Genomic DNA, 285,729 nt, shown 5'->3' on the forward strand with positions numbered 1-285,729 from the left:
TCCGTATTTTTCACTGAGAACAAATGATTCAAGGACAGGAAAAAGTTTTAGACCTCTCCATTAGAATCTGTTCAGGCTTTATTCTTGAAGGCACGCTGTGACTCAGACAGGAACTGACCCTCAGTGGATCCGATCTCAAACCACAACCACCACATTCGGATTTACAAATCAGGAGCTAAAAGGTAAGTTTTATTTGTTTTTGTTTTTATTCAAAAATGAAACAAAGCTTCTAAAGCATAAGAAAATTGGTCAATTTGACCACAATCAGACTAATAAATATATATATTTATCACTTTTAACCTCTCCACTTCCATGTTTTCCTGGCAGAAATGTCCTATATGATCACATGAAACGAATACTGCAATTTCATTGGGTAATTATGTATTTTTACCGTCTAAACTGTAGTACTTTTCTTGAAAATTTGCTGCACGTCGACTGCATGAAGTCTCACTTTAAATCGATTTTCCTGACACTGAAAACCTCCTGACAGGTTTGGCATTTTCAGCTCACTCAGGACAAATCATCGTATTGCAGAATAACGGTGCTGTGAGAAAACTCAGGTCCAAACACTTCACACATGAACAGAACTTAGCGGCTGGGTGGCGCTCTCTGTAAGGGACGTCAGCCTGGAAACACAGAACTGAAAGACTTTTCTCAGCTGAAGGAAGCAAAGCAGCAGAGTTCTGCTGCTTTGACTCACGTTTGGACGGTTTTTCAGGAGTTGGCAGTTTCCTCCCTCTCTGCTGCCCTCTTCTGGGTTCCTTCTGCTTCCATCAGGTGCTTGGAATTAGGGCGGGGTCTCCAACTCACCTGCCAGTCGCTCCACCGCCCAATAATCCCTCCTCTTTGACCATGACCCTTTTCTTCATCGTTTAAATGAGCAGCTGGTGTCTTCAAGAACCACAGAACCCGGTTTTGGATGTCTGAGTGGTTTATTAGAAGAAGAAAGCTGACACAAAGCAAAGTCTCCATGCTGAGTTTGAACTGCAGCTCAGGACGTGGTGGAGAATGGCGAACCGCTGCAGGCGTGTGCGTCCTGTGCAGCTGTCCGAGGGTGCATGCATGTGGTGCGTTTTCTGCGTGGCAACAGACACAAACAAACACACACACACGCATGTACTGTACAAATTCACACGCGGCTACTCCTGTACACACAGAGGCTGCGTCCACATGCGGCTGCTCCACCGAACTTACAGGTTAGCTTCACGGTTATGTACACTCAGGACGTGTCATCTGATCCACGGCCCCCCAGGAGTGAAGCCGCTGGTGAAGCAGCAGGAGACTCCAGTCATTACTGGTTTGTTTGCTCTGATCTGGACTCTGGATCCAAACGGGACAAAAAACTTGGGTGCTCACAGTCACTGCTTCATATCATCAACAGTAAGAACAATAATCTTCATGATCGTCGTCCTGCAGCTTCATTGTCATCATCACAGTGGGTACACCAGAGATTTCAAATCATACAAAAACATCTCATAGAAATCTTCAACTGAAGTTCCGTCAAAGAAACAGAAACAACACACCTCCACAAAAATGTTCTCTTTGTGCTTTTTCCTGTCCTATGCGGGGAGGAGAGCTGACCGGCTTCACACGAGTCCCTCCCAAAAATAAACCACAGTGGGTGCAGCCGCTCTCTGGGGCAAAATGGCAGTTATTGGTTTGGGGCACACATGGCAGGGGCACTTGGAGAAAGTTACCCCAGAGAGAAAAAAAAAGACGACATGAAGGATGGAAACACTGAGATTCACAGAGGATGGAGGGATGGGAGGTCAAAGTTAGGATTGAACGTAGGCTGGAGGCTCTGTGCCATGTAAAAAAAAAAAAAAAAAGGAACCTATTTAGACTCAAGCTGGGAAAAGTCATGAGACCACAGCAGAGTTGGGAAAACTGATTTGAGGGGCCCTAAAGGCGGGAGACTCTGACTTGTGTTTCCGACTCATTAAATTGACCGGCTAACCTTTACAGCCACACCACCACTTAAGCAGACAGTGCAGCTCCTGGGAACGGCATGTGAGGAAGAGGAAGGACGTCGTCTTCGTCACGCAGACTGGAGGCAGCGATAAAGTCAAACCATCAGACTGCGCCTCTCCTGGATGCAGTCAGACTCGGCCGTCAAGCTGAGTGACCTCCATTTGAGCTCTTAACTCAATTAATGTCTCAAACGAGTTAGGAGGCCTCCCTGAGTGGGGGCACGTCTATGTGGGGGGGTCAAACAGAGCCGGTTGACTGAGTAGCTCCCTCTGGGGGCTTCTGTGTCGGCACTCATCTTCGCGGGGCACATCAGGCCATCCGAGTATACCGGCCATGTACTTTGCTTAATCAGTCGTGTTTAGTGAATCACCAGAGGAGATGCGGAGCAAGGACACGCCGGCGTGGACACGCCTCCACGTCCTTTGCACGCTCACACAGACACGAGGCCTCTGCAGACGGGGCGATGAAGATGAGGGAGCGCTCCCTTCATTTCATACTAATGACCTGTTTGGAGTTCCTAGTGTAACGTGGAGACACACTAACGGGAGGACGCCACATTTTCCCGCCTGACCTCACTCGTCTGAGTCTCCTTCTCCTCTCTGCTCATGGCTGTTGATTTATGTGAAGCTTTTGCAAAGTTTGATGAACTTTCAAGTCGATCCTGAAAAATATTCGGACTAGTAGATCTTCAACATAAACATCAAAGATGTCAAACCAACAAACTCCAAATAGATCAGAGAGTCGATTTGGAATTGGAAGATGCTGCAAAAGGTCCCCGGTTCAAATCCCAGCTGGGTCTGGTCTGTTTAGAGCTTGAATCTTCTCCCCATCGAGGCTTTCTCTCAAATCCCCAAAACAAGCATCATAGGTTGATTGTCTAAATCTGAATGGGCCCTCAGGCATGTGTGGCCCTGTGATGGACCGGCGCTCTGCCCAGGGTCAACCCCGCCCTCCCAGTAGGTGTGATAGGCTCCTGGGGCTCCCGTGACCCGGCACGGGTCTGCATGGGAATAGAGGATGGGTGGATGTTTCCCACAGGAAGATGCTGATGGAGAACACAAAAGAGGAGGACCCTCCTCACACCCGGTGCGTTACAGGTCGACCGCACCTGCTGTGTTTATGATTGTCTTTAGTAAAGTGACTTCAAAGGATCAGGAGTTTTAAGGTTTAAAAAGAACGCATCAAGAGGACGGGAACGTTGGTGTTTGTGAGAACTAATAAGTTTCACTGTGGTTCAGATGATGCATTTGTGCAAAACGGAAGTCTTGGTATGTTTCTGAGAAAAAGGCAGTAAATGAAGCGGACGATGAAGACGAGTTCAGCGAGTGACAAGGAAGAGCAAACAAGTTACGGAAAAGTAACCAAGCAAAAAAATCTCAAGTTGCGCTTTAGAAAAATTGATTTTCTGTTCAGTCATCATTTCTCTGATCGGCTTTGAGATTGTCTGGAGCTCATTTATTTATCTAACGTTTGCTTCGTTTGTGGCTCTGTTTGGAAATTTGGCACCATCAGCTATAATAAAAATGAAGAAGAACATAAATCCACCATTTATTTACTGAGAAAATCAACGAAACACACAGAAAACATGGAAATGGGGAAAAGGCTGGAAATGAATTGAATTTAAAGGCGAGCGTCTCGGCTGCTTCTAGCCTCTGAAGCTGACACCAGCTTTTGTTTCAGGAGCATTTTGTTGCGTTTTTTTGTGTCACCTGTATTGTGCTCCACCTGCACAGCGCTGTGAATGTTAGCGATGACACTTCTGCAGAGAAGAAAAAGGTGACAATGAGGGGAAAACTGATCAAAGATGTTTTCTGGCGCTCAGTGTGAGGATGTCCATGTCACACAAAAGCATCACACCACTGTCCCCCCCTCTCCAACACATCTACATTTGAATCCACAACAGATAAGGCCGCACAAAAAGCGAAACCATCAAAAGACCAGACAATGAGCTGAAAGAAGAAACTCCACACCCAGTGGTGCCAGTGTCCACCTGTTCTCTGTGGCCCTCTTTTGTTGGGAAAAGCACTACAGAAAGGCATAAAGCCACTAGGGATGGCCGCTAATGGTGCCCCATCGCCCTCATCCTCAGCTTCTGCCCTCACCTTTCTCCTTCCCAGGTCAACCGCTGATGCTCAGCCACAGGAGACGTCCGAGTCTGCCTGGTGTGGCTTACAGGATGAGATGAAACTGCTGTCCTCCTCATTTAGATTCTGTCGGGTTGTGGTGGCGGGATAGGTGCCTGACTTTTAATGGTTATTTGTTGCTGCAGTCTCCTCCTGCTCCCGGGACACAAAGACCTCAGTGTGGTACAGAGGAGACTGAATGGAGCTCCCAGGCGGCCAAGCTTCACAGGCGGGGTGATACGGTCAGAGTGATACGCCCCAACCCAAGGCGGAGGCCGCAGAGAGTAAGACAGGAACGAAAATCAGAAAGGGCCGCTCCTGCCGGAGCCCGGCTATTTCAGCTTACACCTCACACACCCAGGGTAGAAAAATAGTACATTGGCTTCATTGTCTGTTGTTGGTTGCTAATTATTGCTTTCCTTTACATAATCCTGGCTCCAAAGTCTGAGCTGTCATTGACCCCGTCATCACCTCCCCAGACTTCTGATTGGTAAACACAGAGCTTCAAGTAGAAACGAGAAAACCGTCTTTCTTTGATAGAAGCGAGGATATGGCCAACTTCCTCCTAAGAGCCAAACTTCACAGTAACGGTAAGACGGATGCTGGTTACGGGGGGATTGGGGCCGCACACATTGTTCTCTAAGAGTGGCTGCCCTCTGGCACAGCTACAGCGCTTCAGTCTCAGCACATTGTTGTCTGCTGGATGTTACAGGACAAAGAAAGTCAAGTTCAAGTGGGGTAACGGGGGTGAAGGGACGGCTTTACATTTGGCTTTGCAGGCAAAGTTATCTTTTTAGAAATCTGTCCTGTTCAGAAGGGCGGTCTTCATTTTGGACCCTTCTCTGTCTTTTGTTGTCGTCGTCATGGCACCTCTAACAAAGCAGGGAGGCACACAGCAGATGATGAAGAGGAGAACGTCCCCGCTCAAAGAGTTTCAGTGAAACGCTTTGCCTCTTGCCCGTCACCTGGACGTCGGTGGACAGTGAGAGAACATACGGGAAGTCAGGATGGACTTTATCTCGGGGGTTGATTTCATCCAGTTACTGTTGGCAGAGATGGGTTTTCAGAGCGATTTTCCTGTCCTCTCACTGGCCGGTGGGGGTGCGCTCCACCATGTTCTTCCCCAGAAGATGGCTGAAGTCCACCAGGTCCCCCAGACCTCGAGGGCCGTGCATGTCGGGCCTGATGAGGCCCTGCCGCTGAGAGCTATAGGGCGCACCGTTGTTGCAGTTGTAGTTGAGAGCTTCTTGACTCCAACGAGGCTCCCTGTAGTCCATGTGGGGGGTGGGAGCGGACACCACCCTCCGCCGGTCCGGAGACTCCTGTGGCGTCGCGGGGTAGATGTACTCCCCCGCCGAGTTCCTCCCGGTGGTCGCGTGGCTGCCTCCATGCTCTCCTCTTTGGGTGGCAAGAATCAGGTAACGCTGGCGGTCTATGTGCGGGGGGAGCACGACCTCCCCAGGGTCTTCTATCCGTACCACCCCCCCACCTCCCACACCTCCATGCAAATACTTGGAGCTGAGATAAATGACGGCGCCGTTGGGACAGGAAGACCCCACAGAAGTGAGGAAGGTCTGGCTCTGATCCCAGTCACAGTCCGGGAGCCGCACGGCCCGCTTCTGCTGCAGGGGGGTCTGCTCCGGCGTGGGCAGCAGCCCCGGGTCCATCTCACCTTTCGGCCAACCATTGGGCATCATAAAGTGGCTGTCTGGCTGGGAGCGACGGCGATCGCCGCCGCTTGTTCTCGTTACGCTCATCACCGAGCCGCTGTGGCCTTGCCCCAGCACGCTCTGTTCTTTATCACTCTTGCGGCGGGTGGCGCCGCTTCTGGGGCCTTGGGAGTGCCGGTGCCGGTGACTCATGATCCAGCAGACCGTCAGACCCGAGAGGATGGCGCCTGTGGAGAAGGCGGCGACTGCGGACACCACCAGCAGGTTTACGGACACCAGGCCGTCAGGCTCGTCCACGAAAGTCTCCTGGAGGAGCATCCCTGCACAGAAACAATCAACAGGGTCATCAGTCAAGCGCCGACACCGTCCTAATGCCATCAGTGTTTCCAGCGCGGGGGCTACAAATCGCTTTTTTCTCCCCCATCTCTCTGGGTGGGAAAGGGCCAGGGTGTCATTTGGAATCGTGATGTTAATGGCTTTAATGACTGCCTTCCTGTTGGAGAATAGCTTCAACCGTTAAAAGTTACCCGGTTAACAAACCACGTATGTTAGTATGAGTGAGGAACAACTGAAAGCTCTGTCATGTTTGTAGTCTGTGCAGGAGGTCAACAGCAGCAGGTCACCAAAAACCCAACAGGAAACCAACGAGGTCTGTGAGGAGAGCTGGGATGTTTCTGTTCATTTCAGAATTAAGACAAAGAAAAAATAAAGAAATAAAACTTGTCTCTTTTATAAACATTTTTTTAAATAAATTACTTTTGTCATTTAATACTAAACTGTTTTCTTAATCAACTTCTATTGTTTTTAATTGATTTGTTGTGATTTTGACCATTGATGGAAGTCCTTATCATGATTCCTTAACAAAATAAACCAAAAATGGAACGAAAACTAACATCCGAAGTTGATGTTGAACAAAGACATTCCTGTAATCTCTTTATCTGAGAGTGAATGCATAATGCAAAATAGAGCGGAGCAGGGAGACTGGGGCCCCCCCATGTATTTTCTATGTCACAAATACACTGCAGCAAAATGTATCTAGTCAGCCACCAATTGTGCAAGTTTTCCCACTTAAAAAGATGAGGGAGAAAATGGAAAAAAAATCCAGAAAATCACATTGTCTGATTTTTAAAGCATTTATTTGAAAATTGTGGTGGAAAATAAGTATTTGGTCAATAACAAAAGTTGAACTCACAACTTTGTTATATACTCTTTGTTGACAATGAGAGCAGTCAAAAGTTTTCTTAAAGTCTTCTCAAGGTTTTCACAAACTGTTGCTGGTATTTTGGCCCATTCCTCCATGCAGATCTTTGTTCTTGTGATCATTTTGACCCCACAGGGTGAGATCTTGGGGGGAGCCCCAGATGGACGGAGATGATCAGTGGTTCCAGATAATTGCCCCCACAGGGGATTTCTTCACACCAAGCTGCTTACCTGTTGCAGATTCAGTCTTCCCAGCCTGGTGTATAGGTTAACAATTTGGTTTCTGGTGTCCTTAGACAGCTCTTTGGTCTTGGTCATTGTGGGGATTGGAGTGCGACTGTCTGAGGATGTGGACAGGTGTCTTTTCTATAGATAACCAGTTCAAACAGGTGTCATTAATACAGGTAACCAGTGGAGGACAGAGGATCCTATTACAGCAGAAGTTACAGGTCTGTGAGAGCCCAAAATCTTTTTTTTGTAGGTGACCAAATACCTATTTTCCACCATAATTTACCAATAAATTCTTTAAAAATCAGACAATGTGATTTCCTGGATTTTTTTTTTTCATTTTCATTTCATTTTTTTCATTTTTTCATTTTCAGTTTGTTAGTTCATTTTAGTATTTTTCTATTGAACTCTTTGTATTCGTGATCCTTTTGATTTCATGTTTTACTTCGAAGCCCATCGAGACGACTGTTGTTGTGATTTTGGGCTATACAAATAAAATTGAATTGAATTGAATTGAATTGAATTTTGTCTCTCATAGTTGAGGTTTACCTATTATGAAAATTACAGACCTCTATTATCTTTTAAAGTGGGAGAACTTGTAGAATTGGTGACTAACTGCATTTCTTTTTGTTTGCCCCACTGTTTGGTCATTTTGCCACTGGATTTTATCATCTGCTCCTGATTCACAACAATTTGAATAAAGAAATACTCAGAAATGCAATTTTAATCTTAATGTTCCTTATAAATGCCCCAAGAACAGGTTAAAAACATCAAAAACACCTTTTTATCACGGTGGGTTTTCAGGAGAATATGAAAGTAAAAGAGATGAGATCAATCATTTCTCCACTGCTTGATCTTTGTTTGACAAAAAAGACGCCAAAGTTTATTCAAGGCTGAATGTAAAGAGTCATGGTCTTACTGCAGATTCAACTATTAAAAACTCCAACCCTCCGTGGAGCCTGGAATGAATTATTAAAGACATGAATCTGGTCAGACCAAAGACGTCCACGGTTCAATTAGAAAAGTGCCAGAAGAAAAGCTGCTTTTGCAAAGCGGACTCTCCGGACCAACATGCAGGAAAACGGAGCCAAAGGAAGCAGACTGGAGGAAAGCGGGAGCAGAACAGAGGAGAGAAACTCAGAGAAAGAGAGAAGGCCCAAAGCAAGCGTCAGCATTTGGGGCATTAAACAAACAACAGTAACCGTAGTGAAACTGCAACACAGAGAGAAGCAGAAGGAGATCGTCTCCTCAAGGACAGCAAAACAAATCCTTTAAAAAAAGAAAACATGTTTTTTAAAAAATAACACCAGTCAGCTCCTTCCTCCCGGGCCGCCTCCTCTCCAGCCTTGACGCTGCTGAACCGTCTGCCGCTGCTGCTGCCTCGCCTGTTTTCACATTCCGTCATCCACCACAGTAGAACACAAAGACCTGAGCACAGGTGTCAGCTCACCTCTGCATGTGTGTCTGTGTGCATCAGTGTCTGTGTGAACTGTAGGGGTATTGTGCACGTGTTGACGGGTTTGTGCGTGAAGAGTTTTGGAGTCAACAGGTATGTTATGTCTTTATGATTCAACCGCCTCCTGCTTTTTTTTCAATCCCCCCTTTTTCCCCTTCTTCTTATCCTCCATCTCTATCGCCTCACTCTCTCTTTTTCTGTTTTCCATTCAGTCAAACAAGAAATGTGAACAAACATGATTAAAATGAACATTTTATAGAGACGATATAGCTAGTTTTCCACTTAAACACAGAAAAAGGAATCTGAGCAAAAAACCAGTAGCAGAAGCAAAACTTTTTGGTAAATAAACATCATTTTATTATCTACAAAATAATTTTTGCAATGAACTAAAGAGATGAAGTTTGTGTAAATCCTCTTGACAGTGAAGGATGAGGCCCGTGGCCTTGTAAAGTGCTGAACCACCGCCATAATTAATCTGAGGAGCAGCAGATTAAACCCGGCGAAGGTCTCTGTAACTGCTGTGGAGCCGCAGAGCAGATTATCTACGCGTAGAAATAAAAACAAACAGGAAGCTGCAACCCAATCACTGTAAAGATTCAGAGCAAAAGACGTAAAAGAGGAAGCTGCAATCAAAAGGCTCAGTGAGACGATTTGTAAGGCTGTCCTGCAATAATGGTCGGTAATTACCGCACACAGATGTACAGTAGAGCAGCACTGAAAACACAGCTGCATCCTGGATGGACTGAAGCTCAGAAAAAGACACCAGAACACGGGAACTGAACCATCAATCAGAAAAACTGCTGGCTTTTGTGTAATTTAGACCAACCTGATTAAAAAACAAGAAACAAACTGGGGAAAAATCTGTTTTTGTGATGAGAAAAAGTCAAACTGAGTTTTTGTGATGGTTTGTGTTGAATCTAAAGGACTTCAGCTCAGCTTATTTTCACAATAACTGTTGTTTTTTCTTCTAAAGATGCGAAAGTGCAGCGAGAGACCCAGATGATGGTTTTCTGCTGAGAGCTGCTGAGCAACCCAAAGGGAAACATAGGAGGGAACATTAGTGCAGTTTGTTAGCACTGTTGATGACACTTTTTAAGACAATCCATCCATCCATCCATCCATCCATCCATCCATCCATCCATCCATCCATCCATCCATCCATCCATCCATCCAAGGTTAGGGTTAGCTGGGAGACGTAGTCTCTCCAGCGTGTCCTGGGTCTCCCCGGCTCCTCCACCCAGTGGGACATGCCTTGAACACCTCCCCAGAGAGGCGTCCAGGAGGCATGTGAACCAGAAGCCCGAGCCACCTCAACTGACTCCTCTGGATGTGGAGGAGCAGCAGCTCTACTCTGAGTTCTCTCTGGGTGACCGAGCTTCTCATCCTATTTCTAAAGGAGCGCCCAGCTACCGTTCGTTCTTTGAGCTCGTGACCATAGGTGACTATTGGAAAGAAGATGGGCTGGTAAATTAAGAGCTTAGCTTTTTGCTCAGCTCTCTCTTCCCCACAATGGATCAGTACAGCGGCCGCATGACTGTTGATCTCATGCTCCAGCCTTCCCTCACCCGTGAACAAGACCCCAAGATACTTAAACTCCTCCACCTGGGGCAAGAGCACCAGATGGCAAACTACCTCTTCTCCAGTCGAGAACCATGGCCTCAGATTTAGCTGTGCTGACCCTCATCTCAGCCGCTTCACACTCTGCCGCAAACCGCCCCAATGCACGCTGGACGTCCCGACTCGATGAAGCCAACAGGACAACATCATCTGCAAAGAGCAGAGAGAACCTAAACCAAAAACCCAAAGGGCATTTGGCTCCACCTAGAAATTCTGTCCATAAAGGCTCCCGGGACCCCATACTCCGAGGGCCCCCTCAACAGGACACCAAGGGGGGACGCGGTCAAACACCTTCTCCAAATCCACAAAGCACATATGGGCTGGATGAGCGAATTCCCACGAACCCCCCTTCACCCTATATAACTGATATAGGTGCCCGTGGTGCAACGGTAGGGCGTCCGGTCAACCCATAATCGCAATTTTGCAGGTTCGATTCCCTGCCTTGCACGCCCAAGACACTGAACCCCACCTTGCCTCTGGTGGAAGGTTGGCGCCAGATTTCTGCAGCGGAGCCGCCATCAGTGTGTGAACGTGTGTATGAATGGGTTTGTGACTGTAAAGAAGGTAGAAAAGCGCTATAAGTATACGCCATTTACCAATAAATTCTAAGCCATAACCAAACCGTATGCTACAAAATTTAACCGAATTGTGGAAAAGGAAATTTCCTGCGTTTCTGATTCTGAGTCACATGACGACTCAGGAAACAACAAAACAGTAAAGAATATTTAGAAAAATGATAGAAAATGGCATCAAGATAGAAACCTTGAAGATAAATTAGACAAAATATGATTCCTGTGTAGAAACACAATGTCTTCTTAGACCACAATACAAGACTGAACCAGACCTATGCAATAATTCCTAAGGTTCCTGTTAGCCTGACAAAGGCGGATTCAGACCAGCCTCTCCTGAAGGCAGAAGAGTGAAATCATTAAGTGTCTCAACAAACATCTAAAGCATCACTGTGGGACTGAAAGGAAGACAGACGGAGCGGCCGCAACAGAACGTAAAAAAACTCTTCACAACAGTGACCTTAATGCCCCGCCCCCGGATCAAATCAAACTCCTCATCTTTTCCTGTCACTTACAATCACATCCTGAAAATGTCCTCAACAATGACTTCCAGCCTGAAGTTTGCCATTTGCATTGATTAAGAAGTGTTGTTAATCAGCTGGCCGAGTTCGTAAATCAATGTTCTTTTCAGCACTAATTAGCGCTTTATCACCTCTCCAATGAGATCAGTGACACAGATACACACAGGCGTTCTCATTAGTGAGGTTTCACATCAGTCAGAGATCCTCAGTCTGATCACAAGTGATCAAGGTGAGGAGATGAAAACAGACTTTCCCGTACGACTCCTTCCTCCCCCTTTCTTTGTTTCTGCAGAGTAAAAAAATAAAAATCCTATTTTTCGGAGCACAGATGGTTATAAGAGCTACAGTTTCCTTCATGCCATCATGCAGCCAGCTTGTGGTTTCCTCAAACTAACCACCACAGACGTCTCTTAAATCTTTGTGGATTTGTTTAAGCAGCCGCGCTCTTCCATGTTTACACTCAGTTTGGCTTTTTATTCACCGGGAGCTCAACCCTCCTCATGGTTGAGATATTTGTCGCTGCTTCCTGTAATCATTTGTGTCTGTTTTTACAAATGAAGTGTTTTCTTTTCATTTCAAAATGAATTTCTGGAACCATATATGACTATAAACTGAAAATTAAAATGACAAATTAAATAAAAATAACAGTTTGAAGTTAGAGAAATGCTTGCTTCAAACAGGTGATCTATATGAAAAAAAACCACATCATTAAAGTCCCTCACCGATCCTCTTTTGATCTACTTTTAAAGCGTTTTAATGATGATAATGCAGTTTTTAGCCAACTATCCATCCGTACTGTTTAGATCCAGATTCTGGCTCAGACCAGGAAAACGCTGACATTCATGGATCTATTTGTCTGCAAGTGGATGCATCAGAAAGGGGCGGAGTGCAGTCAGCTTTTTTTTCTATGTCACAAATACGATTATTTTTTTAAACAGCAATTTTGGGTGCAACAATTTTAGTCTTAATTTTCTTCATATATGTCCTCCATCATCAGAAAGATGCTGAAAGAACACGTTAAAAACACCAACACTTTCATCAGAGAGGGTCTCTAACTCATTGACTGCAGCCTTGGGGCAACATTTCAAACAAAAATGAAGCAAATCGAGAAAACAAATGAGAAAGGTCAAAACCGGCGCACATCTGGACTGCAGACAGCTGCAGCCTGACATCCTACTTCTTGCGGTCTGCATGTCTGCGCTGCAGTCAGACAGCTGATGTTTTCATGCAGCTGGAGACGTCCCCGCGTGTCGGGAAGTCCTCAACACATCTGCAGAATGGAGACACATCCAAAGTCTCTTCTGACATGAAATATTTTGCCAGTTTCTTGCAGGGCTCCACAGGTTTCTCTCCATTCTAGCGGCTGCCAATGCATTTTCCCCCCTCCCTTCAGCTGCTTCCTTCTCTCCAGTCCTGCTCACTTACTGAAGCTTAATAAAAGCCAACAGGCTGCTTGTCAGCCTGACAAACACTGAGCCGCTTGTCTTCGGGCTTCCAGCTCCAATTACAGCGCAGGAAAGAGAGGAGAGGAGGATAGAGGGATGCATGTGCAAGAGAAGGAAAAACATCAGAAGGGATGAGAGTGAAGACCACAAACAAGAAGAGGAGAGTTAGAAAAAGGACAAAGAGGTGTAATTTGAGATTTAGGAGAGTAAGAAAAACAGAGATAGGATTCAGAAAGACCAAAGGCAGCTTTGCTGCTGCAACAACAGATAGTTAGTCATTAAATTTGAAGCTCAAAGATTCTTTCTCAGGTTCCAATTATGCGGCTCAGTTTGGTTCTTTGCCTCCACGCCGTTTCTCGCTTCTCTCTTGTTAGACGGTAATCCTGGGCTGAACCCAGAACTGCTTTGATCACCAGGGTGGTGGTGCCATGAAGCATCAGCCTAACAATCCAGAGCAGAAGTTTCCAACATGCAGAACCAAACATTAAAGATATTTTTTCCAGCTTTTTCTTAAATAATCTGTATTTTCTTTGCTTTTTCATGTTTTTTTTCTTCTTAATCCTGACTGATTAATTAAATATTTGAAAAATTGATGCTTTTATAGTTTTGTATCCCTGAACAAAAAAAATAACAACAACTGCTTTTTCTAATGTGAGTCACTGATGATGGAAATCAAGTGTCTGGAGAATATTCATCCCATCCCAATATTCATCAGCCGCCGTCCTGGACTGAAGGACCAGATTGTTTTCACAATTCTTCCATTCTTACTGCGCTTTTGAGCACAAAGGCCAGCCACCGCCATAACCTCTTCACACACACGCCACCAGGTCAAGTCTACAACCACAACCGCAGTTTCGTTGACCTTTGATCTTGGGAACATCAAGAGTTACTCGATTCTGATTGGCTGCTGAGTGTGCATTAAAAGTTCCGGTCACCTAGCTTAAATGTTCTGTATCAGTGCGCCGGCTTCTTTAAAACAACCTTTTGCTTCATCATTTGGACAAAAACAAGCGGTAAGAGGTGAACTTTCTCTCTGAACTGATGCTTTTTCAACCCATCGGAAAGATCAGCATACATATCGCCGAATCTTGACTGCAGCAATGGTGTGGCGCGTCGCAGGCATGAATGTCTTTTTGTGACAAAAGCGATCCAAATTGGTAAAAAAAACAAGAAAGACTAAAAATGGGTTACTATTTATTTCTTTTGTAAGTGACCATGGTATAAACGGGTTAATGGCCTTCGAAGTATGCATTATCACTTTTTAACACACTTCGGAGCAGCAACCATTCGACGCGTGGCTTCCACAGCGTGCGTTAAATAGTGATAATGCATACTTCGTCTGCCATTAACCCTTACATACCTGCCAGGTTATCAAAAACAGCTTTCAGAGTGAACAAAATCTGAGGAACACTGCAGGTCAGAGACGGACACACTTCGAGGTAAACACCATCTTTACCCGTCTTCAGTTATGGGATCACAGAGAACTTCTGACTGACTGGAGGGACGATCCAACCAACACGAGAGAGGTGAAATCCGGATCCACCGTCTGCCTCTGAAACATCCTCCTCCTCTGTCGTGATGAAAGTCTGGAGGGGGTGGCCTTGTTCGATGCTAAATAACTCATTTGTGAGCTTTTTCGGGAGCTCTCAACAGTTCAGCTTTTTGATCCTAAGTGAAGTCAGAGGATATTTCTGCAGTTTGGGTGCTTGAATTCCCCCCGCACATCAAAACCGCTCACAGAGACTTCACAGCCTCCCGGCGGACCCGTCGATGGCACCGCCACATTTCTGAGCTTGATAGGTTACGACTGTCAGAGCAGCTCCTGATCTGAAGGCCTTTCATGTGCAGAAATCTCTCTGTGTAATGTTAATGTTGTGTTTGCAGCAGAAAGGTGCAGCACGTGGCGGAGCATGTGCACCATAGCATGTGCACCATAGCATGTGCACCGCCTTCAGAACAAGTGCAAAAGTGGCTTCAAACGCACTGAGAAGCGTTTGCTTGTAGCAAAAAACTTCCAAAAAACTGCCATCATGATTTTTCAGATTTTTCTTTAGAAATCTCCTTTTTCATTCTTCACCGCAAACCTGAAACCTTGCACGCGTCCCCGTGTCAGAACCACACCAGTGTGTACTTTTCAAGGTCAGAAACAGAGTGCAAAAGAGCGAATGTAATTTAAAAACAAGCCGACTTCCTTACTTGGACCAAAGCTGGTTTCCTCATAAACTGTGTTTACTCTCAGAGGCTGTAAAGTCCTTTACAGCTCCTCCCTGACCGCTGGCTGCAGACTGCAAAAAAGTCTGCCTGGCATGGGTTTAAGGTGAAAAAACAGCACAAAAATCCTTCCTGGTTGTGAGGCGGGACCTGTTAGACCTTCGTCTACAGTGTGTTCAAACATTTATGCTCACCGTCCTCTGTGTTATCTAAATTCCATGAAATCTTCACCTGACGGCTTATTGTCTTTGGCTGGATCCATCAGTGAGGGCAGGGCAGGAGATGACATGCCCCCCCTTCCTCAGGACATCTCCATTTCCATTTTTTTCATTTGCTCCCACGTTTTGGTGCCATTTTTTCTGTGCGTATGTGAGGTAACCCCAGGTTTGCGGTGGGGGCGGCTGTGTTAAACCCATCAGAGGGGGTTAAGTCCCTCTGCAGCCCAGCAGTTAAAAGCTCCTGATTGCAGGCTCTCATAAGTGTTTTTTTTTTCCGCCTCCTCTACTGAAATCACGAACGCTCGTTGCTGAAGTTGTGGTCTTGATTACATCAGCAGACCTCATTTTCCAAAGCTGGAGAGCCTTTCTTTTGAGGCAGCTTAACAAAGCGCGTCCAGTCGGGGCCGCCGCTCTGTGAGGGGCACCGAGGCGTTTCCAGAGATCTCTGTAGACGTCTCCCAGTGAGGTGCTCCTTTTATCTGTTTCTCTCTGCTGCCAACGACACGCTGCAGTGCCAACCCTCCTTCTGTTGGATGGTGAATATTCCTGCTTTCTGTGCAGAGCGAAATAAATATTCACAAACGAGTCAGAGTGTGTTCATATAGCTAAGGCGAAGGAACAGATCAATGGCGCTGTGGATGCATCTCAGGACACAGGAAAGTTTGAGAGGAAAAAGTATTGAGAGGAAGTGTGATGAGAGTAAAAGCAGCAGCGTGTGGAAAAGCTCTGGGTGTTTCTGCTGTTTTGCAGAAAGAAGGAAACGTGTTGATAGATGGAATCAACAGGAAAACAATGCAGCAGTTCTGCGCTCGGGATGTCAGAGTGCAGGACTGACTTCACACCTAATTACATGATGCAACACATGCAAGCTTTTCGAACCTGATGCAACATGTGACACACAACACCCATCTCTCATTTCGACGCATGCTGGAAGCAACTAGTCCCCATCCAGAGTTTTGAATTTAAAACAACGCCGATGGATCCAGGTTTTAAAGGCTTAACATTTTTTTTTCTGCATCAACTGTAACCCTTGTGCTATTCTAGGCACTTTATCGTTGGGAGTTGGGTCATCTAGACCCACTAGACAGTGCTCTGAACCTTTTTTTTTCAATGATTTGTGATCTTCACTGGTGTCCATGGATTAAATGAAATCTTTCCACCTTTATCCACCTTTGTCATGGTAGGGAGAACACGTCAATGTAAGGGTAGGGTCATCTAAGATAGCACAAGGGATAAAACCTTAATCAAAGGGTCTTCAGTTCCTGCACAGAACCACCGACAGCTCATCTTACGGGGCAGTTCCTGTGACCAGACCTCCAGCTGCAGCTTCAATCGAATATTTCCTCTGCAGTGTGGAATGCTGTGCTCTTTTCTACCAGCGAGAGGATGACTTGGCATGCTGGTGCGTAAAGATGTGGAAAAATAATTCACAAAAAGGATCAAGTACTGATGCACTGACTTTTAAAACACTCTGAGGCACTAACTTTGCTCTTGAGTTAATTCCAACTTTCATTCTTAAAATAGGGATTCAGTCGTTTTTAGTGGTGGTCTCCTCGGCGGCTCCCAACAGCGTTCAGCTGAAATAATTAATTACTTTCCTTTTGGAAGTGCTTTCTTTGATCTTGTTTTAAAGCCCAAGTTCCCAAAATGACAAAGAATACCGATCTCAGACGGTCAGCTTCTCCATCATTGGTGCAGAAAGATGGACCTAAAGTTTATATCAGTTTTTGGTGTTCTTTTCATCTTCATGCTTTGATGTTAGCTCAGGAGTTTTCAATAAACTTTATTTAAAAACGATACCATAAAAAAACACTTTAAGATTTAAGTTTGAGGTTTATTTTTTAAAGATTCTTGTTAAAATATTGTTTAAATTATGTTTTTACAGAGCAGAGAATACTACACTCTGCGTTGTAAATGTTTTTTATTTTTTATAAAGTTTGATTGATTCTCCTTTCACCTTCCTCATCCTCTGAAATCTGTTTCAGCCACTGCCATGCGTAAATAATGGTTTGAAGTTTGGTGACCATTGTTCCCAGAACCGCCATTAATCATTCTTCACATGGATTCTAACTTATCAGACAGACTCCTCCTTTCTAAAATGTCACTCTGAGCTCAAACCGGAATCGTGACGTCCAACTCGCTGACTGGTTGCTTCCAGAAGATGGTTGAGGAAAAGTTCTTCCTTAAAGGAAACTTCCATAATCTTGTGTTTACGGTATGTTTCCTCCATAACTTCCAGTTCTGAAGCTAAATCCAGATTCAGTGTTTGAGGTCCGTTTTTACCCTAGATACCGGTAATCCCAGAACCAGTCCGTCCTGGGGGAGGATCCCTCCTTCTTCATGTGGACACCCCTGAGGTTTCTTCGTTTTTTCAGGAATCCGGTTTCTTTAGGAGTTTTTTTCTTACCACGAAGGGGGGTCTAAGGGCAGGGATGTCCAGTTTAGTTTAGTCTGTTTAGTTAATTCAATTTAGTATTTTCTTATTGGATTCTATGCACTCATGATCCTTTTGATTTTATGTTTTACTTTTCAATTACCGTTACAAAGCCCATCAATAAAGTTGAATTGAATTGAATCTGTGAAGGTCAGAGGAAGAGCACACACTCCCTTCAAGTCTTAAAAACGTTGGGGCCGAGAAAACCGATCCAAATATGATGTCTGCACTGCTGGGGGGTCGAAAGCATCAGCTGTAGATTACATTGTACGCTCCAGAGTCCAAAGCACACAAACCCATTTCAACAAGTCCCTGAAAAAACTCATCCATCAGCAAAATCCTGAAGCCTGCCCCCCCCCCCGTGCTTCAAGGCCCCCAGTGATGAGAGAGAAGTGGGGACCAGAGGAAGGAGACAGATGAAAGAGTTTAAGCCCCCATGACTTCATGCAATTATTCTTATCTCCTGAAAGCTAAAGTCTTCACAGACAGTGTCTCCGTGTCAGAGAGCACATGTGCCCCATGAACACGCCTGAACTTCCATGTGGCTCCAGCGGCTGAAGCTCCGTGTGGGCGTCCCCTCCCTGCTTCACTCCCCTCTTAACTCTGGATGGACGACATCTGAGAGTTTCTGATGATGGACGGCCGTTCTCCGCGTTTCCTGCTGACATCTGTCTGTACCGACAGTCTGACTTTCTGGAGTGACAGAGGGGGGAGATCTGAGAGGAGAACAGGTGGGATCTGTTCCTGCGTCTCCTCTCATTCAGAAAGAAGAAACCGCATCAAACAGAATTGGTCTTTTTTTTCCCCTCATGGCTGAAGGAGGACAACACCTTCAACACTTGAAGTTGAACTCACTTCACAAAATTAAAAAAAAGGGGTACAGTCTTGCTGGTTCCAACCTCACAGCTCAAAGTCTGGCCCCTAAAGTGAAGGCTGGAGGTTTGATTCCCACGGGTGGAGACGCACAGAGAGCTGCATCCTTAATGCTATCACACAAACACAGCTATTAAGAAAAACTGCACAAGTCTAGAACCTCCTACTGCATTTACACGTGGCTCAGCAACGCTCGCTCAAGCGGCCACTTCCAATGTAAACGGGCATATATGCACGATTTGGGTACGTATTGTCCCAACGCTGTCCACTTGTCCAGTGTGAACACCATGGGCTAAAAGCACGTTCAGGAACCCACGTTCAGTGCGTCACATGCCTGGTGTGTACGTAGCTTAGGAGAGGCTAAGACCAGAAAAGCCTGGCAGAAGCATTTCCCCCCTCAGAACCTCGGCATCGGCCCGTCTCCAAACCGCTGCAATTAGAGTGGAATTAGAAGAGACAGAGGTCGAACGTTTGCAGCCACATTTTCTGGCAGACAGAAAGCTGGAGCCCGTCCTGGCACTGTGGCGATCGCCACCCATGCTAACGGGACGCCATAACAAGGAAACTCCAATCTGCTCACGCCTCATTGATGTTTCAGTGGACCTCAATTACAGAGCGACTGCGTCCCACTGCTCCTCCAGTCAAAACACGGCCTTTCTTCAGGAAATATTTTCACAGCACCATAATTGCTTCCATCTGCGGCTCCACAGCAGCAACACGGGCTGTGTCATTACGGCTGAGTGAGTTCACAGCGTAACGAGTGGCGAGTGTTTGTCCGTCCTCTCCATGCAGGCACTTGTTGAAAAGTCTGCTCTGTCTTTATCAGCAGAAAGGAAAGCAGAGATTTGAGACGAGCGATGAAAAGAACTAGGGAGAGAAATGAAGCTGGAAGCACGGCCGCATCTCGTCGCCTCTGATAGTTAAACAGAGTTGACTTAAGCTGATGAGCCTGGCTGTGCAAACACAACCTGACTTCATCTGAAATCCTGAAAAACAAATGACGCCGTGGAAAAGCGGAGCAAAAACTATTCTGATGCCCCTCACAGGGTTTGGATAATGCGACGTGAGCGTCTCCTCTGTAGACCTTAGAGTCTGTCTGTGATCTAAATTAAAGAAAGTGAAGGTGTCGACATGGCAGCCCACTTAGTCGCTGCTCACTCCGCAGCGGATCCGCCTGACAGCAAAGGTCATGACACGAAGAGAAATGAATCTACAGATCTGGATCAACAACTGTAGGATCTGACAGAGCATCTGTGGAAGCTTCAACCAAATGATTCGACTTCTCTCTAGTTCCAATACGATCATCATCTGATCTATTTTCTAAGCGTTCTCAGTGGTCTTTTAATGATGAAGATGCCGTTTTTAGCCAATAGCTACAAAGCCTGTGTCGTTTTCCAGGACAGTTTCTCTTTTTAAATGATTTGTTTAAAGATTTTTCAAATAAGGGAAAAGAAAAACTTTCAAAGACAGAATTCAAAAACACAATTACAGACAAAATAATAAACAACAAAAATTAAAAAATTATTTAATTAAATTATTACACAAACAATATACTGTGCTACCAATCGATGTCAAGCATAGAGATTAAACACCTCACACCCACAAATATGTACAAGAATCCACTGGGTCGCTTCTAAAGTCAAGGAAATGACATGGTCTAAAAAAAGAGTAACCACATGTCGGAAAATTTAGTTTCAGAGCCATTGAGAGAAAGTCTGATTTTTTCCAGCTTAATAAAAGAAAGTGAGTCTTTATTCTATTGTGAATGAGTGGGTAAGGATCTTTCCAGTGTATCAGGATAGTCCGCCGGGTCAGCTGTGTCAGAAAAGCTACAACATTCTCTGACCAAAGAGAGCGGGAGTGATTGTCCAGACCAAAGAGAGCTGTCATTGGGGATTGCTGCACTCTGACGTTACAGACAGAGGAGAGAAAGTCAAATACAGCGTTGCAGAAATCAGAAAGATATATATGAGTGTGATTTGCACGGCCTAGATTACATTTTACATAGTTAGGATGAGTACCAGGAAAAACTCTAGCAAGTCTGCTTCTAGACCAATGAACTCTATGAACCACCTTACATTGAATGATACAGGGCCGGGCATGATGAGGTATGAATTCGTCCAAGCACAGATCTCCACTAAACATAATTTATGGAGCTCTTCTGACCAAGCCACTCGTAGATGGTCAGATGTTGCATCAAGAATGGATAATAAAAGGTTGTAAATTTTGGATAGTGTACTCTTCAGAGAGGGGTTGATCCCCATCAAAGGATCAATCACACAGTGGCCATTGGGACACTGGAAGGATCAGGAAAGCAACAACAGATAAAGTTACGAGCCTGCAGATACCTGAAGATACCTGAAGAAGTGAGTGTTTTGTGGATAATAATAAAAATGAAGCTGAAGCTCCCTCTCTGTAAAAGTCTTTTACTGAAACAAGACCATGACTTCTCTACAGGGCAAAAGTCTTATCAGTAACTGATGGAGGAGACAACGGGTTAAAATAGAGTGGTAACATGAGGGATATTTTTGGAATCAGAAGTGCTGTTTGACTTGAGTCCAAATCTTTAATAGGACATAATTTCCGCAGAGCAGCAGGAGTTCATTGGAAATTCTCCTCTAAGTCTTGGGCAGGACAATTGGCTCCTGCCCCCCTGCCTTCTGCTAGCTTACAGCCCCTCACAACCTCAACCTAGCAATATCAGAGCTATCCAGCCGTACAGTTCAGATCCAGATTCCAGATGAGATGAGGAAAACAGAAACGTTCATGGATCTACTTGTCTGACAGTGGATGCATCAGAATGGAGCAAAGCGGAGGGCTTGAGGCCTGTGCATCACAAATACAAGCTTTTTTGTTTTAAATGGCCTTTTTTTCCGTCCTGATTCATAACGATTCAGGGAAAAAATAAAATACCGAAATGTAATTTTTTACCTTAATTTTCTTTATATATGCCCTCCAGCCTCAGATAAATTCCACAAGATCATGTTAAAATAGAACAGAAGAACACCATTTTCATTGGAACTGGTCTTCAACCAGACTGGAATGTGGACACCAGCGTTTCTCCTTCAGTGGCTTCTCAGCACATTTTTTTGTTTAAACTAGGTCATACCAAAGACTCTTTCCTAGATTCTCCTTTTTACCTGCTACCTGTTCAAACACACAGAAGTTCAGACTTGGTCACATGGGGCCGGCTGTGGTACAGCAGTAGGGCAGTCGGCCTCTGATTGGAAGATTGCAGGTTTGATTACCACCTTGCCCTTTTTTTTTTTTTTTCTTTTTTTTGTCCTGTCCAACAGCTGGGCAGACAGATGAGAGCTGAGGGCCTCTTGTGTTGGACATATTTTACTTTAACAAGAGGGGTTATTAATCTTCAGACAAACCAAAGGTATGTCTGAATAAACCCCTTTTGTAATTGAGGCCAAACTTTATTAATTTCAATCATGTTTGAAAATCTTTGGTGTTGGACCGGACGGAAAAGGAAAGAGGGGAAGAAGAGAGAGGGACGTTAGAGAGAGGGGGGGGTAGGAGGGTGATAATAGGAGGGGAAGGGGGATAAGACCATGAAGCAGCATAGAGCAGACAGGTTTACTGGTTGTTTATCATTATGGTAAGGTTCAAATGTAGTACAAAAAGGGCGGGGCCTGTCCACACACACACACTGAAATGTTATAAACACACCTGCTAGCTGCAAAAATGTCCACCTGTCGACATGTACACAAAACAGATAGTGTTCACACACGCATACTTATGCCTTAAAACCAACTAGTGTGAAATATTTCAGTCATTCAATCATGCAAACTGTTAGTGCAAAGGTGAGCTAACACCTGTGCTCAGGTGAGTGTTTATCTTCTTCTAAAATGGATGGTGGAACGTGAAAAGAAGGAGGGAGAGTGCCCAGCCATCCCCACCCCAAGACCCCCACCGCAGCAGCAGCAGCAGCAGCAGCCGGAATCCCCCCAACGCCACACGGGTACCGGCAGGGAACAACCGCCGCCCGGGCGACCAAGCCCGCCACCCAGGCCAGGGCCAGCAGGGCCGCCGCAAGGCCCCCAGAGCCAGAGAGCAGGGAGGCACGGAGGGAAAGAGAGCGCCGCCCCAGCCCAACCAGGAGAGCAGCCCCCCCGCCGCGCCGGGAGAGCCCAACGCAGGGCCCCACCGGAGAAGGACGCCCACAGCCCCAGATGAGCACCCCACCACCACCCAGGAGTTCCGGGCATCCCCCCCGCCCCAACCCCAGGTACGAGCCAGGACCCCCCAAGGGAGACCCGCTCCGCACTCCAGGCAGCCATCCGCCCGGCCCACGGTTGGTCCAGGGAGGAGCAAAGCAGGGGCCCGCCGCCCCCGCCCAGGAGGGGGGAACCCCGGGGAAAAAAGAGGGCCCACAAGGGGTGTTGTAAATATGGCCCGACCAGACTCGGCCACAGTTGGAAATTTGGCGGGGCCCAGCGCTCAGGAGCAAGGACCAGAACCCACCCCCCAGGGAAACGAACACCCCCGGCTCAGATGTAATGTGAACCCCCCCACCGCGCGGAGAGAGCACCGCCGGGCCCAGGAAGCCGGCACCCCGGGGACACGGCCGCCGTTGCAAAGGGGCCCGTACCCCCCACCAGGGAAGAGGTAGGGGACAGATGGTCCTAGGTCCCACCTTCCTTGCAAAATGTGTGTGCGTGTATGTGTGTTTGAGAGGGTGTGTGTGTGCATGTGTGTGTGTTTATGTTGGGATGTATATGTTGAGGGGGGAGGGGTGTGTGTACTAAGGGGGGTGCAGTTAAAATTGGCGGGTAGGGCACTAAGGGGATATCTCCTGATTACTCACAGTGATGTCCCCTCACCCTCCCCACCAAGGGGCCCTAAATGTCTAAGGTGCGATTAAAATTGGCGGGTAGGGTGCTAGGAGGACATCCGCTGCTTGCTGGCAGTGATGTCCAAGCGACCAGCGTTTCTCCTTCAGTGGCTTCTCAGCACATTTTTTTATTTAAACTAGGTCATACCAAAGACTCTTTCCTAGATTCTCCTTTTTACCTGCTACCTGTTCAAACACAGAGAAGTTCAGACTTGGTCACATGGGGCCGGCTGTGGTACAGCAGTAGGGCGGTCGGCCTCTGATTGGAAGATTGCAGGTTTGATTTCCACCTTGCCCTTTCTTTTGCACAAGACACTGAACCCCACCTCTGGTGGACAGTTGGCGCCAGTGTTCGGCAGGGAAGCCTCCATCAGTGTATGAAGGGGTGAACGGGACTGTGTGTTTAAATGTACAGTTAATCAGTACGGCTGCTGCGGGTTTTGGGGTCGTCCGGGTCCGTGGAGGGTCCTAGAGAGGAGCGGCTGCATCCCATGTGAAGCGCAGGTGTGTCTTGCGATTCCCTTGAGGCTTGTTCAGCCTCCTTAAGGGACGTCATGAAAATGGAATGCACCATTGTTGTGCATGTGGTAAGTGTATTGTAAAGTATTTGTGATGATAATGGAAGTTACACGGATGTACGGGTGATGCTGTCGCACGGTGTCCTTATGCCACGCTTTAGTCGTTAGTGAGGTGTGAAAAGCAAGTGCCTGTAGGACGACAGTCTTATTTCTTAATTTCTAACCATCAAGCTGCAGCAAGAAGCATGCACGTATCATGTGAACAGCATTAACGGGCTGTGTGTGCATTAGAGTAAGCAATGTAAAATGTGCATGAAAACTCTATGGGTTCACTGAGCGGGGTACCAGCTTGATATTTTTTGTACCAACTGCAGACCCCCGTATCCACCCGTAAGGACAGTTGGTGCTGAGGATTCACATAAACAGATAAACAAGCCTGGTTGTAAAACATACAAATAGGGAAAACAATCACTAATTTAGAGGAGAGAAACCATCAAAGCAGTTACGCGCTTCACTAATGGACAGCATGTCTCATGTCCTGTTGGACCTGGAAGTAATTTCCACCGATTCTCACAGAACAGCAGCTAAAAGCAGCTGAAGTGTTTTTTTCAATGATAACAGAAAAAAAGGTTGACATGTAAATTTTTTTATAAATAAATAAAAACCTAAAACCTCATTTATTTGTATAAAAAACAATAAAACCAAAGCCAGCAATCATTACAGTTTACAGCAGCAGATCAACTAAAGCTGTTTGATGTTTCCGAATATTTAATATTTTATCACGTGGTGCAGAAATGAAAACACAAAAGTGAATCTTTGAACTATTTACAATGAAAAGTGTTTACGTCTCCGTTTTTCCAACCGTTGCTGAATTTCCAACTAAAAAAACCTGAAACTTCTCCTTCGGCAGATGTCATCAAAACACGACGGACGGGATTTCCAAACTCTCTTTTTATTTAAGGAAAAATCGAGTTTCTGTCCATGTGATCTTGATTCTGAGCCGCAGAAACAGGTCAGAAGCTTCATACCTGCAGCGGTTCTGATCCTCATCAACACAAACTAAAGTGTTCAGTGTGTTTGATGAGACAGACAAACCCTGGAATAAGGAGAGCTCAGCAGCTCGTAAACTGCGCTCGCAGCACCTACACCTCCCTACAGAAATGAATCCATACATTCCCCTGACCTCCTTCACCAAGGTTGTCCCTCCCACAACATTTCATATAAATTAGAGGCTCTGCTTCCAACTTTGATCACGTTCAGAGGAAGAGCGCGGCTCCCGCTGCATGCTAATGTCTGCAGCGAGAGGAGGGAGGGAGGCGGGACAACTGAAGCGGCGCTCCTGCAGTTTGCTGTCATGAAAGCACTTTCATGTTATCGATACTCCCTTATCCGTACAGAGGTTGATGCGTTTTCCATTGGTTTTATGACAAACTGGAAAAGAACGGCATGATCCGAAGCCGTTTGTCTTTATGATCTGTCCACATTAACGCCTCCCGTTTCGAGAAATCAAGAGGTGGTCACGGGTCAAAGGTCAGCGCAGCTAAGCGGGGACACACACTAAAAACCGAAATCATCAAGTGAAGCAAACAGCAGTTGAGGCCTCGGTCCCGTGCTCCCATACGGCGGGGTCGACCCGCACAGTTGCTGCAGGGTTCTGGGTTGTCCCGGCTCATGGAGGGTCGTAGAGAGGGACGGCTGCATCTTAAGCTGCGTTTACCCCAAACGCAATTCTCGCTTCAGGGCCGTCCAATTTCAATGTTAAGGTCCTGTGGCGCATCAAGAGGTCAAAAATCTGAATGTTGAGAGAATATGTCTTATGTCAACCAATCAGAAACTCAGCTTTAGCACATGAGGTGTAGATTACGCGATCAGCATGTAATGTAAGTTCTAAAACCAACATGGAGGAGAATCTGATCATTCTCTTCCTGAACTTTGTAATATATATTTTTTATCATTAAGGCAACAAAAAATAAGTTTTTCTGAAGGTATTCTTATTCTCTCCTCGGCCTAATGCGGGACAGGAAGTGCTTAAACGGTGTCACAGAGAGATGGAAGTACCGCTGAACAGTCAATGCTTCCATGTGCGATGAGACGGCACATCTGTTGGTAGCTCCTCCCACACGTGTCTGGATCGTCCGGCAGCCAATTTGACGCACAAATCCCGCTCAGTGTGAACGCAGCTTTAACGGGAGAGCAGGTGTGTCTCCATGTCTTTCATGACGTCCACCTCCAGGGATGTCATGCAAATGGAACGTACCATAGTTGTGCATCATGAAGTATTCTTATGGCTAATATAAGTTAGACATACTTATGATGTACAAAGGATGCTGTCGTCTGGCGCCCTTACACTCTAGTAAGTAAGGTGTGAGTGCTCACCACATGTGAATGCTGCGCACACGGAAGGGTTCACAGAGAGTCTACCACCTTGATATTTGGTGCGAGTCACCGTGTACAGGTTTGCCTGTTTTTCACCTGCAGACATCCCCTTTTTACCCATAAGGGCCGCTGAGACGAAGGCTTTAGATGGACATTAAAGTAAAGATGAAATCATAAATATTTCCAAACAGGCACACAGTTAAAACTGAATGAAATCGTTACAGAAACCAGGAGCTTTAAACCTTTTAGAGCAGAAATTTATCAGCTTTCCTCTCGAAGAAAACTCTTGTACCACTTTTTTCCACTCCACTGACTTCACATTTCTGGGGCTACTCTCACTTTTTCCATCATAAAAGTTTGTCCTCTTCCTGTGATCTCAGTGCATTCCTTCCTTCTCTTCACTCCTTGATGTGACACCCCCCCTCCCCCCCACCCCCCCGGCTCCTCTCCTCGCAGCATCACCCTTGATATCTATTTCACTGCCATCAGCCAGAGAAGAGATGAAAATCGATTCTCCTTCCAGCTTCTCTCGGGTTAAGGAGAAAGGAGAATCGGTCAGGAAGCTCTCAGTGAGGCCATCCATCTTCCTGGCTTTGAAGTCTGTCGGCTCTCATATCAGCACTGAACTGACGGAGAGACGAGCAGGAGCAGCAGTGTTCAGAGGTGGAGGAGCAAAGGCTTCATGCTGCAGGAACTGACCTCAAAATATTCAAATCCTTCACATACTTTAGGGTGAATCTTCTGCACAGATGATCCACTTTCTGCTGAGTTCTGTTCATCATTTGTTTTTTTGGTCAGAGTTTCCTCAGCTCCAACAGTTTTATGGTTACATTTTGTTCCCCTTTGGTTGCAGATCAGTCGCATGGACCCATGTCTCACCGGTCTTCAGGTTTTCAGCCTCCGATCTTTGAAATTAACCTGAATACATCTGAAGACGTCAGTTATAGCGTCCTTTTAAACATTTTGAAAAGTTAGCACAAGCAGAATCAAGTAAGGGATAAAGCCCGACGAGGTGTTTGTTATGTAAAGGATAATGCCAGATGAAGTGTGTGCTATCAGAAATACGGAAGCCTAAACCATCTGACATGACGCAAAGAACGGTTGCTTCTGTGAAGTCCATTCATTTCTGATAATGGACACATCGAAGGCCATTAACCCGCTTATACTGTGGTCATTTCATAAAGAAATCACTTAAATAAAGCATCAGTTAAGAGAGAGAGTTCACCTCTGAGCTCTTGTTTTTGTCCAGATAATAAAATTAAAGTTTGGTTCTTCAAAAGAGAGCACTTCTCTGGGTCCTTCTTTAGTTGAAAACAGCTGATAGGAGCTTCACATTCACTTGTTCATCAACCCCCAGCTTGGAACCACCAGCCTGCATTTCACCACCGGCTGGTATCTGAAGCAGAGTTTAATTCAGAGCAACAAAACGGGCGTCTGTCACGTCCGAGTACATTTCAGGTTTCAGGGAAAAAAACTGATGGTTTTTTGAAAAATCATCACAACATTTCTAGAGCTTTTGCAGCTGAAAAGTTGCTCATTTCAGAAAGCGCCTCAGTTTCAGTAAAGGGCGGTGAAACTTTTGACGGTTGTCGTTTTGGACGCTGAGTGGTGTGAAATGGACAAGCTCTTCATAAAAGAGAAAGTCAATAACATCAGTCGAGCTGAAGATCTGCTGATGCCAGCAGGAGGAAAAAAGTCTCCAGTCTAAGAGGACGCACCTCCACAGGCACGTATTTTCACGTGAGCTCAGCCCCGTCGTGGTTCATTCTGCGGAAAAACACCAGCACGCTGCCTGTGCACGCTGTCGTTTCATTACTGCCAGACTGAGGAGGTCTCCGGTGGAGTCATTATCTTCATCTCTCACGTGGGTTTTCTGCAGAAATGAAGTTCATTACACCGATGCTGGTAATTGAGAGCTCCAATGTTTGCTTAAAAGAGCTTCCATGGAATCGGGACCTGCAGGAACACGGTCACATTTTCCTGCAATGTTTCCAAAGGAAAACAGGATTTGGCGCAGGGCAAAGCGGCGGTGTGACATCACAGATCCGTGGAATCTGCTGGGAGGCAGAATCCCGGCGTGTTTGCCATCATTTGCATGCTGGGCACAGCCGCACACAGCTCGGGTGGCTGCTAACAACTAGCTTAACTTTGTTCTGCAGACAATGGTGTTCAATTACTGAGAACTTCTACAGCAGCTTGGTGTTCAGAGGGAGATGGAGAGCACCTGCCTGGAGAAGGATTAGAGCTGTCTGCTCTTCTCTTAAAGCCCATGAACTCAGGGAAAGGAGAAGCAGACTTCTGAATGAGCATTCAGAGGTGGAGAATCCTTCAACACACAATGAGAGAACTCCAAAAACACAATTCGGCTCTTTGAACTTCTCTTTCCATGAGAAAAAAAAAGGAAAACCTCCCTGTGGCTTTTCACCAAATGCACAACCGACGTTCCGGCTGGACGTTCATTTCTTCCTCCTCAGAGGTGAACCAGCATATTTATTTTTTTGTTTAATCCTCAGACTCAGCCTCCCTTCTCTGCTGCTCACTTTGAGAAGATGTGAGCGACATTCTTCGCCGTTACACGTGTAGGTAAACACAAACACAGAAAGACGCATCTCTTACCGTCACAGTCGCCCAAGTGGGCCACGTTTCCGTGTTCAACATCTTGCTCGAACGGCAGTCTGTGGAGGAGAAGAGACAGAGTCATTAATCAGAGGACGCTGAGGCACAGCCAGCTGCAGATCCTCTGATAGACCCAGACTATCCCAGCGCTCCAGATAAGGACAACAGAGCGTTCAGACACGTGTGTTCAGAAAGGAACTCTTTAAATCAGTAAAACAGTCCCCTTCAAGGAAGGTTTTTCTAGTTGTAGTGTAAAGATAAGACTCCATTATTAAGCTTATGCAGGAACGAGTCCCTAATATTTCCAGATCAGACTTTTTTACTTTCATATGAAACGTCTTTGGTTGAAATATAAACTCTGCATCTTCAAATATTAACGCAAGTTGAGGAGTTTAAATCAAATGTGCTTCATTTATTCATGTGTAGCTCAAAGACAGAAAACTCTCATTCAGAAACAACGATCGTATGATGAAGATACCAGGAAAGCCTTTACAGAGACTCAAACAAAGCCTTGAAAAGCTGGACGTTAATAATTCCTCTCAAATGATGAAATATTGAATTTCTGCAGCTCATTTCCCATTCGAGACTCCAGGGAGCAAAGAAAACTCAACGGACAATAACATGTGATGAAGCAGGGAAGCCGGGAGGAAATGAGAGCGGCTCGCAGGCCAGGTGCTGCCCAAGAAAAACACAACTGCTTTTGGTTAGCGCTCCGGAATGGCCTCTTACGGCTCAGCCGTGTGTCGGTGTGTGCGAGCGAGGCGTTCAACACAAAATGCTGGAAAAGCTCCAGGTAAAAGACTAAAGGGTGTAAAAGGAAAACTGTTGTTTTTAGAAGACAGATGAACCTTTAAAGAATGTTACCTTAAAGATCCACTATGATGAAAATGGCGTTTTTTGTTGTTTTTTACATGTTCTTGTAGCATTTTTCGGATGATTACGGGCATTTATGGAGAAAATTAGGCTTAAAACTAAAGTATGTCTTCACTCATATCGCTGTGAATCAGGATGAAAAAATAAAGTAAGAAAAAGCCGTATTTGTGACGTAGAAACTACGCTGGGCGGGAATTTGCTCCCTGTGCTGCGCTCTCAGCAATGGGAAGGCGGGGTTTCTCTGCACCAACAGTCCCACCCACATTTCAGAAGTCAATTTCTAATGAACTCCTGCTGCTCTGCAGAGACTATGTCCTAGAAAACGGCACAGGGTCTTAGATTTTGGCTAAAAATGGCATCTTCATAAATAAAGACCACTGAGAACGCTTTGACAACAAATCAAAAGACTCGCAGAGTGGGACTTTTAGGGGAATCTGTTTTATTTGGATTTGGTTTTACGTAAAACGCTCAGATTAGCAGAAGCTTTGCCAAGATTCTCAACTTTTATTTCTCATACCAAACAGGAAGTACCTGCTGGTGCCAAAAAACCAAAATCCCATAAACGTTTCGTTTATAGAGAAATAAACAGCTATTACTCAGTCATTCTATTGGTCAGAATAACCATTCTTGATCTGATACCTTTTTTTTTAGCATCTTGATAATCCTCTTTTTTTTCCAGGATAGTTTTTCTGTAGTTCAAGTTATTCAAGTTCCAAACTGACCAATCAGATGCCTTTATAAATGTAGGTGGAGCCTGCTGGGCCCAAAGTCCAACATTCAAAATGTTTGATTGTTCCAGTAGCCTTCCAACCAGCTCGTTCCTGGTTGGTGAGAGTTGTTGCCATAGAAAAATTCAAGGCTTCTGGCTCCAACATGGCGGCATCCGTATTACAAAAAAAAAAAAAAAGTCAACTGAAAAAACTTTGGTTGGTTGGGGCTGAAAGAAAACCATTTTCTATATATGACATCACACTCAGTCCAGTTCTCTGATACAGTCAATGGTCCCATCCATCCATCCATCCATCCATCCAGTTTCTCAACCTGCTTTGTCCTTTTCAGGGTCAAGTGCTAGATTCTTACCTGGACAGGTCGCCAACCTAGAACACGGTGACACAATTGCACACCCATACACACTCTCAGTTACACCTAGAGACAATTTAGAGTAATTAATCAACCTGGGATTTGAACCAGGGCCTTCTAGCCAACCACTAGCTAACCACTCCACCACCATGCAGCCCAGTTGTGTCCCAGCAAAAAAAAAAAAAATATATATATATATATATATATATTACTCTGGTGGAAGAGACCACACAAAACAAGAAAGGGGAAAAAGCTATTTCCTCGTGTTGTACACTGCAGTACCAGCCCCCTAGAAATAAGTAAAACATTTATGAAATCCGAAAGATTTTCTCTAAATGAGCAAAAAAAAAAAAAAAATCTGCCAATGGGAAAAGAAAACGGGTCTTATTCAAATATGAAACAACGCGCTGCAGACTCTAATGGAACCATGAAGGCCAGACACCCGGAAGTTCACCTGCGTGGTCTGAAGTCAGCTGTGACGGTCACATCACGCTCCACATGAACGTTTGGTCCTTTTATCCAGAGTGACATCAAAGAGAAAGAAAGACAACAACGCTCCAAACCAACAGAGAGGAGGTTTAATGAGCATCCATGCATCATTCAGCTTCAGAGATTTCTATCCGGGACAATCTGGTGACAAATCCATTTAACTTCATGTCAGAACTGTTATTTTGGAAGGTTTCTTCCTTTCATCCGAACTCATCGAGGTCCTCAGATCGGGAGCAATTTTTGCAGTTTCTGCAACAATGAGACATAAAACTGGAATTGTTCTCTTTAGTTTTATTCATTCAGACTTCCCCCTTAAAACACCATCCATGAACAGAAGCTGACATATGCATGAACACACAGCATCAGCAGTTTTCCAACCTCACATGCAGTTTCAGGCTGAGGCTGCAGCCGAAAACCCGGAGCAGGATCTGCTCCACTGGATTGGTCTCAGGAAACCAGTTTTCTGCTTGAAGCTGAAGTAGCTCAACAGAAAAACTGCTCTGACTGAAGAGACTGTGACTGGGGAAAGCTGCTTGGGTCTATGCTGATGATAAAGGCAGAAATGTCAAAGACTGAAGCAGCAAAATGTACTGGATTATAAAGTTTATTATTAATACACAAAGGACAGATCAACCCATAAAGTCCAACTGCCCTTATGGGTGGGTAGAAAACAATTCTACAACACGTAAAGGTGAGTGAGAGGGAAGCATGGGAGACGCAGTACAGATTTTTCATTATTCAACCCTCCAAATGCTGCCGACTGTGATACATGCACGCTTAGTGCTGCAGCCTGACTGTAAGAAATGAAGGAATCGGCCAATCAGAGTGTAGTTTGCGTGGACATCCTACAGGCGTCCTACAGGGACTTATGGATCACACGCACACCCTGTGCGTACTCTCAGGGCCGATTTGTACTTCAAAGCAATTTGTAATCTCTCAGGTTGCATTGGTCACAGGGCGATCAGAGAGGAATTGTCCCAAACGCCGGGAAGAGTGACACCTGCTGGTGAAATTTTACACCCGTAGTGCAATTGCAGGCAAATTGCGTCATTTAACTTAAATTAATTTCAGGGATTAGAGGACGCGATGAGGAAAACTTTGTTGAAGAAGGTAAGTGATACCAAACTTCACACACAGAGACAGAGAGATAGCGAACAACTAGATAGAAAATAGAGCAAGTTACTGAAATTAAAGTTTATATCTCATTTCTTCCAGCACTAGAGAATGCAATTCGCCCCTTTTAAAAAAGACTTTTTGTCTCTGTAATCCCTGCCTCTGTTTGGTGGATGAACACACCACTTCACTTCCTCCTCTGCCTTTCATGTACTTACGCGCTGGCAGATGCGCTGGTAGACGCAGCATGTGTACGATCAAGATGTTCGTGCTAAAAAATAAACGCTGGAGATGATCGCATTGGATGAAAAGTAAAAAACGCCACTCAGACGTTCATCACGGTTATCGTAAAGTCATAGCCCAAACCAGAGTATGAACCAGACCGCATGATGGTGGCTATGATTAATGCGAACGCCGATCACTGTGAAATATAAACTGGCCTTCACCTTCCTAACGACTAGAGCGGGGCGTAAGGTCACCGTGCAACAGCATCACCCGTACGTCATCAGTGCCTTTAGCTTCCATCCTTACAAATACTTCACAACACATTAACCACTCGCACAACAATGGTACGTTCCATTTTGATGACGTACGAACCTCAAGGGAACTGCAAGACACATCTGTGCCACCCTTAAGATGCAGCCGCTCCTCTGTACAACCCTCGACGGACCCGGACAACCCAAAAACTTATAGAACCTGTCCGGGTCACTGGGTCGGTCTGTGACTAAAGCGTTAATCTGATGATGAGGATTCAATTTGTAGCTAAAAAAGCAATAAGTATCATAACGTTTTTTAACAGTTGATGGCATTTCAGAAAAAAATCCGGACAATTTTTTAAACAAATGTTATCTGTATGTAAAAAGTCCGCTTCTGTCTGACTGACTGACAGTCTGATGCTACGTGACCCACCGCCAAGGTCTTCAGTTTGCATCATTGCAAAAGGAGAAAATGTGCTGTAACTCTATACTGAATGGATTTCTGAGCCGACCGCCTGCAGTAAATCCAATCAGGAGGCCTTTAACGGCATAAGCAGACGGCCCCAGGTGGTCTTTGAGGTCCGTGTTCTGCTGGCTCCTCACCTGCGTCGGAAAGCCTAATTCAATGAGGAGACCTTTGATTTCTCTGTGGTGTCAGAGGCGGGGCTAACACACAACAGTCACGCCCACAACGGCGCAGAAAGAAAGAAAGAAACAAATGCAGCGCAGTCCGGTAAGATCAGAACCAGATTTTCCAGATGACTTTAGTCCAGACGAAACCGTGAACTCCCAGAGCAGATTAATATATGATGGGATGTTCCAGCAGGTCTGCTGTCAGAAAAATAATCAGGGCAGGAAGTCTGTTACAGAAGAGACGCTCAATGAGGCGGGGATGCAGCCTGAAGGCAGAGGCGGATACCTGGTTCCAGGTCTAAGGAACGAGCAGGTGCTTCCTCTGGTCCAGCCGCAGTATGGATCCCTGGAGGCGATGCAGTTCCTGGAAGGACAGAACCAAGAGATGGATTCAGAAACACAAGAGGGTTCAGTGTAAAGTCCAACCCATTGGTAAAAGACAAACTGATGTCCAAACAAAAACAGACAGCTACTGTTCAAGTATTTATCAACAAGTCACATTTACAAAGGCTGGAGGATAAAACTTCCTCACGTGTTTCTTCTTTAATCCAGCATCACGCCATAAGGAAAAGCATTTTCTCAACACAGAAGGGTAAAGAATCTGAAGTTTTATGTTGAATGGTGATCAGTTCAGCTGCAACCTTGATCATCTTTTCATAAAATATTGGCTCGCATCAACAGATGCAGATTTCTTAAGCTTGACCGTCCTTGAACGGATTCATAAACTGTGGATTTTTACGAATGTTACAGCTTCACGCAATATGAGGAAAACTCCAATATGGTCTAAAAAACATAACTCACTAAGATTATTCCAGTTTTTGATGTTCAAACCCTCCATTTGCTCATTCTGGATCTAGCACGACTTCAATAAGGTTTATTGAGGTCAGTAAGGTCAGTGGACTGAAGGGTTTTACATATAAGATTTGCTGATAATTGAAAAGAAAGCCAAACAAATCCAGGAAATCACAGAAATTTCTTGAGAAAGGTCTTGAAGCAGCCAAAGCGTGACTGAAAGACCCCGAAATCACTCACACATGGAAAATTAGCCTCATATTTAAACACAAAAACACACAATCTGAACCCTTGGAGGAGAAACAAGCAGTTTCTCAATGTGCTTAGAATTACACGCTTCTATGATTTACAAGGTTCAGTGAACGCAGCGCCACGCCGCGTGTGTCGCCGTGAGTCCGAGGAACCTGGCAGGTCAACGCCACAGGTGTCATGTCTGTATCTCTCATGGATGTGCGTGTGTTTGTGTGTTTAAAAGAGAGTGTTTAAGTGGTTTTTGTTGTATTGTTGTCTATATGTGTTTTTGTAAGTGTGTTTATAAGTTTGTGTGTTTGTATGTTTTATTGTGTGGGTATGTGTTTTCATATGTGCATGTTTGTGTATTTCTGTCTGTGGGTGTGTGGGTGATTTGTATGTGTATCTAGGTGTTTTTGTGTGTGTTTGAATTTTTGTTTGTGTGTTTTTGTTTGGATAAGTGTGTTTTTTGTTTTTTTTATTTGATTTTGTTCTTGTATGAGTGTTTTTATGTTTACGTATGTTTGTGCGTATGTGTGTTTTTACGTGTGCTTATGAGTATGTTTTTGTGTTTTTTTATTTTGTGTGTGTATGTGTGTTTGTTTGTGCGTTTTTGTTTGAATGGAGCCAGCGTTTTGCTTGGTTTGTGTGTGTTTTTGTATTCCTTATCTGTTTGGATTAGCATTTTTTTGTGATTGTGTGTTTTTGTAGGTGTGTATTCTTTTTTTGTGTGTTGTTGATTGTGTGTCTGTGTGACATAACATGTATGACTTATCTTAGAAATAAGTGATCCATTCTTCATCATCAGGGGGTAAAACTGGTCTCAGCAAAAATTATTCAATTTGTCAAACGGACGTTATTTTACAATTGAAAAACTTTCTTGATAAAATCATTTTTATGTGACAGAAAATAAGACAATCTTTGTCCTTTAAGACTCAGCTTTTGCAGCGTTTGTGTGTTTTTGTTGGCATGTGTGTTTCTTCTTTGTCCTCAGAGAATCTTGTAGTAAAATCTTCCGTTTTTGCAGAAACCAATGACATTCCTGCTGAACATCTGTTATTCAGCCTAGTAGAGAAAACCAAACTTCCTGTCATCCATCAGAACTTCATCAGACGCTCCAGATCACAGGAACTGAAAGGGGTTTTGTTCTTTACAGCCCAAAGAGAACGTCGTGGTTCCTGTCAGACGACCCCCCCCCCCCCCCCCCCGGCTGGCCGTTTGGGCGGAGGCTTACTTCATGCAGCGGGAGTGGAGCTGGCACCGGGCCACCGGTACTCGGACCACGCAGGACGGGAAGGCGAGGAGCAGCGTGCGGCTGGCCCGATCCAGAGCCAGAGACAACATCTGCCTGGCCTGAGGAGAGTCCACGGCACACCTGCAACCGCACCACAGGGGGAACAACACAAAGATGCATGAGCCAATCAGCAGTGCGAGAACGAACCCCTGACCTCAGCATCACGGCAGGAACGACCCCCCCCCCCCTCCCCCTCCACACGCACACCTCACGGTTTAACATGTGCAAAACCAGAGAACCTGAAAGAAAGAGCTTCAGACAAACTAAATGGGTCTGGTTTTCCAGACTCAACCCAAACCTGAGCCGTACTTGAAACCAGATCTTTTCTCACAAGGACAGGTATTTGATCCCTTCCTGGTTTGGCTGGTTGGCCTTCTTAAAAAGAAACTGACCGCCTGTCATCCCGATGGTCGGTTCATTTGAACAGAGAGAGAAAAATACTTGAAAGAATTTATATAGATTTTTTGGAGCTTCACATTAGTATCTGAACCCTCTTGCTGGGCAGTTTTAGTACTTTCTGGCCAAACCCTTACGAGCAGACGTTTCAGGTTTCTACACACATCAGGAGGATTTCTGCTCCACTCTTCTTTGCAAATGAATAGAAATCTTTCAGATTTGGTGGCTGTTGCTTAGCAACTCTGAGCTTCAGCTCTCTCCAGAGGTTTTCTATAGCACTGAGGTCCAGAGACTGGCTGGACCGCTCCATGACCTTGATATGATTTTTTTGTCAGCCGTTCCGTGATGGTCTTGTATGTTCTGGGTCATGACCCATCCACCCATTTGAATACCTTCTGGTGGAGGGAAAGAGGTTCAGGATTTGACGGTACATGGCTCCGCCAATCCCCCCCATCCACATGGTGAAGTAGCCCTGTGCAGAAAAACACCCCCAAACCATAATGTTTCCGCCTCCGTGCTTGACAGTGGAGACAGTTTTCTTGGGGTCATCTCCAGCATTTCTCTTCCTCCAAACCCGACGGGTTGAGTTGATGCCAAAGAGCTGCATGTTGGTCTGATCTGACCACAGCACCTTCTCCCAATCTCTCTCTGAATCATGAAGGTGTTCAAACTTCAGGCGGGTCTGCACATCTGCCTTCTTAAGCAGGAAGACTTTGCCAGCTCTGAGTGTGACACAGCCTTTCAGCTTCCTTTTGTCTTGTTCTCAGTCCTTTGTTTATTGTGCAGGTTGGCTGTGGCTCCTGGTGGGCCCCGCCCCTTCACCTGTCTGTACCTGGAGTGGCACACAGCTGCCTAAACTTTAGTTCATTTGTTTTGTGCTATTTAAACTCCCCTCTTTCTGTGCTCTGTGTTGCAGTGTGGGTTTCTGTCTGGTTCTTTTGACACTCTTGGCTTTGCTAAGAGCCTGTGTTTTGTTAGGTTTGGAGTTTTCTTCCCTCTTGGAGTGGTGCCGTTTGTTAAATTAAATTATTCCCCTCACTCCGCTTTGTCTCTGCGTTCTTGTGGCGTGAAGTCTTACCAGCGGTTTTCTTGGTGCCTGTGGTTCCAGCTGCAGTGAGATCAACAACTAGCTCCTGCCGTGTTCTTTTAGGCCGATTTCTCTTTGTTCTCCAAGATCATGGAAACCCCACCAGGTCAGATCTGGTTTGGACCCCGGGTTGATAGTCGTGTTTTACCAACTGTTGTCATGGTAACCCCCATCTTCTTGCTGATGGTTTTGAAGTCCATTCCGGTCTGGTGCAGGTCTACAATCTTTTCCCTTAAACCCACTGAAAGCTCTTTAGTCTTTCCATGTTGGAGAGTTTGGAGTCTGACTGATGGACTGATTCTGTGGACAGGTGTCTTTTCTACAGGTGATCAGTTCAGGTGACAGATTGATGGGGAGAGTCTAGTTGGTCTGTGTGAACCAGAACTCTTAATGGTTACTAGGGGATCAAATACTTCTTTCCCTCAATGAAATGCAAATAAATGGATATCAATTCTTTAAAGTTTAGTTCATTAATTTTCAAATGAACGGACTATCAGGATGACTGACTGTCAATTTATGTTTAACTGGACAAACCTACAAAATCAGCAAAGTACGAAAGACGTATTTTACCCCCGTACCTGCAGGTCTGGGCTACAAGAGATCTACATGGTTTATGGTAAAGCCACTGCAGTGGACCCACAGTCGTTGAGAATAATCTATCATTCTGGGGGGGCTAGGCTGCTAGTCTTTCTTCAAAGCCATCAGCATGAAAGGCGGGAGGGCGGACCGGCTGAGACGTGGAGAGAAAAAAAGGCGCCGACGCCTGGAGCACAGAAAATCAAAGAACTGAACTTCAGTCAGCTGGGAAACAATGAAAGAGAACGCCATCTCTGTTAGTGTTACATTTCATTCACGCCATCTTCTTACTGTAAGCTGCATCTAACAGGTTTACATCTGTGCCGACCTAAACCTGGGCTGTGTTTCAGGACTTCATTTCTGTGCATGTGTGAGGGCGTGGCTGCAGTGAATCTGATTATCCAGATTCCTGCTGTGGTGGTCGGACCGTCATCGGCCTCCTGGTGAGCCCACCATGCACACTGAACTATGCCAAAGCAGCTGGCTCCAGTCATCCTTAAATCATGAAAATGTGCTTCAAGGAATGTGCTCGTGTTCTGCAGGAGAAAGAAAAGGAGTCAGGTCCTTTAAGAAATAAGACTTTGGTTCAATTTCCTGCAGAAAGAAACAGGCATTTATGTGCGCAGGTGCAATTACGGCAGCGCAGAGTATTTAGAAACATCTAGTTTCTTTGTAAAACGCCTCTAATTGGCCTCGGTGAAAGATAATGACTAAATCTGCCTGCATTAGTGATGTGCGCCGTCATCATCCGCCGTGTGCAACCGCGCTCCTCATCAAAAGACGAAAAAATGCAGAACCCAGCTTATAAGACGAGCGCAGTCGGAGTCTGTTACGTAACTGCAGGCATCCGAAGCAGCCTCAGAGGTGCGGGCCTCGTGTAAATGCTAATTAGAAAAGCTGGAGAGGCTTCGCCCTCAAATTCTGCCGCAAAGCAGACACCAAACATGATTCCGGTCCTCGGGAAACGAGTTTTTGGCTAAAGGAGACGAAAACCGTTCCTAAACAGCTTATTTCCTAAAGAATGGAGGAAGTTTCAGTTGAATCATTGATCAAATGATTGCTCACAAAGGAAAAAGAGCTTTGTCTTTTTAAATAACCCTCCCTCTAAGTGAGTCCTGCAGATCATCTTCAGCCTTCGGGTCTCATCTTTTCAACCTGCTGTTTTTCTCTTCTCTGGTTTCTGATGAATCATCCCAAAGATGAGTGTTTATGAAGAAAAAGGAAAGGTTTTCTGCATGACTCAGGACAGGTTTGATTTCCAGAGAAACCTCATTTTTCTTTTTTTCTTCCTGTGAATCATTTTCTTGGCTCCTCACACCTCCAGGTGTCCTTAGATGGAAACCAAAGCTCTTGTTTCTTTCAAGGCATCTTCTTAAGTTCATTTTTTCTGCTTTGAAATAAACATTTTATTCAATTTTCTTAACCTTTGAGAAACACAGAAAGGCTGACATGCTTTATAACTATTTACCAAATAAGCTATGAAGATGCAGGGCACACATGATGGTAAATAATATTTAATAATGAGAGGACTAAAATAGCAGCTCATGTGAATCTATACATCCCACAAAAATGTGAAAAACTGTCAAAGTTGCTCAGAATCTGGTGACTGTAATTAAGCCTGTTTCCCATCATTCCAGGCAGCAGCTCGTGGTCTCACCTGTCGGGGTTAAAGCCTTCCAGCTCTTCCAGGAAGACGTTACTGCTGGTGACCGTGTTGTCCTGGTTCGGCATGATGAGGAACTTCAGGATGGTCCCCCGGTTGGACCCCAGGAAAAGGACGGTGCGGTTCCTGGAGGGGCCCGCCTCTGTATCCACCACGATCTTATTCAGCTGGTACCTGGAACAGACGGACAGAGCGAGGCGTGAGCGAGGCGTGAGCGAGGCGTGAGCGAGGCGTGAGCGAGGCGTGAGCGAGGCGTGAGCGAGGCGGCTTAGCGGCTGTTAGGGTGCTCAAAGGGATTTGATGGAAGGTCTAGCATTAAATGAGTCATTTTTGAGAAAATATCAAGAATTTTCTTCAAGTTTCTAAATGTGTAAAATTTAGGTCACCGATAGGATGAACCAATGGCAGCGCAGCAGCGGGACGAGGGATCAAACTTCATATTCATTCATGCATCAAGAGTGCACTTGGAAGGAGAGACGGAAGAGGAAGATGGAAACCAGCTTCCACAACAAACGATGCACGAGCGTGCAGGTGTGCAACTACATGCATTAACTGTCCCTTCGGCATGGATGTGACTTTTGCAGGTCAACATCTCAACCTCAAACCGAGTCAGTGAGGTCTTTCCTGATGTTCGGTGAGATTCCTTCTAAAAGCGAGTCCAGTCCCACCTGACCATGGTTCTGACGATCCAGGGCCGTTGTCCCAGTGACGGCACGGCCTCGTCCATGAGGGGATGGGTCTTCACGAAGTTCAGCATCTCGTCGGGAAAAGAGTTGGAGGAGTTGAACTTGGACCCTTGAACAGCACAACCGCCGGGTCTGGAGACATTCATTAATGTGAGCAGTTCATCAGAACAAAACACTTCTCTGAGAAAGAATCCTCTATGTTAAAGTGCAATGTCGTCACTTTTACGGCTTGTTTATTCTAACTTCATATCTACATGAAAGATTCCTAAAAGAAGCTTTAGCCATAAAAGGTTTCCAAGCGAGCATTCTGCATTTTTGCACCTCGGCTTTGGGATGACTTCATCTGGTACAGGCGTCCAAATAGACTCGGGTGATTTCTGCTCCTTAAACCTCCCGTCGAACACGGCAGCCAGCTGCTCCATGTCAAAGGCACACACGGCTGAGCCCGGGATGCTGTCGAGACAGAGACAAGACGCTGCTGAGGGGGGGGGGGACAGGAGCTCAAAGAGCAGCTGATACAAAATGACTGTCAGTTTCATGTCAAGAAGCCTTTTCTTCCTAAAGGGGAGCAGAGAGAGGGAGTGACTGCAAAAGAAGAGAAACGACGGATTACAGACGGAGAACAGAGGCTGAAGCTTCCAACTGGAAGAGATAGCGGCTAAAAATGGAGGAAGGAAGGAAAACAGACGCTTATACTGAAATGTAATACAAAGCACAGACAGACAGCTATGGCCTGTATATGGGAATCGTTCCAAACAGGAAGTACCTGCAAAATCCTATAGACATCTATAGAGAAACAAACAGCTGTTATTCTATTAGACAGAACAACCGTTCTGGGTCTGATACCTGTTTTTAACATCTTCTTGATAATCCTTTTTTTTAATATATCAAGTTACTTAAGTTATACACTGACCAATCAGACGTCTCAATAAAAGTAGGTGGAGCTCACTGAGCCCCACGTCCAACGATCAAAATGTTTGACAGGTTTCCTGTAGCTCATTCAAGGTGTAGGAGTGTGGCCTTCCAATAAGCTCACTCCCAATTGGCCAGAGTGGTTGCTATAGAAACGTTTACTCAAACCAACCCACTGTTTGCTGACGTCTGGCTCCAACATGGGTCTAACTGTATTGCAAAAAAAAAATAAAAAAAATAAAAGGCGACTAAATCGATTTCATGTAGTTGGAGCCGGAGGTTGAGCGTTTACTGTGGGTGACGTCACACTCAGCCCTGTTCTCAGGTTCAGGTGGGGGATTCAACTCGTGATGTTCACCAAAAGAGCCGTGCTGGGGTTCCTCCTATGTACATATATGGTCAAACAGGAAATGAGTCACAGCTTCTCATAAGATTCAGGATTTCAGTAAAAATTAAGCCAGCAGAAACCCACTGCTCTGACTAGTCCAGACCCCCTCCCCAACAGTACTAATCACTAGAAGAAATTTTCAGTAAATACATAAACCTTCAGACCGCCCACTTGCCCAGAGCTGATCTCCCTTTTTTCTCATTGAGGTACAGAGAAACAAAGGAGATATCCCAGAGTCCGGATGTTCCCGACGCCTCCACTGGCTCTTCCCGTGGCGTCCTCATCAACGACTAACGGTGCACATGGAGTGAGAACCGGTGACTAAGAACTAGCTTCACATATTAACAGCATGAGTCACCTGGGTCCTGCTTCTGCAGATTTTCACACACAAGCCCCATCTGGACCTTCTATCTGCCCCCAGGATCCGGTCTCAAGCGTAGAGACGTTTCAGAGGGACGAGCAGCGCCTGAAGGTGCTCAACGTTCTGCGGGTTGGGATTTGGGACCGTTCCAACGTGGAGGAGCTGCAGGCGGATCCGCTGACGGCTGAAGGTCTCTGAGGGCCGCAGGCACCAGATGTTCGGTGCGACACCTCTCCCAGCTCTGCTCGGCTGCCAGCTTCCTTCACCTCTCCATCCTCCCACCTCCACCCCCTGGCTGATGGTCTGTGGGTCTGCCCCGTGCACCGCTGGGCGGCTCACAGAAGAAAAGCCTCGGGCTGTTTTTCTCTTAGAAATGGAAAAATTGGGATTTTCTTTCTCTGTCCTCTTAATGCACCCCCTCCATGCATGTCCTAGAGACTTGCTTGCTGTTGGTGCAATTTTCCAATTTCTTACTTCGCCCTTTCTTGTTGACTGAGGGTGGTGAGGTGGGGGTGGGGGGTGGTGCTTCAGAAAGCATGAGCTAACACCAACCTTAAGGCTATAGAATCACAGTTTTATTCATTCTGCTGCAATGAAACTAAAACCTCTGAGGAAGATTTGAACAAAAACAAAAAGAGTTTTAATAAATCTGCTTTTTCTGCTCCAGTAAAAGTTGTCAATATGGGGCGGGGGAATGAAGTTGAACCAGGACTGGCTGGCATACAACAAAAGAGAGGTTTGATGTGAATAAAATCTGTTACCAGAGAATTTATAATCACGAAAACAGAGAAAAGATGGCTGGGATTCATGAACGTCTTCAGCGTTTGCAGAGTCCCACCGCGTAAGCGGTTGTTTGCATTCTACAGCTGTGTGCCTTTATACGTCCAAGCACGAAGCAGGTGGCCTTTCATCCAAACCGTGCAGTTCTGCAGGGAAATCCTGCTTCTTCTCCGGAGACTTCAACTGACAGAGCTCCCACAGACACCACTAAACGGATCATCCTTGTTGCAGTCAACAGTTCAAATGGGTCATAGGTCAGGTTAAACTATTGACTGTACATAAGAACAGGACTGAGTGACCCCACCCCTCTGATGTTCCAAACAGGAAGTACCTGCTGGCTCCAAGAAGCTAAAAATCCCATAAATTTCTATAGAGAAGTCATTCTATTGGTGAGAATAACCATTCTGGCTTTAACATCTACTTGATAATTCTCATGTTTTCATGATACTTTTTCTGTAGTTCAAGTAATTCAAGTTATAAACTGACCAATTAGATGCCTCTGTAATAGTGGGTGGAGCCTGCTGGCCCCCCACGTCTCAAATGTTTGATTGACAGATAAGCCCAGTTTCTAATGGTCCATCAAGCTCACTCCTTATCGGTGAGAGTGGTTGTCATAGAAACAGTGACTCAGACCGACTCGAACCAATCACCAATTCCAGTCGGGCACAAATCGTAATTATTAGCTACTCCTCATGATCAATTTTTAAAAAGTTGGTGCGCCATCTAAAGGTCCCTACTAAGTCTGAGACGCTGATTGGTCAAAGTTCAATCTGGTTTACCTTTCAACACGTGTTCAATGGCGGGGCGTCTTGTAAGTAAAGCACGAAAAAAGTCCTGAAAACTTGCGTAGCTAGATAGTTTTGCACACGGAGGCCCGAAACACCCGTCTACATAGACTTTTCATTGGAAGTGGCCACTTGAGCACAAGTTGAGAATGGCGTCTTCCTCAGATGTAGACAAACCAAAATTCTCATTATTCCATCAACTGACATCTCCGTCTGTACATCCTTCTCTGTCCCGCCACTGCAAACCTGTTCTCCTCCTACTCCTCGTCCTCCTTTTTTAGCCTTATGAGTCCATGCCAGGCTTTAAAATAGATGAACACATAAACGGAACATTTTGAAAGAAATCTTTTACCCAATAATGTGTTGGTGCTACTTCAGACTTTACCGCTTTATACGACGAGGAAACATTTCCTTGAACATTCAGAGTTCACACAGAAAGCTTAGCTCTTTCAAGCCTCTCCTGCTGATGTGACCCTGTGTGGATGCACAAAGGAAAAGGCAGCCCCCCCGGCAGTATTAGATATGAAAACAGAGACTGGGGGAATCCTCTACTGCTGTAAGATGAAGCCCGGGGCTCTGCAGGCACAGGAGGAGACGAATAACTCCAGAGTGTCAAAGCCAGACCATAAATCCCGGACTCATCTCATCGTTCCCATCCTGCAGCTCAAACTGGACGCCGCACAAGGCCGTGTGGCGTGCGCGGACGGCTGCGCCTCCTCTCCAGAAGTCCTGCTCCATGCTGCTTTCCCCGCACGCTGCCAGCCAAAGCAATTTGTCTGGCAAGCACTCAACACTGTGGCATTGAGGGCCACACAGAGCCGACGGGGGCTTTGCTCTTCTCCTCGCACGTATTCTAAGGGCTGGGCGATCAATGGATTTAATGGATTCATTCAAATTTGTTGTTTTAGACTATTTACTTTGGGGGAAAATTTAGACTTGATTTTCCCAGCTCACTGCTCTCTTGTTGATCAGAGTAAAGTCAGTCCGCCGGTCTCTCCCAAAGCGCAGACGTGAAAACAGACCCTGATGCTACGATGCTAAATGCTATGATGCCATCGTTCTTTGATGCTGTGCTAACGAGCTGCTCCATGTGTCGCCTCCCTGCGATCACGGGCCCCTTTAAAGTCACACTATTTTTTCACGTAGCGGACCTTAAGACATAAATGCAACAAAATGAATTCATAGAACATTTATAAAAACTGTATTTTGTAATTATAATAAGAGGCACTTTGTATAAAACTTTATTAGTAGCATTAACATTTTCAGAGCCGCCGTTGAGCTGAAAAAACAGACTTTTCTGACTCTGTCCTTATATTTAATAGTTTTTCTTTTTTTGGCTCTCATTTTTTTTTTTACAAATTCAGTTTTTTCTTTTACCAATAAATAAGTAAAAAATAAGCTCCACCATCCGAATCTGCTCTGCAGATATCATATCTGCTCTGCCCGAATCTGCGACCTCCCCAGGCATCCGTTCTTTACAGTTTGAACCCTTAATATTGTTTGAATAGTATTTTATTTACTACTAAAAGTTTGTCATTTATTAAAAATGAGGTGGATGTTACTGTTCTTCATGTATCTAAAAACAAAAGTATTTTAAGACAACACAAGGGAATGCTTTCAAAAATGTAGAAGTATTACGTTTTTATGTTGTAGTAAATATTCCACATTTTTAGGGAAAATGGGCTTTATTTTGTATTTTTGTTATTGTTTTTGAAAAAAATAATACACAAGGCTTTAGAGTCCAAACACTGGAAAGATGCTTCTCTATGAGAAGATTTGTGACATAAAAAGCTCAACACTGTTTAAACAAAGAAAATGAAAAGGAATTTTCTAGGAAAAAGGATTAAAAATGAGCCTTCATCTGGTGTTTTATGGTATCCTTCATGAAAACAACATTAAATATTTAGGAAAAAACTCAGAAAAACCTGAAATAAACCTCACTAAGATGTGTATTGTTCAAACAGACATTTAATATTTAATTTTCTTATTTACGTTAAAGTTTTGTTTTGGTCTATATTCTGAATCTGAGTCCTGGATAATTGTAGTCTTTATCACCTAAACTGATCATAAATATAAAAATGCTGGTTGTTTACTTTGTGTCTGACAAAAAACAAACAAACCTGAGTATAAAAAAGCATAAATAGGATTTTTACATTTGTCAGTAGAGAGTTTTGTCTCCGACCTCTTTAAATCTCTGGAGCCTCATGCTTCATCTCATGGGGTTTTTAGGAGGGCATTAATGAAGCGTATCATTAGATTTTCTGTTTTGAAGGTTTTTCATCTGAAGAACATCGTTAATATCAGGAGCTGAGGCTGTAAAACTTCAAATCTCATCTGCATCTGCGTCCAGGAAAGTGAGGCTCAGGCGACAGAAACATAAAGATTTGGGTTTTTGAACCCTAACCTGCAGTAAGTTAGATACAGGCTCCATAAAAAGATGGAGGACCAGTGAAGCGTGCCTTCAAGGGGCTTCTGTCTAAATGAGCTTTTGCTACTAGGAGTAGATTTTTATGTGTTATTTCTGAGGAGAGGCTTTTGGACATAAAACTTCTGATGTGGAGCCTTTCTGCTGCAGTAAACATCCTCTGAAAGAAGCTCCACCTCATCCAGAAGAAATGCCGCCTCCATGTTTGGGATCAAAATGATTCCAAATGAAACTGTTTGTTCTGAGCATCCTCCTCATCTTCTGCCTTTACATGTCTGGATTCTGTGGTTCTGAACCCACATCTGGAACTTTTTCATCTGGATCTCCTTCCTGTTCCTGCTTTACGTGACACTTTTCTGGGTTCTGTCTTTCAGGCCCTTCATCCCCCCCTTTAATCCTCATTTTTCCGTCCTGCTGGGATTCTTCCTCAGCTGTAAAACTCCTCACTGCACACTTTCAACACTTTTCTCAGACAGATGTGAACATTTTCAGTCTTTTCTGTCTTGTTTAAATTCTCAAAGTTTCATAAAAAATAAATCCAGTTTTATAGATTAGAAAAAAAAAGATCTGATCGCGGTTGAGGATTTATGTTGTTGCCAAACTGAACATAAGCAGAACACAGGAGAAAGATTGACACTGTCTACAGCCAATCAGAATGCAGAATACAACGTGCTGTTAAAAAAAAAAAAACGTGAACATTTTCAGTAAAAGAAATCTGTGATATAACGAGACAGTGAACTGCAATTTAAGCAAGGGAAGATTGTACTGACAAAAGTGATGTTTAATAAACAACAATTTTCATTTTGTAGAAAATAAAATGTCTTAAACTAGAAGTAAACAGCATCTGAGTTCAAACATAAGAAATTTTTAGTCTCAGTACAAAAATTTCCAAATTCTTGACCCTGTAGATTATTCTGAGAACAGAAATGATTGTTTGACTGAAAGAAATCAAAGGCGCTTTCGTTTGCACAGATAATTCTACATACCACACTCACAATTTAAAAAACTGCACCCACCAATTATCCATCTCTATATTTAAAACCAAACTTATGTATTTGACAAATACTGCAGCAAATGTCCTCATTTTCATTTGTAAATGTTTTTCTGTTTATATAAAGTCCAATTTACGACAAAAAAACCCTAAATAAAAACCTCTAATCTGGTTTAAGCGTTCACCAGTTTGTGGGCGGATTTTCTTGTTTTTTTACGCGCTTGTTTGCTTGTGCGTTTGTCTTTAACCTTTTGCTCGGTGTGAAGGTAGGCCCCCCCTGCTGAGGGGTTTTACTCCACCTCTGCACCAATAGCTCCACCATGAAGGTGGGAGTTGGTAACTGATGCGAAAAATCAATCTCCGCTGTTTCAGACGAGCGTCTGAGTCCTCAGGACTAAATGCTGCAGAATGAGTCTATTTCATTTTAGAATAAGACTTTAAAGGTTCATCTTTGACAGTTTGCACTCATTGGGGATTTTCTCCAAAACTGTTTTCAGCGAGGACATTATGGAGGAGCAGGATCAGGCAGTTCCTCACCAACATACAATTAATTCACTTTGTTCTGTCATTCCATCCACTCAAAAATTAAAAATGAATCAATCCCACTTTTATTCATATACGTTAAGATAAATCAGGACATAAAAAGGACGATAAATCTTTTTTTTTTTAATCTGCAGACACATGTGGCTCCTTTACTAAAATAACTGTTTTATTTTTGGTAATTAGTTGAAAAATTATTTTTATTACCTGTTTAAAAATATTCACAGGTTTGTGAAGGGGGTCCGTTTAGAAAATGTTTATTGGGTTACCCTTCTCTCCTGTTAATTGAGTTTAATCCATCCATTCATCTGTCCATCCATCCATTTATTCATACATCCTACCATCTGTCCTTCTAGCAATTTTTCCTTTTTTCCAACCATCCATCCATCCAATCATTCATTCATTTGTTCATTCATCCACCTATTCTTCTATATACGTCCATCCAACCATCCATCCATTTTCTGAACATGTTAAATCTCTTTCAGGGTCATGAGGTTGCTGGAGCCTATCCTAGCTTTCAGTTCAATCTAGCCTTTAAATTTTTTTGTTGTTTTAAATGGACCAAACTCTGTGGTGGATTATTTTACATCCCTCCGTCCGCTTAACTTCCTGGCATGCTGCCTGGTCAATGGGACACTTTGGAACTTCCATTCCAACATTAATGGCCTCATAAAATATTTCAAGGTGAGTCCCGTCCGTGACATCATGAAGAGGACGTCGTCACGTGTCTGACTGCACCACTCTTGTTAGCAGGATTCAATTTAGAAATAATCTGCATTTTTCTGTGGGAATCCCTGAAACTCCCTGCAGCTGTTGCAGTTTCAGCTCTGATCTGCACCAACAGTTCATTTCAGCCGTGACGCTTCTGTCAGCCATCATGGAATCGCTCCTCTCAAACACCAGTCCAGCTCTGTCCGGCTTTCAGCATCCGGATGCGGAAAATGCAATTAAAACAGAATTCCTGTTGGGTTCCAGAGTGAAACCTTGTAATCTGTTGCCTCCTGCCTGAAACGCTCTGATGAAACTGAGGATTGGAGCCATTGTCATTTCGGTTTTGGGGTTTTGTTCTTTGTTTTTATTCCAGCTCCATTTTCTGTGCCATGAACACGCAGGGTGAGTCCTGGAACATTACTCCATGACTGATATTAGTCATGGATTCATTCTTTTTAGCTGTAGTATACATTATGTTTCCTTCTAAAGGTCTCGTGTTATTCTTCTCGCAGCGTGGAGGACGTCTGAAATGTTGACCTTATCTCCAAATTCCATCTCTCTGTGCTCTAGTAATATTCCTTGACTGTGCTGAGTCATGGTTATGGCCTTTCTTACTGCATGGGTCGTCCACATACAGGTAAACTGTAAAGGAGAACAGGTCTCATGGACCCATAACTCAGAGGGGAACTACCTTCTCTGTGATGGTCATCCTCCAACACGCTGTGTTGCAGCCTCTGAAATGTCTTTTACTGGATAAGAAACGCGACAATCTCTCAATATACAAGAAAAATATATATAGAGAGAGAAATATAGAGAAAATAAACTGACACAAAATCCAGCGTTCAAGCATTCCTTTGACTCCGTCATAATTAGAAACGTATAAGTTTATTTTTTAAGTGTATGTTAAATGCTGCGGCACGTTTGAATAATGAGTCACATTCCTGTAATACACTAAAAGCTGCAGAAATTATCCAAAAATAGTAAGTAAGGATGTAAAGGATACAGATATGTATGAAATAAAATCGATCTAGTACCTTGAGTAACAGCATCATCAGTTCAAAACAACAGATAGGAACAGGATTCTGTTAGTAAAAAAGTATCAAATCCAACAGGAAGTAAATAAGTTTCTGTCAAACTTTGTGCATTTCTGTTGTGTCTCCACTGTCTTTGTCTTTTTGTGTTCAGGGGATGTAAACAAAAAGACGTCAAATCACAAGCTTGCTTCTACCAAGTCTTGTCAATTCCATTGGCTGAAGGTGAACCACAGTGACGGTTGTGTTCACTAAACACATAACCATTTTTTACACAGCACGACATCTGAATGTAAGCAGATGACAAACTGTAATTAACCACAAAGAACAGAAAAGTCTAAAAGACCAAAAATACCAGGGTTTTTATCATTTGAAGCTGTTGTGGCAAACATATTTTGTTTTTGTTAAATAAATAAATAATATTTCTTATTAGTTATTAGTTGGCTAATGTTAGGGTAGAAGATGTTCATGATAGAGTGAGGTGGAAAAGGATGATTCGCTGTGGCGACCCCTGATGGGAAAAGCCGAAAGAGAAAGAAGAAATAAATAATATTTCTCTGTTAAAAGTTGTTTTCATTTATATTTTTTATTGCCAAATGACTAATAAATATCTAAAATGTATCCATTCTTCTGAATGAGCTGGACTTAGCTGAATCTTTTAGGTATTGATCTGTCAACCATGCATAGAGATGTATTTGGATTTAACAGAAAGCGAATGATCCATAACCCTAAAAAATGGTAAAACTCAGCAGTGTTGACCACCGTCAGCATGTTTTCCTTTTATAGCCGAAAAGTTTCTGTATTTGAATGTCCGTCGGCTGCAGGCGTAGACGTTGACCGTCATCTTTTTCATCCAACTTCAGCTCCTCTGCCTTTTTATGCTTTTGTTGTGCGTGTTTCAGGAATCTGGCAAGATTCGACTACAGTTTGCCGAACTCTCGGAAGGTCCAGCGTAAAGCTGAAGACCTTCATCCTTTCAAAGACAACATTTTTCTCATGAGTCTGTTGACAGTTGACCCCTTTTGGTGGTCATTTTGGATCCTCCCCTCTCTGTTTTTAATTCAACAATGTAAAAAAAAAGAAAAAAAGCGTCTTTGCAAGAAATGTATGTGGCATCCGCAAAGATAACCCTTGAGGTCAACACAGTGGCCAAGTGGAACAGTGTCTGCCCCGTGACTGGGAGGTTGTTGGTTCAAACCCATGATTGGGTCATACCAAAGGCTCTAAAAAAAATGGGATCCAAAGAATCCCTGTATGACACTCAGCATCAAGGTGTTATATTTGAGGTAAAACCACCAAATGGTTCCCGACCGTGGTGAGCCACCGGGAGTGTGTCAAATGTCACACAGCTAATGGGACTTTGAGACTTTTTTCCCCAAATCCAGGTTTTCCTTACAGAGAAGGAGGGTCAAAGGGCAGTGACGCCCAGTTTAGATTAGTCTGTTTAGTTTAGCCATGACCTATTGTATTCATAACTGATTTTATGTTCAATTACAGTTATCTGTATGAAGCCCATTAAGACAACTATCTTGTAGTATTGGTCTATACAAATAAAGTTGAATTGAATTGAACTTTAGTTTGAGAGAAAAACAAAACGAAAGACTTTCCTCTGGTTATGATGGAAAGGACAATTAAAAGAGGATGAGTAAAGTTTCAGAGGGTACATGGGAGGAGAGATTTTGGCGGTACCTGTTGGCCGGGGTGGAGAACACCCCCAGGATGATGTCCCTGCCGTGCATCCTGATGATGGGGCTGGTGGAGTGCAGCAGGTTGAAGTAAAAGTGTGAGTCCCCGGGTATGGAGCAGTTCAGACGGGCCTTCAGGAAGGACGTCCACTGCTTCTCCAGGACGCGCTGTGAGCCGCCCTGATCGCGCTTACACACCCGCGCCACGCGCGACACCACCACCTGTGAGCAGCCACCCGCAGATTTCAGCATCACATTGGGGTGCAGTAAACATCTGAAGCCTTGGTTGAAGCTCACACAGAAGTCCCGTTCTGAGACGGGAGTTAATTATGACGTTCCATCTTCAAAAGGGAAAAATCAAAGCTGCTTCCAACTCCAAAGCAAATTCTACAGTCATTTGCATGTTTGTGTTTTGACACATCTTTGTTTTAAAATGATAAATTCATCACCAATTATTCATGTAAACATCTCTGCATGTGGAAAAAAAACGTCTTTGAAAACAAATGCAGTTCAAGTCCGCATCTCTGCGTTTCCTGTAAACATGTCAAAGTTTGGGGGCGGCTCCTACAGAAAAGTTTCACACTTGAATGTTTTGGCAGCTCTGGAATAATCCTGATTCTATGCAGAGAAGAGACACATTTAAATGCTGCTTTTAACCCACCAGTGGAAAACAAACCATTGGTTGTTTCATGAGCTCATCAGGTTTTATCTAAACCCTTAATGTGCGTTGAAAATGTTAACTTGATATTTAGCTTGAGTACTGTAACGTTTAAACAAAAACTGTTGCATTATGGGAAGTATGGATCCGTCCAGCAGCTGCTTGGCCTGAAGGCCTTAAACTCAGATCATAGACTATGTCCAAATACGCCCTAACAACCCCAAAAAAACTATCCAGTGCGGGACAGTATAGTCCCTGGATTTTAAAAGCTAATCAGACACCATGCTCACTATTTCTTTTTTTACGATGCTATTACTTTTACGAAGACTATTTCTGATTCCGCTGTGTTTTGATGATGGCATGATTCACATGATTATTGGTCTAATCACAGTGTGTCGTGGTCTTTATTTGTCAATCTAGTGAGTAACGATGCAGACTGTTTTTTTGCACTTCTGAGAAAGTTCTAGGGCACTAGATTTTGAAATTGTAGATTCAGACAGCTCTACAAAACGGCAAACGCACTATTGGACACAACCATTGATCGTATATGAGAACTGGACTAAGTGACTCCTCCCCCCTGGCATTCCAAAATAGGAAGTTCCTGCTGGTTCCAACGTCCCTAATGTTATGTAAATGTGTAATTTTATTTTTATTTTTTGGCGAATGAGATTTTAAAATCTACCTAGGGACTCCAGATTAAAAACAAGTCTTTGACTAACTCTGGCATATCGATAGGAATGTTTATTAATATGTGTTGTCCCTGTATCGAATAAATAAATAAATCTAAAAAAATTTTTTTTTAAATCCAAGAAGCCAAAATCCCATAGACTTCTATAGAGAATAAAACAGCTGTTACTTACTCCATTCTATTGGTCAGATGAACCGTTCTGGATTTGATACCATGTTCTTGATAATCCCCTTTTAATACATAACATTTTTGTCTGTAGTTCAAATTATTCAAGCTATAAACTGACCAATCAGATGCCTCAATAAAAGTAGGTGGAGCCTGCTGCCGCCGACGTCTGATGTTCAAAACGCTTGACAGATTTCGTGTAGACTGCTTTCAAGTCTAAGGGGTGAGGCCTTCCAACAAGCTCACTCCTGATTGGCGAGAGTGGTTACCATAGAAACATTGACTTAGACAGACTCTGACCAATCACTGCTTACTGACGTTTCGTAAAAAGATGGCGAATTAATCGACTTCATTTGTTTGGAGCTGGAAGAAAACCTTTTTTCTACGGATGACGTCACACTCAATCGACCCGGTTCTGATAAACAGTCGATGGTTCCGATGGAGAAGACGGAACAGAAACGTCTACTTTACCTTCTCTAGGTAGTTGAACTCCATGGCGATCTCTCTGAAGAAGAAGTAGATGTGTGGCCCCCACTCAACTGAACTGACGAAGTAGGGCTCTGAGTTGGCGGAAGAGCAAATCTCCAGTTAGAAAACATGACATTTTTTCTTTAAATACAAAGTGATTTGCTATCAAACTGTATTCAAACATAATTCCCATAACAGCAAACTAGAGAGACAAAATTCAGTGGATTACAGTGAGATCAGGAACTCTGATGCAAACATTAAGTTCTTTGTGATTCCACTTCCATGCAGTCATTGAGGTTTTACTACATTCTGGACCTTCTGCGTCTGCAGACATTAGACTGGTCCAGATTTTTGTTTGACCGTCTATCAATCTGAGCACGATTCCTCTGCCTCTGACTGCACACGTGCACATACGTGCACACATGTGCGTGTTTACCTCGGAACCACTTGGAGTCATGCTTGACGGTGCGGAGAGCGGGACTGTCCCCGAGGCTTCGGTAGATCACCGCGTCGATGGCAAGGAAGTCCGTCACCGTCGCTGTAAACAGACTCCCCTCTTACACACACAAGCACACATTTGCAAACACACATGCACACACAGATATAGGCACACATACACAACGTAGTTTAATAAAAACCTGAGCTGACACATGACCACCCCTCCCTCCCTAAAATCACACAGTGATGCTGTAGTTTCTCTAGAAATGACTTTATGTTTCATTTTCGACTTCAAGCTGTTTGGAGTTTTGATTATTTTTAACTTGAACTCTGAGATCAAAGGAAACCGTCTGAACTTCTGCATCTGATCATTTCGTTAAAACAAAGATCAGGGGAAGATTCAACAAAACTGAGGGTTCGATTCCCAGTGAGGTCCACAGGCGGGGTTGTAGATAACAAACCAAACTCGACTGTTTGCATTTTTTCTCTCCAAAGTCCTTTGATTTACAGCGGTGTCTCTCCTCCACGCAGATCTGACATCATCAACGCTACGGGGGGGGGGGGGGGGGGGGGGGTGTATTCACTCCAGGTGGGCCTTACCTGCAAACAGAGCCACGTTGGCGTGTTTGGGGTCGTAAGGGCATCTCGCCATCCCACTCAGTGAGTCTCCAACCATCTCCAGAGTGTCTGCCTGATCAATGACAGAAGCCCAAAGACGCACGCTTCAGTCACCGCAAACAATAAAAATGCGTCGACGACAGCATCGCCACAACATGTCGCCAGAGGACGGCAATTAGGCGACGCTGCTGTGAGAGCAAACTAATGACTCACTGGTGGTAATTAGGCAAGGCAGCAGCAACAAGAGAGTCACAATCTCATCCATAAATAAGAGAAACACACACGCAGACTCTCATTATTACTTCACAGCCACACATACACATCCATACGGATTCATTCAAGCCTTCCTCTCTCAATTAAAACCAAACACGTCTTAAAAAGTTCACCTCAATAAAACCACATCGAGAAGAAAAAAATAAACTTTGCTGCTAATTCTCCTCCACAGTTGGATTTGAATCATTTATGAATGCCATTGCATTAAAACACAGCTTTAAATAAAACAGTAGCGAGCATCACTAACTAGCCCCCCCGAGAGGCAGACAGCCAATCAGCTGGCAGGTGAGCTCCCGCTGTTGTCCGATGTCATTAGTGGCTGTCAGCTAACGGCTTTGAGAGCTGCACCCTGGATCCAACGTGAAGGAGACTATCTGAAAGTCAAAGGCGCGTTTCCTCCACCCCCTCCATCTATGAGGCAGCCCCCCCCCCACCCCGCACTAAAGGTGGAGGAACATTCACGCCGTTTGTGTGGCGGAACCAGAAGCGGAGCGGACCCGTCTGACGGGGAGAAGGCCCTTTTTGGGGCAGAAAACCCTGTTTCTAAATGACTGAATGGGGTCAGACGACACTGGAGCTTCATCCCTGGTGTGTTTTCAAACCTGTCAACATTAGTGGAAATGCTTCTCGCTTTCATAAATCTGTGAAAACTCATCATCCTCGCTGCTCTTCATCTTGATTTACTTCAGTCTTGATCTCAGAAAGTCTGTCCACCGAGAAATAGCAAATGTCTCCCAAAAAAACGTGTTTCATGGAGGAGAAGGAAGTCCACAGGAAGAGGTCACAGAGGAATTTTTTTTGTAACTGAGCAGAAACATCTCTGACCTGTAACAGAGAGCAGCTACAACCACTAATCTGCTGCTTTAGACAGGTAGCCATCAGCTACAGGTGAGGGAGGAGCCTCTGTTTGCTTACGGTATAGTTGGCACAAAGCGGGTTGAAGGCGTTGGTTCCACAAATGAACAGGCCTTCTTCTCTGCGGAGAAGCACCTTCATGAAGTTACGGCATTCGTCCTACAGGGATGAGAAGAAGAAGAAGTTTTACCTTCAGGCCGTGGCCACAAAGAGCAAAACATCGGAGGAAGGAAACACAAGTTGTTGTTTTTTTTGAAGGATTTCCCAAACTGCTCTCTGAACATGAGCGCTGACATAAATGCGAGGAATTAACACGCCATTCGAGCTGTCAATCATCTGAAGGTGGGCTGTTGGGACTTTGAAGACCTTCTGTTTCACTTTTCCACACATTCACACAGGCAGCTGTTGGTGATTGAAAGAGGCGTCAGACGTCAGCCTTAGTCACATGACCTGTACGGGTGATGCTGTTGTAAGCTACATTCTGAATGTCTAATTAAGGTTTGGAAATAGTTTTTATTTCTCCAAAGTGTTTTCTTTGCAGTTTTGTTTTTCTTAAAACAGGAAGCAGACAAGTAAAGTTTCAACAGACACACACACACTTTTGTGCACACATTTTGTTTTTCTCCTCTCAGCTCTTTGCTTTGGATTCCAGAACTGGAAGTGAAGCAGGTTTGGTCAGAAGGAAGTGAAGTTTAAATGTGTGAATGAGCTGCTTTCTTGTCATCATTTATTCCCCTGGCAGTATTTTCAAAGTAAGAGCTGATTTATCTTAGAAGCATTCCATTATAGGCTTAGTCAGAGTGTTTTATGACATTTTTCATTGGCAGATTCAAACATTTTGGCGGCGGCGGCAGCAGCGGCGGCAGCAGCAGCGGCGAGGGCGGTGTGATTTTGTTTGACAGGGAACAGAAACGCAGCGACATGAGGGAGCGCCGAGTGTTTTTCCAGATGCTCCCCACCCCACACCCTCTTCCTGCAGCCTTCTCATTTTCCACCCGGACAGAATAAGTGTTGAGAACGTAAGTTTCCCGGCGGGGGGGGCATTGTTTGTGTGGTGGGGTGAGGGGGCGTGTCAATTGTGAGTTCACGCCCTGACACCTTCTGTCCTAACTACAGCGGTTTCCCCTCCACGCCCTGAAGAGGATCATTTGCACGCCGTTCGTTCATCTGCAGATCGCAGTCCGTCGGTCAGAACTGGAACCTCAGAATCCTGGACGGGTGGGGGGTGGGGGGGTCTGAAGAGCCAAACCTCTGCAGCCAGGCTCTTATTTTGCAGTGAGCGTGAATGAAAAACAAAACTCGATGACTGCAAACTAAAGAAATGAGAGTTATCGGGTTTGGAGCTAAAGCAGCGTCAATAATTGACTCGTTTTATAGAAATCTTCTGAATTCCTTCGTCCCTTTACGCACATTTACATCTTCCAGGAAGCAGAGCAGCACTTTCATGGAGCCTCTTTATTCAGAGCCAAGTTTCATCGGGGCGGGGGGGATTAAGTCTTTATTGTGTTTTCCACCTTAAAATGACAATTATAAAGGATTAAGATGTGAGTTCGCCGAAATCAAACAGTCACATCTTAATCCAATGCCGTTTGTCCCGATGCCTCCTCCTCGCTCCTCCAACCCCAGATCCCTGGGGATCCAGACAAAGCACCTCCTGTTCTTCTGGTCATGCACCCCCCACCCCACCCCACCCCACCCCACCCCATCAAGCATCAGCTGACTGCAAACCATCTTCTTGTCCTCTCCGTGCTCCTCTGAGCTGCAGAGCTGCCGGAGCCTACAAAGATCTGCAGTGAAAATCAAAGAGTTGAAGCAGACGCCGCAGTGCAAATATGGATGAAGCGCACATTTAGATATACGCTGGTGGAGGGGGAGCAGGGACGAGGAAAATATATTTGGGCATAAAAATCTACAGAAGACCAACTGAAAAAATGTGATCCCTGCAAAGAGTTGAATCCATCAGTGGTTTTAGACATTTGAGCAGTAGTTTTTGCTTTGCTCCACACCTTTAAAAGCATATCTCTAACCCAGAACAGCAGAGACATTTTTTTTTGTCTCATTAAGAGCTACTTTCTAGAAATAAAGAAAAATATCATTACAATAAGTCGAAATCATTTTGCTCCAAACTTCTGATGATGGAAAAACAGCAATTCTTAGCTCAGTTTTAAGGATGTTTACTAAATGTTAGCATGTTAAACTGGCATTCATTGTCATTATTTTGGAAACCAAAATGTAGATTTCTGTTCCAAGAATAAGTGCCAGTTTCAGATTTTATGAGGATTTATTAAGATGGACCGATTTTGTACTAAAATTCTCATTTTGTTCACCATTTGTTCTAAAATGAGTCGTTTCCACTGGTTACACAGGTTTGTTGTCACAGTCATCAAATTGAACTACAATTAGGTTTATAAAAACATAAAAAATACAAACCATTTGCTTAGAACGGCAAAAAAAAAGTACTATTGGACTGTAGAACATTTAATTTGATCTTTTTGAGGTGTTTTCCCTTTATGAATGCAGGTGTGGAACTCTTTGTTTCTAGATTTTATTCTAAGAAATCTGACCTGAAAGCTTCTTTTCTCATGTTGCATGTAGAATGACTCACTTTTAGATTTACAAACTAAATAATAAAGAGATCCTATTTTTCTAAAAACAAGTATAATAATCTTACACGTGCTGTTCTTTCTATCAAAAATCAAGATCAATAAGATTCTACAACTAGTTTTCAGAATGATAATCTTAGGTAGATTGATGACATTTGCAGTGTGGGAAGCATCTTTGACTGCAGACGAGTTTTTTCTGCAAACGTCATTTTTAAAGAACGCAGAAGCATTGAATGAAATCAGAGGGCTGACCAGGCTTCCAGCTGAAACTATAACTGTTACAAAGTTTTGATCCCAGTCGATAACTCCTAAACCGGTTGTTCAGATGGTCCATTTCTTTTAATGCTTTCTGAGGAACTTCAGCAGCTTTCCTCAGTCTTACCAAAGGCCTTCCTGATCTTCTGCAGAATATGAGAAGGCAGAATATCAGCGGGTCATATTTAGAAAGCTGCTCCTCTAAATCTCCAAAGTTTCCATTACATGCCTGGCTGGCCGCCTGATGCTGGCAACTGGGTAGCGGAGAGTGCAGCTCTGCCAAAAGCTGCCATCCAGGCAGAACTCTTCCTCACTCTTCTTCGGTTTACACAATGGACTCACTAACCGGCTTCGCTCATTAGGAACAGGTCTGTCATTCCCAGAAAACCCCCAAACGCAGATCAGCCTCAAAACAGAGACTCTGCTCGGCAGCAGCGCATCGGGTGGAGGTTTGAGGAGGACGCAGGACGAGACGCAAACAGGCGAAGATCAGACGACTCGATCCGCAAAACGCAGGAGAACTGAAGGTTTTCCAGACCAGAATCACATTCACCCCCTGACCTGAACCATCAGCTCCCATCCGGGTGGATGGATGGTCTCTGGTTTTTGGCTCCATCCCACAAAGTGATGTTTGTCTATTTTAAATATTTCTGACAAGGTTTAAAGGCAGAACTACCTTACTTTCAGAAACAACTGGTTTTAAGACAATACATTTTGACTATCTTGTTGAGTTGTTTGATCTTATTTTAAACAATATTTCTATTTAAACAAGTTTTTATTTACATTACACAATATTTTTAAGCAGAAGTTTCGTTTGTAAATGGTGACTGGTCTTATTTCTAACAGATTTGCTTGATTTAGAGGAACTGGAAAGTTTAATTTGACTCAAAAACCTTGAAAGTAAACAAAGATTTATATTTAATATTTAAGAAAAATGTGTCTTAAATGTGCAATTGTTGTCTTTCTCTAAAATGATTATAGTAAATATAGAAATAAGAATAGTTGTAGCTAGGTGTTGGAGAGCTTAAATATGAAATGTTGGAGGCTAAAATAGTATAAATATACCTACTTTAAAGGTATATTAAAGGCCACATGTGGTTATTTTAAGTCATATTTCTAATAACCAGATCAATAAATCTAAAATGGGTGAGAGGTCGATTATTGGACACATTGATGAGAATTTATAAGTGATTCTGAATCATTGTGTGAATTTTAAATAATAAAAAATAAACAAAAATTCATGCGGCTTAACCTAAAAGTATTAAGCGGGACTTAACCACACGTTGCGTTTTTCTCTCTGACATTTTTAAAGAGAACACCGACAGGGCTGACCCTGGCGCCACGCTTGCCGTGTGTGATCAGACCAGAACCGACTTCGCCTAAAGCCAACGTTTGGAAGCATTTAGACTTTTTGACGGTCAAACAGCTTCGGACAAGGCGTGTGACGTGTGTCATTTTGTGTCATACCAAAGAGTAGGGAACACAACAAACATGTCAAATTATATCGCAACACTTCCTTACTGTATTTGAATATTGTGTTCAGTGGTTAGCTGGGCTTTATTATTGTTACAGAGCATCCCGTTTAAGGTGATCTATTGATAAAAGTCATATTATTTGAATACTCGGGGTTGATAAATTTAGGGAAACATTCTTTCCTTAAAAACTTGTCTACTGTTGAGGCCGTGAAAAATCTTTAAATAAAAAGAAAACCAATTCAGAGGCCTTTGTAAAAATCTACCAAGTATATAAATCAAGTCTTTATTTACAAATGTTGGTGTCTTATTGTGAAGAGAAATCTTTTTTTTAACTGCACAGACTCAGGATGCAATGATAACCATTTCATAATCAAATCGTAGCTTCTTGAAAAATCGAGGTGCCAAGAGATTAATGCACTGCAAAAACAGACCCTGTAGAAATAGGTCAAAACAATTCTTAAAATATAAAAAAATGGTCTTACCAAGAATTCCTATTTTAGGTAAAAAACAATACTCATCATTACAACAAAGACATTTCAATATTGATTAAAATAAGACAGTTTTTCTTGAATAAAAGGAGTCTTTTTACTTTCTCATGTTTCAATTTTTTACAGTGCACCCTTAATCCCTAAATATAAGCATTTTAAGATAATTTCAAGATTTAATTTTGTGTTTAGGAACAACACAACTTCGTCACTACGACAATGTAGCTCCATTGGCAGGAAATTCAACTGATCACAAAAGAAAATCCTTTTGCATCTTATATTTGCTTTTAGAAAGGACATTTTTCCAGTGCACCATTTTTCAATTTTCCTTAAACAGTTTTTCCTTTTTTTTGTTTATTTGTGGGTAATCACAGCGTGAAAAGGTTCAGGAAGTGAATTTTCAAACCCAAAGTGTCACTTTGGAGCAGAGAGTCAGAGATGTATGCAAGAATCAAAGAAAGGACTACATCTTCAGGAAAATGATGAGCGTTTTAAACAACTGACAGCCCAGAGCTCCTTAGAGAACACTATCAACACTTTATTGATGAAGCAATCTGGTTAAGTGGAGCTGCAGACGGAGGCCAAACACTCAGGAAGTTCTTGGGTTTGTTTGCTCATTCGTGTCACACAGACGTGTTTGCATACTGATTCCCTCAAAGGAGGGAATCTTTGCAGCTCTAAGCACATTTATGATTTATTAGGAGGTAAGAAGATGCATGAAGGACCAAGAAAACCTGTTAGCTGTTTGGATCAAAACATGAAATGAAAACCACTGAAAATCATCACTGTCCCTTTAATGATTCTCACCAATAAAAGCGCTGTGGTTGGATATTAAATCATGTGCATTTGCATTCGTTTGTTTACTCAGTCACCTGACACGGTTTGCAACTTGAAGATGAACGCAGCGACGGAGCAGCAGACAAGTGACGCAATCACACGCAGAGACCTTCAGGGCTTCTCTTCAGAAACCCTTCAGACTTCTGCTTGAGACATCATCGCTTAACTCTAATGTCTGTTTTCGCCTCTCTGAGCCTTCTTCCCGAGCCGACTGTGGAAACACGGTTTAATCACAGAAAACGCCTCACCTGAGCGTCAGAGTTAAAAAGGGATTCCATACAAAAGGTGCAGGTAGAAATCTAGACAAATAAGAAACGCAATCATGCATAATATTAAAGGTGCGAGTGGCGTTGTACGGCCCACTCGCAGGCGCTACCCAGCCCCGCCACCCTCCTTTGACCCGCCCTCACGGGCTGAGTGGCTGCTACACATCCCTCACTCTCCCCTTCTGCCCGACATCCTGGTCGGACCTGCATGCGAAGTAATTCAATAAAATAAAAAATAAACATGTTTTTTTTTTTAAATGGTGGCTTTTCTGTTGGTTTAATCTCCATAGCAACCATTTTCATTTATAGTGGCGTGGGGTTGACGAACAGGTCCATGTCATTTTTAGAAGAATTGGCAAAAGTAAACTTTTGGATTTCCTTGGCAACAAACATTTTTTTTTGTTAACCACATTTCTCACGTGTTTATATCATATGTCATATTATTTTGTTCAGCTTGAGCCAACGATTTTTGTTTTCAATTTTTACAATATTCCTGTAAAAACTGTGCAAACAACAGGGGAGCGTCACTTTTTAAGGTCGCCACGCTGACGTCGCTCTAAATCCACTACTTAAAGACCAAAATTTTGTCCCCAAGTAGCTTCGATTAGTTAGTTAGTGATATATCAAAATCCCTAGGATTTATTTTTAAAATTTAAGATGGCGGGCTCGTCTAGAGGTCAAAGGTCGGCAACACGTGAGCTTGTAATTCCAATTAATAATTGCAAAGCTTCCTTTACATATCTCCAACACATTTGTTTTGGTATCTTTACTGGTTTTAGAGATAATTTGTTCTTTTTTTTGACGGTTTTCTCCCGCTGTGATGTCATCACAGAAAAAGGGGGCGGGTTTGCTAAAAGACGCAGACGCAAAGACGAAGAATTATAAAACCAATCATGTCCTTCAGCTCTGGGTGGTATAACCTTTTATTTGGATCACAAGCTTTTCTTGATGTTCTTTTTGTATTAAATGCATGAATCACTTATAATTCTCACACTTTTACTCAATCAGAGAAAATTACTCGTTTTTGTGTTTTTGAAACACTTCGAAAACTTCCCTGCAGCTCAAAGCAACTGTTTAAAAAACAAGTTAATAAATTGTTGACTTGGTGAGAAAAAAGGAGAAAACTGTGATTCCTTTCATCAAAACAAATGACACGTCAAAACAAAAAAAAGTTCAGCAGTCGGTAAAAAAAACGAGTTTCCTGAGGAAACGAACGCCTTTCAGCAAAAACTCGGATTAATCAGAGTTGTTGATTCTGCTCTGAAGGACTTCATTGTGCTCCTGAATGTGTGTCGCTCCTTTGGGGTTGCTGTGAATATTTCTGCATGAAGTCATGCACTGGCGTGCGTGGACGTGCACGCGCACCCTCACCTGTGTGTGTGTGCGTGCGTGCCCCCACAGAAAGGAGTCTTATCTGTGCTGTGAGTCACAGCAGCACTGCAGTTATTAGGACCAGGAGGACCTTTCATATCTCCGTCAGCTGTCCTCAGGGTCGGCCGATGGGACCCCCCCCCCCGCTCCCCCCTCCCTCAGATTTCCCGTCTCACACAGATTTCATGTCAGCTGTTGTTCCTCGGTTGTGCAAAAAGAGTCATTTTCTGTGGGAGCCTGGGGGGACGCAGCTTCAGCTCCACACACTGAGTCACACAGAAACTGAACACTTCCTGCTGATGCGCGGCAGACAGCAGCTATGGATATAAGAGGTGTTCAGGCGGGGGCCGCTCCTGGGACATCTCACCCCGTCTCTTCTCACAGCTCTGGTTTTCTGACACCCACCTACACTTTGCAGACCGCTCTGCTGACGTTTGTTTGACTGGAGGAAAGACTCTAATGCTCGCGTCCTTACCGGTCTGACGGCTTCGGGGGGTGGGGTGGGGGGTAGGGGGGTGGCGATCACTGCATGAGTATCTGGATGTGACTAGATCACTGGTTGATCGAGTTTAGACATTTGATCAGCATGGATGAAACTAGATGAGAAACGTGCTGGGATGCAGGAACTGGATCAGCTGAGATTTAGGATCAGCTGAGACTCAGGATCATTTGAGATATAAGATCAGATGGAATATCAGCTCAGCTGAGATTTAGGATCAGATGAGATTTAGGATCAGCTTAGATTAAGGGTGAGCTGAGATACAGGATCAGCTGAAATTTAGGATCAGCCAAGATTTAGGGTCAGTTGAGATTTAGGCTCAAACTGGAAAAATCCGCTGGTCTAGACCCAATGCGCTTAATTTTATTAATTTTATATTTTATAATATTTTACTACATTTTTATCCGTTTAATGTGTATTTATTATTATTATTATTATTTATAATTTTTTTTCTTAACATCTTAACTTATTCTTATTTATATTTCAGGTGTTTTAGACTTTTTATGCATTCAATTATTGTAATTTTTTATATTTCAGCTGTTTTTATATATTTAACTTTTCTATTTATCACTTTTACATTTTAGACGGTTTACGAGTGTTTTCTCCCCCGTGGCTGGGGTGTTTGTGTTTATGCTGACACCCAGGACACAGCAAGACAGAGCAAATGGCGCCTTCTTGGTTCTCTCTTCTTAAGGTGTTTCCTTCTTAAGTCATTTCTCTTTTACCTGTTTTTGTGTATTTTATTATGAGGGGCTTATTTATTTATTTTTGCATTGTTTTTTTTTTGCATTCTTGTTTGTTTTTATGTACAGCACCCTGAGCTGTTTTCTTTCCATGAAAGGTGATATAGAAATAAAATTAATTTAAATTTGAATTTAATTTGGTCAGGATCGTGTCCTGAACATTGCGTTTGGTCTTGACTGCCGTCAACGGGACTTTCCTGTTAAAGACGAAAGATGGTAAACGAACCCACGTGACTAACGATCTCTTCAGTCATTGGCCAGGAATAACGAGGGCGGGGCAAAGCAATTACAGACAGAAGTTACAGAAGTTCTGCACTATGCAGACCTTGTCAGGATAGTTTATTTAAACTTTAGACTTAACTAACCAATTTTCCACGTCTGAATCAACGTCATGTACAACCCTTTTTACTGTGGTCCGGCGGAGGCTGCAAGGCGGTTACTGGCAAGAGGACGGCTTAGAATGTTCCCGATAAGTGTTTATGACATATAGATTGTCAGGAAAAACAGCGTGAGAAACAATATGTGTGACATTCAAAGTCGCTTTAATGAGTCTGCATTCATCCGATCACAATTCAATGAGTTGCTGTGCGTCATTGTTGATTCATTAAAAAAAAACAGGAACGTTTTGTTTGACTCAAATTAGTCACAATTTTCCTTTAAAATGTATAATTCTACACTTTAAGATGATAATGGCCCAGAAATAAGGAGAGTTGGACTGTTGTAGCTCTTAAAATAGGATTTATTTGAGGGAAAAGCATATAAATAGACCAAATTTAAAGACGTCTTTGTTGTTTTGCTTTGCAAAAAAACTTTTTTTTTAATGACATTGGAATGTTTTCATATCTTAGTTGTCATTTTTAAATGTTTTTGAGCTTTTAGTGTTGTTTGACTGCTGTCATTTTAAGGCACCGTATAAATTAATAAACTTAAACATAACTTTTTTGGTGCGGTATGTATTTATTTAAAGGCAAATTTCCAATTAGAGCAATAAAAATACCTGAATGTAAGTGTTTATGGGTAATTTAAAGACTTCATTTTGTCTTAAATGAGCAGAAAACTTATTAAACCATATTCTACAAGCTCAAATCAAAAAAAGAGAAAAGCATCTTGTCTTAACTGATTGAAAAAACAGTTTTTCAGATTTAATTCTAGTAACAACAAACCTATAAAAACAGGTGAATTACTTTTGTCCAAATGTTTCCATAGAAAGCCTGTGACTGTTGCTGCTGGGGGGGGGGGGGGGGGGGGGGTTGTGGAGGTTCAGGAATTAATTCACAGACGGATTTATGTCAGGAATAAACAGCTGGAATTGCACTTTTTTAATCGCTTTCTGCTTCCGTTTCTGACTCTTTTTATGTCGATTGGTTGCTGCTTTACTTTATTGAATTTGATGTGCTGATAAAGATCCCACAGAGTCCAGACACGCAGATGTTCTCCAAACTGGAGGAAACCCAACATGATCCTCACCTCGTGTTTGCCCTTCATCCTGCAGATCTTGATGTCGTTCTTGTTGGACTCCCATGTTCTCTTCTGTACAGACAACACACGGGTTAGTAACAGCGCTGGTGGAAAAGACGGAGTGCGTGACGATGACAGGTGAGGCTCACCTTGCTGTAGAACATCTCCTCTTCTACAACGGTGTCCAGCTCCACGCGGAAAAGGTCGTCCCTGAGGGAACAAGCAGACGGAGAAGAGCGGCACTTAGAAGATGCAGCATCAGCTCGGGTTGAACAGAACTAACTGAACCTAAAGCTGGGTTAACGGCAGTATCCGGATATCCACACAGGTGACCCAAAAACGTGACCTCTGTGGGGAAGACGCATTTCTTCAAAAGATACCAGAGAAAGCCAACTTCAAGGAAAACTGATCCCACAGATATGAGCAGAGGCAGCAGCTTAAAGGCCGTGTCTCTTTGTACATTTTACGCATTCTCCACAAATGTCGGCCTTTTTTCAGACACAAGTGATCTACATAATTCCCAAGTGTTCCTGGGTTCCTCGGTATCGAGCTGTTCAAAATTATAGGTCGGTTGAGTTTTGCGCACTTTACATAGTTATCATAGTATCATGCAAATCTCGAGCAATTGTGCCTGATTTTTACAAGATGCATACACAAATTTGTGGCTTTTCACGTATGTCTAACGGACTTTTACCGCATTTCCACCGACTGTATAACTTCTATATCGCGTATATGGCGCACAATTCACGTTAAAATTACACAACATGCATATAAACAGTCATCACGCAGAACTGGAGTATCCAGCAGTCTATGCCCTCCCCCACACCCGTCTGGTGTACACACTTGGACAGAAGAGCGTGGATGTTGGCGTTGAACCGTCAAGCACCCACGTGTGCACCCAAGGATTTCTATGTTACTGGAAAGAGAGGGGAAAAAAGTGGAAAATCGAATGTGTGTGTGTGTGTGTGCACGTGTAAGAAAGCAGTGTCTGTGTCTGTGATGGACCCGCCTCCCACTTTCTGCTCCACCCTCTCATCTGCTTCATTCAGAGCCAGTAGGCGAGCTAACAGAGGATTGCATCCTCTCACACCTCCACCTGCAGCTCGCATGCATCCATGAGACTCCAGACCTCCTCATAACTCCACAATAACCTTGGCCACTCCTGCAAAACACATAAACAGCCGGCAGCAGCTGACGTTTGCATCCTGATGAAGGCGCGCGGCTCTGATCAGATGGATCTAAAGTGCACTTTGCTCAAGCGGAGGGCCGCACTCTGAAGGAGCTCATCTGTAAATCTGCTGCAGCTGCAGCATCGATCCAGCTCCCTCCCGGCTGGCCACTTCACGTTTTCACGCGTGCGTCGATGGACGTCTGCTCAGGTTCATCCCGGATGAACGGTTTCGGTTTAGAGGAAACCGTAGGCTGGAGGAAAGGAACAGCTCTCCAAACACAGACCGCTTTAAAGGGGAAAGTTTAAGGATCCTCCAGAGAGCAGAGTCAGCTCCCATCTTCTCCAGGCTGCTTCAGCATCGTCTCACCATAATATGGATAGAGCCTCCTGGTGAGAGTGGCCGGCAGCCAACGCCGCCGCGTCTGGCTGTGCAGAAGACGGGAAATCATTAATGCTGCTTCGCATTCTGCTCCGGGCTGCAGGAATGATGCAAAGCCTGCAAGGCTCTGTTTGTTTACAACTGTTTGTGAATCTGAATGCGTCTAACGTGTGCAGGAGAGGATCTCAGCTGAAATGGAACCAAAATATGATCCTGCTCGGTTTTTTTTCAGCATGAAAAGTTCTGACTTTCCTGCAAATGTTGTTTTTGAAAACTGCAGAATTACTGATGACCCAAGACTCGTCCCATGAGAACCCCGCCCCCCCCAGGGCTTCACGTCAGCCCCCGCCCGTCACCATGGCATCCAGCATTTGTCCTGCACTTCACATCAAGTCTTTTTTCCATTTGACCTTCATGCGTGTGGTTGTGCACGTGTCCCAGGGCTTACTTCACACCCCTTTGACCCGATAACACAAATTCAACATTTGCTCCAGATAAACCATCAACGTTTGTTTCGTTTTTACTCGCCCGGCGCCTGAACTTTTCTATTATGGTCTGTTCGACAGCAGCCGACCGGAGGCCGGAGACCCTCCGAGCCTCTCAAGTTTCCACAAAGTTCTGCTTTTCTTTGGGCCTCCACCGTCGCTGTGGCTCAGTGGGAGCAGGTCCGTCCTTCCTGCATATCCTGCATGCAGATGAACCTGAACCGAAAGTTCTGCTGCGACCACACAGAACAGGAAGACCTCTGATGCAACCTTTCTCTTAAAACACAAAGGTTGAAGTGGGTCCTCCTGCCTCTTCTGCTCATTTAGAAATAAGTCTCACAGCTTTGATTTCCAAGAACCTCAAATGCAAATGCATTTGCAAATGCAGATGTGAAGCTGGATGGAGATGCGTGTCAGGAACTCACATCATCGGTTTGAGGATGATGAGGATGAAGTTCATCTCCATCAACCATTCATGTGTGTCCTCCATCCATCCATCTTCAGGACTCTGTGAATTCCCTTTGGGGTCATAGGGTTGCTGGAGCCTATCCTAACCACTGCTGGGTTAAGGTTAAAGTCCTATTAGCTGATACACTCCTAGAGTCACCAATGAACCACGGAAGCATGTTTTGGTCTGTGGGAGGAAACCGGAGAGAACCCCACATGAAAGCGGAGAACATGCAAACTACAAACAGAAAGAACCTAGCTGGGATTTGAACCTGGACCATCTTGCTATGAGGTGAAAGTGCTAACCACTGCACCACCATGCAGCCCTGAGTGTCCTCAGCTCCCTGAAATCCTTCTACGTGAAATAGGAGGTCTGCCTTGATGCTGGCCGCTGCTGATTTTCCAGCTGAGTGACTGTGTAGCTTTGTCCAACAGTAGCTGGGATAGGCTCCAGCAACCCTGTGACCTCTGGAAGGCTGGATGGGTTTTCAGGAAATAGCCTGTATCTTCACATGAGCTCTGGTTCTGTGTGGTTGTTCCGTGTGTTTTTCAGGTGACTCTGTTTTCAATCGTCTCTTGTCTTCTTCTCTTGTCTCTTGCCGTTTCCTCTAACGTCTGTAAAGTCGTTCCGTTTCCACAGCAGTTACCTCCTCCGTTCTCCAGACCCCCAGATGGAGAACGAATGTTATCCTGGTTTCAGCCGAGCTCCGCCTGGACGGTAAAAACACAACTCCTTTTACGTTTTAAACGTCTTCGTGGATTAGGACATTCCTATTCATCCAGTCTCCTCAGAGCTCTCAGCTCTTCAGGTTCCGCCCCATTCCGATGGATATGACTGGATCCATGTAGTTCTTTGTTTTCCGAGCTGGTATTTTTGTTGCATCGGTAATGTTAGGTTGGGGCTGTAAGCTAGTGGCAGAGCATGTAAACAGTAAACATTTTTAGATTTTGGCCAAAAATGTCGTCATCATAATTAAAAGACCACTGGGAACGCTTTGAAAATATATCATAAGATGTAGGACTTTAAACGAGAAACTTTGCTTCTTCTGCACATGTGCGGGAAATGGAGCGGCTTTGTGCTTCTCTCTCTAATGTCGATGAGTTCTTTGGTTGCACTTTGCAGGGATGACTGCTTGGGTCTGAGGACGGCAGGGATCCACAGCGGTCTAACGGGTTTTAACGCGGCACGGCGCTGACTCGTCTTAACAGCAGCCACATCCATAGGTTACCTTTATTTAGCAAAGAGTGAACGCATGCAGAGCGGGGCAGCAGCTCCCAGCAGGCACCGGGAGGATGGATTCATCCGGCCCAATGTGAGGAGCAGCCGCGTTAACGGCGACGGGATTTCAGGAAGAGGGAGGCGTCCTGCTCTCTGCGGGGGCTTTTGGCAGTCACACCTGGCTGCCACCACAGGTACGTATTCATGTACTGCTGCTTTTAGAAGGTGCGACGCCCTGCACAGCTCCCTTTGGCTCACCCGTGCTGTGACTCATGGATTCTTTTTTTACAGGGAAATTACAAATCCTTGGAGAGTCATTTCAGTATTTATGGACCCCCCCCACCCACCCCCAGTCTGTTTCAGTATAATCAGGTTTGCTGAGACATTCAGCTCAAATGACCTCGTTTGTTCAGTAAAAGTTTTTAATGCTTAAATAAAAAAGGCATTTTGAACGTTTCTTTATGACAGTTTTTATGGCAGACCTTCACGCTGCAGAGGCCGCCGGTGCATTTTTACCGCCGGCTGCAGGACGCAGCGCTCGCATTGGTGCAGACAGGCTGACTGGAAGCATGGCACATAGTTTGATAAATTTACTACCCCGTCTCAGGAGTGAGCTTACCCCAGCTGGGGTCCAGGGACCGGGGTATTTCCTGGACTGCAGTGGCGTCTCTCTTCACTCCAGCTTTATGTGTCGCCTTTTCTTGCAGGGAATTTCAGGCTAAAGGATTTTTTGGGAAATCAGGGGTAGTAAATTTTTAAGGTCAGGCCTTTTTTTTAAGGTCTGTTTCAGGTCAGCTCCTGCACGTCTCTGGGGAGCCGCTTTGGAGCTCAAACCAGGACCAGTTAATGGACTTGATGTGACCCTCTTGACCAGAGGGGCTGGGATCTGCTAAAGATCTGCTCCTTCACCGGCTGACGCTCAGTGACTGAAAGCTAAATCCTTCTGACTTCATATTTATCTGGTTAAGTCTCTGCCTGGGGTTCTTACAGAGTAATCCTTTAACTGCAGCATTTGACTGAGTGATTTAGAAACTGGAGGGAATCTTTTCAACTTAGGCTTTTATTTTGGAGCCTTCTAAAAGTTTTTTTTTCCTCAGCAGTAGCAGCAGCGGTGGCGGCGGCGGCGGCAGTAGCAGCTGACCTTCAAGTGAAAATTTGACCCCCTCCACAAACTCCAAAGTTCAACAAAATTTACACATAGATCCTGGTAAAAATAATTTTTTTGAAATTGTGAACGACGCAGGAAAAAAATCTTTGTTTTAAAGTTTGCAGATTTTAAACGTTAGCGTGCGAGCTCGCAAAAGTGGCCTGCATCTGTTGCTTACACACTTTTTACCAGAATATTGGGAAATTTAAATACATGAATTGCTGGCTTAAGCTGAGCATAACAATATAACATAGAATGTAAACATATTACACTGTAAAAAGTGTAATTTCTTTCCAACTACAATGGGCTGTAGTTGGAAATACATTTTTTTTTTCATTAATCTAACTTAATTATTTAGTTTGGTGAAAATACATCATTTTTTTGAGTTCATTCAACTAAAGAATTACACGTAGTTGTCTGACATCATTATTTTACTTTCAATCAAATTAATTCAATAAGCTTGGTGTAACTTTGTTTTCTTAGTAAATTACAAGTCCCACTGGTTGAAACTTTAGACAAATGTGTCAATTTAAGTTGTATTAACAAAATAAAAAAAGAAAAAATAACAAAAAATTTAAGTTAGATCAACATATTAAATTGAGTTGGATAGACATAACAAATTAAGTTCAATAAACTTATATCAATTAGGTGTTACCAATTGAAGTGATTCAATTAAGTTGGATCAACTTTTTTCTTTTTTAGAGTGTAGGAATGTGGGCTTGGTAACAAAAACCTCGGTTGCCAAGGAAATCCAAAAGTTTACTTTTGGCAATTCTTCTAAAAATGACACCGACTGTTCATCAGCCTGAGGTGACCAAAAAATGAAATGGTTGCTATGGAGATAAAACAACAGAAAAGTTGCTATTTTTTTAAAACTAGTGTTTTCTTTGTTGCTGGTTGCTTTAAATCTTCTTCAACTTTGAGCACAGCTCTGCAAGTTTCTTCAAAACTCTGTTTGAAATGACCTTTTTATAAAATGTCTCTATTTTAAAGTGGCTGCAGACTTTCAGTCCTACATCCTGGGGGGGGGCATCATTTTAACAGCAGCCCCCATGTTTCCCTGTCACAGCGTCCTGTTGGCCCCACAGGACTCGGATGATCAGCAGAGTTGAGCGCACAGCTCCAGAGCGTCGTTAGCTGGAATTTATTTTCAATGTAAATACAAAGAACATTTTTGAGTTGTGGGACCTCGGCTCATAAAGCTTTGTCTGTGCGGCTTGCGCGGCATGTGGGGATGGGTGTGTCGCGCAGAGGCGGGTTTCGTACCTGGCACCGATGTAGAGTGTCCGATTGACCTGGAGGATCCTCTGGATGTGCAGAGGCTCGTGTCTCAGCCATGTTCGATGCGGTCGTCCCAAAAACACCGGATATCTCCTCACCACTGTTAATGAGTAAAGCAGAAGATTGCTTTTGAGTTTTTCAAAGTGTCAGACGGCTCTGGCAGGTTTCTGCATTCATGGACGTGTTTGTTGACTCAACTTTCATTTAGATGAAATGTTTGCTCGTCTGCAAAAACACAAAATCTCATCAAGTATTTTTCTCTAATATCCAATTTTAGTAAAATAATAAAAGACCAAACTAACATCCAAGTAACGTTTTAACCAAAAGACAATAAATATCTTGTTAAGTCATTTCATCTTAAAAAAAAAAAACACCTCAATTTAAGTCACATATGTAATGAAACAAGTTTTATTAACTTTACATAATATTTTCAAGTTTTATTTGTGAAATGTTTGTTTCAAGAAACAGATTTGCTCGATTCAGATAATCTGGAAAGTTTATTTGACTTATAACAGTGAAATGCATTAAACTACAGAGGCTGGAACGTAAACGTACTTTTATATATCATTTTTAGGAGAAAATGTTTCTTTAAATGTTCCATGTTTGTCTTTACAGTTACTGTGGCGCTGAAATAGGATTGTTGCAGCTTCTAAAGAAGCATTATTATTAATAATATCAATTATTATTATTATTATTACCATCTATATTGACAACTGCATTTTATTATTAACAAATTTGAATAAACATAAATAATCAAATGAATATGACCTGGATATAATAACTTTTATTTGTTTCAATTAACAGAGCAATATACCTAAATGTGAGTGTCTATAGCTAATTTCAAGATTTGTTTTAGTCCTAAAAGGCCGGAACGTCTCAATTTATTCTACTAGGTCAGATGGTTGAAAAAACATAATTTTGTATTCAATCTTTTTAACTTTGTTTTGATAAAGACATTTTTGCTGCTTCTCGCAGCTCAAAAACCAGTGAAAACCATTAATTCAGTCTCTTTAGAGTAGAAAAAACAATTTAACGCAGAAAAACTACAGACGGAAAAAAAACATTGAAATATGACAAAAGAAATAAAGAAAGAAAGGTTATACGATTATGGCCGAGGGGGATGATGGGAAAACGTTTTCTTGTTTCTCTGCCCGTTTATCTGTTATTAACTGCTTATGAAATCGCCCCAGAATGAAGTCATGTGTCTGCGATGAGCAGGAGAACCTGTGATGGCGTCTCCTCTGCACCTGAGGGGACGTGGGGAAGGGTCCGGGCTCGGCCGGGAGGCCATCAGTCAAAATGATGGAAGCGTAATCCATCACTGTCCGCTTACAGCTGAGAACCGCCGCACTGACGTGGAGACGCAAAGTCTGCGCGTTTGAGGGGCTGCGTCTCTGGAGAGACTGAGCGCGTTTGTGGGGAATTCGTGAACACGGAGCCCCTTTCCTCGCGCCTGGAGGCGACCCCACATCTCCCGACGTAGACACCAGTCGACAGTCTTCTCGTGAGAGTCTGGGCTGACCTCAGTGGCCCGGAGTTTGACCCTTCTCTGTATCCTTACCCCTCATTCATCAGCGTGGGCTTTTGGCTGCGGCCCAGCACTTAACACATTATGCTCTTTGTGGGAGGCATGCAAGAGAGTAGGAGGCTCCGGCGCAGGAGCCAGGAGGTCATTACCTTCAGTAGGGATAAAGTTGAGGGGCCCAGGCTCCTCTGGGAACGCCAGGCAAGCCGTCCGGAGTAGCCAGCACAGCACCAAGACGTGAGGAGGAGCCGCCGCTGCCATAGCAGCCCCACTGTGGATTCTGGAAAAGAAAGACGACATTTATGAAAAGATCTGATGAAGATCCTTCAGTCGGGATGTGTGAGCATCAAACCGCCTTTGTCTCCATGTCCAGATGTGCACAAAGATAAAACGCTGATATAAGATCTAAGTGAGGAACCAGAGTCATCGTCTTTAGCGGAATGGTCCAGTCAGCGACCGCGAGCATCACACCACCATGACACATCTATACATCAGAGGAGGACTGACAGGACCTCCTCACATGAAGGGAGCACAGCCTCTGAAGGTAAAGATGGAGCTGCTTTCTGCACAGAGCAGCTGAGGGAAGCAGGGATGCAGAGCGGCGAGGCTTTGCTTGAAGCTGATGCCCTCCGGCGACAAAAATCTGCTCTCCGCAAGATAAGCAGGAGCTTCTCCTCACATGGGAGACATGAACAACACAGATGGAAATACAAATGACACTGGAATGGCTTTAACCTCCATGTTCCATCTAGAAACAGACTCTCAGAATGGCCTCTGAAACCAGCGGGAAGCGACAACCGCGGCCTCTGAGCTCTGCAGCTTCAACGCCAGCAGCTGAGGTTCCTCTCCAAACCTCTGAACTGACAGGTCTCGGAGCAATCGTCACACACATCCTTAGAGTCGTGCACAATTGCAACATGATGAATTTGAATCCTGAAGGTTGAATTTCTTCATGCAAACGCAGCAGCATTTGACTGCAGCCTCATGTGTGAAGCCATGCAAATGCACCGCATGCACAGCAGCAGCACACATCCCGCTGATGGGATTCGCTTTGTCTGTGTTTCGGATCCTGAATGTGGTAAAAGGCGGTGAACAGAGTCGCCCGTCCCGCAAGTCACAGGAGAGCGAAGCATTACACTGCAGACCACGACTGAACAAGAAACAAAGCAAAAGATCCTCCAAGACGAACAAAAACACCAACAGCCAGCAAGAGGCTCAAATAAACTCCACCCATCCAGAATTCTGTAACCTCATTTTTTACTCAGATTGCATGAAAGCGGCGCTTCGCCATTCAGGTCTGAACAAACACTCAGTGGCTGGACGGGAAACTCTTTCCATATTTTCCACAAACAGGACGCTGCCCCGAACTACAAACAGAAAAACATCAACATCTTCTTTTCACTAAAACACAGATTGTCATGCAGTGACATCAGAAAAGCATCAACTCTTAAGAATAAAAGGAAACTGCAGATTTCTCCAGAAGAGTTTCCTGGTTTTTCACCAAAATCTAAAGTTTTTAGGGGATGTGGTTTGAGGTGTGACCAGACAGATGTGGCTCATAAACCGACAAACTCCAGGTTATTATGATCCAAAGGTTTCTGAGATGAAGAACGTAGTGCAGTTGGTTCAAGCATCAATCCTAGAAAATAGGATTAGGTCCAGTTTTCCTTCTTGTTTTGGGTTATGGGATAGTTTGTGTTTCGTTTTTGCTCCTGATTAGATTCAGAAATAGAATTTTCAGTCATGTAGTTAAAAAGGGTTTCCATTGTAAAAAATGTTTTTAATATCTGACCAAATAAATACAAAATGTTTTTTATTGTATTTATTTCACAAAGGTTTGTTTGGTGTGGCCTTCCAACAAGCTCACTCGTGATTGGTGAGGGTGGTTGCCATAGAAACGTGGACTCAGACCCACTCGGAGCAATCACTGCTTACTGACGACGTCTGGCGGCGTCCGTAATCCAAAAAAAACGGCGACTGAATTGACTTTATTTGGTTGGATCCAGAATAAACCATTTTCATGGTGTAAGTGTCAGTTATGTTACGTGTTTTTAATTTCTGTTCAGCGATGTTACATTTCAAACTAGAAGGAGAATTTATGCTTTTATTTTTGAAGTCAGTAACTTCCGTCGGAGAAAGTAAATGTTTTTATTTGACGCAATGTTCAGCTCGTGAATTTAGAATAAATGAGTGGAGGGCGGAGCCATTCGGTTGTGTTACCGTTGTCGGTGAGGACGGCGTCATTGGCACCTCTGCCATTCAAACGAGTGCAACGGTCTTTTGTCGTTCATTAGGTTTACTTGAATTGAAGATTAAAATGAAGGTAGGAAGAAAGTTTGATTAAGAAAACTTGACACTACGGATGACGTCACACTCGGTTCTCAGATCCGGTCAATGTTCAGACCCGTCTGTGGTATTTGGGTATATTTTTGCAAGTCTAGATTTTCTGTGGTTTGATCCGTGGACCCCCTTTAAATTGTTTGAGTTGGAATTCAGTCTTCTATATCTCTTTTCTTTAACGTCTCTATTCGTCTTGTTTTTGCAGTTCCGCGTCGATCCCGTAAAGATCATAAAAAACCCTCACAGATGTCAGAAGTGATTGATTGCTGTCCAATAAACCCTCCCGGTCTTTGAGATCCAGATGAGTTTCGTCTCTGAAGTCCTTCTCCGGGCCTCTCACTTCATCATCCTCTCGGTCTTCCCTGAAGGATACAAACAGCCATTGTGCAGCTCATCACTTTAATGGAGCCCCAGACGTCACCTTATCAACATACATAATCTTTATTGGACATTCCTCAAATTCTCCGCCCCGACACCAGAGTGAAAGTGGGAGGCCTGCTAATTACTCAACACCCACCAGCCAAATTACGGGAGGTGAAGGGGAAGGAGTCACGAGGAGGAGAAAGGAGGTCGTCGGGTAGAAAGCTGGAGATGTAGGGAGAGATAAGTGAGACGCACAAAGAGAAGATGAGGAGTCAGAGAGAGAGCCTGAACGTCCACTCAGAGATGCTTTTGTTTCATTCATTCATAATGTATGAGTGCTGTCAGGCCGTGCACGTGCACACGCACGTTAGTTTAAATTACAATCTGTGGGCCGTCGGTTTCACGGGACAGAAGAACATATGGGATCTAGTGTTGTCCATCGTGTGAGACAAAATGTTCCAGTGTTTCTAACACCAGGTTCTCTGTCACCGGCCGCCACCGCACGTGCTCAGTGTGGCGCCTAATCAAAAGTATCCAGAACCCGTTTTGGTCCAGGTGATGGAAAGACAAACTATCCTTTCAGGTCACAAAAGCAGCGTTTCACGTTAGCCAGACTGACCTTCATTTCTGAGCCTCTGTAAAGGTGGGAGGGGCTCTTTCTGAGACTGAGGTTGAAGTGGCGCCCTGGACCTCGTGGCCAACTCGCACAAATCAAATCAGAGACGTCTGAAGTCCTAATGCGGCGGAATGCTGTGAGGCCGAAGACTCAAACGAGGTGATGATGTCAGCTTCGCACAGAAATGCATCAAACGGAGACGTTAATGTTTTTGTTTCTTATTACGGTTGCCATGGCGGCCCCCCTCGTTCTCGTCTCTTTCATCTCGCCGTGTTTCTTCTCATCTATTTATGCAGACGTTTCCTCTGCGGTTCTGCGTCAGACCAGAATCTTGACGAGACTTTTCCAAAGCAAAGCTGGGAGCTTCCTGCGTCAGTTTTTTGGACCAGAACCGTTACAAGCAAACCAAGATTATGCATGTTTGGGGCCGGGTAATGAAATAGGGCTGCATTAATTGAGGGGGTTGGGGTGTATTCAGATTAGAGCAGGACTATCTGAATGCAGTTGTCAGGCAGCAGAGTGGATCATAATCCCCTTTCAAACCAGCGGCCCATCTTTACAAATGCAGGCAGAAGAAGAATTCACATAAACAGCATTCTTTCTGGTTAAATCCTTTCATTACAAAAACCAGGATTTTTCTATTTTCCACAGAAAAATAAATGGTTTGCTGCGTGTTGTGATGGTGGTGAATAACAAAGGCTCACATAACTGTGGTCCCACTGATCTCCACATCTACTTCTCCACTCCATTAGCAGCATGCGTTTTGTTTTCAGCCCTTCTCTTAGTTTCCCCTCATTACTCCCACAAATGGTCTGCGCAGTTGCAACTGGAATGTGAGAAAACAGTCCGACGAATGGTGACCTGATTAGACCCAAACGCCAGTGATGCAGTGCAGAGGTGCAGCAGCAGAAGATGTTTTTGAGCGGGAGCGGCAGCGACGGACTGACTGTCAAGAGTTTTTTTTAGATCTGATGTTTGCATCTGATTTCAAAATTGAAGGATGATTTCTTATAAAAAAAAGCAGAATATATTATTTAGAGCTGAGTGTCGGCATAAGTCTGGCAAGATGATGTGATGCTAATGATAAACAATTTCATGGACAGTATATCGTAACAGATAGAAAACAACACTGTATTTTACAGAAATTGTGTTTTTGGTGTTTTTAACATCTTGTAGCATTTTTCTGATGATGGAGGACATATAGAAAGAAAATTAAGCTTAAAATTACAATTCTGTTTTTTTTAAATCAAATTGTTGGGAATCCACAAACAAAAAAATGCAATTTGAAAAAGCTTCTAGTTGTTAAACTACAATCCGGGGGCCACAGTCTCCCATCTCCATTCCATTCTGAACATCCACTCACCATCAGATCCTTGAACGTCTTTGTTTTCCTCGTCTGATCTGGAATCTGGATCTAAACTGTTTCTATCTGCTGAATGGATTTGATATTGCTGTCATTTTTGTTGCAGCAGGAATGTTGGATTGGTGGCGTGATGGTCGGTAAGCTATCGGCAGCTCGTGGAAACAAAGAGCTTGTAGCTAAATCCCCTAGGGGAGCGTGAGCTGCAGACACAGCCGCACTCTGGAACGATTTGGTGGTTCAACCCCCCAAACCAACCCCTTAATGCTGGGTGTCAAGCAGGGGGGCATTGGGTCCCATTTTTAGAGTCCTTGGTATGACTCGGCCTGGATTTGAACTCACGACCTTCCAGTCACAGGGCAGACACTCTATCACAAGGCCACTGAGCCATCGTTAGGTCATAGTTAGTTATAAGTGACGGGAAGGGGGGCTGGCACCAACGGTCCGACCCACAACTCAGAGGAGAATTTCTGATGAACTCCTGCCGCTCTGCAGAAATTTCGTCCTAGAAAACGACACAGGTTTTTGGATTTTGTCCAAAAAGGGCATCGTGAAAATTAGAAGACCACTGGGCCCTTTGAAAACAGATCAGAACCATCAAAGCTTAAAAATACTAAGAATTTAGCAAACGGTTGCTGGATTAAAGGACCAACAAAAACGATGAACCAACAATTTGTCCATTTCGGTTCAAATTGCATTGGTGCCATTAGGCGGTGGAAGAACAAACACAAAACTGATGAGTGACCGTCTACCATGAGATCGTTTTGTAAGATGCAGAAATAAAGGTTTGCTCATAAAAACTATTATAAAATTGTTCCAACAGCTTTTGAAAATGATACCAGTATAGCCAAAAAGAATATCGCAATATTTCATGGGATTGTTTATTTCTTACACCCCTAAAATGTACTTTTTAGGTAAAAGCATCAAATTTTCCTGATTAATTCTTTTAATTTTTTTATTTTATGGATTCATTGTTGATTTTAAGATTGGTGGAAACTTGAGTTGGATTATAAAGTATCTCAGCTTTGCTTTATTTACATTTTATTTATATTTTACTATATCTTCTTCTTTCTCTTTCGGCTTTTCCCATCAGGGTCGACTATATATATTTACTATATATTTACTACTAGATTTACTACGACTATATTTACTATATACTTTTCAGAGCTGGAATGGCATGAATCCCTCCTGAGTGTATATTTTGATTTATCCATCGTCATTTTTAGCATTTCTCATGAAGTTTTTGATCTTAAAATCCAGTTCAACAAAGTGGGTTATCACCAATAAATACCTATTAGGGAAAATATCAACTGCAGCTTTTCTTAAAGCTCTGCATAACTTTGGAGAAAAAGAAGTAATTGTTGGAAGAAATGTGCTGCAGGCAGAAGAAGGAGCTCCGCCGAGATGACCCTGAAAACTTCCAACATGAGGCGGCGCAGGACCGGGGGGGGGGGATATTAAATAAGCAGAAGATGATTTTATGATTGTTCTAGTTTTCTTGAGGTGGATTTAAAGACTCCTGGTGGATTTCCAGCAGACCGGGTGGATGATGGTTTTAGTGAGAGCCGAGGGAAAGTGGAATCAATGGAAGGTGATGACTTAGGGAGTCTCCTAAGTCTGAAACATCAGGAGGAGTTTTCATGCAGAGGAAGCCTTTTTAGGCCAACAGGAAGACTGATTTACACAAAGAGATAAGGGGAAGAAAATGATGAACTAATGGGAGACAGGGGCGGGGGTGGGGGGTTACTTATCTTAGAGAAGGGCTAAAGGAAAACATGCATTAGAGCCAGCAGTACTGTTCAGGCCGATTGCTTTGTACTTCAGCCAAAAGCAGACGAATGGAAATAATCAACTTCTTCTTCTTCTCTGCAGGTTTGCTAAACGGATGACACTTGCCCATTTCTGGAGGTCTGCCGCTTTGACATCGTTTTCTTGTGGCGCCAAAACATCCGCCTCTAGACAGAACTGAACTGTTATCGCTGTTCAGCAGTATTGAGCTTCAGGCTCTGATGAGCCTCGCTTCCACTGAGCGGTCCGGTCCGGTCTACAATGGTCCAGGTATCTCAGATGAGCATTTCCACTCACAGTTGGACCGTCATGGCGCATGTGGGGTGTAGACCAATTGTGTAGATTTGAGTCATAGTAGTGCGACAACAACAATGTTTGTTTTTTTTGTAGATACAAGTCATTTCATGTTGCTTAAGAGAAGATTGCCGGGGCGATGAAGAAGAATACGCTGGCGCTGGTTTGGCGGCTTCTTTTGAAATAATGACCAATCAACAGCTTTCATTGAGTGACGACAGTAGCTCCGTCCTAATCAGTCCGATCCATTTTTCTACCGTTGGCAGCCCAAAAATGGTACCGTCTAGTCTGCCTTAATGGGTCCATTTTATGATGGAAACACTCAAAATACTGGACTGGAGCACACCATGCCATTCAGTGGAGGCTGAAATCAGAACAAGAACCAAACTCAACAGCAAACTTCTGCTGTTGTTTGTTCCTGCAGAGACCCCAGACAGACACCGCAAACAAACTGAGGAGGGGTCTTGTGCTGGAAGAACCGTCTTCTCCAGAACTTTTTCTGTGATCCAGTTGAGGTCTGTATTCTACAGCAGATTCCTCTCATTTCAAATCAGAAATGAAAATATTCTAAGGTAATTTTTCTGGAAATGAATATTTGATATGTTTTTGAACTTCCTGGAGACCTGAATGAGAATCAGCTTGACTGACCCAAAGCGGGTGGATGCATATATTAATGCAGCGTTACCACGAGCAGGGGGTGGTGGGTACCTCATTTACATGTTACATCATTGCGGTTACCTGGATCAGGTGCGGCCAATAAGAGCATGACGGAGCGGGATATGTTGAAGACTGAGCAGACATGTGATCCCGTCTGTGTTGTACAGTAAGGAAAATGCTCAGAAACATCTTTAAACATCTTCCAGATAAACTACGTCTTCTGTTTCTGTGGGACTCGGCCGACGGGGGGAGGAGGAAGACGGACCTTTCAGTTCCTCTCCATAGAACTCTGGTTTTCCCATCAACTACAAAACTATAAATTTATGTGAGGAAAAAAATAGTCAACATAAGGACAAAAAAGTTCTTCTTTTGCCAGATTCAGAAGGTGGGAGCAATTCTCCGCTCTGCTAATGTGATCAGAGCAGCATCTTCTTTACCGTCTGTCTAATGGGGATTTAAAGGTTGGTGCTTGACGTAGACCGTCTCCGACACGTCCTCTCTACTGTGGAAGCACTGCAGCTGAGAAACTGCTTCATGGAGAAGAAGTGGTCCTTTTACCATCGTACTTTTCTTGAATGGATCAGTCCTGCAGCAGTTCCTGATGGAGCTCCTTCCTCTTTCATTAACCTTTTGAAGGTCTCCAATCCATAGCTGTGGGGGATTCAACCACAACCTGGAACCCGAATAAAGTTGTTTGTTTTACAGAAATATCAAACATATTTGATTGTCTCAGCTCCATGAGAGACCGGTCTGTTATTAATTGACTAAACACACAAAGAAGAAGAAGTGGAATTTACCCAAATTTGCAGTCCAAAATGTCAAACCAGATGGAGAAAGGAATCTTAAACAAGTTAGGAGATAAAAACTCATCAGATAGATGATAAAAAAGTAGGAACTTTGTCATCGTTGCAGTTTTTCACGATGAGATTCTCAAGCAGCAGCATAGTTTTCGCGTGACGTCCTGTCTTCTGAACCAGCCTTGGCCTTAATGGAAACATCCTGTTTCGGTTCAGATGAGTCTCTGCTCATCCCGACAGCAGGAAACAAGGAGGCGCATCGTGTCACATCCCAACAACACAGGCCGACGTCCTGCCACCAGTTTACAGCCATCATTAGCAGGGCAGGGATCAGAGGCCAGGGCCATAAATCACGCCGTCCACGTAGGAGGGACTCAGCATCGCTGCAGTAAAGAGGAAAAGAAAACACACCGGGACTGACAGGAGGCTAAAAGCAACGCCATCCATCAATGGCTGGAGGCTCCATTAAGTCGGTAAAGGAAAACACACAAGGCGATGATCTCCAGCGTGGTTATAAATAATACAGAAACACTGCTAATGGTTCAGCAGCATAACAGAACCCCTCTTGATGTGATTATTCGGCTAAATTTCCCCAAAGGACAAACATTATCCAGCATTAATACCCAGAAGAAACCTAATAGGGGAACATGTTTTCATCCAGAGACCGCTTGGCCTTTTAGTTTGTGGCTCGCAGGGGGGATTTATTGTAAGAGCAACAAGTGAGAGTCGGGGGGGCACAGAGGCAGAAACAAACACTGGAGAGCGATGATAAATGGAGACAGATGTTTGTGATGGTGTCCCTGCAGCAATTCAAGCAATATTATTGGATGGATTCTACATTTGGGTGAAAATCATCGGCTGTATTTTGGACGAGGATTGGTGAAAAATGTGGAAGTGGTGCAGATCTAGTGAATCTTGCTCCACATTTTTTCTTTCACTGCTTTATTCCGATCAACTGCAGTTATTCATTTCTCCTTCGCGATCACTTTTCAAATGGTTGACAGTTCCGTGAATTGAAAAGGACGCCACCTCTACGTCACTACCAGATCGGATTCTTCGGCGACGCGTTCTGTACGTAGAGCCCGAAAACGGTATTAAAAAATGCGCGTAACTATGCACGTGGGTTTTGAACAAGCTAGCCCACAGTCATACTTACATATGTTTACACAAACTTTTCGTTGAAAGTGGTCACTTGAACGAGTGCTACCGTGGGTGGAGTTAATGCGGTGTCTTATGTCATCCATAGAAAATGGTTAACTTCCAGCTCCAACCAAACAAAGTCAATTCAGTCGCGGACGCCGCCATGTTGGAGCCAGATGTTGTCAGTAAGCAGTGATTGGTTTGAGCCAACGTTACTATAGCAACCACTGCCAAACCACAGCATTTTTCCTCCTGGATTCTTCTGTTGCATTAAAACATATTTGTTCACTAAAAACATGGGGCTTAAATTGACAAACTCCTCTTGTGTTTGAAACCAGACCAGAAAAGTGAACTTTATTCTGCAAGAGATGATTTCAAACTGGATCTTGGAGTTAACATCAGGTACTTTGGTCCAATAGGATCCTCAGGGGAGACTGGTGACCTGTCCAGGGTGAGCCCCCACTGTGGCTGAGATTGACTCCAGCAAAATGGATGGATGGATGGATGGATGGATGGATGGATGGATGGATGGATGGATGGATGGATGGATGGATGGATGGATGGATTCCTCTATTGGTCCAAGTCGTTGTAAAACTTCACAGGGATGTCCTCTTTAGAAGCTGGTTATCAAAACAAACAGCTGTTTTATAGAGATGGGGGGGGCTGACAGCAGCAATGTCCGACTCCTGCCCCCTCCTTTGTCTGCCGTCCAACACTCAGACGTCTGGCAGCAGATGCAGGGCGCGGATGAGAGCTCAACCTCCTGATGGTTCCTTCCTGTTTCTCCAAAATTTGCACATGTCTCACCTGAAGCCACCTCAAGAGCCACATTCACCTGAGCCCTCTCCAGCTTTAATTCTCACCGTCGCATTGGTTATCACACCTCATGCGGCGTGCAGACTCGCGGGCGCATTCACACGCTGGACTGTCAGTCAAAACAGGTCCCTGGCTGACACCGAGTGCACGAAGCATCTGTGCACAAAAGGGCATTCCTGGCTCAAAACAAACACACTCGCAGGCCTTTCATTAGGTGTCAGGCATGACTCCCAGACCCGGCTGTGCGCAGGTTTGATCCCTCTCACCGTGTCTGAAAAGCATGTTAATTAGTGCAGGACGCTGCCAGTTGCGCCTCCATCTTCTTTCCTGAGTTTCTCCGCCTGCGTATCCTCTGTCTTTAGTCAAACCCCCACCCCAACATTCCTGTCCTCCTTCCGCTCTTCCTCCCACTCTCCTCCCATCACAACAAATCACGTCTGTCCTTTGACCCCCCCACACACATCTCTAAACCCATACAGTCTCTCAGTGGAGATAACAGACTTCTGACCAAAAGAGGAGCCTTTTCTGAGCCAAATCAAAGTGCAGGGGGGCCCGTTTTGTCAGGTCAGGAGGACATCAGGGGGTCAAAGGTCAAACCGTTAATCAGAACGCCTCTATGTGATAAACTCTCGTCTCCGCCGTTCCTCTTCCTCCACCCTCTGCTCCAGGATCTCAGAGTTCATGTTGGCTGCAGGCTGAGCTATGCCCAACGCTCTCAGAGCGGGGGAGGGAGGGGGCAGCCGAACGGAGATGGAAATTAAAGAGGTTTCAGGAAGAGGATGGAGGTCTTAGATGCTGACGATGATGGAGAGACGGAGAAAAGGAGGTAAATTAGACCATAAGGAGAACATGCATCTAAGTGCATTCAGTCTGGAGAAGATCCCATTCACCAGCTCCACACCCACAAAAGAGCCCCCCCCCCCCCCCCCCCCAGCTTTGTTAAACAAAGACGACACAAATGAAGAGACGTTTCCGTCTTGACCCGAAGAACACAGCTCCAAAGAAGATGCATCACGGCTGACGGCCCCTTTTCTTTACGTGACCCCATCCGGCGCCGCCTTTCATCGCCATGTTGCAAACAAAAGGCTTTCACGCGGCACACGTCCCACATGACATCTCGGCTCTTCTCATCTGCATGAGCAGCTCCAGCTCCGTTACGGAGCGGATCAAACCCAGATCTGCTTCTGACACTTCATGGCGTCTCACTTTGATTGTCGACAGAATCAATAAAATCACCAGCAGAGGAAGAAGAGGGTGTGGAGGTCGCCGTAGAGGTCGCCTCCCGACTGACATGGAACCATCAACAGGGAAGCCTTTCTGAGAGATGGCAGTAAATGATGGAGTCATCTGCAGAGTCTGTCAGACAGGTGACTGATGTTACCTGCCGTGAAGACAAAACAGGAGTCGAACTCGGCGCCGGCGGTCTTCCCGCTCAGCATCCATCAAAGCAGCTCAGAGCAGCGCTATCTGGATAACAGGCCGCTTCATTGAAAGGTCTGCAGAGGCAAACCGATACAGCGCTGACCCCCCCCCCCTCCCCAAATGCAGGAAAGGCAAAGGTGAGCAATTCTGAAGGTGTGATGAAGTGAAACGGAAATCCAAATCAAAACCGTCTTAGGTAACCAAGTCTTAAGTCTTGGGTAACCAATCTGTCTTTGTGTGTCCAAAATAACTTTGGACACACAAAAACTGCTCACAGGCTCTCACCAAAGTACAGTTACAGCTCAGCATAGAGTCATAAACACAGAACCTGCAGAGCAGCAGGACTTCATTAGGAATTCACCTCTGAGTTGGCACAGAGCAAACACGCCCCCCCTTCCCCTCCCCGTTGATGAGAGCTCAAAGCAGAGAGCCTGTGGCCCGCTCAGCGTATTTTCTACGCCAGCGGTCCCCAACCTTTTCAGCGTCACGGCCCGGGATGACGTCACACAAAGTTTTCACGGACCCGTCTTTAAGATGTAGGCGGAGGATTACATCTTATACAGATGTAATATGTAACTAAACAAACCCCGAGCTTTTATTTTCACACGCATAACATTGTTCATCACACAGGTATCACCATCCTCTCCCATTCCCACACTCATGGTGCAAAAAAGAAGTACTGTCTATTAAATGTAGCTTCTTTTTTTGGAAGTTGACGGCTCTTCTTCCGTCTCCTGGCTGGGTGTTTTCCCCTGGCAAAGAAACTTTCCAAAGACGTTTGTTTTTTACTCATTTTGCTAGCTCCTAGGTTTTTATTTTAGCGGTAACCTATCACGTGACCGAGAAGAGCGCCTTGGCCTGCGTCAAGAGTGACAGACGCATGTAACAGAGAATCAGGCAATTTTTCAAAGTAAAACGTCTTTTTAAATTCCGAAATAAATAAAACGGAAGTGCTGTAAGTTATTTATTCCTACTGTGCGGCCCGGTACCAAATGACCCATGGACCGGTACGGGTCTGCGGCCCGGGGGTTGGGGACAGCAGTTCTACGCCACAAATGCAATTTTTTTTAAATGGCATTTTTCGTCTGCTCCCTATTCACAACTATTTGAGTAAAATAACACGCAGAAATGTGGTTTTCTCTCTAAATGTCCTCCATCATCAGAAAAGTGCCACGAGAACAAGTTAAAAACGACAAAAAACCCCTTTTCATTGTTGGAGTTGGTCTTTCAGACTGTAGAATGGAGAATATGGATCGTGGAATCTGTGTCCATTCCCATGACGATGGGTTCCTCTGACAGCACAAACACCATTATTGGTCTCCTCAAAAGTGTTCCTGTGACCTGTTCTGTCTGACCAACACAAAGAGCTGAAGAAACAGAGAAATAAACAACATATGTGAAGGCTGCCTGACTGCCGCTCCGCATGTTTCTGCTGCAGAGGCTCAGCTCTCAAGTCTTCTCCTGTGGAGCCGGTTCCCCAGCCTTTAACCTCTACTTGTGATGTGTAAATTTAAGGCGACGCCTTTGGGTTAAAACTGACACCAACTAGTTCAAATAAACAAATGTACGTTACTGTAAAAGCTGCGGGACACTGACAGCATCCTCCGCTGACCGGAAAAGCCTCATCACAGGCACAGTACCGACTCCGGCACACGTGAAAGTTCAGCCCATGTGCTGCGCTGTTAGTCCACATGGCGAGCCAGCGCTCCGGGGTCTGGATTGATTTGACAACAACCTGACCTTATTGATGGATCTCTGGGGTGTCACTGGTGCTCAGATGCCCAGAGGCCACTCGGGCTCAGAACAAAGACCGGCAGTCTCATTGCCTGAAGAATGTTGTTTTTCATTTCCTCCAGCAGTGAAATGCTGTAATAAAAGATCTTCTGGAACCTTCTTCTCTGGATCCTTGATGAAAACTTCTAACCTCGATGCAGAGACATGTTGGAACCAAACTAAAACACTACAGGAGTGCCGAGCTCGGAGCCATGAGGTGCATCTCCCGTCTACCATGCAGGACTGGTTAGATAACCGTGTCACTACGCACATTTCGCACAGGTTGCACAGATAAAAATTGGTCACACATGAATGTACATGGAAAAAGTGAGAAAAGTTGTAAATGAAATTTTCACAGATGTATCACAGATAAACCTGGTTAAAACCACGGTGGAAGTACAAACAAACCACCCAAAGAACACAGAAATCAACATCGATTTGTTTATATATAATTCCTTAGTGATTCATGCTTCGATTACGTAATTTGAGCGCGTTATGTGCGCTGTATACGTGATATAAAGTCATACATTGGTGGTAAATGTGTGAAAAGTCTGTTAGACATACGTGGAACGGTCGTGGAAAGCAACAAATTTTTGTGCGTGCATCTTACAAAAATCACGCACAATTGTGCAAGATTCACCTAATAATTGCGTATAAACTATTTAAAATAGGCATAAACTGCATAAACAGCAGACATCTACACACATTGATGAATGACGAACGCAAGAAACATTTACTAATGACATATTTCACGCATGTATCATGAAAGACCAACATTTCATACATGGAAGATGAGAAATGTACGTAGCGGATGTGTGACACGGCCTTTTTCTTCTTTAGTTTGTGGTAAAAGTGAACTGGATTCTAATGTATTGTTGGCTGCAGACACTTCATAAAAACTAATGCAGGCGTTGCGTCACATTTTACAACTTTCAAAGCAAAACCGGTAAGAATCTGGACTGACGGTGGCTCAGCAAAAACAATGTTTACTCATGAAAAAACTGTGTGACATGAACTCATTCTAATGCAGTTTTTTGTTCAATATCCATTTCAAGCAGCAAATATTGGATAAACAGCAGACACAGCTGTAAACGATCATTTAAAATCAGCTTTTACATGTTTTAATGGCTAAGGCGGTGTCCTTTAATGATGATGTCATCAGAGCACAGCGTACCCTCACAACTAAACATATCCTGTAGGGCTGTAATGAGTATCCGAATGCTCAAATATATGCAAACTTTTTCTGAAAAATTGAGTATTTGTGACATCCTATATAACTGGTTTACAATCTTTATAAATATATTAAAGAATAGTGTTTTTAAAATACGCTGGGGACATTGTAATTATTGCTGAAAAATGCAACATAGTGTTGGATTTCCAGGGTATAAACTGAACAAAACTGAGTGCGCTACGGTCATCGCAAGTTATTAAATCTTCAAAAAATTCTATTTTTTTCAGGAAAAAGATTAAGTATTTTTGGTATATAAAAATGTATTTTGTTTTAAATATAGCCAACAATTTGGATACAAATATAAAGGTATGAAATTAATAACGTGAAAATCTGGTGATCAATTATGCAATGTCATGTGACTGCCTGCCAACATGGCGGACAAGTCGTACCAGAACGCATCTTCTTTTTAGCGATCCACTAGAACTGCAGTCAGCAGATCTTTGTGGATAGAAAATCTGTGGAGAACATTTCTGGATTTACTCTTAAATGATCCAAAGCAACAATGATGTTTATGTTTAGTTTCCTGCTGAAGTTAACCAGGAAGTTGACAGAAAAACCTTTCAGTGTGACGTTGTTTAAAGTGATGGAAACCATTCTTTTATCTCTAAATCTTTGTGTTTTTATCCGTTTTGTTGATTCTGATCTCCTGTTCTAAATACATTTAAAAATTGTGGTATTTAAATAAATATTTTAATCCTCATAGATCCAGTAAAAAGGCAAATGAACCATAAAAACAAAATATATTAAATAGTAAGAATTTGATCTGTGAACCGTTTCCCTTGATTTGTACCAACGGAGGAATGATCCAAAGGCCTATAACTTCGTTTTTTTGTTTGTTTTTTTAAGACAGTACCCATCCAACACCGCTTTATAAGGTTGATGGACTTGATTATTAAAGCAAGGCAGGGTGTTGGAGCCTCAGAACATGTAAAAAACACCATTTTCAGTGAGGTGGGTCTTAAATATCTATTTTATTATTTCACGCAACAGCAACCAGGATGGACGTAGTTTCCTCTGATGTTCATCGTTCTCATGAGGACATCCTGGTCTTTTTAATCTTCTCCTCCATCCTTTTACCTCCTAAATATGTTCTGCTAACTTACATCAGCATTTCAGTCTCAACAATATGCTCGGAAGCTTCAGTTAGCTCTCAAAGCTCTGCTGAGGACCAGCCTGATGGAGCTGGTTGTGAAGCTGCAGACTCCTGATTGTAGCTGGACGAGTGCGATGAGATGGAGACGCAGCGGAAACATCATGAAGCTGAGATGAGAACACCAGGGCTAGCGTCCGCTCTGACACCTGAAGCTCACCCGCAGACAAAAACATGCCAAAAAACGGAAAGGACGAGAAATGCCATCTGTCCTGGGGGGGCTGGAGGTTCGAAAACTCATGAAGATGGAAATAGAGTGAGCTAGCAAAGATGAAAAATAGAAATCTCTGACTAAGAGGATATAAATGAATTTCAGAGCCTCAGATGACACAGGGAGATATGAATGAAAATGGAGGATTGGAAACGGCTGGAGACAAATGGAAAGATAGCGAAAGGCCGTCTGCGCTCTATCTGTGAAACCGTTTGGCTCATGAGCAGATAAGGACAACCATCACAACCTGAGCCTCCACTGCTGTTCAGCACAAACACACAGGGAGGCGGGGGGCAATCCTATTCCAGAAGCCCTTTTTCCTGTCACACGTTTTTTTTTATCAAGCAGAGAAATTTCCCAAACACAAAAGCAGATTGAGCTGATTAGCTGTTAATTAGAATTTATGGTGCATTACAGTAAGACAGACACGGTTCATCAGCCTGAGCTCCCTAAAATGAGACCGTTTAAGGTCCCAAATGTGCGAGCGGCGGTAAAGGCCGGGCCCTTCCCTCTTCTCCTCTCTGATCGAGCGGAATCACAGCTTCAGACCGACACCGTTCCTGAAACGGATGTTAATCAGCGACGGTTCTGCTGTCAGCGAAGTGTGAAGACGGGACGGGACCACGGCGTTTGAATCATTCATTAGCCTCATCATCCAGCTCCCCTCCTGCAGTTTTGTCACTCTTTTCTTTCCTGTGTGATTCTTCACGTCTTTTCCCCCTGGCTGGCACACAGAACGTGTTTGTCAATGCCACCGGCTACCATGGCAACAACATCCCGACTCCTGCACAGTCTCTGAAAATGTGTGTGTCGGTTTGAACAACATACAGTCAGGCATGATCTGCAGGGGGGGGTTATCCCAACAGATTCGACAACTGGACTTCCAGTTTGATGCATGTTTATCTATTCCATAGTTGATGACATCACTGGTTAAGATATTGTTCACGTTCTGTTCCTCTGGATCACTGACTAAGTGACTCCTCCCCCTTGGCGTTCAAAACAGGAAGTGGCTCCAAGAGGCCAAAATCCCACAGACTTCTATTGAGAAATGAACAGCTGTTACTCAGTCATTCTATTGGTCAGAAGAACCATTCTCGACCTGGCACCTTTTTTCTTAAACATCTTTTCCATAATCCTAATTTTTTTCATATTTCTTTCTGTAGTTCAAGTTATAAACCAACCAATCAGATGCCTCCGTAAAAGTGGGTGGAGCCTGTAGGCTCCCACGTCCAACGTTCAAAACAATTGACAGATTTCCTGTAGCCCCGCTTTCAAGTGGTAGGGGTGTGGCCTTCCAACAAGCTCCCTCCTGATTGGAGAGAGTGGTTGCCATAGAAAGAATTACTCTTACCAAGTTGGACCTATCACCGCTCACCGATGACCTCTGGCTCCAACATGGCGGCGTCCGAATTGTGAAAAAAATGGCGACTGAACTGACTTGATTTGGTTGGAGCTGGAAGTGTAAAGCAGTTCCTATGGATGATGTCACTCAGTCCAGTTCTCTGATGCATTCAATAGTCTGGATTAACAGCTAACAGCAGTGACCTTCTGACTGACTTCCTTTTAAAGAGAAGAGAACATCTACTTGATTTTTATTTTTTTTGATTTAATGTTTGTGACCTTAATCTGCCATAACCTTTAAACTTAATTAATAACTAGTCCCATCTTCACTTCCTCTTTAATTAGCCAAAGGGGGTAAACGCGAGAAAGATCAACCTCTAACAGGATCAGACGTAGGAATGTGTAAATACAGATGAAGTTCTGCTCAAATCTACGTGGCCATTAAATAATCAATCAAAGTCGTGCTTTTCCTTGGTCCCCAGAGTGGATCTAATGCCTCCTGCTCCGTGGTCCTATTCATTCCAATGCTTTAACTCATAAATCATCTGCGTAGTGGCTCATAATCCAACATGTGGAGATAAATAGGACGCCAAACACACCGGACAAGTGAGTTCTTTAAAGCTTCAAGTCAACTCACAGCTGTAATTACAATAAAAAATAAATTACGTCTACTTTAAGTGGAAAAATACTTCAGTATGAAGGAATAATAAAAAAAATGTAAATGTCATGTGGATGTGCAGAACCTGAAGGAAGTCAAAAGAGGATCTTTTTGGATTTACTTTATTCTGTCAGATGTTTTTCTGCAGTAGAGCATCATCTGATCAGGTCTGACATCAACCTGATCAGGTCTGACATCAACCTCAGGTTCCGCTTCACTGGAAAGACTTAGAGTCCTAAATTATTGCAAACTGCCACGGATGGTAAACAGCCCTCCTAAAAGAGATGAGAGTCTTCAAAACATGCTAGAACTTTCCCAGAATATGTCAGAACACAAAATCTGGAAGCTCAGATGTCTATGTGTCTGAATTGGGGAAGATGTTCTGAAAGACAGAGGAGTTCAGTGAAGTTCAGGCTGTGAGTCTGGGAAGACTAAGGGCCAAATCCATATCCAATCACAAGTAAGCCCAGATGTTAGCTCTGACTGAAGATGTGTCTTGCTGCCGCGGCTGGAGGCTTGTCGACTTGAGCTTCGGCTCTGACTCAAGACCTTGTGGCGGCCTCTGTAATCCAGCCGTGATGACTGAGCCGCTTTGAAGCGGCCTATCAGAGGAACGCCACGCAAACTGCAAAGACGTAACCTTCGGCCAAAATGTCCCTGGACAGGCGAAGAGAAGATCTCTGCAAGTTTACCTTTCCATGGTTTTAAAATAGAGATGATTCTGTCACTGCTAATGAAAAGTTCTGCAGGTAAATGTTAACCCTGAAAAAGTTCTCTCCATCAAAGAATTGAAAGAAAATCTGATTTGGGAATAAATAAGATGCTTTTAAAATGCTTGAAACCCCCCAAAAATGTGCACATTTTATTATGAAATATAGCTAGAAAAAATTATGATCAGTTGGGGGATTTGATCAGTTTTTGCTGGTAGTTTAAGATGCAAAAATATTTATATTTCTATAAATTTTATTTACATGCTTGGGGAAAAATGCTCGGAATCCACTTTCTGAACTGGATCCACAGATTTAGATCACGGTGAAACTGTTATATAAAGAATTGTTCATCATCGTATTTAGCATTCTTTTACCACAGACTATTCGGGCCCCCATGATAGAAAAAAAAACAGATATATGAGAGCAAAATTGTAAAATTATGAATAAAAACCTAAAATGATGATCGAATGGCCAAAATTTTACAAAAATAAAATTGTAAAGCCAGGGCATCCGGCGTAAAAATTGCCAAAATAACCATGCGAATCATCCACGAGAAAGATTTAGACATACCGGATCGGTCGAGGCCCGGGTTAACAACGACCGCCACCGATGCTGTTAACCTACAGGGTGTCGGTGGAAATTTGACTACTGTTGGTGGAAGAAAGAGGGGAGGCAGAAGGGTCCGTGGCCAGAGAGAGAAGGGAAAAGGCAGGAACATAGGTTTGAGAATAGGGACTCTTAACGTTGGCACAATGACAGGGAAAGGCAGAGAGCTGGCAGACATGATGGAGAGAAGGAAGGTAGATGTACTGTGTGTGCAGGAGACAAGGTGGAAGGGCAGCAAGGCACGTAGTATTGGAGGAGGATACAAACTGTTCTATCATGGTGTTGATAGGAAGAGAAACGGGGTAGGAGTGATTCTGAAGGGGGAGTTTGTAAACAGTGTTCTAGAGGTGAAAAGAGTCTCAGACAGGATGATGAGCCTAAAGTTAGAAATTGAAGGGGTGATGGTGAATGTAGTCAGTGGGTATGCGCCACAGGTTGGCTGTGAATTAGAAGTGAAGGAGAGATTCTGGAGTGAGTTGGATGAGGTCATAGAGAGTATCCCCAGAGGAGAGAGAGTTGTTATTGGAGCAGACTTTAATGGGCATGTTGGTGAGGGCAACAGAGGTGATGAGGAGGTGATGGGCAGGTTTGGTGTGAAGGAAAGGAATCTGGAGGGACAGATGGTGGTGGACTTTGCGAAGAGGATGGAAATGGCTGTAGTCAACACTTACTTCCAGAAGAGAGAGGAACATAGAGTGACATACAGAAGTGGAGGTAGGAGTACTCAGGTGGACTACATCCTATGTAGACGAGGTCATTTGAGAGAGGTTAATGACTGCAAAGTGGTGGTAGGAGAGAGTGTAGCCAGACAGCACCGCATGGTGGTGTGTAAGATGACTCTGGAGGTCAGGAAGAAGAAGAGAGGGAAAACAGAAAAGAAGACCAAGTGGTGGAAGCTACAGAATGAAGAAACTTGTGAGGAATTTAGGCAGAAGTTGAGACAGGCTCTGGGTGGTCAGGATGAGCTTCCAGATGACTGGGAAACTACAGCAGAGATTATCAGGGAAACAGGTAGGAAGGTGCTAGGTGTGTCATCTGGAAAGAGGAAAGACGGTAAAGAGACTTGGTGGTGGAATGAGGAAGTACAGGAATGCGTCCAGAGGAAGAGGTTGGCTAAAAGGAAGTGGGATGTAGAAAGGACTGAGGAAGGTAGACAGGAGTACAAGGAAGCGCAGCGTAGAGTGAAGAGAGAGGTGGCAAAGGCCAAACAGAAAGCTTACGATGAGCTATATGACAGGTTAGACACAAAGACAGGAGATAAGGACTTGTTCAGGCTAGCCAGACAGAAAGACAGAGATGGGAAGGACGTGCAACAGATAAGGGTGATTAAGGACAGAGATGGAAAGGTGTTAACAACCCAGGAGAGTGTACAGAAAAGATGGAAGGAGTATTTTGAGGAGCTGATGAACGAGGAAAATGACAGGGAAAGAAGGGAGGAAGATGTGGTTGTTGTGGAGCAGGAAGTAGCAGAGATTGGAAAGGATGAGGTTAGGAAGGCTCTGAAAAGGATGAAGAGCGGAAAGGCCGTTGGTCCTGATGACGTACCTGTGGAGGTATGGAAGTGCCTAGGAGAGACAGCAGTGGAATTTCTAACAAGGTTGTTCAATAGGATTCTAGAGAGTGAGAAGATGCCTGAGGAATGGAGGAGAAGCGTTCTGGTCCCGATCTTTAAGAACAAGGGTGACACGCAGAACTGCAGCAACTATAGAGGAATAAAGTTGATGAGCCACACAATGAAGCTGTGGGAAAGAGTAGTGGAAGCCAGGCTTAGGAAGAAGGTGGAGATTTGTGAGCAGCAGTATGGTTTCATGCCCCGTAAGAGCACCACTGATGCCATTTTTGCTTTGAGAATGTTGATGGAAAAGTACAGAGAAGGTCAGAAGGAGCTGCATTGTGTGTTCGTAGATTTAGAGAAGGCGTATGACAGGGTGCCGAGGGAGGAGCTGTGGTACTGTATGAGGTCGTCTGGAGTGGCAGAGAAGTATGTCAGAGTAGTTCAGGACATGTATGAGAGAAGTATGACGGTGGTGAGATGTGCTGTAGGTCAGACAGAGGAGTTCAAGGTGGAGGTGGGACTACACCAAGGATCAGCTTTGAGTCCTTTTTTGTTTGCTATGCTGATGGACAGGCTGACAGACGAGGTAAGACAGGAATCTCCCTGGACAATGATGTTTGCGGATGACATTGTAATTTGCAGTGAGAGTAGAGAGCAGGTGGAGGAACAGCTAGAGAGGTGGAGGTTTGCTCTGGAAAGAAGAGGCATGAAGGTCAGTCGTAGTAAGACAGAATACATGTGTCTGAACGAGAGGGATCAAGGTAGAAGTGTTAGGTTACAGGGGACTGAGGTGAAGAAGGTGCAGGAGTTTAAGTACTTGGGGTCAACAGTTCAGTGTGATGGGGATTGTGGAAAAGAGGTGAAGAGGCGAGTGCAGGCAGGTTGGAGCGGTTGGAGGAAAGTGTCAGGAGTGTTGTGTGACAGAAGAGTGCCAGCAAGACTCAAAGGAAAGGTGTACAAGACAGTGGTGAGACCAGCTCTGCTCTATGGGTTAGAGACGGTAGCAGTGAGACAGAGACAAGAGGCTGAGATGGAGGTAGCGGAGATGAAGATGTTGAGGTTCTCCTTAGGAGTGACCAGGTTAGACAGGATAAGGAACGAGTACATCAGAGGGACGGCTCATGTTGCTTGTGTTAGCGACAAAGTCAGAGAAGCCAGACTGAGATGGTTTGGACATGTTCAGAGGAGGGATAGTGGATATATTGGTAGAAGGATGTTGGAGATGGAGCTGCCTGGCCGGAGGGCAAGAGGACGGCCAAAGAGGAGATACATGGATGTCTTAACAGAGGACATGAAGTTGGCTAATGTTAGGGTAGAAGATGTCCATGATAGAGTGAGGTGGAAAAGGATGATTCGCTGTGGCGACCCCTGATGGGAAAAGCCGAAAGAGAAAGAAGAAAATTGTAAAGCCAGAAAAGAAAAAGGTCAATAATTTATAATAATACAGTTATAACATTGTGAGAGAAAAATTTTAAATTTTATGAGAATAATGTTGTAAAATTAGGAAGAAAAAGTCAACTGAAATCACAATTTATCGTTTGAATTTTACACGGAAAACAAGACGTTTTTTCAAAAATAAAATTGTATTTCATGAAAATAAACATTCACATTCACAGTGAGATTCCTGATCCGTGTGACGTCCGTCTCGTTTGTCTGAACTGTGTAACCTTTGGCTGCCTGTGTTGAAAGATTTTAAATGCTGAATGCAATTTTTAAATAAAAAATATGAATTGTTTCTTTTTCTTTCAAATATGAATTGTTTCGGCTGCACGGTGGCGCAGTGGTTAGCGCTGTTGCCTCACAGCAAGAAGGCCCCTGGTTCAAGTCCCGGCTGGGGGACCATCAGAACACCAATGGGGGACCTTTCTGTGTGGAGTTTGCATGTTCTCCCCGTGAATGCGTGGGTTTTCTCCGGGGTCTACGGCTTCCTCCCACCGTCCAAAAACATGCTTCATATGTTTCTTGGTTACTCTAAATTTTCCATATGTGTGAGTGTGCATGGGTGTGTGATATGTGTGACCCTGCGACAGACTGGCGACCTGTCCAGTGTGTCCCCTGCCTTCGCCCATAAGTGGCCGGGATAGGCTCCAGCAGCCCCGTGACCCCGAAAGGAACAAACGGAAGAAGATGAATGAATGAATTGTTTCTTTTAAAATAAAAACTTTTTGAAGCCTAAAATCAGGACATTCTTCTGGTAAATTGTTTAATTATTTAACTTTATTTTGGTAAAATATTCCCTTTTTTAATCATAATTTTATTTGTATATAATTGTTTCTCCTTTTATGGTGGCCTCTTTACTCTGATGCATTCTTACAATACAGCAAGTACTCATTTTGGAAAAAAAAGAACAACAATAGATGATTATTCTCACCTTTGAGTTTTGAAAATGAGCATAACTTCCTCAAGGAAACAGCCATGAAATGAGCAGGAAAAGCCGTTCTACTGCCCCTAGTGGAATGATGATGAAGTACAAGGCAGAAAACACGGCTCAAGTTCAATCCAATGGGTTTTTAAGGGTAGTTTGGGTCCTGCAAGCGAGATAGGGTTTCATAAATGCATGTTTCCCATACGATACGAGCTGTTTTATTGGGTTAATCATAAATGTCCCAAATCCTCAGAAAGAAAGACAAAAATTCAATCAAAAGACTTGAACTGAATGTCATCCTTTTCTCTTTCAACTTGATATCAAAGTGACCTTTCACTAGAGTAAAGGCATTTTAAAGTAAGTCAGAAGGAATACATCATCACTATCTATTAAAGAACTCCTTTGGATGCATTTTCTTGCAGGAACGGCAGCAGATTGCTGACAGAGGAGGTACAGAGACACGCTAATGGCCGCACGAGCTGGCAGAGGAACATTCTCAAAGAAAGTGGAACTGCAGTCTCTTCCCTGGCAGATTGCCCCACGACAATTTATTTCAAGCAGGTGTTATTTACAGTCAACTTTTACATTTACCAGCATGCAACAGATAATTCTGGCAGGTCTTTAAAACCCGCTGAAGTGCACTTGAAAGGTAAAAGTCAAAGTAAGTGAACTGGAAATCTGGGTGAATGCTAAATTCCCGCCATGCTTCATCTGACGAGACGCCGCTGCGAGCGTTAATCTGAAGTGTGGGCAGATGCGTCGATCTCCTTTTAATTAGCAACGTCCGAGCACTTCTGAGGCCAATTATTAACAGCTCACGCTGTTAGAGTGTAATCAGACATGGCGACGGTTACCAGCACCCACAGCCCGTCTTTCATCGCACACTTGGCCTGAACTTCAAGGCTGTTGACAGGGGAACATGTCGGGGCGGCATGTGACAGGCCCCTATGCTCCCAAGCGGGACAGTTGGAGAGTGTGCTGATTTTGTGGGGGGTAATCCCTCCTTAATACAGGGTTGTCCTGATTGCTGCGCCTGTTCGTGCTCCACAGGATTCAGGCCGCAAAGCCGTTTCTGCCTCTGATCTGAGCTTCTGGCTTCACCAAAGGGCAGCCGACCCCGCAGATCACCGCGTTGAAGCAGGGAGAAGACGGAGGTGGGAGGGCGGGAAGTGAGAAGAGATGAGGGGTAACAGACGGGAAAGAGGAGGACAGAAAAAAATGAAAAAGAGGGGGACAGACAAACAGGTGCCCAGACGAGCCAGAACTTCGCCGTTGGTTTCCCCGGAAGCTACCGACGTAACATCCCACCTTTTAAAGTCACACTCCGATCCTTTTTGATTTATTTTCAAAGCAATCATTTCCTTATGATGATGCAGTTTTTTTACCCAGATCCAAAAAACTTGGCATAGGCATAGTTTCTGGAGGACAGCAGGAGTTCATCAGAAATTCACCTCTGACTTGTGGGCAGGACTGTTGGCGTGGAGGAAGCCTGCCCCCATTTCCCATCATTCATCAGTTGTACTTGTGTTCAACACTTTGTGTCAACTGCTGTTGTATGAAAGTTACACGCTCTCCTGCTAGCTTACAACCCCTCACACCCCCAACCTAACATCAGTGGTGCAACAAAAATGTTCATCAATATCAGAGCCATGCAGCTGTTCAGGTTAGATCCAGATTCCAGCTCAGACGAGTAAAACAAAGACCTTCATGGATCCATTTGTCTATAAATTCATCAGAATGGAGCAGAGCAGGGAGCTTGTGGCCCCTCCCAGCATATTTTCTACGTCACACATACGATCTTTTTTAAACTGCATTTTTTTGTCTGCTCTTGGTTCAAAAATATTTGAATCAAGAAAAACTCAGAAATGCGGTTTTAAACCGTTTTTTTAATTCTTTATTTATGTCTTCCATCATCAGAAAAATGCCAAAAACATGTTAGAAACACCAAAAACTCAAATTTTCATTTGGAGTGAGTCTTTAATGGCGAACCTCAAAAATGATCAAATAGATCCAATCTGTTTACCCCCAAATCTGCTCTCCTGTCTTTCCTTGTCTGTGTTTTCTTCACTGCGTTTTTGCTCATGGGCTCTGCCAGTTTCTAACGGGTCTCTATTGATCGTCATATTTCCTCTTTATCTTTAATCAAAAGGCTGGAAAACTCTGTTGTTTAATTGATGAGTCTTAGCGAGAGGCCCACTCTCTGGCTCCCAAAGAACCGGCTCTCATTCATATTTAATACACCGCTGCTAATTATCCGAGCACCGATCCTCCACGTCCTATATTTGAAGGAAGAACAGGGGTGTGTGTGTGGGGGGGGGGGGGGGGACGTCTGAGATTAGCAAACAGGAGGTTTTTGGCACAAAGCTGGAGAGACGGAGACCTGTCACCTGTGCCTCCATCCCTAAACCATTTCCCCCACTTCTCTCATGTCTCTTAAGTCTTACACTTCCTCTGCTTATTTTTTCTTTTTTTTCCAGCAATCCAACTTTTATGGGCTTGGGGAAACCAGAGGGAGACGGGAAGACTTTCTGCAGAGAGATGCCAGGCATAGCGAGAGAAAAGTGTGACTTATAGACAGAATAACACATAAGAGCCATATATATATATATATATATAATCCTCAGATGCATCTCCACACCAAACTTTTTCAAGTGCCAGCAAACTTCTGAAATGTTCAGAAAGTGTTTCAGAAACAGAAATGAGTGAGCGGCTCAGGAGGATGGAGTGGCGGTCTACTAATAATGCTGCAGCTGCAGCTGCATTGACCGCCCAGCCTAATGTCCATTGATAAATGGGAAGGGCTGCAGGCGCAGAAACTGGGACTGCACGTCACGCGTCGGCAACGAGCACCAACGGTGGCTGGCTGCGGCGGGATCAGGTCTGCACTGCTTGAGGGCTACAAGAGCCAGGAGTTCATTAGACTTCTCAGGTCCAACAGTTTTCTGGGGCTGGACTGCTGGAGCATGAAGCTTTAATCATGCATTTGTCGTACAGTGAAGGTCAACTCCACACTCGCAGCCTCGGAGCTGCAGCTGCTTTGCAGCAAAGCATGCGAGTTTCAGAGGCGTCCCACAGCCAAAACATCAAATGTGCAGCAGCTTTAAATGCAGACTTTTCAATGATGCCCTTTCTGGGATCCTGCTGGTTTGACGAATGGCCTTCTTGCTAGAGAAAGTGAGCTCCAAGCTCTCAAAATAACGTTCACAGCAGCTCCAACTGCTGCTTTTTACTTTTTTATAAATATTTGAAGCATTTTTTGGTGGGGGTTTTATTGATAAGGAATTCTGAACCCTGAATGTCCGAGCATTTCTGACAGTTTCTGGCACAAAGGGAGCAGCGGTGCCCTCTGTAGTTGGTTATCTGCAGCCTAGACAGCAACAATTACAGGTGTGTCTGATATGCTTAAAAGGACGAACACCACTTTTTGGGATTTGAGAAAAGTTCTCAAGAAGTGTGTTTGTGACTACAAATCAATGCAGAATCACTTCTCCAAAGGATTTTTTAACCAAGTGGAGAATGGATGAGTCCGTTTCTAGTACCGGAAGGGTTCCCTTGTGAGTGCTTCATGGGGGTTACATCTCGCAGGACACAATCTAGATTCACCTAAAGGCTGCTCCGTAAATCATGAAGGGTTAAAGCTGGAAAGACAAAGCAAGCCTGAGAGTTTTGTCTCAATGTGTGAGAAGGAGAAACACAGCAGCTTCTATGATCCTCAGTGGGTTTGTCTGTTGGTCCTTTAGGTATTGTAAACCAGAAAGCAGTGGATGCAGTTTACTTTCCCACACTCCTCCCTACCCCCTAAAAGACTATAGTGAGGGACTACCGCAAGTGCTCTGGATTTAAACGCTGGAGGACGGACGCTGGTAGTGTTGACGTTCTTCAACCGTTTACGCAAGTAAGTAGTTCCAGCGAATTCCGAAAGGGAGGAACGCAGCTTTGTGCTGTGATGCAACATTTTACATTGGTTAAGCGTTGGATAACGGCACAAAGCGGCTTTTCTCTGCTCCCGAATCCTTTGCAATTACATCGACTGCAGAAGCAGTCAAAGAGAAATTGTTGTCTTATTTTTCTGTGGCTGGTGACCGCTCTGGTGTTAAAGAGTTAAGGCTTTCTGACACATGCTCACTACTTTTTTCACTACGGTCAATCTGAATGCGTTGCATTTGTGTAACTTTTTCTCTAAACTTAGAGAGTTCAAAGATTTGGAGTCAGGAGGATGAGCGGACCAACAAATGTAAAGTTAGGGAGAAAGGGAAGGACCGGGGACTGCCTGACAACAGTTTAGGAGGATGTTGAGATCAAAGAAGAAGAGAGTTTCTACAAAAGGCAGGAGGAGAAAGGAAATGATTGTGCGTGTGTGTTGCCTTGTATGCACATGTGCACGTGTGTGTCTTAGAAAATCTCACAGTGCAAAAAAAAATCTATTATGAGCTCAAAGTCCTGATTGTCTGGAAGGCAGTCGTTAAATCAATACCACAGACATTAGGAACATAAGCAGTCGTACCAACAGACTCAATAAACTTCAACGCTTCGCTCCATTAATTGGTTTCTTATGTCTGTAAAACAACACATGTCCTTGTTTATCTGCTTTAAAACAATTCAAACTCTGGATTTTTGGAGACAACCAACAAATTACACAATTTGCTGTTTAACTACACTTCCCGTTTTGCCAATACAGCTTTTGTTTCCTTAAACAAAACTCTACGGTGTTACTTTAACGAGAAAAAGAAAACATGATTCAGTTCAACAGTAAAATGTTTAGTGAATTTTCACACAGCTACCAGAAACAACTTAAATAATTCCCATCAGTCACATTTATCCTGAGGTTTAACTGCAACAAGGTTTTCCTTTTTTGACGGAATTTTGAAAAGAACCGGCGTTTGTGATAAAAACTGTTGATTGTTCTCAAAGACAGAGGATGATGAGTTGGAAGAAACCAAGCAGTAGTTTAAGGCCGTATGACATTCCGGTCTTTTGTGATGCATGTGTCATATACATAATTCATGAGTGTTTCTTGCGTTTGTCTTTCGTCGATCTGCCCAGACGTCCGTCGAGGGTTTTGGCCGACGGGTCTTTACGTGAATCCGATTTTGAGCTGTTCTAAATGTTGGGTCGGTTGAGAATTACGCACTTCATGCGTATTTTATGTAGTATATATGCAATTTTTATGTAAATCTTACGCAATTGTTCATGATTTTTTTCAAGATGCATTTGCAAATTTGTGGGTTTCCACGACCATTCCAAGTATGTCAGCAGACTTTTCACGAATGTACCACCGAGGTATAACTTTTACATCGCATATACGGCGCACATATCCCATTAAAATTACCTAACTGACGCACGAGTCACTAATGAATTGCAAATAAACGGCACAATAATAAGACTCAGTTCATGTTTTATGTTGGTTTACGTGTTCTTTGGGTGGTTTATTCGTACTTTTTCCTTGGTTTTAACGTGGTTCCTCCGTGAGACATCTGTGAATATTTCATGTAAAGACCACGACTTTTCTCACTTTTTGGCACACATATTCATGTATGACCAATTTTCCTGCGTGCATCATGTACAAAATATACGTATAGCGGCTGTGTGACACGGTCTTTACCGCAGATTTAAGTTTCTCACCAGACCTTTCAGCTAATTTAGTCTTTTGGAGGGCTTGGCTGGTGAACTTCTCCCACTTTTGAATCCCACCAGACCCTCAGACACACGTCTCCTCATCTTGGCTTTGCTCCATCTCCTCTGCCTCCTCCACCTTCAGTGGTGCTCCTCCCTCTGATGAGAAACCTCCTCTGTGGAAATTCCTTCCATTCTCTTCAGCTCACTTTTCTTCTGCTTTCCTTTCATCTGAAGCAGCTTCGCTCAAAGGTTCATGTGAGAGCGACGTTGGTCTTCTCAAGTAAATCACAGCTCACATCCTATCAAGGACCCCCCCTCCCCCTCTCAAATTACACCCTAATGGTTCAAATGTTGCATTCCCAATGAGATCTGAGGGGAACAGAGGTCATGGCGAAGGCTCCACCTGACCATTTATGAGTCAACTAAAGGTCACAGCCAAGCCCGGCGCCTCCCTTATGAAGCTCCTCTTAGCAACAGTAAACACAACAGCCCACACATTTGTGCAGAATCTATTTTCAACCCATTTCTCCTCTGAAGCAAGAAGACTTTTTGTGGCATAGAAGCTCGACTCCAAAAGGGAAAATAATTCATCCATTGCATCTGCAGCCATTAAACAGAAAAATGTCTGCTGTGCAGTCGTTCTTTCCTGGTTTGCACTGAAAGAAAGGACAAAAGGTGCAAAAAAAAACACAAATAAGCTCCAAGAGTCTGTGAAAAACCCACCCTGTTGCTTATACTGTTGTGGCAAAAAGCTTGTTTTTTTCCTGAGACTTCAAGAAGACTTCCTGCTCCTCTGCTAAAGAGAGTCTTTGACATTTCACCATCATTCCAGCACGAGAGATCCAATATGTTACGGCTCCTGGGCCACTTCCGGGACCTGGTTCCGGCTTCTGAGCAGAGCTCTAGTGTTCGCACTCCTCTGTCATGAAGCCCTGTTTTCTAAAGACCCACGGATGTTATTCTTAAAAGCTCAAATTGTGGCTGTCCAGCTTCATTTGACTTTATAGCGGATGGCAGATGTGTGGACCCGAGTCATGGGACTTGGACTCGAGTCACTAGCTGCGGTTACAAGGACAAAAGTAATGGGAATGAACGCCTGGTGGGACTCGTAGCTTTGTGTTTTTGGGCAGGGGAGGGTTGCTTTGTTACGGTGTGCACTCTGGAGTAGGGTTGGGCCGATGGACGATATCATCGTCCATCGTGATGGGTGACTGACATCCCGATGGAGAGACCACCATCATGATGCCACGCCCCCGCCACGTTGCGCGTCGACACCAAAAGCCGCGGTTACATGTACAAAATATTCTGATGGGATCAATGGTCGGATTAGAATCCAACCGTGTAGATGGGCCCAGAAAAATGTTTTCAGAATGTAAAAACGTTCACTAAGGTCACAATTTCGGTCGGAATAAATCATTCGCACATGCGCAGTTTGAAAACCGGAAGAGGATACAACTTCCCCCGAGCGGCTTTTTTTCCAAACTTTATTGAATATAACAATTCAATACAAAACGATAACAGCGCCGAGCGGCTATATATATTGACATGTCAGCTCGGTAAAATACGAGATGATCTTCTAAACGTGCTTTTAATAATGTTACGGTTATTATGAAACACCTGTTCGCTCATCATTTGAATTTTAATCCGTGTGGTCAGTGCTTTTTCTGAACGTAGCCAGGATTAGCAGTATGCTAACACGGGCTAACAACATTAGCTTTGGGTGGCGCTGCATGCTGTGAATAACATCAGCCTTTATTTAGTCGGGACACGACTGGAAACACAAATCCACGTGATTGTTTGAATGTTTTCTAAGGACTGAGCGACATTTCTGCTTTGATGCTTAAACCGCTGTGTGTCTGCTGACGATCTGAGCTGTGCTCAGACACACTTTTAGACCCGGTTCTGAGTTTGATAGCTCGTCCCCCTAGAGCTGCGGGACGGATCGCAGTCTTAAATCTCCCACACATACCGCTCATGTACCCCCCCCCCCAAACACAGAGCTGTAAATCCGCACTCCGCCGGTCCACTCCGCCAGTTAAGTGCGGGAGCGGACTACTTCTTTTCTATCTTGCTTGTTACTTTTTCTGTTAAAGTCACTTCCCTCAGTTTATACTGGATCATCGCGGATTAACCATTAGTTGGGAAATAAAATGAAAAAAGCAAAATAACGAATAGCAGTTATATAAGAACGAAAAATGCAAAAATACCCCCCCCCCCCCCCCCGACGATGTCATCGTCCATCCCGATGGTTGACAGCAAACATCGTCAACGGCCAATTTAGGGGACATCGCCCAACCCTACTCTGGAGGAGGATTCGGACCACAGTCCATCTGGTTGCTCTGCTTGAGCGAGCTGCCGGACTCAGGAGAGTCGTGTCTCTGAGCAGAGGAGCGGCTTTGGGACGGTGTGCGAGGTGGCGGAAGCGGCAGCTTTTGAAGGCAGAAATGCCGCTTCGCACAGTCCTGAGAAACCGTGTCAACAATCATCTGAATTTATGTTTCCAGTCGTGTCCAGTGGGTGCAAATAAACAAATTCAGTTCCTATTGCATCAAAACAAGCCAAGACACAAATTATGGCCACTCCACCACCATGCTCACCTATTCATAAAAAATGTGCTGAAAGGTTTGGTGCTTCATTACCAAACATTTCCACTCATCAGTGTTCCACAAATACTGTAGTTTGTTTGGATTAAATCATGAGCAGAACTGTTCTCTGAGAAGAAAGCATCGTTCCAGACAAATCTGCTACAGAAACCACACTTCAGTAGGTAAACTGCTGTCTGTATTCAGACTGAAACATGTGGAGTCTTCCATCTCCACCGGCTTCTGGTTTTTCTCTCCAACTTGGTGAACTTTCTGGGATATTTGCGCCAGAAGAACCTGGAAAAGTTTGTTTTGTTTTCTGTTTGTGATTAATATTTACCATAATACAATGATGGACTCCACATTGCTCAGAGCTGACCTCATAACTAATCCCAGATTGATCCCACAATCCTCTGAGGCATCACGTTAACACAAACAAGAACGCTGCACGCCAACAACCTCCCAAAGCTTTCTGTGTAATAAACAAACTTGTAAAAGTTTCACTTAGTATCTGCACTTAAATTAGTTTGGTACAAATCCTCAAATTTAAAAGGACTTTTAATGTAATTCATGCTTCTTCCTGATTTATTTTATTTGGTTGTTTTAGGGATTGGTTTGATATTCATGTACACACTCAAAAATACACACAAAAAACAGAAACATATCTTACATTTATCCACTGCTTTTGTAATTTTGATGACAGGATTACGACATACTTTGATACTGTTTATAATGTTTGTCATGAGATGCTTTTCCCAACATCAGGAGCTGGAAAGCTGGATTCTGCTCTGATCAAACTTCCAACATGGAATGTTTTCCCTTCTTCCCCACAGAAGTGGAAGCTACTGGTAGTAAATTCACTTAATCGGTAAACACAAAAGTGATTTTTATTTGTAAAATGTTGTAACATCCAGACTCAAGTTGGATATCCACATTTAGAGTCTGTGTTTGGTGAAGTTTAACCGAAGCCGTTCCTTCTGCTCAGCCTGCTGGAAGGCTCACAGAGGAGCTTCGGTTCGTGAGGAACAAACACTTGTTAGTGTTTGCCAGAGTCTCCCTCGGGACTCAGGGTCTTCTCAGCCAGACAGTCGGTCAATACACAGATACTCTGAACTGGACTTCATCTTCTTCTCTGCCTTTCTGCTGCCCTGCTTTCTGCTGGTCTTCCTCTCCTGGTTTCTCCAACCTCAGCCTCCTTTTCCCAACACCATCCCTGCTCCTCCCTCCTCTCAAACCGTCTCCATCTGCTTCCCTGCATTGATCTCCAGAACATCCACCATTATCTGTTCCTCTGATGGATTCATTCCTGGTCAAAGAGAACCTCAGCTTCTTCACCTCTGCTACCTCCAGCTCTGCCTCCTGTCTCTGACCCAACAACATGGCTGCTCTCACCACAGTCTTCCACACCTTTTCTTTCGTTCCTCTGACACTCTTTGGTCCTTCCTCCACCTGGTCCAAACTGCTTGCCCACCCCTCTTCACCTGAACCATTGGTCCAAAGTCCTTAAATTCCTCCACCTTTTCCACCTCTGCTCCCAGTAACCTCACCGTTCCTCTGCTGTGGCTGACCTTCATTCCTCCTCTCTAGGTGTTCGTCTCAGTGTTCCACTTTTTCTTAGCTAACATTTTCTTCTTAACACACTCCTAAGCTTCTTCACTCCCCCACCAAGTCTCTCCTTATTCCAGATGAAACACCAACTTCCTTCCTGTCAGTCTCCCTGATCTCTTTAGTTCTCCAGTCGTCTGGAAGAACCTCCTGATCTCCCAAAGACTGTTTCACCTCCTTCCTAAGAGCCTCACAGCCCTCTTCATTTTTCAGCTTCCACTACTCGGTCCTCTGTTCCAACCTTCTCCTCATCCTCTTCTTCATCACCGGAGTCCTCCTCCCCACAGCTTTCCGGTCGCTGTAACCCACTTGTGTTCTCCTCCCTCCATTTTCATGCGTCACCCTGTGCTTCTCTTCTTCAAGAATAAAAATGTTCATTCCTTTAAGCAAAGCCCTCCATCATATGAGCTTCTGCATTTCCTGTCCTCAACATCAAACTTCTCATTCACTTCTGCCTCATCTCTGTTTCCTTCAAACACATGAAGACCCACTCCAGTGAAAATGTGTTTTGGGTGTTTTCAATATCTTCTTGTGGCATTTTTTCTGATTATGGGGGACATTCACAAAGAAAATTAAGGCTAAAATTGCATTTCTGAGTATTTCTTTATTCAAATCTTTGTATTAAGTCTTATAAACAGATTTATCATAATTAAAAGACCACTGGGAACACTTCTTAAAATAAATTAAAAGGTGATAGGAGTGGGACTAAAACATTTGCACTTCTGTTTGTTTTTTGGCTTTAGTTTTTTGCCTTTCTTCAATCCTCTACATTTACTTGTAGCTCTGGATTGATCCCACTTGCATTTGCGAGGAAAAGCTGAAATATACACAAACAGAGTCCCCTACAGCTCCCTGTCAGTGGATGGAGTTGTTTTGGATTGTCTGAATCCCTCACACTAAAGTGAATCACAGTTTGTTTTAGGAGAACTTGGTCGAATCTGAAGGACACGGGCTGAAGGAGAGCCTGAGTGAAGGCTCTACACTGCTTACCAACAGACAGACACTGTTCTAATGAAGACATGCATCTTCCCTGCAGGTCAGCAGCGCCGCAGTGATTGGCTGCACCGCCCGAGCTGAGAGGACTACAGTATGCTGTCTTTAGACAGATGCCAGTTTCCCTAGAGACCGCTCTCCCCGTGTCCAATCCCCACCCACACACCTCCCTTTTCTCACTTGGAGACATTTGCACTGACACAAAGACATGCGCAGCTCCAACTGCTGGTATCAAATCAGAGCTAAACATAGGTGCTGAGGTAGAGCTGGAGGTAGTTGTCAGAGGAGGTCCCATTATCGGCCTCGGACTCTGAAGCCCCTTGTGTTCTCCCATAATGACCAGCCGCTGCACCTGTCTCTCAGGCCGGCCGTCGCCACTCATGGCCACTCAGGTCAGGCTTAATATAGACGTGCCTCTCAGTGTTGCCCCAAAGCTCGGCTGTGCACGGCCTCCCCTGTTTTACACCTCTCATTTGGAGCCGGTCCCACCTACAGATACGCACATGCTCTCATTTCAGGCCTTTTATAGAAACACGGCGGCATTTGACTGGAGCGGGAACAGCAATCGGCGAAGTGCTGGCACAACAGAGGTGGCCCGCTGATTCTGGATTCTGATGACTGGCAGAGACTTTATGCACAGAAAACCGCGGTAACGGAAATTCAAGAAAGCACTGTTAGCCCTTGTGCTATCTTGTGGGGTCCAGAGGACCCCACTTCCAATGTTAACGTGCCTTGGAGGTTCGTTAACATTGGGCGTGGGGTCATCTGGACCCCACAAGATAGCACAAGGGTTACAATGCGACATCCTTTAGATAATAAGAAACACCTGTTCTTGACAATATTAGTTGTAATGGATTGTTTTTGAGTTTTTTTAATCTGCTGAGCCTAAAAAATACATGAATACAATGATGAATGAAAACAACATCAGCATAACTTCTAAGTTATTGAGTAGTTCTGTCTTCACATTTTATTCATTAAGGTTTTAATCTGAAGGCAAAGTTCAGTCATTGTGTCAAAAAACTGTTTTCAAAAGGTTTTTCCCAGGACAAGGAAGCATTTGTATTCAATAATAAAAGGAGGGGTTTTCGTTTCTGATTTTTGTTTTGTATTTTTGTGCTAAACTACAAAAGCAAAAATCTACAAACTAGCTAACCTCATCTGCTCATGAAAACCATCAGATGACCTGCAATTAAAACGCGTGTTGAAAGTCAAGCCAGGTTGAACTTTGACCAAACAGGGACTCGGATTTGGTAGTGATTTTTGAGTAGCGTCCTTTTTTAGCTCACAAAAGTGCCAACCCGCTTGAAAATTGATCAGTGAGAGAAAGTAATAATTGTGGTTTGTGTCCGGCTGGAATTCAATGACACCGAGTCTTTCATTTATCGGAATAGAGCTGTGAAAGAAAGAACCTGGAGAAAGATTTACCAGATTTATACCACTTTGACATTTCACAGCAAAGGTCTTCCAACTGTAAGTGGCGGTAATGCGTTAGTAAACAGTAGAAAAAGAAGAAGCCCCTCCCTGCTTGTCCAGTGTGAACACCATGGGCTAAACGCACGTTCCAGAAAGTGGCATTAGATTTGCAGATGGCTTTTTTCCATGATTGATGAAAACGATCTACAGGAAGTTGGATCTTCTGAGAGCTTAACAAAATAAAGGTCCCGATGGAGTAGAACAGATTTGGAATTTGACAAAGACAAATATTTGGGAAAATCTAGTCGCTGTTCAGGAGAATATTAATTCCCAGGAGCAAAAGGGGAAATATTAGTGACTGTCATATTATGGTCTGTCTCTTCTCTCCATTCAGTTGCTGACAAAATGTCCCATCCTGCAGCAGTAAAAACATCTGCAGTGCCAGCACCCTGGAGGAGAACGACTCTGCGGTAATAAAAGATGAGATGGAGTGATTAGGGAAATGCCAGAGAATTGCTGTGAGGCATTTCAGCTCTCGTCAGGGAGGGTTACTTCTGATTATGGCGGCGGCTCCATCAGCTGCTGAGGCCCCAGCATCTGAGTGCAGCCTCACTGAAGCTCCGGTGGTGACAGAAACCCCCTCATGTAAACACCTCAGGTCACCGCATGGCGGCCGGCGTGTCATCAAAAATTGACCTCACTACGGCGTGCTCCGCAGCCTCGCCCTGTCCATCTCCTGTTTCTCCAGGAAACGAACGTCCAAGTAGAAGGGATTCCGTCACACAGACCGGCAGACACAACATGTGTTGCTGTGAATGAGGGGTAAGAAGGGCACAGAGGGGGCAGTAGGGCAGATGAGGGGGAGAAAGGGGTGGATGTAAAAAAGGCATTCAGAAACGGAGGAGGCATAAATATACGGGAACATTAAAGATGCAATCCTCTGACCCGGGGTCACCGGTAAGAGGAAGAGAGCGAGGTATTTGCCTAATGGCAGCATAAGGGAGAGCGCCGGCGCACGCCGGGCGCAGTCCTGATGGTAAGTGCTTCAGAAGTACGTCTGATTTACAGAGAAAGTGTGAGAAGATGGAGAGCAGGGAACAGGGCCAGAGGCAGTAAGCAGGTTAAGAAGATTGGCTGATCTCGCCATGCCTTCTTACATCCATTCACATCCCGTCAAAGCCTTGCTGTGGCCATCCATCTCCTAGCCGCCGCCGCGCCCAAACTCATAATGGATCCATTCAATCACTCCATTTGTCTTCCATCTCGTGCCCAAAGCAAATCCTCTCTTCTTCCTTTCTGTCATTTCTTTGCTTTTGTTTTGTCCCCCCCAGCACCCACACACTGTCTCACACCATCTCCATCAAGGATAAGTTATCTCGCTCATGGCGAGGGGGGGGGTTGTGTGTCTATGTGGACGTAGACAGTCGAGGAAGGTCAGCGTGGAGCCTGCAGGGAGTAACAGGAGAGGCCAGGACATGGGGGGGGGGGGGGGGGGGGGGGGGGCAAGTGCTAATCAATACTGAGCACCCCCCCTCTGGTCTTAACAAAGCCTTGTCCCTTTCACACCCTCAAGCCTGGTGGGCAGGGGGAGGGCATTTGTGGGAGTCATCTCAAGTTTCTCTTTCAGCCAACGGTGAGGGAGGGTCCTGCTCTGATGTGACACCCCCTCTGAGCTCATACGAGTGACCCCCCACCCCATGCCTGGTGCAGGAAATATCACCTTACCGGCTGGTTGACTTTGTTCTGAGAGAAACTGCAATCAAAACCCCCCCGCAGGTTAAAACCCGAGACCTCCGAAATTCACGCCACCGCTCTCACGTCGCCGCAAGCGTGGTGCAGGATGGAAATCTGAGCGTCCGTCCTCACACCTGCCTCCTGACCATTAACTGTGCATGAGAACTGGACTGAGTGGTCCCTCCCCCGTGGCGTTCCAAACAGGAAGTACTCGCTGGTTCCAAAGAGCCAAAATCCCATTAACATCTATAGAGAAATAAACAGCTGTTACTCAGACATTCTATTGGTCAGAATCACCATTCTCGATCTGATACCTTATTTTAACATCTTCTTGATAATCCTTTTTCTTTTTTTACACAGTATTTTTTTCTGAAGTCTGAAGCTATTAACCGACTGACAGGTGAGTGGTTGCCATAGAAACATTGACTCAGACAGATCGGACTGCTCTCTGCTTGACTGAATAGACGTCATTTGGTTGGAGCCAGGAGTAAAGCATTTTCAATGAATGACCTCACACTCAGTCCAGATCTCAGGTACAGTCACTGCTCCCGACCGGCCCACTGAACCACAGCCGTCTTTCCTTCCTGTCCGGAATGCTTTTACGCTTCAAAAGCTGTTTGGGATTCGGATCGTTTTGTTCTTTTATTTTGGTTGGTTTCTATTTGCTGCATTTACCTCTGCGTGTGTCCTTAGTTTACAATTTAAGCCGGAGAGCATCTGGTTTGCATCACCAATCCTTCCAGGAGAAAAGCAAAGTCAACAGCGGAATTCTTAGTCAATAGACGTCGCCAGATCCAACAGAGTCCATCCTCTTTTCCCAACAGACCTTCAGAACCAGGAAGGTGAGTTATTTTCTGTGACATTGTTTCATGACCTTAGGTGATGTCACAGCTTGGCCACCACCAGTAGGACGCTGCTCCTGGTGTCCACACGGCCACCATGCGTGTCTCAGGTTCCAGTTTTTGTAACCAGGTGCGGCACAGATGCTGCTTTTGGCAGACGGAGCGCGGGAAATGTACCTTTGCTTTTAAACGCATTCAAATTCCTGAACATACTCGGGATGTTTTGCTCCAGAGAAACAGCGTGTTCTGGTTTTCCTGCTGTCATGAATGTGGACTTAGTGAGAGATCATTAGGATTTCAGCACTAATCAAATCCGCTGAAGGACAGTTTCACTCAGTGAGCAACCTCTCAAAGGAAAAGCTCCTCATCCGTGAAACAAGTCAGTTATTCAGCAATGACCAGAATATTCCTTCATGCACACGCGTGTTCTTCAACTAAAGCGTGTCAGGTCTCAATCAGAAAGGGCTAATCACTGAAGTGGTGTTCGGAGGGAGCTTCTGCCAGCTCTGTAAAGTTGAAAACATGTCTGCTTGAAAAGTAACAAGGAAAACATTATTTTATGGAATGAAAAGCAGCTGGAAGGAGCCCCGCTCCCCACTCCAAGCCCAGCGGTGTGAACCAAATGTTCTCGGTGAGCCTCCTGTGGTTGGCTGGACGAGGCCGCTGCTGTGTGAGGGAATGGAAAAGCGCTCGGCCAACATCTGACAGATGATGGAAATTTCTGAGGAAAGAAAAACCCCAAAACTTCAAGACGAGGAGGGGATGATGGGAGGCTCTATCAAAAGGGAGAGGAAGACGGATTCACAGAGTCTTTCTCCTCTCAGTGCGCTAACTTTCAGCTGGTTAAGTGTGTGCGAACTCTGACCGAGTGAGAAGAAGTTTGAGGAAACCTTTTCACCTCTGTTCTCACTTTCTAATGAACACCTACCTGTGTCATGCTCTCCATCAGCGCGCCACTTTGTCTGAAATGCGACCTCCATCACATAACTGCACCTCGCAGCTTCAGTCCCTGAAGACAGTCATTACACTGCACCGCGCCTCTCAGACATTTGTCACTTTACCAGCTTCTGCATGGCTGTTATCCACTAAACCTCTACGTCTATGGGAGGTGTTGTTGCTGCTTTATAGACTAGAAAACCTCACGGTTCATAAAATGCAATGAAATCCATAAATACTCAGACCTTTTCCATGTTGGTCTGTGCAGGACTGGCATCTCGACACACTAATGTTTTTATTTTACAGACTACGGTCACTGTGGACGTGCTCCTGCAGTTACTAATCAATCCTCTACAGCAGACACGTCCAAAGTCCGGCCCGCGTTCACATATTCACCAGCCTGCGGGCTACTATTGTAAAATCAATGCTATGCAGCCGCCAGCATTTTCTAAAAACTGTGTCAATTTCTTGATTTTGATTGGGTGAAATACGTTTTTACATAAGCATGCGACAGCCCTGAGGTGCGACCCTTCCGTGACACTGTCCAGCTCACTTCTAAAATGTCAACTGAGAATTAAAAACAGGAAGTTGACAGCGAGGGCTGCCGCTTCCAGCACAAGATGAAATTGACGTATTTTTGCAGTGAAATATGAAACAACTGTGGCGACTGTAGAGCTGTTTTCAAGGAGTTCAACGAATCTACGACAAGCTCACTGAGAGCGGAAGGTGCAAAAATATGACCAATTCACAGTCATGTTGATGAAAATATATTTTGGTGTGTTCTTTGTGAAGAAATAAAAAGTATGCCATCGCTACAAAATGTTCATTAAACAGCTGATTAGCATTGAATTTTATTAAAATAGTTGTCAGGCCGACTGGTTGGGTTTCAAACATTTTCACTCCACCAAATCTTGCCTCTTTGCAAAAAGTAAATAAAAGTAAATTTAGCATGGACACGTTCACAACGTTCAGCTTTTGTTTTCCTCCTCCCTCTTTGTTTTGTCGACACGCTTATCTCCCGTTTTCCAGACCGAGGACCAAACAGGACGGAGAACCATAGCAGGCAGACCAGCATATGAACTACAGACTACATGTATGTGCGTGGCGGAGAGAACATGTGAAAGGCAACCGCCCATCCTACAGCATCTGTTCTGCTCCAATCACAACAGATTAGAAAGAACGTTTGACCTTCAAGCCACATTTGACCTTCAAACCAGACAAAATGGTCTAATAAAACGCTCCGTGAAACTGGTAAAGCTTTAGTCACGTGCACTTATAAAGGGGGTTGACCCATACTGGTTCTCTGGGTTTTTGGGTTGTCTGGGTTTGTAGAGGGAGGAGCAGCTGGATCTTCCATAAAAGCACAAATTTGCTTCTTGCACAGACCACCTGATTTGGGGGGCAGGAGGTTGAAAAAAATGAAAAATCTGTGTCTCACTATGACCTGTTGCCCGCAGAGCAATGTGCATGAATATTACTTATATTCTCTGCTGGACACCTGTGTGGAACTGAGGCTTCAAATGTTCTCTTTTCTTCAACCATTTCATCCGATCTCTGGTACAAATAATTTTTGCTTCTTTCTGAAATAAAGGAGATTAATTTGAAAAACAGACTTTTTCTTTTCTGATTCCACTCACTCGCTCTGGTCTCCTCTGTCTGACAAAGAAAGTTCCATTCTTCACCGCCTATGCCCCCAAAATTCTTCCTTTTCTGCAGGTGGTTGTTGCTTCAAGCTTTTTACAGAATTTAGAAATAAATTTCAGTCAAATCAATGGTTAAATGAAGAGATAATTGGTGCTACCAGTTCGCAGGTTCCACCGTTTAAAGTGATTATTCAGCTGAAAGCCAGAACTAAATCTGTTTAATCTAATTAAAAACGCTGGAAACGAGTCCAGGATCGTTTTACAAATGAAGGCCTTTAGGGACCATGTGACAGCAGGTCAACAAACTAATAAAAGAGAAAACACAAAGCAGACTTTTCCTGTAAGTGTGTTTTAGGTTTCTCCCCCCAAAAAACTATCTGGGATTATTACCCATGATTCCACCTGCCTTCCTGGCATCCATCCGTCTCAACATTCCTTCTTCTAGCCAAGGCGGCATCTTTTCTGACAAGTGTGGCAACGTCTGCTTACTCTTCTGTTGTGGCGTTCTGTTCCTGAGCGAGGGGGGGTAGGATAAATGGTGACACACACACAGGTAAAGCCTGCAGGTAAAAGGAAAGACGTTCCAGGTACCACGCATGGAGAGGAATGGTTAAAAAAAAAAGGAAAAACAAATGTCCATCAAAAAACCCTCCTTGTAAAAAACTGTATTTTTTATTTTTTTACTTGTCCTGTCCAACATCTGAGCAAGCAGATTAGAGCTGAGTGCCTCTTGTATTGGACAGCTTTTATTGTTACAATTGGGGTTTATGGATACAGACAGACTGAGAGTATATTTGTATAAACACCTTTTGTATTTGAGGCTAAGCTTTATTTATGAAAATTATATTTGTATGCAGTCCTTGTTGGACCGGACGGAAAAAAAGAAACAAAAGAGGAGAGAAAGAGACAGAGTGGGATGTCAGAGATGGGGGGGTGAGGGGTTAGAGTAGTCGACATTATAAAGTTCAAACATAAAAGTGTCCTAAGTAAATTAAATTACATAACTTAGTTCACACAACAACAAAACAAACAAAAAAAATGGTCTGCACACAACGATTTACTAGTTAGAAGTATTATCATGCATCAATGATTAAAGATTTATCTCCAAGGATTTCTGCGCATATACAGGTACACACAATACGCTCCTTTTTAATTTTGGCATTTAGCGGAAAGTTCTCCAAGAACCCGTTGAAAACCACCACACACAATGATGGGGCCAACCATGACGCCGATAAAACGCTGGCCACTCCCTCCCCCAGGAAGCTGGGGGTGGAGTCAATGATGCGGCCCTGATTAGTTCAACCACTTTGACCTTCGCCTTCTTCTCCCGCCTCCACGTGCACACAGTGAGATAAAGCTCTCCTCCTTCTTAACCTGAAAGGAGGATTAAAGAGGAGAAAACCCGTGGATGTGCCGCATAATCTTTGCTGCTGAGCTCAGCCGACTGAACTTTCAGGGAGTGCTTTGCTGAAGTTTGCTAAGAAAAGTTTCTGCGCTGCGTCTGACTAAAGAGCCTGAATCCTTTGTGGATTCCCTCCTCTGAATCGGTTTGTGCTCCTCACGGACAATGGCACAGGGAGGTGTTCTGAATGAACCAGGAGATGGATGGAGGTTGCTCAGGGGGAGGACAAACGCCGCGCGGAGGGAGGAGGGAAATGACAGCGCCGGAGTGGTGCTGTTATGGAAATCAATGGCAGCAGCACTTTATCACATTGAAGGGAACACATTTTTATTGAGTGCTGCTCATCTGTGAGAGGAAAGCCTTTTCTGAGAAACTCTAATTTTAGCTCAAATCAAAGTTTTCAAAAGTGATTCATGGAACAAACTTGATGACAGATCAGAAGCATGAAATCTGGGAAATGCAAGGATGATGCAGAGTAGCAGATGGATGGGGGGGGGTCACGGAAACTAAAGGCCGTAGAAGCGGATGGAGCATCGAGTGAATGCACGGTCTGTCACACATCTCCTGTTGGAGAACGACCCCTGACCTCTATATGACCAACGTTTTTCTGCGCCTTTCTGGCGTGCCTTACAGCCTGACAAACGGCCAAATGAAACCCTCCTGATGGCGGTGACACTTACTCCCATCAGCCGAATCGCGCTGGAGCGCCAAAGTCTCACTAACAGAAATGGGAAGGGAAAAAGATCTGCTTTCAGGGGAGAAAATTCAGCCTCAACCTGGCTCAGAAAAAACAGAGGAAGGTGCAGCTCTGGAGTTTCACCTGCTCCCCGATGTGCTTCTGGAGTTTGAGCTGATTTAGTTTTCTTAATCAGAATCTACTGAGCCAGCTGGGTTTCCAACCAACTTTGAGAAGCAAAGCCAGAGAAGAAGGGAAATTAAGTTAAAAGGAGGAATGGGACTCATATGTAAAGCTGGACAAGGAGGCCAAACAACAACAGTTGTTGAGCATACAGTTCATTATTTTTGGTTTAGGTTTCATTTGGCATCCTTCCTCCATGTCTCTCATTCTTGTAAACTGGCCAAACAACACTATCCCTGTGTTCAAACCCGCAGAGTAGAAGATGACTTGGAGCGGCCTCGGCTTTATCAGTCCGCCTGAAAGCATTTCCACAAACAGCCGCACTAATCGTAAAACAAACACTGGAATCAGCCTCCTGCAGGAGGAACCTTTCATCCAGCATCCCCCAGGGTCGGTGGAGAATGCAGGTGAAGGATACAGGTGGAGGATGCAGGTGAAGGATACAGGTGAAGGATGCAGGTGAAGGATACAGGTGAAGGATACAGGTGAAGGATACAGGTGAAGGATGCAGGTGAAGGATGCAAGTGAAGGATGCCGGTGAAGGATGTAGATGAAGTATGCAGGTGAAGGATGTAGATGAAGTATGCAAGTGAAGGATGCAGGTAAAGGATGCAAGTGAAGGATGTAGATGAAGTATGCAGGTGAAGGATGTAGATGAAGTATGCAAGTGAAGGATGCAGGTAAAGGATGCAAGTGAAGGATGTAGATGAAGTATGCAGGTGAAGGATGTAGATGAAGTATGCAAGTGAAGGATGCAGCTGAAGGATGCAAGTGAAGGATGCAGGTAAAGGATGCAAGTGAAGGATGTAGATGAAGTATGCAGGTGAAGGATGTAGATGAAGTATGCAGGTGAAGGATGTAGATGAAGTATGCAAGTGAAGGATGCAGCTGAAGGATGCAAGTGAAGGATGTAGATGAAGTATGCAAGTGAAGGATGCAGGTAAAGGATGCAAGTGAAGGATGTAGATAAAGGATGCAGGTGAAGGATGCAGGTGAAGGATGCAGGTGAAGCTTCCTTTTCAGATGTTCAATAAAGAAGTGATGTCAGCGCTCCTCTTTTTCTAAGATACGGTCACTATTGCTACAAAAATGTCTCAAAAAGTCCCAACATTTAATCAGACAGAGAAATGTGAAGAACTTTTAGTTTGGGAGAAAGCAGGAGGCACATAAAGAGAAGCAGTCTGGCATCGCTTCAGAAGGTGTGGCTGCTTCTCGACACTTTCAGAAGATCTATGCCAAAGCTTCCTAACTGTCAGGAGGAAAAAGGGGCTGTAAATGTCTGATTTCATGCCAGTCTATAACTCAATATAACTATAACTCAATCAGTAAAAGTCGGCACAGAAATCAATCAACAAGACCGTAAATGCACAACTGGAGCAGCCGGTTGTAGTCGTCTTCTTCATAACAGTTGGCTCCTCGTGATGAACTAAAGCTCTAGCCCCGACCTGTGTCGTTTTCTAGGACATAGTTTCTGCAGAGCGGCAGGACTTGTGGGTGGGAGTGTTGACGCAGAGTAAGAAAGTTAGAATAGACATGTATAAATTTTCTTTCTATATGTCTTCCATAGGGAGAAAAATGCCACAAGAACATGTTAAAAACATCAAAGTGGGTCTTTAAGATGCAGCCGCTACTTCCATACGACCCTCCACGGACCGTGCAGCACCTGTACAGGTCAACCCGTGGTACTACGGCCTAATGGAAGAACGAGTTGGTCAGTCGTCTCATTTCATTCTAGACTCCAAACTGCAAAAATCTCAACACTAAAAGGAAGTTTGAGTCTCACCTGAGGGTCCGTGTTTAAACACAGTCACACCCAATCAAACTCGCTGCCATCGCCGTGTTTTCATTTCCACTGTAAATTGCTCTGGGGCCTCACTTGTGATGTGTGTGTGAGAGTGGGTGGTAAATGTCTGGTGAATAGAAGAGGGTCCAATAGTGGACCCCCTCCCCTCCAGCCTCCCCCATCTCCCGCTGAGAGGACATGTTTTCCTCAGCAGCTGCTCTGCTGTGTCTGTCAAATGAGATCTGATAGTCAAACGGGCATTTTTCTGGGCTTAAATCCTTCTTCTTCACTTCAGTCTGCAGTGAAATTCAGTCAAGGCTCACAGTGGGGGGGGGTTATATGGCATTTGGATGTGTGCATTGAAAGCGGGTCAGCCCACAGTGACTAAGGGGAAGTAAAAAGACTGGGACCTCCTAGACATCAACCATATCTCATTATCGCTGGACTCCGAGTACAGTGGGTGTCTTTGAAGAGGCGGGGCCCGGCCGCGGTTTGGCCGCACAGCCCTTGGCAGACCGAGGCACTTCGTCTCAAGCCGAATGAGAATCAGGCCATTGGAGTGCAGAGACTCGGAGGAACTGCTTTGCTTTATGTTTCTTTAATGAACAGAAACACAAACTGCGTTAAGAGTTGCTGCATGTTTCCCTGTTTGACCTGCACCAGCTGCAGCTAGACGGAGTTACCACGATCTGGAGATGAAGAGCAACAACGTGACAAAAGTCGGCGTTTGGCGCCGAGGCCGTCAGGTCCGTCAGAACTTGAAATCATGGCAGGGTTCTGCTGCAGCGTTTCAGAATTTCAATTCCGTCTCACTACAGTAATAAACTTAAAAGCCTCTCAAGCTTAAAAAAAGTTTCTTTGCACTTCAGAGAAAATCCTTTGAGCGACTGATAAACTCATGGATGGATGGATGGATGGATGGATGGATGGATGGATGGATGGATGGATGGATGGATGGATGGATGGATGGATGGATGGATGGATGGATGGATGGATGGATGGATGGATGGATGGATGGATGGATGGATGGATGCCCCCCTCTCCGTGACTGACCCCGTGACATCATCTACTTAATCCCCCTGGTTGCAATTACCTCTGCGGGAAACAAAAAGGGCTGCCAGGCAACTATTATTGACATGGCAGCTCAATGAACCACACAGCCTAGATTTCTATGAGGCCAATTTGCAAAAAGCCTCTGACAAAGCTGCAGCTGATGAAGGGAAATATTGAGATTGACGTGCCGCCGCAGCAGCTGGAGGATCTGAACGTTTCAGGAACGACAGCAGAAGGAGGGAGCAGAGGTGCAACGTGGTTCCGTAAGAAGGGAAGGAGCTAAAGTGCCCTGAATACAGCAGAGCTGGGACGGATTCCAGAAAGCCTTACTTTCAGATTTTTACTGAAAACCCCTTCTAAATGTAAATTAAAATGTTAAACGATGAAGCACGAGAAGCAACTTAAATGTAGGGCAGAGGTTAGATCTAAGAATCAGCATTTTAAACGATGATTATAAAGGTTATCTTTGCTCCGAAATGAAGGTTACGTATCAAACGAGATAAACGCTGCTTTTTTTCTGCTTACAACGCTCCAACTTACGACTTTTTAACATTTTCGACATTACTGTGCTTCAAATATGTAGACTACTTTTCCTGTGATGATAAATATGCGCAAAACTTCAGTCATTATTACTTTATTTCAAAAAATGATTCATTTAATTCCCACAACACAGAACGATGCTCAACGTTTCATCGTCCATTTAATCACAGAAATCCTGTTTCAGTTCATTGATGTTGTGCTGCAGAACCACTGAATGAATATGGTGACAAAAAGGAAAGACCAACAGCTTTAAACACATTTTTTTAAAGGGCTGATTTCTAAGTATTAATATTGACTTGATTAGAAAGTATATATGCAATTGTGTGGGTGTGTTGTAGGGGTGTAACCATGAATGGATAAATCGACAAATCGATTAATCCAACCAGATTGATCCATCTGAGGTAAATTGATAATCAAGCCATTAGAAAATAGTTTTAAAATGAAATAAATTGCTTATAATCAATATTGAAAAATACCATTTTGATTGAGGTACAGTTGGTTTATTTTACTATAAGGTAAAAGCGACCAATCACTGTGGACAACACACGTGTAATGCAGTAAAAACGGATCAGTCCATCATTCCAGTCCAATGTGGGGAAACACTTTGAATAAGGTCATGTGACCATCCAGTGTCTAGAATGTGCTCAGACTGTTCCCTATGGATTCTTTGGATGTGGTAAAACAACAGTGGGTACCAGGTATTTATCTCTAATTTATCCCTGGAATCGATTGGAGGTCAGAGAATCGGATCCAATCGGAGCGTTCTGGCTTCTCCACCATGCTTCCAGACATTCATATTATTTTCATTGTATTCTTTAATTCCATGTTCATTAGCTTATTTTTATTCAAACTGTTGGCTATATTTAAAACAAAATCAATATTTCAGAGCTTATTTCAATAAATTGAACATCAGTAAAACTCGATAGTTTTACTTTAAAAATGAGAAAAAGACTTATTTACTTCCAGTGACAGTAACACATTCAGTTTGATTAATTTATATGCTCAAAAATTTTTAAGTGGATTATTACTAAACTCTACAATATTTATAAAGACTGCGATTCTGTGACATCACAAATTTGTACTCAGGTTTTCTGGAACTTGTCTCGAATATCTGAGTCATCTTAGCCAATAGGCCTGCACAATGAATCACAAATGTATCATTATCGCGATTTCAAGCTGTGCAATGTCCAAATGTCTGCGAAAATCACAATAAATGATGGTAAACTTTAAATGTGCTAAAACAATCTTATGGCAGCTTGAAGTATTTAACGAATCAAATAAATCCATTTATGCATTTGACCAATCAGATGGAGCCCTTCAGGTTGTTGACCAATCAGATGGAGCTTTTATGTTAGATGTTGCCCTCCTAATTAGACGAGGGACATTTGGAGAATAATTTAAGTTATTTTAAATCTTCTTTAAATTAACATTTTGCAGTGAAATTGAAATGTTTTTGTTGTTTTTGCTATTTGTTCATTTATTGCAAGTTATATCATCATTGCAATATTGATCACTAATAATGCATATCACGAGTTTTCCTCATATCGTCCAGCCCTATTGGCCAATGTGACGTGTTTCATTGTCTCTCGTGAGGCTTCAGATGTACAGTGGCATGAAGGTTCCTAATACTTCAATAGATTGGGTTACATTGACCCAGCAGCCATATAACTTGTCTCAGGCCTTTTTCCTCTTTTAGATTTTTGTTTGTTTTTTTCGGTGTGACTTTATTGTGCAGATAGGTTTGAGTCACACATCATCACATCTTTTTCTCTGTCCATTTTCTTAATTATACTATATTTACATTTTTGTGCCTAAATGAAAAAAATAAAATTAAAGTCCCGTTCCGATAATCTCAGGATCTATTTTAAAAGCATTCCCTGTAGTCTTTTATGAGAAAAATCTGCCTCGTTTTCTATTTGTGTACATGCTGTCCCACTAGCTTACAGCCCCTCAGACCCTCAACCTAACACTTCCAGTGCTCCACAAAGGGTGAGCAATATCAGATCTATTCAGACGTACAGTTTAGATCCAGATTCCAGCTGGGATGAGGAAAACAAAGACGTACATGGACCTATTTGTCTGCAAGTACATTAGAATGGAGCAGAGCAGGAAGCTTGTGACCCGCCCAGCAGATTTTTTACGTCATAAGCATGATCTTTTTCAAATGGCGTTTTTTTCTGTCTGCTCCTGATTCGTAATGATTTGAATAAAAAAAAAAACACTCAGAATTGCAATTGTAAGCTTAATTATTATTATATATATCTTCTATCCTCAGGAAAATGCCACAAGAAGTGTTAAAACCAAAAAGCACCATTTCCATCGGAGAGGCGCTTTAATAAGCTGACATGTCTGATCTTTAATGCTGCAAAGCTCTACTTTACAGAAGCAGAAGTCTCATCAGCAGGACAGAGATGTTTTAAAGCAGAGCTGGACTCTGCCAACGGGCCACAGGTTGGATCCTGCCACTCTGACAGCGCTGGACAATGCTTCATAATGAGGGAAGACATGGTCTGATACCCAAAGCCAGGAGGCCAAACGGCGAGAAGCATAGACGGATAAAAGGTGACGAGGAGCACCAGGCTAAGGCTACAGGAGGAAGCATTGGAAATACTCAGAAGAAGAGCAAACACAGGCCAGCTTCAGCCCTGATATGGTCTGACTCAGAAGACAAGAGTTTAGGTAAATCAGACCATCAGGAAACATAAAAACACTAATCACAGTCAAATGATAGAAACAGTAACCGTGCTTCCTGTAAAGCTGTGATGCATTAACCCCCCCCCCCCCCCCCCCCCCCCCAACCACCCAAAATAAAATTAGACCTCCAAACTGACTGTGAGAAGAAGCGAGGTGGTGACACAGTCGGGGTTTGTTAATGTTCCTCATGTCCACCGCTGGTTTACAGGAGCTCAGCATGTGGAGTCTGTTGACACATGCTCGAGACCCAACCAGGCAGACAAATAAGCCTTTAACCAGCGGGACACAAACAGGTCAGCTGACGTCCATACTTCATCCATTCAAAAACGCCTTCCACCCTCCAAACTACCGGCTTTTGTTGCTGAGTGAAGAGCAAACAGCCGGAAACTACTACCAACAAGATTTTTCTTTTTTTTCTTTTACTCTCCAGAATTCCTCCCACGAGGGAAGACGGAGAGAGGAGAGATGTTCCCGTTTCTGTTTATCAGCCTGGAGATCCAATCTTGGTATTTTTGGTTAATTAACTAATTGGTGTCTTTAGGCTGTGTTTGTGCACTGTGAGGGGCCAGACTCCATCAAGCCACCCAAGTGTTTCACACAGTCTAACTTGGGGCAGAAAGCCTCTGGACTCAGGATGATAATTGCAAAAGCAACAGGGGAGAGTAAACATGCACATGCTGGAACAATTACAAACACACAAAAAACATAGATTTTGCTTTTCCCACCCGCCGCTCGCTGCTTTGGCTTCTTTATCCATTTTCAGCGTGGCGTAATGATTTGAAATGGGCGTCATCCATTCACAAAGACTTCTATCTTGCTTCACTACATTCTGGGTGCGGCCAACGGGGAGAAAAACTCAGGTTTCTTGTTTTTCTGATGCTCCTCTAAATTTAAATTCTTGCATTTGCTCTGGTGGCAGAATACTTTGATTAGCTCACTTCAAGCTCTCGCTCTGGGGTCGCTTATTTCTTTTCCTTCTTGGCAAGTAAGGCGCATTCTTTCAAAAGGCATTCATGCAGCAGCAAAGCTCTCTTTGGAAGTGACCCCTGTTTGTTCCTCAGCTGGAAAACCGAGAGCAGCCGGGGAGAAGACAACACAAACACACTCAAGTGAGGTGTTTGCGTCTCCTCTGACACCTCATGCAGTTTGTTTGCTCCACTTGGATTTTCTGCCTGAAGTGGCCCCCCTCCCTGCTGGACCAGCACTTTCCTTTCCACTGGCTTTAGATGGCTCTTTCATCAGAGTCACGAATCAAATCACGAACTGATACGAAGCAGAGACTTCTAATGGCCGAGGATTTGGCCAAAGTTCTAGCAGCTTGACAATCGGTTTATGCTCCTTGCAAACATTTTTTCACTGCCACCGTGACCATTTTAACCACGCACAACGTTTTGTTTAACCTGTACAGGAGGGTCAGCCTACAGAAAACGAAACATTGTACAAATGGAAATGTACTGAAAGCTCATTAGGCTTTGTGAAAGTTCTGGCATTAAACTCAAGCCTCACAATAACTTCTCGAAACGAATAGGTAAGAACAAGTTTCAAAGAGAAAATAGCGACAAATCAAAGTACACAGATCAGGCCAAAGATCCTTAATGGTTCTGGCATATTTAGGAAATTTCACTTTTTATTCAATGTAAATCAAATCTGAGAATTGTTTCTGCTGTTTGTGGTCTTTCTACTTCCTGTGAGATGTCATTTCCTGCTGGTTTGATCAAAGTTGTCTCCAGATGTGTGGATGATTTTTGGCTGGACTGTATGAATTTAGTGCCTAAACATTCTCTATATTAGTATGATCCATTACTGATTTGATAGCCACTATGTCCAAACAATAAAGTTCACTTTGAGTCTGAGTGAATAAACGGCTAAAACTCGTTATTTTTTAACACCTGTCCGGTGTTTAAATCTTCTTTTTATGGTGTCTCTCGGTTACAGCAGACATTAACTGAATAAAGTGAATTGGATCCCTGTTATAAATTCTGCCTACAGTTTCAGTTTATGAGTCCAGAAACAGATCTTTTTTTATTGTCTCAGCTTCCTAAAAATATCCATAATTAACAGACTATTCTTGGATATCTGTGACTTTAAGGACCATGTTCTGGGAGTCCGTGTTGCTCTTTTCTCTGAAGCCTGTCGGATAACAGAGACCCTTAAAATGGTCTAATTAACAAGAAGCCAAGGTTTAATTCTCTTTCAAAGATTATTTGGTTGTTGTTTTTTTTCTAAATTTTGCCTTCCAACAGACTCCTTATAAACAACAAATTCCTCCTGGCTGTGATACAAATGGTCGTCAAGAAACAAATATGACAAACAAGGCATGATCTCAAAGAATAAAGAGCATTTTTTCATGTAGAAAGTTGGGTATATGATCAAAATCCTTCCATTTGTGCCGCCAACTTAGAAGTCTTATAGAAACACACAAACTCACCAGACTCCCACACAAACTCACAAACCATGTTACAGCTCCGCTCGACAAAATTAAAACACATCTGTGGCACAAGATGAGACGCCGAAGGCCTTTTAGGCAGGCGTCGTTATGATCTAAGAAACAAATAACTCAACATGGAGAGTGTTTAGATTTTTTTCAGGTTGGTGCCAGCTAACATTTTGGCTGCGGCCCACTCCCCCAGTGGGTAATAGGTCCTGTTAATGACAGTAGTAATGCCATGCACCGAAATTAGACAGGTCCCTGAAAATGGATCTAAAGGGGCTTTGGAGGGGAAACCAGTTGCCTTGCCCATTAAAAAAAAAAGAAATAAAAAACACTTTATTCAAAAAATGCAACTGAAAATCTAATCCCAGCCGCCAAATCCATGATGGAAGCATCAAAGAATGACATCCTGAAGGTTTGAGTCTGTCAAAGAGTCACATTTTTAAGCTTAAAAAATGAAATTACAACTTTTCTTTCACACAACATTCCTAAATTGTGAACTTCTTTCAACTATTTTAAATTCTCATGTGAACAAAATTACATATATTCTTCAGCAAATCAAAAAACTGAAAAAAAAAAGTTTTTTTGCATTCTTTTTTAATTGGATTTAAAAATATATAAATTTTAACAAAATTATTAAATAGCTAAATTGATTAATAAAATCCATGAATTTATTTTTAAACAATTCTGTGTATTGCTAAAGACATTAAACAGTTTTCCTTTGTTTCATGTAATAATTTATAAATGAATGACTAAAATGTCTGCTGTTGTTTAGCTCAGTGTTTCTCAACCATTTTTTGAGCCAAGGCACACTTTATCCCTGACAAAAGTCCCGCAGCACACCAGCATCCAAGAACTGAAAAAAGGAGAAACTCTGTAGCCTGTAGTGATGTACAGTCCCTCTTCAATTTCACATGCATTTTTGTGATAATTGTGGCAGAAAAAGCTGGAAGTTGCAGCTGTTTTTTCTAAAAGTTGAAATAAAAGTTAAGTTAGTTTTCCGTAATAATTTTCAACTAAATTATTTGAAATTTTACCCTAGTAGTTTTTTTCCCTCCAGTTTATTAACATGCAATTTTATGTAGCCTCACTATATATATATATATATATATATATATATATATATATATATATATATATATATATATATATATATATATATAAACATAGAAAATTATATATATTTAGAAATTTAGAAAGATACTCTTTTTAAATTGTGATTTGTTTTAAATGTTGGTGCAAAGGCAACTGTAATTTATGAACAATTTACATGATCACAATATGTTTGATACATTTTAGACAACATAACTAACATTTTTGTTTTCTTTAGCTACACAAAAAGTGAACATGTTGAAGTTTTATTAGTTTCTCTCTTGTCTTAATCAAAGATGAAGTCTTTGAAAACTTTAACAAAAATTTTTTTTTTCTTTTCTTCAGAAAAATTTCTTTTTAGATGACAAAATTGTTTCACTTTAGATGAATTGTGTCTGTTGACCACTTCACCTTAATCCTGTTTCTTAAATGTTGTTATTACTTCTTCTGAAGTTTAACATATAAAATAATCCAGACGTTCTTAGAAAAGTGTTTCAGTTTGAAACTTGGACCAAACTCTGGGATGTTTGGCTGTTAATAAACACAAACCTTGAAGGAGAACTAAACTGTTGACCTCTGATTTCATCAAAAAGATTTAAAAACTGTTTGATGTGTGTTCGTTGTGGTTACAAGACGTGTAACAGGGAAGACTCATTGTACGCTGAGATGCTGTCACTTTAACCCAATGCATCATGGGAGATGTAGTGATGCCAGAAAGACTTGCGTCTCTGAGTTTCATTGTTTTGTTCACTTTTTCCACAGTCTGACACCGGATTCTGTGGAAAGCTACACCGCTAAAGACGAGCTTTAGCTGGTATTTTGTTAGAACTGAGAGACTTTATGAGCAGAATCAGAATAAGGAAGTAAGGATGTTAACCACTTCTGATTGGTTAGACCAGGGGTCGGGAACCTTTTTGGCCAAGAGAGCCATAAACGCCACATATTTTTAAATGTAATTTCGAAAGAGCCATACAATAATGTAGCGTCCCTTTCCCACACTGAGGCACGGAGACTTAACCTCTTTTAAGGTTCTTTATTCAGGTTACTGTAGACCACAACAAACGCCGTAAAATTAATTCAGCAACTCCTGAATCTCTCCTGTCGACACGAGACGAGAGAGAGCGCTTCTCCCAACTTTATATTCACCTGCTCCCGCTCCAGCCCTCCCATTTCCCTTATTCGGCCCATAGCTGAACCCCATTGGTCCAAACTACCTAACAACAGGCTGAGCGACAGAACTGAGGGCCAATCAGATCTCTGCTTGACGCGTTCAATGAACTCCAGAACTTTTAACGCGGCCCAACAGCCATCCAACTCAGTCCGCGACAATATGTTTAAAACTAAATATACAAATGAATGTGTGCATTTGATGTAATTTCAACATTTTTAAAGTACAATAAGTCTGTGGATTCTTTTTAATAACATCGTTATGCTGTTGCTAATAAATGATGAGTATTTCTCGTAGTAGTTTTGCTGATGCTTTAGTCTGGTTGATACGTGGTGAGTTTCTGCTTCATGCAGGCGTTGAGACTTTAACGTGATCTTAGGTCTGAATGTTCTGTAGATGTGACAAAGACTGCTCACATGCAGACGGGGAGCCAAACACACACTCACACGCTGCAGTGAGAGACGGACAGCGGGTTTTACGTTTTTACAATCCCTGCGCGATTCACCTGCTGCCGGTCCCCACAACACCTCAGCCCCACCCCTCTGCTTTCTCCCTCACACATCCCGTCCCCGCATCTGCGCGCTCTTTCTCAGAGACGGGAGCGCGCAGTTTTAGGCACGGCAATTCACAGGTTTCCAGTTGGTACAAACTCTGTGAAATTATAGATAATAGTAAACTGATAGCGCTGGCGCAGATTTTTCTCTCCAAGCACCGCTACTATTGCGCGCCTCTGGCATCGCATCGCGCCCGAGAAGGACTGGACTAATGATAAAAAAAAAGTATAATTAAAGATTTGTCTGCGAGCCACATGTGACCATCAAAAGAGCCATATATGGCTCGCGAGCCATAGGTTCCCGACCCCTGGGTTAGACGGATGACGTATGATTAAGCCACCAAGAATGATTGGTGGAGACAGTTAAAGGGGCGGGACATTTCCAAAATCAGCAACATCGCGGTACCGTCATTCTTATCAAAATGTCTTTAATAGAATCAAATAAACACAAAGAAAAAAGTATTTTATGATCTTTCATATTCCCAACTACTCAGTGTTTTATCAGGGCCTGTTTGGATGAACAGAGAGCTGAAATCCTGGAGATGGGAAATGTTTTTAGATCAGTGAATGGGTAATTTCCCACGGTACAGCTGACCATCAACTGGCTGAAAAACACTGGTTTAGCTTTAACTAATAGTTATGTAAAACCCTTTTTATGATCAATCAACATTAAATTTGACAAACAAATCAGTAACACATTAAAGCATTTTCACTCAAAAAGTGTAATCCTATTGTGATCTATTAAATCAAAGCTGATCCAGTAGCTTGGCAGGGATCGCTGCACCTCCGTTTTGGGTTTAATGATTAGAAAACTGGAACAGACGTGGGAACAGAATAACATCACAGTGCAGAAGCTCTGCTGGATAACAGGAATATTTAGATTTCCCAGTTTCAGCACTTTGATGCTGTTTGTACCGAGTCAGGGGAAGGAGGCTGGGTTGATGCTAACAGCATGACATAAAAACCCAGATAAGCTTCAAAACAAAATCTTAGTTATTGTTTATTCTGACAAACAAAAGATGTAAGAAATAAGTTAAGCCATAACACACACACACACAAAAGCTTTAATCTTGTGGGGTTTTTTTCTTTTTACTTTCATTGATTTTTCCAACTCAGACCTGTACCCCAAACATCACCAGAGAACGTCTTGAAGTTGAGTCAAGGCATCTAAAAACGTCTTTCTTGAAACATGTCACCACTCAAAGTGCCTTCATCAGTCTGCTTTCTTCATCTTCAGTCTTCATCATCAGTTTGATGAAGCCCCTTGGATGAAATCACGTTTGAACGTTGGTTCAAAACAAAAGATCTTAAGTCTAGCTGCCATAACTCAACTTCAAGATGATGTCACCTGGATGAATGAGAACATCCATCTACACTGTTTCACCAAACTCTAAACTAACCACCATTTACAATTACACCCTAAACAAAGAGTTTAAAAATTACATCACTGTTCGTTAGTGTAGGTCAAGTGTCCCCTCAAAGCCTAGCGTAGGGGGTTAAAATCAGGTTTGGCTCACCCTTTAACACCAGAGCTTTAGCTCCAACTCTTCAGCCATTTATGCAATCAACGTAATTCCAGCAGATTCTGAAGTCTTGTGCTGACATGCAAGACTTTACAGTAGTGAAGTTCTAATGCATTCAATATAAATCAGCTGTTTTATATTTTCCAGTTTTCTTTTTTGGCCAGGTTTTTCTGTTTATCTCTCCTTTTTAATTTCAGTCCTCAACTTGCAGTTTCAATGCAGAATTTTTCTTTTCAGAGTTGATCGAAGTTTTTCACTTGGTAGCAGTTTTAGGTTTATCGTTCTCTGCAAGTCCAGTTTTTAGTATTTCTTCATCTTCAAAATACATTTATTTCAAATTAACTTTTTTTTTTTTAATTTGCAATATTACCTTCAATTTGTATGTTCTAAATGTTAAAAAAAAAAAAAAAATCCAAAATTTATTCTGTGGTTTTTCAATCACTTACCTCCAATTTAGCCCCATACTATTGGCCCCTCTACGGTGGTGGTTATACCAATAACAGTCCTAACAAGTGACAAAAACAAGTACTAATACACACACACACACACTAAGCTGGCAGTCAGCGCAGGGTTGAGGGACTTCCCCAAAAACACTTGCTGAACAAAAACCAACCAGTGTTTCTCTACATCCCCGTGTGTGTCTCCTGCCACACACATCAAAGGCACTACTCCACCAAAATACAGTGACATTCAGAGAAAAGCCTGCAGAAAGATGTATTCACACAGACAGAGTCCCACTAGTCATCGGCTTCTGACTGAACACATCATTAGTTTGTCACAGAGCGACTTTTTCACAAACCCTGGATGTACTGGAAGTGTTTGGGCAGAAGTTATTCATTTTTGTCTGTTTGATTTCTGCCCCGGCCTCCCTCCTTCCTGCTTTTGCCTTCCTGGCTCTTCATTAGTTTCTGGGTGTGCGCTAATGAGTCCCGCCAAAAAAACCTGCGAGGCCCAGTTTTGTTCCTCCTCTCTGCCCGTTGTGCCTCTATTATCACTGTTTTGGCTAACTGCCTCGTGGAGCCAGCATCGCTGATGTGCATTCATGAGCCGCTGGGTTTGCTGCTTCGGTGTGTGTTTGTGTACCAGACACACACAAGTCCTCCCTGCAGCTCTGCCAATCCTGTGACTCCCTCTTCCACAGCCCTCTTCAACCAGGTGAGACTCTCAAACAGAATCCTTGACAGCTGGCACAAAAACCTCCTCCCTCTTCTGCAAAAAAGCGCCGTTAATTTCCTTATCTTCCCGTTTCACACTTCTACATTTGTAATCCTCCCTCAGTTGTAATTTTGCGTCTGTATGCTAGCCCTGAGAGAAAGAAACTAATTTCAGGAGTGAAAGGGGATTATCAGATCCAAATGAAATCTCTCCACCTCCACACAAAGATACTGATGTAGACTTTTCACAGCGACAAAAGTGTCGCAAAGCCTCTTTTCGGTCTAAATAAGAACTCTTGAGGAGGACTCCAGTCACCCGCCACACTCGCAGCTTTCCCTTATCAGCACAGGGGAGGAAAGTCGACAATGGCGAGAAAATGCTGAGCGGCTGCCTCACAAAAACCCCGGCTGAGTTGACAGCAGTGAGCACAATCAGCTTCCCTGCTTTGTTTGTTGTGTTTTCCACCCAGCAAAAAAAAAAAAAAACTGTGAAGAAGAGACAAGCTGGACAGTGGACAAGTATCTGCAGAAAAGCAGCTTCTACTGTTACTGCATCCAAATCGGACTAAAAGCAGACCTCAGTTACCTCAGACCACCATTTTTCAGAGTAAGACCCATCAATCATATGTTATCATAAAGTCAGATTTTTGCTTAATTTTCTGTTTTGCTTGAAGACTTTTATGAAAGAGCCTAAACTCTGGACCCATTTCTTCTAAAACTTTTAAAACTGTCATTTTGCGAGTCTCCCTCCTTCGATCAGCCCACAAAGCCCAGATTAATGTGACTTTGTAGAACCTGAACAGCATTTGATGATACAGGAAATATGTATGAGCTCAAGATCTTCAAATCCACGCAGTTCTAGACCAGAAACGGACGTGTCTACTTCCTGAATCTTCTTATCGTTGTGGATTATTTAGTCACTCACCTTCGCCTGACAGGTACAGAAGCAGGATGGAGAAGTTTGTTAACATCTGTAAGATACTAAAACATTTGCCTCTCAAATGTCAAAAGTCTGATAAGACATCTGTTCTGCTGTTATTTGCAGGCGTCTGTGTTTTATTTGCAGGAATCAGCTGTATCTGAATCCCTTTGAGGCGGTTATCTACTGTCTCGGTCTGGCTACAAATAATTTTCTTTTTGTTTTATTGTGCTTTTTAAAGGCATCTCTGCACTTTTAACCAAACACCTGCTGTCTCCAAAATCCATCTGAGCAGGAACTTGATGAAGCTTTAAGCACCAACTCACCAAAGGAATACATGAAAGGAATGCAAATGTTGGATAATGCATCCAGTGAAGTGATAACTGTGCATTAATTATAGAAAGGAGCTTCAGAGAGCAACATTATTATATGTGCGGATCACTTAGGGATGATTGTCTTTAAGGAATGATGGGGCTTCTCAAAAGAAGACGGTGATGAAACAGAGATTAGAGGGAAAAAGAAAAGAAGACGATGATTTTTCCTCTTGAAGGGTCTAAAGTTTTATCTGGGGAGGAAAAAGGTGACCCTGGCGGCTTTTTTACAGTTTGAGGTGGAAGCTGTCCTTCCATTACAGCTAAGCCCAGCAGAGCTTCAAAGCCACTTTGTAGTGGCTGTTAATGGTGCTGATGACAGCTGGGGGGTGGGGGCGGCGCCAGGTGACGCCGTAGGAGCCAAAAAGCAGAGAAAAATAAAGAGTTTAAAAAGAGACCGCCCACATGAGAGGTGCAGGCCGGTGTAGGTACCAAAAGTATTCGACCTGCAACTAATGATGACGTCACACTACGGTAACACCGCTAGGACAAACTACATAGCTACGGAGCGTCGAGATCTGCTAGGGCTCTATATTTTCATTTCACATTTCATTTGGTCTTTTCCCTCATAACTAATAATGACATTTTGAATTTTAAGGAGTGTCTGACATTATTGTTTGTTACACCAAATGTATAATAGGGAGACTGATTGGCAACATAAACTTTTTTTTTCCAACGTGAGTAAATGAATGACTGTCTCTGGTTTAATTGGCCCAAATGTCAGTTTCTAACAGTTATCATTGCACAGTTCACGTTGAAAGCATTAATATACTAATTACAAAAAATAAATACATAAATTAAAAAAACAGCACACACAACTTATTTTTGTGTTCAGTTTATCAGTATATTCGAGTTATTGAAACAAACAACCAACCAAAGAATTAGCACTAAACAAATGCTAAATGTCTTGAATCCAGTTTTCTACTGCTGGCCACAGATGATAGATATCCTGAAAGGGGATATCTATCATCAATATATGGTGGGATATTTCAATGTACAAGTCCATCCATGTTTCTCACGAAGAACTGTAGTAGCTCTCATGAAGAACGGTGTTGGCGTGTAAACTTGCACACTTGTCATCTTTAACACTTGGGAGGAGGATGATCTCATGGCAAAAGACCCCCCTTTGAGGGAAGGAGTATAAAAGAATTAAAGGCCTGTTCACACCGGGACGAATTTCGCCGGCGATTTTCGCCGACGTTTAACGCCTCGTGACTAAACAAAGGGCACCAACGAGAGTGTGCACACCGACGCGAAAAAACGCCACGCGTTAAAGCGTCAAAAAAAAAAAACGCCTCGGGTTCGTTTTTTTTTTTCGACGCGTCGCGTCGAAATCTACTCGACCAATGAGAATGGCGCTTTTGCTCACGTGTCTGGAGCTTCTGAAGTTACAGTAAAACACAACTTGGGGGCGCTCAAACACAAAACTGCCTTGCTGAGCACACATACCAGCGAAGAAGATAGACGCCAAGTAGCGTCTACACAGCCGCGAAGCAATAATGACGGACATTCTAAAATATCCCCGAACCAAGTACCAGTTGGAGCTACTGGTGCTTGAAATATTCATGTTTTCTTTGTTTGATTCTGACAAGCGTGTAAATACTTGCTCTCTTCTTCTGAGTGAAAAGCGACTTTAAGAAGCGTAAAGTTGCGCAGCGCCACCTTGTGTACAGGAGTATTTCTGTTTTACATTAAGCGCCATCTAATGTCAGGGAATGAAATTGCATGTTCACTCCACTCATCGTCAGCGAAAATCGCCTGGGTGTGAACACAAAAAACGTGGCGAAAAACGCTGGCGAATAACGCCTGGCGAATATTCGTCCCGGTGTGTACGGGCCTTAAGGCTGCAGAACCCAAAGGGTCAAATTTGACCACTGATTTCTTTTTTATTCCTGTGTTTGTTTGTTTAGTTGGACGTTGCGTTTTGTTTTATTTTCTTTATACTTTAATCTTTTTTTATTTCTATTTTTCATTTGTTAGTTATAGATGTGTTTTTGGCAGCTGTTTTTTTCTTTTGTTTTTCTTTTAAATGTTTTTCTATTTTTTATTTTTATTTTAGTTTATTAATTTTTCATAATTTGGTCTTTTTTTCTTTATTATTTTTCTTTATTATTATCCTCATTTTATTTTTATTTACTATTTATTTTTGAGTTTTTGGCCACCTTTTTTTTTTTAATGTTATTTATTTTTTCGATTGTTTATTTCATTTTAATTTATTCGTTTTAGGTTTTTTTGGCCTCTCTCCTTTTTCTTTTTTTTTCTTGGTACTTACATTTTTTTTTTCTTTTTATTATTTTATCATTTTATGATACCCAAAATTAACAACAAAAAAAGAAAGAAAAAAACAGTTATGGGGTTAAATTACGTTAAATTTTTATGTCAAACAGAAACAAAACCCGACCTTCAGCTCTTCATCTGAAGGCCTTTGTTTTATTGTGTTAGTCATTGTTTGGATCTTCGGAGGGGATTTCTACCAAAAAGAGGAAGAACCAGATGTGTGGGCGGAACCGACGAAGGAGCCATCAACACCAGCTTCTGATGGAAACCACTATCAAAACCAATCCACTGCGATCCAGCAGCGTCTTCAGCTCCACAAACTCTGAGACTAAATGTAGCAAACCCAAACACACCACAAAACAAAGCAGAAGCTAACCAACGCCTTCATCATCCTGCTGCAGAGCAACCACAACATCCCATAATTGAGAGAAAACCGCGGAAAAATATCACAGAAACGTCTGAAGCATCACATCAAAGCAAAGGAAGAATAAACAGGGAGAGTTTTTTTAAACAGACGGCTCTTCTGTAAGAACACAACATTTCTGACCATCTCACAGAAAGAACGGAGCACCGGGATCCAGCAGGGATTCACAAACTCACAAATGTTGCAGACGTTCCAACCAGACAGCATTAACTTCTGCTTTCACAGGTTGAACTCTGACTTGGACTTTTGTCTCCATCTTCTCCGATCTTTCACCTGTTTTTTATCGGAACCAGAGGAGTTGTCCTCCCTGAAAGACCTACAGAGGCTGATAGAAATCTGACAGTCAGGAGCGAGCATGCAGATACGCTCACACGGATCCGTCATCGCCATGTGGGAGGTGTTTGCGTGAACATTTGTCAGCGTGGACCGAGCTCCTCGGAGCCGGAGAGGTCGATCAAACCGCCATGTTTACATTCGCTGACAACTACTGAAGGGTCAAAAGTGTCTCCGGGCTGCAGAGTGCAGAGATATTCTCCAATTGGTGACTGGAGAATATCTCTGACGTCCTCATACTCTGTCAATTCCTCATCAGACAGGGTCTTCAACACCACCACCGCCATCCGCCCACGCCCGCCGCTTCACGTCTGTTAGTTAGAGGCTGAGGAGGAAAAATCGGCAGGTTTAGGCACCACATAAAAAGCGGAATCCTCCGTTCATTTCTGTGTCTGTACTGCTGTCTGTATCAGAGAACTGGACTGAGTGACCCCGCCCCCCTGGCATTTCAAACAGGAAGTGGCTCCTAGAAGCCAAAATCCCATGGACTTCTATAGAGAAATAAACAGCTGACAGTCATTCTAGTGGTCAGACTAACCATTCTGGCTCTGATACCCTTTTTTTTAAGTTCTTGGTAATCTTCAGTTTTTTCATATTTTTTCTTTATCGCAAGTTATTCAAGCAATAAACTGACCAGTCAGATGCCTTAATAAAAGCAGGCGGAGCTCGCTGGCCCCAACATTCAAAACTTTTGACAGATTTTGTGTAGCCTGTTTTCACGTGGTAGGGGTGTGGCCTATCAGTTCTCAGATACAGTTAATGGTTTAATCCAGATTAACCTTTTAACCCCTTAGCTTTAGCTCCAGTGTTTATATATACACACACATATATATATATATATATATATATTTTTTTTAACTACCGTAAGTCTTAAAACATTTACGCAATTCCAGCTCGTTCTGAAGCGGACGGATTTGCAACACTTTACAGTAATGAAGTGATGACGCCATCAACATAAATTCCAGCTGATCGCAAAAACAAAGAGCTATGTTATTGTCAAAGAGTTATTTAGGTGTCTCCGGTGACATCTCCAGCGTTTAAGGGTTAAAACCTCGTGTTCTGTCCGTCAGTGTTCGAGTCCATCTGGGTTCCCGTCATCAGTCCCAACAAGATTAAAGAAGATGCTGTTTCCAGTCTGAACTCAGAATATTGTTTTCCGCATTCCTGTCATTTTCTGGAAAACCGAGGTGGTCATGCTGGGCGACTCCTGTCCTGCAGGGATGTGAACAACGTTGAGAAAAGGATGTGAAGCTAAAGCGCGTTTGTCCTCCTTCCCACGGAAAACAAATTCATGAAGGAGCAAATGGAAGTGAGGGGAATCCTGGCATGGGCTCCGGACGTGACAGTCCGTCTTTGCATCCTTGTTCTAAAGTCGTGCAGACAGAGACTCATTCTGATTGCCTCACCAGTCCAGTCAGGGGTGAAAAACATTTACATGCAAATACAAATGACCCCCCCCCCCCCTTACCTACAGCGAGCGGGCTCCTCTGAAAGCATGGCAGCAACAGAAGATCCAGCACAGAGGACCTGCCAATCAGCCGCTAAAGAAACACTGTTCTGTGGGTAGGATATCAATTATTAATGGGCGTTTGTGGCTTATTGATTTGTCATTTCTATTGTTAATGCTTCTGGTGTACTGTAAAATAGATGGTAATGAATTCAGACCAGAGAGTAATCCAGAGCATTAACTGATTTGCTGTGAAGAAGCTTAAATCCTTTCCATTACTTGGACAAAACTCTGCGGCGCTCAGAGCGTCCACTTCTCTGGCGGCTCGCAAATCGACCCCCTTCTCGGTTATAATCCAGAACTCATCAAAAAAGGCTTGCTTCCCCCGTCTTGCGGGGTCTGCCGGTTGGTACCGGGGGGACAGATTGCCGGCAGAGCGGCTGGGTCTCCGGGGGTCCTGGACAGGGGGAGCCCCCGGCTGGCACACATGACTGAGCTATTTGGATCAACAACTCGCCTGCTGTCAGCAGACCTGTTGCCTCCAGATGGACCCTGGTCTGGTTGTGCGATTCCCACTCAGTAAGCACATTCTGTCCTCCTCCTCCTCTTCATCCTCCTCCTCCTCCACTCCTCATTTCATCTTTTCGGTCTTCACCCAGCGAAAAAGTCCATCATACCCGACCTGCCTTTCATCCTTTCAGCACAAAATCTAAGTCATCATCCTTTTGTTCTTTCACCTTGACACTCAGCTCTTCGCTCCACGTGATGCTTTCATCTCAAATCTCCCTTTTTGGCTCAGTGTCTTGGCTAAAAAATCCCCTCAGTGAGCCGTGAGTGTGCGCTCGTACGCTCTGCTCAGGCGATGAGCAGACGCCCAGCGCAGCAAGGCCTCTTTGATTCGGCACAGCGGAGACCCACAGCAAGGCTGTACATTAATTGGTGCTTCTGAGCCATTACATTTAGGCGAGAACATTCAAGGAGCCACTTTCCTCCACTCCCCAACAGCAACCGAGGCTCAACAAGCATCCTCTCAAGACTCTTCCTCCATTTTCCACCTCTCCTGTCTTCACTCCGCCCGTGCCCTTTCTTTCTGCTAAGTGCCTCTCTGCTCCTCACATAAAGTTCCGCTTGATCCATAAACCATCAGCGTGTCACAACCCCTTTTGGTCTCATCTGCACTCCCTTCTCTCGGCTCCGCCATTACCGAGCTCAGAGATACTCGGTCACGGCTCCTGCACCGTCTCAAGCCCGGCCAAGTGTCCTGATCCGTGTGAGCCCGTGAGCCAGTTTTCTGTCTGCTTCTACCGCATGACTGGTTTCCTCAGGTCACTGAATGCATTAAACCGTTAATTACCCTGAAAGACAACACAAGCAGTAAACTTGGCGCAGGGAGGGCCTGCATTACATGTTATTTAAGACCCCGCTCCAGAACCGTAGGAGCACAGTAAACCAGCGGGAGCCAAAGGTAAACATTTCAGCGTCACCGTCAGACAACGAGGCCGTTCTGGACTGCAGCATCTCAAACCGTTAAACCGCGGGACAGAGAGGCGCTGGCTGGACTGTTCCCTCTAGACATGAAGCAGCTATAAACTCCAGTTCTGGCCCGCCGAGCAGGAACGGGAAACGTTTCAGGCTGCGTGTGACCGGCGTGCTCGCCGCTCGGTTTCCCACCAACAGGTAGTCAGATCTGCTCCCATTCTCAGTTATGAGCTGGTGATCATGGTAACCCCCGCAGGGGAATAAAACAAGGAGGTGTCTCCAAATGCAACAGCATGAATAAGTGATGCTATTTATATCATGTCAGGGAAAAATAATGCAATTTCGCTGCGACTGCTGGCACAGAATATGCTCCTGTCAGGTTGGGCCTTGTTATTTTACCAAAAAAAGGTGAGGGGATATGTAAGACTGAAACCTGGAGGCAAACTTCCTCTTGAACCAGTTCGTATTTTATTTACTGCATTTAGCAAATGGGGCCGGCGAAGCGCTTTCCTTCCCATCCCGAGCGCCTCGTTAAAGTCTGTTCCTGTTAACAAACTGAGGCGCGTTTGACCCCCAAGAAAAGGAGAATGAAAGGAAAAGCAGGGAAAGCGATGAGAACCCCTCCTGGCCGTGAAAAACATTCGGTTCACACGCGCGAACGCCTATGCGTCTCCAGGAAGTAGACCGCTGCCCGTCTCCTCGTCCTGTATCACTCATGGGAAGCTGCCAACTGTTTATACACATGGAAATGCCTCCCTCCCACTGCTGCAGCGACTGCAAGAACCCTGTGTTGGTGACTCACTGCAACAAAAAAGAAAGACGCACGTTTACGCGGAGCCGCACACACAAGGACACACAAAGAGCCTACACAAAACCCGTTTTTATTCAACAGCTGCTTGGCCTTTGGTGATAGCGGCTACGCTCTTTGTTTCTGCGCCACCGCAGGCTCTCACCACGCCGCGCAGCTCCGCATCCTCTGAGAAATTCATCACACTTACAGAGGCTTCAAAATGCGAGGACGCTGAGGAGAGACGGGCCTGCGGCCGCTGTTGGGGGCTGCACGTTTCACAGAGAAATGAAAGGGCCGCTTATTGCTGTCTGCATCGGGCTTTGAACTCTCATCTTCTCTGGATTTTCTGCGGATGATTGAGAGACACAAAGATGAGAGTGAAGGGAAAACAGGAAGGAAAAAGGAGTGATTAAAAGAGAGAAGGGGGGAGTAGAGGACGAGGGAGCAGCAGTGATTAAATGGCCGAGGTGGTCCCATTGGGAGACGGCTCTTATTGCATTTTAAAAGGGGGCTGGATGATCCTTGACCTGGTGGACGGCGGTGGGCGCACAGAGATCAAACCGGGAGTCTTGACGAGCCCCTTCCCCCCCATCTGGCCGTGGAGGTGCGTGAAAGCTTCGCACACGCGTGTTTGTTCTGCTTCTATGGTAACCTAAGCAGCAGCCTCAGGCAAATCACAAGAAGCAAAGCCGTGCGTACGTGTTTGTGAGCTGAGAGCACCTCATAGCGCGAGCAATGCAACTCAATGCCCGTCTTCGATTCATACCCCCCCCCCCCCAGGCGGCCATGCGGCCGGCCTGCCCCTCAATCATCCGTCCCTCCTTTTCACCTTCTCTTTTTCCCAGCTCCCCATGCTAAGTGGGAACATTGTTACGGTCAATTTGTCCCATTCAGGGTCCCTGGTGGGCAGTGGCCCCTACCCTGACAGGCAGCAGACAGGGACCGCACCGCCGGGGAGGCCCCCACATCAGGCTCCAGAGGAACTTGGGAGGGAAAAGGCGGGGTGAAGGCAGAGACGAGAGAGAGGAGAGGGGGAACAGGAGAGGAGAGGTAATGAGGGGAGGCGGCGGCGGTAAGGAGGTAGAATGTGTGAAGGAAAACAAGCAGGGGGGAAAACCCAGTGGGAATAAATGGCATGAAATGGAAAAGGGGCCAGATTCAATGCACCCCCCCCCCCAACACTGTGCAAACTCAATGGCATTTGGTCACCGCCTGTCAATCCGGGTTTTGACAGCTCTACTAACAGAAAGCCCTCCTGAAGACGGATTTCTGCTCATTTGCAAATCTATTGGCCCTTCCAGTCCAACAGAAAGACGAGGAAGAGCAGAAAACCTTCAGAGTTCGCCTTTCTCAGCTGCTCACCAGAATTCAAGATCATCCCATCTGAACAACGATCTCAGTTCACGGTCAGTACCGCGTCATCAGAGGCCAAACACCAACCTTTACAGGCTCTGAGGGGCTCAACACACCACTCTCATTGGACTGGGTCTTTAAGAGATTTTTGAGTCCATGTACCACAGAAAATCAGTGAACACTCCCAGAATTCATACATTAGACACATCAGATTATAGGGAACACTGCTGATTTTTGAGAAAATTACGAGCTCCTCTGAAAAATATGGTAATGTTCTCTAAATAAGAAAAAAGGACATAAATTATGAAAAGCCCCCACAGAAATCTGCAACACTTAGTCCAGGTTTCTACGTTTTTCTTTCCATATTTCTCTTCAACAATGATTCAGTAAGGGGGGAAAAAAGTAAAATAAGGATGAAGAAGTGACATGAAACTCGACATGAAAACAAGGTTTCATCTGACAAACACACAGTGTGACTTTTGTTAGGCGCTGGAACTGCCCCCAGCGCACAGGTGAGGTAACCCTGCACCGGCAGGCTTCAGCGGGGAGCTGGGGAGGAGCAGCTCACTGACTTTGTGAAGGCACCTGTTAGCTTAGCGCACAGGGTGCAACATTTGCTCTGAAGCGGCTGTTGGCCTCAGAAGCCCAAACAGGGCACCCATTCAACGGAGGCTGGCAGGCTCACTCACACTTGTTCCCTCAAACTCAACCGTGAACATTTAGAAGGTCTGCTGGATGCTGATGGCCAAACATGACGCTATGGACACTGTTCCACATGTTTGACGGGTACGGATAAAAAAATAAAACTCATCTTTCTGTCCAAGCTCCACAGATTTCCTCAAATGCACCAGAGTCCAGTGGGGACAGCAAGGACCCGTCGGGGGTTCTGTGTGTGCAGCCCAACGCTGAGGATCTTTCTAAATTAACTATCTTTCATAAATCACCGAGCAGTGCTGCCCAAGGATTAGCCAGGCTCCACTGAGCAGTTTGTTAGGCTGCAAGGAGACACGCTGAGAAGCAAGAAAACGGCGCCAAACTCTGACATCAGCGGAGGAGGAACCCCCCACGCCTGGTTTCCCACAAGTTGTCCGAGGTCTCCGCTGACACAAAATCCTGCTCCAATGTAAACTTGGTGTCCGGACCATCAGCTCAGCGGACACCCAACTGGTTCTGCTACCTCGTCTGTTACGGTCTGCAGTCCACTCTTGTCTCACACTGAATCTGAAGGAATAAACCAAAATGTTCTTGAGTCCAGTTTTTTTTAAGCTGTCTGGAACCATGGATCTGTGCTTTTCTCTGAGGAAACATCTCATTGGATCTTCTAATAAAAACGCCCAAAATCTGCTTTGGTCGCTTTTCAGGCTCATGGTCTCAGTCAAATCCATGGTATCCCCATCATCATTCATCCATTTTCACATAAGCTTCTTCCTCGTGTCTCTTTCTTCCTGCCCTGTGATGGCAGCTGTCACCTAATTTCTGATGGAGGGGTGCGTCTAGAAGGATGCCAGCCCCATGAGACAGAAGAATTCATTGCCTGTTGTTGAGCACAGAGACGGGTTCACGATCATCGTTCCTTTCATCTCATCGTGAACATCCTCCTGCTTAACCGCCACGGATCTCCTCTGTTTCTGTTTCTAAATAAAGGTTCTGACGGAGTCTGGTGCGGCACCGATCTGGGAGAGAGGTGTGGAACCTGCAGCAGGACCCTCAGTCTGGCTAAGAAATGACTGAGGATGTCAAGGACAGACAGATGTGAGACAGGAGGAGGGATGGTGAAGCTGGCAGAACCCTCCCTGCCCTCAAACCGGTTCCAGAGGAGCTTCTGTCAGAAGCTCTGCTGCTCCTTTAATGCACACTGAGGTTCATTTTAGGACCAGCCACCCTTCAGGGACTTCACTCTGTCCTGACTGTCCACAAACCTCTGGGCTGGGCAACAAAAGCAGCTGAAAGGGGATATGAATTTGAAATGCTCAGACCCCCCCAGGAACAGTGCAGGTGAGGAAAAGTGAGAGTGGGAATCATGAGTGTTTTTGTTTTTTTTGTTTTAGCAAAGATGGGATGTGATGTTTGTGCAGAGAGAAGTCACTGCAGAGATGAAGAGAGGAGAGGCTGGAGAGCAGACAGCAGCAAAGACAACTGCCGGATTCCGTCAGAACACACTCTGGGTTAACTAGAACCGTCCAAAGCATCAGTAGTTGGGCAGTGGCGTCGATAAGAAATGGATGTTGAGGCGCAGAGGCTGCTCAGCGGCAACAGCAGTGAGCTACGCAGCAAGAAATGGAGACATTTCCCTTCAGTTCAACCTGGCTGGCGCAAACAGCCCACAGACTGCACACAAACAAATGACCGAAGACTGCGCTCGTTCATAAAAACCCTTCCTAATGCTTCATTAATGAACCTGATTGATTTATTGGCAACATTGACAGCAGCGCGCGCCGGTCACTTACCTCCGACAGACAGGAGGAGAAAGGAGGCAGGAGTTCGGGGGGTGACACAAAATCCGGGACTGGTCCGGAGGAGAGGTTCGGTGCGTTGGAGGATCCCTGCGCGGGGTTCGGTCAGCTACTCCTCCCTGTCAGTCACACCTGTCTGTGGCCGAAACTGATCCCGGCCTGACACCCATCAGACAACTGTTCCGGGGGCTGTGTGTCCCGACCCCCTGCCTGGCTCAGCAGTCACACGGCACCACCTGTCCGCGGTGCAAAGCAGCCCACAAAGAGCGTCTATGCAGCGCGGCGACACATGGCATTCCCCGCAGATCCCCGCAGTTCTCCTCCAGGACAGCCGCGCGGGATCTCCTGGAAGCAGCCTAGGAGAGGTGAACCCCAACCCGTCCGGCGCCCAACTGGCACCGACCCCACGTGAAGGGTCTGCTCCTGTCCTGTGCGTCCAGCTGTGGGATCAATCTTCCTCCTCACAATAGTTGCTGCGCTTTGCGCGCGTCTGCTGCGTCTTTCGGAAAAGGCCGGTCTTTTCTGTGCGGCGCAGCCCACGTCCACGCAGAGCCACGTCCCGCGCTAAGTCCCATTCATCAGCCTTAACTCGGGAGCTTTGTGGAAGCGTCCGCCTTCGAGCTGCTGTCCGAGCTACAGCATCTCTAGCCCCGCTGTCACCCACGAGTCTCTCCGCGCCTGCTGGCGCCAAAACACGAAGCAGAGCCGCACAGCGACTGGAATGGAATCGAGACGCAGGAACACAGGATCACGCAGAAACCACCCCGTGGGGGGCGGGGGGGGGGCTGTTAAACTAGAGCGAAGGGTTGAATAAAGACCTGCGCACACCTTATAGGTAAAGAGAGCGCACTTTAATCCATTTGATCCATCAGCAGCATGATCCCTCACAAATGAAGTAGATGTTCAAATAAAAGCTCCAGGGAGGATCAGAAATAGAATTTGTCGCTCTCATTTCCGAAAAATGAGGCGTAAAGGAACGTGGAAAGTACGCGGAGGAGGCTTTGTGAGTCAGAGCGAATCCAAATTATCCAAGGAGGCAGCGCGCTTTGATCAGCTCCAGTTATTTCCCACTTCATTTGCTTAAACCTGCATCCCAATAAGGAAAAAGTCAGATGGATTCGTCAGTTAAGTCGGTCACATCTGACGCACATTCCCCACCATTATTGGAATTAAAGTTTCTTTTTTAATTCAGACAAGCGTTTAGTGAGGTTGTAACGCATTTGATCTGCGCATCCTCTATCCGACAAACACAGAGCAACGCCTCAGCCTCTCTGTCAGACTCCTCCAGTCTGTTCTTGCAGTTCCTGTTTGGAATGATGTTTTTTGAGGATTCAGCAGTGAAAGAATCTCCATCAGTCCCAGCTGGACAGCCGTCTGGACAGAGGAGAACTCACTGAATCCTTCAATAAGACAACAATCCACTTATGCTTTACCCAATTCATCCCAGAAACTGTTCCTTATCACCTCCTTACAGCTTCACACAGGAAAGGAGAAGGCAGAGTTTATTATAGAATACTTTCAGTTTGAGTTTTGTAATAAAAGTAAAGGTTAAAAAGTAATTATTTTGAGCGTTCCAAAGCTGACCTGAAGGTTTTCTCCCATATTAAAAATGATAATTGACTCCGCTCACGCTCTCTGGGTTTTATGATGTGGCCTTCCTAGTCTGACATTCATTTTTTTTTCCCTCTAGGACGATGCTGTTTACATTTAATTTTATTTACCTTATCCTTATTTACACAGGCAAAAATCTACGTTCCACTGTGACTACATTACATCATTCGTCCAGCTTTCCATCTTATGACTTTGGGGAAATAAAGTTTGTTTTGGTTTGAAGAAACTTGCCAAAAGTCATTTGCATGTTTGGTTGTAAGCCCCCACTTTATACAGCCCCCACCCAAAGGGCAAAAAACTAAATATGGAGAGAGCAAAATGTGTGATAACACAGCTATTCAAAGTGTTAGATAGAAGAATCAATCCTCTCAGTTGTCTACAGATGGATTAATAAAAAGATATATAGAGGAAGTGATGATAAATGAAAGCAGATCAACAACGAGATCAATGCAGATGGATGGATGGATGGATGGATGGATGGATGGATGGATGGATGGATGGATGGATGGATGGATGGATGGATGGATGGATGGATGGATGGATGGATGGGTGGATGGGCAAACTGCCAGTTCAGTCTTGGAGCCTGCAGACCAATTGACTCCAATCAGCTCCAATCAGCACTCAAACCACTCAGTTTCTTTTTGCAGAAACAGAAATCATGCTTGAAAAAAAACACATCTCCCATTGAACTCTGGGTAGCAACAGTAAATATAAATAAATGTTTGTTCTGCTGTTGTTTTCTTTCACCTGTTGATTATCCAGAACATGCAGGTAGAAGGATTTTAAAACATAGACAAAAAAGCTGCTGTGAAGCAAATCCTTTTAGCTAAACAGAAATAACAAAATAAAACTATGATGAAATCAATCCAATCAAGCAGAAGAAGAAAACAATTGGTCCTCAGGTAAACATGCGTTTCTCCATCAGTGGAAGGAAAAAAAAGGTGCTGACAAAAGTAGATAAAGTTTCAGCTTCAGTTTCTGATCACCACAGCAGTCACATGACCAAATGAGCGGGAACAAAAGAAGCCACGCAGGACTCCACACTGATCATGTGATCAGAAACTGCATCCATTTTTAACCACCGCACTCAGAGCATCAAACGGTCTTTGATTAACAAATGTTTGAATCATTAAGATCCTCCATTAAACAGTTAGATCAATCAACCATCACAACCACTGAATTTGTTTACATTTACCCATTAATTATGCATAGTATAAAAACACATCTGATATTTTCATCTGGAAATGTTCATACTATTAACAAAGTAAAATATAGAGTTTTAGCACAGGCAAATAGTGATAAATATATATTACACATGTAATGTAGATTTAAAGGTGTCATACAGTACAGACCAAAAGTTTTGACACACCTTCTCATTCAAAGAGTTTTCTTTATTTTCAGGGCGATGGAAATTGTAGATTCACACTGAAGGCATCAAGACTGTGAATTAACACATGTGGAATTATATACATAACAAAAAAGTGTGAAACAACTGAAATCTATGTCATATTGTAGGTTCTTCATATTAGCCACCTTTTGCTTTGATCACTGTTTTGCACACTCTTGGCATTCTCTTGATGAGCTTCCAGAGGTAGTCACCTGAGATGTTTTTCACTTCACAGGTGTGCCCTCTCAGGTTTAAGAAGTTTGATTTCTTGCCTTCTAAATGGGGTTGGGACCATCAGTTGTGTTGTGCAGCAGTCAGGTGGACACACAGCTTATAGTCCTACTGAATAGACTGTTAGAATTTGTATTATGGCAAGAAAAAAAGCAGCTAAGTACAGAAAAACAAGTGGCCATCATAACTCTAAGAAATGAAGGTCAGTCAGTCTGAAAATTTTTAAAAAACTTTGAAAGAGTCCCCAAGTTCAGTCACAAAAACCATCAAGCGCTACAGAGAAACTGGCTCAAATGCGGACCGCCCCAGGAAAGGAAGACCAAGAGTCACCCCTGCTGCAGAGGATAAGTTCATCCGAGTCAGCAGCCTGAGAAATGGCAGGTTACAGCAGCTCAGATTAGAGAACAGGTCAATGGCACACAGAGTTCTAGCAGCAGACACATCTCTACAACAACTGTTAAAGGAGACTGTGTGAATCAGGCCTTCATGGTAGAATATCTGCTAGGAAACCACTGCTAAAGAAAGGAGACAAGCAGAAGAGTGGATGGATGGATGAGTGGATGGGTGGACTAATGGATGGAGTGCTACATTTTTCAAGCCAAAAGTAAAAGAAGAAGACGACAAACTGAACTGTAAAAAAGCCTTAAGTTCCATTTACAAGGCAGAAGAAAGTTTGAACATGAATTAGGCTACTCTGCAGTCAGATGCTCACATTCAAACAAGGGTTGTTCCTCTGCTGCTCCTCCATCTAAGCGGCAAAACCCGCTTTGATTCCTCCTGGAAGTTCTTGCATATTTTAGCGGGTTTCTATGGGAATTTGGGTGCGTTTATTCTGTCGAGTATTTATGAGGTCAGAGACGGATCTCGCACAAGAAGGCCTGGGTCCCCGTCTCCGCTCCACTTCACCCCAAAGGTGTTTGATGGGCTATAGGTCAAGGCTCTGTGTGAACCAGTCGAGTTCTTTCTCTCCAAACTCATCCAGGCATGTTTTTATGGACCTCACTTTGTGCAGTGGGGCACAGCAGATGTTGAAAAAGGATTTTCCCAAAGCCGTTTCCACAAAGCTGTAGACGAGACCTTTTTTCAGCCTTTGAAACTTAAATAGTTGGGGAGAGCTAACTTAGACTCCCTAAGTCCGATTCCTACCGGGACATGAAAATGAAATGAAGAAACTCAGATTAAATGCTATAATGAGCACTGCAACCACGCAAAACAGTATGAAAACGCCACATAACTTTAGTATGTGAACACACAGAGAGAACAGAACACAAATACTTCAGAGCTTCTTCGAGACTTCTGAATGCAAGTTATTCAATCTGCACCGCAAATTCCACCCATCCACCAGTTTTCTGGTGTCCAAATGTGAAACTGAAACTCAGTGAGTTGTGATCAAAAGAGTCACAAGAAATAATGTATGGGGCCAAAACAATCCAAACACGTCAACAACAGAGAAAACTCACACCGAGCTGCAGAAGCTCAGAGGAGCAGCAGGAGCCTCGTGCAGGACGGAGGAGGAAGAAATCAGGGCATCGACCAGACGAACAATTTCCGCCCGCAGTGATGCCGTGCATCCACTTGGTGGCAGCTTTCTCCTATACATTTAGGGTTTGCTGACTTGGCTCATCTGAAAGCTCTGGACAGAGTTCAGTGTCTGCTTTGGAGAATGTTGATGCAGGTTCTACCTGTTTTCCAATCAGAATCTGTTCCTGCTTCTGAGCTGCTCTGCATGCAGCTCAGAGAGTCAAGCCTCCACTAGGCTGGAGACCATCACCTCCATCAGCTGCTCACACTCATGTTTGAGTTTTGAAGCTGCCTCCTGCGCAGCAACTTCTCACACCTTTCAACTGATAATTCATCAAACTTCAAACCATCGCTGTGACTTCAGATGTCACGTGACTCTACTGAACTTTTTCTATTGTCATCATTCAAACTTAAAGTGTAAAAAACGCATCAGGTGATAAAATAAAAAATTGAATTTCAGACTCAAAAATCCACAAATGCTAAACTTTTGACCGAACGCCTCGTAGACAGCAGCTTCAGAGGTGTTTGTTAAACGTTTCTCTAGGAGTGAAAGAAAATCAATTTTCTTTTCGGTTTTTCATAATTGGCTTCTTTTCAGACACCAAAGACTTTAAATTAACTTGGAAAAAGCCAAAACTTTAATTTCTCGCACTGATTTTGAATCAATCAATCAAAATCTCAAAACTTTTGTCTTTTTCACATTTTAAGTGATTCATCAGAATTCATAAAAATACTAAGAACTTGTGATTCAAAACAAAAACATGCCAAGATGCCTCTGTACTTGTTGCCTAGGCAACCAACCGTCCCATTTGTTAGATTTTACGCACCCCCACCTAGTGGACTGCAGAGGGAAATTGGGGACAACATTAAGATGGTTAATCTAAACATAAAATGTAAAGATAGATTAGCAAACATGTCTTCCTGTTTGCATGATGTAAACTATAAAGTCTTTGTGTCAACAAGCACTCAAATGCAACCAACACAAATGGGGGGGGGGGGACCATGAAGCAGCATAAAGCAACAAATTGCTGGATGTTTACAATAATTATGGTTAGCTTTAGAAGTAGTATAAATCTAAAAGGGGCGGGGCCTGTGCACACGCACATTCAAATGTTACAAACATACCTGTTGGCTCCAAAAATGTTCACATACAAACATGTCAACATGCACACAATACAACTAATGTTCACACACGCATACTTGTGCCTTCAGAACAACACGTGTGAAACATTTCATGCAGCTGTGGTGGTCAGCCGGCACACGTCTAGCTAGCCTGATTTGTGTTTTGATCCTAAAGCTAAACGGTTGCAGGTCAAGGTACCAACGTGGAATCCTGGCGTTGTGGTCCTTCATGGTGTTGATCCACAACAAGAATTTGTGGTCAATTTCCAAATGAAAGTCTCGTCCAGGAAGATGGTAGTGGAGACTTTCTAAGGCCTATTTTATAGCCACAGCCTCTTCGGTAAATGAAAAAGGGTTTTGTATAGATCGAAAAATGATTGCTTAATAAATCTAGAATAGAACAAAGAACAGTTGCAGAAAAATACTTTTTCTGGTGATTATCTTCATTTCTTCCTATAAATGTCATTATTTTACCATGGTATGCAGAATAAATGTCATTGGTAGGATATTTCTGAGCATTTTCCTGAAGGTGACCCCTCCTGGTGTTTACATTGTAACACGGATCGGTTTTTTGCATGAAGCTCGGCGTTCTGCTGACCTTGGTCATGCTTTATTTATGGACCGTTGTGCAGAATGCAGAAAGTGCTGAGGTCCATATCAGCTTTCCGCTGCAGATGATTTGTCACTGTGTTACTGATACCTCATGTAACGAGCCAGCGGAAACGTGTAGCCATATGTAAGAAATAAGATTCCCATCAACCCAGCAGAGCTGCATGGCTATTATGGGATGGAGTTTAATTTGGATGATTCTGAAAAGCAGAAGGTGAAACAAAACCTAAATCAAGCGCGTAGCTGGATTGGGTTTTGATCCGGAGCACCTGATTCTGTGGGATTTTAATAAACTGAACTTGAAACGCAGCAACTGGATTGCATTATGTGTAATTGTTGTGCTCCCCTGATTGCATCCTTTTTAAAAGGGCTTTTTTTGATGATGATTAATGACTTTTTCAAAGAATTAATAGCGATCCAAATTGTTCAAAGACCCAACAGTTGTTCAGAAGTGAACGCCGGAAATCCTTTGATGGTTTCCACAGACTTTTAGCTCGGCGTCGTTGCCGTTTGGAGTGTTTGTGTTTTTGAACGTGAAAAATCTGCATCTCTGTTGTGGTTTTATTTAGAGCGTTCGATTTTCCTCTTTTGCATTTTAATTAACTGCAATTGTCTTTTTTTTTTCTATAAACAGAATCGCCAACTAATTCAGCACAAATCTTGTTTTCAGGTTTTCCTTATTAGGCCGTTTTAGACATGAATTTCTTACGAATAGCAGAAAATAAATCTGGGGAGGGGGGCAGCGATCATGTTACTCTTAGGGATGAGTGATTTCCTTGTTATCTACTAATCCTTCTGTTATTCAATACCAACTCTGGCTACAATCAGCTGATCCAATGAAGCAGAGTAAAGCAGAAACAGATGAAAGCATGGGGGCCGGGGGGGGGGGGGGGGGGGGGGGCTTTCTGTCTTGAGTCGGGTTAGGGGTTGGATTATGTAAATTCCCTTTCGTCCCAGTCCTTTTTTAAGTAGTAAATCAAACTCTACTTGACTTTAGTTATGATTTCATAAACTGAATGTGACCTAGATGTCATGGGGGGGGGGTGCAGTACAAGGAATTACTTCTGAAGGGTGCACAAACTTTTGCATGTGCCATTCACTTGTTTCCTGTTCTTTTGGAATTATGGGATTATTTTTTGACATTACAAGATGTTTTTCCTCTTTGTTTGGCTTCTTTCTCCATACGTTTTACCTGGGGGGGAGGGGCAAACTTTTGATCTCCACTGTATGTGTGTGATCTCTTGTTGTAATATCTGTACTTCATAGGATCAGTCAAATCAAAATCAATTGTTCTTCCAAAGACAGCTACAGAGTCAGGCGTTTCCTGTCAGTCATTTGGAAAAATACAAAGAGAAATGCGTAAAACATTGATAACATGTCCACTCTAAATGAAAAACATAAAGGTGGTGAAGCTTTGTGGGGATAATTCTTCGTCCCACAAAGGCACCTTTTTTATTTCAGAGTTTAAGTCGGGGGGGTTTAATTTGAAAGTGAATGGAAATGACATTTCTGGCTGTTCCTCTCTGTGAGGTTTGTTGGAGTCTGCCTTCCTTAATCTCCTCTATTCTATTTTTCAACACAGTTGAAACATCTTTATGCCAATTTAGCTCTTTGCTTTACAGCAAAACCCTCATTTATGGCTGTAAAGACAGGCAGAGTTCTGCGTGGGTACAGACTGCCCTCTAAGGGTTAAATGCCTGAACTGCAGCTGTTACAGGTAGACTGTTAGAATGTTTACATTAATTATATCCTGACAGATGTTAGACTGGCTGACTGACTCCATTCAGATCTTTCAAGGTTGTTGGTGTTGACTGGAGAATGAAGGTGTGGTATCGCAGGTGACCTTCACCTTTCCTGCATCGATGTGATACCACACCTTCTTAGATAAGATCTGACGGGAGAAGACAATCAGGTTATCAACAGTTTTCGTGCTTCACTGAACGCCACTGTAGTGCGCGTTCTCTCCTTGACTTTGGAGCTCGTCTGCATGATGAACCAGCGAAGAGTTCCTCTGAAGGAGCTCTGCTTTCATTTAAAAGACACAACAGACGATGAAGAGCAGCCAGAGCGTATACATTCTATACATTTACGGTGGGGCAAAAAAGGATTTAGTCAGCCACCAGTCGTAAAAGTTCTCCCACTTAAAAAGAGAAGAGAGACCTGTAATTTTCATCCAGAAAATCACATTGTCTGATTTTTAAAGAATTTATTAGTAAATTATGGTGGAAAATAAGTATTTGGTCTCCTACAAACAAGCAAGATTTTTGGCTCTCACAGACCTGTAACTTCTTCTGTAGAGGATCATCTGTCCTCCACTGGTTACCTGCATTAATGGCACCTGTTTGAACTGGTTATCTATAGAAAAGACACCTTTCCACATCCTCAGACAGTCACACTCCAATCTCCTCTATGGCCAAGACCAAAGAGCTGTCTAAGGACACCAGAAACCAAATTGTTGACCTGCACCAGGCTGGGAAGACTGAATCTGCAACAGGTAAGCAGCTTGGTGTGAAGAAATCACCTGTGGGGGCAATTATTAGGAAATGGAAGACATCTGAGACCACTGATAATCTCCCTCCACCTGATGCTCCCCGCAAGATCTCACCCTGTGGGGTCAGAATGATCACAAGAACGGTGAGCAAAAATCCCAGAGCCACACGGGGGACCTAGTGACTGACCTGCAGAGAGCCGGGACCAACGTAACAATGGCTACCATCAGTAACACACTACACCACCAGGGACTCAAACCCTGCAGGGCCAGACGTGTCCCCCCTGCTAAAGCCAGTACATGTGCAGGCCCGTATAAAGTTTGCTAGAGAGCATTTGGATGATCCAGAAGAGGATTAGTCAGGTGAAACCAAAATAGAGCTTTTTGGTAAGAACTCTACTCGACGTGTTTGGAGGAGAAAGAATGCGAGAAGAATGGAGAGAGAATGAGTTGCATCCAGAGAACACCATACCTACTGTAAAGCACGGGGGTGGAAACTGCTGTCATTGCAAACAAAGGGAATCTAAAAAAGTATTGAGTTGAACTTTTTTCATTGACCAAATACATATTTTACACCATAATTTACAAATATATTCTTTAAAAATCAGACAATTTGATTTTTCTGGATTTTTCTCTTCTTCTCATTTTGTCTCTCATAGTTGAGATTTAGCTATGATGAACATTACAGGCCTCTCACATCTAACCCTAACCCATGGTATCTGTTCTTTTAAAAATGCTTATGAGAACATCTGGATTCCTGACATTGATGTTGTCTAAAAGTGGATCAGGAAGGAAGTCATTCAACATTTTAACCTTACAACCGCCGCAGAGTTCCCCATGTTATTGTTTATCCAGGGCCTACAAATGACTAAATCAGCCGCTGGTGTCTCCTCATTCGGACCTACTGAACACACAAATAAATAAATAAATAGAATTGAACACACCTGATCCAGGTAATCAGCAGCCAGGAGGTCCAGGATAGCTGGAGAACAGGTGAGATAAATCTTAGAACCAGGTTGGCCCGTCCTGGTCTGAAGACACCCCTCAGCCCTTCGGTTTCCGGTGTTCGGCATGGACTTGTTTCCCCGGTTTTTGGTATCGTTTATTTGTTTTGTGGACTCAGATTTTGCCCCCAAAAGCCTAAAAATGATGATTATGTAATACTTTATTCTGAGATTTTGGGGAGTTTGCATTGTTTTCCATATATTCTATTAAATTAAATATCTATGTAATATTGTCTGTAACACAGGAGCACCGCAGGGAACAGTTCTGGCTCCGTTCCTGTTCACTGTCTACACGGCAGACTTCATGTCCAGCTCAGCATCTTGTCACCTGCAGAAGTTCTCGGATGACTCTGCCGTTGTCGGACCAATCACGGATGACAATGACAGAGAGTATAGAGAACTGATTCAGAACTTTGTGGACTGGTGCCAGCGGAACTACCTCCAGATTAATGCAGGGAAAACCAAGGAGCTGGTGGTGGACTTTCGCAGGCACACTCACTCTACATTAGCACCGGTGAACATCCAAGGAAGGGACATTGAGAGAGTGGATTCATACAAGTACTTGGGTGTTCACCTCAACAATAAACTGGACTGTTCACACAATACAGAAGCACTGTACAAAAAAGGACAGAGCAGGCTTTATCTGCTGAGGAGACTGAGGTCTTTTGGAGTGCAGGGATCACTCCTAAAGACTTTTTACGACTCTGTGGTGGCATCAGCCATCTTTTATGGAGCAGTCTGCTGGTGCAGCGGCATCTCGGCAGCGGACAGGAAGCGACTGAAGAAGCTGGTGAAGAAGGCCAGCTCCGTTCTGGGGCTGCCTTTGGACTCAATACAGGAGGTGGGAGAGAGGAGGATGGAGAACGACGCCCACCCCATGTATGAGTCTGTGTCCTCACTGTGCAGCTCCTTCAGCGTCAGATTGAGACATCCTAAGTGTCTGAAGGAGCGACACCGCAGGTCGTTTCTACCTTCTGCCATCAGACTTTACAACCTTAGCTGCTCCCAGTGAACCACGTCAAACAACATCATCGACTATGTCTTATCTTACCCTGTGCAATAACCGATCATATGATCATCCTGTGCAATATTTTGGAATGTATGTGTGTATATTGTGTATATAGGTGTTTATACTTACTCCATAGTCTTTTTCTTTTATATACTGCTCTCTGTTCCTGTATTGCTGCCGCAATAAGGAAATTTCCCCATGATGGGACTAATACAGGAATATCTTATCTTATCTTAAAACAAAGCTTTTGTGTTAAAAAAGAAAATAAACCGACTTTTGCTTGGCTAATTTAGAATAAGAGAAAGTGACTTTCTTGTGGAAGTACTAAACAACAGACTATCAATAAATAGTTGTTGCTTCTACTGCATATGATTGGGGGACACGGAATCTGTGCCCCTGTCGTTGTTTGAAGTAAATATGTGGGGGAAAATTGTAATTATAACCACAATAAACTCCCACAAGCCCCAGAATAAAGTATATCGAAAACATCCTTCTTTTTACGCTTTTTGAGGCAAAATCTGCTAAGAAACAAAGGCCTCCAAATCCACGCTGTCGCACAAATCAATAATGCCGGAAGTCGTGCCGCTACAGGGGAAACAAATTGTGGCAGGGGACCATATCTCAGCACAACACCGGTGAATCATCAGGTCAGAAGGTGAAGAATCTCAGAGAGATGACGCTCCTCCGTGCTAGGATCTGATTGGTTGAAAGTTGAGAAGCCCCGCCCTTCCCGCAGGCTTTCCTTGTTGCTCAACTCCGTTGTTGGAAGAGAGCTGAACGGATCACCGACCTGCTCCAGGACGCGGGTCACGGAGGAACGGGGTCGCACAGGTCAACAGGTCAGTGTCCTTCAGACCCGCTCGGTTCGGTTTCAGGTGAGGGCCGAACCTCAGGTGGCTAAGCTACCGCTAGCTGCTTTAGTTTAAGCAAGACTCACGGTCATCAGCGGAAGGGCTTCTCCAGGGCGGAGGAGGTTTCTGAGGTCCGGGTCACAGGGCTGATCCGGACCGAAGTTCAAGTCCAGAGACAGGAGAGGAGGGTGGGGGGGGGGGGCACTGATCTATGTTTAAGGGGAAAAACTACAGCAATAAAAAAAACGCATTTATAGAACAAACGTTTTTTTTTAGTTTGTTTTTCTCCAACTAGTGTGTATTTGCGCGTGCGTGTGTGTGCACGTGTTGACATGATCCACCCGGCTCACCTACATGAATAACATGCATGCAAACTGATGGGGGGGTCTGCTGCCATGCAAGGCACCAACCTGGAACCACCAGGACCAATGTTCAGCAGTTTCACTGTCTGTGCAAGGCGGGAACCGAACCTGCAGCTTCTAAGAGGTCAACCGCTCTACCTCTGCCCCACAGGGGGCCAGGGGGGGCTGATTTATTCCTCCTCTGTAGATTTTCTTCCATCTGGTCGTTTGAAAAACCCAATTAAATTGTTTTACATTAAAACTAAATGATAGTTGAACTTTTTTTTTAACCAATTTATTTTGTCTTTCAAGTGTCTGAAGTTTGTTCTTTTTAATTTATCCTTTTGTGCTTTTTATCTTTAAAAAAAACTCTTTTTCACCTGTTCTCAGAGCTACAGACGAGGTTCCTTCAGGAGTCTATAAGGTCACAGCGGAATATTATTTCTTTGTTCATGATCAGGCTGACGCCTCCCAGCATAACGGCTCAAGCGGGGCTGCAGATCAGTGGCGGTTCTGCAGATCATCAATGGTTCTGTCCTGCTTTCCTGCTATCTGTGACCCGCGTTGCTCATGCAGGCTGTTGCAACAACATCCGAGCTTCAGTCACGCAAAGCGTGGAGGAATCGCCGGGAATGACGGACGCCAAGAAAATAAAATGGATTTATGTGATTGGAGCTTTTCCAATTTGTAAAAAGTTTCAACAGAAGCTGCACATAAATACAGAATTTGATCGGATCGTCTGGTTTGCTGGATGTTGCTCAACCTGAAGACGTCTCACTCGGGTCCAAAGTTTCATCTCCTCGTGCCTCTGGGGGGGTTTCAGGGAGCTCGTGTGCTTTCAGACGTTTCAGGCGCTCGTTAGCAGGTTTCCAGATTCACCATCTCTGTAGACGGATCAGAACCAGCTTCCTCTGCTGTCATTGGGTCTCAGCAGAAACGGCGTCCATACATACAGGAGGTTCTGATCCGTTGTCTGAACGACCCACAAAGAGCCAAAAGGTCACTCTGAATCCTTTTTCCTTTGTCTTTACGCATTCATCTTCTGTAACTTGATGAAAGTTCACAGCGGCTCAGAGGAAGTTTGTCTTGGATCTGCAGTGATGACTTCTGGGAAAATGTTTCAGGAGTCGTTATTTTTCCACCTCTGTGACTTCAGAGTCATTTTCTGATCTTTAGTTTTGGGTCATTCTGTCCCGCAGCGGCGGCGGCGGCCGTCCTGGACTGAAGACCAGATTGATTTCACAAACATAAACACGCCTGAAGTCTCTAATGGGGCTCAGAAAGTTTTCCAAGTCCCCTAAGAAAACAAAAACACATGTCGAACTTATTATGGGATGGCCATAATGTTTGAGGACACGCCACCAGCTTAAGTCTACAACCACAACTGAACTTTTGTTGACCTTTCACCTCAGGAAGAGGCTACCATCTTAAATTGAAAAAAACACCTTTGCTGTGTCCGAATTCCCGCCCTTACTACTTAAAAACGATATAGTGCGGCGCAATGTAGTGCCCTGGATTTTAAAAGCAATTCGGACACCATGCTCACTACTTTTTATTTTATAAACGGCGAATATGACGTCATCAATTTCACAAAGTGAAAATCTAATTGATATGAGCGTTTCATGACAATTATTTATTAATCTAAGTGTTCAGAAGATAAAAAATGTTTATTTAAAAAATACCTTTAAATGCATTTCCTCAGCAAAAATTGTTCAAACGCAATGCATTGTGGTCTATATTTGTCAATCTAGTGAGCATCAATGCACACTGGTTTTTCTTAGAGACTTCTGGGAAATTTCTAGGGTACTCGATTTTTGGAACTGTACATTCGGACAGCCCTACAAAATGGCGACCGCCATATATAGCACACTAAGTGGTGAGTAGTGAAGGACGCAGCTCTTTAGTGCGTTACATGATGAGTTTGCGGTTCCTCGCTCATTTTGTACCGAAATTTTGTGAGACTGTAAAACATGAATCGTTGGCTCCAGCTGTAAAAAAAACACCAGCATACCGTATTAATCCAAAAATGTGGTTTCCCAGACAACCAAGACATAAAATGTTGCCGTGGAGATGAAACCAACAGAAAAGCCAAATTTCGTAAATTTCTCCCATTCAGCTCGGACTAGGATGGCACAGGGGGAGGGGCTTAAAGCAGCGGCTCAGCCAGCGAGGGCGGGGCCACACAACAGAGGGGGTTACATCATCCGTGTTTAAAAAAAAAAGATCTGAAGGGTTGAAACTCTCCCCTCTTAACCACAGATTGAATCCAGCACTCACAATGGCAGACAGTGGAAAGACGGCAGAGGGCGGAGCTGAGGCCACACAACCGGCCAATGGAGACCACGAGGTGAGGAGCATCATGAAACCTCTGATACGTTCGGACCTGCTGTTCTCTGGAAGTCGTTCCTGCCGGTTTGACACTTCCTGTCTGTCAGACCGTCGTCTCCCGGGTCACCAACTTGACCCTGGTCAGCTCGGCATGCGAGGTGGTCTCCAGCGCCTACAGCAGCACCAAAGACAGCGTGCCGCTGCTGAAGGGAGTGATGGATGCGGCCGAGTCCGGGGTCCGAACCCTGGGGGCCGCCGCCGCGGTGGGCTCCAAGCCTATCATGGACATGATTGAACCGCAGCGTAGGTCCTTCTCTCCTACATATATGGGTGATGACATCACGATGCCGGAACATATACCATCACTCTGTGAGCTTTGGGTTGTTTCCATTCATGAAGCTCAAATGTAACACAAAAACTTAACATAAATCCTCAGAATTGTTCTTTTCAGTGTAATAAATATTGGGGATGCATCGATTTGCTTTCCTCCAGATTCAGAGGAAACCACCATTTTTGGGTTTATCTTATTTGTTTGTTACACAACAACAACAAACTACAAATTCAGAAAAGCCTTTTTTTTAATTTGACAATAACTAAAATCGTTTTGTTGAGTTATACGAATGTAATGACACGATAAATGTGTTTGATGCTCTCAACCTCAACATACATGAAGAATGGATGAAACGATTGGCTCTCCCTCCGATCTGGTTCAGTGGTGTAAACGTGCGGTTTGGTTCTAAACCGAGACTGTGGCATCCCTGATAAACATCCAGCTCAACTCTCTGTGCTCTGGTTTCAGTGGCCACGGTGAACGAGTTCGCCCTGAAGGGTCTGGATAAGATGGAGGAAAAACTACCAATTCTGCACCAACCAGCAGACAAGGTCTGACGCTCCACATTCACCCTGGAATGAAGCCTTTTCTTCAAAATGTCTCTTTGTCCGTTTGTCATTCTTGTTCCCCCGGCGACGCCTTTTCACTCCGATTAGAGCTTTGATTTCGCCCTGTGTGAATGTCCTCCATATCTCTGAGTTTGGGCTCAAATCAGGGAATGAAAAACAGATGGAGGATGTAAATGGGGTCATGGTGATGACATTTCCTCTACCAAACTTTGGGCGATCATCATCACTGCCGTAGGCCTCATCAGAGGACGGATGGGACGGGCGGCGCCAACAACAGCTGCCGTTCCGGAGCAGAAATGGCGTCACCATAACCTCTTTTACCTGATGTCATTCGTGTCCCGATAGCCAATGAGGTCAAGGCCCCGCCTCCATGTGAATCTGACTTTTAGCTGGTAGTAATTTACCCCATAAGAACCGACGGTGACATCAGTGTAACAGAAAACTATCAGAAGTGGATTCTGGGGTCCAATACACATCATTTTATTTTAAAGAAAAATTGGGTCCGGGTTCTTTTGAGGTTTATAGTTTTTTATTCAAGTGGTCAGAATTTCTTTTAAAGTTTACTAGATTTACTTTATAGTTTAAACAGTCTTGAAATTGTTATTTATTTATTTTTTTAATCTACAATCTGGATTTTCCTTCACTTGACGCTGATCCTGATTGGACCGCGTCTTTGAGCGTCTCCGGTCGTTTTCCCTGCGGCGCCCCATCACGGCGTCGGTTTCTCCTCCGCCTCCCCCAGGTGGTGTCGGAGACCGTGGGAAAGGTGTACCAGTCTCTAGCGGGAGCCGTGATGGGGGGTGTGGAGCTGACCCGGGCGGCGGTCAGCGGGGGCTTCAGCTCGGTCATGAGCTCCAGGATGGGCCAGATGGTCAGCAGCGGGATGGGCCTGGCCCTGAGCCGCTCTGAGGACTGGGTGGACCACAACCTGCCGCTCACAGAGAGAGAGCTGGGTGAGTCGATGCGGTTGCCGGGGGAAACTGGATCTGGGGATCTGCCTCCTGCAGCAGGTGGAGGTGGATCAGGACCTGATGAGGCAAGAAAGAGGGTGTAGATGGGAATGCATGGTGTAAGTTCCTCTGAATTGACCTTCTGTGTTTTTGGCCGCTGAGGTGTGTGGAGTTTCCAGCTCTCACAGCTTTGACACCCAGCCACGTTACTTCAGGAGAAATTCTCGAATTCATCGTCTGATCATGAATAAGCGTGGAGCCGTGGCAGCAGCAGCAGGGCGCGTTCCTCCGCTGGTCTTCTGACTCAGATGTTTTGATCCTAAAACCACCCGAAGGATCCGTCTTTTCTTATCAGAGGTTGCGCCGCCTACGTCACCTGGCACGGCGGATGGACTTTAATCCACTTTGAATCAGCCCATTGATAGTGAGAGGAAATCAAGTCTGCACCTGTAAGATGTGAAAATGCAGCTTTTTAAAACAGTTGTACCAGAGGCACAACCTTCTACTGACACCTGCTGCTAAAATGACTAAATGAAAGGATAATGAAATACCCACAAAGCTAGTTAAGTTATAAGTTAGGGTTCTGTTGACAGCAGAAATGAAACTGAAGCATCGGTTATTTACTGCTGAGGCTGGATTCTAAAACGACCTCTGGACATCAGAACATTTGGAGTTTTTAATCTCTCCTTATCCGCTTCCAGACTCCATATTGATAAGATAAAAACGGGAAAAATGCGTCTTCAGCCAAACATTTTCTCGGTCAAATAAGCTACATTTATGATATATAAGTCTATTACCGACCGATGGCAGAAAGTTTAGCCTTGATACTCGGATCAACTTCTGCTCACGCCATCTGTAGAAACTGAAAGAAGCTGTGACAGCTCAGAGTGCAAAGGACGCTGGATAATAATTTAGACACGCGGAACCCCTTTAACGTTGGAGGACACTGAAGCTTCGCTCTTTATGAGTTTTGTCCATTTTGGGGGGTAAAAATCTGGTCGTTTCTCCATTTGAAACGATTTACCTGAAGATCTGAGAGTTTCTGCTTCTGTGGAGATTTTGAAATGTAAATTCAAGACAAATCTTTTTTCATTTAGCTCATTTAATCTACTTATTTATTTATTGGACTTTTAGGTATTTTATGGTTTTTATGTTTTATCATTTGTTCCCTTTAACCATATTTCATAACCTATTCAGCCTTTCTTTCCTTTTTAAGTCTATTATTTTATTCTTGCTGCTTTAAATCTAATGCATCTTATGACTTTTATTGTTTTTAGCTCATGTTTATAGCTGTCTTTTTTGCTAAGCACCTTGTGTTGATTAAAATTACTATATAATTAAAGTAAGTGATTGAAAGACAAAATAGTTCATGAGAAGAAACTGAAGATGAACGTCTTTTCAGAAACCAGATACTTGGAAAACGTTTTCAGATGTTTTACACAAGGTTGAAACAGATCCACTTTTGATGTAATCCAAACTTTTTAAAGCATGTCAATGAAAATGAGACTTTACCAAGTGAATTTATTTGACTGAAAACTGCTCAGACCTTTGGATGGTTGCAGCAGAAATGATCTAATTAGACCAAACATCTCTGCCCTTCAGACTTTGAAGTCTTTAATTGTCTGGTTTCCACTGTGGCGTCTTTATTTCTTATGTAACCAATAAAAAGTCTAATCCTCAAAGACGATGAAAACCTTTCAACATTTTTCGGATGATGGAGGACGTATGTAAACAGAAACTATGTCCTGGAAAGCGACACAGGTTTATGGATTTTTGGCTAAAAGTGGCATCATCATGATGAAAAGACTACTGGGAACGCTTTGAAAATAGATCAACAGATGATCAGAGTGGGACTTTTAATACGTAGAACTATGGACGTGGTTTTGTGGATCCACTTTCTTGAGTGTCGAGTTTTGTTTTTCAGCTGCTGTTGCTGAACCTACCGGCACCGAGGTGGCGACATCTTCAGACAGCCCCAGCTACTTTGTCCGTTTGGGGAAACTCTCCGCCAAAGTTCAGGAGCGAGCGCTGGAGAGTTCCCTGATCCGTGCACAGCGAGCGCGGGACGCAACCTACGCCGCCGTGGCTCAGATCACCAGCACCCTGGACCTGGTGGAGAGCGCCCGTGCCGGTCTGGGTGCGGCAGGTAACCAAATCGGAGAAGCCTCTGAGCAGCTGCTGCAGCACTGGAAGGAGTGGAAGCAGCAGAAGCAGGAAAGTGCGCAGTCGGAAGCAGACGGGAGCACCGGAGGTGCGCAGTCGGAAGCAGACGGGAGCACCGGAGGTGCGCAGTCGGAGGCAGACGGGAGCACCGGACGCACGCCATCGGAGACAGACACACAGGAATCTGAGGTCAGGGTGAACTTCACTAATCACTTCCAAATGAACTGTTCTTTTGAATTGTAGGATCGCCATCAAAAGTCACAACAACAGAAAAACATTTCCCAGAAACAAACAGAATCAGAATCCTTTTATTGTCATTGTACATGGTAATACAATGAAATTGCAGCAACAATAACTGCATGCTAACTGTCATAGTGTTGCATTTTATTCATTTATAGATGCATCATTAACAGTTTTCCCTCTTTTTCTTTGTCATATGGCTTTATGCCGTAAGGTTTAAAGTTTTCATTTCCTCTGCATCCTCCCAGCAGCTTGAATGGCGGGCCCTCTCCATGGTACAGGACTTAAGTCAGCAGCTGAGGTCGGCGTGCTCCAGCGTGGTGTCAAGTGCCCAGGGTCTGCCGGCCGCAGTGCAGGAACAGCTGACCAACGCACGGCAAGCTGCCGACGAGCTGCAGTCCTCTCTGGGGGGGGCGTCCAACATCACTCCTGTCCTGTTAGAGCGAAGCCGTCATCAGCTGACACAAGTACATGTTTGTTTGACTTATGTACACTTTTTGAGGATGAACTTTGCTTGGCTTCATTTACCTCGCCGTCACTTTACACATTTAGTCTGAATTCACTGCAGAGGGGGCTCCACCGTCTTTCAGGGTGTCCGAATCTATAATTCTAAAGTCCGGTGCCCTGGAAATCTACCAGAAGTCTCTGCATAAAAGCATTTTGCATCAATGCTCACTAATTAAGAAAATGTATTTTTCTTAATGAATCATTCAAGTTTTCGTTATAAGAACAAAGCGGATTCATAAATAGTCTTCGTAGACATTTGTATGTGTCAGGTTTTTAATTTGCAAACGGGTGACGCCATATTCACCGTTTAAAAAATAAATATAATTGTGAGCATGTCCAAAGATTAAAATCCTGGGAAGTGGATTGTCCCGAACTATATAGTCTTTTGGGGATAGGAAAGGGGGGGGTGAATTCGGACAACGCCTGAAGTCTTCATCACATGCTCCCATAAAGGGGGGGCTTGACCCGTACGGGTCCTGTGAGTTTTTGGGTTGTCCGGGTCCGTGGAAGCTGCATCTTAAGGGGAGCGCGGGTGTGTTGTGCAGTTCCCTTGAGGCTCGTACGACCACCTTAACGGACGTCATGAAAATGGAATGTACCGTTGTCGTGCATGTGTATCGTGAAGTATTCGTAAGGGTAATAATGGAAGTTACACACACGGGTGATGCTGTCCTACGGCGTCCTTACGCCACACTCTAGTAGTCGTTCGTGTGGAGTGAGTACTGGCTCCTTACTGACCACATGCTGATCTGATTGTCTAATTTCCTAATTTCTAAACCCCAGGCTGCAGCAAGGAGCGCGCACGTACCATGTGAACAGCGCTAACGGGCTCCTGGTACAGTCTGCAGGATTTGAGGGCGGGGTTAAAATATGAAAAAAATCCTTACGACACGCCTGCGTCTCACCTACGCCCCCCCTTACGTTTTGTGTTCACTGTTCTCCCCAGCATGACCATAGAACAAATGTGCATGAAGGTTTCCTCTCTGAGCTCACTCACCGACAAAGTATTAAGGCCACTTTAAAAATAGATAATTCTACAAGAGTAAAAATTCACATTTATGCAAAAAAAAGTTGTAATTTTACTAGAATAAACTTGTAAAATTACTAGAAAAAAGGCATAACCTTACAAGGAAAAGCTATGCTTTTTTGCAGAAGGAGTTGGTGGTGTAAGCCATCCATGCAGCCATACATGTCGATGCCATAAGGGTTTAGTTTATCAGTGGAATCTACTTGTGGACCTGTGCTGCAAGTTTGCCCAGTTTCCTGCAAATTCTTTTCAACATCTGTATACTTATTATAAGTCCATGTTGGTTCACTGACAGATGTACTATTTCCTTATTTGTGAAACTGATGCTGAAGTAACAGCTTATTTACGAAGCGCTCTACATGTCTGACATCCTATATAGGTTGCTTTTTTGTTGTTTATATCTTCCTTAGTAAACTGGCTTTTGCCTCATATTTATTACTTTAATTTCGTTAATCTTCAATTTATCTATAACCTATGAAATTACAAATTAAAACAGGAAGTTCTTATGAACTTGTTTTTATTGTTTAAAAAAAAGTACAATTTTTATTTGGCAACATGAGAAATTCTTCCATCCTCCATAGCAACCGTTTGAAATGATGATGTTCTGGGTTTTTCCCAGGTCCAGAACTCCCTGGATGGTGTCATGGAGTACCTTCTGCATAACACGCCACTCAATTGGCTGGTTGGACCGTTTGTTGCTCAGAGGGGTGAGGAGGAGCCCGCAGATGTGGCGATGGAGCAGATGACCCCCCGAAAGTGAAGACCTCCAATGCTTATCAGCGGCTGTGGGGATGGAGACGCACTGTTTACTGTAGATTGAGCCATTTTTGAAGATAAGAAGTGTCTATTAAAAAAACTAAATGTTTTGTCATACTCTTATTTTTTAATGTGAGATTCTTGACTACATTTCTATTCAGAAAAAAAAACAGAGTTTAAATAGAAGTCCTTATTTTTTCCTTTGGAAGTCTTGATTTTGCTTGTGAATGTAATTCTATGTAAGGTGCTGTTTCCTTTAAAACATCACTGTGCAGCTTCAGATGAATAAAAAAGCAGACAAATGTAATGTTTGTGTGTCATTAAGCCGCATTCCTTCAGTGTTTGGCGCAGACGTTGTGCACTTTCTTCGCGGAGCTTCGCGTGAACTTCGCTGTCTTTTCTCGCCCGGTGACGTCATGGTTCTTGTTCCGAATGTCGCGAGCTCGCTCAGGGGCCGAGGCCGCGCGCTGGGTTGGATTCAACTTGTAGAAATCTGAAGTCCAAGGTCGTTGACAGTCCTCGGTTTGTCCAAATTCAGGTATTTGACTCAGTCCTGGACTCGCAGTTCGGACTTTTCTACCATGATGACGGTTTTTTAACTACGTAAAATGCGGCCGCGAATCGCTGCGGTTGGGGGTTGACTGATTATGCTAGCGCCACAGCTAATGCTAGCATCTAGCAAACGGCCTTAATTCGAGTAAATCAAACGTAGTCGTTTATTGTTGGAAAGAACCGACACGTTGGGCTTTCCACTCTGGTAATCTCAATTAAGACGAGGCAAACAACCGTGTTTTCTGCCTCTGCGTTGGTGTTGTCATGAGAAAACGGCGACCGAACCGAAGCTGTTTGCTAACGTTCGTGTTTGCTTTTTCAGCCATCCGAGCTCGGGACACCGATTGTTGTCTTTTTCTCTTTTTTCTTTTTACAGCCGTCCGTTGAAAGTCGTGCTGTTTTAATTAAGCAACTTTCTTTGGTAACTGTCGCGCCATGTTTTGTCGTTCAGGGAGGGGGGGGGGGTTGTTGTTTTTTAAGAAGTCCTCTCGGGTTGTTGTTCGGACTAACTTTGTCCGGAAAATATCTGGTTTTCGTGCGGAAGGAATGAGTTTGTTTCATGTTTTCTGCGTACAAGTTAATCATTTTCGAGACTTATTATTATCAGTGGTTTTGTTCCTGTCAGTTCTTGCTGAGACATGTTTTTTTATTTTTTATGTGCTGTACATTTCTGATACTAATATGTTTATTTGGGTTAAGAGTTAGTAGTGTGGTTACTGTCCTGCATATAAGCGGCTGCTCTCAGTCATCACTCCCCTAACCCTAAGTTGGGCTGAATGTTTGCCGTTATCTCGACTCTCCGTGTTCACAGCTGGAACATCTGTCCAGGGAGGCTCAGGCTCCTGCAGGTTCTAGCTGTGGTCCCTCAGACTCAGAGGAGCCGTCATCCTTCCTTTGACCCCGTTTTCACATCTGCTAACTAACTAACTTGTGTATCGCATTTTCAGGAAAATCCTCTCCCATTCCCCTTGCCCCCTCTGTCAGAGCATGGCTCAGGAGACCAATCAGACGCAAGTGCCAATGCTTTGTACTATGGGATGTGGTTTCTACGGTAACCCCCGCACCAATGGCATGTGCTCTGTCTGCTACAAGGAACATCTGCAGAGACAACAGGGAGGAGGGCGATCCAGCCCCCCAGCAGAGAAAGGTTGGTCGATAAAACCAACAACCTTTACTTCTTCTTCTTTGGTTCTGATGTATGTTAAAGACTTGGTGTGAGATTTGACTGCATGGTGGCATCAGATTGGAGGAGTCTATTTTAGCAACACAAACACTTAGACTTTTGAGATCCATCAATAAAGCCCCTCTCTGATCATCTTTTGATCTGTTTTCAATCCTTTCTTGGTGGTCTTTTAATCCAGATTATGGCGTTTTTAGCCAAAACTCAAAAACCTGTATCGTTTTCCAGGACATAGTTTCTGCAGAGCGGCAGGAGTTCATTAGAAATTCTCCTGAGTTGTGGAAGGGACTTTTGGCACGGAGTAATCCAACCCAATTTCCCATCCACCATCTGTTTACACTCTCTCCCGCTAGCTTACAGCCCCTCACAACTCCAACCTAACATTAGCGGTGCAACAAAAATGGCGAGCAACGTTAGAGCTATCCAGCCGAACAGTTTAGATCCAGATTGCAGCTCAGACGAAGAAAACAAAGACACACATGGATCTATTTGTCTGCAGGTGGATGATCAGAACAGGGAGCTTGTAGCCCCGCCGCTGTAGCACCGTCACCGCTACAAGCTTTTTTCTAACGCCAATAACTCTAACGCCTACTCCTGATTTACAACAATTTAAATAATTACTCAAAAACTTAATTCCAAGCTTAATCTTCTTTATGTATGTCCTCCATCATTAGGAAAAAGCCACAAGAACATGCTAAAAACACAATTTTTATCAGAGTGGGTTTTTAAAAACTAGCCGAGAAGACTGTAATGTTTTTGCTCCAAGAGCAGGTTTTGTTGTGATGTTTGTGGTATCAGACTGTTGTGTTCCCACACAGCGGCCACATCACCCTCAAGAGCAGCTGCTGTTACTGTGGAGGGGACAAGCTCAGAGCTCAATACAGATGTACAAGCATCTCCACCCGAGGAACAAACCAGCAGGTACGGGACATGAAGCCAAAGACCACCATAAAGTCTGATGAATGTTGAGAAAGTACATCAGAACTGTAAAAACCTACAGAGTTACTTTGAAGTAGTCTTGAAAATGATTCGTATGTATTTTAAAGTTTACCAAAAAGGTTATTTTTCTCAATTATGTGAATTTTTATGTTTGCACTTCTTTTTTTTCCCCCTCTTTGTTTTAGTCCTAGTTCTCCGAGCCCAGTAACTCAGCAGATGACAACAATGAGCATTTCCCAAGAGTCCGGAGCTGTAGAAGCAGATCAAGCAGAAACAGAGGAGGGGGACGATGAAGATACTTCCAACAGCACAGGTAAGCCGCACATTTCCCGCCATTTTCTGTTCCCTGCACTTATCTTTAGAAAACATCAACTTTTCTTTTTCGTCGATGATTTCTTATTGTTTAAATTATGAAAGTTTGTTGATCTCTTTAGCTCCAAAACGGGTAATTTCTTTATTTAAAAATTATATTAACGTTTTAAAAATTATTTCAAAGCATGATTATATTATACCTTTGAATCTTCTTTATTGTTTTAGTGTCTTAAAACTGTTCATAAAATTCTCTCATAGCACATTTTTGTTCTGTGTCCTAAATGTAAAGAATATACAGTTGACAAAAACCCTAAATCTCTTAGTAAAACTTTTATAGTACCAAAAAAACTTTAAAAAAATGTGATTTATTATTATGCATATTTAGTATTTGTACTATTATTTATCATTTTGGTTTTATTTTGGGTGGCAATCCCTGATGCATCTGGATTCTGATTGGACAGGGATTTTTGTCTAAACTGTTTTCGTTCAATCTTAGATTTTATAAACCAGGAATACAAATATTAAAACTGAGTCTTGAATCACACAAGAAAAAATCTGTAGTTTAAAGTGGATCTTTTGTTTAGTGAACTTTTCTAGTTTGATAGACATTAGGTCACTCTTTAAAAACTATAATTAATATAGTTAATTTATAGTTAATCATAACTATAATTATAAATAAAAAACTAAATTTGATGTTTGTATTTTTTATCCTATAATAATTCACCTTTTTTCAGCTTTAATGCACTTTTTACAATATTATTATCATAAATGTCTGACCGAACGTCATTCTTTGAATGCAGAAACCTTTGTATAGACTGACAACACGTCATGTTATGTAAGATGATGCAATATTTGTTTTATTTTTGCTCTTATTTTTTTCTTTCATCTTCTGTTCATTTATGTATTTTTATGAAAATGATTCGACCTTATTTTAAAGTTTTTTAATTTTTCAAGTAAGATTTTTTGCTTTTAAATTAATTAATTGCTGATGCTCCTTCTCCTTTTCCCAGAACCAGCCAGTGAAGCAGCACAAGCTTCTTCAGATGGTGAACAAACTCCTGACAAAAACAAGAAGAAGAACCGCTGCTTCTCCTGCAGAAAAAAAGTGGGCCTTACCGGTGAGCAGCTCAGTCGTTGGGATGTGTTGGTGCCGATCGCTGAATGTTGCTTCAGTCGCTTGAAAATCGCATCTGCCAGGACAGTCTCTCCCTTATGGGTTATGAAGCTTTCTGACGCGGAAACTTTGGTTCATATAAATATTCTTCCATCTTTTTAACTCGTGTCGATGCTAACGCGATGCTAGTTCAGATGTGTTTCTTTTTAGCCGACGTTTATATTTGTAGAAAGAAAGAAACCGATGTTTGTTCAGCTTCGCCTTAACTTACAAAAACCAACATTTGACCCTTTAACACTGGAGATGTCGCCAGCGACACCTAAATAACAAACGCTCTTTGACATTCAGTAACTCTTTATGCCATCTATGCAATTAAAGTCATTCCAGCAGATTCAGAGAAAAGCAGCTTTGTGTCATTATGTAACACATTACTGACTTAAAATGTTGCATAACAGCGTAAAGGTGCTTTTCTCTGCCACTGAATCAGCTGATTTATGTTGATCGCGTCAACGGTTGAAGAGTTACGGTAGTCAAACAAACGTAAACCCTGGAGCCAAAGCTCCGCTGCTAAAGGATTATGGGAGAATCAGTTGTTACGTGTTCTTCTATGTAACCCTGTTCTTATACTCGACGTCTTTCTCACCCTCTGCAGCTGCTGCCACAGGCTGAAGTCAGGTTTCTCTAATGTTTAATTAAAGCTTCCAGACCCATAATTACAATCGCTGCCTTTAAAAAGTTCAAATGAAATCTCAGTCAGGAATGTAGTGTAATGATTATTGGTTTTGGTATGGATCCTCTTTTTCTCTTGTCACATTCAAACTCTGGGGTAAAAACAAGAACATGAAGCAGAAGGAGCTGAACTAATCCATTCTTCATCATTTACTCGTTTTATTCAATAACTTTAAGAATTTACATGTTTCCTCTCAGTCATTCTTTATGACGGCAGAAATGCTTTGTTCACACCAAACCCGTTTGCATGTCGTATTTGCGTCTGCCGCTCTTTTTTGCCGCGCGTGAAATTCACTGCTTGTCCAAAATTGGGTCCATTGGGTTCACTGGACGCTCTCAATGCGTGTGGGAGGAGCTTCTGTCCTCTTCACGACACGGGAGCATTGACTGTATGACTGCATGAAAGACGAGGATGACCTTCAGAAATCTGGTTTGATTATTTTTGCAGAGTTCTATGGAAGCGTCAGTAATCACGTCTCCGTGTCAAGATTTGTGACATCATTCAGAGGTTCTCCCGGTACGGTGAACTTCACCGTCTACCGCAGGAGCTGCGTCTGAACGGCGGCGCCGTTAGCGGCGTCTTTTTGTTGTCGTCTCGATGCAAATAAGAAAAATGTCCTTAAGTTCAGGAGGAGAACGAACGGCAATAATCAGATTGGTTTTGGACTCCGCCCTCTGATCGTGTCATCTGCATGTCACAGGGCATAGCTGAGTTCCTGATTGGTTGACATGACACAAATTGTTTGACAAAATTCAGATATTTGAACTCTAGAAACCTCCCGACACCCAAAACACGCTGGTGCCGCTGCACCACAATGCATCCGGCGCTCAAATTGTGCCGCTGGACCTCTGATCGTGCCCCGCCTCCCCCACGGGAATGGCGTTCGGCGTGAACGCAGCTTAAGAACGTGTCATCCTAAAGCCTGGTTGTGTGACTGTCCTGTCTTCTCCTCAAGGTTTCGACTGTCGCTGTGGCAACCTGTTCTGCGCCATCCACCGTTACTCCGACAAACACGACTGTCCCTACGATTACCGGAGTGCGGCCGCCGCACGCATACGCAAAGAGAACCCCATCGTGGTGGCCGAGAAAATTCAGAAGTTATGAGGACAAAAGTCTCAATAAAAGTCTCCCGGAGTTGAACAATGGCGACCTGGACGGAAAAAAACACCTGAAATCATGACTTTGTGTGTGGATGCGAGTTAAAGGTGGGTGGGGCGGGTGAATGTGGCTGCAGCCACATGCCGGACGTTTCTCCTACTAGCATTACCCTCTCTCCGCTAGTGACTTCAGCTGAGCCCGAGTGCTTCTCGTATGCCTGTGTTTATATGAAAGTGTGTGTGTGTGTGTGTGTGTGTGTGCACGTTAGCTTGGGGGGGGGGGTTGATGGACACTTGTGATGCTGTGGGTTGGAGGAATTTTTTTCTTTTAACCCTCTTCCCTCCTCTTGTGTCTCAACTTTGAGGCTTTGTGTACATTCAATTTATACAATCCCTGCATAAAGATAGAAGGAAATATTTGCTGAGGACTGTGACTGAATGCAAACAGAGGAGAACTCAGGAGGTCTCTTGAATTTTAATGAAACTTTTTCAGCAAGACCTTCAAGTGTTTAGGGATATACGAAGATGGATGGAGAAAATGATGTCAACTTCTTTGTGAATTGCCCCCCCCCCCCCCCCCCCCCCCCCCCCAACCACTTGAGGATCTGATCTGCACGTCAAGCCCAAAAGACTCAGCATTTTACAGACGTGTCTCTTTATATAGATATAGAATGGGGAGGGAAAGGTCGGGGCGAATCCAGAAATCGACTTGGATGAGTAATTGAGTTCTTTTTTTTTTTTTTTTTTTTGAGTGTGACATCAGATGATCTATATTAATATATTGTGGTTAGCTTGAATTGTGTGATTGCATTTTATTTATTTTTATCCTTGTGGAGGATTGGCAGCAAATCATCGAGATTTGCACGTTTTAGTTCATATTTAGAAAAACCGTCTTCATCATGCGACCACACAAGAAGAAAACGGAGGAGGCCGGACTTGGTGGAGCCAAATTCTGAATGTTGTGCATCAGGTTCCTTCGTTTGGACGTCGGTCACACAGAAGTCTGCCGGACGTTCCGGTCACGCGCCTACTTGGTTTGGTTCAGCATCTGGGTTGTCTGAGCCGTTGAACGAGCTCACAGAGAACATTTGCCTTCTTCATTTGATGCAACGTTCTGGCTAAAGAAGGGCGCCGTGATCTCCTGTACGATTCTTTCTAACCACCAGCAGACCACTGACACATGCTGAATGAAAACTGACCGGGGTTGCTGGGACTTATGGGTTCAACCACAACAAAGATTGTTGCCGTGCTGCAAAGCGGCGTGCCGTGCTGGGCGTCAGAGGTCCACCGCTACCTCTCGCTGGCTCCAGCTGAGAGCGTCTGACCTGCATGAGTGGAACCTGTCAGACCAACAGAGCTGGAGCCTTCAGGTTGGAGTGAACACGGCGCCACCCTCCCCTAAAAAGTGTAAATAACATCTAAAGAGAAATGTTTGCCAAGTAATCAAAGAGTGGGGGGTATGAGGTAAAGAGAAGTTGAAAGTATTTAAGTGCTTTTCATAATTTTCAAAGAAGGGGGGGCATGAATATGTACTCTGCTCGTTCTCCTTTTCCTGTTCCGTGTAATAAGCAGCTGAAAGCCGTTGTCTCTGACGTGTCTCTGTGAAAACGCCTTTCACAATAGTCTGATTAACTTCCACGCATTCTGTTCTCATCTTTTCCCACCTTTTCCGTTGGATGGGACGGAAAGGTTCGGGTTCTTCTTGTCCGAGTTCCCGTCTGGATCTCACTGACGGCACACAACTGATCTGCCGACACACCTCAGATTCTGTGAGGGTGTAGCTGGAACTGAATCAGGAGTTTTTCTCGACTCGTATGAGGAACTGCATTTAAAACGCATAACTGGTTTTTTATGGAATCATCTGGGCAGGAAACCCAATTCGAACATTTATTTCCGAGAGTCGAAAAGTTATAAGTAACCTCCTGACTACCAGAAATGGAAATGTGTTTTCTGTAGAGGACATTTCTAAAACCTGAACATCTCCCAACCACTGCAGACCCCTGAATGAACTCCTTTTGGGATCTATTGGGACAATTAGGGCTTTTCAGTGATACCAAATGTGAGGGGGCGGAGCTCTGGGAACTGTAGGTTATGGTGGATTTTTTTTTTTAAAAAAAGTTTTTTTTTAACTGGGCAGCATTTTTCTTTATTTCTGGTAGTCAGGAGGAAATGTACGACATCTTTAGGAGCTAACACGCTACAAAACCAACAAACAAGATGCTTCCGGTGAAAGACGGTTATCCACCCAAACACTATGTTGATCAATACAAACTGAGGAATTTTAACAGAGAAACTGTCACTTTTTTTGGAAGGTTTCTTAGAATTTTGTATATCTGTCAACAAAACGCATGAACCGTTAGTGTTGGTGGACATCTGTGAGTAACTGGGATGATGAGGTGGTGCCTAAAGTGGAACCTGGTTGTCTCCTCTCCTGTAGTTAAGACATAAAAACCTGTCTGGAGGCCAGATAACGTGAAGGTCTGCAGATCTGGAGATGGGTTGATGCTGCTTCATTTATCATAGCAGACCTTTGCTTCACAGATGAAGAACGGCCGTTGAGCTGAGTAAACCAGGCTTCCACATATCATCCATCCCACCATTAACCTGCTTTTTCTTCTAAAAGTACGAATGTAAACCTGCAGAATTCTAATAACGGGTCGCTTTTCGCTTTCTTCCTGCTTTTCGGCTCTTCTCCAGTAAAGGATGGACGCTCACTTGTCTTTCATGTTCTGAGGGACGGACACCCCTCGTGGTTATGACTGTGTGTGACCAGTTAGGGCTAGCATTCCAATAAAAACATCTAGTGACACCAGTAAAGACACAACTCTTCTTCTGTTGCATTTATTCCATTTTCCGTTTCCACTATACTCTTAGAAAAGTTTCTTTTATGCAAAGGTTGTGGTTGATGATGAATAACTTTAATTATTTTGATGATTGGTTGGAGTTTGTTTCACCGCAGAGATTAAGACGGATGAAGTTTTGTTTATTCACGATTAAGCTGTAAGGAAATGTCATGAAAAACCTTTTTTGATGCAATTGTCCCCTAAAACACCGCCATTGTTTTACTTTTTTGGTTTCTTTTCAGAAATAGGATTGTATGATGTATAAGAGTAAGTATAAAACAATAAAATCACAATTTATTTTAATTTACGTTTGTCTTTTTCCTTTTCCTCAAACCTGTGACCACATCTGCTTTGGTTTACCATTATACACTTTATTAGCTTTTAAACAATACTTTAAACTTAGAATAATAATTTTTAAAAAAATTATTTATTTTTATTGTTTTTCTATTTCCTTTTTTCTTTTGTAGTTTAAAGGAAAGATTGTTGGTGTGGATACAATAAGTGTTTAGTTAGGTTTAGGTATTTTCACACTAAAAGCAGTTAAAGTGAAGGTTTTCAATCAAGCGTTTAAGCTTTTCTCTGAAGGGAAACGTTTGAATGTTTGAACTAAACATTTTAAAAACACTTTTTTTTTAAAGGAAATGAACTGAAGATTCAGAGTGAAAACGTACTTTACAACAAAATTATTGTTTTATGTAAAAATGTTATTCGCTAAGCAACTTTATTACCGGTAGGTAACAAAACATGTATTTCAATGAAATGGTCACTACTTGAAACTTCATTTCAAAACAGTCAAAACAATCATTTCTTCAAAAATTTTCCAATCTCCCTAAGATTGGAAAATGTACTAAATGTTTTTTTTTTCAGAAACTCAAAAAAAGCAAAATATTTTTAGAATTTACCGTAATTTCCGGACTACAAGCCGCTACTTTTTTCCTGCGCTTACAGCCCTGCGGCTTATTCAGTGACGCGGCTAATTTATAGATTTAATTAGCGGCCGCCATGTACGTACTATCGAACTCAGTGAAAAGTTTGAATTCTCTATCTAACACCAAGCACAAGTCATTTATATTCAATACACCTCTAAGCAGCCAAACAGCATGGACTTGACTTCAGGTCTTAGACACTTCAGTCATGGTTCAACAAAATGAAACACGCATGCCCGGCCGCATCCCAGAATCCTTTGGTGCCATTAGACCCAACGTGCACCAGATCGCCGCTACAATATGATGAAGCTTTCAAGTTAAAAGCAATCGTTAAAAGCAGCGTAAAAAAGTCCACCGTCACCAATGGGTTTGGAAAAGCCGGTTTGCTGCGTGACAGAGAGAACAGCGCATGGAGTGAATTTACACTCCATTTACGGTTTCTAAGGAAACCGTAAAAGCGGAATTTTGCTTTGAAAAACTCACAGCCTCCGTGTGAGCTGGAGACATCTTCTCCTGCTGATTGAGCTGCGGGGCCGATGGCAGTCTGAAGGCTCCCACACGTAACAACGCACCCGCCCCTCATACACAAAACGTACAGTATTAAGTCTGATTGCTCTGCACAGAAACGATTTGCTCCATCCACCGGCGCAACGGGGACGAAGTGCTCCTCCCTGAAGCCGCCTGGCCAGAGGTGTCGGAGTAGATAGGAAGGGGAGACAAGGAGCGCGCGGGGCGGGAGCGGAGCGCGGAGGCGTCTGCGGAGTGCAGAGGCTTCTGAATTCTGACGCACGCGCCGCACTGAGGCGCGCGTATCGCGTATCGCGCTGAGGCGCGCACTTTTCAGTCGGCGCTGCTGTATTTTACCGGTGTGTTTTTTAACCAGCCCTGTTACTCCCATAACGCTGCCGCGACACAAGCGGAAGGAGAGCTGTACCCGTTCACCCCTCCATGCACTGCTGCTACTTGCTCATTCTTAAACACGTACAACAGAATGGCGAGCCGGGCATTGGCCCCGCCTTTAGCCCCTAAGACTCATGGGAAATGTGGAATCGCGGATGTAAATTTCCTCATCATAACTGAGGGATGTAATGTTGATTATATGGTTACTGTTTGTAGTTTTATGTATGATACCTAGATTGTCAATAAGTAAAAAAAAATGAAATAAAAACACCATAACTGAGGGACTTGTGAACAGAATAGAGGTCCATGCTGTTTGACAGATGTTGACTCACTCAAATATATGAGCCAGAGGCAAAGCTGGCTACACCCACAACGGGCTAATGAATTGCACTCATTCTGGGATGCTGGCCGTGATCGGTCAGGATGACAATATGGCCTAGCCTAACATATGCGCGGCTTGTACTCTGACGCGGCTTGTGTATGTATAAAACTAATTAAACACGTGAAAATGGGTGGGTGCGGCTTGTAATCGGGTGCGCTTTGTAGTCCGGAATTTACGGTAATTATTCATTCTTGGCAAAATTCTACATTAATAAATGTAAATATAATCATAAAGCACTAACTTTACTCATTTTTTCAAATTTTAAATTTTTACATAAAACCAATATTACACTCCACTAACAAAAAAGCCCTCAAAACAATTTCACTGAATTGTTGGCATGAATTAAAAAAATAAAAAAGGGTGCATGCGCACTGATGCCCATCCTTCCGGTAACCGGTTTGCTGAGTATAAACCTTTGACGTCACGTCCGGTTATCTGTCGCTTCCGGATGCGGTGGGACGGTGTAGAAAACATCGCACTTCTAAGGATTAATAAATTACACACGCAGTCGACCGAGTCACCGGAGACGATTTTAGTTACTTTGATGGCTTTGATTAGGAGAATAGAAACCCTTGAAGTCACCTGATTTTGTACTGAAGTTGCTCGTGAGCTCATCGTTTTCGTGTTTACGTCTTGCTAGCTTAGCCCCGGTTAGCTTGTTTAAATGTCCGGTGCGCAGACCGCTTCTGGCTCTGAGGTGAGACGAGGACTTGTTGCTCCATAAGGCAGGAGTTGTCCGTTTACACTTCGGTAGAAATACTTTTTTTATATATTTTTATATGAAAGACAACTTTTCTGTAATAGGAAATAGTTGTTTTGTTTGAGGATTAGCTTCGGGGGGGAAATATTCGGTCTCTCAGGATTCCTCGGGGAAGCTTTTTCCAAAAATGGGTGTAATCCGGACTTCGTTCTCCTCCGCGGACTGCGAGCTGGAAGTCGTTGTTAAATAGTCCTCCGCTGTTCGCCGGCAGGATCCTCCGTGCGACGCGGACAAACAGCGCCGGGACTCGGTCTGCGATCAGCCGAGGTGAAGGGCATCTGCCCCGGGTCATTTCTACGGACGAGCCGGTTCTCCACTTAACAGGTGAGTCCGTCTGTCAGTGATGCGGCTTTGCAGCGGCTTTACCGGCAGTGAAGGCCATTTACCTGTTACTGCAGTTATGAGGAAGTACAAGACATGATGTTATTCATTGATGAAGACACCAGTGATGATTGAGGAAAACTATCAGAAAAAATACGTTTTAAAAACAAAAGGAAGTAGTCATTACAGTTATTATTGTAAATTATTTTTTATAAATTTTAATTTTTAATAAGTATTTTCATCATTTACTAAACGATCAATTTTTGAGCCAGCTGGAGGAATGTTTTTAGGATGAATGGACACTTTGTCATTATTATAACTTCAACTACATTTGGAAATTGTTCCTTGGTCAGTGCATTCCCTTTACCTTTTTGTGAATTTACTTTATATTAAAATTACTTTTTTTATGAATAATGCACTGATTAACAGGTATTTAAGAGTATATTATTCAGTCATAGCTAAAAAATGTAAACAATTGCTAAAAAATGTAAGACTAAATGAAAAGTTAATCATTTAGTCATAAAAACAGAAATTACAACAAACTAATTTACTAAAATGTGCATCAATCATTAAAATCAAGAATTTACAATTAATAAAGAGTCTTAAAATGGTTTCAACCAAGTACTAATAAAAAATATACCAAACAGGAATGAAAGTTTTCTTCCAAAGTGACTTTGTTTTCCTCAAAACCACGTTGGAACGAGCTGCTTTGGACAAAAGTCTCCTCTGAAAAAGCAGCTGAAGGTCTTTTTCACACCTGCAGCTCAAATGTTTTCCAGTAAAAATGATGAAAAGCTTTCTGGGCCACACCTCAAACTCTCGTGTTAGATTCCTGACTTTTTTCCATGATTACTGGTAGGATCAGTGTGTTTTTCGGCTGCAGATTCTGAAACACCTGGTTTCTCAGGCGTTTCTGACATCAAGGTTTTTTTAAATGGCTGTGGAACTTCATTTAAATTTCATTTTTACTGCGGGACAGAACGAAAAAATATAAATCTGATTTATTACCTCTGAATTATTGCCTTTTTAAAGGGTATTTTAGTGTAAAAATGTCAAATTTTAACAATGAGTTTAATTTTTGTTGCGTTTTGTTTCCATGAAGTGGAAAACAGTTTTAGAGCAAACCAAGTTGGTTTTGAATTGGAACTAAAAATTTAAATGAAAGGCTTGTAAATGTAAATGGTGGATCTGTCGGAGAGACCCGGTCCCATCCTAGGCCTTGCTGGAACAGGGGGGCTGTTGTGTTGGTGCAGATCCAGCTGCACACTGATCCCGTTGTTCTGGTTCTGCTCAGGGAAGGATGAATGGCCTGTCTCTCAGCGAGCTCTGCTGCCTGTTCTGCTGCCCGCCCTGCCCGAGCCGCATTGCAGCCAAGCTGGCCTTCCTGCCCCCGGACCCCTCCTACACCTTTCTGCCAGACCCGGAGGTGGCCCCCGCCGCGCCCTGCGGAACGCAGGCCCAGCGCTCGCAGACCGGAGCGGCGTCCACGGCCGGAAGCGGGAGCTCGGTCGCCGCGGAGGGGAGGTGGAAGCTTCACCTGGCGGAGAGGGCCGACTTTCAGTACGGCCAGGCGGAGCTGGACATGATGGAGGTGCTGTACACTCGCTCCAGCAGGGGGAACAGGATCGGCTGCATGTTCATCCGCTGTGCCCCCAATGCCAGGTGAATACCGGACCTGTGGGTTTGTATCTGTGGGCGTGTCCCCAGCTTCCTTCCTTCCTTCCTTTCGTACATTCATTTACTTCGGCGTCACGCCTTCTTTAAAAGACACGCCTCCCTGTTGACGCGTGCCAGTCTGAAGAGTCTTCCTCCTGGTTTTTCTGACAATCGAAACATTCTTTCATCTTGATGAGTTGAGATGAGTTTCCACTCGCTCAGAACTGATCTTAGAAAAATGAACTCAGCAAAAGAAAAAAGATGCTTCCAGGAAGCCAGACTGGAAAACCTTCATGCTCTGCATTTTTCTCAGGTCGCAGACTTTGAAGTTTGAACCCTGGAAGTTATTCGTCAGCAGCTGATCTCTGCATGTTTGCTATCACGAGTCTGGGATCAGTTTCCTGTTTGACTTTCCCGGCTTGTTTTGTTGACCTACTGACACCCCCCCCCCCCCCCCCCCATCTTGTACCCCCAGATTCACCGTGCTCTTCTCCCACGGCAACGCCGTCGACCTCGGCCAGATGAGCAGCTTCTACATCGGCCTTGGAACGCGAATCAACTGCAACATCTTCTCCTACGACTACTCAGGCTACGGCGTCAGCAGCGGGAAACCTTCAGAGAAGGATCTGTACGCCGACGTGGACGCCGCCTGGCACGCCCTGAGGACGCGGTAAACTATCCTGAAGATGGAAATCGGAGGTTGCATCCCGATCAGGGATCAGAAATTCATTTTATTCTCATTTTTATGATCAGAGCTCTATATTTTCAGCCTGTTATTATAAATAAATACCACTAGAGGTTTGCATATCACGAACAGATAGTGAGTTTTGATTGGCGTAAAGCATTAGCAGAATCCAGCTCTGTTTTGAACAGGAGGCGCACAAAAACGGTAAAGTTAGCAAGCTTTTCACAAATTCAGACTTACAGGATCAATAACTCTATGAATAAACGTTTAAAACGGACAGCAAGTGTTGCTATTGGTTATAACACTAGTTCATTTTTTGATGTGTTAGATCGGGACTTGGAATCGGATCAGAGCCGAAAAGACCTGAATCCTCTGTTTTCCGGCTTCATGAGAGTCTCGCTGTGAATAAAGTCAAACAGACTGAAGTTATTTGTTCCCATCAGGCTTCTTTGAGCTTTTTCTTCATGAAACTGACAGAAATCCAAACCGTTCGTCATGGTTTTAGGTCGTTTTTCCCTCAAAAACATAAACCACTGGAAGAAAAGTGTCTAAGGAAGTCGTCGTTTTTGATTCCCTATGCAACCAGGTTCTGCATAAGCCCGGAGAACATCATCCTGTACGGCCAGAGCATCGGAACGGTTCCCACCGTGGATCTGGCCTCCAGGTACGAGTGTGCCGCCGTGATCCTCCACTCGCCTCTGACGTCCGGCATGAGAGTGGCTTTTCCGGAAACAAAGGAGACCTACTGCTTCGATGCTTTTCCCAAGTAAGTCGCGGGTGGCGTTGGCGTCCGAGGAAACGAGAAACTTCACCGACTTGATATGCAAAGATTTCTTTTTCTGACGTTTTGCTCCAAATGTCCGTTTTTTTTAGCATCGAGAAAGTGTCCAAGATCACTTCTCCGGTGCTCATCATTCACGGAACCGAAGACGAGGTGATCGACTTCTCGCACGGCCTGGCGCTGTTCGAGCGCTGCCCCAAAGCCGTGGAGCCGCTGTGGGTGGAGGGGGCGGGGCACAACGACATCGAACTGTACAGCCAGTACCTGGAGCGCCTGCGCCGCTTCATCCTGCAGGAGCTGGCGGTGCAGCATCCCTGACGTCCGCCCTGCTGTCTTCCTGCGCCCCGAAGAGGTCGTCGGGCCGCAGATCGCCTGACCACAGAACAAAGACTGGAGGAGACAACCTGACGGACCGGGGCGGTCACTGAAGGCCCGTTTGTTCTCTGGTTCCGGTCTTTTGGTTTTGGTGTTCTCACGTGAAGACCTTTAGCTTTTATCCTTCTGCTCAGGTAACGGTTGTTTCAGCGTCTTCTCCACCTTCAGAAGGTGCAGGAAACGCTTCAGCCGATGGTTTTGGCAGCGACGACTGCAGCTAGCTTTAGGTTCCACCTCATCATCAAACCCGGCGATGAAGATCCATCGTTGGGTTTCATCCTCTCAGAACTTCCTGCTCCTGTCAGGAACGGGCCTCGCCCCGCCTGACTATTCCTGATTGAATGTTTCCCCTTTTTTAAAAATAAAAATAGATTCAAGTTTGAGATTTCCATGAAGTTTTGGTTCAAAAACACTCAACAGTTTTCTAACTTTGTAAAGCAAAAGCACGGTCGGACGTTTTCCAGCGTTTTTTCTAACGAACAGAAGAAAAACTTTATTGACAGCTTTGCCTGCAGCAGCAGAAACACTGCCTGCACTTTCTCAACTTAAGGAAAACTGGACTTTTCCAAAAGGAGATCATCGTTTAGGTTCTGTCTGTTTTTGTTTTGTTTCTGGGTTCTGGTACCCCCCAGAGGCCGGATCCACTATTCAGCTGGAAGCTGCAGCGTTTTCCTCTGCAAGATTTTTTTCTTTTATGGGAATAAAACAATAAACGTCACCAAAGTCTGAATTGAAAACCAAAAGCATCTTCTTAAAGTGGGAAACCTCCGTCTGCTGAAGGCCAGCAGGCTGCTGTGATGATGGACTCTTGATGGTTTTTGCTGATGACTGTTGTGAAAAACTTCAGGTCCGCTTTTCTATTTATTTACCAAAGTTCTGATTTTTACAGAATCGTCCTGCAAAAAGGAAATCCAGAAAAGGCCTTTGGTCCTAGATAGTCTTTTATCTCCAACCTGAATCCGTGTGGATCGTCTGATTCTGTTTTTCATCACGTCGGCTTTCAGAAAGTCATGGAGACATGAAACCAAACTGTAGCTTTCATCATCGGAAATCCAAACCTCTGAGTTTTAGGGAAGTTTGAGGAGCTTGGTTTGATGCAAAAGCGTCGGGAATCACGTTCATATCTTCTCCCTAATCATAGTTTATGACTTTACAACTTCTTAGTTTTGAAAATTTTTTCTTTCTTTCTGTGGATTAAAGAGAAAAAGTCAATAAAATATTTTGTGTGTTTCTTGTCAAAAGTGAGTATTTTGTTCTGACTCCTCGTTTTCATTGAGAACAGGCTTCTTCCTCACCGTCTCCTGTCAGGCTGTGTTTCACACATGCAGGGTCTAACGGCGCAGACGGGCGGATAGAACGACGCAGACAGGCGATTAGAACGGCGCAGACGGGAGGTTAGAACGGCGAAGACGAGCAGGTGGAACGGCGCAGACGGGTGGATAGAACGACGCAGACGAGCGGTTAGAACGGCGCAGACGGGAGGTTAGAACGGCGAAGACGAGCAGGTGGAACGGCGCAGACGGGTGGATAGAACGACGCAGACGAGCGGTTAGAACGGCGCAGACGGGCGGGTCTGGATTGGACATAATCCTTTCTCTCAGCCTGGTGGTTTACAGGTAGCTTGATGGCTGTGTTTTCGTGTTTTCAGCGTAATTTTCTATTCTCTGGTTCTGTCCTGTACGACCCAAAAGAACCATCACGCCCCGAAGAGAACTCTTCCATACATTCAACCAGAAAAAGCATGAGATCTTCATAATAATTTATTCTTCTCTGAAAGCAGATTAGAAATCTTTGGCAGTGGACAACAGATAAAAGACGACTTCAGAGTCCAGAAAACCTGTTCCAGGTCAGACTGACATGTCTGACCATCACAGACGTGCATGAGCTCGTGCACGTGTGTGATGAGGAACATCTGCCGCTGATGGAAAAAACCAGGAGCAGATCTGATGGAGCGAATAGATCACAGTAAAATCCACTTCTATCTTTCTTTATGATACTATCTAAATAAAAGAAACGCCTTTCAGATGAAACCATTTCTGGGCTGAAGGAGGCCACAAAAGTATTAAAGGCAAACCGAGTAACTGCTTTAGTGAAGGAGTAAAACCCCCTTCAGCTGGCAAGTGCAAGACTAAGGTAAAGCGCTAGAGGAGGAGGAGGTACTGCAGCAGTTTCACCCCACAGGAGGGGCAGGTAAGGCCTTTTCAGGACTTGATAAAACCAAGTACAGGAACCAATCAGAATGCACGTCTGCATTCGTCACACAGCTCACATAGGTAAGGGGGGGCGGAGCCTACGTACAGCGTGCACACTGTGCACAAGACTGACAGGCCGAGAAAGGAGCCTGACGGAGGAGAATACTGATCCCCCAGCGTCTGTCGATCAGCTGATGTCATCCAGAACGCTGTCACACTTCCTGCAGCGTCACTTCTGCAGATGGTCAGTCTCTAAATACTGCTGGAGGTCAGGAGTTTGGCTGCTCCCACATGTGCAAATCATACAGACTTTAGGCCACTAGGTGTCGCCGCTGCTCTTCAGTTCACACAGCAGCCGGATGAGTGCGCAGCAGCGAAACGGTTCACCGTGACAAATGGAGGAGTCCGAGAACGTTCACAGCCAGCTGCCCGAGAACCACCGTCATCCGGCGGCGGACGGCTGCGTCAAAGCGTCACTTTGCTGAGTCTGAGCGACAGGCTGGAGCGATGCTGCGCTCGAGGGAGGGTGGAGCTGCAGCGGCTGCGCAGCTGCACGGCTCGACTGCCCGAGCCCCGCACGCGCAGCAGGAAGTCAAAGTTGGCCGTGCTGTTCATGGCGTAAAAGACGTTGGCGTTGTCCGGAATCAGCAGCTCTGCAAGGACAGAAAACACAATCTGATGAAACCACAGACCCAGAATTCTTCTCTGGGTTTGATCTTAGTGGTGGGCAAGTGAAACCTCACGAAGCATAGAGGCTTTCCAAACATATGTGTCATAAAAGATGCACTGCTTCAAGACTTTAACGACATCTGATGGACAACCAAAGCCACAGCAGCCTCTGAAGAACCTGAAGCCAACAAGTTATTGGTCTTTCCTCTCCAAGCTTTGCTGAGACATTTGATCTCTGGTTTTATTTATCGTCTTATTGCTCCAACTAACAAAATTATCTTAACGCTCACTAGACACCAGTCCCCTTTGTGGTTGTTTTATTGTTTTTATACTTGTATGAATGTTTTTTATTCTTTTATTTGTATTGTGTTTATTGTGGCAAATGGACCTTGAGTTTGTAATAATAAAGCTTCTTCCTTATAGGTTTTTTTTTCCCCATTTATTTTGAAAATACTCTTCAAATCTCCATTTCCTCCATTGACTGTATCAGAGACCTGGAGGCAGTCAGGGTCATCCATAGAAAATGGTTTATCCTGGCTCCAACCACCATGAAGTCATTTCAGTCGCCAATTTTTCACAGTACAATTGCCGCCTCATTGGAGCCAGACGTCGTCAGGGAGCAGCGATTGGTCCGAGTCTGCCTGACCTGTCGTTTCTATGGCAATCACTCTCACCAATCAGGAATGAGCTTGTTAAAAGGCCACACCCCTATCACTTGAAATATTCTGGCCGTGGGGGACAGCAGGCTCCACCTACTTCTATTGAAATGGGTGAATCGCTTGTGTGGCTTTAAACAAAGCCCTGTCATTGGGTCTGAAGGCATTAAACGCCACGAGCCAATGAACAGGAACATTTTGAAGCCTCGAAACATTTTGAAGCAAACTTTCGAAGCTTCAAACGTCATTGATCACATGACACCAGTGATGCCATCGAATCCCTCTGCTTCAGGAAGCGGCCCCAAAATGTCGGCGCCAGTTACCCATCACTAGTTTGACCTGATATTATCCATAGTCCACGATAACCGTTTCACTCCTGCCATCGGAGGGGGAGGGGCTTTCTTCTGAGGGTTACCTTTCTCTTCGGAGATGACCTGCACCAGCTCGTATCCGTCCTCTGGCTCCCCCTCCAGGTTGTGCTTTGCCATCGCGCGGGAAATCACTGCGGGGGTTTTGTCCTGACTGGTCAGCTGTAAAAAAAAAAATTACGTCAGCTGTGGTTTTGGAGCATCGAATGCGTGAAGGCTCAGCAGGTTCCCTCACCAGGATGCTCTTGTAGAGATTCCCGTTTCCGTGCTCCAGGCTGACCCGGATGATGCACGCGTCCTGCGCCTGCGTGTTGTACGCCGGCGCGTGGGACGGGGAGCCGGGAGACATGGGCGTGAGGGAGATGCAGCGCCTGTGGGTGCAGGGGGGCCCGGATAGGGAGGGGGACGTGGGAGTCATGGAGACGCTGGCCGTGGAGGAGCTGGTGTCCATGGAGTGAAGCGAGGTGCAGGAGGAGGACTCAGCTAACTGAGGAGGAGCGAAGAAGAAAAACAACATGGTTTTGCATAAACGAACTGAAGAAAGTTACAAGGTAGATCATAACAAAGAATCTCATAATAACCCATCCTGACGTGATATGTAACAATTTTATTTATCTTTTCTTTGCTTTTCAGCAAAAATCTGCACCTTTCCTTTCTCATCATCCTCCATTTTCATTCATATTTTAGTTCATCTGTTTGCAGAAGCTGGAGCCAAAAACGGGATGTTTTATTTTCCTCTGCTCACTCTGAGCTTTTTATGTCTCCACACAACCTCCTGTCTAAACTCGAAAGTCTCAACATTGAACCCTTTAAACGTCACCAAACATGATGACAACTGTAGTTTATTATTCCATTGCAAAAGTTAAACCTTCTTTACCCGATTCAGCTCTGCACAGAATGTTTCTATAAGTGGGCTGCAGACTTTTTTGACATGACGGTCAAATACATTTTCAAATGCTTTGAAGGATCAGTTTGCTTTGTGTAGTGCATGCTGGGAAAACTAAAGTCCCAGTGAGCAGCAGCATAACAGTCCCACCTTGTTTGGGTGGGAGGTGTGGGTGGGGGTGACGAGTCCCTCGTTGTCTGAAGGGCCGCTGGAGTCGCTGGACGACACGCTGACAGAGTCCATGCTCTCCCCCGAGCTGCCAGTAGGGGGCGAGCGGGGCGTGTCCCTGACCGGGGAGCTGGCCGCGCTGCTGTCCGTCCCAAGGAACAGCCTGGAGGCGGAAGTTCAGATCAGGGAAGCTTGCTGGCAGAACCTTTGTAGAAGCCGAACAGACGGAGGAACTCACAGGCTGAGCCTCTTCACCATGCTTTTCCGGGGTTTGGGCGACGTGGGGCTGCTGTCCCCCGGACCCTCCACCTCACAAGACAAGGCGTAGCTGCAGGAGGAAACGGGAAGCGTGAAGCTGCGACGTTGTGAGGCTTTTCTACAGCGGAGGAGCTGACATGTGGAGCAGAGCGTGTCAGGAGGCCAAAGAGAGGAGCTCACAAAGCAAAACAAGACGCACTAAGAACGGGGGCAGACGGGACGATGAGGAGCAGGATGAAGAAGCCCCTGTGTGTTCTTGTGTATGAACAGTAGATCGTGGTGAAACAAACAAACCTCTCCTCCTCGCTGAGCTGAGGCTGGCTCCTGAACCAGCGAAGGAAAGCCGCGTCTCCGCTCAGGCAGTAGCTGTTACAGGCCGACTGGAGCAGCTTGATCTGAGCGATCACCTCGAACTCCTGCAGGAACCCCAGGAGAGCCGTGTTAGACCGACCCAAAGTCCAAAGAGCCGCTCCTCATGTCTCAGTCAAACACTTACCCGCCGTCTCTTCTCAAAGTTGATCAGGCCGCCCTGCAGGAAGAAGGAAAAACGCGCTCAGGACACCCCGCACCAGCAGCTTCTTTCAGGTGGAACACCTCCACACTTACCTCAACGAGGTCGGGCAGGGCCGTGTCCAGCATGGTCAGGTCCGTCAGGAAGGTCCCCAGGTACGGGATGGTTCCCTGCATCGCTCCCTGTGGGAATTTTGGGGAATTCCTTCAAAACTAGGTCACTTTCTGTGGATGCTCTGGTCAGGAAGTGTGTGATCTTCATGTGTAAAACATTCAGTGGAGGAACGTTGCCTTTCTCAGAGCAGTTTGGTTGCAGGTTCCTGTCTCACCATTTCCTTCTGCAGCTGGAGCCTCTTGTGGGTTCGTTTCTGATGCTCTTTGGCACCACTCTCCAGACTGGCAAACTTAGAGGTACCTTCCTGTGAAGGAAAGCCACAGCAGAAGGTTGAAACCGGACGGCTAACGCGAAGAGACGCAGCCGGGCGGGCCGGGGCTCACCCTCATGAGAAGCTCCCTGCTGGTCAGGTAGTTGTTGTGGTCGGAGAAAATGTCGGAGAGCTCCTCGAAGGTCTGCATGCTGTCCCTGCAGGAAGCACAGAGTCGTGTCAGCAGAAACGGGGGGCTGATGAAAAACAGCAGAGTATCTGCTCGGCGGTGGGGGGGCTACCTATGCACACAAGCCCAGACTCTCTTCAGGCGGTACAGCGGGTTGGACTGCAGCGCCGAAACGATGGCTCGCAGGGAGGAGAAGTTCTTGCGTATTCGACACTCCTGCAGGAAGACACACACGATCGGAAACAAATCCACAAACTGGAAGGAGGTTCGCGGCCGGCGGTCAGCCCACCTGAGCCACGTCGATCCAGCGCTGGATGAGCCGCGCGCGCACGTGCGGCCTGAGCTGCCTGTGCTTCAGCACCGTGCTGACCACGCACGCCGCCACGGCGTTGAATTGAGTGATGGTGGCTCGGATGGTGGGAGCGCTGTGCTTGTGGTCCTTTTTGTCCCTCTGGGACCAGATGGAGCCCAGGCAGTGGTGAGGTATGACCTTTCTGAACAGAAGCTGGACAAAAAATCGCAGGTTGATGCAGAGAAACTCGAAAAAAACAAAAAACACTGGAAAACGGGGCGACCTGCCCGCCCTTTGCTCTCCCGTTTCCCTCCGCTTACCGCATCCATGTAGGTCAGCTGCTCGGCCACCAGGTCCGCATTAAAGGACAGGAAGTCCTCCTGGACCTCGATCTCTACTTCTTCCTCCTCGCCGAGGCAGAAAGAACTGTTGCCATGGAAACCACCTGACAGAGAAACATCCGCCGTGTGTTCAGGACCTTCAGGAAAACGATGACCTTTTTTTTCTTCTTCTTGAAAACGAGGCCTACCGTCCGTCTCCTCCAGCCTGGCCTGGCTCTGCAGCTGCTCCAGCAGACTCTCCGCCCGCCGGAGCGTCTCGGAACCTGGCAGAGCTCTCTGCAGGTACCCCATCAGTCTGTGGAGACAGGGGTAGTCCGGGGGCTCCTGGAAGTCCTCTGGACACTGGTCCAACCAGGCTCGCAGGATGGAAGCCAGGGCACTGTGAGGACAGAGGACTTGTGACCTCACAAGTCTGAAGCTTTAAGAGCTGAACAGTTTCCAGGAGCAGCATGGCGTTTGCCTTCTAAAAGCTTTGATTCGTTTGCTCTTTTTCCGACATGGAGAATACATTCAGATGGGGGGCCTGAGAACTCACTTTCTGATGGCTCCGTGGCCTTCAGAGCTCTGGCACTGTTCCGGTACCGGTCCACTTTCCTCCACGTTGCCGTACCTGCAGCGGCGGGAAAGGAGAAGACGTTTGAAGCCCGTACAGCTTCTGCTCGGGACCCTCACCTGAGCGTCCGTCCTCACCTGTCCAGCAGAAGCTGCAGCACAGTCTGCGTGCTGGCGAAGGCTCTGTAGGTGGAGAGGAAGATGGAGGTGTAGGTGAGGTCGTTGTCACCGAACGCTGTCAGCAACGTCTCCACCAGGCGCTCCAGCGTTCCGGCACGGATACTTCGGATTTTGCAGGTTTCCAGCTGGCTGACGGTGTGGCCGGGAGGCAGGCGGTCCCCCTCCGCCTAAACACACACATGCACAGTTGTTCGTACGCTCTACTATGGCTGTGACAGAAATTATGCTTTTTGAGAGTTGGATGTAAAATATTGACTGTATCTGAGAAGTGGACTGAGTGACTCTTCCCCCGTGGCGTTCTAAATAGGAAGTACCCCGCAAGATCCCATAGACTTCTATAGAGAAACAAACAGCTGTTACTCAGTCGTTCTATTGGTCAGAAGAACCGTTCGGGTTTTGATTTTTTTTTAAACCATTTACTTGATATAATCTTAATTTTTCCCCAAAATATTTTTATGTTGTTCAATTTATTCTAGTTATAATCAGAAGCATCAATAAGAGTAGGCGGAGCGTGCTGGCCCCCACGGCCGACATTCAAAATGTTTGACAGACAAACTTCGTGTAGCCTGTTTTCAAGCGGTGGGGGTGTGGCTTTCCCGAAAGCTCACCCCTGATTGGTGAGAGAGGTTGCCATAGAAACTCAGGCCGACTTGGACCAATCACTGCTTACTGACGACGTCTGGCTCCAACATGGCGACGTCAGTGTCGCAAAAAAAACTGAATTGACTTTATCTGGTTGGAGCCAGAATAAACCATTTTCTAACGGGGGGGTCACACTCAGTCCAGTTCTTGTTCTTGAGATCCGGTCAAGGTTTATCAGAAACCGTCTGATTTGCTGTGTGGGACGTTTGTGTTTTCAGTGTTTGCCAGTTCTTCCCTTTCGGATGAATCTGGTGAAGAAACTTCAGCAGCAGAGCCTCGGAGTTTGGAAGGAGCGGGAAACCCGTGACCCACATTTAATCTCCCTTTCTGCAGCTGCGTCCGACTATTGTGTCTCCAGGGAGACGCCAGAGGAGGCTGGTACAGACGTGCAGAGACCTTGGTGGAGCTGGAACGCTGCAACAGGAAACGCTCCAATCTGCTTTTAATCACGGCGGGCCCCTCCTCCTCCTCCTCCTCTGCCGTTGCCCCCCCACGCACCGAGGAGGACAGAGCCAGCCTCTCCCACCGCTGATAACGGCTTCCACACACAGCCAACAGGAGGGTTTATCTGTGCGAGGTGACCCAGCGCGGCGTCAGACACACAACGCTGAAAGTCCCACAAACAACACTGTCCCTGAACGCAGCTGCTCCTATTGTCTGAGCGAAAGCCGCCACACAGCAGAGCCCTCAGTTCAGCTGAACGAGCTCCAACAGAGCTGGGAGTTTCTGCCATCGTCAATAAATCAATACAGGCCTCAGAGCTGCTATCCCACCCCACCCCCCACCCCCATGGCACACAAACACGCCAGCTGAGTAAAAGACAAGAAGCTCCTTCGTCTCTTAAGGATATTTTAAAAAAATCCTTCAGTCTCTCCTGAGAAAAACAAACAAGTCTGACTCAGGCTGAGACCCCCCCCCCCAGTCAGGCGCACAGCGTGTTATTATGAGGGAACCAACAGGAAACCGTAACACCGCGCATTCACTGGAAAATCCTTTAATGCTCTGTTTTTGTCATAGCAGCGTTCTGCAGGAACCCAGCAAGTTTCACTGGGAGCCGGGAAAGCAGGAAGTCACGTGAGCCGCCAAAACATTCCAGCTCCATAAAACCACTGCTTCCCAGCGCTGCCCAGACTGGAGACGCGGGACAAGGAGAAGGTCCAGAGCTGCCTGCACGACTCCAGGGCGGGAGGAGAGGCCAGGGCATGCAGTGGAGCTTCAGACTCACCCCCAGCCATCTTGCTCCCTTGTTGGCCGCCTGCTGAATCTGAACCCTCTTCAGCGTCACGTTGTAGATGGCTCCTTCCTCAGCTTCCTCTCCCCAGTCCTGCACCGAACTCTGGAAGGAAGATGGAGCAGTTAGAAGGCTTGTCAGGATCTACAGGTCTTACAGTGACTCTGAGAACCAGGAAGAAGAAAACAAACAAAAACAAAACTTTCAAAGAAATCTGAGAGAGAACAGCAGGAAACATCAAGAAAGACCAAATCTCCCAACCCCCACCAGAGGAGCTGGCTGCTAGGCCCCCCCTCCCTCCTTCTTTACTCCCTCTTTTATTCTGCATCCATCTCTTTTGCTTCTGGAGCTGAAGTTAGACTTGGACTGCTTTCCCAAGCAGCTGATAAGAGTCTCCAGAGCAAACGGCCACTGTTTCCGCCTCCTAACAAATGACATCGAGGAGCGCGAGTACAAATCCGAACCACAGACGGAGCGCCAGTGTCTTTATCTCACAGCTAAGAACTGGTGTTTCTCCTGCCGAAAACCAGAAAGCAGCATGTCTGCCTTCTTTTCTCTGCAGCTTGCTGTCGTCTGCAGCTGCATGTCTGCCTGTTTTTCTCTGCAGCTTGCTGTTGTCTGCGGCTGCATGTCTGCCTTCTTTTCTCTGCACCTGTCGTCTGCAGCTGCATGTCTGCCTGCTTTTCTCTACAGCTTGCTGTCGTCTGCGGCTGCATGTCTGCCTGCTTTTCTCTGCAGCTTGCTGTTGTCTGCAGGTGCATGTCTGCCTGCTTTTCTCTGCAGCTGTCGTCTGCGGCTGCATGTCTGCCTGCTTTTCTCTGCACCTTGCTGTCATCTGCGGCTGCATGTCTGCCTGCTTTTCTCTGCAGCTTGCTGTCATCTGCAGCTGCATTTCTGCCTGCTTTTCTCTGCAGCTTGTTGTTGTCTGCGGCTGCATGTCTGCCTGCTTTTCTCTACAGCTTGCTGTCGTCTGCGGCTGCATGTCTGCCTGCTTTTCTCTGCAGCTTGCTGTTGTCTGCGGCTGCATCTCTGCCTGCTTTTCTTTGCAGCTTGCTGTCGTCTGCGGCTGCATGTCTGCCTGCTTTTCTCTGCACTTTGCTGTCATCTGCGGCTGCATGTCTGCCTGCTTTTCTCTGCAGCTTGCTGTCATCTGCGGCTGCATGTCTGCCTGCTTTTCTCTGCAGCTTGCTGTTGTCTGCAGCTGCATCTCTGCCTGCTTTTCTCTGCAGCTTGCTGTTGTCTGCGGCTGCATCTCTGCCTGCTTTTCTTTGCAGCTTGCTGTCGTCTGCGGCTGCATGTCTGCCTGCTTTTCTCTGCACTTTGCTGTCATCTGCGGCTGCATGTCTGCCTGCTTTTCTCTGCAGCTTGCTGTCATCTGCGGCTGCATGTCTGCCTGCTTTTCTCTGCAGCTTGCTGTTGTCTGCAGCTGCATCTCTGCCTGCTTTTCTCTCCAGCTTGCTGTTGTCTGCAGCTGCATGTCTGCCTTATTTTCATTGCAGCTTGCTGTCGTCTGTGGCTGCATGTCTGCCTGCTTTTCTTTGAAGATTGCTGTCGTCTGCAGCTGCATATATGCCTGCTTTTCCATGCAGTTTGCTGTCATCTGCGGCTGCATGTCTGCCTGCTTTTCTCTACAGCTTGCTGGCCATCTGTCTGGCACAGAGACAGAAAAATACATCAGCGCATGAGTCATGCAGTCCTCACACTCCCAAAACAATAGCGGGAGGTCCGTGCGCGGGCCGGGCCGAACCAGGCCAGGCTGGGCTGCTGAGTTCACAGTCTGCACTCACTGCCTGTGTTTTGTAAGCCGCAGAGCTGGTGATGTTTTTCACTCCACTTGTTCATGGAGTTTAGCCTATTGTGTGACAAACCTCTGAGTTTGCATAAAAACGTTGGAGAGCAGCTTCGTCCAACAATGACTGAAGTTTGCAGAACCAAAGCTACAGAGCAGAACAGATCCTCTGGATCTGTCCGCTTTTTCAGCTGGTGTGGAACAATACCACCAGATCCAGAACATGGACAGCATCTGGAGCAGCCATCTCAGCTGCTGCGCCTTCCAGAACAAACTTCCACCAGAGAGACGCGGTTCTGAGCCGGATCTGGTCTCTGTGTTGATCCCCAAACAAACAGAAATCTGCATGGACACCATCTCACAGAGAGAAGTGAAGCGCATCACTTCTCCCCCACATTTCCAGACTCCTCCGTGCGTCTTTACGCACGGCGACGCGGGTTTAAAGCCGAATTTAAACAATTGAAAGTAAGTGAAGCGTTCAGCTGCTCCCCCCTCCTCTTTTACCCCCGTTATCCGCTGCTTTCCTAAATACCCCCACCCTTTCCACCCCCACCCCCTGTTTTCAAAACCACAAAGAACACAGCAGAGGATGGGGGGGGGGGGGGGGGGGGGAGCTCTTTACCATTTTAGTTTTCCATGCGAACTTCATGGTGAGCGTTTCTCTCATGGTCTGGAGACAACATCAGAGCGACGACAATCCAGCAACAGCGGAAGAAAAGCGCCGGACAGACGAGAGGAAGAAGAAAACTCCACTGCGAGAAGGCTTTGCTCCAAACTCCGGCCCTCCTCTGCCTCTCAGCGAGCTCTCCCTTCTGCTGCTGAATGACCCAAATCCTCCTCCTCCTCACTCTCACAACAGTCTGCTCCAAGCTCCTCCCCCTCTCCGTTTTTTTCTGACTTTCATCAGACCGACAACAGCTTGCGCGCTCTTACGCAGAGCGGAGAACTCCGTTTGCGCAACTTCCCTGAGGCCATTTACTGTAAAACTCCAAGTATGCAGGAATCCAATAGATTTAATTGGAAAAGAGATTTAAAAAATATATAATGAAAAGAAACGACTCAAAAAATAACCAGATAAGCTCTTCAGTGTTTGGAACCTGTTGAATCTGAACAACATTTCTCCATTTCTAAGTTATAAAACAAACATAAATATTTAGAACAAACTCTGAGCAGCATATGAGGAATCAATGTTCGAATCCAGAAGGGACAGACGCAGCACAGCCCGGTTTAAGGATCCTTCACAAACTGAAGTAGAAAAAGGGAAAGCAGAGTTTGAAGTAACTCAGAACTCATCACCTCTGCTCACAAACCAAACGAGGAGCTGATGACGCAAAGCTGATGCTCCAGGAAATCTTTATCCATTTGATTCATTTAGAGAAAGACATTTAAGTCACAAATTGTTAAAAGGAAAAAAAAGAGTAGATGTATAATACAAATCAAAGTTTGAGTTAAAAATCAGGGTTGATTTCATTTAGTGAAAATAAGGTGAAAGGTCATCTGTGTCTGGAGTGATTCTGAAAAAGTGAGAAGAGACTCAACAAAGTTTTTAACTATGCAGGCTGTGATGTGTTTGCAGTATTGACTGTGCACAACTGGACTGAATGACCACGCCTCCCTGGTCTTCCAAACAGGAAGTGCTCACAAAATCCCACAGACTTCTATGGAGAAATAAACATCTGTTACTCAGTCATTCTATTGGTCAGAATAACCATTCTGGCGCTGATATTGGGAATTTGGGCATCAATCTGATACCAAGTAATTAAAGGGCAAGTATCACCAATATCAGTACTTTTTTCTTGAAAGGTTTGATTATAGAAACATTTTTGGAAATACACCATTTTTTGCTCATTAAGTCTTCAATAAAACACAGGACAGGAACTTTCGGCAAATAAAAATGTTTGTTAACTAATTACAACAGCCTGAACTGAACACACATCAAATATTGAACCTGTATGTTAATAATAGCAGAGTACAGTAATAATAAGGAAACAGTAACTAGTGCAACATTTTTAAAAAGCCACCACAATGTCACAAAAAAACAAAAACACAACAGCACCACAAACATATTTATTGAAATAAAAGCAGACATTAAAAAAAACAAAGCCACTGGTAAAAACAGGTCAACAAAAGCAACACTGTGATAAGTGAAGTGAAAGCCCCATTGGTTGATACACACGGAGGTGTGTGAAATGTGTTCTCCACATTTGACACTGGGGGGGGGGGGGGGGGGGGGGGGGGGGCGAGCTGCAGACACAGCCGCGCTTGGCAACCATTTGGTAAATCACTATAAAAATATAGACAACACAACAACAAATCCTGCCATTGTGTCCAAATATGTGGCTCTTTAATTAATCTTGCAGATGAAGCAGTTAGGGGGGGCAAGGTGTGTGTGTGTGTGTGTGGGGGGGGGGGTTGGCACTGTCTATACAGACAGACAGTGTTGCCAGATTGGACCGTTTTCCGCTCAAATTTGAGCAGGTTTTTGCTCAAATTGGGCTGTTTAATTTTGCCCAATGTGGCAACACTGCTCACTTTTGCACCTCATCTAAGAAAAACTGCTATGAGTGTAGCAAGTATTGACGTCTTCCAGCTGCAGAATCAACGTGAGAATGTCTCTTTGGGTGAAGGAGCCAGGTGGAGGAGGCGTCCACGGCATCTGTGAGGAGCAGCTGGGGTCTCGGGGACACTACCAGAAAAGTATTAGATGCCGTCATCGTTGGTGACAGAAGAGGAGGTCGTGTAAATGGCGGGCTCTGTTCCTCTGGGATTGCGTCTCCACACCAGCTCCAGCCTCAGAAAGAAAGCTCTGAAACCCAGACGTCAGCAGGTGGAGTTTTCTCTTCTGCCATCTGTCAAGCTCCGGTGATGCTCCATGTGGAATGTGTCACACTTGAACCTCTGTGTGTCCGTATGGACCCTGGTCCATCAGCGCCAGCGTCAGCTGAAGGTCCACATACGCAAACAGAACCTCTCCGTACGTGCTCTGATCCGACGTCACCAAGCCTGCGTCAGGCAGCACGTCTGGCTGAAGGCCAATTCCCAGGCCAAGATGCCCCGCTGTGCACTTGGGCCTTAGCGGATCTGGGAAGCCCAAAGGGGCAGTGGGAAGGTCGTGACCCCTGCAAGACCTCCAGCTCAGCCCCGACGGGGTGGGAGTGTCGGTCTCACAGCAGGAGTAATGCCGTTCATCTCCCAAAACAAGACGTTGGAGTAAAGGGCTTTCTGCTACTCCGACCGCCACACGAGAGCACGCATGTTCCCCCCTGGAATCAAACCCTGAACTCCCTCCATTTGCTCCAAAGCTAAATCTCAGAGTCCTAAAGGATGAAAATGAAGTTCTCCACAGATTTTGGAACCGATTTGGACAGAAACATGTGAGTCGTCTAAAGCTCTGCTAAACTGACATGAAGCTAAATGGATCAGAAAGCAGAAATGTTCGTGTTCGAGTCGGTGCAGAACAGCTGCAAAATAAAACCTGATGGAAAGCTTCCAAACAGTTCACCTCCTGCATTTCATGCTTTCATATTTTCTGGTCGGCATTCTTTTGAAAAACTTTGCATTTGAAATGTAACAGTTGAATGTGTTTTTCTGCCTTTGGGTCCGTTGAGTTCTTTCTTTTCCGTGGAAGTGAATTATTACAAACAGTGTCTGGAAAACCCTGAAGCAGCAGTTTGCCCCGCCCTTTTTTTTTTCCTCTGTAGGAGATCTGCAAGGCTCCTTCTTCTCTGTGGAAGGGAGCTCCATTTCTGGGGGGGGTGTTGTTGAAGAGGGGGATCATGAGGAAAAACGCACATTCCAGGAAATCTGCTGCTTCCTGTCACCGGCCTCCTGACTCCAGTGAGGCTGCTGTCCTCATTCCTGACCTGCTGGGAGTTTCTTCTTCTGCTGCTGGAAGGAGGAACAACAGCGGAGGAGATGAGGAAGCGGAAAACAGAGGGATACGGGAAACCAGACGCCAGGAGGGAAGATCTAGGAGAATCCTGGACCGCGATGTTTCCGTAAGAAGAAGGTGACGTCTGACTGAAAGGGTGCTGCTCTGCTGAGAGTCACTCCCCCTCCCCGTGACGGAGAGACCAGTTCAGAGGTCTGTCAGAACCTGAGGGGAACCGCGCTGGTGTGTTGCAACCGGACCGGCTGCACCAACTAAATGCGTCATTTTGTCTCGTCGATGCCGTCTGCGCAGGAGTGCCGTCTGCGCAGGAGTGCATGCACTCATCCCCAATGTTTCTCTGCGCTGGTGGGGGTTTCTGAAGCAGCAGAGGGCAGAGTTCATAGGCCGACGTGTTTATCCAAAGTCAGCAGAGTCTTTGCTGGACCAGCAAGAGGGAGGAGCCAAATAGGGGGGCGGGATGGAGGGGTGGGTGTGTAAAAACTGCAGAAACATCAACAAAAATAAACGAGGCAAATAAGCCACAAAGCATGACGGTCTTCTGCAAGGAGATGCTGCTTTTAAAACCAACTGTTGACCCACCCCCATTTTTATTTTTTCAATCAGTCAGCTGACCCCCCCCCACAACCACCACCATCTCCTTCAGATCTAGGAGCTTCATCAAATGATTCAGAACATTTTTCAGAGATCGCTGTGACTTTGGTTCTTCTCGTATTATGTGTCTGAGGGAGAGGATGATTCCCAGCAGTCCCCCCCCCCGCACACACACACACGGACCTAACCCCCCCAGATCTAAGCCCTGCTAAGCCTGGAAGGAATCGGTCTGAACTGGTCTGTCTGACCCTGACAGCTAATGAGAGAACCACCATCTGCTGCTCAGAAAACAACACAGCAGCAGGGGAACTGTGACCCAAAAGGACCAGAACACCCACCCACCGCAATCAGGCTTTTTTTTCTTCTCTTTTTTACAGCTTTTTAAGCAGTTATTGGTTGTTGCTAAGTAAATCTGCGTTTTTGAACCTGCAGCTCAGTTTCTAACTGAGAAGGGCATCAGGTCCGCTGCAGGAAACGAAACTGCAGACGACATCAAAAAAGACAAAAATGGTCCGGAGGCACCAAACCGGGTCTTTCTGATGAACCTAAAGGAGAAGCAATGAAATGAAAATTAACAAAACGAAGAAGCTGAGTGGTCGAGTGATTTCTGGTTCGTGTTGTTGTGTGTGTTGATTTGTAGTTGTGTGTTTTTTCTGTGTGCGTTTGTGTTGTTGGTGTCTGTGTGTGTGAGACCATATGTCTGCATATTACTTTTGTTGGTTTGTGTGTTGTGTTCTTCAGAGTGTGTTGTTTTCTGTGTGCATGGGTGTATTTTTGTTGTTGCGTGTGTTGTGTGCCATTGCGTGCGTTATGTGTGTGTGTGTCACTATTTTTTAAGCTGGGTGCTGCTATTGTCCAGTTAATTAGGTGTCTTCACTCATCGACACAATAACACACAGGTACAAACACACAACAAGAGGCAGACACATGACCAAACATACACACACACACACACACACACACGCACCAAACTACTTTTCAAGCTCAAGCAGCTTTAGCCGAGACATATGACTTGGATCAAGCTAGTGCTGTGTGTTTGAGTGTGTGTTTTAAAACAAAACACACACACACACACACACACATGCAATTTTTCACACTACTACCTAATCCTGCAGAAGCTAACACACATTTCTGCATCCTGATCCCGAGCACAGACGTGTCCGTTTGGTCTGATGAGTTTCTGCCCCCGTCAATCCTGCTGCTGCTGGTGTTTCTGGTCAGGGGGGGCGGGGTGGGGGTGGTAGGGTTACTGGTGGCTCTATTGACTTTTCACACCAGTGTTTTCATGTGAACTAATTACACAAAAGCATGAACCTCCACAGCCCGGCATCCAGAAAGAGAGCGTTCACACTGAGCTGTTTGGTCCACGCCAGCAGAGAGGTAAACCACTGCAAGTCTCTGGTTACCGACTTGTCCAAAGATTGTTTGGTCCATTTTTCAGACCTACTTGGTAACAGCAGAAGTAAAGTAAAACACACAAGGAAGAGAACTGCATAAAGTCCAGATTGTTGTTTTACTTTTAGTAACTGATACGCGCCAACCGATCAATCAGAATGACTTGTTTCAGAGAGCTTATCGGTTTGGGTTGGTAGAGTGCATTTAAGGCCGTGTTCCACAGCCATTACGACCATTTAGCGCATTTGACGTGGATGACAATTGTTCACACATGAAATAGGTGGAAAAAGAGAGAAAACTTGTGGTCTTTACGTGGAATTTTCAGAGATGTGTCACGAATGAACCACGTTAAAACTACGGAAGAAGTCTAAATAAACCACGTAAATTGACGTAGAACATGAACCGTGCATGATTATTGCACTGTTTATATGTAGTACAGTGCTTCATGCGTCCATAGGCTCCGTGCACGAAAGTAAGGAGTTCCACTTCCGCCGCCTTGAGTGTGAGGCCGACCATTTCCGGCTTGCGACTTCTATAGCAGCGACACGGCAGATTTTGATTGCGAAAGATGGTATATTTCACCCGTTTTCTACAAACAAGGTCTCCCGAAAATCGACGTGAACGACATCTACGGGATTGTCGACCAGTGCGTGGTTACGGGCAAAATATCGTGTCGAAAATACCGAAAAGGAAATGTGTCCCGTTGTAAACAAACCTTTGCTGTCACATTTATGCAGCAGCTCGGTAACATACGAGGCGATCTTCCAAACGTGCTTTTATTAATTTTATGAATATTATGAAGTGCCTGTTCGCTCTCATTTTATATTTAATCCTTGTGGTCAGTGCTTTTTTGTGGAAGAAGAACAGAACTGAAGAACAACCCAGTTAGGAGAGGCTAACAACACGGGCTAACAACATCAGCCTTTATTTGTCGGGGCACAATTAGAAGCACAATTCCATGTGTCGTGATTTTTTGAACAGTTTCTAAGGACTGAGCAGCATTTCTGCTCTGAAAAGCTCACACACTGCCCCGTGACGGCTGTGTAAGCTGGCCGCTCGAGCTCTGCTCTGTCCTCGCGAGTCTGGCAGCCGCTAACCCAGAGCGGCGGCTCGGCTCGCAGTCCGAATTCTCACACATAACAAAACGCACACGTAACAAAGCACCCTCCCCTCAAACACATTAATAAATCCAGCTGCTCTGCTCATTCAGAGAGGTTCACTCGGTCCACTGGCTCCGGAGCCCGAACGCAGAGCTCGGATGCCGGGTCCAGACGTCAGTGAGCACGCACCCCCCCCCCCCCCCCCCCCCCCCCGCATCTCCCTCGTGAGGGGTGAAAGAGACGGGAGAGCCAGCGGGGCGAGAGCGGAGCGGGGCTTTACGCGGGGCGTCCGCAGAGCCGCTGGTCGGTCCCGTATGAGCTCACAAGCTTTCTCTCAGCGAAACACCGTCTATGCATGACGTAACCCAGATCAATAGTGACACACGATCGGAATGACCGTTTACATGAACAACGATCGGTATACCCAGCTATCTCGATCGGAAAGAAATTTTGATCCGAACGAGTCTGACCGGGGCAAAGTATTCCGAACGGCGTGTTTACATGACGCATTTTCTTTCCGATTGCTGCAAATACGAAACACGACTCGTCTTGCTTGGGGTGAAGTCCTCCCGCCGTGTTCACCATACATTCGGCTCTCACCGACACATCTACTGGAAAGCTATGAAAGCTTATATTAGTACTGTTGTACTTTGACAAATTCGCACACGGGTACACAACAATGTTGTGATGTCATTGTCACGCGTTGAAACACCAAACGCCTCTCTTTTACCCGAAATCCGCTCCTTTTTACTCAAAACTAGCAACTCAACAAAACTCCCCACAACAATAACACGACCAACAGGAAGTTGTCGGCCTCACACTCAAAACACGGAAGTTAACCGGAAGTTCTGTCGTGCATGTAGTCTATTACGTCAGTGGTCCCCAACCTTTTTAACGCCACGGACCGGTATGACGTCACACAAAACTTTCACGCAACGGTCTATCAATTGTAGCCGGATGATTATCGCAGCAATACTACGATGAAGGAAAGGAACAGAGACGTGATAAAACGAATCCTGAGCTTTTATTTTGACAGGCGTAACATTGAACATTGCACAGGTGTGATCATCCTCCTCCCTTCCCTCACTCATGGTGCAAAAAAGAAGTACTGTCTATTAAATGTAGCTTTCTTTTATAGGGAGTCGAAGGTTCCTCTTCTGTCTCCTGGCTGGGTGTTTTCCGCCTCTGCACTTTCCAAAGACGTTTGTTTTTGAGTCATTTTGCTAGCTCCTAGGGTTTTATTTTAGCGGTAAGCTATCACGTGACCGAGAAGAGCGCCTTTGCCTGCGTCAAGAGTGATATGTAACAGAGAATCTGGCAATTTTTCAAAATAAAACATCTGTTGGATTCCGAAATAAATAAAATGGAACTAATGTAAGTTATTTATTCTTTCTGTGTGGCCCGGTACCAAATGACCCACAGACCGGTACCGGTCTGCGGCCCGGGGGTTGGGGACCGCTGAACTACGTGATTTGAACGTGATATCAGTTATATACATCGGTGGTACATGTGTGAAAAGTCCTTTAGAGATACGTTGAAGGGTCGTGCAAATACACAAATTTGTGTATACATCTTGCAAAAATCAGGCACGATTGCATAAGCGTTGAATGAACGAATGATGAACGCAAGAAACACTTATGAAGGACGTAAAACATGCATGGATCACGAAAGACCGAAATTTGATCCGTAGCGGCAGTGTGACACGGCCTAACCCCACATCTTCCAACTTTGTCACAATTTGTGTTTCTCTAAATTAAATCAGTTTTTCGGTTTGAAACCCCGACACAGTTAACGTCTTTGGTTCCTGACAGAGCCACGGTGCAAATCGGATCTTCCCCACGAGAAATTTCAGGAGGCGTAACAGGAGATGCAGGTAAACATCAAAAAAGGGGTGAAATGTTTGGGTATTTTTGCATTAACCTGCCCGCTCACACCAGAACCATTGCTGCAGGACGGTAAACATCTGCAGTGACCCCAAACTGATGACCAACCGCTGAGATGCCACTGCAGCAGCGCTATTCTGCTTCTGTACATGTGTTTCTGTAGTTAGCAGCTCCAGGATTGACACACAAAAAAATCAAATCCCCTATTTACTGGAGCACGGCGGCCATGTATGATTGTTTACTGAATGACCGTTGATCTAAGAATGGGGTCAAAAGCTACAAAACACGCTTCCATGCGGAAGGATGAGCCACCGAGGAGTTACGTAAATATTCTCGCAGAGTCATCGAAATCCTTTGAAGGCAAAACAAGTCCAAACATTTGGACTGGAAATGCTAGAACGTCACTGAGCGTCGGCATGAAACGTGCACTTCTCTGTCCAAATGAAGAAAAAGGGGAAGAAAGAGCGCTAGCTCAGCTTTCTTCCCTTTCCATCAATGGAAAACGCAGCATCGTCAGATTTCTCCTCTTGTTTCTGATTTCTCGGCATCAAGTCGTTTGTGTGTTTTTTGAAGTCAGCGGAGGCTGTTGAACTGCTGTTTCTCTTCAGGGTGTGATGCATTTGTATTGATGAGCCTGCAGCTTTAGTGACCCGCTCCAGTGAAAATGGGGTTTTCGGTGTTTTTAACACGTTCTTGTAGCATAAACAAAGAAAATAGCATTTCTGAGTATTTTCTTTTTTCAAATCATGAATCAGGAGCAGACAAAAATAAATGTTGTTTGTAAAAGATCGTGTTTGTGACATAGAAAATACGCTGGGCGGGGCCACAAGCTCCCAGCTCCGCCTCCAATCTGATGCATCCACTGTCAGACAATAGATACATGATCGCCTTTGCTTTCCTCGTCTAAGCTGGAATCTGGATCAGAGGTTAACTTCTAATGAACTCCTGCCACTCTGCAGAAACGATGTCCTAGAAAACCACGACTGTTTTTAGATTTAGCCAAAAAAAAGGGCATCATCATCATTTAAAGACCACTGGGAAAATGGATCAAAAGATGATCAGAGTGGGACTTTAAAGACACTGATCCATCAGACCAAACCTCTGAAAAGACTTGTCAATGGGGGAATCTGGAACCAACAACCTTCATTCTTTGCAGCCCCTGTTTGAAAAGAAGGCCTTCCTTTGGTGGTTTCATCCAGCTTCTTCCTGTTGTTCAGCCTGGAAACGTGTGCGTTCAGTCAGCAGACTGCCGATAAGCACACGACTCAGCACTCCGCCCTGAACTGTGGACTTGGGATGGAAGCTCAGCAGAATTCTGCAGGTTGCAGAGCAACACCCACTCCACGTTTGTGTGGGCCAATAAAGTAAATGATGCAAGAAGATGAGGACTGTCAGATTTGACAAAGACCAGGAGTTTGGGAGCTGCTCTTGCAAATAAAAACCTCATAAGGAAGGTTTATGTGAGCCCAACAGTTTTGTTTACTCTGGTTTCTCTTATATAACTTTTATGGAAGGCCTTTACTCCATATAATCACCTTGTTGACCCCTCAGAAAACAACTTCAAGTCAGCACAGTAAAAACAGGCACAAGGCGGGACCGGCGGAGCTGCTGCACGTTAACTAAATGTCCAGAGTGTGTGTTGGTGGGGGGGACAATGGCAGGAAATGGTGCTGTGAGATGGGCTGAGGCTCCGACCCGGCTGTCTGATGGGCAGCGAGGAGGACGACCATCCAGACCCGAACCCACGTCACAGTGTGACAGTGATCCCATGTTTCAGAAGAACAGTCGCAGTGGTGCTGGCTGAATCTGGGTCTGGCTGGACAACCCTGGTCCTCAAGAGCCTCTACCCTGCTTGTTTTCCTCTTTTCCCTGACTAGCTTGCTGCTGATTGGCTTACTCAAGAAGTTTCACATCCTGATTGACTGAACTCACCTGGTTTAGGTTTTTAGCAGCAAGCAGTGCAGGGAGAGCTGGAAAAAAGGCAAAGATGTGGCTCTTGAGGACCAGAGTTGGCCAACCCTGAGTGGCGGCATGTCATCCTGCAACATCTCAGGTATGGAAGAGTTCAAAGCTTTCTGTCTCACACATTAGGGCTACAAAATGTGCGTAATGAAATGCGGCAGTGCACAGAGGAAGATTAAAAGCAGGACAAACGGTGGGAAGTTGACCCAAGCGTTCAGTAGAGACTGGTCATTTGATGTCCAACATTTCATTTTTGTCTAAATCCATGCAGCTTGTCGTCTAACTGCTTCAGAGGTCGGAACTGTTTATACTAAAGTATGATCGGAAAACATGCTGAGGAAAATGGAGATAGAAGTAACTTTGCCAGTACAGGGCCACTGCGATTTTGAAGCCAGATTCGAACCAAAGACATGAGATGAGCCAGCAGGAGCTCCGTCTACAGACATTCTGAACCTGATCAAGAAAACCTTTGAGGCAAAGAAACGTTGACCTTCAAAACCACAAGTACTGAGACAGAAAATGTTCATGTCGACCATCATTTTTGATTGAACAAAAAGAGAAAACTCAGATGTTTTCACGCCTCAAAATCCAATCACTCCCCACTCTTCATCAGTCTTTGATCTGATTAGAGTCTTCCAGCAAACACACTGAAGTTGCAGAAAACCAGCTTTATGTTTTTGCAGGGAGGAAAAGCGTGGAAATGGCCGACGATTTTCCTTTATGGACATTAATCCTTTTACGTTAGAGCCACAAGTGAGCATGCATAAAGGGACATAAACAGCAACACTGACGCTTCAAGTGTTACACAAGCCACCCTTTGTGTGAACTCTAGTCAGACAGCACACACACAAAGGTTACTGTAAGTCTTTGACTCATCACTTGCTCAAGACTTCATTGAGGGTGTAAAGATCGTTTTTTTAATAATGTTCATTCCTCACAAAAATCAACCTCAAAGCAGTATTTTTGATCCATTCACGCATTTCTGAGTATGCCTCTAAAATCCTGGTCTCTGAGCACCAGCCCCTCCCAATCCACAAAAACAAGCGGGTTCTCACATTGTGATGTCACAAAGTGAAGAACAGCCCCTACCAGGAAGAGTCTGCGCTGCCAGCCCCGCCTCTAGGCTAACACACACCCAACCTCTTTCTCCGTGGAGCTAGCGGTGATCAGTTAAACGCTTTAATTTTCTATGCACAATATGCACATACGTCTTTGCAAAAGTTCAGATTTGTTTGTTTTTGTGGGCGAAACGCAGACACGCTGCTGAGGCCGGCTTTGGTATGATGTCATGAAATGGGCTGAATCCACAAGGAGCGAGAGGCGGAGCTTCAGAGATCGAGTCGTCTTACTTCTGGGTAGGACAATGAGCTGGGAAAATAATTAATACTTTATAAAAAAAATGTTTCTAGCCAAAGTATTACATTATCACATCTATAGATATAGTTTACTCTGAAAGACCTATGAAAAGAATTACCTGTAGACCCTTTCACACTAAAACCAAAAAAAAATCACAGCTGACTGACTGAACAGGTTTCTCTTTGTTTCGCAGCAGTTTGTTCATTTCTGAGATTCTTCTCATGTCAAACTGATTCTGTTTCTTCTCTCTGACCCTCTCTTTCATGTTATCTGTGAGAACAGCCAACAAACTGACCTTGAAGGGGGGCGACCAACGCCCCCCCATCATTCCTCCTCGCTGCGTATCTGTAAAGGGTTTATCATTTCCAGCTTCTTTTGGCATTCTGTTTTTCTTTTCGCAAAACCTTTCATTTCAGACACAGCGATGATGAAAACCAGAACACCTGCCAGGTTCTGTAAAGATTCTGGAAGCTCAGCGGCTCCATGACATGCAGTACTGACCCAGTGCTGTGGGCTGCTCTCCGGGTAGCGGGGCTGGAAGCTCTGCAGGGCAACCCCCCCCTCCCCCTCCAGCAGTAAAGTGCAGTCCAGGTCGGGGTGGGCTTGGTGGTGCTGGGGGCTTGCAGCCCAGGGCAGGAGGGTGGCCAGAGGGTACTGGGAGATCATGCTGGCTGCCTGCGTCAGAGGCTGGGGAGGGGGAACGCCATGCTCCAATCTGGATTTCAGTTCAGATGTCTTCTGTTGGTCTTCCAGTCAGATGTTGTGGTCCTCCTGTCTTCTCAAAAACATGCCCCCCCCCTCCTCCCTCTGTCCTCTCAGAAAGCCTGGAGATCAGCTCTCCAGCAGCCCTGAAGCAGGAGTGATTTCAGCCTATTGTCTGTCTTCCTCTCCTCACATCCATCACAGGCAGAGGGGGAGGAGCTACAAGTGGGCGGCAAACGCCCCACTTTAAAGGGTGACCAAGGAGAAGGGCAAGAAGAAAGAAAGAAAGAAAGACAGGAAGGCTGATAAACCTGAAGGGATGTCGCTGGAGAGCTTCGAAGAATTACATAAAAAAAGCAGGTTTTCTCTATCAATCATTGGGGGAAGATTTGGGCCAAAAAAAGAAAACTTTTTAAAAATAATCTAAAGACAAAACAAAAAACAGTCTTAGAACAGGATTGTCTTCAGCCTGTGTGAGTTTTGGACGTGTTCAGGCTGAGTTCACAGCATTTATGAACTTTGTCGCATGCAGTTTACTGCGATTCTGAATTAAATCAGTCAAAAAGACATGAGATCCTTTTGTTTTCCTATAGCAGCACAAAGATCAAAAAGCATAAAACTGTTTATTGTGCTGAAGGTCAGTTAGTGTGGGTGTGTGTGTGTGTGTTAAACATCATATAGCAGTCTGAAAAGAGGCTTCAGTGTTTTTCTGCTGGCTTCTTATTCACCAAATAAAACAGGATGTTGACTTCTTTTGCAGGATTTTTTTAACTGTAATAAGCAACTTTTGTCGCAGCGTGTTCAAAATTAACTGCTGTGTGTGTGTGTGTGTGTGTGTGTGTGTGTGTGGAGTGGGTGTGTGTGTCTTCTAAGGAGAAGTCACGTATAAAACTAAGAGAAGAGGATTACCCGGAGGCAGGCAGTGCTTCACTCAAACACAACCAGAAAAAGACACAAGTTTCCTTCCCATTACAATTTTGTTTTAGAAACAAGTAATTTCAGAAATAATCAACCCAAACACCAAAAAGTTTAGATTTATTTAGTCTGGATGAAAATGTATAAAACTATCCAGAACTGACTGATAGATGTAAAGATTTAGTTTCAGATCTCAGAGGGAACGGGAAATTCTCTCTCGTTATTCAGGTGGAAGTATGAAAATAGCAAAGAGGAAAGAAAAACTACTCTGTTTGTTTAAAAAGTATTTTATGATTGAGGGACAATCAGCTGTACACATGGTAACTTAAAATTTTAGTAACAACTGTGCTTACGGGCTCTCTGCGGATGTGAAAGAGTCAAACCTGCTGGGGGGCAGGTAGGTGGTCCGCAGGAAATATCAAGGTGGTGGACCGCTCTGCCAACCCGTAGGAAGATAATGTTCATGCACATTTTTCTATGGGCATGCTGTGGGTGACGCAGGTGAGTCGTACCAATTTTTCTTTTTCATTTAACCCCCTTGAACCCTGTGTAAGGAGCCTGCTGGTGCTATGCACATAGGTGCTATGCTACATTCCCACCGCCCACGTTAACAGGTGTTCAAGCGACCACATCCAATGAAAAGTCTGCGGAAACGTGCACATGTGCCCGCTTCAGGCTCCGTGTTCATTCGTAGCGTCATTTTTAGTTCGTGGAAGTGCCAACTGTCGTAAAATTGATCAGGAGACGTGAAAAATTGCGGTTTGTGTCCGGCTGGAATTCTATGACACCAAGTCTTTCATTTGCCATCACGTGCCCGGTGAATTTGTAGCCTCGAAGACACACTTGCTCTCCACGTAGGATGCGGCCCTCCCTGGGCCTGGACAATCCAAAACCTGCGGCACTCGTGCAGGTCGACCCCCGTATGGGTGGATGTGACGGAGGCATTCAAATACATTTCAGACCTTTTCTAACACTGTCTTTGTGGTGGACGTCCACCCAGGGAAGCTTCATCAGTCTGCAGTTCACCAGAGGACCAATCTGCTGCGGACCGTCGCTGCATCAGGTTCCAGTTGGGACTCGGCCCTCTGCTGGGACTGGGCCCTCTGCTGGGACTAGGCCCCGACACGCTTCCTTTGGATACTACCTCCGAATTGTCACACGTCTTCTCTAAAAGCTAAAGGCAGGCTTATATTTAGCTCTGACTAACAGCTGCAGAATGTGGACGAAAGAATACAAAGCATTAAAACACTTCTCTAATCAAAGCAGATAAATCAGCTGAAGTGAAGAGGAGGGGGAGTCGTTGGGTCATGACTCATTGTGTCTATGGGGGGGGGGGGGGGGGCTGGAAGTGCATAGGAGCAACAGGAAGGAGGGTAAACATCCTGGCCTCTGAGTGCAGTTCCAGTGAAACTCCTTCCGCTCTTCCTGCCTCTGCTTCCTGTTGAACGCTGAGCTCGTCTTTTCCTACCCGACAGAGCTCTTCTCCATTTCACATCCAGATCTGCTGATCCCGAGTTCGTCTCGTTTCCTCGTCTGTGTGCTGACAGTCAGTGGGGCCACAGTTCACTCAGCAAAAGCTCTCCACGCTCTCCATCCTGCACGTTATTTACCTCAGCTTCCCTCAGCAAAGCACATAGAATCTCAGCTGTGAAGCTGGGTAAAGACAAAAGAGGGAGGGATGCTTTACAACTAAATCACTATAGTTAGTGTGGAACTGATCAAGTCTGATTTCATGTTCCCTTTTATCTATTTATTATTTTTTACATTTTAACTTGTCCTGTTCAACAGCTGAGCTACTGCATGACTGTTCGTGTCATCAAATGTCTTGAAATGTCTAAAAGCAGTAGAAGCTAACTGATGACCAGAAATGTTTCACTCCTCAAGTGGAGTTCAGCTCCTCACCACCCCCTGCTTCGCATCTGTGTGTCTTCCGTCTGAGCCGTTCTCAACTGAAAAGCAGGTCATCCAAGAGGCGCACAGAGGCATAAAAACTGCACACTCTGAAGTGTGAGAGGACGCCTTCTAATTCCAGGTGAAACCCAGACAATGCCCCTGTTCATTAGGGTTTGCATTGCGTTCATCAGAAACATTGAGTTCTGTCATGTCAGGTCAGAGATCTGTCTCTCCCTCTGGTCACAGGCGGGAGCCGTCTCCAGAGTACTGAATGTACTTCATCTCCCAGCAACCCCAGCGCACAGTTCCTGGATGCCACACACCTGACTCTCATTTGCAGTCACTCACAGTACACCTAAGCACTGTACTGAGTAAGGATGGGAATGGAAGCCCCTTGAAGCTTCCCTTGGGGTTCATGCAATTGTGCTGGAAAAATAAACCAACCATTCAGGGCTTTGAAACCACACAGAACAGCGGCATCTGGTGGCGGACTGGATTTATATCTTATGCTTCAACTAAGCTCCTTGTAGCACTTCAATGAGGAAATGATGATGAAGAAACGTAAAACAACACAACATGTGACGTTTTCTGTGAGAAGTGCTTGACACAGCAAAACACACATCACATGAAGAAAATAAATGCAAAGCAAATTAAAAATAAAACAAAACTGTGAAATGCTGATGTGAAATGCTGATCTTGAACCCTGGACCTCCAGATGCACATCCCATTGACCTTTCCACTGAGCTATCTCTGCTGATATTGATTCACAGTGCCGTTGTAGATTCATTGAAGTATTTTTTTATACACAACGTTCATAGTGTATTGTTTTATTAGGAGAAATCGAGGTAAAACTATCCTGAGCCACAGTACGTTTTTTACCAGGAGCTATGGTAAAGTGCAATGAACTGACGCTGATTCCGATACAGGGGAAACAATAGAACTGTTCGAGAAACGTTCGGGATTCATTTGTACTATTTACAGAGAATAGCGCGGCCAACTGTTCGAACACAAGTGACATCTGAACCGCGGTTCGACCAAACAATACATTTGGCGCTTCATACGTCATCAACCACGTGATCTGCGCTAGTTGACACACGCCCCAAAACATTGTGCTGAACAACTCAGCTTTATGAAGGTGAAACGCGGGCCGAAGCGTTGTGTGAAATGGGCCATCCCTAGTACTGAGCCTCACTTCGTGCGAAGTACAGTTTGTGCCACTCTGGCTTCATTACAGAGTGTTGCAGCCAGACCTGATATTCTGCTTCCTGACCCTGTTTTGTCTCTGACTCTGTTTGCCTGCCACCTGCCCAGAATCTTGCCTGGATCCTGATTACTCCTGTTTCTTCTCTGACACTCCAAACTCCTGAAGGTCAAAACCACAACTAGAAACCTATCCCCCGCCCGAGGGCGAAGGGACACATTTTTGCCCAACTGGGGGAACACTTGGTGGCTTAACTGAGCTAGCCCCCTGCCTTCAACTGCCACCCAAACCACATGGCACCGGCCCCTTTTCAGCTCTGCTGCAGGGGGTGGGCCACCTGTTCGTTTGCCTGTCTGTGAGCCCCAACCCAAAAAGTAGGTTCTCTGTTAAAACTTTTTTTTTAATCAATGACTTTTAACTTTAGCACCCGGCAGAATTTAAACAGCCATCACTAACACCAGTGTAAACTGACGAGGCACATGCTGTTCACCAAAGTGCAGTTCATACACCGATGTTGTTCACCTTTCGGCATAACCCTCAGAAATCAGTTAATTCTCTTCAGCATCCTCAGTGGGCTGTTTGGCCCCACATGGAGCTTTTTTTAGGAGGCAGCTCACCAACTTCTCAGAAAGGTACAGTTGCAGCGAGACATAGGTTATCGCGCACAATCTCTGTGATGGTTGGACGAGCATTTTAATGGGATTTCGTTTTTTTCCACCACAGCAAATCAGTTTTTGAAGATTCACACTGGCGGTTTGGCAGAAATTTGACCTTTTTTTTGTTATTTGACTGTTTTCTTTATGTGACATTACATGAAACAGTCCAAAAGGATTTTTTTAATTGTATTACTACAATAAAATTACAACAGTGTTTAGAAAAGTAAAGTTTTTGCATCACTTCCTGTATTGAGGGTATTCCCTTTTCGTTTGCAGCTGCTCGCTTTCGTTAATTTTTTTCTATATTCTGATGACTGATGACTTCAGATTCTTCAGGATTACTCCTGCAGATTTAGACAATGCTGCATCTGCTGGCCAAAGATCCACACATCACGTGGACTTTTCTTCTGACCGAAGCGATCTTCCCACGCAGACGAATGCCGGCAGAAAAGTGTACTTCACATTTTTTTAAATTGAGCTTAAAATTGCATTTCTGGGTATTTCCTTATTCAAATCATTGTGAATGAGGAGCAGATGAAAAGGAGGGAGGGTGGAGGCACTACAATCCAGGATCAGAACTGGACAACTCCGATGTTGCTCACCACTTTTGTTGCACTGCTAATGTTAGGTTGGGGGTGTGAGGTAAGCTAGTGGAAGACAGTGTAAACAAAGGGGTGATGGGAAATGAGTGCAGGCCTGCCCACAACTCAGAAAAGAATTTCTAATGACCTCCTGCCGCTCTGCATAAACTATGTCCTAGAAATCGACACAGGTTTCCTGGTTTTGGCTAAAAACTGATGGGTGGAATAGAACCAGAACCCTGGTCCAGAGAGGAATCAGGCTGAGACTCGGGAAGGCACTCTTTAGTATTTATTAAAGAACAAAAAAAAGTGGGAACAAGAAAACCAAAACACCCCACAAGAGGGGAAAAAACTGCATAAACCTAAAAAGAAAGGCAAAGTCAAAAAACAAACGCTCAGCAGGCCTCAGTGTCGGAGAATCAGGAAGACTAACATCACAGAGACTGCTGTGTCCTTCTGCCGTGCCTCTTCAGAAAGCATGTGAACACGCCGTTGATGGACAGAAGAAAGGTGGATCTCAGGTGTTCAGGAAGACCAGATGGAAAGAGAGCAAAGCTGAGAGACTGGAAGCAGCTTGAAGATGTTTGATCACAGAGTGGATGATGGAAAGAGGAACGGAGGAGTTTGGTGAGAATCTCCTGGAGCTGAAGAGAGGAAGATGAAGCTGGAAGATGAAGGTGTGATGGTGAATGCTGTCAGTGCCCCCCCAGGTAGGATGTGAGCTGGAGCAGGAAAGGAGAAATTCTGGAGGGAGATCCATGGTATCTGTAGAGGGTAGACAGAGGTGATTGGAGCAGATTTGAACAAACGTGATGTTGAAGAAAACAGAAGTTTGGTGTTCGGGACAGGACAGAAGGACAGATGGTGGTGGACTTTGCTAAAAGAATAGAAATGTCTCGGTGTCTCAGCTGATTACAGCGACTGGAGAGAGAGAGTAGCAGGACGGCAGAGGGTGATGGGGTGGAGGATGACTCTAGTGGTGACAAAGACGAAGAGGAGAAGGGCGGAGCAGAGGACAAAAAGGTGGAAGCTGAAAAAGGAAGAGTCCCGTTTGCCTCTTAGGGAGGAGTTGGAACCGACTGTGAAACCAGAGGTGAAATATCTGCTCTGAGGATGTTTCTGGAGAAGAAGAACAGAAGGAGCTTCTTTGTGTCTTTGTAGATCCAGAGACAGGAGCTGTGGTTTGCAGAAGTCTGAAGTTCTTCAGGACATGGATGAGAGCTGAAGATACCAGCAGAGCAAGACCACAGAGGAGGTTCACGGATGTAGAGGAGGACATGTGAGGGTTAGAAGGAGCCAGATGAAGTGCTGTGGCGCCCCCTAGGGGGAGCAGTTCCCACCAAATACATTTTTGTAGAAATCCCTCCAGGATTTAAGGCTAAACTTCATTTTTCATCATTACTTTATTAGCCTCCTTTGAAGTTTCAGACTGGAGACGAGGGATGATGAAGAGCATGATAAAGAGAGAAGGGAGGGGTTAAATATGGGGAGTTGGAGAAGAAAAAAAAAGAGGTAAAATACAGTAATATAATTAATTCTGAATTAAAACTATTTCTATTCAGTGAAAAACACAATAGAACAGAAAAAAATGTTTTGTTTCGTCCTGAGTTCCTTCAACACAACACCAGAAACGACACAGCTGTCAACCTCCAAATGATGGATGAGGAAAGAAAAATCTGTTTTTTTTTAAATCAACATCGTCAGGATAATGTTCGTGAATGATGACGTCATGTGGCGGTAACAGGAGCGTCATTTTACGCAAACTGTTTCCGCCACATCATCATAAACGAGCATTAGTAGGATAATGTTCGTTTATGATGACGTCATATGGCGGAAACAGTGGCGTCAATTCACGTGGAGTTAGCAAAAGAAAAAATACACGGTGGCGGTTTATGACGACAGGAGAAATCATATGACACAAAATGAAGTCATTAAAATGACCATCTAAGGATACAAATAGAGGCACTACATGAAAGTGAATTGTATATAATAATCTGATGGACCGTCGGCGGAAAAGACGAGGGACGTTCCCGACCCACCTCATCCAAGGGAAAGTCTGCAGCTTCCTAGCCAGACTGACCCCGGAAGAGGTGGTGCAAATTGTGTCCGGTTCACCTGACCGAGACACGGCGGATAAACTGGCCGCCCTAAAAGACGAGCTGACCAGTGAAACCGTCACCGCAGTGATGCATTACATCCTGCAGGAAGTCTCCCAAATGCAGGACATACCTTCCGAAGAAGGGCGCGCTGACCACGAGGAACCCGGAAGCTCCCGCCCCCGCCGTTGCCGTAAAGACACAGAAACTGTCGAAAACAAAAGCGGCGCAGATAAACCAGATCGCAAATCTGTGCTGCAAAAGATACAAATACTTTATAAAAAATTAAAAGTATTTGAATCACTGGGCGACGGTGAAACAATGAAAAAGATCAGGGCGGGGGCTCAAAAGTTCCAAGAAAATCTGACATGCCCATCCAGGAAAAGGAGACCACATGCTAGAAAGACAAGTCCAGAGGCCCCACAAACACAGCCTGAGCCTGGACAGACTGGACAGGAGGATAGACTTTCAGAAGAAGAAAGTCCAGAACCCAAGGTTTGCGTTCCAAGGCGGAGGGCGAAGGCTAAAACAAAAAAGCCAGAAACCCCCGAAATGCCGATTGAGTCTGTGGAACCAGAACCGGAGGGTAAGACAAGTCCAGAGGCCCCACAAACACAGCCTGAGCCTGGACAGACTGGACAGGAGGAAAGACTTTCAGAAGAAGAAAGTCCAGAACCCAAGGGTTGCGTTGCAAAGATCAAATCAGCAAGAAGGCGGAGGGCGAAGGCTAAAACAAAAAAGCCAGAAACCCCAGAAATGCCGATTGAGTCTGTGGAACCAGAACCGGACGGTGAGACAAGTCCAGAGGTTCCACAAACACAGCCTGAGCCTGAAAAGACTGGACAGGAGGAAAGACTTTCAGAAGAAGAAAGTCCAGAACCCAAGGGTTGCGTTCCAAGGCGGAGGGCGAAGGCTAAAACAAAAAAGCCAGAAACCCCAGAAATGCCGATTGAGTCTGTGGAACCAGAACCGGACGGTGACGATGCAGTTGTAGGACAGGCAAGAACAGAACTCAAATGTTGCATTTCCTACTTTGCATGTGGAAGGATCACATTGGGAGCTCAAATCATTAAAGAGTGCATCAGAAAGCTTAAATCCGTGTGTGTCAAACGAAAGCAGCATGCCGAGGTCGAGTCAGAGGATCCCACAACACAACAGGAGGATGAACACAAACAACGGTTTATCCAAAGGATCACACTGGCCATCAAAAAATTAAGAAAGTGCGCTGCAAAACTGCAACTTCTCACTCAAAATCTGAAGAAAGATTCAGAAGAATTTAAAACGGAGGTTGCAATGACACAGGAAGAATTTCAGGCTGCAATGGAGCTACTGACAGAAGCCTTAACCATCCTCGATGACTTAAATAAGAACAAAACAGCTAAAAAACTGAGGAAAGCTGCCAAAAAGAGGATGTGTAAAAAGAAGGCTTCAGAGACACAACCGGCGGATCCAGAATCTATAATGTGGGATTCTAACATAGATCCTGCAGCTGTAGATGTGAAGTCTTGCATTCCACACATGAGAGCAGGAAAAAAACTGAAATCTTGTGTGAAAAACATCAAAGATGGTGCTAAAAATCTGCAGGAAGGCGCCAAACAAAGGAGGAGTGCAAAAGAGGCTGCAGAGACACAACCGGAGGATCCAGAATCTATAATGTGGGATTCTAACATAGATCCTGCAGCTGTAGATGTGAAGTCTTGCATTCCACACATGAGAGCAGGAAAAAAACTGAAATCTTGTGTGAAAAACATCAAAGATGGTGCTAAAAATCTGCAGGAAGGCGCCAAACAAAGGAGGAGTGCAAAAGAGGCTGCAGAGACACAACCGGAGGATCCAGAATCTATAATGTGGGATTCTAACATAGATCCTGCAGCTGTAGATGTGAAGTCTTGCATTCCACACATGAGAGCAGGAAAAAAACTGAAATCTTGTGTGAAAAACATCAAAGATGGTGCTAAAAATCTGCAGGAAGGCGCCAAACAAAGGAGGAGTGCAAAAGAGGCTGCAGAGACACAACCGGAGGATCCAGAATCTATAATGTGGGATTCTAACATAGATCCTGCAGCTGTAGATGTGAAGTCTTGCATTCCACACATGAGAGCAGGAAAAAAACTGAAATCTTGTGTGAAAAACATCAAAGATGGTGCTAAAAATCTGCAGGAAGGCGCCAAACAAAGGAGGAGTGCAAAAGAGGCTGCAGAGACACAACCGGAGGATCCAGAATCTATAATGTGGGATTCTAACATAGATCCTGCAGCTGTAGATGTGAAGTCTTGCATTCCACACATGAGAGCAGGAAAAAAACTGAAATCTTGTGTGAAAAACATCAAAGATGGTGCTAAAAATCTGCAGGAAGGCGCCAAACAAAGGAGGAGTGCAAAAGAGGCTGCAGAGACACAACCGGAGGATCCAGAATCTATAATGTGGGATTCTAACATAGATCCTGCAGCTGTAGATGTGAAGTCTTGCATTCCACACATGAGAGCAGGAAAAAAACTGAAATCTTGTGTGAAAAACATCAAAGATGGTGCTAAAAATCTGCAGGAAGGCGCCAAACAAAGGAGGAGTGCAAAGAAGGCTGCAGAGACACAACCGCAGGATGGCGATCAAAGTTCACAGCAAGGAGAACCAGGCTTGTCCCCAACTACTGAAGTTGAAGAGCAACTTCGGAAACTTGAGGACGGTGAAGATCTGAGAAAAGCTTTGAGCAATTCAGTTAAAAACATGATCTCACTGATAGTGTCAAAATCTGGGTCAGGTGTTCTTGACGAACACATGTTCCCTGTAGCAGAGCTGGTTGAAACAATTGTGGAGTTTCTCAAAGATGACAAAGTTCAGATGGATAGTCGAGAGATTGCCACAAAGCTTCACTTGCTTGTTTACAAGGACCTGAAAAAGCTGTGGAGAAAGCCTGAGTTGATAGCTGTGATGATCGATATTGATTCTCAAGCAGCCCAAGCTATACTGGCTTTAACCTTCAGAAAGCACCTGTTGAAACCGCGGAAGGTCGGTGTGTTTAGGAGGCTCTTCAAGGTCTTTTTCCATCGGAAATAGACCCAACAGGTCTCTCGTAGGAAAAGGGTTAAAGCAAATGTTTAGTAAAAAGGTTTTAGGTTTAGTAAAAAAAAAATCAGTTAGGATTTTAAGATGGGAATAAAGAGTGGGGGATGGGGGGGTATTAGATAAAAAGTAGGAATAAAAGTACAACTAGGGTTAAGTTAAAAAAAATCTTTTAGAACTTAATAGTAGGAATAAATAACAATGCTTAAGTTTATTGATTAAAAACAAAGTAAAAAATGGAGGAAAAATACTTTCAGGACATGATGGTGGGAATAACAAGGGACTCGGCTTTAATCAAAGACGGTTCTAGCTAGGTTCCATTAGCTAGAAGAACAATATAAAAAAAACAAATAATAGAAGGATAATGTTACATCACAGTAATTAATCAGCTAAGCTTTAATCAAATCAAGCTTTATTTATATAGAACATTTACAATTTAGGTCACTCAAAGTGCTTTGCATAAAAATATAATCAAAAAATTTAAAAACAAAAGCACAAGACAAATGTTTTCTTTAAAACCTGCACAATGCCGACAACCCCCAGACCCGGGAGATCCCACTGCAGCGACCCGGTTCACTGAGAAGGGTCAGTCACTGGTGTGGAGGATCCCTCTGAGGAAAACACTGGAGTTACAGATAAAATGGAAAAGGAATCAAATAAAAATTCAAATATATTTAAAACAAAAACAAATAAGTACATACATAAACCTTTAAAGACATATAAAATGGTTAGTGTGAATAAAACATGTAAAAAATAAATAAATGTATATACATACACATGTATCCAACTGGAGAAACGAGAACATAAATAATTAAAATATCAAATAAATTCCTAAATTTGAACCAAAAGCTAGATTAAAATCACGAACAGTTTCTGCGGCCCTGAGGCTCTCTGGGAGGCTGTTCCACAGGCGAGGTCCATTTGTGTTAGTTCTAACTTTAGGGAGAAACAAAAGGCCTGTTTCAGGGGACCTCAGGGTCGCCATCTAAGAAATTAGGTGCAGCCAGGTCTGCTCTGGACCAACTACTTACCCAAAAAGCAGAAACAACAATGTTTTATGCAAAACACAGACTTTTAGAATCTGGAAACAAACCTGGATTTGATTTACCGACAGCATCAGGAACCAAATGGGAGCTTATTTAGACATCCAGGGCAAAATGTAATACAGTATAAGAAATGTGACAAGCTATAAGCATGCCTAGTAATATTTAATGGTTTTGACTCTTTCGTGATGTTTCTCTGGAGGTTGTGGTACAAGTCTAAATTGAAATGAAGATATTTAAATGCAGTAAACATATCAAAAAAGTAATGCAACCACAAGGCAGCACAACGGTGCTTTCATGTGCCGGTCCCAAGTCCGGAAAAAGGTAGAGGGTCATCTCAGGAAAGGCAAAACAAAAGCTGCTGCAGTTGTTAAGCAGCCAGAATATGGTGGCCGAGAGGTCAAGACACGCTTACATTTAAGAAACAACAACAACAAATCCCAGTACAAATGAGCAAATCCAGAAACACAAAAAGCAATCCTGTTACAAATCACAACAACAACGAAAGCGGAAACACAGCTTCTAACAGAGAGGGACGTAATAAAAAACCAATCGTGTACTTTTTTTCAAAGTTATTTATGACTGTTTTCTTTATGTGGACATTATGAATTCATGAAACAATCTAAAAGCATTTTTTATTGTATTTTTTAAATAAAAATGACAGCCGGCTGGCAAGTGCAAAACACCACAGCAGAAGATAGAAAAAAATGTAATGAAAGCGAGCAGCTGCTAACGGAAAGGGAATACCCTTAATACCGGAAGTGATGCAAAACTTTACCTTGCACTGTTGTAATTTTATTATAGTAGTACAATTTAAACAATGCTTTTGGACTGTTTCATGTAGATAGATAGATAGATAGATAGATAGATAGATAGATAGATAGATAGATAGATAGATAGATAGATAGATAGATAGATAGATAGATAGATAGATAGATAGATAGATAGATAGATAGATAGATAGATAGATAGATAGATAGATAGATAGATAGATAGATAGATAGATAGATAGACTTTAATAATCCCGAAGGAAATTTTAAGTGGCCAGCTGCCCATTCTTAAAAGCACAATCATTCCTAAAACAGATAAAAACACAATAAATATATTAAAATATAAAAGGATAAAAAGAATAAAAGCAAGTATAAACAATTCCTAAAAACATGTCAAGTTTCCCAGAAATTCAGCTTAATCAAGACCAGAAGCAAGAATAAAAGCTCTCAACACAGAGTGTTGTGCAGTCTGATGGCTCGTGGGACAAAGGACTTTCTAAGTCTGTCTGTGGTGCAGCGTTGTGATAAAAGTCTGCTGCTGAAGCTGCTCTTCCTTTCACTGAAGGCGTCATGCAGAGGGTGTGTAACATTGTCCATAATTGTCTGAAGTCTGGACAATGTTCGTTGTTCAGCCACCTCCTCCACTGTGGCTAACTTCAGTCCCACAACAGAGCTAGCCCTCCTGATGATCTTATTTAGGCGGGTCAGGTTTCTCTTGCTTGTGCCGCACCAGCACACCACAGCGTACAGCAGAGCACTTTCAATCACCGTCTGATAAAACATACTGAGAAGCTTGGTGGAGATGTTAAAAGAGGCCAGCCTTCGCAGGAAGTACATCCTGGATTGACATTTTTTGCTGAGCAGGGTGGTGTTCTCGTTCCAGTCCAGTTTCTTGTCCAGCACCACTCCCAGGTATTTATAGGACGTGACTGTCTCCACCAGGTCACCGTCTATACATATTGGCTGGGAGAGAGGGGGTTGTCTTCTAAAGTCCAGAATCAGTTCTTTGGTTTTCCTGATGTTCAGCTGGAGCTGGTTCTTCTTGGACCAAAGAACAAAATCCTGCACCAGCTGTCTGTACTCCAGCTCCTTGTCCTCCCTAATGCAGGCCACAATGACGGTATCATCCGAGAATTTTTGGATGTGGCAAGCCTCCGTGTTGTGTTGGAAGTCGGTCGTGTAAAGAGCGAACAACATCGGGGAGAGAACTGTGCCTTGAGGTACTCCCACACTGCTGCAGAGTGTTCTGGAACATAGTGTTATGTCTTGCTGCTACTGCTTTGCTGCATCCCATGTTGTGAGGAAACTGGATTTTCTAGAAAGGACTGTATTAATAAAAATATTAGGTTGGTTCGTTTCCCTTCAGTTTCCAGCACACAGAAAGGAATGAATGAGACTCAGAGACAGTTACTTAGCTTCAGTGAAGATTTACTCCGCACAAAACAGCACAGATTTGTACGCAGGGTTACAGACAGAGGAACAGGATCACAAGGTCTGAACCAGGTCTGAACAAAAACACTCAGAAAAGGGCTTGGTATATATACCTGGCATTTACATATTCAGAAGATGGTCTGAGGATCTATGGTGTGAAAAACCCACCCACATGCTGTTGCAGGCTGGATACTTGAAGGTCATAAAGCTTCAAGTGTCAGATCTCTCTGATGTTCCCACAGACATTTGCCAGAGCACAAACACCAGAACACACAAAAAGTAAAAGGGAGGATGAGGAGAAACTGTGAGGACAATAGCTTGTGCTGTCTTAGGATGCAATATAATTTTGAGATGATAATACATGCTCAGTGAATTAAGTTTAAACCATTAGTGTAATAAAAGGTATAGGTAAATGTAATAATAGTAAAAAGGGAGTTTCTAACTATTCTATTTCTAATTATTCCTAACACATGTCATTCTGCTCACCTAGCAGGTGTGGCCAGTAATCTTGATCAGCACCTCCCAGGTATTTAAGTCAGAGGAGGCCTCAACCAGAGACGCATACAGAGAGCAGAGCAGGAGGCTGAGGAGCATTTGGGGTTTTGAGTTGAGGCTGTGCTGGTTGGTTTGTTTCTCTTTTTAATCCCCTCTTGGTCCTCAGCAGTCTTATACTGCTGGGTTTTGTTATTTTAGTTTGGAGTTGGACCTTGGTAGTCTTTATTTGCAGGCTTTGCTTGTTTCTTTGTCATCAGTTAGATTTTGTTAGGCAGCCTTAGCAGGGAGCTGCTGACTCCGACGGTCAACGTGGCTGGGTCAGTTGTCTCCCTGACTTATTTTATGTATGGCCAAGGCTCCAATCCCTTTGTTTTGTTTTTTGTTGGGACCAGCACAGAAATAATTTATTTTCTGCTTTACAGGACACAGGATCTTTCTCCCACTCAATACTGTGTTCCTTAACTTATTGGTGTCCATCATTTATATTTTATGGCCCCATTGTGATTTCCCCTAGACTGGGACAGGTTTGCCTGTCGGGGCCATAACAGACGGTGAAAGAATATAATAGATGCTATTAATATTTTTAATAAATAATTTTGTATCATTTATCTTAATTTCTATAGTTTATTATCACACATTGTACACGCCATTTGGACTTGTGTGAATATATTAAAATGCAAAAGAATAATTAATAAATAAATTGCAAAATCAATTAAAAGAACTCTTCGGTCAGTCCCTGAACTCAACAAACTCATATTCAAACATAATCTTTGTCCACACATCACTCCCATATGGAACTGTTGGTATATTTCATGTAGAAACAAATCAATATTTCACAAAAATTGGATTGATAATGGTATTTGGTCATTATTACATATTATGAATGATAATGGAAACATTATCTCATTTGAAACTTTTCCAGCAAATTAAATTAAATGATAGAAAACAATATAACAATGTGATCAAAGCCTCAGACTTTGATCCAAATGTCCTCCGGTCTGGCTCATGTTCAAGTTCAGCTTTCTCTGTTGTTCGATGGTCGACCAGTAAATTCAAAACTTCCAAACTCATAAGATCTCTTAAAGAACTGTTTCCAACATTTTACAAAAATCATTCTCTGTCACAGCATTACACAGAAAAAATAAGCAAGTTGTCAGTTAATTAATTAATTTTTTCCAAAATACAAGGAAACCCATTTTAAAATGAGTACAGTCTATCCATGCAAAGAACTATTACATGTACACTTTGGTTTTCAAGAAAATAACTTCTTTCTGCGATATAAATATAAAAACACTTGATCTGTTTTTTGAATGTATATATGTTAACAGTTTTTGGGAGGATTTTTTTTTGTTTGTGCTCCTCAAAGTTTCCTTTCCTATTTCTTTTCAGTTACAAAAACATTGTATTATTTGGAGTAGTTTCTGGTGATAATTTATTTAATTTGGCAATTAATATTTTATTAATTTCTGGGAAATTCTTCATTCATTAGATCAAATTTTCAAAAACCAAATAATTATTTAATACATTTCATAAAGAGATCTGTTTATATTTTAAAACGCTGAAATTTATGAAGAACAAAAACGCAATAAAACTGTCCATTTTCATTGAAGATCACATGAATGACAATCCCTTGTACTGTGAACTACAATTGTAATGTTATTATGGTCCGCAGCAGTAACAGACTGCAAGGACCATATTGTAACTGCTACGAGGGTAGAACACTCAAAAAGGTTCAAAACGTAAAAAAAAAAACGCGTCAAAACGCCAAAAAATCAGGTCAAAAGTCACCCAAAGCACAAAACGACATGAAAATTGTGTAACGCAACACAAAAAAACACACACACATGCACAACACCACCGCAAAAACGTCAAATTTGTAATCGGAGCCTTCTTCCCCCGGTTGTGCCCATCCGCCTGCTCCTCCCCGCTCTCACCCAAACAAATGTTGCACAGAGGCACATAGAGCTCCGGGAGCTGGATGGGTGGGGTATGCTGGCAGGCTCTCTGGGGGTGTCTCTCTCTGTGGTCGCGTCGGCGCCCGCCCTCCCGCTTTTACTTGCATATTAGATGGCCTGATTCATCTAGGGCCTTGTGGGGAGGGTCTGGTGGAGGGGGGCACGGTCAAACATCCGTGCTCATCTTTCACTGGTCCCCCCCCACAATTTTAACTTCCACTTTAGACACACACGCTGCATGTTACCAGCGCACACACAGCAAATAAACACCACTCACAGAGGGACCCCGGAGTGGGGAGGATAAGTGGCTTGGCAGCGGTGGGGCCCCCCATACTGGAGACCTCCTATTTTACCTGCAGCACACCCACACCTCCATACATGGGTGGGGTCGGGGAGGAGCGGCCGGTCTTCACCCGCCTGGTCCTCTCAGGGCGGCCAGGCTTGTGGGTGTCCTGTCGGCTGCGGTAATGGTCGGGCAAGCGGCGCTGGGGGTCGGTCGGCCGGAGGGGGTTACTGCGTGGTGGCGGGGGGTAACCAGAAGATTGTATGTGTGCGAAAGTGCATGGGTCGCACGGACCTGGGGGCTGGCTCGCTGGGATCCTCTGGGGCTTTATCTCCCCATCACAGAGGGGGGAGGGCATTGAGGGGGGCTCAGATAATACGGCGGGGGAGGAGGGTTGTAGTGGGTAGGGTTATGGGGGGTGGCTCTGGGTGCGCAGCGATCTCTGGATTGCTCAAGACGGGGCGCCGGTTGGGTGGTGGGCGGCTCATGGGTTCTCGGGGCCCTGGCTTCCTCCTTGGCCCTTGTCTCGGTGTCCGGCGCCCAGTGGCCCCCATGGCTGCCGCCTGGTACAGCTAAGTGCTCCTGTCCTGTGGCCTGGGGGCCGGACGCCGGGTCTGCTTATGCCATTGGGCCTCGGGGGGGCCCGTGTAGGGGGGGCTTCTCTGCGCCTGGCTGGGAGGGTGGGCGATCCCCTCCCCCCCCCCCTCCCGGGCTTCCTGGGTCCGGATACCGGGGGGGCTCCTGGCCTGGGGGGCTCTCCTCCCCTCTCCTGGTCTGGCTGGTCTGGCTAGGGAGGATCTGGCTCCCCTCATGAACACACGGTTCACTTCGGCAGCGTGCATGTATCTCCACCCCCACGTGCACACTGCAACACTGCTCCCTGTCTGCTTCATCTCTCCTCCTAACCCACAGTGTATTGATGGACAGATATTTTCCGCTCATCTTCGTGTCAGATTTTCACCTTTGATGCAATATTTGTCTTTCCAGCAGATCTGGTATAATTGTTACATCTTAAAATAATAACTTATTCAAATCAGTACATGTATCCCCCACTTTCTCACCTCTCTTCCTTTTACTCTCTTCCACCCCCCCCCCCCCTCACATTCTTCCCCTCTCCATCCCCACACACACTAGAAAAAATAAAATAAAATAAAATAAAATTTGTAATCGCAAAAATGACAACAAAAACACAAAAAAGCACCAAAAAGCACTCACAGGAAGGGTATAAAGTCAAAAAGACATGCCCAGCCTATAGTAAAAGATAGGCCGCATTGAAATACATAGGAAACCTGACTGCAAAAACTTCTATATTGTTTCTGCCCTGTTTTATTTTTTTTCTTCACGTTTCTTGTTTCTAACTGATCCGTTGATCGAAAATTTGACCCCCGCCACATACTCGAAAACCCACAAAAATTGGCACACACCTAGGATAAATTGAAAATGAATTTTCGCCAAAGAGAACGTCACCCCCCCCCCCCCCCCCCCCCATTCGATGACATCACGGCGAGCGTTCCCGTAAAAAAAATGAATGGGCCGAAAATCGTTTATGGGGCCGAAAAAAAAAACCTTTAAAAATACAGGTTCCAAACCAAAACATGCCATTTTGTGGCGACGCAGAGAAGTGGCGACTTTCATGTTTTTTGACAATATGGGAAAACGACACTTTTGTTTGAACGACTTTCACGAAATCGCACACACATGCTGCCAGCTTCATTCTACAATACCCAAAGAAGTTTTGTTGACCTTTGACCTTTGGAAGAGGCGGCCATCTTGAATTTAAAAAGAAAAGCACCTTTAGTAACGGATACAACGAAAACTTGTCCTAGGGATTTTTATCGATCTTCTTGAAACTTCTCGGGCATCAATGCCAAGCTACTGTGGACAAAATGTTGGAATTAGAAGTTGTAGATTTTAAATGGCGTGCGCGTGGCAGATTCGCAACTGTTGCGATTTTGGCTAACTTGCACATTTTTTAGCGATCTGTCTGAAAATGACGTCGATCTATTCTTCATCCTGAGGCGAAACATAAAATGGTTGCTATGGAGATAAAATCAACAGAAAAAGCCGCCATTTTGAAAAAAGTGTTTTTTATCAACTTATGATATATAGCTCTTACCAATGGAGCAATGTGTTTTTCTGAGTCAGTTGATGATGCTGATCGCAATGCTAGCAATTTAAGCCACATTAGCATAGCTAGCATAGTTAGCATAATTAGCATTTTCATGAATCTGAGTTTTTTTTTTTGTGTTTTACTGATGGAGTTGGTGATAGTGATCGATTTGCTAACACTTAGCTCTATTAGCATAATTAGCTTGGCCAGGAATGAGCAGAAATGATTGACGGCTACAGTTTCCACAGCAGTCCAGTCAGATGAGCCTCAGCCTTCTTCCTTTTAGCCACAGACAGGCACAAGAACTTACAAATAACTGAATATCCCTTTATGACTACCTGATTATGACCTGATGATTACCTGATTTCACTGTTACCTCTTTATCAAATTTTTTCATGTTTCGTCTTGACTTGACTCAGTATTTCAGGTTCCAGAAGATTTTCATTTCAACTACAACACCAACTGGATCTTCTCAATGTGTGAGAAACCTGGGCGTTCTCTTTGACTCTGAGCTGTGTTTTATTCCTCACATCAGAAACGTTGTGAAAACAGGATTTTACCATCTTAAGAACATTGCCATAGTCCGCCTGTTCCTCTCTCTTGCCAGCACAGAGGTGCTAATGCATGCTTTTATTTTTAGTCGTTTAGATTATTGTAATGTCCTGCTCTATGGTTTACCGAAAGTCTATCTCAGATCTACAACTATTGCAGAACTCTGCGGCACGAGTTCTGACGAGGACCAGGGGGCGGGAACACATTACACAGATTTTAAAGTCACTGCATTGGCTCCCTGTACGTTTCAGGATTGATTTTAAAGTTCTATTAATGGTTTATAAATATTTTAATGGTCTTGGGCCTTCTTATTTAAATGATATTATTTTAAAATACGAGCCCTCGGGGACTCTGAGGTCCTCTGGCACTGGCCTCTTAGTTGTCCCTAAGGTGAGGACCAAGACACACGGTGAGGTTTCGTTCCACCATTACGGTTCTCGCCTGTGGAACAGCCTACCAGAGAGCCTCAGGGCTGCAGAAACTGTAGAGGTTTTTAAAAAGAGGCTCAAGACCCACCTTTTTAGTCTGGCTTTTACATGACTTTAATAATTTCTTATGTCTTTTATATTTATCTGTTTATTAATTAATTTATTTATTTACGTAGTTATTCATTTATTTATTTGTAAGGACTATTATTATCTCTTTCTTTTAATATGCTCTTCTTTTTTTGTTATTTTACCAATGATACTTAGGTTATGTTTTAATAATTCATTCATTTTCTATTCTGTTTTTCCCTTTCGGGGTCACGGGGCTGCAAGAGCCCATCCCGGCCACTTGTGGGCGAAGGCAGGGGGAGTCCCTGGACAGGTCACCAGTCTGTCGCAGGGTAGAAAGTCCACGTCCACAGTCACACACCCATTGACTCTCACACCTAGGGAAAATTTAGAGTTGCCAATTAACCTATGAAGCATGTTTTTGGACAGTGGGAGGAAGCCTGAGATCCCAGAGAGAAACCACGCATGCACGGGGAGAACATGCAAACTCCACACAGAAAGGTCCCCCATTGATGTTCTGGTTCAGGTCCACCGGCTGGGACTTGAACTGGGGGCCTTCTTGCTGTGAGGCAAGAGCGCCAACCTCTGCGCCACCGTGCAGCCCATGTTTAATTCAGTTTACGCATTTTATTTTTTAATTACTAGCATTGTTATATCTTATTTAATTTTTTATCTTTTTCTATTTTTATTGTTATTTTATGATCATTTTTATTCTGATGTTTTTTACTCCAGTGTTTCCTCTTGGGGATCCAATGTTCTGGGGCACCACCAGCTTGACCTGTAGGGGGTGCTGTTGCTGCGGTGCTCGTTCTCGTTGGGCAGGCTGGTGTCCCGCTCTGTGGTCTCATTGCCATGGAGTGGGCCCTGGGCTGCTCTGTGTTGGGCGGGCGCTGTGGTAATGGCCCCTGTGGTCGAGCTGGGCCTTGGAATAAATTGATCCCCATGATATCGTTTCCTCACAGCAGTACCAAGCCACACCTTCTTTAAGCTGCGGTTCTTTGTTTCTGTTCAGGGTTCTACGGGGGTAACTGGGTGGGTGGGGTGGGGTGGGGGTGGGGGGTGGTGAGGGAGGGGTCCCATCTTTGTGTGATTGTCCTTTGTTTTCTGTTTTTAACAGTTTTCCTTTTTTTTATGACTGTTTTATCTGCTTTTGTGTTGAGGGCTTTGTGTTTTTAACTGAAATGAAAGGCGTTATATATATAAATAAAGTTTGAGTTTGAGTTAGAACACAATTTATTTTTGAGTCAATTTATAACATGCAAAATTGGTGCCAGGAAATAAAGTCCCGCTTGATTATCTAGAGAATAAAACGGCAACTGAATAGACATTTAAAATGCCCTTAGTTGCCTGTTCATTATTATCACAGAATTAAAGTGTGAATGATTTTTAGGAACTCACGCATTTACTGTGCAAGTTTTTGTTTTTTCAAGCTGATCCTCATTCCCTTAGTGATGCAGCAGTAGTCATTTTTGTTTTTAACAAAGACAGGCTTGAATTCTTTAAAATGCATTTATTAAGGCCGCCAACGTCGCCTCTGTAAAATATGCCGCACGTTTCCCCTGCTCTTCACTCTTCTTGGTGGGTCACAAATTTGGTGTTCAATTGAGAGGGCTTTTATGTCCTCACCATGCACATGGATGATCTTTGGAGCTCAGGGATTAGTAGATGACAGGTTAAACCTTTTCTGGAATAAACGAGGTTTAAGCATTTTCAACTGGAGAATAATCTTTGATTTCACACGAATAGACAACGCCAGGAACAGCAGCAACAGCCAACTCCTCATAACTGAAACTTAAGGGACAAAAAAGTGTCAGGGTGGTACCAATATAATACAAATCAATGCAACCAATTGAATAATAACTAACACATTTACATGATATACATTTAATATTGCTAAATTGATCAATTCCTAAATAATTCTTTATCAACATATAATCAACTTTAATTAAGATTTTAGAATCATCTTTCTTGGCAGACTATTTACTTTCATGTTTCATGTCAAAGAATTTTAAAGGACACTGCAGGGAGTTGAACCCCGTCTAGCTGAAGCCAGAGTACCATCTACCAGTGCCTTTTGCTTTTTTTGACTGAACATGGAAGCAAAACCTGAATTCCAACCAGCATGCGACTTCAAATGATACACCAGAAGTAAATGTTAATCTATTACCTTTAAAAAAAAACTAGCACAAATTACATGTTTTTGTGTCACATGCTTGTTGAAATACAGTAAAAGAGACCGAACATTTCATAACAAAAGAACATTTACAAATGGTCTTCAATTTCTTTTATCCCTTGTGCTATCCTAGGCACTTTACCATTGGGAACTGGGTCATCTAGACCCACTATACCGTTTTTCTTCAATGATTTGTGATCTTCACTGGTGTCCATGGATTACATGAAATCTTTCCACCTTTATCCACCTTTGTCATGGTAGGGAGAACACGTCAATGGAAGGGGGGGGGGGTCATCTAAGATAGCACAAGGGTTAAATTGTCATAATGTCAAAAAGATTCCTGTCAATCGTTCAAAACTTTACCAGCAGGCTCTTCTTGCTTGGAAGTTATGTTATACTCATAATATTTCACCACATAAAAGTATAAATTGGAACAACGAAGACATAAAAACACAGAATAAATCTTTATTTAAAAAAACTGGATAGATAAAACATTTATGTTTCAGATCTTTTTGATGAGAATGGTCCTTTTGGATTATGGCAGGTTTCTAAATAAAACGTGTTTTCCAGTAACAAAGAATTGAACAGTGTAATGAAAGCTCTCCCTTCATTACACTGAAGCTTCTAAAATAGACTTCTTTAATAATTAATGGTATTGATTTTCTCAATAAATAGTGCAATAACAAATATATTCGTAATACTTTAAGTGAAAAAAGAAACATTACACCTAAAGGAGTCATTTTTTGGAACAATCTTTTAAAAGATGTAAATTGGAAAAAAGCATGGTTACTGCCAGATAGATTTTGTATAAATAACAAAATTAAACAAATACATGGAAAAAAAATAAAATAACACTTACCCCACAAATAAGTTTATATCCAAATTCTCAAATATAGAAAATAATTGTAGTTTTTATTATTATTTCCCTGAAACAGTTCTTCACCTTTTCTGCTTTTGTAAATTCTCCCGTGAATTAAGGAACCAATTAGAACGCTTTGTAACTATCAATTTTAATTGAAACATTCATATAAATTTCAAACAAATCCTCACATATTTCAAGTTTGATGATAAAAAAGTAGAAAATAGTATTGATATGTTAGTTTTCCAATCTAAATTTTACATAAGTGAGCACAGGATAAAAAAAATCCCCATTTTACTTTATTTAAGATAGAGATGCTTCAATTTTATGAATACATTAAAAAGATTAACACACCCAAGGCAAGTAACACTGGAACAATTTGTGTGCGTTTTTGTTTGATAATCAATTCTCTCGTTATTGTGTTTCTGGATTTGCTTTTTTGTAATAGGAATGCTTTTTGTGATTCAGTATTTGGTAATTTGTTCCGTGATTTTTCTCTTGTGTTTCTGGATTTGCTCATTTGTACTGGGATTTGTTGTTGTGGTATCTTAAATGTAAGCGTGTCTGGACCTCTCGGCCACCATAGTTCTGCATTCTGGCTGCTTAACAACTGCAGCAGCTTTTGTTTTGCCTTTCCTGAGATGACCCTCTACATTTTTCCGGACTTGGGACCGGCACATGAAAGCACCATTGTGCTTCCTTGTGGTTGCATTACATTTTTGATATGTTTACTGCATTTAAATATCTTCATTTCAATTTAGACCTGTACCATAACCTCCAGAGAAACATCATGAAAGAGTCAAAACCATTAAATATTACTGGGCATGCTTATAGCTTGTTGTCACATTTCTTATACTGTATTACATTTTCCCCTGGATGTCTAAATAAGCTCCCATTTGGTTCCTGATGCTGTCGGTAAATCAAATCCACCGAAAAAATGGTAATAATAATGGATTGGATTTATCTGCGCTTTTCAAGTCACTCAAAGCACTTACATTGTGTCCATTATTCATTCACACTTGGTGATGGTAAGCTACTGTTGCAGCCACAGCTGCCCTGGGGCAGACTGACAGAGGCGTGGCTGCAAGTTTGCACCTACGGCCCCTCTGACCATCACCGGGATCATTCATACACATTCACACACCAGTGGAGCCACACTGGAGGCAAGGAGGGTGAAGTGTCTTGCCCAAGGACACAACAACAGTTGACTGGGGGAAGCGGGGGATCGAATCGCCGACCCTTCGATCATTGGACGACCCGTGCCATGTTGTCACACTCTGAGGAATTAAGTTGTTGATAAAACTCTTTCGTAATTTTACATATCATTTTGGACTCAAAATGTAAACAACCTATTTTATCTTTAAGAGAAGGTATTGCATAAGACCCACTTCTCCCCTGAGCAAGTCGGGCAAGGAGGCGTCCAGGTTTGTTTCCAGATTCTAAAAGTCTGTGTTTTGCATAAAACATTGTTGTTTCTGCTTTTTGGGTAAGTAGTTGGTCCAGAGCAGACCTGGCTGCACCTAATTTCTTAGATGGCGACCCTGAGGTCCCCTGAAACAGGCCTTTTGTTTCTCCCTAAAGTTAGAACTAACACAAATGGACCTCGCCTGTGGAACAGCCTCCCAGAGAGCCTCAGGGCCGCAGAAACTGTTCGTGATTTTAATCTAGCTTTTGGTTCAAATTTAGGAATTTATTTGATATTTTAATTATTTATGTTCTCGTTTCTCCAGTTGGATACATGTGTATGTATATACATTTATTTATTTTTTACATGTTTTATTCACACTAACCATTTTATATGTCTTTAAAGGTTTATGTATGTACTTATTTGTTTTTGTTTTAAATATATTTGAATTTTTATTTGATTCCTTTTCCATTTTATCTGTAACTCCAGTGTTTTCCTCAGAGGGATCCTCCACACCAGTGACTGACCCTTCTCAGTGAACCGGGTCGCTGCAGTGGGATCTCCCGGGTCTGGGGGTTGTCGGCATTGTGCAGGTTTTAAAGAAAACATTTGTCTTGTGCTTTTGTTTTTAAATTTTTTGATTATATTTTTATGCAAAGCACTTTGAGTGACCTAAATTGTAAATGTTCTATATAAATAAAGCTTGATTTGATTAAAGCTTAGCTGATTAATTACTGTGATGTAACATTATCCTTCTATTATTTGTTTTTTTTATATTGTTCTTCTAGCTAATGGAACCTAGCTAGAACCGTCTTTGATTAAAGCCGAGTCCCTTGTTATTCCCACCATCATGTCCTGAAAGTATTTTTCCTCCATTTTTTACTTTGTTTTTAATCAATAAACTTAAGCATTGTTATTTATTCCTACTATTAAGTTCTAAAAGATTTTTTTTAACTTAACCCTAGTTGTACTTTTATTCCTACTTTTTATCTAATACCCCCCCCATCCCCCACTCTTTATTCCCATCTTAAAATCCTAACTGATTTTTTTTTTACTAAACCTAAAACCTTTTTACTAAACATTTGCTTTAACCCTTTTCCTACGAGAGACCTGTTGGGTCTATTTCCGATGGAAAAAGACCTTGAAGAGCCTCCTAAACACACCGACCTTCCGCGGTTTCAACAGGTGCTTTCTGAAGGTTAAAGCCAGTATAGCTTGGGCTGCTTGAGAATCAATATCGATCATCACAGCTATCAACTCAGGCTTTCTCCACAGCTTTTTCAGGTCCTTGTAAACAAGCAAGTGAAGCTTTGTGGCAATCTCTCGACTATCCATCTGAACTTTGTCATCTTTGAGAAACTCCACAATTGTTTCAACCAGCTCTGCTACAGGGAACATGTGTTCGTCAAGAACACCTGACCCAGATTTTGACACTATCAGTGAGATCATGTTTTTAACTGAATTGCTCAAAGCTTTTCTCAGATCTGCACCGTCGTCAAGTTTCCGAAGTTGCTCTTCAACTTCAGTAGTTGGGGACAAGCCTGGTTCTCCTTGCTGTGAACTTTGATCGCCATCCTGCGGTTGTGTCTCTGCAGCCTTCTTTGCACTCCTCCTTTGTTTGGCGCCTTCCTGCAGATTTTTAGCACCATCTTTGATGTTTTTCACACAAGATTTCAGTTTTTTTCCTGCTCTCATGTGTGGAATGCAAGACTTCACATCTACAGCTGCAGGATCTATGTTAGAATCCCACATTATAGATTCTGGATCCTCCGGTTGTGTCTCTGAAGCCTTCTTTTTACACATCCTCTTTTTGGCAGCTTTCCTCAGTTTTTTAGCTGTTTTGTTCTTATTTAAGTCATCGAGGATGGTTAAGGCTTCTGTCAGTAGCTCCATTGCAGCCTGAAATTCTTCCTGTGTCATTGCAACCTCCGTTTTAAATTCTTCTGAATCTTTCTTCAGATTTTGAGTGAGAAGTTGCAGTTTTGCAGCGCACTTTCTTAATTTTTTGATGGCCAGTGTGATCCTTTGGATAAACCGTTGTTTGTGTTCATCCTCCTGTTGTGTTGTGGGATCCTCTGACTCGACCTCGGCATGCTGCTTTCGTTTGACACACACGGATTTAAGCTTTCTGATGCACTCTTTAATGATTTGAGCTCCCAATGTGATCCTTCCACATGCAAAGTAGGAAATGCAACATTTGAGTTCTGTTCTTGCCTGTCCTACAACTGCATCGTCACCGTCCGGTTCTGGTTCCACAGACTCAATCGGCATTTCTGGGGTTTCTGGCTTTTTTGTTTTAGCCTTCGCCCTCCGCCTTGGAACGCAACCCTTGGGTTCTGGACTTTCTTCTTCTGAAAGTCTTTCCTCCTGTCCAGTCTTTTCAGGCTCAGGCTGTGTTTGTGGAACCTCTGGACTTGTCTCACCGTCCGGTTCTGGTTCCACAGACTCAATCGGCATTTCTGGGGTTTCTGGCTTTTTTGTTTTAGCCTTCGCCCTCCGCCTTCTTGCTGATTTGATCTTTGCAACGCAACCCTTGGGTTCTGGACTTTCTTCTTCTGAAAGTCTTTCCTCCTGTCCAGTCTGTCCAGGCTCAGGCTGTGTTTGTGGGGCCTCTGGACTTGTCTTACCCTCCGGTTCTGGTTCCACAGACTCAATCGGCATTTCGGGGGTTTCTGGCTTTTTTGTTTTAGCCTTCGCCCTCCGCCTTGGAACGCAAACCTTGGGTTCTGGACTTTCTTCTTCTGAAAGTCTATCCTCCTGTCCAGTCTGTCCAGGCTCAGGCTGTGTTTGTGGGGCCTCTGGACTTGTCTTTCTAGCATGTGGTCTCCTTTTCCTGGATGGGCATGTCAGATTTTCTTGGAACTTTTGAGCCCCCGCCCTGATCTTTTTCATTGTTTCACCGTCGCCCAGTGATTCAAATACTTTTAATTTTTTATAAAGTATTTGTATCTTTTGCAGCACAGATTTGCGATCTGGTTTATCTGCGCCGCTTTTGTTTTCGACAGTTTCTGTGTCTTTACGGCAACGGCGGGGGCGGGAGCTTCCGGGTTCCTCGTGGTCAGCGCGCCCTTCTTCGGAAGGTATGTCCTGCATTTGGGAGACTTCCTGCAGGATGTAATGCATCACTGCGGTGACGGTTTCACTGGTCAGCTCGTCTTTTAGGGCGGCCAGTTTATCCGCCGTGTCTCGGTCAGGTGAACCGGACACAATTTGCACCACCTCTTCCGGGGTCAGTCTGGCTAGGAAGCTGCAGACTTTCCCTTGGATGAGGTGGGTCGGGAACGTCCCTCGTCTTTTCCGCCGACGGTCCATCAGATTATTATATACAATTCACTTTCATGTAGTGCCTCTATTTGTATCCTTAGATGGTCATTTTAATGACTTCATTTTGTGTCATTTGATTTCTCCTGTCGTCATAAACCGCCACCGTGTTTTTTTTTTCTTTTGCTAACTCCACGTGAATTGACGCCACTGCTTCCGCCATATGACGTCATCATAAACGAACATTATCCTACTAATGCTCGTTTATGATGATGTGGTGGAAACAGTTTGCGTAAAATGACGCTCCTGTTTCCGCCACATGACGTCATCATTCACGAACATTATCCTGACGATGTTGATTTAAAAAAAAACAGATTTTTCTTTCCTCATCCATCATTTGGAGGTTGACAGCTGTGTCGTTTCTGGTGTTGTGTTGAAGGAACTCAGGACGAAACAAAACATTTTTTTCTGTTCTATTGTGTTTTTCACTGAATAGAAATAGTTTTAATTCAGAATTAATTATATTACTGTATTTTACCTCTTTTTTTTTCTTCTCCAACTCCCCATATTTAACCCCTCCCTTCTCTCTTTATCATGCTCTTCATCATCCCTCGTCTCCAGTCTGAAACTTCAAAGGAGGCTAATAAAGTAATGATGAAAAATGAAGTTTAGCCTTAAATCCTGGAGGGATTTCTACAAAAATGTATTTGGTGGGAACTGCTCCCCCTAGGGGGCGCCACAGCACTTCATCTGGCTCCTTCTAACCCTCACATGTCTTCCTCTACATCCGTGAACCTCCTCTGTGGTCTTCCTCTCCTGGTATCTTCAGCTCTCATCCATGTCCTGAAGAACTTCAGACTTCTGCAAACCACAGCTCCTGTCTCTGGATCTACAAAGACACAAAGAAGCTCCTTCTGTTCTTCTCCAGAAACATCCTCAGAGCAGATATTTCACCTCTGGTTTCACAGTCGGTTCCAACTCCTCCCTAAGAGGCAAACGGGACTCTTCCTTTTTCAGCTTCCACCTTTTTGTCCTCTGCTCCGCCCTTCTCCTCTTCGTCTTTGTCACCACTAGAGTCATCCTCCACCCCATCACCCTCTGCCGTCCTGCTACTCTCTCTCTCCAGTCGCTGTAATCAGCTGAGACACCGAGACATTTCTATTCTTTTAGCAAAGTCCACCACCATCTGTCCTTCATTCCTGTCCCGAACACCAAACTTCTGTTTTCTTCAACATCACGTCTGTTCAAATCTGCTCCAATCACCTCTGTCTACCCTCTACAGATACCATGGATCTCCCTCCAGAATTTCTCCTTTCCTGCTCCAGCTCACATCCTACCTGGGGGGGCACTGACAGCATTCACCATCACACCTTCATCTTCCAGCTTCATCTTCCTCTCTTCAGCTCCAGGAGATTCTCACCAAACTCCTCCGTTCCTCTTTCCATCATCCACTCTGTGATCAAACATCTTCAAGCTGCTTCCAGTCCAGATGAAAAGTCCACGTGACGTGTGGATCTTTGGCCAGCAGATGGCAGCATTGTCTAAATCTCTGCAGGAGTAATTGAAGAATCTGAAGTCATTTTTACAAAGTGATCACCTGGTTTCTGACTTATGGGACAATGAGCAAAGACGGAATCAGAGAAGCAAGTGCTCTTCTCCAGAGAACCATCTTTGGCCTCTTATTTTCTCTGCTTTAGCCTCTGTGTGAGCTAGAACCTTAGAAAACGCTCTTAAATGTTTCTGAAGGTTTTAAAACATGATGTGACCCTGAACACAAAATATAAACCCTCTGGACTTTAATTTAGGCTCCTCTGGTGTTTGAGCTTTCAGACAAATACACGTAAATTACACTTTTATTTAGGTCAGGAAGCAGCTCCCCTTATTTTTCTGTCACCATGAACCTGTTTGGTCTTTGACTTTTGTTGTTTTCATTCTCACTGAATCGCCTGCGGCTCACTTTGCAGCAAAAACGGAGTCTGACTGGTCCAGGTTCGGTTCTGAAATCTGGATCTCTGTGGACCGGTGCTTCGTCACGGATGCTGAATTCTCTGCTCCATCCTCCTCTTCTTCAGCGTTTGTCGTCATCCATCGGTGGAACCAGCGGTGCAGACGGTTCAGAGCGCAACATCGACCAACATGTTGGTTAGAAACTGACAACACACACACACACACACTGACAAAATAAGAAAAATGTCCTTCATTTTTTTTGTTTTTTTATGAACACATCTCTGGAGCTTCTTTCCACCAAAGTCACATGACTGCACATGTTCAGCTCTGCTCACACGTGAAAGTAAAGAAACGGATCAGAACCAACTCTAGTCTGACAGATTTTAAAAAATGTTCTCTAGCGTCAGAGGAATTGAAGGAAAAAGAATGTTTGTGTTTCGTTGGCATAGCGGCACATTTAAACCAGCTTTGATACAGTTTTGGTAGAATAATCCGTATAAAACATTCGTTTTAATAGTTTCTGACAGAAATAGAGACCTGATAGCAATTTAGTCCAATTCCATTTTCTATTGCAGCAGAGTTTCTTGAAAAACATTCATATAAAATAAACAATAAATCAAAAAGCTACCAGTGGTGATGTCACACTTTTCCTAATAGAGAATTACAAACCAAAGCTGAAATAATTCTAACATCTTAAACATGACATATGTAGAAATATAAGAGTATTAAGTACTCTAATGGTGTTCAGTAATCAGACAATAAAGTAAAGGAAAGCAGAATAACAAACTACGGTGGCCCAGAAGGGTCACAACACAACACATTAACTTTACACACAACACATTAACTTTACACACAACACATTAACTTTATACACAACACATTAACTCACAACACAACACATTAACTCACAACACAACACATTAACTTTACACACAACACATTAACTTTACACACAACATATTAACTCACAACACAACACAATAACTCACAACACAACACATTAACTCACAACACAACACAATAACTCACAACACAACACATTAACTCACAACACAACACATTAACTTTACACACAACACATTAACTTTACACACAACACATTAACTTTACACACAACACATTAACTTTATACACAACACATTAACTCACAACACAACACATTAACTCACAACACAACACATTAACTTTACACACAACATATTAACTCACAACACAACACATTAACTCACAACACAACACAATAACTCACAACACATTAACTCACAACACAACACATTAACTCACAACACATTAACTCACAACACAACACAATAACTCACAACACAACACATTAACTCATGGCCCAGAAGGGTCACAACACAACACATTAACTTACCTCACAACACTTTAACTCACAACGGAAGTAAATCAGCAATGGAAGTGCTTTTATTCTGAAATTTCCACTGGGCTAAGAGGCTAACTACCTAACAGAAAGTAATGTCACAGTGAGCTGTGGAGGGAGCATGTTATTGCTACAAGAGAACCTAGCAGCAGTGTTGCCAGAAACTTTCTCTTTATTATGGTTCTCTTTCCTCGCGCTGCACGCGCGCTCCTCTCCTCTCCTTTCCTTTCCTCCGCTTCCTCCTCTCACATGCACGTGCGGTCCCCTACACACGAACACACCCACTCTGGAACACTAGACACCAAGAATGTGGAGAGATGGAGAGGAGAGGAGCGCGCGCAGCGTGTGTGTGTCGGCGACTGCATGTGCGTGTGAGAGGAGGAAGCGGAGGAAAGGAGAGGAGAGGAGCGCGCGTGCAGCGACAGAGGGGGGTGTCAGAGCGGAGGGAGGAGTGTGCGTTCATATTGTGTGTGTTTAGAGGAAGGAGAACCATAGTAAAGAGAGAGTTTCTGGCAACATTGCTGCTAGCTTCTCTTGTAGCAATAACAAGCTCCCTCCACAGCTCACTGTGCCGTTACTTTCTGTTAGATAGTTAGCCGCTTAGCCCAGTAGAAATTTCAGAATAAAAGCACTTCAATTGCTGCTTTACTTCCGTTGTGAGTTAAAGTGTTGTGAGGTTAGTTAATGTGTTGTGTTGTGACCCTTCTGGGCCATGAGTTAATGTGTTGTGTTGTGAGTTATTGTGTTGTGTTGTGAGTTAATGTGTTGTGTTGTGAGTTAATGTGTTGTGTTGTGAGTTAATGTGTTGTGTTGTGAGTTATTGTGTTGTGTTGTGAGTTATTGTGTTGTGTTGTGAGTTATTGTGTTGTGTTGTGAGTTAATGTGTTGTGTGTAAAGTTAATGTGTTGTGTGTAAAGTTAATGTGTTGTGTGTTAAGTTAATGTGTTGTGTGTAAAGTTAATGTGTTGTGTTGTGACCCTTCTGGGCCACCGTAACAAACAAACAAAAGGAAATTAGTTTGAACAGAACAGCTTTTGAGCCGATCCTGATTTTTCTCTTTTGACCAGCAGGGGGCAGTAGTTGTCTACTTTTTTCAAAGCTTTTTTCACCTAAAATTTGAATTCAGATCGACTATAAACACAATTATGATAAACATTTAAACTGAACTGCACAAAGAAAATAATGGGCTTTGTTCAAAGGGCGGCTTGAAATAAAAACTGTTAAAATAAAGAAGTTTCAGTGAAATAAATAGAATGGAAAAACTAAACATTTCCACCTTTTTATTGTGAACACTTGACCATCTTTATGAAATAGTACAATTGTAGTTCTGCTTTTTATTGAATTTTACATTCTTTACATTGGGAAACTGAATTGTTTTGTTGTCAAGGTTTTATTCACCTTTGTCCAAATTACAGTGAAAAAATTGCAATGGCAATAATTTGTGTGATACTTTGGAGAAATGTGCGTTTTTCTTTTGAAAGAGCCTTTGCACTTTTACATTTTTCTAATCTTTTTTGATTTCTCTTCTTTCTTTTTTAACAGATGACATTCATCCAGAGAAGAAGGACCGGAACAGATGCTGAAGTCAACAGAAAACAAATGTAAATATTACAATTTTAGGCAATTTAATAGGATTTTTTTATGTTTGGTTTGCACAGGAACACCAGGATTTCAAAATAAAAGCCTGAAACCAACAAGTAAACAAAAATGTACGCGTTGGATGGTTTTTGCTCTTTTACCGCATTTACTTCAAGTGTTGACATTTTAATTCAAATATCTGCAATATGACCTTTGGAGGAGCGACTGGGTCAATATCACCATAAGGTGCCTTTGAGACTTCCCAACATCCCACCAGGAAATATGAGATTTTCCATTTAGCTTCACATTTATTGTGTTGGGTGGATGCTGTGCTTTTAGAAATGCATGTTGGTCAAGCTCCCACACTTTTTATGAATGGGCTGCAAGCAGACAATGAACGCACAAACAGCAAAAAATGTCAACCCTGTCATGGACAATTTCAGAGTAGATTAAATAAATTGTAATTAGATCATGGATATAAAATGTATATTTTCTTGAAAGCTACTTAGTCCCTCTGTCAAAACTGTGTATTATCTAATAAGAAAAGTATTTAGATAGTAATGAAATTAGGGCAAACAATGTTGTTACTATACAAAATCAGCAAGAATCGACTTTCTTTTCTAGATAAATTCTAAGAACAAAGATATTTGGTGAAAGTTTCAACCAAAACCACTTGGCCCATATGTATTAATAAAGGAATCACACAGATAGTTTTGCCAACTTGTGAAAATAAGTTGTTTATTTTCTTTGAATAGAAAAACGACAGGGTGGACACATTTTTAAAAGGTTGTTGAATTAACTCATTTTGCAATGAATGAAAGAAAATTGCTACCAGAAGTCCCTTTCAATGATCAGGTGAACAGACTGGTTTTGATCCACTCTTCCTTTATGTAGCAAAACCCCCAAAATTAGCCATTAATGTGGCTAGTTTGAACATCAATGTGATGTACAGTGAAAGTCAAACATTCAACTGTAAAATGAGAAGAAAAATGTTGTTTTAAGGGGAGAATGATTGGTTTGATAAAACAACAAGAAGAGTATCACTGAGACACATCTCTGAGCAGTCTTTTATATCCCTATCTGGGACATAGAGCAGCTCAACAGATGTCTCCTTCAGCTTTTCATGCAAGCTCTGGGCATCAGGAATGTCTCCTTCATGGGCTACAGTCCGGTCTGCTGACGTCTTGAGGGCTCCATCCACACCATCTGCTGCACCCTTGCCATGACTAGCCTCAAAGAAATTCCACGTTATGAACCCAAACTTGTAGGGTTCTGTTGAGAGGTAGAAGAAATTTCCTTTTTTGTCGATGCTGTGTTGCAGGCCTATCGCTTAAAAAATGAAGTATGCTCACTAGTGGGGGACGTTCCCTCAGTATCTTCAGAACCGAATCAAGGTGGGCCCAGATGGCGACAGGGTCATGTCTTCTGGAGGTTGATGTGAAGCAGAAGACGTGTGGTGCTTGTTCACCGGTGATGTAGAGCACTCCAGTGTGCAGACTGGCCTCCAAAATGCACAGATTGTGTTTCTTCACTGTACTTGCAGCAGTCATTTTCTCTAAAATCTATCTGCAAGAGGGAGTCATTGTGCTTCGAGCTGCTCCTGAGCTTCCTGTAGGCATCAAACTGATATTTAATGTTGAAAACATGGCACCTAAAATGGAGTAGCCTCTCCTGGAAATCTGGGGTGAACTCCTACTCTCCCTTTTTCACTGTGATGCTACCCAAAAGGGTCTGAGACGGCAATATGCAATTTCTTCAATGTATCGGGAAGCAACCTTTACTGTTATGGACTGTTCTTTGCAATTCAATGATACTTAATAATCCCACAAGGGGAAATTTAAGTTATAAAGTGTCAGTAGGAGCTGTTGTAATGTTTAACATTATTAGTTTGTAGCCATAAACTATCAAAATGTCCTTCCTGTCAAAGAAGGTTTACTGACCGAGTGGACATTTTTGGTTAATGTTAGCATTTATTGAGCACATTGTGGATCTTCACTTAGCAACATGATGCAGTTAGCAAGTAGACTGAACTGTTTAGCTTCTATATTTAACATTTAGGAAAGGCTTTTATATTAAATGATAATTCACCATGACAGGGTGGACATCTTGACAACATCTGACTGCACACCTATTATGATTAAAAAGACTAAACAAAAGTGTAACTATTTACTCTGTAACTAGCCACCGTTTCAGTCTCCAGTGAAGAAAGACTGAATGCTGGTTGTGGTGTTTTTAAAGAGACGGTTATCCCAAAATGTTCAATAGCATCATGAAAATAACATTTGCGTGATCAAAATGACTTATGTGCTGTGATACGAAATGTGTACCAATTTCTTTTTAATTTAGCATAATTTAACCATTTATTACACACCCTGAAGTTAGCAGGACAGCGTGTGGGACATACCAAAATCACATTCATGCAAAGAAAGCAATTTGCATAAACTAAAGAAATCACAATTTAAGAACCAGATTATTTTACTGATTTGTGTTTAAGTCTTGGGTCACTTATGATAAGAAGTCAGAGTTGAGTTATTCTGCTCCATTTAGTTTATGTATACTCATGGGGACACCAAAGGCACTTTATAGTGATAATGACCCGACTCTGTTTAAGATGTGTGGTCCATAAAATGTAAAAACGGTCTTTGTACTTAGACTGTAGTGAATGTTTCGGATAATTCTACACAAATAAACGCAGGTTATCATTTTTGCACTTACACAAAAATATTAGTACAGTTATTTGCCCCCAAATTTAAAAACTTGTCAATTAGGCAAAAATCCAATTAGAGGGGGTACAAATTTAGAAAAAAGGAACACATCCAAATAAAGTCCAACTTTCAGGTTTTATTGCCTTAAATAAATAAAAATGTCGTCAACAACCATTTTGTAGAACACTAGGGTTCAGTCTGTGCTTGTAAAGACACTTTATAGTTTATTTATGAAAGGCCTAATCTAATCTGGTTAAATTAGGTTTAACAACGACCTCAGAGCTGCACTGCCTCAATGATGGATCTGCAAACATCTGCCGTTCTTCCTACGTGTGCGGTTAAGAAACGCCTTTTACCGTCAAAACGTTTGACAGGTTTCCTGTAGCCCGCGCTCAAGTGGTAGGGGTGTGGCCTTCCAAAAAGCCAACTCCTGATTGGCCAGAGTGGTTGCAGACCTACTCTGACCAATCACTGCTCACTGATGTCTCAGGTTCCAACATGGCGGCGTCCGTGTCTTGTAAAAATGGCTCCTGAATTGACTTTGTGGTGACGTGTACAGTTTTTATTCACAAATAAATGATTAATAAATAATTTAAACTCACCACATGATTAAAATGTCTTGTACATGGACCCAGTCCACCCTCATGCTCAGTCCTACCCCCTCATTAAAATACAGATTCAGGTTCATTTGCAAAAAATACAACCAATCTTACAAACAAACAGACAAATTACTGCTGCTACTCTAAAATGTCTTTTTTTTCCTTTACAAAAAAACAAAAAATGGAACCCAGTCAGATTAGGAATAGATTTGTCTAAAATGACGTGTTGATGTGGAAAACCAGCCACGAGGAAGAGGAGGAGGAGGAGGATGGTCCAGGTCCTGTACGTGTGTCTGTGGGGCGACAGTGCTTCAGTACGGAAGTTTCTCTGAAACTCCCCGGTTCTCTTGTGCTGAGTTTGATGGAGCGTCAGAGACTGAGGCAGACCGACGTGCACGAGGCTCCTGCTGGGCACGTGCACTGCAGTGCAGCACTAAGCGTGGCTGTTACCTCAGCAGACGCCACCCACAATAAACCCAGAGATGTTTCTATTTAATCCACAGAGTCATTGATGAGAGAAAAAAGACACCGGTTGACGGTTCAATTCCTGATGAGGACGCAGTGGTTGTTTACTGCGAGTCTGAGATGAAATATTACAAAAATAAAGGTGGACTTTCACAATAAAAGGATGCAGTTTCTGCACTGAAGCGATAGATGGTCTTTTATTTGCTGACTTTGCACAAACAGGATGACAGGCTGGGCGGGAGGCCGGAGATCTTGGCTCTGCACCCCCTCCTGCAGGGGGGGGGGGGCATTTCTGCACCCCTTCCTGCAGGATGCATGGGGGGGGGGGGCATTTCTGCACACCTCTTGAGTTTCTTCAAAGTGCGGCAGAGAGAGACACAGGGGAGGAGGGAGGTCTTCCTGGGGGGGGGGGGGGGGGGGGGTGTTGGTGAAAGCATCTCCTTCTGTGCTGCTGCCCCCCAAATGTAGCAGGAAAAGATGCTGAAGTTCTTCTCCAGCCGGGATGACGACAATGAGAGTCTTCTGGGGGGAGTGACGGAGGGTGAGGATTGACGGATTTTTATCTTATTGTTGGGGTGTCAGAAAGAAATTGCTGACGCGGTGTTTTGCAACGCATGTGGACGCGTTATCATCTCGGTTCGGTGTGTGATGTAACGGCTGCGTGTCGCAGTGCCGCCAGCGGTTCGGGTTCTGCCCGTCCCGGGAGCAATCCGGTTCGGTTCCGACGAGCTGCAGTGCGGAGAGAAAACCCGCCAAAGGAGCCTTGAGAACAGCTTTTTTTCCCGATGGAAATAAAACGGCCGACCGGAACCTTGAATCCGGACCGGGACCCCATCCCAACTGCTCCTGAGTCACTGTCAGAGCCGTTCTCTGTGCGCGCGTCGCGCACGCGCCGCCGCCGCTGCTGCTGATGTAACGGGAAGCAGCTGCGGGATGCAGCTGCGGGATGCTGCTGCGGGATGCTGCGGTCTACGTTTCCTTCACATTTACATTAAAACTGCAAACGGAGCTGAAACTCGAAGGCAGGACATGAGACGAGGGTTTGGAACCAGCAGCTGCATCCCGTTTGTGATCAACCTTTAGGAGGCGTTTCTACTTTTTCCAACAAAAAACAATCACAAAAGAATTTGAGTGTAAAATATATGATTAAAATGTTTGATCTTTGATTAAATATTCGTATCCATTTTGGGTTTTAAATGAACAAAAACGAAGTTTGCTCATCAGCTCCAGCCTTTGACTGGAATCTGTCTTTTAAATAGATTTAGAGTCTTTTTTTTATTCTTTTGCATCAACAGTTCAGTATTTGACCTCAGAAATTGCTGAAATGTTCCAGATTGTGCTCTGCAGGCTGCTGGTTTGGGAAACTTGCCTCATGTGCAGTTCTGCCGCAGTGCTATGAAGCCAGAGGTTGATCAGCCAAAAGTCGTGAATGAACTGAAGGCGTCTGCTCTGATCGTCAGACAAGACGCTGATTCTTCCTCTTTATTCCTTTTCTCACAACAGATGAGTCGGAGAACGCATCCTTGCAGGACGCCAAGCAGCCGTGGCTGCACCGGCCGTGCCTCCTGGTCCTCGGTGATGGAGACGTGTCCAAGCCGGACCAGCACTGTGCTCAGATGACCCCGCGGGGTCCGCCCAAGGCCACCTCCAATGTTGGAAGCACATGTAAAGCCTGTGATGCACCTGGACATCCCCCCACGCTGGCCACACCCTCCCAGTTAGAGGAGGGCAGCTGCACTGTGACCGCCGTCTCCCCGTGGAGCGAGTCCAGGAGCACCTTGGTGCTGAGCCCTGCAGAGGCCGCATGGGCAGAGGAGGAGGAGCAGGAGACGAAGGATGAGACGCCCCCATGTGGCTCATCCAAGGAAGACTCTGTGGTGGAGGAGAAGGAGGTGGAGGAAAGTGGGTTGGACGGCTTCAATTCACCCTCCACCCTTTCAAAGGGGGAGGCCTGCAGGGTGGGGGCCAGGGACTTCCAGAGCCAAAGTGAGATGACCACATCTGAGAGAGAAGATGGGACGAACGGGAACAAACTCCAGGTAGCCAACAGGGGGGAGGCCCCAGAGGTGTGTTCGGCTCCTGGTGTAGGTCCTGACAATGAATCCCAAATGAGCCCAACGGGAATGCTGGCCAAAGATCAAGGCACCGTCCTTGGGGAGGTGGCTCCATTCTGGGTTCCCGACTCTGAAGCCCAGGTCTGCATGAAGTGTGGCACCAAGTTCACCTTCACCAAGAGGAGGCACCACTGCCGGGCCTGTGGGAAGGTGAGGAGGCAAACTGTTGTCCAATTTGTAGAGAAGTCCCTGCTTTTGTAACCGTCAGGTGATGTGTGCGTCCCCGTGTGCCGTCAGGTGTTCTGCGCTCTTTGCTCCAGTCTGAAGTTCAGACTTACTCATCTGGATGGAAAAGAGGGTCGCGTCTGCGATTCCTGTCATTCAACCCTCATCAAAAGTGAGCACAGATTCTCCTGTTAGGTGTTTGAAGGCACCAACACAGACGGGTGGATGACGCTTTTCTCTACAGGGACGCCTGCGAAGAGCCAAAGAAAGGTGTGGTTTGCAGATGAAACCCTGGCAAGCCAACAGTCCGAATCTGCTCCTTCTTCACCCGCACGGGGGCCCGCCCTCTCGCCGCTGAGACGCACGCTGGGGGATCCTGTGAAAAGTCCAGTAAGTTCCCCGCAAACAAGGAGAACCTCAAAGGACCACCGCGAGTATAAGTTCATCCAAAAGACGAAGCTGCGCTACAAGCAGACGGACCGTCCGTGTTCACACTCTGAGCTTCGCTCGGGTTTGTAAAGTTGTGGTGCTTCTCTCTGCCCCTTTGACCCCCAGGAGGCCTGTGGTCCTTACGGCTGGGGCACCACAGCTCTGGTGAGCAGCTCTGCCAACCTCATTCCACTGGAGGGCCTGCCACCCATCCTCACCTCCACAGGAGTCAAAGGAGGTACTCTGCTTTTTTTCCTGGAACGAGACTTGTGGTGAACCGACTGAAAGGCAGATGCAGGTTTTAGGAATGCGATTTAGCAAAGACTCATCAGGTCCATCAGAAAACAGGACGGAAGTTTGCTGCCAGGCTTTCATCGGCTGAATAGAAACCCTAAAAATGCACAGAAATGCATATATGTCATATATATATATATATATATATATATATAAAGTCATATATGTTCAGTCCCAATGAAAGGAAATCCGACCAAAGGGTTTAAATAGGTTCCTACTATCCTGTAATACATAAAAAAACACGAACATCTGTCTAATTAATCGATTAAAGTCTGAGTCCCAGCTGTCCTCACAGGTGGATAGGAGCTGTCTGCAGGTGAAAAATGGTCAAACTTGTACGCAGGTGGACCACACCAAATATCAAGATGGTAAAGCGCTCAGTGAACCCGTAGTGAGAAAATTTTCATGCACATTTTATGCTACGGGCGTGCTGCGGACAACAAGTCGTAGTGAACACGTCTACATAACTGTAAGTAAGGGGGAAGTAGGGGAGATGCAGGCGTTTACAAGGAGCCTGTTAGTGCCGTTCACGTGACACGTGCACGCTCTTTGTTGCAGCCTGACTGTTGGAAATGGGGAAATTAGCCCATCAGAGTGTAGTGTGTGTGTGGACGTCCCACAGGCACTTGCATATCACGGGCACGCCGCGTGCGTGCAGCATTTATGCACCGCCAGTATGGAGCCGGTACCCACACCGTCCAAACCACTACAGTGTGGCGTGAGGACGCCGCACGACAGCGTCACCTGAACATCATAACTTCCATTTACTCTAAGAATACTTTATGATACACTTACCACACGCACAACAATGGTACGTTCCATTTTCATGACATCCCTCTGGGTGGCCCTTTGAACTTCAAGATTACTACAAGACACACCTTGTAGACCCACTCCAATGAAAAATGCTGTTTGGGACATTTTTATCATGTTCTTGTGGTATTTTTCTGGAGAACATTAAGCTCAACATTGCATTTCTGAGTATTTCTTTATTCAAATCATGAATCAGGAGCAGGTAAAGACATGCCGCTTAAAAAGGGATCGTATTTGTCACGTAGAAAATACGCTGGGCGGGGCCACAAGCTCCCTGCTCCGCTTGCAGACGACTACATTCATGGACATCTTTGTTTTCTTTTTTTGATTTTGGCTCAAAACGGCATCATCCTCATAATTAGAAGGTCACTGGGAACGCTTTGAAAATAGACCACAGCGTGTTCAGAGTGGGTCTCTAACATACAACCGCTCCTCTCTACCATCCTCCATGGACCCGTGCAATCCGTGCATCTGACGGAGCACTTTTTAAAAGTTATGATTAATGTCAAGATGGAAAATGTCTCAGGCACTTATGATAGTGAGAGAAAACATGCAGGGAATTCAAACGTTACTTTATTTTGAGCCATATTTAAAAATAGAATGTATATTAGGCCTGTACAATAAATCACAAATTGATCGTTGTCGCCATATTGAACTGTGCAATATGCATATCGCAAAAGATGGCAAAAAATGCAATAAATGGTTACTTTAAATGTGCAGATAAAACAAAATATTTTTAATTTTTTTATTAAGTTTTTAACATATTTTCAAAACAGACAACAATAACTGATTACATGAACAATTTGGAAAGCAAAAGAGAGAGAGAAAAAAATTAACTGTTTTTTGCAAACTCATTAACAAAGGTAGACCAGACATGAAAAATGTTTCTTCCCGTCCCTGCAGGGTGTACCTAATTTCTACTAAATTTAGAAAAAACATAATGGATGTGTGTGGGGGGCTCTGTTTGCTTCCAATTTAAAAGTATGATTCCGCGTGCAACTAAGCATGTGAACTGAATTTCCCTACGCTCCAATTTTTTTAAAAAAGTTTGGGGATCGGTGATTCCCAGAATTCGGACGGGGGGGGTCCAACTTGATCGTCAATGTGCTAAAACAATCTTATGGCAGCTTGAGGTAATTAGCAAATCAAACAAATAAATTTATGCATTTGACCAATCGGATGAAGCCCTTTTATGTTAGATGCTCACCTCCTATGTAGACTAGTTTCATTTGGAGTATAATTTATTTAAATAAATGGCAATGAAATGGAAATGAAGTTATTGGTTGTCTTGTAATTTCTTCATATATCGCAAGTTATATCGTCATCCCAATATTGATCACTAATATCGCGAGTTTTCCTCATATTGTGCAGCCCTAATGTATATTTAATACGATTTATCATCAAATTATAGTTGTGCATACTTTGTTTTACGTATTTATCTGTATTAACAGGCATGTTAAAACTGACATCCTTTGTCTTCTTTTGCTTTGTTATTAAATCGATTTATTGGTGTTTTTTTGGTAACTAGTCGTGCACAGATCCCAGCTTTAGTTGTGTTTTACTCTCACCTGGTTAACAAATTCAAATTATTCAAATTAATTTTATTTCTATAGCACCTTTCATGTAAAAAGTGACAGCTCAAGGTGCTGTACATAAAAACAAACAGGGTGCAGACGTTCAGTAACAGCTGATCAGAGAACGTTCTCGTCCATCAGACTACACCGTGGAGGAGCGTCCCTCTGAAGCGCTGCTCTTCCAGGAGCTGGAGAGCGGCCGGCCCAAACCTCTGGTGTTTGTTCTCAACGCCAACCTGCTCGCCATGGTGAAACTAGTCAACTGTAAGTCTCCTCCTCCTGTCTCTATCATCCGTTTGACATGTGAGCCGTTTGATTGTAATGCAGAAGTTTGTATCCGACTGTGTGTCAGACGTGAACAGGAAGTGCTGGTGTTTGACCACGAAGGGAATGCACGCCATGGGCCAGGTTGAAGTGGTGGTGCTGCTGCAGTGCCTGCCGGAGGAGAAAAGTTTCCCCAAAGACATCTTCAGTCACTTCCTGCAGCTGTACAGAAACACCCTCACAGGTCAGCGCACTCGGAGACCTTGTGTTGGTCACATGGCGTTCCTCAGCTGCTGTCTGCTCCGTGAAAACAGACTCCTCCCTGCTTTTTCCCCCATCATTCTGCTGTAGGGAAGGTTGTAAAGCACCTGTCTCTCTTCCTGTTTGGGAGTCAGTTTCTGGGGAGCAGAGACCACGCCGGCTTTCTGTACGTCCGCTCAACTCTGCAGTCTCTTCAAGGTCTTCCTCTGCCAAACCAGCCCTACCTCTTTGGCCTGTTGATCCACCGGGCTGAAGTGGCCTGGGCCAAGGCCTTTCCTCTACGCCTCATGCTGCGGCTGGGGGCCGAGTACAGATGTAAGATAGAAATGATGCCGCCGTCACGCCGCAAACGTCCTACTGGGTCACTCGTTCTGTTTTTTTCCAGTCTACCCCTGCCCTCTGTACAACGTGCGCTTCAGGAAACCCCTGTTTGGGGAAATAGGCCACACCATAATGAGGCTGTTAGTGGTGCGTATGGACTTTTGTAACAGCCTTCAACTCTTACAACACTACATTTACCAGAAGCAGTTGTGGTGCAACTTCTCCAAACTTTTACATTTTCAATTTTCTGCTTTATTTCTACAATTCTCCCCTCTAGGACTTTAGAAATTACAGATACACCCTTCCGACAGTGTCAGGGCTCACTGTGGATCTTGAGGCTCAGAGGACCTGCATAAAGATACCAACAAATGGCTACAACGAGGTTAGACTCTACCACACACAAAGAGTTCATCCCTCGTTTCCGTGCTGACCACCGCGTCCGCTCTGGTCTCATGTTAGCTGCTGAAGGCCATCAGTAAGTCCAACGAACACGTGCTGGCCTTAGGAGCGTGCTTCAACGAGACCGCCGACTCTCACCTCATCTGTGTGCAAACAGAGGACCGCCAGTACCAAACGCAGGCCATCAGCATCCACAACCAGCCGCGCAAAGGTACCAGAGTCACACAGCGGCGTTTTCAAGTGATGAGAACTTTGTTCAAAAGCTAAATCTACCTATTTATTTAAAGAAGACCGGGTTAATTAGCCCTTGAATTGTGTTCGGCTCAATTTTGACACTTAAAAACGGTTCAATTTTGACCTGAACACAATACAAAACTGTTAAGTATTTTTAATTTTTTGGAGCAAATACAAAAAAAGAAAAGAATAAAATGGAACGAGTCATGAGCCAAACACAAAGCAAAAAGAAGCATTCATAAAAACAATAGAGGACAGCAAAAGTGTACGATGTGTTATTTCATCACAAAGGGAGAACTGAAAGGCTCCAGATATTCCAGATTAAAACCAGGGCTACAGTTTGTTTTGTCCGTGTCAGGGGCTAGTTGGTTCACCTAGTTCATATATGTCAAACTCAAGGCCTGGGGGCCAAATGTGGCCCTCCATGTCATTTTATGTGGCCCCCGAGAGCATAAAAGTTTTTGATTTCTTAAAATAACAAATAAAAATTGGTGTGGATTTATATATATATAGGGGGAATCTGGCTTGAAATATCAGATTGGGCAACTAAACATTAGGACTTAAACACTGTCCATATTACCTAACCTGACAATCAAATTTAAAAGGATTTATGATAGAGTAACAAGCAAACATATGTTTTCTATGCAACTGTAATTGTCAATTTCAAAAGTTATAATAAATACATAAATTAGTTGTTTAACATTAAGGAGTAGTTATATGTATGTTTCATTACATTTAGTTACATGTATAAGTTATATCCGGCCCTTTGAGGACAGCTGCTATACTGATGTGGCCCTCGGTGGAAATGAGTTTGACACCCCTGACCTAGTTGGTTCATCAAAAACAAAAAAAAGAACCCTACCAAATTCCTGCTGAAAAAACAAAAACATTTGACTTGTTGACTGTTGTGTAATCAGGAGTTGCTGAAGCCACGTGCTCATCTCAGAAAAAAAAATCTAGAAACATTCAGGAAAAGTAAACGGAGGCAGTTCAGTTCAGTTCATTCATTCAGTTCATTACATTTCTTTCTCTTCTTATCATTTAATGTGCTATTTTATTTTCAGTTTGTGTATTTTATTACACTTAGTGCATGCAAAGCACTTATGTTTGTATGGAAAGTGCTACATAAATAAAGTTTAAAATGCAGAAACATTCCAGAGTAAAGCTCAGCAACCATCAAAACTTTATGAACAAAAAAGGAAAGCAGTTTAGTTTCTCTTTGGATATTGTGAGATAAACAAACATCTTGATGACTTTAAGTATTTCTAGATTTAGCCAAAGATGCATGGACACAATAAATCTAACAAGAAGCTGCTGTAACTTTCCCTGCACGTCAGTGGAATAAAACAGAAAAGCATGAACCGGCGGAGGTTCACTGTCAGTTATGTAACACTAGATGGCACGCCGCCTGAGAACTGGTTTTTCCTTCCTCTCACCTGTCAGTCACTGGATCCTGCTTTTTCATACTGAGCAGTGCCCTGAAGGCTTCTGCAGGATACCTGGCCAAGTCCAGCATCGTTGAAGGTAGGAGACCCCAGGATTTTCTTTCTTCCATCCTCCTTCCAGGAGGACATTCAATGTTTACATTTTTGAAGGTGAGAGCTGGAACACTGAGGATGTGTTGATCTTTGTGTGTGTCTGCTTACATGCGATCAGGTTGTGTGTGTCTGCTTACACGTTGATGCCCGTGAGTGTGCGTCTGTGTCTCCCTGCTGCTGGCGTCTGTCTGTGCGTTCTTCCTGTATCGCTGTCCCCTCTTCCTGTAGACGGCCTCATGGTGCAGGTCACCGTGGAAACCATGGGGGAGATCCGCCGGTCGCTCCGGGAGATGAAGGACTACAGCATCACATGCGGGCGACTGGACCAATCAGAGAGCCAGGAGCTTGTTTGTTTACAATGGGTGGAGGAGAAGTGCACTGTGAACAAAGGGTGAGTGTGTTTACCTGTTTGAAGTTTATGAGGCTGCTACAATAAATCCAATGAAGCCGTATCAGTCGATGGCCAGCAAGAAAAACAAATGATGCATTGTGGGTAGGTTTTGATAGGAAAACAGCTGTGGAGGCTAACGTAGGAGGTGGTCATAAATCCCGTCAGCAGATTGCAGGTGATAGTTTAGTCTTTAGGAGGAAGTAAAAGCCTTTTGTCTGTCTCATCTGTTCAGCGTCATCAGCCCCATCGATGGAAAGTCCATGGAGTCCATCAGCAGCACCAAGATGTTCCAAAAATCTGAATACAAAGAAAACGGGAAGATCATTCGCTGGACAGAAGTAACAAATTCTGATCTGGATTTTGAGAGAATCCATCTGAACCGCGTCGACCTTTAATGGGTCGTGTGATCCTATCTCTGCAGGTCTTCTTCCTCCAACGGAGCCAAAATCCCAGAAGAGGAGCCAGCGACTCGGCTGAGCACAGCCGGCTGACGGAGCGGATCGCCAGGGCGTTCTGTCTGGCGCTGTGTCCTCATCTGAAGCTTCTGAAAGAAGACGGCATGGCCAAACTTGGTCTGCGGGTCACTCTGGACTGTCAAGAGGTTAGATGCGGAAAAAAGATGAACCACGGAGGAGAAATGCAAACCATCTGCAGGAGCTGGGATGTAGAAGCAACGAACAAACCTGACAAGAAAAATAATCAATCTAAGATAGTTAAAAAAGACAAAGAAGAGGCAGCCATCCCTTTATTACCCATAATTCATCGGTGGCCAATACGGTCAACCGCAAAGGAAGTGTGAGGAGATGAAGTGTAGGCAGATCCACCTGGATGGATGGATAGAGAACTGCCGTCAGCCAATCACCATCCTCCCCTTGAAGTATGGCACTGGGTCGACATGCAGAACAGCTGATCGCACATCTTCTAATACATGCGTCGCTGCACATGCCTGTTCCTACCAAACCAGGCATGTCCAAAGTCCAAATGCGGCCTCCGTTCAAAATCTACCGGCCCGCGTGCTCCTGTCATGAAATCAATCATTTGCGACCCCCAGCATTTTCCAAGAACTACGTGTACGATTTTTTGATTGTGGTTGGAGAAATGACATCGTACACCTGTGGCAAGTCTGTCTGTGACACTTCATAGCTCATTTCTAAAAAGTCATGTGTAAATTTAAAAAGCGTCGACGTTGAGGGCCACCGCTACCAGGACAAGTGGATATTGGCGTATTTTTTCCAGTGAAATATAAAACAACTGTGTTTTTCTGAGACGCTAAGAGGCAGTGGCTGTTTTCCAGAAGGAACTACTAGACAGGATGTCCCATCTACGACTCAGAATGAACGCTGCAAAAAATTGACAGTAATTTTGGTAAAAACATGTTTAGAGACATTTGTGTGCAATGAAATGTTTGTTAAACAGTTCATTAACTGTTATTAAAACGTCAGGCCTAATGGTTGGGCCTCAAATATTTTCCCCACACCAAATCTGGCCCTCATGCCACATGTTTGGACCCCCACCACTAAACTGCACACTGATTTTTTCCGCTTTTGCTTCAGAGAGGAGTGAACGTTCTGTGTCAGACTCCAAACCGGGGATGTAGCTGCTACTGTGCCTCAGTTTTCCTGGACCGTCACTTTGAACGGAACGCACACTGATCGATTCACCGTTGTCGGTGGCGCCGTTGACATGAAAACTATGAAAACTAAGAAAAATGACAGGAACTCTTTTTCACGTTGGGCCTTTGAAGGTGAATTTCTGTTAGCCCGGCCTTGACGTCCAGCTGTTTGGGCTTCACTGAGAACAGATTGCACCACTTCGGTCTCAGCTGTCGGGTCGCTTTTGGAACAGATAAGAAAAGCAAAGCGTTCTTCAGAGGGAAATGTGAACATTGTGAGTTCAGAAAAAGCAGGAAAAATGTGTGATCTGTCAGGGTTAAACAGGTTTTTATCTCGTCAGTGGACGTGGATGCAATGATGAGATTAGAACGCTTGGATCTGAGCTCTCTTGGACCACCTCTTAAAGTCTGCTTGTTTCTATTGCAGGTTGGATTTGTGGCTGGGAGTAACGGGCAGCTCCTCCCAGCTCAGTACTTCAGCGCCCTCGATAGCGTTCTGACTCCCGTGATTCACAGCAAAGGCCGAACGAGGGACGATGAGCCCACGGTGATGGAGCTCATCTTTTACATCCTGGAGAACATCTCCTAGAACCACCATTTCCTTCCACCGACGAATCCCGTCAGCTCAGAATAAAGCAAAAGCATTTCAAAATAAAATCTGATTCACATCCACGGTCCAGAGAGGAGTGGCCGTGACTTGTTCTGGTTTCACTCCACCTGATCCGAACCCGCGATGGACCACCACATAAGGGTGCTGCATCTTCATGGCTTGCTCTCCATGCCCCCAATGTGCTTGGCACAAGAAGAAAACCTTTAAAGTGTGTTGTGGTTTCAGCTCAGAGGACTTGCAAAGATGCAGAGAATGAGGAATGTAGATCTGTAGAAACCTGAATGAATGCTTGGAGAATGCTTTTCACACTGAATGCATTTTAATGGACTGCTCAAAAAGTGTAATGTCAGCTTGGAATTAAACTAACTAACAACGAGTCACTGTTTTTTCCATCAGAAAACCAAACAGTTTGACAGTGTAATCCTTGTGCTATCTTCGATGACCCCCCACCCTTACATTGCCGTGTTCTCCCTACCATGACAAAGGTGGATAAAGGTGGAAAGATTTCATGTAATCCATGGACACCAGTGAAGATCACAAATCATTGAAGAAAAAAGGTTCAGAGCACTGTCTAGTGGGTCTAGATGACCCAACTCCCAATGTTAAAGTGCCTAGGATAGCACAAGGGTCAAAAATGCAATTTCTGATAAAAACTGGATTGCATTTGACTCCCTGTCATTACATTCATGTGAAGAGACTCAAGTTTTAACCCCTTAAAAACCCACGGGCTCTAATTTGGCCACCGTTTCTATGCATTTATTTGAATTCTTCTGATTCATTAATTTTTTTTGTGTTTTGTTGTTTCTTGCTCATTTTTTTACCAGAAAAATTGTGAAAATGTACTAGTGGACCGGAAAATGATGATATTTGAGGTCTCGATGCATGTTTTAATCCATGAGAACCCTTAAAAATAAAATGATGTGCATTTTACCCACAGAATCCATTTCTGATGGGTCAAAACAGAATTTGGGTGAAAGTTAGGATTCACTTTAAAAACACACAGCTTCTTAAAAAAGACATTTCATGAAATAAAGTTTTGTGTGTAACCCTTGTGCTATCCTATGGGGTCAAGATGACCATTGACGTGTTCTCCCTACCATGACAAAGGTGGATAAAGGTGGAAAGATTTCATGTTATCCATGGACACCAGTGAAGATCACAAATCATTGAAGAAAAAAGGTTCAGAGCACTGTCTAGTGGGTCTAGATGACCCAACTCCCCATGTCAAAGTGCCTAGGATAGCACAAGGGTCAAAAGATAAAAGTTGTACAAAAAAAAGCTGATAAAAACACTCAACTTAACTCAGAATGATTCAGTGGGAATAATAATAACTAATAATAAAAATTCCTAATATTCAGTGTCGTAGCATAAATAGACCTGTGACTGCAGTTGCTCAGAGACTTCAACCTTTATGCTGATGATGTTCCCCTCTACTTCATTAATCACAGGCACCTTTTAGAGAACGCTGAAAACTAAAAAAAACAAATGTCCTTTTTGGGTCAAAAAAGCAAAATGGTTTTCAGAAAACAGACTGTTCCGCTCGGAAACCAGCTGCAGAACATCATACGAAGCCCCCCCCCCCCCCCCCCCCCTCTGTTATTTCAACACGACTTCCTCTTTCTCATTTCCACATGTAACAATGGCAGCCCTCATTTCTAAATCCACATTTAAAGTAAAAGCATTGAACACAGGATAATGACCTGAACAGTGCATTTGATCAAGCTAATCTGACAAACCAACTTCCAGTGTTGTCACGGCAACAGACGAAGCCTTCTAAGCTACGCCTCATAAATTGTAAAATGATGAAAATACGAACCCTCTTCATCTGAATCGATCGAAGCCTCTCCTGATCAAGTTGAGTAGAGACGGATCCGGTCAGTGGGCCGCTCTCACTGCCTCACGCCACGCATCTTTTTAAAACAAAGCATAATGGATCCTTTCTTTACCTCCTACTTAATGCATACTTGGGATAGCCCAGACAAGAGGCGAACGCAGGCAATGCAAAGAACCGTTTCTCTGCAGCACAATGCCATTCATGATGAATGGGGTGTTGGACTCCAATCCCTTTTCTGTACATTTCTTAAGTTCATTTCAACTTAAAAATAGACAAATTAAGATCATTCAAAAGCAACATTTATTGGCAATTGCATTTTAAATACACAATAATAACAAAATTTAGAAAGTCTAGAGCACACTAATACAATTAGTTTCTTTTTTTTTTGGTAAAACTATTTACAAACTTTTTTCTTTCAGTTTGATAAAACTGTACAGTCATCTGTCCACAGGAGGGGGTCATAAATAATTGGGTGGACCCAAGGCCACCAAGGTGATATTCAACACAGGGTTTGCTCGCAATATCAGTGAAGACGGAACATTTACACCAAAGCATCTTCTCTTCATTTATCGTGCACTATCGATGGACACCAACCAACCAACCAAGTGCGGAACCCCTGCTGTGGTGGTCACCGACTATATCGCTCCCATGTTTTGCACAAAAAGCTAAAAATAACTAGAAACAGTCAGTCAACAATTATCTTTGGAATTTGTAGTCGTTTTAAGAGGTGGGCTGGGCCATGCTTCCAGAGTCCCTAGGCCTTCTTCATCTTGCCGTTTTGGGTGCTTCCATTTTCAGAATGAGCAGAGCCGTTGCTGGTGCCGTTAGGGGTGCCGTTGGTGGCGCCATGCTTGATGCTGTTGGTTGTTCCATGGCTGATCCCGTTGCTGGTTCCGTTTTCATAGCATTTGCCATTCTTGTGGGCTTTCCCGTTCTCGTGGCGCTTTCCGTTTGCATAAGCGGCGGTGCCGTTCTGGTGCTGGCTCTCGTCCTGCTTTGGTAGACGTTTGCCCTTCACGTAAGCCTGGACCCAGAAGTTGGAGAAGAGGATGAAGAAGAAGGTTCCGTACATCCAGACGAGGTGGATGATTGTTGGGAATTGGTAGCCGCAGCTGTCCATGAAGTAATACTGGGTGGCGTGGAGGGATACGAGGACAAACTGGATCTGCCAGGAGAGAAAGAAACAAATGTTTGAAAACTTTGTCTCAGAACGCAGGGCAGACCTTTACCAAGAGAAATCTCTTCAAAGACCCACCCAAATCATGTTTTTAACGTGTTCTTGTAGTATTTCTCTCATTAAAGAGGACGTTTATTAAAGCTTTTAAGACTAAAACTGCATTTTGGAGGATTTCTTATTCAAATTGCGTTGGATCAGGAGCAGATGGAAACCGGATGTTTGAAAAAGCTCAGACTTCTGACGCAGCTACTACCGCGGCCGGGATAAAAACTTTCTCCGCTCCAATTCTAAATCCTCCAGACAAACAGATCCGTATACGTTTTCATTTCCTCGTCTGAGCTGCCATCTGGATACCCTCAATATTTCTCGCTGTTTTTAATGCTACGCTAATGTTAGCTTGAGAGGCACTCGTCGCTAGCAGGGTCAACTGTAAACAAAAGGCATGCTGGGAAATTAGCTAGTCATTTCTGCGCAAAAGCCAATTTCTAACGAGCTTCTGCCGATATTTCTGAAAAAACAAAACCGTTTTCTTTCTAATTTTAGCTTAAAACTGCATAATGTTAATTAAAAGACAATTGGGGACGATCGATTTTACAATAGAAAAAAATGTGGTTGAGTGGGACTTTAAGCTACAGCACAGGGTTAACATACCAGCTGAATAGCAGTCATGTATTTCTTCCACCACAAAAACTTCTGGAAGCGCGGTCCAGCAGCAGCAAGACCGTAATAGAAATACATGATGACGTGGACAGAAGAGTTCACCATGGCATGGAAAGATCCCATTCCACCTACAATACAGACATGAATTAGAGGACAAGCAGCAGCACAAACACCGAACGTTTATCTAAAGCTATGGACGAGCTTTTCCTGTTTACACAAATTATTTCTGTTATACATGATTTACACAAGATTAGCCACAGGTCCTATCTAACCAGGACAAATAAGACAAACCAAAGCAAAGAGATTGTGGACAATCCATACTCGTCTGGTTTAGACTGGAATGCAGGGTAACTACAACGAAGCACAAAGCTGGTTTTGTTGTCCTTTCCACCCAAATGTAACTGGAGGATACTTACCAGGAGCATAGCCAACTCCCCACCACCAAGTCCATGGCATGAAGGAGTGGTGGAAGATGTGCAGAAAGGTAATCTGACCGTCCTTTTTCCTCAACACAAAGAAGATCTAGAGGAAGACAAATGTTGATTTTAAACGTCGTCAAGCACAGATCCACAAGCAGACATTAGGAACCGGACTTACTGTGTCCATAAGCTCAATGATCTTTGAAAACCAGAAGAGCCACGCCACACTGACCATCTAATGGGGAAAACAATGGATTTGTCAGCATTTACAAAGTAATGTGAAGACAAACTGGCTTTAAGACCCAGGCCTGACCAGCACACCACTTACTCGGAGGGCCTGAGGACTGTCTGAGGTGTCAACTGCGTCGCATCTCCAGGTATACGTTGTGGCCCAACCAGACATCAAAAACTTAAAAGACACAGCAATGTTATTTACTGATATAAAAATGAACTTTGCCAATTCATTTCAAGTGTTGAATTACTGACCTCATACACAATGTATATGGACAGTCCCACCAGCAGAAAGTTGTAGACTATCATTGCTTCCTTCAGCTGAAAAGGTTTGCGGTTGGCCATTATGCGAGGTCCAAGGTACAGTACAAAAAACAGGTAGCACAGCAGGATCGCCGTCATGGGAACAGGACTCTGCATCAGCGGATAGTCTTGAACCCTTGGATCTGCATGGACACAAATGACGTTTAGCCGACAGCGAGATTTCAGGAGGAAATGTTGCCGTATTTGACCAGCAAGTCGCCTACCAATTCCCGCCACGAGGTAGTCATAGATGTCTTTGGCGTGGTAGCCAAACTCTTGGATTTTCTGCAGCATTTTGGCCGTCTTCTACTGTTCGCACGTGGTTACTTCTGAGAAAGAAGAAAAAAACACAACAATGGTGGATTTATTAGTTAAATAACTAACCTTCTATTATACCGATCATATTTAAAAATAATTAAAACAAAGGAAAATAGAGAAATCAGGAGTGCGGGGGGGAACACGTGCATAAAAATGTGAACAAGCTTGTAAGTCTTTGTTAAATGCCTTAAAAAAGGAGAATTTCCCCACGCAGCCGAATGAAAGGCTTTAACTTGGCTCAAACCCTCAGCAGACATGGCCTGACATCAGAGAGGAGGTGCCACAGAGCACTGGGAGGGCCGGCTTCAAACCACAATAAGGCCGTTTGTGTACAAAAGCCAAACCCAGGAGGGAAGACACAAACTCCTCTTTTAGAGATTGCTTCAAATTTGGGCGTGTGGATGACAAAATCTGTGGAATTCTGACATTTTACACCAAAATATCTCCTCTAAAATGCTGTTAATACTACAATGACTGACCGATATGTTTTCCCGCTGCCAGCAGATGTGGTGGAACTGAAATGAACAATTAAAAATCAAATGAAGCGCTCTTCCTCCACAAATGTTCTCCTTATATATGTTTCAAAGTAATCATTTCAGCCAATGGAATGAAGGTCACAACAGCGCCAACACCAGTTAACCATTAAGAACAGAAATGTTAGATTTAACAGATCAATAAAACCAGACTTAATGACACGATGATGTCATGAGAAAAGTTTCACCCATAGTTTTTTTCCCTGCCTGGAAAACAAATGTTTAACACTTTAGGGTCCCTAAATTAAAGTCGTGCACAACAAACATGCAAAAAGAGTTTTGTACAGTCACTGTGTTGAAGCCAGTTTACAGGCTTCAGCAGATTACCATAAACTTATTACGTAACTTAAAAAAAAACATTTCAGAAACCTCCAGAGTATGTGACACACGTTTGCTCAACTTCCTTCAAAGGTATGCGTCTGTAAGCAGTTCCAAGCATCCGACCTGTCAAACGTGCACGTGAGGGTTTCATAACAAACGTGGCATTTCAAAAATTTCTGTGAGGAAAAAAAAAACAAGAAGAAGAAGAAGAAAGAAGCCCAGCTGGTGTTTTGAGTCTGTGGTCCCTCACCTTTCAAAGGGAGGATAATGGAGCTGGTTATGCAACGACTGAGTGATAAACAGTTAATGAGGAATAAAGTTAAGTTTCAACCTAAACATTTTGATACCAGTTTACTAGTACAGATGGGAAAACGTACTGGCAATTTCATAGACTGCTCTGGCTGATAAACTCTTTGCTCTCATTAGAATCCAGCAAAATGTCTTTTTTTATTTAATCAATAGTTGGATTTTGTCAAACGGTTTCATTTATTTCAGCTTCTCTGGAGGAGGAGACACTCCAGCAGCCCGCCGGGGCGGGGCGGGGCTGCAACGTGAGCAGAATAATCCCAACACCTCCAAGTTTATGCAGTGAAACTTGATTTCACTAAAACATGGAAACCGTTCCGTTTAACTTTGTCCCACTTGAGTCCCAGAAAAATGAAGAGACTTAATAAGGAAATTCCACCCCCCATCTCCAGGTCGACCCCATCCTGTTGCTTAAACACGTCGTCCGTTTGTCGTTAGGACCAAATTACTCTGAATCAAATATTCATCAGTTAAAACAAACAGAAACTTCCACACTTTTTTGTCTACAAGTGGTTTACATTCACAGTGGATTTTCCAAAGTCTAAACTAGTAAGATTAATCGAGAGGAAGATCTAGAGATTATCTTTTCAGTGGTAAAAGATTCAGATTTAGATCAAATTCAAAGGAAATGAAGGCTCTTCTGTAAGCAGAACAATCTCCTCTCAACACCAAGGAGTCTGAGCTCATTTCAGCCCAACCCACCCCTCAACTAAAGGCCTAGGCAGAACTCTAGGATGTCCAGCAGCTGCCGGTTCTGTCAGCATCTCGCCGCGTCAGCAGAACCGGTCGTAAATGCCGCAGCAGGACATGAACTTCCTCACGTCGGTGAGAAGCTTCCAAAAGAGCCAGCCTCCCCGTGACACAATTTAGATGAGGCCGTGGGACCCTTAAGCCCCTTATAGGAAAAAAAGAATAAAACCTGTGTACCTTCACAGCAGATAGACCTGAAATTCAGACGTGGAACCAAAAGTCAGACGGACATATTTATCAAAAAAGTCTGAATTTCACAAAGCAGTGGAAGGTTTTTCCACAAAGTGGAGACAGGAAGTCCAACGGATGGAAAACTGTAAGTCAGACTCACGAGTTAGAAGTTAATGATGAACAAACTGGACGAGGAGGGGCAATAAAAAGTTTGTTTAACTTGGCTATACATTTCCAAAAGTTTTGGACAACCTCCAACTTACCTCCTTAAGGACGGAGGTTCCTCCTTAAACCACCAAAGGCTGCGAGAGCAAAGCCTGGAGGACTGCAAGCAGCAGCAAAAGCAGAGAGGGAAGAGAGAGACACGGAGTGTAGGAGGGATGGGGTGAAGGAATGAAACGGCGAGCTGACAAAGTGTGACTGGTACAGCAGTCTGCCGAATCCCCACCCTCCCTGACTCACACCGTGGATGAATAACCAGCTCTCTAAAGGAAGGAAGGAAGAGGCTGAGCCACAGAGAGAGCAACACCAGCGAGGGGGGGGCGACCAATTTAAACCCACGCAGCACATTAAAGCCAGAGGCGGGATTCTTTATGACCACCGCCCAGACTGCACACACACACGCAACCCCCCCACGGTCACACCCAGCCCTCACATACAGCTCAGGAGTTGCCTGGTAGGTTTTCCTTCCCCCTCGGAGTGGGCTGATGGTATTATTCACAGGCGCAGAATCAGCAGAGAGCGACCATGAAAGGGGGCTTTGTTATGCCTCTAATCAGCCTACACCCATGAAACTGACTATTTTTTATCTGGTTGGTATAAAAAACTAACACCTTGAGGTTTTCAGACACATTCTGCACCAAACTTCACTTTTAGAGTTCCACTCCCACTTAAAGCATTTCTACTTTTCTTTGTCTGCCACACACACATGCAGAACGTTCATGCTGACTTAGTAATGGAAAGAAGTGAAGCAGAAATTATGATAACAGAGACATTTAGGAGCTTTTTCTTCAGCCAACTAGTTAACATACCAGAGTGATTACACAAAAAAGGAAACGTGACTCATAAAAATAATGCTTAGAGATTCCAAAAAAAAAGTGAAGAGATGCCCATCAATGGATCGAGGGTTTTCCAGACGCTGCAGTTCAAAGTCAGACATCTGATAACCGTGCACGTGAAATTGGCATGCACGAGTCATCGTTAGCGTTGTTTTTCTTACCCACTAATCAGGTCTTACCTGAAGGTCTGGCCCTCGAAGACCGCCTGGAACACCAGAGCTTCAGACCACCCCTGAACCCATTCCCCCAAACACCAGCCCCTAAAAGAAAACTACCGTAAATGGCCTGTCCACATTTTTAAAAACAGTTTTTTTTAAAGTGTAAGCAGCAGGATTAGTCACTGATACTTTAATACTGACAAAATGCCGCTTTTGAACAAATGAAAACTTGTCAGAAGACATCCACATGCTAACCCGCAGATATGTTCACCAACAACTGATTTAATGAAAAGAAATTTCTTTTGAAAAATCAAAGGTTTGGATGGCGAGTGTGGATGTACGAAACATAATTAAAAAAGGTACAATAATCCACTTTTAATTTTTAAATTAGGATGAACAAAGTTATTGCAAGGTCTAACGTCTAAAAATCAAAATCTTCAGACTTTTCAAGATGCAAACACTGATCCAGACAGAGCTACATAAACCAATAGAAGCTCCTGTAGACATATATGGTGTCTAATGGTTTCTCTGTTGCAACATTAATGTCAATAATCCCCTAAATTCCTGCGTTAACAGCAAAGACATTCATTTCCACCATTTGGCCGTCCGTGAACTCTTCTTGGAGAAACAGCAGACGCTGATGTCCTTGGTCGTCTGGTTTCTGTAAATGTCTGACCTGGACAAACGCCTTTTCAGGCCTCAAAGTAACTGTTTAGTGAACTTTAATAAACAAAACCGTGAGGACCACTTCTTCTGTTTCACATCCAGGCTCTGGCAAACTTGGAAAAAAAAAAAAAAAATATATATATATATATATATATATATATATATATATATATATATATATATATATATATATATATATATATATATATATATATATATATATATATATATATATATATATATATATATATATATATATATATATATATATATATATATATATATATATATATTTATTAATAAATAAATAAATAAATAAAAGCACAGATTTTATCTCAGCAACCCTAAAACAGAAGAGCAAACAGTCAAAAAGAAAAATACAACTACATGAATCTGAATTATGAAGCTTTAATGCTTCAGATGAGTCGGCTTTGTTGTCAATGATTTAAAAAAATACAATTTCCCATCTTTAAAAACAGATGGAACAGACAGCCCCTTCTCAGCTGAATTAACTGGAGGGGAAAAAAATGCTAATGTTAAGTCTTTGAACCAACAACCTGCTGGAGAACCCTTGTGCAAATATGTTTAAAAGTTTATGATTTGTAGGGTTTATCCCCTAAAAACTTCTAAGCCACATCAGAAACCACAATTCTGAAACCAAAACCATGCCTGCTCGTGCCACCCAGCCACCAGGAAAACACCGTGTTCCAGTCAAGCCTGTAGGGCCGCTCGCTAAAGCGAAGACAGGCATTGACAGTAAGCTCCATCTGTCCTCCGGTGACGGAACCGGGTCCCATCCTTGAAAGCAGAATCTCATCCCAACTTGTTCAGCCGCTTTGGCAAAGACGATGAAGAAAAGCATTCAGCAAATGTTCAGCACAGGCCCAGGATGTGTAAACTAGGATTTACAGCATTTTCCATCCCGCCTGCCAACAGGAGAGGGTTCTCAAACACGACTCAAAGGAAAATATTCATTGACCTTTGAAACACGACGCCTTTGCTCTCCTTTCAGATCACCAGGCACATAAAGTTACTGACTATAAAGTATTTACAAGCCTGATTTTGATATTCTGCCTTGAAACATCCTTTCTGGATTTCACCTAAAGTGTTTCTGTCAAAGGATTTTTCTATTGGGGAACTCAAATATCTTACTGAGAAAGAAAAAAAGTCCAAGCGGGACCTGTAGGAATCTAGGGAGTAATCCGACCCCCCAATCACAAACTCACCAACAGTGAACCGCTTCACCTGAATTCTAGAAGAACTTTGTGGAGGAACTGTTTGAAACTTAAGGAAGGTGTGCTTCAATTTAAAATAAAAAAAGAAGGAACATTGAAGCGACATAACCGTGAACATGTTGACAGCAGTGAGCCTCCATTGTGTCTGGGCGTGTAAACCAGTGGGAAGGGCGGCTCAGACCTGCAGCTATTCAGCTCCATCCCGACCAGTCTCATTCTCCGTCAGCACTTCCCTCATTCACGTCGCCGCTATGAGCGACTCAGATTTCTGTAACTTTCCAAAGGGAACAACTATTCACCTGTCGTCAATGAAAAGGGCTCAAGTTCGTGACGATAGTGGAGACAAAGTGGGCCAAGAGAGAACAGCAGGGAAACCTGCACGAAGGGGCGGACTTTAGCGGACCGTTAAGCAAACTTACACTCTTAAAAAGAAAACTGGTAAACAAACAAATGAAAAAACTCCCACATTTGTTGAAAAGTACGAAATAATGAAAACCAAACCACTTTTGGATGTCAGTGCTCTCTATTAGTTTCTACTCCAACATTTCCACAAACAGCTAACCTTTGCCCCACATTCCCAGAGCTCCCAATGTTCCTGAGCTGGTTTTACCACCAGGTGAGAAGTCGATCGCCGTCATTGAGGAGACTTTATGAATCAGCAAATGATGAAAACCAAAGAAACTTCAAGACATTCTTTAAATTGCTAACAGTGCAATATTTCTACACCTCGTTGACCACATCAGAGTTACACTTGGAAATCCTATTTAGAAAGGGTCGAGTACGACTTTCACAGAGTTTTGTTAGGATTACAGATCAATGAAAGTGTTTTTGTCGTCTTTTGTATTTGTTCAGATTCTTAGACCTCTTAGATCTTTGATTCATTGGACTGAATTGGGTCATTAGGTTCAGAACTTTAAATAAATAAATAAATAAATAAAAATAGGGTGGTGGTGTGACCCGGTGAGGTTTGTATTTAGACTTTCATAAACAAAGACGCCTGTAATCTGATAAAGTGACTCATTTATATTTAATAATTTGCCGGTACAGAGTCCGCTTACTGAAATCCAGTGTTTGCCAAAGGATGGCATTGTAGAGATATCCAGTTCAAACAGTAGCCATAAATTTGACACTCTGTCTTTGACACTTTACGATCCCGTTATCAGTTTGTGCTCCGGTAAGATTAATAAAAGAAGGGACCAGGATGCATTTAAGGACGTCTGGTAAAATAGGGAAAAATATCTAAGGCATGTTTCTTTGTGTAGCCAAGAATCATTGATCAGGGGAGATTTCTGCTAAAGGAAGGAAGTACCATGGCAGCACACGCCAAAGCGTCCATCTGGTAGAAGTTTTTTTTCCTAATAAATCATTGGGATATTCTTTATTTTAACCGGTAGAGTCTTACAAACGTTCGTCCTGCCTCAACGTGAAGCTGGCAGAGAGGATGTTGACATAGGAGGAGCTCACAGCGATAACAGAGGGAGGCGGCAACAGTCACTCAGCTGTTGACATTATTAGGAGATACACAACCAGGTGGGTTGACCTTGAGAGGTTGTCATTATCTCCGTCATCGTCGGTTACAGCTCTCTGTTTGCACTGTTAACAGTCAGAGATCCAGCATTGACGAGGGCTGGCAACTGCAGGCAGAATAATGCAGGGAGATCGAATAAAAAATAAAAGTGTTAAACAAGTTACTGGTACTTTTTCCCCTCGTTTGTGTTTAGAGAAAAGTATATTTTCAGAAAACTATGCAAATATGTTACTGTCAGGGATAAAACTGAATGCTATCCGTCAAACATTTGATTTTCCAACTCTTATCATTTATAATAGTTACAATGAAAATGTTACAACACAATGGGTTACTCTTTTTTAATTAGACAATCTGAAAGCTAGTTGTAACCAGTTAACCAGCAGCGGACCTGAAGGACACCTTCAGTAAAGGAATAGGTGACCAACTAACATAATTTGAGTTGAGTGGGTTTTCAATGGTTTAGTTGGTTAACGTTGACCGTTAACCAGCGGGTTTAGAAGAGAACTGAGAACCACAGAAAGTGGGAAATGTCACTCGGTCATGGAGAAAAATTAAACGGCTCTTTATCAGAGTTACTTCTGTTTAGATCAAAGGAGATCAAAGATTTGAAAAAGAGAGAGAGATTAGAGATTATCAACTGTTGGAACTGATGCGCACCTTCTAATGGACATAAGGAATGCAGAAAAGTGACGAACAGGAATTTACTTTAGTGATTTTCCATAGTTAAGATGGTTAACGGTTAACCGTTAAGATCAAAAGGAGATCAAAGGAATAAAGGAGATTAGAGATTAGCATTGCATTTTTTTTTTCAATCTAGCTGCTCAGGTGGAGATCACCAACAAGCCGGTCACCAACCATTAACCAATTATGATCGGAGTCTAAACGTCAGAAGTTCGCAGCATCACGAACTCCGTGACCTCGAGAGCGCGGGAGGAGCGCGAGAACTCCATCAAAAATCCAGAAAAGGAGGCAAAAGTCAGAGAAACGTCAAAAGTGACTCACTGTGGGGAGAAAGAGGGCGCGCGGGTGTCGACGGCTGGCGGGAGAGGCGCGTGGCAGCAGTTAGGCGAGCTTCCTCTTCCTCCTCGGTTTAAATCTTCCTCTTGACCCAGCCCTTTGATGGAGCCCCGAAGGGGGCGGGGGCCACGTCTGCACCGCCCACCCGCGCGGTCGCCTCCTGTGGACGAAATCAACCGACTGCATCAAATGTCACCTCTAAAACTCTGAGGTTTGTGTTGTATGGAAGCGACTCTGTAGCATAATTAAAAATAAAAGTCAAAACCAGAAATGCTTTTTCCTTTTCAAAAAGTTCTCTGGTAAATGTGTAGCAAAATTCATTTAGAAACGTCTAATTTGACAATTAAAATGGATTAACAGAAATGCTTTTTAATTTTCAAAATGTAACTGCATCAAATGACTCAAAATTAAAATGAAAAAGCATTCCTTCAAAATGCTTTTTTCCTTTTTTACTTCAACACCAGTTCTTCTGTGTCATAATTAAAACGAAAATGCAAAGAGGGGATTGCATTTTCACTTTAACATCCACCCTGCGAACATTGTCGCATATTTCAATTCGAATAAGCGTTTCCAGCGGGGAGGCGGGGCGATGACGTCAGTGCTTTTTGAAAATGAAATGTCAAATACCATTTTCATTATCATTTTAATCAAGTGACAGAATAAGCGGTGTTGAAGAAGAAAATGAAATAGCATTTTGGTGGATTGCTTTTTCATTTTAATTTTGAGTCAAAAAAATGCAGCTTCAGTTTGAAACTGAAGAAGCATTTCTGGTTTTGACTTTTATTTTTAATTATGCTACAGAATCGCTTCCACAGTGTTGTATTCTGTAAATGTTCAACAAAAATAAATAAAGATAAAAACTCCAAGTCTGAGGAAGACCATGCTTGATACGAAGACTTATATGTATTTCTAATTAGCAGAAACTTTATTTTAATTTTAATTCATTGTTAAACTGTATTACAGTGTGAATATATACATTTTTGTATTTAAAGATTACATGTATAGTACAATTTATTTATTGTATTGTATTATGAAAAAACTGCTTCTGAGGAAGACCATGCTTCTCCAAAAATTGTTCATTCTATAAACAGTGCGAAGGAACATTAACACATATATTTTGGACCTGTCAGCACGCTATACTAGTTGGAAACAAGCTGTCAACTCGTATCATGATTTGTAATTTCCTCCTGACTTGGAAAAACATTCTGTTTGGTTTCACTGAATATGATAATAAGCTATCTTCACAATTCTATCTGATATATAGAATGTAATAAAACCCCACTAAATTTGGCAGCAAAACTTCAATTTGTTGCTCAAATCAGACATTATTTCTCCAAAAAATGCTGTCTCTGCTTCATAGCTTAACAGAATGTCCCTTTTATTTTTGTTGTTTTTTACCCTGACAGTATAACGTTCTTTTTTCTTTACGTTAAATGTTCTGAATAAAGTTATTTAAAGATAACTATGCTCCTGAGCTGAGGGGAAGTTTCTTTTGAAGGCTGCTTTGGCTCAGATAAAAGGAATCTGTGTTAAACTAAAAGTAAAATATTCAAGTTTAAATATTTTAAAAGATAAAAACAAAAACAAAAGTGGAAACATGCAGCTTCTTCTTGGAAACAATAATACAAGAAAACTGAAATAAAAAAATTCAAAAAGATTTTCAATCTTTCCAGAGCTGGAAGCCTCTCTAGTTCAGGTCTGCTCTTAATATTTCTAATATTAGAGGATAAAATATCATATTTGGAAGATACATTTATGATTTATGGGCTTAACTCTGGACAATAAATGTTTTCGACTTCCTTCAAGATTCGGTAGATAGAAACATTTGTAGAAATCCAAACTCTGAAGTCACTTTCGATGCTCTCGTAGTTTCGATTACGGGTACGACATATCCCTGTTTCATAACTATAGTTTTTTGTAAGCATAATTTTAATGTCCTTAAATCTTTGCAAAAACCCAAAAGGTCAAGAAACTAAAAGTCTGTGTATCTTATACATGAAGGCCATTGAGACAACTATTGGGTTATGTAAATAAAATGCAACTGAATTGAATTGAATTTAAAGTACATATGTGTTTTTGTCATAACTTTTCTTTTTTTAAGTTTCTACGTTTGCTTTATGTCAAACTAAAGCTCCAAGTTTTATTTAACGTTAAAAAATTGTTGTATTTCAAGAAAGATGAAGTTTCAAATGTTTTTCTTCACAGTTTTTTTCCTTCTAGTGTTTCAGTTCTGTAGATAAAGTGAATTTTTGATGGGACTCCAGATTAAAAAAAGGTAGAAAAAAAAGAAAATCTTTTTAAAGATTATAATAAAAAACTCCCCAAAATAGATATGTGATGTTTTCATTCAGAAAACTTGTCTTTCTTTTTCAAATCTGAATTTAAAGAACTATCTATACTTTTACAGATAATTGAGATCATTTGCACAAAATATGTAAGATGGAATGATACCTCGTTTTTCTGCTAAATCAAAAGTTATCTTGCTTGCTTATCTTAATCTTTGTGTATATGTGCTGATAAATTTTGATCATCTATTTTCAATGTTTATGTTTTAAATTCTACCCAAGCTTATTATAGTTTTGTTGAGTTCTTCAGATTCCAAATGCCAAATAAATCATGCTTCCTGGTGCTGGAAAGTGGGGCATTTGGCTGACTATAGGGAGGCAGATCTACTGCACAGAACTACTGCCATAAATGATAATTGTCAAGAAAAATTACAGAATTAAGTGAAACGGTCGGATAAAGACACGACGCCATGCAGAAATGAGCATAAAACGGTGGGGGAAAGACGTTAAAAATGGTGGTAAATGAAAAACACACCTGAGTGACCAGACTTTTTATTGCTGCCATGAGAATGTTTTCCACCTCGTGCACAACAGGTCAACGACACGCGTTTATGAAGTGGAGATCTCATTTAGTACAATGCAATATCTGATAAGATAAGCGTCTGCTCTGTCAGTCAAGCAACATCGGGAGATGGCCCACGTAAAACCGTGATGCACATGGATCAGAGAAAAACAAAGATTTATCCTTGGAGTTGACTGATGTCCTAAAGATGGGTTTAGAGTAAAAAAAAATGCGAAGGTCGTTGTGTTTCCATCAAACGTCCACCGTGATAAGACGCTCGCTCTGTTTGTGTGATTATGAATCATCCACCAGGTCATGTCATTAAAACACTGACAGGGACGTTTCCTCTCAAACTCCTCACTGACTTTAACTAAGAGGGACAGAAACCACACCAGAAATGTGCTGGATGTGGATGAAGCCTTGAATTTTACAGATAAAAGAAAACAAACAATTTTTGCAGCTCGTTTGCAGTTTAACTCTCCCAACCTTTGAAGCTATAAAAGTTGAGTGAATTGTTCATGTGGAGTTTTTGTGCTGCCAGTTGGTTTTGTCAGACCGCATGGTTTGGGCTTGCCGTAAACTGTGGAGTGACAGTCACATCGTATAGAACGACAAACGCCCTCGCTCGTCTACTTCCTCCTGTCACATTTTTTTACGATGAAATGGGAATGTTTGAGTCACTCAGGAAACGCAAGTTATGCATGAGACATCGCTGCATTGCTGCATCCATGCCTTGGAGTATAGACTACATTTTTCTGTTTGTTTTTTTCTCCTCATGACTCAATACTGAGAGTGAAAAAGGTTAAGTTCCTTAGTTCTGCTGTGAAACATCACTCAGGAATTAGTTATTAGTGATTACAGTTAAAAAATATATAACACAATTAAAAATTGGTAGTGTGACGGTCGTTTTAGTTTACGTTTATTTTAAGCTCAGTGCACAACTTGGATGTTTGATTTTATTTACTCATATCATTCATTCATTTCAGTCTTCATCTTCTGAACCCGTTTTGTCCTTTTCGGGGTCACATGGCTGCCGGAGCCTATCCTCGTCGGCGAAGGCAGGGTACATCCTTGGACAGGTCTCTGGTCTGTCTCATATCAGTTCTGTTATTTTGAAATGAAATCTTCTTTTGGCTCCAATCTTCAGGCATCGTCAACAGGGAATCCTCCGGGTTAGATCGTGTTTCACGTTCTTCTCATCTAAACTGAAAGAAAAAACAACATTTCAATGGTGACTTGGTAAAGTCAAAGCTGTTTTATGCCCCTCATATTACACAAACTCATCTGTTATCTGTGTAGAGACATGTTACTTTGCAGTTGAAGACAGGATTTTTCACAGTTTGAGGTTGTTTTAAAAAGTCCGAATCATTCATTTTTGATTATAAACTGAATGTATTTTCAATGAAAGAACTGAAATGCTCATGCAACAGGATAGAGTTCAACCCCATAACTTCCTGAAGTTGAAACGTTATAAAAAATCATAATGCTATATCGATGACCTCTAGTGGATCTATTGAGCTACTGCAATCCAGTTGCTGCTTTGGAAACATTTCAATGTATATAAAAGGGCACATAAATGTGTATTTGAAGAAGGATTGGGTGCTGTGGTGCAGGGGTAGAGTGGTCACCCTCTGATCTGTGTCCGTCCCTGTGCAGCCATGTGTTGAAGTGTCCTTGGGCAAGACACGGAACCCCACGTTTTTCTAGGTGGTTTCATGTTGTCGCCAGTGTTCTGCAACGGCGCAGCCAACAGTGTGAGCTATATCAATATACAGCATTGACCATTTTTTACCATGTAAAGGAAGCCCATTTGTTACTACCAAAGCTTTGCACCACAAACATCCTTGCTCATGTTTTAATGGTTACATTTTGAAACTAAATTCTAACTGATTTGGTTATATTTTTGGGGGGGGGATCTCCCAAAAAGTTGAGTATTTTGTCTCAATAAAACTACGAGCGGGATCTTTTTTGTGTCATTTTGTCACAGAGCAGAAAACAAACTCTGCACACTTCAGTGGGACTCTTTCATTTTGAGACAAAGACACAAATGAGCCTAAAACTTTAAGCCCCTGAATGGATGGAGGAAGTAGATAGTTGCCAGCAAACACGCCTCGTCTGTTTATGAGTGGAATGCTGGTCGATGGAAATGTTCTTTTTCCATGTGTGGAGGTGTAAAATACCTTTCGGTGTGCAGCAGGTCTCAGACCTTTCAAATGTCAATGGGTTCTAACGCCGTTCTGATATCCAGACTTAAATGCGGACCCCCTGACTGGCTCTGTCCTGGATCAGAATGAGGGTCTGTTTTCAGCAGAGGGCTGGGTTCTAATCAGATGAGTGGGCCGGCTGCCCTGCAGCGGGATGACAGGGGGAAAAAAATGTAGTGGGAGGCACACAATCTGGGCTTGGTGAGCCGTTTTTCCAGTCCCTCTTTTCCCTTTTTTACTCGTAGGTTCTTGGACACTCCCACTGACACACACACACACACACAAGTAGATACCACAATGGAGAAGACAAAGTCAGGATGTGACATCAACACAGGAAGAGAAGCCAAAACAAGTTTTTTTTTTCTCTTTTTCGCCGTGTTGGAGCCTCTCAGACTGTTAGGATCAGAATAGAGGAAAGCTGGAACTGACCTCCACAAGGAGTTGAATCCTCCCTGAACTTTCCACAGATTCCCACCACATTCCGTACTCGACTGTGGGAATTCAGTCAGGTACAGTGGAGACAGATTTTCCATTCTGTAAGCTTACTTACCCTTCCTCTTTTGGTTTCCAAAAAAACGTTTTCTTTCTCGGCGTAAATGAAAAGGTCGTGTCGATTCCTCGGTCGGTGAAGACCAGAGAAGTGTGCATGCAGACGCGAGAGGACACGCTTCAGGCTGGTGAGGCGTGAAGAAAGTGAGCCAAACTGATGTCATTTTGTTCCTCATGCTATGACATTTGAAGCCATTGTAGTTCAAGAGACCAATGATGTCAAAGGTCATCTTGAATTGTAAACCAAAACTTTAGATTCCGTTCAGCCCCACTCCCATGCTTCTCTGATGTTATTTACGTCCCCCAGTGGTCAGCCATGAAGTGAAACCAGACGCACCAAGAAAGCGGGTGAGGGACGAAGCAGCTTCTCTGCTTTCTGACGTTTTTACTGTTATCTTGACAGACAGAACCGAGGCAAGAGAGAAGCGATGCGGTTCATGCATGTGGAGAGGGATTTTTTTTTGTACAACGGTTCTCTTCAAAACGTCAGTCCGAGTCGGTCACGAAGAGGCAGAACCTTCTGCTTCTTCAAGTTGCTTAGAGAAAGCAACCGCAGGAAATGGTGCGACTTAAAACGGGACACAAATGCGGATATAGTATCAGGTTGCAGCCAGAGTGACTGGCTGTCACATCTGTGTCCTCGGTGTGGATTCCTGCAGGACACCGGGAATCAAACACCAACACGTTCTCCACACAAACAGCTTGTAACGTTTCATTGTTTCAACAGTTAGAACCTTTTAAAATACGACTTCACCTAACATGTAATTCAAAGCTGTTGGAAAAACTTCAAAATGAGGAATCGGCTGTGAGTTTTTCCAATTGAAGAGGTTTTCTGCCTGTGAGTGATGAGATCATTTCTCTGGGGAAATTTCTCTGTGTGCTCTTTAAACTGATAAATCTTTGTTGAGTCTCAGTCTGGCGTTCACAAGTCCCGGTTAAGCTGGGCTCTAATGAGCCGCATCTCTGTCCTTTTTATTATTTGTTTAGATGGCTGGCTCCGAAACTCCTGTGATTGGATCCCATCCATCCTTTAAATCAGCAGAGTTTTGATCGGCCGTTTTGTTTTCCTCCTTCAGACTTCAGTACTGCACAGCTTCAGGCACTAACGTAGGGTTCAGGAAACCTGTGATTCAGTGCTCTTGTAAACAGTCGGTTTGCAGCGTGTCTTTTGCAACCGTGACAGAATGAACTCCGACATTTTTGGACCACCTCTAATGTCTCTGCTGTGTTTCACAGAAATATCCTCCCAAACATCAAGTCCCTGCAATCTCTTCATGAAAGACACGGACCCCTCCTGACCCGTTTCAGCCGTCCTGTCCCCTCTCAGGAAGATTGGAATTTCAGTCAGACCCAAGTGTTATTCTGGAGAGGAAAGTCAATGGCGCTCTGTCTCGGACAAGTGTTCAGCAAAGACAAAACCTTTAGGCCGAAGAAACGGTTCGAACCCGGCACTCAGCGTTTTGAACTCTACAAGAAGGCCCAGGCTTCGCTCAAGTCAGGCTTGGACCTGCGGAAAGTGGTTCAGCTGCCAGAGGGGGAGAGCCTCAACGACTGGATCGCAGTTCACGTTGTGGATTTCTTCAACAGGATAAACCTGATCTACGGCACCATGAGCGAGTACTGCACGGAGCGCACATGTCCCATCATGTCTGGGGGGCTGAAGTACGAGTACAGATGGCGGGACGGCGACGACTACAAAAAACCCACCAAGTTGCCCGCCCTGAAGTACATGAACCTGCTGATGGACTGGATCGAGTCGCTCATCAACGATGAAGACATCTTTCCCACCAGAGTAGGTGTGTGTTAGAAACCAATGCCTGGAGGTGTCTGCTCTGGTCTGGAGGGTGTAATTTGAGGAACGTGTGCCTGCTGCTCTCAGTGATGTGTTTGTGGTGTCAGAGTTCAGGGCAGTTCTGCTCCATTAAACTTTCAGATGCGGATGCTGAGGTCAACAAGGGTTAATTACACAACAAACATGACATTTACAGCAGATTAATTAATGTTGGCTTTATGTTATCCTAATGCCAGGTTTGACAACAAAGAGTTATTACAGAAAAACTCAGCCCTAAAAATTGGTGTGTGAACACAGTGCATAAAGTTTGTGGAGGGAGCTCTGGTTTCCTTTAAAAATACAGAAAAAATACAATAAAAGGTTATGTTTGGCTCCAACATTAAATGGGTTTTCCATATTCTTCATCGCCTTCAGAAAGAACAAGACACCAAACAGTTGTTAAGAATGCATAAAACACATTTTTGGTCAATTACTTTTGTAAAATTAGGCTTAATTGATCCTAAAATACTAATTAGCAAATCGGAAATGAGTTGTCTCTGTGAGCAACATTTGTCATTTTACTGATACAGCAGTTCTTTTCACATTTGCATTTATGTGTAAGAGATGTAAAAGTATTTTACACTTGAAGTTTTGACTCACGTTTCTACTCAGCGGCCTCTTGGATGAGTGTCTGCCCTGAGAGTGGAAGGTGATGAGTTCAAATCCACACTTGATTCATACCAAAGCCTTCCTGCTTGACACTCAGCATTATGGAGTCAAATTGGGGGGCTAAGATGCCAAATGGTTTCCAAGTGCCGCTGTTTCTCACCAGGGAGGGGTCAAATATAGAAAACTAACTTCCCACACTCCGGTGTGTGACAGCTAATAGGACTTTGACTTTTAAAAAATTGTAATGTTTGAACATCACTGCTAAACTACATATTCTACACAAGAAAATAGTTTCTATCTCTTGCTGATTGTGTTTTCTTCCTCACCTCAGGTGTACCTTTCCCCAAGAACTTCCAGCAGGTGTGCAAGAAGATCCTGAGCCGTCTTTTTAGGGTCTTTGTGCACGTTTACATCCACCACTTTGACAGCATCTGCAGTATGGGTGCGGAGGCCCACATCAACACCTGTTACAAACACTACTACTTCTTCATCTCAGAGTTCAACCTCATTGACAACTCTGAGCTTGAACCGCTGGTGAGTCCGCTGACAGAGTCAAATAAAGAAGGATGTTGTAGCAAACAAACCAGAGATCTTTCATAGCGTCTTCTCTGTGAGGAAATGCTTCATGTGTCTGCAAAGAGGTCATGCTTGAGGAATATTAACAACTTCATATCAAGTACACCTAATATATTCTGGCTATGATAACCCCTTCATGTCTGAATTTATTTCCAATTTTATAAATATATATATATACATTCTTGTGGGTTTTTTTTTAACACTTGAGGGGATACTAAATTAGTTTTTAAGGAGTTTTTGATAAAACAGTATATTGCAACACACAGCGTGAAGGGGATAATTTACTGTCCAAAAAGGTAGTACAAGGTACTCTACTGTGACAGTTTTACTTTTTTCCATTAATATTTACATTACATAGTGAAGAATATTTGAAAAAAAGTATTATTATTATCAGTTTTATTATAGACTTCGGAAAAAAACAAATGTAAGAATTTTGGTATTTAATAACAAGGTAATTTGCTTCTCAAAGCAGATGAAAAGTGGAACAGGAAGCACCAATTTTAACTTAAATTCCCACTCTGATCATCTTCTGATCCATTTTCAAGGCTTTCCCAAAAGTATTTGATTCATGATGATGCTGTTTTAAGCCAAGACCCAATAAAAACATTGTTTTCTTGGACATAGTTTCTGTTGAGCAGCAGGAGTTCATGATAAATTCACCTCTGACCTCTTGTGGCTGTTGGTGGGGAGCTACCCTGCCCCCCTTCCCCTTCCCATTGCTGAGAGCTCTCTGTTTATGTGCTCTTCTGCTAGCTTACAGCACCTCTCACCCCCGCCTCACATCACTGGGGCGACAAAATTCAATTCAATTTCAATTTTATTTATATATAGTAGCCCAATTTACAACACAGTCGTCTCAACGTGCTTCACTAAAAAATAGAATCAGTTTTACAATACAATAGCTGACTGCTAAACTTAACTAAGCAGACTAAACTGAACACGCCACCCCTGTCCTGCCTGGACCCTCCTTCTTGGTAAGAAAAAACTCCTGCAGGAAAAAAAGAAAGAAGAAGAAACCTCAGGGGTGTCCACATGAAGGAGGGATCCTCTCCCAGGACAGACAGGTGAAGTACCAGAACCCTTAGAGAATAATCCACCTGTCTAACGCTACAACTACATGTTTGAATAGTCCAGCAGATGGACTTCATCCAGGTGGAACTGGGTGATGACTGGAGGCGTGAGACGAGACAGAGATGAGGTCCCCAGCCAAGAACAGAAGCATTGACGAGCCAACTGTAATTTGAATTGCCACTCCCCTCTGGGGGCCAACACATAAACCGTTCTGCACCAAACAGAGGAAAAAAAAGGGGGGGAGCAATATGAGAGATATCCAGCCGTACAGTTCTGATCCAGATTCCAGCTCAGACTGGAAAAACAAAGACGTTCATGGATCTAATTGGTCTGATGGTGGTTGCATCAAAATGAGGCGGAGCAGGGAGACTGTGGCCCCGCCCAGCAACTTTTTCTATGTCACAAATTCAATCAATTTCAAACTGCATTTCTTCATCTGCTCCTGATTTACTATTTAAAGGCAAAAAAATACTCAGAAATGCAATTTTAAGCTCAATTTTTGTCCTTCATCATAGGAAAAATGCAACAAGAAAATGTTTAAAACACCAAAACCACAAATTTTCTCAAAGTGGATGTTAAAGTTTTTTGCCACAAAGCTTGAGAAATGTAAATCCTCCACAGGGAAACACTCATCAACCCTAAAATGCATGTTTTATTTCACTGTTTCACCTTCAGTTCTTGCAGTTCAGTTTCTGTCTCTGTATTTACAACGAATCGTTTTCATAACTCGTAACCCTCACTACATTGTATACATATATTTTTCATACTTTAACTCAACTTTTGTTTTTCTTTTGCTGCAGAGAGAGATGACGGAGAAGATATGCAACTAACCCCTAAGGACAAAAGAGACGTGAAAATATTATCTGAGCCTCAAGAAGAAACAGCCGTTTCCTCAAAACTCTTTATACATTTCTTTATGCACTCATGTTTGTTATTTTTGTAAACATTGTCAGTAAGATTTTTAAACTTATCAGTTTTCTTCAGATGGAAAAACTGTGCCTTCATTGAAAATGTTTTAATCCATACTTGTGGTGCTTAGATGTCTTTATGAATTCAAACATTTCCATTTCAAACATCTCTTCATTGTGTTCCATTCTGTGTGTGTGTGTTCTGATCAACAGTGTTTGTTTACTAGAATGACTGAGTTGGTTTTTTCAACTAAGTGTGTTACATAAAAATGTGTAGTGCTTATAAAATTTTAAATTGACTATTTATTTTTTTATGCAGTGGTTATTATTTATTTATTTATTTGTTTACTTATTCAATCTCTAGTGGATGAAACTATTTTGGAAATTATCAATTGTTATTATTTAGGTTTATAATCATGTAACTACATTATTATCATAATCATCGTCAGTATTATTATTAATATTGAAAAAATATTAATAATGATGAATGCCCTTGTCAGTATAAAATATGTGAAGAAAAGACGGAAAGAGGGGAAAAACAGCACAGAAAAGTTCCCTTTCAACGTGGATGAGGGGCGGTAGTGGTCACAAGCAGTGACAAGTCTAGCCAGGTGACGTAGAATCTTGGCCTCCTTCTAAACCAATCACCAAGCAGGAATGCCGGGGGAGGAGGAGCCGGAATGTGTTTATATGCTTTCCCGCCCTCTACGTCACTGGGTGTGTGGTCATAATGGGATCTTACATCAGCACGAAGGTTTGACAGAGGGGATTTAGCTGGTGTGAAAACCAGGTTTGTGTGTGTTTTAAAAAAAAAAAACAAGTTTATTATTTAATTATAATGCTGTTTGACCGATAGATAACGTCTAACTTCACCAAACCGGATTTGTTTGAGGCTGCTAGCTAGCTAGCCGGTGGACATGCTAACTAAACATACTAGCTGGTTAGCATCAAGCTAACGAAAGAAGCATTTTCTAGAGGGGCAGCTAACGCTAACTCCAACACTTCTAACGTATCCAGTTAACTTGAAGGCTTTCGTTTTTAATTTTTTCCGTTTAGTTTATCTTAAAGTTTAAACAGTTTAACTGTGCTCCGTGTCACTAAGCGTTTGAGATTGCTAGTTGGTTTGTTCTTCACGTGAGTAGCTTACGAAATGTTACTAGTTAGGAGGTTCTACAAGTTTATTATTTAGAGATGTATGATGTGTTTTCACATTTTGGCGACTAAAAGGAAGCTCGCGAAGCTTTATCATCAGTCAGTTTTAGTGGATGAATGTAGAACTCCTAGTAGTACAGAGATTTGCAGTGTCACCCTAATAGTACTGATGTGGTACATTTTTGTGTTGAACTGTCAGTTGGCAGATATGGTGAGGAACGGAGTGATGACGGAGCTGCAAACCATCCAGCATTCTCTTCAGGTTTGATGCGTTCTGTTATGACTCCTGGCTTCACTTCCTTGTTCATGATAAGGGGTCACAAACGGCCAAATAGTAGTGGTTATCAGCATGGAAACACAGAAGTTTCATCATTCTCCTGTGACTCGTGCTCTTTCAGTGGTTCTGGAACTGATTCTGGTAATGCCTGGGCATTGGATGTACAATCAGCAATAATGTTTCCTGCAATCTCCCCTCCTGTTGTGCCGCAAGGAAGATGAACAAGTTTTAGGATTATTGATGAACATTAGATAAAATAGAAATAGTTAAATCTAATCTCAGATTTGTCTTTGTTCATTTTCTAGTCGAACGTGTATTTCAGAAAAAAGAGGAATTCTACATCTATGTATTGATTTTCAAAGTACAGCCACATTAATATTTTTTTATCCAGGATTATGTATATATATATCAATAAATTCAACTGAATTTACAAAGTAATTAGTTATTAACATTCAAGCTTTGGTGAATGAAATTTTCCAGTGTCTTTGTTTACTTTCATCCTCCAACATGACCTAATTTACTCTGTTAAAGGGTAACTCCCTGGCTTTAGGCCAAGTGGGGCAAAACTCTGGGGTCAATCAGGAGAAGTGGGACACAGAAGAAAGACAACAACTCTCTCAGGGCCCATCAGGTACACCAGCTTTGCTATGTTCCATCTCTAATCTGTAAAAGTATTTTTTGTAATGGTTAAATGTGCACAATGCTAATAAAATACGCTTGTATGGACATTTTTGTAGAGACAAGCCAGCCGATGAACATCCCAGATGCAGCTAAGAAGAAGAAAAAGAAAAGAAACAGAGCAGCAGACAACTCTGCAAGCACTTTTGATGGTTAAAGAACTAAAATGCAAATGAAAATAACACATTGGACTCTTCAATCTCTGCTTACCTTGTACTAATTGCTTGCTTCAGATCTCTACAAACTGACAGACGAGGTGCTTGGTCAGGGGGCGTTTGCTAAAGTTCAGGGATGTGTGAGTCTGCAGAATGGCCAGGAGTTTGCAGTGAAGGTAACTTGTTTTTAGCAGGATATTCAACTTGATTCTATAATAGAAATGAGATCAATGTTACCTGATGTTCAGTTGTTATTTTTTCTTTGTCTTTTTTTTCATCGCATAGATCATAGAGAAGAGTGCAGGGCACAGTCGCAGCCGAGTATTTCGAGAGGTTGAAACCCTCTACCAGTGCCAAGGAAACAAGTGCGTGACGAAATTATTGTTTACTTTTTCTGGTAAAAACCACCAAACAATGGAACCTGATTTTAATCATCTTTAAATGTTTTGGTTTAGAAACATTTTGGAACTAACCCAGTTTTGTGAAGACGGCTCCTGCTTTTACTTGGTGTTTGAAAAGCTGCGTGGCGGTAAGACAGAATTTATGACGATGGTTGTACAGCAGTTATTTAATTTCTTTTCTATTTTTGAATTAAAACATTACCGGAAGTGAATCTTTTCTGTTTTCCAGGATCCATTCTTACTCACATCCAGAATCGAAAGCACTTTAATGAACTAGAAGCCAGCAGAGTAGTCAGGGACATCGCCCAAGCGCTTGACTTTTTACACACAAAGGGTGGGTAAAATTAAAGGCTGGTATTTATTTTTGTACCACTTCTTCATGATTTATCTTCCATGCAGGCATTGCCCACAGAGACCTTAAGCTGGAAAACATTCTGTGTGAGTTCACTGATAGGGTAAGTTATCAGATTAGCGTTGTTTTATTAATTTTTCAAAGGGAGTGTATCTGTTGGGGTAGAAAAATAAGAGTACTAGCAATAACATAATGATGATAAAATGTCTTTTCTATCTTTTCTCAAGGTGTCGCCTGTAAAAATCTGCGACTTTGATCTGGGAAGTGGTGTTAAGCTCAGCAGTGCCTGTACTCCCATAACTACCCCTGAACTCACCACACCGGTACACCAGCAGATCGTTTATAACAAACCTCGTTCGTTGGCTCGCACAGACCTGATCTTTGTTTTTTTTTTATAATTTTCATATTTAGTGTGGCTCGGCTGAGTATATGGCTCCAGAGGTGGTGGAGGTTTTCACGGATGAAGCCTCCTTTTATGACAAGCGCTGCGACCTGTGGAGTCTTGGTGTCATTCTTTACATCCTGCTCAGTGGAAGCCCCCCCTTCACAGGCCACTGTGGCACCGACTGTGATTGGGACAGAGGAGAAACATGTAAAGCGTGCCAGGTTTGTTTCCTCTGATCTAATGTATGCATGACATACGCTAACGCACTAAAACCTACAGCAAACAACAGTTTATTCTAGATTTTTATCTGTTCAGCCTTTGTAGCCATTCCAGATGTTTTGTCAGTCATCGCTCACAGATGTCGTTGTTTGTCTTCTCTGATCATTAGATGTAGTTTTTCCACATTCTTCCCAAGTTACATACTTAGCATTGTTGTTTCAAAATTCTGTTAAGATGGAATAATTAGGTTGGGGACTCCTGGTCTAAATATAAACTGTCAGGATTTCTTCAGCCTAATGCTTGAACTTGACTGCAAAGGATTCTGGGTAGAGTGTAAACCACATTATAAACCACATTATATCTCTTTTTTGAGTTCTGAGTCACAAAACCAGGAAGTTCTATTCAAGATTGAAACCCTTATTGGTCTGTTTCCTCAGAGTCAGCTGTTTGACAGCATCCAACAAGGCAAATATGAATTTCCAGACAAGGACTGGGCTCATATCACAGACGGGGCCAAAGATCTCATCTCCAAGCTGTTGGTTCGGGACTCCACCCGTCGCCTTAGTGCTGCCCAGGTTCTCAAGCACCCTTGGGTGCAGGGGGTGAGTTTTGTTGGAGCAGCTGTTCTGGGTTTATCATGGTTTCTGCTACAAATGCCATTAGTTTAATGTTATTTTTGTGAGAATAAATCTTGTTATTTCTTGCAGAACGCACCAGAGAGAGGTCTTCCAACTCCTCACATCCTGCAGAGGTGCGTCTTCTACATTTCTGATAATAATAATAATAATAATGGATTGGATTTATCTGCGCTTTTCAAGACACCCAAAGCGCTTACATTGTGTCCATTATTCATTCACTCCTCATTCATACTTGGTGACGGTAAGCTATGGTTGTAGCCACAGCTGCCCTGGGGCAGACTGACAGAGGCGTGGCTGCCATTTCGCGCCTACGGCCCCTCTGACCATCACCGGGATCATTCATGCGCATTCACACACCAGTGGAGCCACACTGGAGGCAAGGAGGGTGAAGTGTCTTGCCCAAGGACACAATGACATTTTGGCTGGTGGGAGCGGGGATCGAACCGCCAACCCTTCGATCATTGGACGACCCGCTCAACCACCTGAGCCACTGTCGCCCTGATCTTTGAAGCAAAAGTGCTGCATATGAAACAAAGCGACAAGCGATCCCGTCACAACCATATTTAACAGGAAAAGAACGATCTGAAAGTCGCGTCACGTGCATTTTGTGTGTTTTTTGTGTTCGCTAACGTCCGGCGAGGGTTTCGGCCGGCGGGTCTTTACGTGAATTCGGTTTTGAGCTGTTCTAAATTTTTGGTTGGTTGAGAACAACGCGGTGTACGTGCATTTTTACGTTCCACGTACGTCTAACAGACTTTTCACGCATGTACCATCGATGCATAACTTTTTTTTATCACGTATATGGCGCACATGTCACGTTCAAATGACAGAACTGACGCACGAATCACGACTGAATCGCATATAAACCGCGCAGTAATGGGTTCATGTTCTATGTTTACGCGTTCTTTACGTGGTTTATCCGGACTTCTTCCATAGTTTGGATGTGGTTCCTTCGTGATGCATCTGTGAAATGTTCCACAACTGTTCTCACTTTTTCCACATAGATTCACGTATGTCATATTTATGCAATATGCGCAAAATGTACGTAGTGGCCGATGGACACGGCCTTTAAATGTCTTTGGCTCGATGTTCTTCCAATTAGAGAATCTGGAAGTTTCTGCATCATCTAATTGTCTGAAATAGTTTGATTTGAGCTGAAGAATCCTGTTGTTTTTTTCTTTGGCGTTAAATGTGTTAAAATATTCATTCAGTAAAGCTTTCATATATAAATAAATATAAAAGGGGAGCAGGAGTTGATATTTGTGCCACTAAATCCCAAAGTCTTACTTTTCGTCGTCTTCTTCTTCCTGTTGCAGAAACAGCAGCACCAAAGATCTGACCCAGTTTGCCGCTGAAGCCATCGCCTTTAACCGGCAGCTTTCCCAGCATGACGAGCAGCAGGAGGACGTGGGGGCCATCCTCTGCTCCATGAGGCTCTCTCCTCCTTCCAACTCCAGACTGGCCCGCCGGCGGGCGCAGTCTCTGCAGAACAGGGGCTTCGCCGCCGTGACCGATGACCCCGGAGCGTGAAACGCCACCTCTCCTGCCTGATCCTTTTGCATCCTCTGTGTCCACTTGGACCTTCATCCGAGGCTGACGGTTCCGGATGGACGAGCGCTTCTCCACGGCCAGTAATTTCATCGTTCGAGCATCAGGAGGACCGTTAATCCTCGCCGACCACGTTCTGAGTGCAAACACTTCCGAAGCCTAAGCTTTTTAAGAAAAGACTGTCTTAAAGGAAATGGATTTTATTCTTTAAATTAACATATTTTAATACATTTATTTATGGGAGTCCTTAAGTTAAAGTAGAGTTCATAAGCATATCAACATCTCAGGGATGCAGAAGAATGCATATGATGTATTATTTTCTTATTTTATTCCATATTATCCTCCGAAACGTCGTTTTCAAGGTGGCAGAAGGGGCTTTTATTTAAGCATGGATGTGATGTTTTTATTTTGAAAGGAGGATCTCTGAAACCAGGTCATCCTCTGCTAAAATACACCTGAGAGCTGCAGGTTTTCCCCGTAGCACAGATGTACTTTATAATAAACCTCTGCTTAGTTCTTTCAGAGCGAAAATATTATGAGGATGTTAAGTGTTTTTACTCTGTTTTTAGTCTGGATTACTTTAATGTGAGAATTTTATTGTTTTTAATTTGTTTTCTATCATGGTGAGAAGGGAGATTTGGTGTTAAATAATGTTTTGCTGTACTGTGATCAAACTGATGAAACAAACGATAAAAAAGTATCTTATTCATCAGTTTTTTATTTTATTTTGAATGTTTTTCTGTTACACCGAAACCGATCTTTGATTTTGTTCTTAAAGTAACAATAATTCCCCCTTTTCTTACCTAGTAAACTTTATCTTACCTGATAAACAATACTTCCCCCTGACTTCAGACTGTTGCCATGGACACCTCATCCCTATAGCAACTAAGGGCCTTCGCGGGCCGACAGAGATTTGTTCAGACGGCCATCAGCCACTTGCTAGATTAAAGGTGTTTGTTTCCCCTGTCGGCTTGTAATGGCATCAGATGAGCAACGGTGTTGACGATTGCAGAGTTCCACTCAGCTCTAATGGGGCTTCTATGCATCCAGCTCTAATGTGTGGAGCAGCAATTTACGTAGGAGCTGTGGGCTCAATAAAAAGGAGGCCTGAATTAACACGTCTGTGTACGTTCTGTGTCCTTCTCACAGGCGGGTTTTACCCAGAGAACATCTCTGTCAGGTTCGTTTCAAAGGGTTTCTTTCAGGAGCTGCTTCTTTGTGCGGCATGAAGGCCTGGAGGACAAAAGACGCCAGAAAGGAGATGACCTTCCTCCGCCAGCTTCTGTTCTTTATCAGGCTCCTTTGAATCCTGATCAATAAGACTCACCCCCCACCCCCCCAGTAAATGTATAAATTAAAAAGGATTTTCATGAAGTTAAAAACACCCCTGATCTCTGCGCAGGCGTTCATTGGTCCCATTTTTAATGGGCGTTTTCTTAAATCGGGGGTGTCTGGCGACCCCAGCGGTCAGTGAGGAGCAGCGCAGCGGCGGCTCAGTCTGCCGTTCACCTGCAGGAGGGACAGGTCTGCTTCGCGCGCCTCTCTGCTCCACGGCGGGCCGAGCCTGATGAAGGTAAGTTCTCAGTGGGGAATCTTTTAAATGTGACAAAGACTGGAGGAACTTTACAGTTTAGTCAATAGTGGATCTGCTTAAATAGAAACCCAGATGATTGACAGACCTTCTGTGACTTTCCCCTGTCTGTTTGATCTTCCTCAGGGGTTTGGGAAGTCCTTTGATTTTGAAAATTTCTGATTTGCCTCTTTATCCAAACACCTTTGGAGCTTCTTGATGTAGATCGTTGGATTCTTGATCAAACATGGTGGTTCTAGATAAAACCCCTGCTGCCAAGAAGGTTCCCGAGCGACGACCCCTGCAGCCCCAGAGCCTGCCCTCCCCGGCCCTGTGCTGCGCCTGCGGCTTGTGCATAATGCTGGCTGGCATCAACATCACCCTGGTCGGAGCGTTTTCTTTTGGTACCTTCCTCCCCACCGGGAACCCCCCCATCATCATCGGGCCTCTTCTTCTGCTGGTGGCCCTGGCTTTCTTCACGGCGTGCTGCATGGTCAGCAGGAGACCCTCAGGCCACGCGGCCAGAACAGCCAAAGCGGGAGAGAAGTGGGGGCTGATGCGGATGGGGGCCACCGCTTTTGAAATGGAGGCCAGCGAGCACACGCTTCAGGACACGACGGCGGTCCAGCTCAGCCCCACAAACTCCCCCAGCTCCTCCCACAAGTCCAGCCCCAGCCAGGTGGACGCCGCCGGGTTTCCCACCTGTCAGGATGGAACCGGTGAGCTGCAAGTTTCTGATGGGGGTGTCGCTGAAGAGAAACCCAGCCTGAAGCTGCTGCCGGATCAGAACCCCTCCTCTGCATAGATGTTCCAGGTGTTTTCTTCGATGATTTCTCAAAAAGATGAACTTTGCTTTAAAAAAAAAATCATAAAATCAACCAGCAGATGGTCATCTGTGGAGTCCTGGACGCTTTAGAAACATCTGGAAAACCGCAAGGACGAAAACCAGAAACCAAAACCTGTCTGCTCATTTCTGACATCCACCTCTGGCTCCAAACCCTCACATCCACCTCTGGCTCCAAACCCTGACATTTGTTGTGCATCTTGTGTTTGTTCTTTGTGCTGCAGGATTTAGTTTAGTGTCAGATTATCTCCTCCAGGATAACCCTAGCCTCACCAGCAACAGCAGCAGCAGGAGGAGACGACAGCCTTTTGTGAAGTGTTTTTTCCCCCTGAAATCCCACCGCTGAGACACATCCAGACTGGTGTGATGAAGGACGAGGATGAGCGTCTCTGAGTGGCCAGAGCTGTTCCCGTGTCACACCTTGACGTCACCGCTCCCTTTACTGCTGGCTCGGCCATCCTGAGAAGATAAGGTGTTTGTTGAATAAATGTTTGTTGTTCTGCAGCTGCCTCGTCTCAGAGCGTTCATGAAAGTCAAATGTTTTACGTTTCTGTTTGAAACCGTTTGAATGATTTGGTTCTGAGATTTAGGACAAAACAAAAGTCATGGAAACAGCAGAGTCCACATGTGGGAGTTTTTGCTGAGCGGTGCTCCGGGTGTGGAGCTGACTCCCCGGTTATCAGAGGGACACCAGCAGCTACAGTTCAAACATCTGCTGCCCGTCAGCTGCATCCTGCCGGGAGAGTCCTGTTTGTTCACCTTTGCACAGGTGCGGCTCACAAACATGGAGTCGCCTCACGCCGACCTGATGCTGGAAAGACTATAAGACGGAGCGCGAAGCTGTTATGCAGGGGGGGTCTGAAGCTGAGCCCCAAAACACAAATGAGGATCTTTCAGGTATGGCATTCCACGCATTTCTTTAAGAATTTTCCCTCCTGTAAAATACGAGGACCACATATTTAAGTGGTCCTCGTTAGACGCAAGTTTATGTTTTCGAGCAAGTTCAAATGTTAATGTTTGAATCTCAACTCGGGTACAAAATATTACGACATTTTGCAAAAATCAAATCAAGTAAGGTGTTTAAGTATAAATTCTGGTCATGCTCGCTGACCTGGAGTAGATTTTTCAACATGGAGCTCAGAAATCTGTCTAAATGATTTAGTTTGACTGTAAACTACAAAGCTGAACCACTTAATGGATTATTGGGGCATTATGGGTACTGTAGTCAACAGCCTCGTGGGTGATACGTACTGTCCTTCGTTTGAGAACAAGTTGAATAAAGTTTGAATGACTGTACTTTTAAAAAAAAAAACTGTACTCCTTTCTCACTATTTACTTTAAACTTACTTTTTGAAATTAAAAACATTATCATTCATCAGAGAGCCACAGTTGAGGGGTAAAAGAGGTACAATGCATTGGTAAGAGAGCCATAGTGGAGGGGTAAGAGAACCAGAACGGAGGGGTCAAAATGTCAGTGGATTGGTAAAATAGCCACAATAAAGTGGTAAAAGAGTCAGAACGGAGGGGTAAAATAGCTAAGTACAAAAACATAAAATGACCCTCCTCCTCCGTAAGGAAAAACTTCTAAAAGAATCCCTGACTCAGAAAATAAGAAGAAGAAACCGGATCAGGCTGCAGACCCTGCTTTAAAGAGACGGTACAACGCAGAGAGACCATTTCTTTTGCACATTACTTCACTACTATTATTAAATCATTAACGATATGGACTTCTAATATTCGAGATCTCTGTCTGTACAGCTTAATTTCTAAGGTGGAACTGACTCTCTGCTTGATCTTATCGAGACTCACAGAAGAAAATAACCAATCTTCTTCAACCCACAAGCACAATTTCTCTTAAAGTGACATTTTTACACGTCACATCAAACGTTGGCCAAAGAAAGGTGACATCAACAAAGCTAAGGAGAAAAACGACACAAGCTGACCTGAGCTGTGCTCCAGCGGCTCCCCGCCCAAACGATGATGCTGCAGGTTGTGGGAGTTTGTGGAGAAAGACGACGGAAAACAGGACAAACCCTTTCACTGAAGCCTTCTCCACATTTTTCCATTTGCAGCTTTGAATCTGCGATTTGGCATCCATCTTCTCAGACAACTCTCCGCTCCCCGCTCTATGAAAATTGTCTTTATTACAGATAAAGGCATCAAATGGCTGGAACCATTATGCTGTTGCTAAACTCTAATTGCAGTAATGACCTGAGATTCAAACAATGTTGATATTGTTCATAAACGGCCTCAGGCTCATTGTGTCACTGAGCGGTTCTTCACAAAAAGCTGCTGCATTCGCTTTTTCATTCTAATATGCTGTGATTGTGAGCTGGTTCACATGTAAATTATGAAGTCTAAAAGATTTGGTAATTATTAATTATATAAAGGTTTTATGATTTGATTTAAAGAAAAAAAATTCACTCAAAAAGGAAATGTCTCACGAGTCTGCTGAAGTTTGAGATCAATGACTTTTAGTGTTTTTGTGGTCCGGCTGCTTTTTCTCTACGAGCTTAACTGCATTTTTTTAATATATTGCTTACCTACTACTGTATAGCATGTAGGAAAAGAAGGAAAAACATTTTTTCTTCATGATGTCAAACCTGGGCTGCACGCTGGTGCAGTGGTTAGCGCTCTGTGGCCCTGGTTCAAATCCCAGCTGAAACCTTTCTATGTGAAGTTTGCATGTTCTCCCCTGTATGTGTGGGTTTTCTCCGGCTTCCTCCCACAGTCCAAAAACATGCTTCATAGGTTAATTGGTGACTATCACGTGTGTGTGGCCCTGCGACAGACTGGCGACCTGTCCAGGGCGTACCCCGCCTTCACCCTACAGTCGCCAAGACAAGCTCCGGCGACCCCGTGAACCTGAAAGGGATATAACTGGTTAAGAAAATGGATGGATTTCAAACCTATAGCTAAAAGTATCCTAGCCTATATAAGTTTACTATGAGAATACTTCAATTAAATATACTGTGGGATTTATCTCTTGATAAATGTATACTGGATAAAGAACAGAGGAAAGCCGTTGTGGTGGATGTGGCAGTGCCAAGCGATGGGAACATCAGCAAGAAGGAACATGAGAAACTGGAGAAATACCAGGGACTCAGAGAAGAACTGGAGAAAGCCTGGAAAGTGAAGGTGACAGTGGTGCCTGTGGTAATTGGAGCACTCGGGGCAGTAACCCCCAAGCTGGAGGAGTGGCTACAACAGATACCTGGAAAGACCTCAGACCTCTCAATCCAGAAAAGAACAGGAACAGCTGAACTGCAGGACCCTCAAGCTCCCAGGCCTCTGGTAGAGGACCAGAGCTTAGAGGACAAACCACCCAAGGAGGATGAGAGGGGCCATGTTTTTTTCTTTATAGAGTAAAGCTCCATCAACATATATTTCCCACAGTGAAGACGGAGACTGTAATGTTATATTTTGCCCCCAGGCGGCAGTGTCTTCCTTCTCATGTTCTTGAGTTGAGAGCATTTATTTAATTTCTTTGGATTAAATTTTGACTTTTTGCTCCAACAGGTTTTAAACAATCTGTAAAAAAATCTTTTTTTTTTTCAAAGCTTGAACCCTCCTTTATCAATTAATCTTCCATTTCCAACACTCAAATGATGATGGAAAATCCTCTCATGGTGATAGAGTGTTTGTGCATTTCATGCCTTGACAGTAAAGCAAAGTCAGAGCAGCATGATTTAAAAAAAAAAACCCACATATTTATGATATTTTTTTTATAATAATATAATACTTAAAGAAAAATCAGCAGAAACAGTGATGTTTTCTCAAACTTTTTACTGAACCAAAGGTGTGCAGTTTAAAAAGAATCGTGGGAGAAAAAATGAGAATGCATGTTTGCTTTTTTACATTTTGGTATAAAATGATGTTTCATTTCTTCAGGATTACGGAAGTGTGAAAGTGTTTTGCTTTAACAGCTCTGAATTCATACATTTTGTGTGAAATAGGAGTAAAATTTGTTTTATTTTCATTTTTTTTTAATGCAGATGGAAGCAGTGACTCATTCGTGGCATCCACATAATTTGTAGATTTCATTCAATAGTGGTGCCGTATTTTTTTTATATCTGTGAAAGGTCTCAAAAAAGTGATAAAATAAAGACCGGAACGTTAGTAAACATGCAGGATGTTAGATGTTTTGCAGGTATCCGGGGGTCTTGAACGCACCCCAGCGGCGGAGGAGCGTCCTTGGGCCTGCAGCCTGTCAGAGGGATGGAGGGGGCCTCCCGGCATCTCACTTTCCGCTCAGAAAAGTGCATTTCCCACAGGTAATACAGATCATTCTCAAACAATCAAGAAGATGGAACAATAGCAAGGTTGCCATGTCTTTAACCCCCCCCCATCACAAGGTGATGTTAGCACAGGGGGGGAAGGTTTGGGGCCGTCCACACCAAGCGTGCAGCGTCTGATCTGAAGCCATTTGTCTTTCCTCCTCGCCTCTGCTGCGGCGTTTCGGTCTCGAACGCCGCCCGCTCTATATAATTCCTAATGACTGTTGTGAGTGCTGACTTTGCTTTTGTAAAACAAATGAGATCTCTGTCCTGTTGGAATAATCCTAATCTATTTGAATAGAGGAGTGGGGGTGGGGGGGGGGATGATAAATGTGCAAATGTCCAGCAAAGCTGAATCAGACGGCACATTTTCACGGCCTCGTTCATTTCTCGCCTCATTCTCCAACAGCCCCGCTCCATTCTTTTTAATGCAGAGCTGGTCATATTTTGTCCCCGATTAGTATAGACGGCGGCTGACAGTTGCCTCTGCTCAAGGTATTTAGTGGACATAATTCATTCATAGATCTGGAAGTGCTCCCATTTGTCATTCCCGTTTTTTTTGTGGGCCCCTTCCACCGTCGCTTATTCCTCTGGGTGGTGTTGTGTATGCGTGTGTGTGTGTGTGTGTGTGTGTGTGTGTTCAGGGGTGGGGGGGGGGGGGGGGGGTGTCAGGGGATATCAGGGCCGGGGCAGTTCTCAGCTGATGTATTAGCTGGCATATGCAAGCAATGAATTATCTGGGAGGAAAGGGAAGTCAATTATCCACTCCTAAAGAGAGGGCCGGGCTTGGGTGGCCCCGGGGCCCCTTTCCATATTTACCAAACCATTTCACACGGAGGTACACTGGAGAGGAGACACTGAGCAGACGGCACACACAAACACACTCACGGACCCTCTATGCAACCCCCCC

General features: G+C 43.9%; 10 protein-coding genes and 1 long non-coding RNA gene across 29 annotated transcripts; 7 read left to right on the forward strand and 4 right to left on the reverse strand.

The window, feature by feature from the left end:
- Positions 1–913: 913 nt before the first annotated feature.
- On the reverse strand, positions 914–142,085 carry sema6bb (sema domain, transmembrane domain (TM), and cytoplasmic domain, (semaphorin) 6Bb). Of its 3 annotated transcripts, none has more exons than XM_078946304.1 (18): positions 141,346–141,483; positions 75,281–75,398; positions 72,849–72,976; positions 71,157–71,271; positions 65,192–65,252; positions 65,052–65,114; positions 55,111–55,209; positions 53,905–53,995; positions 53,303–53,422; positions 52,870–52,958; positions 50,892–51,109; positions 40,600–40,731; positions 40,261–40,410; positions 39,587–39,766; positions 35,811–35,951; positions 33,840–33,917; positions 28,890–28,948; positions 914–6,084 (listed from the first exon to the last, which is right to left on the reverse strand). In XM_078946304.1, the coding sequence occupies exons 3-18, from the start codon at positions 72,955–72,957 to the stop codon at positions 5,180–5,182; spliced, it is 2,610 nt and encodes an 869-aa protein (XP_078802430.1). In that variant the 5' UTR covers positions 72,958–72,976; positions 75,281–75,398; positions 141,346–141,483; the 3' UTR covers positions 914–5,179. The 3 variants fall into 3 exon arrangements, with proteins under 3 accessions (XP_078802430.1, XP_078802431.1, XP_023810297.1); XM_078946305.1 differs by lacking the exon at positions 75,281–75,398 and adding an exon at positions 137,754–137,891 and having other exon boundaries at positions 141,346–141,473; XM_023954529.2 differs by lacking the exon at positions 75,281–75,398 and having other exon boundaries at positions 141,346–142,085.
- A 10,874-nt stretch (positions 142,086–152,959) lies between these two features.
- On the forward strand, positions 152,960–162,703 carry plin3 (perilipin 3). Of its 4 annotated transcripts, none has more exons than XM_078946684.1 (9): positions 153,031–153,172; positions 155,785–155,872; positions 155,961–156,156; positions 156,653–156,735; positions 157,496–157,706; positions 159,628–159,921; positions 159,955–160,055; positions 160,355–160,573; positions 162,260–162,703. In XM_078946684.1, the coding sequence occupies exons 2-9, from the start codon at positions 155,804–155,806 to the stop codon at positions 162,398–162,400; spliced, it is 1,314 nt and encodes a 437-aa protein (XP_078802810.1). In that variant the 5' UTR covers positions 153,031–153,172; positions 155,785–155,803; the 3' UTR covers positions 162,401–162,703. The 4 variants fall into 4 exon arrangements, with proteins under 4 accessions (XP_011472785.1, XP_004068379.1, XP_078802810.1 ...); XM_078946685.1 differs by having other exon boundaries at positions 160,358–160,573; XM_011474483.4 differs by having other exon boundaries at positions 152,960–153,172; positions 159,628–160,055.
- Positions 162,704–162,743: 40 nt separating this feature from the next.
- Positions 162,744–171,466, forward strand: zgc:77486 (AN1-type zinc finger protein 5). Of its 4 annotated transcripts, none has more exons than XM_023954530.2 (6): positions 162,744–162,934; positions 163,896–164,095; positions 164,947–165,049; positions 165,253–165,380; positions 166,390–166,497; positions 168,179–171,466. In XM_023954530.2, the coding sequence occupies exons 2-6, from the start codon at positions 163,936–163,938 to the stop codon at positions 168,325–168,327; spliced, it is 648 nt and encodes a 215-aa protein (XP_023810298.1). In that variant the 5' UTR covers positions 162,744–162,934; positions 163,896–163,935; the 3' UTR covers positions 168,328–171,466. The 4 variants fall into 4 exon arrangements, with proteins under 4 accessions (XP_023810298.1, XP_078802813.1, XP_078802812.1 ...); XM_078946687.1 differs by lacking the exon at positions 162,744–162,934 and adding an exon at positions 163,130–163,153; XM_078946686.1 differs by lacking the exon at positions 162,744–162,934 and adding an exon at positions 163,134–163,369.
- A 2,341-nt stretch (positions 171,467–173,807) lies between these two features.
- On the forward strand, positions 173,808–179,190 carry abhd17ab (abhydrolase domain containing 17A, depalmitoylase b). The gene is made up of 6 exons (XM_023954533.2): positions 173,808–174,068; positions 174,343–174,455; positions 175,747–176,114; positions 176,584–176,778; positions 177,380–177,559; positions 177,667–179,190. The coding sequence occupies exons 3-6, from the start codon at positions 175,753–175,755 to the stop codon at positions 177,890–177,892; spliced, it is 963 nt and encodes a 320-aa protein (XP_023810301.1). The 5' UTR covers positions 173,808–174,068; positions 174,343–174,455; positions 175,747–175,752; the 3' UTR covers positions 177,893–179,190.
- Positions 179,191–179,691: 501 nt separating this feature from the next.
- rgl1 (ral guanine nucleotide dissociation stimulator-like 1) lies at positions 179,692–202,310 on the reverse strand. Of its 2 annotated transcripts, none has more exons than XM_004068407.5 (18): positions 201,919–202,310; positions 187,444–187,554; positions 185,535–185,743; positions 185,380–185,454; positions 185,033–185,223; positions 184,824–184,948; positions 184,501–184,716; positions 184,324–184,427; positions 184,155–184,239; positions 183,986–184,075; positions 183,753–183,839; positions 183,643–183,675; positions 183,441–183,562; positions 183,127–183,216; positions 182,871–183,051; positions 182,070–182,321; positions 181,882–181,996; positions 179,692–180,794 (listed from the first exon to the last, which is right to left on the reverse strand). In XM_004068407.5, exons 1-18 carry the CDS (start codon positions 202,081–202,083, stop codon positions 180,607–180,609), a joined length of 2,439 nt encoding a protein of 812 aa, XP_004068455.1. In that variant the 5' UTR covers positions 202,084–202,310; the 3' UTR covers positions 179,692–180,606. The 2 variants fall into 2 exon arrangements, with proteins under 2 accessions (XP_004068455.1, XP_023810300.1); XM_023954532.2 differs by lacking the exon at positions 201,919–202,310 and adding an exon at positions 189,861–190,105.
- A 29,004-nt stretch (positions 202,311–231,314) lies between these two features.
- Positions 231,315–249,419, forward strand: zfyve9b (zinc finger, FYVE domain containing 9b). 4 transcript variants are annotated; one of them, XM_020702689.3, is made up of 17 exons: positions 231,315–231,494; positions 234,223–234,281; positions 239,531–240,291; positions 240,379–240,478; positions 240,551–240,696; positions 240,862–240,973; positions 243,555–243,677; positions 243,766–243,921; positions 244,029–244,253; positions 244,324–244,406; positions 244,537–244,641; positions 244,719–244,869; positions 246,336–246,416; positions 246,659–246,821; positions 247,054–247,159; positions 247,243–247,422; positions 248,861–249,419. In XM_020702689.3, exons 2-17 carry the CDS (start codon positions 234,257–234,259, stop codon positions 249,020–249,022), a joined length of 2,679 nt encoding a protein of 892 aa, XP_020558348.1. In that variant the 5' UTR covers positions 231,315–231,494; positions 234,223–234,256; the 3' UTR covers positions 249,023–249,419. The 4 variants fall into 4 exon arrangements, with proteins under 4 accessions (XP_020558348.1, XP_020558349.1, XP_011472790.2 ...); XM_020702690.3 differs by having other exon boundaries at positions 231,349–231,490; XM_011474488.3 differs by lacking the exons at positions 231,315–231,494; positions 234,223–234,281 and adding an exon at positions 238,426–238,568.
- Positions 249,420–251,159: 1,740 nt separating this feature from the next.
- On the reverse strand, positions 251,160–261,864 carry elovl1b (ELOVL fatty acid elongase 1b). Of its 3 annotated transcripts, XM_023954541.2 has the most exons (9): positions 261,714–261,824; positions 257,304–257,384; positions 253,892–253,996; positions 253,620–253,810; positions 253,462–253,542; positions 253,312–253,368; positions 253,131–253,236; positions 252,706–252,842; positions 251,160–252,042 (listed from the first exon to the last, which is right to left on the reverse strand). In XM_023954541.2, the coding sequence occupies exons 3-9, from the start codon at positions 253,959–253,961 to the stop codon at positions 251,632–251,634; spliced, it is 1,053 nt and encodes a 350-aa protein (XP_023810309.1). In that variant the 5' UTR covers positions 253,962–253,996; positions 257,304–257,384; positions 261,714–261,824; the 3' UTR covers positions 251,160–251,631. The 3 variants fall into 3 exon arrangements, with proteins under 3 accessions (XP_023810309.1, XP_023810310.1, XP_004068381.1); XM_023954542.2 differs by lacking the exon at positions 257,304–257,384 and having other exon boundaries at positions 261,714–261,864; XM_004068333.4 differs by lacking the exons at positions 257,304–257,384; positions 261,714–261,824 and adding an exon at positions 256,330–256,609.
- A 2,685-nt stretch (positions 261,865–264,549) lies between these two features.
- On the reverse strand, positions 264,550–266,896 carry LOC105354011 (uncharacterized). 2 transcript variants are annotated; one of them, XR_002290040.3, is made up of 3 exons: positions 266,756–266,896; positions 266,204–266,307; positions 264,550–265,780 (listed from the first exon to the last, which is right to left on the reverse strand). It is a non-coding gene; the product is annotated as an uncharacterized LOC105354011 (long non-coding RNA). The 2 variants fall into 2 exon arrangements; XR_013655809.1 differs by lacking the exon at positions 266,204–266,307 and having other exon boundaries at positions 266,756–266,895.
- Positions 266,897–267,074: 178 nt separating this feature from the next.
- On the forward strand, positions 267,075–272,623 carry mob3c (MOB kinase activator 3C). 2 transcript variants are annotated; one of them, XM_011474495.4, is made up of 5 exons: positions 267,116–267,288; positions 267,384–267,472; positions 268,565–269,124; positions 270,100–270,302; positions 272,216–272,623. In XM_011474495.4, exons 3-5 carry the CDS (start codon positions 268,707–268,709, stop codon positions 272,243–272,245), a joined length of 651 nt encoding a protein of 216 aa, XP_011472797.1. In that variant the 5' UTR covers positions 267,116–267,288; positions 267,384–267,472; positions 268,565–268,706; the 3' UTR covers positions 272,246–272,623. The 2 variants fall into 2 exon arrangements, with proteins under 2 accessions (XP_011472795.2, XP_011472797.1); XM_011474493.4 differs by lacking the exon at positions 267,384–267,472 and having other exon boundaries at positions 267,075–267,288.
- A 350-nt stretch (positions 272,624–272,973) lies between these two features.
- On the forward strand, positions 272,974–279,244 carry mknk1 (MAPK interacting serine/threonine kinase 1). 3 transcript variants are annotated; one of them, XM_004068335.5, is made up of 14 exons: positions 272,974–273,113; positions 273,675–273,737; positions 274,284–274,383; positions 274,490–274,582; positions 274,664–274,761; positions 274,871–274,950; positions 275,041–275,114; positions 275,216–275,320; positions 275,386–275,441; positions 275,566–275,661; positions 275,750–275,944; positions 276,380–276,544; positions 276,650–276,693; positions 277,897–279,244. In XM_004068335.5, exons 2-14 carry the CDS (start codon positions 273,684–273,686, stop codon positions 278,108–278,110), a joined length of 1,374 nt encoding a protein of 457 aa, XP_004068383.1. In that variant the 5' UTR covers positions 272,974–273,113; positions 273,675–273,683; the 3' UTR covers positions 278,111–279,244. The 3 variants fall into 3 exon arrangements, with proteins under 3 accessions (XP_004068383.1, XP_020558352.1, XP_078802808.1); XM_078946682.1 differs by lacking the exon at positions 272,974–273,113 and adding an exon at positions 273,285–273,457; XM_020702693.3 differs by lacking the exon at positions 273,675–273,737 and having other exon boundaries at positions 272,983–273,113.
- Positions 279,245–279,572: 328 nt separating this feature from the next.
- On the forward strand, positions 279,573–280,539 carry LOC144992057 (transmembrane protein 275-like). The gene is made up of 2 exons (XM_078946683.1): positions 279,573–279,701; positions 279,846–280,539. Exon 2 carries the CDS (start codon positions 279,946–279,948, stop codon positions 280,501–280,503), a length of 558 nt encoding a protein of 185 aa, XP_078802809.1. The 5' UTR covers positions 279,573–279,701; positions 279,846–279,945; the 3' UTR covers positions 280,504–280,539.
- Positions 280,540–285,729: the final 5,190 nt, after the last annotated feature.

Source organism: Oryzias latipes, chromosome 4 (assembly GCF_053564925.1).
Source record: "Oryzias latipes strain Hd-rR chromosome 4, Olatipes_Hd-rR_3.1".
Lineage (NCBI taxonomy): Eukaryota > Metazoa > Chordata > Actinopteri > Beloniformes > Adrianichthyidae > Oryzias > Oryzias latipes.

Coding starts and splice junctions, on each gene's coding strand:
- sema6bb (XM_023954529.2), bottom strand. CDS start 72,957: ATGGCAGCGGCGGCTCCTCCTCACGTCTTGGTGCTGTGCTGGCTACTC. Junction 53,996..55,110: donor CGCTTTGTGCCAACTATACC/GTAAGCAAACAG, acceptor GTCATTGATCAG/GCAGACACTCTGGAGATGGT. Junction 33,918..35,810: donor CTCCACTCCCGCTGCATGAA/GTAAGCCTCCGC, acceptor CTGTCCTTCCAG/GAACTGCATCGCCTCCAGGG.
- plin3 (XM_011474483.4), top strand. CDS start 155,804: ATGGCAGACAGTGGAAAGACGGCAGAGGGCGGAGCTGAGGCCACACAA. Junction 156,157..156,652: donor GGACATGATTGAACCGCAGC/GTAGGTCCTTCT, acceptor CTCTGGTTTCAG/TGGCCACGGTGAACGAGTTC. Junction 157,707..159,627: donor GCTCACAGAGAGAGAGCTGG/GTGAGTCGATGC, acceptor TTTGTTTTTCAG/CTGCTGTTGCTGAACCTACC.
- zgc:77486 (XM_023954530.2), top strand. CDS start 163,936: ATGGCTCAGGAGACCAATCAGACGCAAGTGCCAATGCTTTGTACTATG. Junction 165,381..166,389: donor AGATACTTCCAACAGCACAG/GTAAGCCGCACA, acceptor TCCTTTTCCCAG/AACCAGCCAGTGAAGCAGCA. Junction 166,498..168,178: donor AAAAAAAGTGGGCCTTACCG/GTGAGCAGCTCA, acceptor CTTCTCCTCAAG/GTTTCGACTGTCGCTGTGGC.
- abhd17ab (XM_023954533.2), top strand. CDS start 175,753: ATGAATGGCCTGTCTCTCAGCGAGCTCTGCTGCCTGTTCTGCTGCCCG. Junction 176,115..176,583: donor CGCTGTGCCCCCAATGCCAG/GTGAATACCGGA, acceptor TTGTACCCCCAG/ATTCACCGTGCTCTTCTCCC. Junction 177,560..177,666: donor TGCTTCGATGCTTTTCCCAA/GTAAGTCGCGGG, acceptor CGTTTTTTTTAG/CATCGAGAAAGTGTCCAAGA.
- rgl1 (XM_004068407.5), bottom strand. CDS start 202,083: ATGATCTCCCAGTACCCTCTGGCCACCCTCCTGCCCTGGGCTGCAAGC. Junction 184,076..184,154: donor GCAGGGAGCTTCTCATGAGG/GTGAGCCCCGGC, acceptor TTTCCTTCACAG/GAAGGTACCTCTAAGTTTGC. Junction 181,997..182,069: donor ATCTCTACAAGAGCATCCTG/GTGAGGGAACCT, acceptor TTTTTTTTACAG/CTGACCAGTCAGGACAAAAC.
- zfyve9b (XM_011474488.3), top strand. CDS start 238,505: ATGCTGAAGTTCTTCTCCAGCCGGGATGACGACAATGAGAGTCTTCTG. Junction 238,569..239,530: donor TCTGGGGGGAGTGACGGAGG/GTGAGGATTGAC, acceptor TTCTCACAACAG/ATGAGTCGGAGAACGCATCC. Junction 243,922..244,028: donor GTACAGAAACACCCTCACAG/GTCAGCGCACTC, acceptor ATTCTGCTGTAG/GGAAGGTTGTAAAGCACCTG.
- elovl1b (XM_023954542.2), bottom strand. CDS start 253,961: ATGCTGCAGAAAATCCAAGAGTTTGGCTACCACGCCAAAGACATCTAT. Junction 253,543..253,619: donor CCATATACATTGTGTATGAG/GTCAGTAATTCA, acceptor GTGTCTTTTAAG/TTTTTGATGTCTGGTTGGGC. Junction 252,043..252,705: donor ACATGACTGCTATTCAGCTG/GTATGTTAACCC, acceptor CTCTCCTGGCAG/ATCCAGTTTGTCCTCGTATC.
- mob3c (XM_011474493.4), top strand. CDS start 268,707: ATGGCGCTCTGTCTCGGACAAGTGTTCAGCAAAGACAAAACCTTTAGG. Junction 269,125..270,099: donor CATCTTTCCCACCAGAGTAG/GTGTGTGTTAGA, acceptor TCCTCACCTCAG/GTGTACCTTTCCCCAAGAAC. Junction 270,303..272,215: donor ACTCTGAGCTTGAACCGCTG/GTGAGTCCGCTG, acceptor CTTTTGCTGCAG/AGAGAGATGACGGAGAAGAT.
- mknk1 (XM_004068335.5), top strand. CDS start 273,684: ATGGTGAGGAACGGAGTGATGACGGAGCTGCAAACCATCCAGCATTCT. Junction 275,662..275,749: donor CCCCTGAACTCACCACACCG/GTACACCAGCAG, acceptor TTTCATATTTAG/TGTGGCTCGGCTGAGTATAT. Junction 275,945..276,379: donor AAACATGTAAAGCGTGCCAG/GTTTGTTTCCTC, acceptor CTGTTTCCTCAG/AGTCAGCTGTTTGACAGCAT.
- LOC144992057 (XM_078946683.1), top strand. CDS start 279,946: ATGGTGGTTCTAGATAAAACCCCTGCTGCCAAGAAGGTTCCCGAGCGA.